The sequence below is a fragment of the Cnephaeus nilssonii genome (genome assembly GCF_951640355.1).
Source record: "Cnephaeus nilssonii genome assembly, chromosome: 13".
Taxonomy (NCBI): Eukaryota; Metazoa; Chordata; class Mammalia; order Chiroptera; family Vespertilionidae; genus Cnephaeus; species Cnephaeus nilssonii.
In genome coordinates, this window is record NC_137084.1 from 66,930,712 (window position 1) to 67,188,909 (window position 258,198).

Consider the following 258,198-nt stretch of genomic DNA (forward strand, 5'->3'; position numbering starts at 1 on the left):
GTGCTAGATACTGCTCTATGTGCTATGGATACAATGAAAGATAAAAGTATTTGCCATCATGGCGCTTAAATCTGGGTGTACAGATTTTAAAACATAAGAATATACCATCAAAAAAGAATATACCATCAAATAGTTATAAAGTATACTGAATGAGCCTAACCAGCATGGCTCAGTGGTTGAGTGTTGACTTATGAACCAGGAGGTCATGGTTGGATTCCCGGTCAGGGTATATGCCCAGGTTGCGGGCTCAATCCCCAAGTGGGATGTGCAGGAGGAAGCCAATCAATGATTCTCTCTCATTGCTGATGTTTCTGTCGCTCTCTCCCTCTCCCTTCCTCTCTGAAATCATCAAAAAGTATATTTAAATAAATAAAGTATAGTGAATGAAAACCAGAGAATGGTAAGGCGACAGAGAGTGATGTCTGTACTATTTTACATAGAGAGATACAGTGTCAGAGAAGGTCTCTGAGAAGGTGACATTTGATCAAATATCTTAGTGAAGTAAGAAAACTAACCTTGATGACAGTGGAAGAATAGTATTCTACACAGAGTGAACAAGTCCAAAGGACCTTATACAGGAGCATGTTTAATATGTTTAAGAAATAGAAAGGCTGCCTGGTTGGTGTGGCTCAGTAGGTTGGGCATCATCCCATGCACCGAAAGGTTGCCAGTTCAATTCCCGGTCAGGGCACATGTCCAGGTTGTGGGCTCCATCCCTGTTAGAATACATGAAGGAGGCAGCCAATTGATGTTTTGCTCTCACATCGATGTTTCTCTCTCTCCTCCCTTCTTCTCTTTCTAAAAATCTATTTAAAATTTAAAATTCTTTTTTAAAAAAATAAATAGAAAAGCTAGCGTGGCTAGAGAGCAGGGAGCAAGGCAAAATTAGTGGGAATGAGGTTATAGAAATAGCCACAAGTAGGATCATGTACGGCTTATAAACCATAGGAGCTGTTTTGAAGTAATATGAATGAATCCTTTGCAGGGTTTAGAGCAGGGGTGGGGAAAATTTTTTTCTGCCAAAGGCCATTTGAATATTTATAACATAATTCGAGGGCCATACAAAATTACCAATTAAAAATGAGCCTGCTATATTTGGTCAAACATTTCATTAACTCACCCCTAATGCCTTGGCAGGGCCAGACCAAATGATTTCACAGGCCTTACTAGTATACAGCCCTCAGGCCAGATGTCCCCTGATTTAGAGTTAGGGAGGGATGTGATTCTCTTAAAAGGATCACTCTGGTGTCTAGAGAATACACTTAGGGGAGGGAAGGAGGTGGCAAGTATTTAAGAAGTGGGATCAATTAAAGAGCTTTTGTGGTAACCTAAATGAGAGAAGTGTATAGCTTGAATCAGGTTAGAAACAGTGGTGGTAATAAGAGGTCAGATTCAGGGTATATTTTGAAATGCTTATGATGGATTGGATGTGAAGGATAGAAGGAAAGGAGGAATCAAAGATAATTCCAGTGTGTTGTGTTTTTTTGTTGTTTTTTTCAGCCTGAATAGCTGTGTAAATGATGGAGAATCTAAGGGGAGAAGCAGATTTGGGTTGAAAATCAGTTTTTTAGATTGAATATGTTTATTAGCTATGCAGGTGGTGATATTTGAATGGACAATTAAATCACAAGCCTGGAATTCAGGGATGAGGTCCTGGCTCTACACATAATTTGGGAATTATCAGTGTGGGGGAGGTATTTACAGCCATGAACACCTGGAGAGAGAGAGTTTATAAGAGATCTAAGGAGCCCAGCAAAGAAAAGAGAGGCTGAAAGGAAGTTGGAGCTAGATTAAGACTGAGAAACTCCCATTGGATTTGACAGCCTGCAGGTCACTAGTGGCTTTGACAAAAACTTTCAGTGGCCTTTTGGGATAAAAACATAATTGAAATGGGTTCAAGAGAGAGTAGAAAAGAGATAATAGGATATCACTAGCAACTTTATGGTAATAAACTAAAAAGTTAGACAAAATAGAAGTGGTAAGCAGAATAGTGGTCCCCCAAGATGTCCATGTGTTTTTCCTCAGGACTTGTGAATATATTACTTTACATGGCAAAAGGAAATTTGCAGATATGACTAAATTAAGGATCTTGAGATAGGGATATTTTCCCGAATTATCAGAGTTTGTCCAATGTAATCATAAGAATCCTTGTAAGTGAAAGAGGACGGCAGGAGAATCAGTATCAGAGTCAGAGCAAGATTTGAATATGCTAAGTTTTGTTGGCTTTGAAGATAGTGATGGAAAAGACATGACTTGGGGTGGTGAACACACAATGCAATATACAGATGGTGTATTATAGAGGTGTATACCTTAAGCCTATATAACTTTATTAACCAATATCACCTCAATAAAGTCAATTTTTTTAAAAAGCTTAGTGGAGCCCGGCCAGTATGGCTCCATGATTGGGCATCAACCCATGAACCAAGAGATCACCAGTTCCATTCCCATTCAGGGCACATGCCCAGGTTGTGGGCTCAGTCCCCAGTAGGGGCATGCAGGAAGCAGCTAACTGATGTTTCTATCTCTCCCTCTCCTTTCCTCTCTCTCTAAAATCAATAAATAAAAACATATTTTAAACTCTTTTTTTTAAAGCTCAATGGGAAACTGGAAAAGAAAGTATTGTCATACAAAGGAGTGAGTTTTGTGGGACTGGAATCAGGTGTCATTTCTTTTTAGTCCTAGAATAAAGAAAAATTGCACCTAAAAATGAATGAATTAATGAATGAGTGAGTGAGTGAGTTGCTGGTTTTGAAGATGGAGGAGGGGCCAGAGGCAAGGAATGCAGGTGGCCTCGAAGTGGGAAAGGGCAGGAAACATGTTTTCCCCTAGAGGCGTGGTTCTCAACCTTTTTAATGCCACGACCCTTTAATACAGTTCCTCATGTTATGGTGACCCCCAACCATAAAATTATTTTCCTTGCCACTTCATAACTGTAATTTTGCTACTGTTAATGAATCGTAATGTAAATATCTGTGTTTTCCGATGGTCTTAGGCTCTACAGCAGCGGTTCTCAACCTGTGGGTCACGACCCACAGGTTGAGAACCGCTAGCAGGGTCGCCTAAGACCATCGGAAAACACAGATATTTACATTACGGTTCATTAACAGTAGCAAAATTACAGTTATGAAGTTTGACTTTGAGTTAATGTTGTAATCTAATAAGACCTTTGGGGACTTTGGGATGAATATATTTTGCATGTGGGATGGATGTGTACCTTTGGGGGCCAGAATGTGGGTTATGGTAGACAGAATAATGATCCCCCAAAGATGTTCCCCAGAACCAATCTATATATATAAAAGCCAACTCCTATCAGCCCATTTTATGCTTCTGGAGTTTTGGGTATCAGACAGCCTTCTTTCATATCCTCTCTGTCTTTTTTGGTCCAAGTTGACATTATTTTTGCCAATATAAAATTCTCAAAAACCCTGTGGGTCTCCTGGGTATGCTATAGGAACTGACTTCATTAAACAATAGGCTCCTGCAAGACTTAATCTCTTTACAGAAGCATTTTTGTGACTAAATACTGTAATCGTTTTATCCTTCCATGACATTAGAGAAAGATTGTATAGTCACATCCTTCGCTTTTTCTGTTCTGACAGTAAATTTTTGAGTCTCTTTCAAAATCTGGTTACACTGAAAATTCTCAAATTACCAAGTCACATTTCTTTGTTCTTTAATAGTTCTTCCCTAAATCTGTCTCTTTCCACAAGCATCCTTTATAATAAAAGGGTAACGTGCAAATTGACCAAACGGTGGAATGACCGGTCGCTATGATGCGCACTGACCACCAGGGGACAGACGCTCAATGCAGGAGCTGCCCCCTGGTGGTCAGTGCGCTCCCACAGGGGGAGCACCACTCAGAAGCCCGGAAGCCAGGCTCACAGCTGGCCAGCACAGTAGCGGTTGTGGGAGCCTCTCCCACCTTCACAGCAGTCCTAAGGATGTCCTACTGATGGTCTAAGCTGTCAGTAGGACATCCCCCAAGGGCTCCCAGACTGCTAGTGGGTGCAGGCTTGGCTGAGGGAACACCCCCCCCCTACTCCCACCAATGCACGAATCTCATGCACCAGGCCTCTAGTTTTACTATAAGCAGCAAGAAGAAATCAGGCTACACCATTATTTAACACTTAGAAATCTCCTCAGCAGAAGGGCAAAGGTGTCAGACAAGGGTGCATTTTAGCTCCCTGTTTGTTTAATCTGTACACAGAACATTTCATACAAAAAAATGACTCAGAGGAAGTAGGAGTGAAAACTGATAGAAGAAATTTCAATAATATAAGATATGCAGTGACACCATTTTACTGGAAGAAAGTAGCAATGATTTGAAATGACTTCTGATAAAAGTGAGAGAAGAAAGTGTGAAAGTTACTGCATTTGAACATCAAGAAGACAAAAATCATGACAACAGAAGAAATACACAACTTTAACATAACCAATGAAAACATTGGAATTGGTAAAAATTCCCATCAAATGGACACTGCAGCCAAGAAATCAAGAGAACTCTGAGATTTGCAGAGGCAACAAAGAAGATGTGTCATTAGAGACCAGGGCTAAGATCATCCACACCCTCATATTCCTAATTACTAAGTACAGCTGGGAATGTTGAGACAGTGAAGAAAGCTGATAGGGAAAACATTGATTCATTTGAAATGTTGTGTTGGAGGAGAGCCCTATAGATATCCTTGGCCACAAGAAACAAGTGAGTTCCAAAGCAAACATTACAAAATTGAGCCCTAGCCAGGTGGCTCAGTTGACAGCAGCATCGTCCCATATGCTAAAAGATTGCCAGTTCAATTCCATCAGGGCCCATAGGTTTCAGGTTCAATCCCTGCTCAGGGTGCATATGGAAGGCAACCTCTCTCTCTCTCTCTCTCTCTCTCTCTCTCTCTCTCTCTCTTCAAAGAAACATGTCCTCGGGTGAGCACTGAAAAAAACAAAAAAAATTGAAGCTGTCCTACTTCAGGCACATCATGAGAAGGCAGGGTTCTTTGGACAAGACAATCATGCTGGAAAAGCAGAAGGAAAAGAGGAAGACCAAATATAAGATGGATTGACTCCATAAAAGAAGCCATAGACTTGAGTCGACAGGAGCTGAGCAGGCTTGTTGAGGACAGGACATTGTGGACATCACTCCATCATAGGGTTGCAGGAGTCAGAGCCCATTCAACAGCATGTCATACACACACACACACACACACACACACACACACACATACATTTTTCCTGCAGGACATAATTTACTAAGCTTTCTGCCACTCTATAACAAGGATGCCCTTTCCTCAAGTTTTCAATAACATGTTTCATTCTGAGTCTTTACCAGAAGCTCCTTTAACATTCCACATTTCTACCAACAGTCTGTTCGTGATGATTTAGGTGTTCTCCAAAACGCTATGCTTCCTCTGTCATGCTCTTCACTTCCTTCTGAGTCCTCACTGGCAGAGTCATTAACATCCATATTTCTTTTAACAGCCTGCTCACGGCACTCTAGGCTTTTTCTCCCTTGCCCCTAAAAATTCTTCCAGCCTCTGCCCATTGCCACTTGCACAGTTTTAGGTGTTTATTACAGCCACACACACATTCCCGGGTTAGAATTGGCCCAAAGAGGAAAGTGGGAGTGACCAGAAGCGATCATTCTTAGAAAGTTGCCCTGGGCAGTCACAATGAAGGACTCAGAGTCCAACAGGTCCCAGCGTGTCTTCACTCTTCCAGCTGCCGACCCTGCTGACCCGCCCACCCTCCGGCGCTGGCTGCACCCCCACAGAGACAGCTTCTGCTAGGCCAGTGGTCGGCAAACTCATTAGTCAACGGAGCCAAATATCAACAGTACAACGATTGAAATTTCTTTTGAGCCAAAACCGGTTTGGCTCAGTGGATAGAGCATCGCCCTGCGGACTCAAGGGTCCCAGGTTCGATTCCGGTCAAGGGCATGTACCTTGGTTGCAGGCACATCCCCAGTAGGGGGTGTGCAAGAGGCAGCTGATCGATGTTTCTAACTCTCTATTCCTCTCTATTCCTCTCTGTAAAAAATCAATAAAATATATTTTAAAGAAAAAAAAAGAAATTTCTTTTGAGAGTCAAATTTTTTAAACTTAAACTTCTTCTAACGCCACTTCTTCAAAATAGACTCGCCCAGGCTGTGGTATTTTGTGGAAGAGCCACCCTCAAGGGGCCAAAGAGTCACATGTGGCTCGCGAGCCGCGGTTTGCCCGACCACGGTGCTAAGCAGTTTTCCTGTCTGAGGCAGTTTCCCTAGATTTCTCCAAGCTCCCTCTTCATGTTTCCACCCTGGACATGCATGGATGATCAGATGTCCCTGCAAGCTTCAACCTGCCTACTGACACCAGTTCTTCAAGCAGCCTGAATCCTGTTTCTCTGATCCTCACTGGCATTCCTCACCAATGCAGGCTAGATTTTGATCCCCTGGCCCCTGTAGTCGGGCCCTCCAATTCTCCCCTTCCAGACCATTTTCCTAGCTCCTCACATAGTTAGTAAAATGTTATTCCTGTAATCAACCCCTTAGTCCCACAATTCTTATAATGACTTAGTTTTCTTGACTGATGCAGTCTGTTGGGGGAGACACACAAATAAGCAGGCACTTTTAAATCCGTGTAAAAAAGTGCTAACCTCACAAGCGATACGAACACATGAGAGATGAGTGACATTCCAACATCTGAAGAAGAGCTTTAGAGTTCGCCAAATGAGTATTGCTTCAGAAAATGAAAAGGAGGAAAGAACGTCCCGGTCCTAGATGAGACACAGGGCCAGGGAAGAGTAAGAGAAGAACCTGGAAGGGGAAGCAGGGGCTAAAGGACTACATAGATTTCCCTCTGAAGGACCCTGACAGCATGACTGTGGATTTCATTTATAAATTTATCCAGTGACATCCCAGTGGGTGAACAGGTTGGAGGGGTGTGCCATAGTGTTTGTGAGGCATCCCAAGCACCTCAAATTAAAACTAACCTTATTTTTTTTAATTATTTATATTTATACTAGTAGCCCATTTGCAGGATTCAATCCTGCAAGCAGCCGCTTCAGCCGCGTGCACTGCCGCTGCCGCAGCCGTTGTGGCCACCACACCTGCACCCCCCGCGCCGCCGCGCTCCGCCGTGCCCCGCCCCGCTCCGCCCTGCCGCGCTCCGACCCGCCGCGCTCCGCCCCGCCGCGCTCGGCCGCGCTCCGCCGCACTCTGCCCCGCCCCGCTCCGCCGCGCTCCGCCCCGCCGCGCCATCTTTGTTGGGTAATTTGCATACTCACCCTGATTGGCTGGTGGGTGTGGCTTTGGCGTAGCGAAGGTGCGGTCAATTTGCATATTACTATTTTATTAGGTAAGATTCTATTATAGATGTACTCAGCAGCTTCCTGCATGCCAGATCATCTTCACAATTAATAATCTCTAATACTTTTCATTAGTACACCAAAGAATGTTTTTACAAACAAAGGATGGTTAGAAATACTTAAAATTCGAGCTGGTCAGGCATTGTCCCATTCACAGAAACACAGAAAGGTTGCTGGTACAATTCCCAGTCAGGGCATATGCCTAGGTTGTAGACTCAATCCCTGGTAGGGGGCGTGCAGGAAGCAGCACTCTTTCTCTCTCTAAAAAAATAAAAATAAAAATAAAAAAATCCCTTAAAAAAAAGTTAAAATCCAAATCAGGCTAGGCAAAAAAAAAAAAAAGCTTCACTAGTGAACTGGTAAAGCAGGACAAGATCTGTATTTTACTAGGACTGGTACGTGATGACACTGTCCTTTTATGAAAGTATGGTATGATGAGAATCCCTGTACAATATTGGCTGTAACTCCTCCAGAAAGAGATGTTAGAATTTTAGTAATTCCAAAGTGGGTTCATTAAAAGTGACGAAAGTAGAAAGATAAATGAAGAGTAAAGATTTCTTGTGAATGAAAGTATGCATTTTGCATACTATAAAAGTGAAGACTAACTGAGAATGTGATAAAGTGCATTTATAACAGTTTTAAATACCATAACAAAGAAAAATACAACCAGTTTTAAGTTTTAGAAAAAAAGAATTCCCTTTCATATTGAGAAGTTAAGTTTAGAGGAAATCAAAGAATGTATCACTTTGCTTAATGAATATAATTATAAAACTCATTACAAGTGATATTAATCTCTTGGACAAAAGATACTAAAAAATCAAAAGAAACATTTAGATACATCTGTGAGAGGCAGAGCTTCTAATAACTTATGAGAGAAATTTAGGAAGGCTTATCTTTAAAACTGGAATCCGGGAGGATCACTTGCTTACAAGAAGAGAACATTAAAACACATTTGGATATTAGAACTATCTAAGGATGTGTCCTGGAAATTTTTACATTAAATATCATATATATATAAAGTGTGAACAAATAATATGCATATATAACTTGATAAAATTTTATGAAGTTGACACACCTGTGTAACCAACATCCAGATCAGGATAGGGAACATTACTAGCACCTCAGAAGTATTGCACGTTATTCCCCAAAAATAACTGCTATTCTGACTTCCATCACCAGAAGTTTGATTGTCCACTTTGGTCCTTTGTATAAATGAAATCATACTGGGAAAAATATATAATCTATAACAATAAAAGCATAATATACTAATTAGACTGGACAGCCGAACGACCTTCCAGACGTTGTTCCGGACATCCTTCTGGATGAAGCTGCTGTGGCAGGGGCCAAGGCAGAGGCGGTTAGGGGCGATCAGGCAGGCAGGCAGGCAGAGTGGTTAGGGGCAATCAGGCAGGCAGGTGAGTGGTTAGGGGCGATCAAACAGGCAGGCGAGCAGTTAGGGGCGATCAGGCAGGCAGGCAGGCGAGCGGTTAGGAGCCAGAGGTCCCGGATTGTGAGAGGGATGTCCGACTGCCAGTTTAGGCCCAATCCTGCTGCGGTATGGGGCCTAAACCGCTGTCAGACATCATCCAAGGGGTCCCAGATTGCAAGAGGGTGCAGGACGGGATGAGGGACCCCCCCATGCACGAATTTTATGCACCAAACCTCTAGTAATAAAATAAAATAGGCATCAGAGAAGATTATCATGACCTCATTTTAAATCCATGTTGACAATAAAATGCACCACCACCACTCAATAAAAGAGCTAATTTTTTAAGACCTCATTAGTTTGAACCAGAATTCCAATGCCTGTGTTCCCGTAACTATTGACACTTATAGGGAAAATTACATTGAATACATATGTACAAGTAAATAAAAGTGTGTGTATACACATTTATATATTTTGATAAATTATTACATGTACTATATTTTCTCAATGTCATGTAACTTCAACTTTTTCAACAAAAATAATTCTCTTTTAATTTAAATTATAGCTTTAATTCTTTATTGTTGAAAGTATTACATATGTCCCTCTTTTTCCCCCATTAACCTCTCCCAGCTTGTCCCTACCCGCTAGCCTAGGCTTTCACCCCCTTATTGTCTGTGTCTTATATGCATACAAATTCTTTGGTTGATCTCTTACCTCCTCCCCACCCCGGCCCACCCTCCCGTGCCTTCCCTCTGAGGTTGGATGGTCTGTTCCATGCTTCTATGTCTCTGGATGTATTTTTGTTCATCAGTTTATGTTGTTCATTATATAACACAAATGGGTGAGATCATGTGATACTTAACTTTCTCTGACTGGCTTATTTTGCTTAGCATAATGCTCTCCAGGTCCCTCCATGCTATTGCAAATGGTAAGCATTCTTTCTTTTTTACAGCAGCATAGTATTTCATTGTGTAGATGTACCACAGGTTTTTAATCCATTTATCTGCTGATGGGCATTAGGCTGTTTACAAATTGTAGCTATTGTATATTGCGCTGCTATAAACATAGGGGTGCATATATCCTTTCTGATTGGTGTTTCTGATTTCTTGGGATATATTCCTAGACGTGGGATTACTGGGTCAAATGGGAGTTCCATTTTTAATTTTTTGAGGAAACTCCATACTGTTTTCCACAGAGGTTACACCCGTCTGCATTCCCACCAGCAGTGTACAAGGGTTCCCTTTTTCCACATCCTCACCAGCACTTGTCGTTTGTTGATTTGTTGATGATAGCCATTCTGACAGGAGTGAAGTGGTACCTCATTGTCGTTTTGATTCACATCTCTTGGATGATTAGTGACTCTGAGCATTTTTTCATATGCCTCTTGGCCTTCTGTATGTCCACTTTCAAGAAGTGTCTATTTAGGTCCTTTGCCCATTTTTTATTGCATTATTTAATCTTCCTTTTGTTAAATTGCATGAGTTCCCTATAGATTTTGGAGATTAACCCCTTATCAGATGTAACATTGCCAAATATGTTCTTCCCTGCAGTGGGCTTTCTTGCTATTTTGTTGATGTTTCTTTTGCTGTGCAGAACTTTTTATTTTGTTTACTTTATCCTTAGTTTCCATTGTGCTAAAAGCTGTATGGGTAAAGATATTGCTACGAGATATGTCTGATATTTTGCTGCCTACAGATTCTTCTAAGATTTTTGTGGTTTCCTGTCTTACATTTAAGTCTCATCCATTTTTGAGTTTATTTTTGTGTATGGTGAAAGTTGGTGGTCTAGTTTAATTTTTTGCATGTATCTGTCCAATTTTCCCAACACCATTTATTGAAGAGACTGTCTCAACTCCATTGTATGCTCTTGCCTCCTTTGTCAAGTATTAAAGGAGCATAATGGCTTGGGTTGATTTCTGGGTTCTCTGTTCTGCTCCATTCTGATCTATATGTCTGTTCTTGTGCCAGGACCAGGCTGTTTTGGGAACAGTGGCTTTGTGATATAACGTGATATCTGATATTGTGATCCCTCCAACTTTGTTCTTCTTTCTCAGGATTGCTGTGGCTATTCAGGGTCATTTTTATTCCATATAAATTTTTGGAGAGTGCGTTCTAGGTCTGTGAAATATGCCTTGGTATTTTAATGGGGATTGCATTGAATCTATAGATTGCTTTGAGTAGTATGGACATTTTAATGATGTTGATTCTACCAATCCATGAACACGGTATATTCTTCCACTTGTTTATATCTTCCTCTATCATTTTTTTCAATGTCCTGTAGTTTTCTGAGTACAGGTCTTTTACCTCCTTAGTTAAGTTTATTCTTAGGTATCTTCATGTTTTTGTTCCAATTATAAAGGGGTATTGTTTTTCAGTTTCTCTTTCTGTGGGTTCATTATTGGTGTATAAAAATGCCATAGTTTTCTGGGTGTTAATTTTGTATCCTGCTATGTTGCTGAATTCCTTTATTAAATCTAGTAGTTTTTTTATGGAATCTTTAGGGTTTTCTATGTACAATATCATGTCATCTACGAATAATGACAGTTTTACTTCTTCTTTTCCAATTTGGATGCCTTTTATTTCTTCTTGTCTGATTGCTATGGCTAGCATTTCCAGTACTATGTTGAACAGGAGTGGTGAAAGTGGGCATCCCTGTCTTTTTCCAGTTCTTTGGGGACATGGTTTTAATGATGTTTGTTATATAAGGCTTTTATTATGTTGAGGTATGATCCCTCTATTCCCACTTTGCTGAGAGTTTTTATCAAAAAAGGACGTTGGATTTTGTCAAATGCTTTTTCTGCATCAATTGATTGATCATGTGATTTTTGTCTTTCAATTTATTTATGTCATGTATCACATTTATGGTTTTGCAGATATTGTACCAGCCTTGCATCACCAGGATAAATCCTACTTGGTCATGGTGTATGATCTTTTTAATGTGTTGCTGGATGTGATTTGCTAATATTTTGTTGAGGATTTTAGCTTCTATATTTATCAGGGATATTGGCCTGTAATTCTTTTTCTTTGTAATATCTTTCTCTGGTTTGGGAATTGGGATAATGCTGGCTTCATAGAAAGAACTTGAAAGTGTTCCTTCCTCTTGCAATTTTTAGAATAGTCTGAGGAGGGTAGGTGTTAGTACTTCTTTGAATGTTTGGTAAAACTCCCCTGTGACGCCAGGACCAGGGCTTTTGTTTGCTGGATGTTTTTGTGTTACTGTTTCAATTTCATCAGTAGTTATCAGCCTATTCAGATTATCTGATTCTTCCTGATTGGGTTTTGGAAGATTTTATTTTCCTAGGAATGTGTCCATTTTTTCTAGGTTGTTCCGTTTGTTAGAATAGAGATGTTTGTAGTTTTTTTTTGTGTTTTTTTTTTTTACAATCCTTTGTATTTCTGTAGGGTCAGTTGTTAATTCACCTCTTTCATTTCTGACTTTGTTTATTTGGGTCCTCTCTTTTTGTTTCTTAGTGAGCCTGACTAGAGGTTCATCAATCTTGTTTATCCTTTCAAAGAACCAGTTCATGGTTCTATTAATCTTTTGTACTGTGTTTTTGTTGTTTGTTTGGTTTGGTTTGGTTTGGTTTGTTATGGGGGTTTTTTGGTCTCTTATGTCATTTATTTCTGCTCTGACCTTTATTATTTCCTTACTCTGGGCTTTCTTGTCACTTTCTAATTCTTTAAGTTGTAGGGTTAGTTAACTTATTACCAGTTTTTCTTGTTTTTTGAGGTAGGCCTATAGTGCTATAAACTTCCCTCTCAGGATTGCTTTCACTGTGTTCCATAGATTTTTGGATTGTTGTGTTTTCATTGTCATTTGTTTCCAGGATGTTTTTTATTTCTTCTTTGATCTCTTTGGTCACTCATTCATTGTTTAATAGCATTCTATTTAGCCTCCATGTGTTTGATTGTTTTTTATTGTTTTTATTGTAGTTGATTTCTAATATTATGCCATTGTGATCTGAGAAGATTCTTAATATGGTTTCAATCTTCTTGAATTTGTAGAGATTTAGCCTATGTCCTAATTTGTGGTGTACCTTTGAAAATGTCCCATGTGCACTTGAGAAGAATGTACAGTCCATAGCTTTGGAGAGAAATGTTCTGAGGATGTTAATTAGTTCCATCTGATCTAGTGAGTTGTTTAGGATTACGGTTTCTTTGTTGATTTTTTGTCTAGAAGATTTATACAGTGATTTCAATGGCTATGAAAGTCCCCTACTATGATTGTGTTACTGTCAATCTCTCTCTTAATATCTTCCAGAAGTGTTTTTATGTATTTGGGTGCTCCTGTATTGGGTGCATATACGTTTACCAGAGTTATATCCTCTAGTTGTATCCATCCCTTTAGTATTATGAAGTGGCCTTCCTTATCTCTTGTTATGGCCTTTACTTTTAAGGTCTATTCTGTCAGTTGTAAGCATTGCTACCCCAGCTTTTTTTTTTTTTTTTTCATTTCTGTTTGTCTGAAAAAAATTTTCCATCCCTTCACTATCAATCTGTGTGAGTCCTTTGTTCTTAGGTGAGTCTCTTGTAGACAGCATATGTATGGGCCATGTTTTCTTATCCATTCAGCTACCCTATGTCTTTTGATTGGAGCATTTAATCCATTTACCTGTAAGGTTATTATTGATAGGTACTTGTTTGCTGCCATTTTTATTCTTTATGTCTGTGTTTCTCCCTCTCTTTCTATTCCTTCTTATTATTCCACTCCCTTTAGGATTTCTTGCATTGCTGGTTTGGTGGCAATAAACTTCCTTAGCCTGTTTTTTTCTACAAAGCTCCTGATTTCACCTTCAATTTTGAATGATTGCTTTGCTGGATAGAGTATTCTTAGATTCAGTCCCTTGCTTTTCATTACTTTGTATACTTCATTCCAATACCTTCTGGCCTGATGTGTTTCTGTTCAGAAATCATTTAATAGTCTAATGGGAGATCCCTTGTAGGTAACTTTCTGTCTCTCTCTTGCAGCCCTTAAGATTCTTTCTTTATCATTAACGTTTGCCATTGTAATTACAACATGTCTTGGTGTGGGTCTTTTTAGGTTCATCTTGTTTGGGACTCTCTGTGCTTGTGTGACTTTTTTCTTCCCCAAGTCAGGGAAGTTTTCTGTCATTATTTCTTCAAATAGATTTTCTATTCCTTGCTCCTCCTCTTGTCCTTCTGGCATTCCTATGATGCAGATGTTGCTTCGTTTTATGTTGTCCCAAAGCTCCCTTAAACTCTCCTCCTGCTTTTTAATTATTTTCCAATTGCTTTTCAGATTGGGTGTTTTTTCTACCCTGTCTTCTAACTCACCAATTCGGTCCTCAGCTTCTTCTAGTCTACTGTTGAAACCTTCCATTGTGTTCCTTATTGCAGCTATGTCATTCTTCATTCCCTCCTGATTCTTACACAGGTTGGTGAATTTCTCATCCAGATGTTTGAGCATTCTTATAACCATTACTCTGAATTCTTTCTCTGACAAATTGCCTCCATTTCACTTAGTTCCTTTTCTGGTGATTCCTCCTTTTCTTTCTTTTGGGGGTTGTTTCTTTGTCTCCCCATTTTTGGTGTTCCTTTGTATTTGCTTCTATGTAATGAGAGTTGCTGTTTCTTTCTGGCCCTGGACAACCTGCTTGAGGTCTGAGAAATTGAAGCCCCTAGCAGTCCAATGGTCCAGGGTTCCTTAGCCCAGAGGCTGGGTCTTCCTTGAGCCTCATGCCTTTATTGCCTATGCTCTGAGTTGTACTCCTTTACCCCATGATCTGGTCCCTCACTTGTCCACTGCAGATGCTTAGGGTCCGTGGGAGCACGTGCACAGTTCCTCTGTTGTGTGACTCCCTGTGAGGTCCCAGAGCCCTCTGGCATGCAATTCACTGTGCGGCCCTGGCACCCGCAGCAGGATGGTGCCCCAGTGCAGTGCAGTTGCAGCGCAGTCCTGGGGCCTAGGTGAGGCAGGGCACAGGGTTCCCTGGCTTGCACTCACATCATGGGGTCCTGGAGTGCAGGGTCCTGGAGCACAGGATCCCAGAGTGTGGGGTCCAGGAGCCTGGGCGGGCAGGCACAGGAAGTCTCTCTGACGGGCAGTCACCGCAGACATCTGGGAGCCCGCAACAAGGTAGTGTGCACTCACTGCAAGGGCACGGCAGTGGTCCCTTGCAAGTTATGGCTGGCAAGTGGCTCACTGTGCAGGTCTGTGGTGGTGTCTGAGGCCCATCTGGGTGTTGGTATGGCTGCACTCGTGGCCTCTGCTGCTCCCCCCTTCAAGATGGCGTGGGCTCCACACCAAAGTCACACTTGGTCTGGGAGTGCCTATGGTAGTAGCAGGGACTACCCAACCAGGCGAGCCTGATCTGCCAATCCCCAAAACACCTATGAGATCTAACTGTCCCTTTCTCACCCACACACACACACCACACACCTCTCCTGCCTTTACTCACTCACACTCTCTTCCTCACTGCCCTCCTGCCAGCCACCATGTTGGGATCCTCAAAAATAATTCTTTAAATATATAACTATAATTTAGGTTTTTATAGCTCTATAACCCTTTTATATAAAAATTCCAAAATTTTTTCCAAAAATGTTTATTTTCCTTTTTTTCTTTACATTGAGAAACCTGGCTCTCATTATTCACAACGCATTCACTAATTTATTTAACCCTAGTATACAATGAAAAGTACTTTCAGAATTACTAACTCGTACACCTATGACAAACAAATTCACCAACTAAAGTACAGTGTTTATGCCATTTTGTCTTCAGCTTTATTGATTCACTCAACCGAGTATCTTCCAAAGTTACTTAGGTCAGCTCCTTTCTTCCCCAACCTCTTCAGTGTGGTTATGTCATCAATTTTAATACAGTTAGATGTAGTCATCATAATCTGCATTCCATGTTGAGTCCAGCATCTTGACTGATTTTTTTATTTACACATAGAGTTATATTTCCTTTACCACTCACTGTACCATGAAGAATGGCTCCATTGAGCCAAAATTTATCTTGTGTAGCCCTGACCAACTATTGATTCATTTTTTTGTTCTTATGACTACCTTTTTAAGAAAGGGAGAATTCTAGAATAAAACCTGTTAGCCAAATGGCAAACAAAACCACTTTGGGCCAAGTAATCAATACTAGTGTAAGAAAGGGATGAAAGAACAAGGGTTATTTAGTCTCAGTCATACATTTCTAAAGTGTGTGTCATCCCCCAAGGTGTCATGGGGAAAATATAATGGAAACCTCAATTATTGTCCAAAATTCCCTTTCTCTCTCTTATTTGCCAAAGCCTAACTCTCTCTCACCATCAGCAAATCAAAATAGTCTGTCTTTGGTTTGCTTTGGAGGTTGTTAGCTGCTTTACTGTATGTATGGAAGGACAGGATGGGAGGATCAATGAAGAGATTAGGTAGAAAATGATTTCATTACATCATCTGTTCATAGCACTTCTCTACCACAGCTAGAGAAACAAAAGTAATGCATCCTCTGCCTTCCAGTAGCTCAGTTTTCTGGAGAAAAGAGACATAAGTAATCAACTGTAATAGGGTTACACTTGGCCCCAACGGAGTGGAGTGAGAAAGCAGTACCTGCATTTATCTCTGCCATTTTGTCTTCAGCTTTATTGATTCACTCAACAGACTATCTTGGGAAAGTCAGGGCATTGGGGCTTAATGTGTAAGTTGGGATTCACCAGGCAGAGAGAAGCACGAACATTATCCCAGGAAGAGAGGACAATATGTGCAAGGCAACTAAAAGTAGTTCAGCATGACTTCAGCTCATGTTGCAAGTTGAGTAGTGTCAGGATATGAGACCTGAAAGGCAGATGTAAGGCAAAAACACATAGATAACTGCCTTCTATTATCATGTTTTGTTTTATTTTTACTGAATTGTATGACATTTTAATTCATCAAATCATTGCTAACTCAGTGTATGCCACATAGTAGGTCCTCAGATAACATTAAATTAATAGTCCAACATGTTTCTAAGTGTCATTTTATGTCTAACCTAATCAGTTGCAAAACTAGGTCAATATGTATTTAGCTAATGTCTATTTTTTTAAAAATCAAATGTAGTATATTGCCCTCTAGTGGCCTTTCCTATCACAGTCAATGCAAGTCGCTTTCACCCTTTAAATACTGATTGTTTCTGTACCTTGGCTATTGTAAATAACGCTGCAATGAGCATGGGGATGCAAACATCTTTTTGAGATACTGATTTTGTTTCCTTCTTATAAATACGCAGAAGTGGAATTGCTGGATCATCTGATAGTTCTATTTTTTAATGGATTTTTTATTTTAGAGAGAGAGAGAAACATTGATGTGAGAGAGAAACATCGATCAGTTGCTTCCCACATGTGCCCGGACTGGGTATCAAACTGAAACCTGGGTATGTGATTCCTGACCAGGAATCGAATCCACCCCCTTTTGGTGTACAGGACGACGCTCCAACCAACTGAGCCACACGGGCCAGGACTGATAGTTCTATTTTTAAGGAATTTGAAAGTTGCTTATGGTAATCATTTCGCAATATATACATATATCAAATTATGTTGTATACCTAAAAACATATATCAATTATATCTCAATTTTTTTAATGCTGGTGACAATCAATAAGATAGCTTTACTCACTAATAGCTTGCCACCCTACTTGAAAATCAGTGGCCTCTGACAACACTTGTTTCATTTTAAAATATTGTTTTGTATTTATATATGAGTATATGTTTATGTTTATAACACATAGACTATGGTTCATGATATAACTCATTCTGAAAGTAGATATGATTTAACTTTTTCCTCAAATAGTAACTTGGTTAAGTTTAATAATACAGTGATGTAAATAAAAATTCCTCATACAATAATACAAATGATTAAAAAGAGTAAATATGTCCTTTTCTCCTTTATATACATTTCACATGTATCATCTCAAACAAGTCTCTACTATAAAACTCTGCTTTTATTCTTCAGCATTAAAGACTGAATGTCTTCAAGGATAACAAGGCAAATAAATGTACTAAAACTTATTGTTATAATAGGAACATTAATAAAGCACTCTACGTGACAATAGGAAATTTGTTACATTGGGTACATTCATATGATAACCATTAAAATCATGTTTTTACAGAGTACTTAATGAAATAGAAAAACAGCAATAATTCATTGCTAAGTGGAAGAAGAGGGCTATGGGGCTGCACTTTTAGTGTCTTAACGCCGAGAGGAAACAAAGACTGAGAAAACAGGAAATTAATGCAGGAGTTTTACTGCTTAATAAGTTTTTATATTTTTCACACTACTTCATTCACTTATTTATTTTTTATCAGATAAGTCCAAAAACCTAAGAGCACTGTTTGATAAAAGTAAACACATGAAAGGAGAAAGAATGCTCCTCAAAGTCAGGCGTTCCGATTTCCTGTGACAGGTTTCCGTAATGAAGGTCTGAGTTTGTTTGTCACAAAAGCGTTTTCCAGGACATTCTTTAAACAAAGTATTTCTAGAAGGGGCTTCTGCACCTTCAGAATTAGAAGATGAGAAACTCAGCATAAACTTGCTTTACTTCCTCCTGTATGCAAATATCCGTGAAAAACTCCCCAAGAACTTCCTTTGGAATGGTTACCTCAGCCCACTTTTGTCCCGGGGATTGGTGCTATCGAAAACAAAGCATAATAAAACGCAATTAGAGGTCCTGGCCGGGTGGCTAAGTTGGTTAAAGCGTTGTCCTGATACACCAAGGTTGCAGGTTTGATCTCTGGTCCAGAGCACATACAAGAAGCAACCAATGAATGCATGAATAGGTGGAACAATAAGTCATTGTTTCTTTCTCTCTCTCCCTCTTTAATCAATAAATTAAAAAATAAAGCATTATTAGAATATTGCACGATAAACTGGTAATACAAAATTAAAGGGCGGCCTTATAATTGTTAATGCTTTTGTTTCCTAAAATTTGGATTATGACCCAAAAATGTTTATGAGACACCTAAATATTTTTTCAGAACATTTTTTAAGTATCTCTATTTTTAAAATTTATTTTTATTGATTTCAGAGAGGAAGGGAGAGGGAGAGAGAGAGAGAAACATCAATGAGAGCGAATCATTGATCAGCTGCCTCCTCCACACCCCCCACTGGGGATTGAGCCCACAACCTGGGCATGTGCCCTTGACCGGAATCAAACCCGGGACCCTTCCGTCTGCAGGTCGACGCTCAATCCACTGAGCCAAACTGGCTAGGACTAAATCTTTCCATTTTTAATATTTTATCCTCATAGTTTATTTCTTATGTAGTAATTGTCATAATGCCTTTCCTCTATAGAGTTTTTATAATGCCTAGATATTAGATGTTTAAGTACCGGTAGTAAACATTCAAAGAATTTTAAAGTAAGAAAGAACTTTACACATCACCTACTCCACACTCCTCATATTAGTGATGAAATCTAAGTACTTTTTAAATGGCTTTGGTTAAAAGCATTAACAGCTATAATTCTAATGTCCATGGAAATAAAACTAGTAATTTGCTTTTTTGCTTTCTACAGTCGAGCAAAGAAAGGCAAGGGAAAAAATATATTTATCTACAGAAAAATGAGAGCTTTGTAAGTTACTGCATTTTTAAAAATCTATTCAAAGTTCTGTGACTTGTTTATTTCCGTGTATATTATTGAGTGCCTCTTCTTACTCATCTCCAATAGAAAACAAACCCAGGCCCCTGTCCATAAATGTATAGCCTATGAGTTCTTAAAGGCTGGTAAACAAGCAATTACAGCAGAGAGTGATACATGTTACAAGTAGCAAAGATCATAAGGCAATCACACATCGAAACCAGGTCTGGGCTGTGAAGGCACGCTTCCTGGAGACTGTAACTACTAAACCGGGCCCAGAAAGGTGGGTTAGACAAGCAAAGATGGATAAGGAAGGAAGGGTAATTTCAAGGCATCAGAAACAGCATTTGTCAAACTCCACCTGCTTTACGTTTGCTTCATAAGTCCTCAATTCAGAATACTGCGAGAGCTTCCAAACAGGGAGAGCAATTGAACACACACTTTTACCCCTGCTCCTTCTTGAACCCAACTTAAGCAGCTGAACGATCAAGAGGAGAGATACAAGGGGAAAAGACCAGGAGAGAAGACAGCACCAAACCTCCAAGTTGAGAAAGCGGGCGGTCAAGTGGTAAGTGACTCAGATGACCAAAGAAAGCTGACAACTTTGCCGGCAGTGGGGGGAGCCTAGAAGCAAGCAGGTCTGTCCTGCCGAGCCACAGAAAAGCCCAGGTTTGAAGGAAACTGGGGTAAAGGTGAGACTGAAACAGGATTCGTTGAAAGTCTGTGTAAGAAGCAGTTAGACACCAGATCCGATTTCCCACATAAAACAGCCGGGCAACTCCCTTTCTTTTACCAAAACAGGAGCGTTTAACAAAACGAAGACTAAAAGAGAACGTCTTTAACCCGTTAAGGGGGCGTTTGGTGGTTGCTGTGGTACACTGCCAAGATTCCCCCTTCAGGACCGAGGGGTCAGCAGGCTGAGGAAAGGTCGGCAGCTGACAGTTCTCAACTGAGTCACTCCCCGGGCATTGCCCTCAGGCCAAAACCTCTTCCCTTGGTCCTTCTGCGGTGTCTGGTTTGCATGGGGTACACAGGCCAGGCCCATTTGCCTCAAGCTAGCACAATTCTGGAAATTCAGCATGACTGTACACCAGCAAGAAACAGAAAATGTAATTCTTCTAAAGAAAAGATACCATTTACATCAATGGCAGAAATTTTAAGTATCAATGATAAACATTTTAAAAAGATATGTTAATAAACACTGACTTTATCATCATTCAAAGTGTGTAGACATTTTTGGAGATACCCTGTGTCTAGCCTAGGTGTGTAGTAGGCTATACCATCTAGCTTTGTGTGAGCACACTCTATGATGTTCACACAATCATGAAATTGAAATCCCCTAGTGACGGATTTCTCAGGAACATATCTCTGTCATTCAGTGACGCCTGACTGTAGCGAATGTACCAGAAACAGACCGTTCTCACGCAATGGGCTACTCTTCTAGGGAGCAGTCTTTTCTCACAGGTGCCTCCTTGGCCTAAGCAAGACATTGTCTCCGACTTAACTCTCTCCTTTCTCAGGTGTCAGACCCACATTATAATATCGTTTTCCTAGAGCCGTGGTCGGCAAACTGCGGCTCGCGAGCCACATGCGGCTCTTTGGCTCCTTGAGTGTGGCTCTTCCACAAAATGCCACGGCCTGGGCGAGTCTATTTTGAAGAAGTGGTGTTGGAAGAAGTTTAAGTTTTAAAAATTTGGCTCTCAAAAGAAATTTCAATCGTTGTACTGTTGATATTTGGCTCCGTTGACTAATGAGTTTGCCGACCACTGTCCAAGAGAATCCCTGCTCCTTCACAGGAGTTTCCCACCAGTACATTTCACACAACTCTAATTCCATCAAGGTATCTGCTTCTCAGAAAGTGAACTGACATAATTGGTGCTGGGAAGGCCCCCAAGAAAGCAGCCTGTAGGGCAGAGATTGGGTCACTCCCCAGCTGGCAAGGAGAACCCCAACTGAGTGGATTGTCTCTGGCACAAGGTGGTGGCTCAACTGCTGAATACTTCACAGGTAATGACCTGGGGAAGCATTCCAGTGGAGAAGGCTGACCAACGCAATAATTCAGGCTTTTAAAAGACACAGGAGTGCCAGTGCCTGCAAGGACAGCGACTGGTTATTACTAAGTGAATTGAAGCCCTTCAGAGGGATAATGACAAACTGAGGGCAGTTAACAAACAACTAAAGGCTAAGTGTGAGAGCCAGTCAATACTTGTGGTGGGGTAACCTACAAAGCGATCCTTATATCCCCGCAGTGGAAGAGAACATAGCTGAGGAGCAATCCCGGGACTTGAGAGTCAGAATGTGGAGCAGCAGAGGCAATTCAATGCCCTGTTAGATTAAAGTAAGAGCACTGAAATATGGCACGGAAACATCTACGCAGAATTTAGGTTCAACAGATCCCAAGCTCTGTGCCCACGCTCCTACCATCAGCCCCAGCCTGCAGAAGGCCACCACTGAACATCATCTCAGAGATGCTGGTGCCTGCCTCTCCCACCATACAGATCCTTCTTCCAGATCCTCCTGGCCCAGCACTTTCCTAGCTGTATTGTGCTAGATTTAACCATCGTTATCTTCCTGTCCACCAGGAGAGGAAGTGGGGATAACTCTGAGGGGTACCTATCTTGTGGTAGAGAAGCCTCAGTAGGGCCCTCTCGTATGGGGTAAGTGAGGGGTGGTATCACTAACAACTTCTGTTGGTTCTCCTCTGTAGACCAAGGCTGAAGGTATGAGACGGTCACAGAGCAGGTCTCATTAACAGTGATGGACATGACGAGCCCCCACATTAAGAGAGACCTGGTAGCAGCACTTAACTGCCAGAAGCCAGGGAGCCATAGTTTACCACCACAACCAGCAAGGTTAAAGAGGCAGCCAAGAGAACTTGATTGGGATGATGAATAGAATTGGAGGTTTCTAATGGCAACACAGCCAGTCTCCCTTGAAGGGTACTATGTGACATCTGTAATCCGAAAAAGGTAAGACAGGAGGAGCAGGAAGCGGATGACTGTGGTCCCAATAAAAAGTCACAATGCTATGCTCAGCCAAGCCAATTTTTTAGATCTGGAACCCATTGAATGAAGAGATGACCAGGTCCCAGTAAGAAGGACCCTGAAATACCTTCAACAAATGTGTATTATAAAGATTTTTTCAGTTCTTGCCTAAAGGAAACTATGGCCATTTCAGTGAATTTACACTGAGGAAACAGGAATAACCAAATATTTAAGGAATATTGGACACAGGCTCTTAACGCACAGTGATCTTAAGCTACTAGAGGATGTGATCTACCAAAACAAGGGAATAACTGAGACAACAGCGATATAAAATCTCAGAAACCAGGTCTCTGTGGTGGCCATTAAAATATATCTTGCAGCCCTCCAATTACAGGGGTAGAAATGACCAAGGACCCGAGACACTGTGCTCTGAAATCCAGCCAAGTCCGCACTTCCCATGCATTGGTCCCAGGGAATGACTGTTACCAAGACAGGTTTATTCCTGGGAGACACAGAATTCTTCTGATGGGCCACTTGAAGACTTGCTTAATTTTCATCAGACTGCACAGTGGCCTAATACACTTCCATTCAATCATCCTACCCTCGGCGTCAGACTTGCCTTGTGGTCTCGTGGATCCCTTAGCCTCTCCTAGCTCCCTCTCCATTTTTGCTCACAGGCAATATGTGAATGGATTAGGGAATAACACCTTTCCTCATTTAGCCCCATCTTTGGTATCTGGTTCTTAGAGGACCCAGCACCAACACAGGAAAAGGCTTTAAAAAAAAAAAGCCCAGTATGATGGTAAAGGAATATTCTAACCACTAAGTCTAGAAAGCAACCATCCAAGACATATACAGAAGGGATGGCTATAAGAAGATAAAAATGATAGGAAACCTAGTATGTTTGAATGTCATTGCTTACTCTGCACCCTGGCAGAGTGGGAATTAGCAATAAATCATATTAAAACTAAACTGAAAAATCATAGTTTTTAATAATTAAAACAAAAAGTTGAGCAAAGGAAATATATCCATAGAATACTAGATGACAACAGTAAAAAATTATATTTACATTGACTATGTAAATAATTATTAAATATTAGCACAACAAAAAAATATAATAATACAGTGGTAAGTACTTTAGTAGGCTGAAAGGAAAGTGTGGGGAGAAGAGTAGAGAATGGTATAAGAAATAGTATATAGTATGAGGTTAATATATCACATGTTAAACTGAAATATCAAAAATGACAGCATAAGCATGTTGTTTAGAAATATGGAGGTAAATACTAAAAGAAAAAGCTAAAAGAATTAAAAGTTGTTAATCTGGGGGGAAGAAATGAAGATGGACTCTGCTAACTGTTTCATGATAACATGTAGATTTTTAAGTTCTGACTAACTTTGGTAAAGTTGAGATTTAAAATAATTATTTAAAAATCAATGAGGTTGCAACAATTTGACAATCATATGGAAAATATATAAAGAGTTCTTAGAAATGAATAAAAGGCAAACACCATATTGTAAACATAGGTAATTCATTTAAAAAAACTAAAAATGTGAATAAGAATATAAAAACACTTCATTTCAGAATTAAGTGAAAGTTAAAAGAAAAAATGAGACCACTAGATATGTGGCCAACAGAATTGAACATATATGTCCATGCAAAAACTTGTACACAATGTTCATATCAGCAGTATTTATAATAGCTAAAAAGAGTTTATGGACCCAAATGTTTGTCAACTAATGAATGGAAAATAAAACATGGTATACCACATAATGAAATATTACCCAGCAATAAAAAAGAATGAAGTTCTGATACATGCTATAAAATAGGTGACTCTTGAAAACATTATGCTAAATGAAATAAGCCAGTCAAAAGGCCATATGTTATATGATTCCATTAATATAAAATGTCCAGAATAGGCAAATCCACAGAAGCAGAAAATAGCTTAGCGGTTGCCCGAGGCTGGTGAAAGGAGAAACAAGAGTGACTACTTATGGGTATGGCGTTTTTTTAGTAGGGTTATAAAAACAGTCTAAAATTAGATAGTGGCGATGACTACACAACTCTATTAATGTTTTAAAAATCACTGAATTGTATACTTTATAAGGGTAAATATTATGGTATGTGAATTATATCTTAATAAAACTGTGGTAAAAAATAAAACCACAAAAAAATTAAAAATACCAAAAAAAGCAATGACAGAAAAAAATAAAGAAAAAATGTTAAAAGTAATGAGAAATGTAGAGTAGAAGAAAATAGTAAGATTAAAAGAGGAAGAAAAAGAAGAACAGCAAAAAACACAATTCAAGCAAAGGTATTTCATGGTTAAATAAATGAGTGATAAATTATAGATCCTCACTCAAGGGGTCACACATTGAAATTTATGTCTTAGATTTGCACACATTAAGTATAAGGGTCATATTCCCTTTTTTTTAATGCTATCAATTTCTGGATGTTGATTTGTTTTTGGTGTGTGTTTTTAATATATTTTTATTGATTTCAGAGTGGAAGGGAGAGGGAGAGAGAGATAGAAACATCAATGATGAGAGAGAATCATTAATTGGCTGCCTCCTGTATGCCCCCTACTGGGGATCAAGCCCACAACCCAGGCATATGCCCATGACCAGAATCGAACCCAGGACCCTTCAGTCCACAGGCCAACGCTCTATCCACTGAGTCAAACCAGCAGTCATATTCCTTTTAATGTGTCATTGCTGTATACAAAATATTTTATTTACATACCAATTACCACAAAAAATGTTCAAATAGCTCGATAGCTTTTTTTTTTTTTATGGGCTAGGGATTAGAATAAAAACATATCACAGAATCTATTTCACCAACAAAGAAAGTAGGGTTGTTTCTCCTTGGCTTGAGAAGAAGAAAAAAAGAAATAGTGGGATTTTTTTTAAAAATGAACTATTAAAGCCACAGGCTTAAGCAAGCAGATACCACATTTCTAAGATAATCTAGCTGATCTACCCAATGAAAAATATCCCATTGTATTTATTTAGGTTTCTTTCCAAATGTGTGTATTACCTGAAGAGAGTAAGGTTTTCAAGTGGCTTTTTGCCAAATGGATTGAGAAGGCAAAAAATATCATCAAAGACCCAGAGATGCTATCAGAGCATTACAAGAAAAGACTTGGAAGGTGTGCTTGGCTAGAAAGCCAAGAGAACCATGAATCCAAATGAATCATGAGCCAAAAACATCATTTTAAATGGGAGAGAATGAAATCAGCCTCTTCCATAAAACCATCTCCTCCATTTCCAGTTTATTTTCATGACAAGCTAGAAATTATCTGTAATTTAATTGGAAAGTTTAGCTTTTTAATAATTTAAGTCATATTTATTAGTCAGATATAAACAAAGGGTAATCTCCTCGAAGCATCTGCTAGAGTGTTTCTCCGACATGGAGCTTTCATTGACACATTTTCTCAGTCAAATCAATTCTTAAATAGTGCATGTAACCACATCTTTCGGCTTGGGTACCTAAATAAACATCAAATAAACACAAATACTTATTTTTTAATTTAAGAAAAGAAAATTTTTAAAAAGGAATTCTTTTAAAGCACAGGGTACTGAAGCATTTGCATTTCAGATGTTTGGAAGTCAAGACTGTTTGTAAGCCTCTAAGCCTAGCTAATACTAGTACATTTATCTCTTGAGACTATTTTTATTGTTATAAATCAGAAACGTGATAGCAATATTAAAATTTGTATATTATGTCCAAATTTTTGTTAATATAATTTTTAATGTTTCTATTCACCTTTACTATTTTAAGAATTTTCTACTTTTAAAAAGAATGACCTTCTTTATATTCTACAATTTCCAGAATACATTTATTTTTAACATAAAAATTCAAACTTCCTATTATTGACATATTTTGATATGCCTTTTTTTAAAGATGAAAGCAATCAATAAAAAGAACTTAAGAGACAGATGTTTTAGCATATATAACCTGACAATAGATTCAAGTACCCCATAGACAGAAAGGCAAGAAAGATCCAACTAAATTTTAGTCAGCTTTTATTGAGAACCAACTTTATATTAAGCCATCATAAATTAAGATACTCGAGATAATTTTTCAGAAGTAAACAGTGGTGTGCAGTCATGGGCAGATTTGAACAAGTTACAGTAATGATAATTTATTGGTATTTATAATTGATGCCAATTAATATTAACAGTGATACTTTAATGACAATTTACTGAACACTTACCAAGTGTTTATAGGCGCAGTACATGATAATCTCATTTGATGCTCTCAGAACCTTACAATGTAGGTGGGACAGTCTTCCCTCTTTTAACAGATGGAAACTGTGAAACAGAGAGAAATTAAGAAACTTGCCCAGAGCCACACGGAAAGTATGACGAGCCAGAATTCTAATTCAGGCGATCTGACCCCAGGACCTATATTATACTACCTCTTGAAATTCAGAGTGAGTTTTCCTTTGGAACCATGTTGTAACTGTAATTAGTTTCACCAGCTAGTCTGCAAAAGCCAAGAAACATGTCTAGACAACAGACCATACACACGTAACCGAACTTTAATGACGAGTGAGCCAGTTCAGACACAGAAGAAATTGGTAGCAAGAAAGAGTATTTTTATCTCTATATTTAGCAATGGTCATTACTTGAAAAAAAGAAATTTAAAACATTTTAAAGCCAAAGAATCCCCTTTGCAAGTAAAATGTTACCCAGTACTTTGATTTCTAAAACAGATAAGAGTAGGGCTGTTTTAACTGAACTGGGAAAGCAAAGGCCATACTCTCCTTTCTCCATTCCCCAAAATAGAGCCTAAGATACCAAAAATTCAGGGTTTCGAGGGAGACAGACTGAAGAAGATTGAAGTAGACAGAGAGATTGCCAAAGACCCAGTGGCTCTGAATGATGTTCTAGTAGACAAGGCAGATAAAGGTGAGTGGTAAGATAGTACAGTCACTGGCAACAGTAAAGCTGCCCATGTAATGGGAGGTCTTCAGTGTCAGACGACTTTGTATCTACATCAACATTTTTCATCAATAACTTGGATGAAGTCATAAGAGGTATGCCTTTGAAACAAAATGGAAAACACTTGTAAATTATCAACAAGCATAATCAAAGAAAGTGTGAGCTGCAAACAGTTCAGGAATACACATTTTAATTTGCTGAGTAGTCTCCACAGAAATCTTTTTTGGTGAGACTTAGTGTGCAGCAGAGTAGACCCCCGAAGGGGTCAAAGCACTCAAGATTTCATCTTCATCTTAATAACCCGGAAAGCTCACTCACCTCCTTCCTTACACAGAGTTAACTTTCCAGTTGTGTGAATCCCTGCCCTCCTTCCCAGGCTGCAGGAATGGATTGCTCACAAGACCACAGGGAATGCCAAAGTAAAAAAAAAAAAATCTAAACTTCAAGAAGCCAGAGTGAACTACAAATTAAAATATGGTTTAGAAGCAGATACTAAAACCAGTGTAAAGCACCAAGAAGAATACAAAAAACAGGGAAACAGGCAATAACTGATCCATGGATACAAAGAGAGGTCTGGGTCAAATGTTGTTCTTTTGTTTTGCTTATATAAACTGTCCAGAGTGAAAACAGACACCATTCTGCCCTGGCCTGGGTGGTTCAGTTGGTTGGAGCATCCTCCAGTACACCTAAAGGTGGCGGGGTCGGTTCTGGGTCAGGGCACATACCCAGGTTGCGGGTTCCATCCCAAGCAGGAGGCAGCTGATCAATGTTTCTCTCTCGTATCTCTCTGCCTCCCTTCCTCTCTCTAAAATCAATTTTTAAAAATAGACACCATTCTCTCCAACGTAGGGTGGAATCAGCATTTTCCTGGTTTTCCCAATGGGGAGTGGTGATAAGTCCCAGGCTATTCTTGAGGTGAATGCATATCTATATGACCTCTTTCAACCCCCCAATCACTGTGATAAACGTACTAACTACTTAACTGAGTTAGTGCCCAAAGCCATCCAATGCTTTTCCATTCTGCAATTTGGTTCCCCATCTCAAATTAACAGAGTGCAGGGTAAGGGCAAGGGTTTCAGCCGGCTGGGTGAAGCAAGGAGGTGGTGAAAGATGGGGCAAATAACCAGGGAGGAGAGGAATTACAGTGGGAATATCGTAGCATTCGTGAAATTCCACGAAGATGAAAGGCCTGATCTCTGGTTGTTGCTGTCTTTGTTGTTTTTTATGGGAAAGCAATGCTACATGTCGGAAGGAGAGATAAACAGTATCTCCCTTGTTGCCCAGTAACAATAGGTCTGTGCTTTGTACTATTAGTAATACCCACATAACAGTGTTTTTTGAGAGAACTAAGTGATAACCCATGGAAAATGTTTAGAATAATGCCTACACAGTACATGCTCAAAAATATTAGATGCGTGCACATTGAAAGGAAATTAATTAGAAGAAAGATTCGTGTGGCAATTACGTTACTGCAAAAAATTACATGTCAAAATAGTATATATAATATAGTACTATAAATTAAAACGTGTGTGCGATTGGCGCCAGTGAGAGCTTTATATGTATTGCGCGTGCGCTAGTCAACATTTATTTTTAAATTGCCAGTGCACGTCATATGTACCGGCTGGTCGGTCGGTCGGATGGTCAGACGAATGTATGGTCGGTCACTTAGTCTTTTATATATATAGATTATCGTCACTGTGATTATCATCCTGGCACCTATCTATCCTCTTCAACAGCCTCTAAATTCTTCAGTTACTGGCCAGCTACTAGGATTCAGAGAGATCATGCACCGTGAAATGGGAGTGTTTCAGCCCAGGTCTGGGATAAGGGCAAGGCTAGGTCTAGAACGTATATGAATGCCAACTTAAAAATTGATTTCAACTGCCTAAGGTGTGTCATCTATGAATTGCCCTGTCTGGACCAGATGAGTGGTGCTGCTTCCTGTAAGCCTAGGCTCTAGGGAGTTTGTCTAGGTTGGAGCGCAGAGTAAGAGCAAGGAATGATCTAGGATGCTCATTAAACTAGTATCTAAGTAATGGTAGCACAAAAAGGGCACTAGGAAAGTAGAGTGATGAAATCGTTACAAGTTTGCAACTAGACAAGTAGGGATATACTTTGTTTTGAACTTGAATAGGGACTGTACAACTCACACCCTGACCACCAGCTCGGTTTTGAATGACCCCAATTTAGGGGATCACTTTCATTCCCAGCCAGAGTCTGAAAATATCCTTTGGTAAGTGACCATTGCTCAGGATTCAAGGCCCATGTGGGTTGGGAAGCTGATGGAAAGGGAGGTTGTATGAGGGTTTATAAGAGTCATAGATAATGTTATTGGCAGCATTCAAGTGTAAATGAAATGCAGTGTGGGTTTCCAGGCAGGAAAGACTAAAGAGCTAGAGGGCAACATATGAGGAAACCTATCAGTCCTCGTAATCCAATCCCATGGCCCTTAGCAGGAAGTATCCACCAACAAAGACGACCTCTCCCAGACCAAATTGGGTTTAAGGAGCAGCTGGACCAGGATTTGCAGTATATTCTAGTCTTCTTTCTTATGTATCATCTGTTTTTACAAATAATGGGTTCATCATCACATATCTTTTACCTTGCTGCTCTTTTTTACCTAACAATATCAAGAAGCTCTTTCTATATCATTAAAGAGTGCTTTATCAAATGTTTTATTCATCCAACAAATATTTACTGAGCACACACTCTTCGTCAAGTGTTGTCTTAGGCCCTAAGGATATGACAGATGAGGTTCCCAGTCTCACAGAGATCTCAGCCTGGTGGGGGAGAAAATACGTATATAATAAAGAGAAAATGAAAAATGCCAGGGCAGCCGAAACCGGTTTGGCTCAGTGGATAGAGCGTCGGCCTGCGGACTGAAAGGTCCCAGGTTCGATTCTGGTCAAGGGCATGTACCTTGGTTGCAGGCACATCCCCAGTGGGGGGTGTGCAGGAGGCACCTGATCGATGTTTCTCTCTCATTGATGTTTCTAACTCTCTATCCCTCTCCCTTCCTCTCTGTAAAAAATCAATAAAATATATTTTTTTTAAAAAAAGAAAAATGCCAGGGCTGACAGGTGCTATGTAAAGGACTGAAACAAGGTGATGTGATTGTATCTGAGACTACTTTCAATTGATAGTCAGAGAAGGCTTCACTGAGGAGGTCTTATTGAGATCTTATGACAAGAGCCATCCATGGAAAGATTAGGCTGAGAGAATTCCAGAAAAATAGAAAGCTAGGGCAAAGGCCTAAAGCAGAAACAAGCTCGGTCCATGTAAGAAACAGTGAGAAGATACAGCGGGGAAGGGAGATGAGGTTGCAGAGATAGGAAGGCCTGGGTCCCCTACTAGAGAAGAGAAGCGTGTGGAGTTCTGTCCCAAATGTGAAGGGAAGCCATTGGAGATTATTGCCTATAAAAGTATATATGTGTGTATCAGTTTTATTAAGTTATAATTTATATACAATAAAATTTCCCCAATTTTAAGTCTATAATTTCATTCATTGCAGTAAGTGTGTATGGTTATGTAATCAACACCATGATCTATGATGTAAAACATTTTAAGCGCTTTAAGAAGTTGCCTTCTGCCCTGGCCAGGAGGCTCAGTTGGTTGGAGCATTGTTCTGTGCACCAAAGGGTCTTGGGTTCGATTCCCAGGCAGGGCACATACTTAGGTTGTGGGTTTGATCCCTGGTTGGGGCACATATGGGAGGTAACCGATTAATGTTTCTCTCTCTCTCTCTTAAAAAAACAACTGCATATCCTTAGGTGAGGCTTAAAAATTAAATAAGTAATGAAAGTTTCTTCCTGCCTCTTTGTAGTCAATCTCCTCTCCCCTAACAACCACTGAGCTGCCACAAGAATTTCAACTTCTCTAGAATGTCTTTTCAGTGGAATCATACAGTCAAGACAGCTACACCATTTGCAGGGCCCAGAGCAAAACAAAAAAATGTGGAGCTCCTTCTTAAAAAGTGATTGAGAATTTCACAGCAGCAAAAAACAGAGCACAAACCAACCACAAGTCCCTGTGTGACTGCACAGATTGCACAACCATGAAGCCGGACCTACATTCAATATGCAGTTTTTGTGTCTGGTTCTCTCACCTAGCACGGAGATCTGTTCATGTTGCATGTTTCTGTAGTTTGTCCTCTTTTATTACCGACTAGTATTCTATTGGATACTATTTACTTATCTACCGATGGGTGGACATTTGTGTTGTTTTCAGTTTGGAGCTATTATGAATAAACTGCTGTGAACATTCAAATACAAGTCTTTGTGTGATGTCTCTTTTACATATACATATATTTTTTAGTATTGATTTCAGAGAGGAAGGGAGAGGGAGAGAGAAAGAGAAACATCAGTGAGGGAGACCTAATCTCTGGTTGTTGCTGTCTTTGGATGGAGCCCCACAACCTGGGCATTACTGAGCCATGCCAGCCAGGCTGTATGTGATGTCTTTTGAAGAAAAAAAAATTTTTTTTAATTTTGATGTAGTCCAATAGATCAGTCCTGGGTCCCGGCCACCCGCTCCGGGGAACCGGAGCCATGCTGTGATCAGACTGGCCTCTTGGTCTCTCCCCCACAGCCCGCAGGCCCGGGGAACCAGAGCCATGCTGCGATGGGACTGGACCCTACCCGAGGGGTCCCGGGTTGTGAGAGCGTGCAGGCTGTGCTGAGAGACCCCCACCCCACCCCACCTGAATGCACAAATTTTCATTCATTGGGCCTCTAGTGGATTATAATGAAATGCAAGTAGAATCAGAAAGATCAATTAGGAGACTACCTGCAGTCCAAGTGAGAAAAATGGAGGAGTGGGCGTGGGAGTGGGAGTGGGAGTGGGCGAGACTAAGAAAAATGGATGGGTTTGAAATAGGTTTTAGAAGTAGAGTTGATAGCAGCTGCTGGTAGATTATCTGTGGAAGATAAGGGAAAGATGCAAAATCTTGGGTAATTCTCATATTTGAGACTTAAACTGCAAAGAGATGGAAAGGCTGTTTACTAGGATGGGAAAGACTAGAAAGTGGTGGAAGAAGCAGGAGTGGGAGGAGGCCTCTTTGGGCCATGTTAAATGGAGGTGCCAGATGTTAAGGAGGCATTGGGAGATACAAGTCTGGAATTTCAGAAAGAGGTTTGAGCCAGGGATTTCTTTAAAAACAAAAAACATGGCAAGTAGATGGTATTTAAAACTAAGATAACTTGTTATGTATGTATGAAATTGTGTGTCCTCCCCTCCAAAATTTGTAGGTTGAAGTCCTATCCCCCCCCCCCACCCCGCCCCCGCCCATGTGATTGTATGAAGAGATAGAGTCCTTAAGGAAGTAATTAAGGATAAATGAGGTCATAAAGGTGGGGCTGTAATCCAGAAGAACTGGTATCCTTATAAGGAGAGGGAGAGGCACCAGTACAAAACTCCTGAAAGGTCAAGTAAAAGGAAAATAAAGAAGAAACAATAAGATTTAGAAACATTGGAGCTTACTTATGACCTTGACAAGAGCGGTCTTAGTGGACTGATGCAGATAGAAGTTTTACTGGAGCAGAAGGAGGAGAACATGTGAAATCAGATGGTGACTAAACAAGTCTTCAAGATGTTTTGCTGTGAAGGGGAATAATAAATGGGCTAATAAACAGAAGGTGATATGTAGAGCAAAGAAGTTTTTATGGATTTGTTATTGTTTGTTTTGTTTTTAGGATGGGAGGTAACAGTGGATGTGTTTGTGTGAATGATCAAGTAAAGAAAATTAAGTAGAGAATCAAGTAGAAAGATCTAACGCAGGTGAAAGGAACATAAATGCAGAAGGTAAGTTCTTGAAGAAGTAGAGGAGGGGGAATCTAGGTGAAGGGTTTGATGTTTGGCAAAGTTGATGGTGTGAAAATGAAGGGATTGGCTCTAAATGTTTCTATTTTTCACATTCAAATATGAGGCAAGGTCACCAGCTAAGATGGGAATGGGAATGTATAACTTAGAGGTTATAGGAGAAGGTATGGTATAGTTGTTTTTGAAAGTGGAAAAGTGAACATACTAGAGAAATCTCATATGACAGTCCAGGGAGAAAAGTGTTCCCTAAAAGGCTTCCAGCTGACTTGCCTTCTGTTTCAACAGCCTAAATGAACTTCAGAGGTACCCCCAAACCAGGGACTAGAACTCCCTGCATTGAGAATATTGACCTCTATCTGATGTGAAAATGTATAACTCTTACTAAGGAAGAAGCCTGGGTAGGCAACCAACAGTATCTGCCATACTTTGCCAAGTTGCTAAGTGAAGAAAAAGGACATCATTATTTTAATTTGCACTTATTTCTTTGATAATTAGAAATACTGGTGGGGTGGGGTGGGGTTTTTTTCCCATTTGGTTGGTTTTTTAATGTTTTTTCTCTTGTGAATTGGATGTTTATGTACTTTACCCAACTTTCTATTTTTAAATTGATTTTTTATGAGCCTTTCCTGTATTCAGAATAGCAATCCTTAATCCATTTTATTCATTTCAAAATACGTTTTCCAATTGTCATTTGGCTTTCTTTTTTGGTTATGGTGTTTTACATGGGCAGATTTCTATTTTCATCTAAATCTGTCGATCTTTTTCTCTCTTTAATTGCCATGTCTAAAAAGAATGTCTCCAGATAACTCCTGTGGTGTCATGCTTTGAGGGACAACCCCAAATATCTACAAATATTTACATATTCTTATAGTAAGTTTAGGATTTTATTATGTGTGTGTCTTTAATCCGCCTGGAAATTGTTATGTAGTGTGAGGTAGATTTGATTTTTTTTTCTAGGTGTTTAGTCATTTACCTCAATGCAGCCCTGATGATGTTAGACCTTTAATTAAATACTGTCAGAACTGCCCTTACTCTCCTAACCGTAACTCCAAAATATGTCCAGATTTCCTGTCCTGGCATCTAATGCACTCAATGGCCTGGCCCTATTTCTTTCCTGCCCTATTTCATGGATTCTGATTTTCCTACTGGTTTTCGAACTGTACTCAGATGAGACCTAGGGAGTGTGTGAAGCCCTCTGAGAACCATTTTGGCATAGCATAAGGGAGCCAAACAGGTAAGCACTCACTCCCACTTCAAGCACAGAAACTCCCCTTTCACCTCATTTACATGTTGATTCTTTTAGATAATTTTATTGGAGATTCAAATGCTTTATAAGAAAAAAAAAAAAATCAGCCCTCACCAGTTTGGCTCAGTGGATAAAGTGTTGGCCTGTGGACTGAAGGGTCCCAGGTTCGATTCCGGTCAAGGGCATGTACCTTGGTTGCTGGCACATACCCAGTAGGGAGTGTGCGGGAGGTGGCTGATCGATGTTTCTCTCTCATCGATGTTTCTGACTCTCTATCCCTCTTCCTTCCTCTCTGTAAGAAAAAAAAATCAATAAAATATATATATATTTTTTAAAAATCTCTCTTTTCTAGACCAATTAATCCTTCTATGCAAGTCTCATCATGTCTGCTTATCATAAATCAAGTTCCGTAGGAAACAGACTTTGAGGCAGATGTCTCTGTGTAAGAGATGTATTGAGGCGTGTACCCTGTACAGGAGTAAAGGAAGTAAGACTAAACAGAGGTGTTGGAACTAGGAGGCAGTTACACAGAGTCCAGTCAATTAGAAGGAACTGAAGCTTGGATGAGATGTCCCAAATTGATGTCAGGGGGCAGCATTGTCCGATCATTGGATTGTGGCTGCCCTGACAATTAGTGTAAACTTGGATAAAGAGCTCTCTTTGGTTGAGAGCATTTCCTGGAGAGATACTCAGAGATGTAAACCATCTACAGACCACAATTCCATCAGTTAGGGAAATGAGTGCCTCATTTCTGCAAGGGGTTCCGGATGGCACACATAGCAAATGCACTTCTAGCCATTGACTCAGGCTATTTTTATCAAGGATAACATTTCTCACCACCTCCCAATCCTACCCATTCATTAAGCCTCCCTCAAATACTATATCCTCTATTAAATATTGCCTGATTCTTGTCATTGTAAATAATATTTTTCTCCTCTAAATTTCAAGCACTCATATTCCTATTATGGTTCTATGGCATTTATTTTCATTTACCTTCCATTAAAACTATTTCCTATTTTAATAAATTGAAAACTTTTAGTGATACAGGTAATCAACTAGGACCTGAGAATATAGAATGAATAAAAGAGCTATAATCCTCTTCATACTATATAATTGGAAGTTAAACAGTTTACAGTAGTCAAAGAGCATGTGGAACAGAATTTAATTAAAACAAAGGCATCAGGGACTGACTCTGAAGAAGTGATAGCAAATGCAAAATAATAAATAGAGTAGCTCAGTGAAAGGAAGTGGTAGGATAAGGAGTGGGTTGCATTTACATAAGAGAAAGCTGCAAATGCTAACATTGACATTTATGCAGCAAACATAAATATATTGATCTCTTCCAGTGTGCCAGACATTATCTCAGGTCTGGGTAGAGTTCCATCACTAAGCAAAACAAAAAAAATCCCCCCCCTCTATTTAGCTTACATTCTTCCTAGAAAACAAAAGAATCCAATATAGCTAGTGTTTAGAGAACAAAGGAAAAAGGGGTGGGTGCAAGATGGGACAAGATGGGCTATAAGTAGGTAGAAGCAGATCACTACTAGTGGCTTGTTATGAATTTGAAGATGTTCATATCATAGGATCTGATCAGATTGCTTTTTTTTCAGTTACAGTTTACTTTCAATATTATTTTGTATTGGTTTCAGGTGTACATCATAGTAGTTAGACAATCATATACCTTACGAAGTGTCCCCCCCCCCCGCCCCGATATTTCCAGTACCCACCTGCACCATGCATAGTTATTGCAATATTATTGACTGTATTCCCTATGCCAGTGGTCGGCAAACTCATTAGTCCACAGAGCCAAATATCAACAGTACAATGATTGAAATTTCTTTTGAGAGCCAAATTTTTTAAACTTAAACTTCTTCTAATGCCACTTCTTCAAAATAGACTCGCCCAGGCTGTGGTATTTTGTGGAAGAGCCACACTCAAGGGGCCAAAGAGCCGCATGTGGCTCACGAGCCGCGGTTTGCCAACCACTGCCTTATGCTGTACTCATATTGCTTTTTAAATAATCACTCTGACTATAGTATACATGTCCTGTCCCCCCTACTATATTGTAAACTTTCAGAATATTGCTCTGTAGCTAATAAGCATATAGACCCCTTTGTAAATAATGGGCACCCAATAAATAATAACAATGGCTAACACTTGATTGTTTTCTATGTGCAGGAAACTGGTCTAAACACATTCATTAATCCTCACACCCCACCATCTCAGTTGACTGTCTGAATGGGAGGAAGTCTGCTTATTCATTAGAAGCACTGGGACCTGGACACACCAGAGACTCTACAGAGTGACTCTATGTGCATGGTAGAGGGAGAGGGGAGGAGCAGGGGGAAAAAATCAAAATGCCATATGTTCAGCTCCATATGCTTTCTTATTCATATCTTATTCAAACTGAAACATTCATAGGGAACTACAAAGATTTAAAAAAAAAATACATGGACATGCCTGGCTGGTGTAGCTCAGTGGTTGAGCATTGATCCATGAACCAGGGGGTTTCAGTTCAATTCCCTGACAGGGTACATGCCTAGGTTTCAGCCTCGATCCCCAGCAGGTTTTCAGGAGGCAGCACATCGGTGATTCTCTCTCATCATTGATGTTTCTTTCTCCCTCTCTCTTTCTCTCTCTGAAATCAATAAAAACATATTTTAAAAAATAAAAAAAAATTTTAAGAAAATATTTTTTAAAATACATGGACATGAAAATGACTTGATCCGATAGTCAAGAAAGACTGGTATACACATTTGCACATCTTTGAAACCCTCATCATATCATCTGTGTTAATAATTATTGAAGTGTATGTCAATAGAACCTGATGAGCTGGTTTATCAAAATGACTGCTTCCTGAGGAGCCATTTATTACAAATATAACAATCTCATGAAACATCAACAATAGACTATCCCTCCCCAAAAAAATATATACATTTTTTTAAATCTCCAGAATGTGTCACCTGGGATCTGTAAAGAGATCTGCCTGACTGGAGACCCCTCCCCCTCACCCCAACACACCCTGACATTGCAACACACAAAAGAAAGACTCCCCTGTGGCCTGGAAAGAGGGGTTGTGCCTGCCTGAGAAGTTAGATATTACACTTACGAAGAGGCACCAACAGTCACAGACTGAGCCTCCCAAGTATAGTCCTGTTTCCAAACGAGAAACACAATGAGCCAGAGCATCTCAGAAGATGAGGAAAAGCAGCGAAGGTGTGAAGACGTGGCTGTGGGGTGAAGGGCGTCCCGGTCCCAGTTAAGACTGATAACTGGAACGGTGAGCTGAGGTGGTTTCCCCGGGTCTGATGAATGAGCTCTGAGGACCAGAAGATTTAAGCAAAAGTGTGGGAAATTTATTACAAGCAGATTCAGACTCCCCACAAGGGGAGGGGGGCTCAATAACGGACTGCCCGTTAAAGCCCTGTAGTCCAGGGGTATATGTTTGCTACAAGCCTGCTTCTATATTTATCCCTCTCGTCGCCTGATTGATTCCCTCAATTGTTTTTAGGCCCAGCAACTGACCTGAACTTTCCCTGTTTCTATGTGTTCCTACACCTTGGTTTCCCATGCCTCCCGCTTTGAGTCCAGAAAATTGTATTACTAGAGGCCCGGTGCACAAAATTTGTGCATGAGTAGGGTCCCTGGGCCTAGCCGGTGATCGGGGCCAATCTGTGGGGTGACCAGCAGGGCGATCGAGGGCCCCCCCCTCACACCCGCCTTGGCTGGCATGGGGCCTGCAGGCTGGGGGCAGCTCCTGCATTGAGTGTCTGCCCCCTGATGATCAGTTCATGTCATAGTGACTGGTCATTCTGCCAGTCGTTCCCCCATTCAGTTGATTTGCATATTAGGCTTTTATTATATAGGATTTCTGCTTGGTTGGTTCCTGTGATTAGGCTGGCTCAAACTGCTGTGTCTCTGCCCCTGCCTATGTTCCACCTGCCTTTGTTTTCCACTGGACCCCTGCCCCATCTGCGTGCTTTTCAAGTTAATCCTCTCAATATGGAGGATCTTCGACCAGAATTCCATTTTAATACAAAACAGCGTAGAGGTCCTTTCCTGCAAGCAATCCAAAACAGTCAGTCCTTGGATTAAGTATAGGTTTAGGTATAGGTTTACCCATATAGAAAAATGTATCCTACCTAATAATAGACAAATATGCAAATTGACCATACCTTCGCTATGCCTGCGATTGGCCAGGAGGCGCGGGGGGGGGCGGGACTCGGGGTGGCCGGAGTGGCCGATTGGGCTGGCGGGATGCTGAGCTCACGTCGCCAGCGGCGGCTCGAGCTCAGCGTCTGCACCATGGCTGTGCTGCGGCACAGAAGGGGCCTCTGGGGCAGCAAGCTCACGTCCCACCGCGGACCATCAAAAGCGGGGGAGCTGGGTGCCTATCTGCTCAGGCACCAGGCCTTTCAGAAGCCTTCACCGCGCCGGAGGCTTCTGAAAGGCCTGGTGCACCAGCAGACAGGCACCCAGCTCCCCCGTGATCGAAAGCGAAAGCATGTAGGGGACCCTACATGTGCATGATTCAATCATGCACTGGGCCTCTAGTAAATAATAATCAAGAGCCCACCCTCCCCCACTTGAGCTTAGAGCACCAATTTCCCTAAGATTCAACTCCGACTTGTCTCTAGCTTCTTCCCGGCCAGCCGTATCTCCCTCTCAGTGCTAAAGGCAGGGTGGACTGATCTGAAGAGGAAACTGGGGTCCCTTGCTTTATACCATTTCATAAACTTCGTTTAAACCAGTGTAACCAGGATTTTGCAATAAAAAGCATTTTTGTAGAAATCAAACAAGACGAGGAAGGCAAAGAGACTGCTTTTCCCGGCAGCCATAAAAAGCTTTACGATAATGTCAGAGACAGGAGCTCTGTCACAGAACAGAGACGTGTTCCAGCTCCTACTTGTTTATATCTTCCTGGGGCCATAACTCCACCCCACCCATCCCCCCTCCACACCATCCCCTTGGGAGACATCTTCCAGAAACAAAAGGCGGTCAGATTTAACCCTTTCCTTTACCGCAAGGCCTTTTAACTGCCAGCAGAAATGTGACATGATGATGATTGACAGGCTGCTGCTCTACTAAACGTAGTCAAAGCCAACAAGCAAATAATAATAGTCTTTAGTCGGCACACACCAGGAACTGTGATAAGCACATACATACATTTCCTCAATAAATTCTTGCAACAACCCAGTTGAGAAAACTGAGGCTTAGAGGAGCTAGCTTGCCAAGTTACCTTCACACAATTAGCAAGTGACAGAGTGAAGAGCAGATTGGCTTGATTGACCTAAATGCTTTAGCCACAGTGCCACACTACCTACAAATTAAAATTATAAAATGTTATTGGTAAATAGACTTCCCAATCCTTCATAGCTCAAATTGTTTGAAATTAAGTATATCCAGACAGAAAGTGTGCCTCTGGCTAAACTTAATGCTTACAACAAAAATGTAACTAGTTAACCTCATCATATTGTGTTTTTCACACAGAATATATAACATAGATCAGTAAAATCAGAATCATTGATTTATTTACTCAACAATTTTTTTTTTAATTTCCTCCTATGTACCAGTCACCAAGAATGCAATGTTAAATCGAATTATCCTTCTCCGATCTCTTGAAGTTTACGGGCTAGTGGAGATAAACATTAACTACAGAAAAACACAAATATTTAAATAATTGCGCATTGTTGTAAGTGCTCTGAGGGACAAGTGTGTGTTATGAGAGAATAACCAGGAAAACCATTATTGATTGCGTGGTCAGGAAGTTCTCTAAACTGAAACCTGTAGGTTGCACAAAAAGTAGTTGGGCTAAAAGTAGAGGGGAGGAAGGTGCTCTGGGAAGACTTTCTACCAAGGCTCTGAGCAAGAAGAGTTTGGCTCTTTCCAGTCCAGTGATCCCTGAATAGGGAACATGGGAGGGAGATAGGAAATGAGGCTGGAAAGGGAGAATGTAGAGTAGCAGGAGTTTGGATTTTACCTTCATGCAATGAAAACCCATTAAAGAATTCTCAACAGTGTAGTTTCCGAATCTGATTTATCGTTTTTAAAAGCTCAGTCTGGCTGCTGTGTGCAGAATGGCTGTCAGGAGTACAAGAGTTGGAAGAGAGAGACCAGTTAGGAAATTTTACTTACAGTCATCCGAGACAAAAGATAGTGGCTCGGACAAAAGTGGCAACAGTGGAACCTGGAGAGAGGTGGACAGATTGCATACACATTAGGAAGATTATAACATTTAATGATGAATTTGATATAGGAGAGGCTAGGAAGTGGGTGGGACAAGGTGGGATCAAAGATAAGTTTCAGGTTTTCTAAATTGAGCAATAAGCTGATGGAGGCATAGTGTAGTGGGTGGGACTAGTAGGCATAATTGATGACTATTGTATAGACCGCCACTTCTCTTTTTATGTGTATGTGAATCATCTGAGGAATCTTGATAACGTGAAGATTCTGATTGAGTAGGTCTGGGATGAGACCATTTCTATAAGTTCCCAAGTGATAATGCAGTTGGTCCATCAACCACATTTTGAGTAGCAAGGTTCTACTCTAGCAACACACAGGTTTGTAAACTTTGTGCCACATTAAAACACACACACACACACACACACACACACACACACACACACACACAAACCCTTTTTTATTTAATTATAATTATTTCCTAAAGAAAGGCTATTTTAACTACAAAAAGGTGAGAATAATTTTAAAATATAGTGCTTTAATAAAGTTTTAATTTTAGAAAAAGTACTTTAATAAAGTTTTAATTTTAGAAAAAGTACATCACTCTTATTTTTCATTTGGCCAGAGATGAAGTGAAATTTTTATTATGAGCTGACTTTCAATAGCCACTGATCTAAATAAAACAACTTATTGATGAACATTTTTCAAGTTTCAAATAGCTATGATCACAGTCACTGTCTCATTCTTCTATAAAAGTAAAAAATCTATCATCAGCTTTGCGCAGTGGCAGTATCGTAGCCAATGAGGTTTATATGAGGCGCCATTATTTCTAATTGGGAAAAAAAATATATCATTATTTATCAGGAACATACAACCACCAGAATCAATCTAATATTGTTCTTGGCTTCTAAGTCTGTTTGGTAAATCTTTTCCAAATCATTAAAATCATAGAAAGTTTACACCAAGTAGAACCACAGAAAGTGCTGTTTTGGAACATTGATATAATTTGATATTACAATTAGCTCCCTCTTCATTTTATTAAATGTTTTTAGGTCAAATGTGTGTGTATTCTAAATTAATCAGATAAAAGCTAGTAGCTTGGCAACTTTAAATAGTGACTAGAAAGCAAGTACATGGTCAGTGAGAACAGTAGTATTAAATTTTAGATAGATGAAAAGGAGCAAGCAGAGTTTAAATACATGAAATAAGAAGGTGACAAAAATTGTTCAATAAATTCCGACTGATTTATAAGGGCTTTGCAGGCAGAATCAATATTTTATACATTTTGTAGTTTCCATAATGCCTAGTATTATGTAGGGTATATGCTCATTGGCCAGAAGAAAGGAATGTAAAACCTGAAGGAATAATAGCAGCTAATGACAAAAAGATGTTTCACTTGGTAAAATTTTACAGTTAGATGAAGTGAAGAGAAGCCAAGACAAATAATTAATACATTTATCTTGTGCCAATTTACAATTTAATGAGGCAATCAATATTAGTGTGTATGTTTTAAAGATGCTAAACTGAGGTTCGTAGAGAAAACAATCTTTTCTTTTTTTATAATTTTTTAATTGTTGAAAGTATTACATATTCCCCCTTGTTCCCCAACTGACCCCCTCCAACCCACCCCAGACCTTCAGCACCCATGTCCGTGCCATGGGTTATGCATATAACATAAAAGATCTTCGGTTGATTACCTCCCACCCTCCCACCCTCCCCCACCTTCCCTCTGAGATTCCACTTCCTGTTCCATGCTTCCATGCATCTGAATCCACTCCGTTCATCAGTTTATTTTGTTACTTAGATTTCACATATAAGTGCGATCATGGGATAGTCTTTCTCTAACTGACTTATTACACTTAGGATGATACTCTCCAGGTCCCTCTATGCTCTCTCAAAGGGTAAGAGATTCTTTTTACTGCTGCATAGTATTCCAAGGTATAAATGTACCACAGCTTTTTTATCCACTCATCTACGGATGGGCATTTGGGCTGTTTCCAAATCTTAGCTATTGTAAATTGTGCTGCTATGAACATAGGGGTGCATACGTTCTTTCTGATTGGTGCTTCAGGTTTCTTAGGATATATTCCTAGAAGTGGGATCACTGGGTCAAATGGCAGTTCCATCTTTAATTTTTTTGAGGAAACTTCATACTGTTTTCCATAATGGTTGCATTAATCTGCATTCTCACCAGCAGTGTACCGAGAGTTCCCTTTTCTCCACATCCTGGCCAGCACTTGTCATTTGTTGATTTGTTGATGGTAGCCATTCTGACAGGTGTGAGGTGATACCTCATTGTCATTTTAATTTGCATTTCTTGGATGATCAGTGACTTTGAGTATTTTTTCATATGTCTCTTGGCCATCTGTATGCCCTCTTTGGAGAAGTATCTATTTAGGTCCTTTGCCCATTTTTTGATAGGATTGTTTGTCTTCCTTTTGTTAAGTTGTATGAGTTCCTTATATATTTTGGATATTAACCCTTTTTCAGATGTATCATTGCCAAATATGTTCTCCCATACAGTGGGCTCTCTTTTTGTTTTGTTGATGGTTTCTGTTGCTGTGCAGAAGCTTTTTATTTTGATGTAGTCCCACTTATTTATTTTCTCCTTAGTTTCCTTTGCCTTAGGAGATGTATCTGTAAAACATATTGCTACGAGAGATGTCTGAGATTTTGCTGCCTATGATTCCTTCTAGGATTTTTATGGTTTCATTACTTACATTTAAGGCTTTTATCCATTTTGAGTTTATTCTTGTGTATGGTGTAAGTTGGTGGACCAGTTTTTTTTTTGTTTTGTTTTGTTTTTTTTGCATGTATCTGTCCAATTTTCCCAACACCATTTATTGAAGAGACTGTCTCAACTCCATTGTATGCTCTTGCCTCCTTTGTCAAATATTAATTGAGCGTAACGGCTTGGGTCGATTTCTGGGTTCTCTGTTCTGTTCCACTGGTCTATATGCCTGTTCTTGTGCCAGTACCAGGCAGTTTTGATTACGTTGGCTTTGTAGTATAACTTGAAATCTGATATTGTGATTCTTCCAACATTGTTTTTCTTTCTCAAAATTGCTGCAGCTATTCAGGGTCTTTTTTTATTCCATATAAATTTGTGGAGTATTTTTTCTAGCTCTGTGAAATATGCCATTGGTATTTCAATAGGGATTGCATTGAATCTGTAGATTGCTTTGGGTAGTATGGACATTTTAATGATGTTGATTCTACCAATCGATGAACATGGTATATTCTTCCACTTGTTTATATCTTCTTCTGTCTCTATTTTCAATGTCCTGTAGTTTTCCGAGCACAGGTGTTTTGCCTCCTTGGTTAAGTTTATTCCTAAGTATCTTAGTTTTTTTGTTGCAATGGTAAGTGGTATTTGTTTAGTTTCTCTTTCTGAAAATTCATTATTGGAACAATCGTTTCTAACTCAATGTCTCTAGAGCAGCGATGTTCAACCTTTTCCATCTCACGGCACACATAAACTAATTACTAAATGTCTGCAGCACACCAAAAAATAGATTTTTTGCCAATCTGACAAAAAAATAGGTATAATTTTGATTCATTCACACCAGACGGCTATTGTTTTGTTGGCTGTTGTCATTTTTAATTTGACAATCTAAGGGGAAATAGGTCAGTGCCACTTACTAAATAGTCAGGTATGACATGTCTTAAAAATTCTTGCAGCACTCCAGTTGAAAATCGTTGCTCTAGAGAATAACCATAAGTTGAGATATGTCAACTCAAACCTTATTTCCTATATACACAAACTATATATTGAGATTCTGTTCTTAGAAGCCCATATGAAAATAGCCATTAATATTAATGACTGCCATACATTCTAATTTTTAGTGTTGGTCATTGTGATAAGCACTTCATAACAAGTAATTAATTTAATCTTCATGATAACCTCAGGTGGTAAAAAAAAATTATCTTCAATTTACAGATGAGGCAACCTAGAGACACTAGAGCTGGAATTGGGTTTCTGATTTGACTTCATTTCCATGCTATTAAACATAGTTATACTATGAAAATACCAAAACTGATCATAAAAATTAATAAAGATAAAAGAAACCACAAACATGTGTGAAACTAAACACAATATGAGAACTGCTGTAAATATGAAAGGTTTTTTTCTCCCCATATATACTTGTTTGGACAGTTTGTTAAAGTGAAATTTAGGCTGAAGACATCTTTATCTGGTAAATCTCCCTGTGAAAAATATTCTTTATTGCTCTGAAAACTAGAAAAAATTTAATCTCTGTAATAATGGGTATTTGTATTCTTTTTGCTTCTTTGTTGTTTTTTTCTTTATTAAACATGTGTTGTTTCTGTGATTTTTTAAAATTTAGAGATCATTGGGAGATACTAAAAAAAAAAAAAAATTCTCAAGCCTGAATTAATAAAGGTTGTATAGATAGAATATATACCAGTCATGCATATTTAAGTGACAACTAACAACTAGAAAACTATCAATTTCCAAGTAAACACTGAACTTTAAGACTATGCACTCAAAATATAATCACTGATTATAAGGTTGAAAAAAAGATGATGAATTTCATCAACACAATAACATGACTTACTTTTGAATAATGGAAAAAATAAGCAAAGAAGTTCCTAAACTTAAATTAGTATCTTAAACCCAAAATGAAAATAACTATACCTATATTTTTATTTTGGGATTTAAAATAAAATACAAAGAGCACATATATCAAACTTCATCACATTGTACATTTTAAGTATGTGCAGTATATCAATTATATCTCAATAAAGTTGGAAAAACCTAGAAAATTACTATGTGGTTAGGTCCTGTGGAAAATGCTTTTATAAAGTATTAAGCAGAAATAATCACCGGATTTTTTTTTAAGGGCCATTTCAATTCAGTGGGTTAGAAATGTTCAGTCTGCTTATCAATGTACAGAGCTAGGTTAAATGGAAAACCATGTGGAAAAAAAATTGAATGAGCTTAAAAAATTATTTTGAGCTGAATCATGGACATAAATGTGAAACTATTTCCATGAGTCTATGTAGGCAAAAAAGCAAACATGGCACATAAAATAAACTTAATTGCGCTTCATTAAAATTAAGAATTTCTGAGCACAAAGCTACAAACAAGCTACAGACAAAAAGGAAAATATTTGCAACACATATAGGGTGTCCCCCAAAAAATGTATACACCTTTAACAGCTGATGGCTGTAGATTCTATTACATCTTGAAAATTAAATGTATTTTAACAAACACTGCCTTTATAGTGTGTATGAATGTTTGCGGGGGGGGGGGGGGGGGGACACCCTGTATATCTGGCACTGGACTTATATCCAGACTATTATAAACTTCCCATAAATAAGAAAAGACTGACAACCTTTCGTGGGCAAAACACTTGAATAAGCACTTCACTGAAGAAGATACCCAAACGGTCACTAGGCAGATAAAAAATTGCTCGACAACATTAACTATCAAGGAAACGCAAACTTAAAAATCACAATGAGAAATTAATACACCTTCCCCAGCAAGGGCTGTTTGCAAAAATGTAGAACAACTGGAAATCTCACATTGCTAGTTGGTGTGTAAGTTGATCTACTTTAGAAAACTTCTGGCAGTGTCTAGCAAAACCAGCATGCCCTATGGCTAAGCACCTCCCCTCTTGGATATACGTCCAACGGGGAATGAGTGCCTAAGTCCATCAAAAGACATGCACCCTGCTCTGGCCCCACTGCTTAGTTGGTTGGAGTGTCTTCCCATACACCAAAAGGTTGCGGGTTCTATTCCCAGTCAGGGCATACACCTAGGTTTTGGGTTTGATCCCCAGGTGGGGTGCGTACTGGAGGCAACCCATGGGTGTTTCTCTCCTCTCTCGTTCTCTCCCCCCCCCCCCCCCCCCCGTCTCTACCTTCCTCCATCTCTCAAAACATACCCTCAGATGAAGATGTAAAAAAAAAAAAAAAAAGAAAGAAAGAAAAAAGGCATGTCCCCGATGTTTGTGACTGCTTCCAGAATACCCTCAAACTGTAAACAGCCCAAAAGGATAAACGGTGGTTTAGTAATACAATGAAGTACTAATCAACGTGAATAAAATATATATTCTCAGTGTGTGTGTTTATCTCTCCATCCCTCCTGCTGTTGTGGACAGGGGTAATCAAGATCAGTTCTTGAAGACTAGGGGGCAAGGAAAGGGAATTAGCAAAGGATCTGGCTTGGGAATCTGTGGGGGGGGGGGGGGGGGGGGGGGGAAACGATCCCCACATTCCGAAGCCAGATCCGCTGCAATGACAGAAAACAAAACAGGAAGGTTAGATACAGAAGGTAATTTTCCATACAAAGTAAGAAATGTGTTTCTATTAAACAGCCTATGGTGCTGTGGTGTGTGTGTCAACATTGTTTTGGCCTTCAGATGTCCGTCTACAAAAAAAAAAGAGCCAGATGGTAACACCATCGTCTCCCAAGTGGTCACGTAGTCGCAGACGTTTGTCTTCCAAAACAGATCAACCTAATGAGCTCGGAATAGTTCTCCTTCGGAAATGTTTGAGTCATCCAACCCCGACGACTATAAATCCGAGATGACAACCACTGAGACTAGGAAACCCGCCCGCGCACAGGTATTCTGACCAAGCGCTCGTTTCTACAGGAATGCACTGGCCATTTTTCTAAATCTCACAGCCGCCGGGCTGGGGGTGGAGGAGTGTGGATGCTGGGGCGCGGGAGGAGCGTGGGCACCCGCTCCCCGAAAACCCAGGCGGTTTCCTGGGGCCCGGCCCGCGCTGAGCTAGGACAGAGGACCCGCCGGGGGAAGACGCGTGGCCCCGCCCCCGCCACGCCACGCCACGCCCCCTCGGCGTCGGCCTCCGCGTCTCTATGGAAACGGCGCCCACTTCGGCGCCGCGGGGACCACGATGGCGGCGGGGGAGCCGGGGGACTTGGGCGGCTACGACTTCAGATTTCTGCCTCAGAAAACCTTCGCGTCTCTGAGCTCGCCGGAGAGCACCAGCCGGCTCCGCCAGTGGTGAGGGGCCGGGGGCGCGGAGGAGAACCCCCGGGCCTTGGCGGCCGCGGCGGCCCCATCCCCAGTGGGACCCCGAAGGCCGGTGACGCGCGCGGGGGCGGACCGGGGGGTGGGACTGGCCGCCGTGCCCTCGGAGGGGCCGGCCCCCAGCTGACTGTCCCCTCCTGTGCTCCAGGTCCATGCTGGGCAGAGTCAAGGCCCAGGCGTTCGGGTTTGACCAGGTGTTCCGGGCCTATCGGAAGGATGACTTCGTGCTGGTGGGTATGGGGGCCGGAGAGTTTCGGGGTCTCCACTGACTTTAAATCCCCCCCCCCCTTCGGGCAGAGGTTGTTGTGAGCACTCCACCACGTAGGGACGTTGTTTCTTGGAGTTGGAGAAGAGCACATGATACATTCTTTAAAGGAACTTGTACGTTTCCCATCACCATACATTAGCTCATCGTCAGTATCCTTCCATAGAGATATTTACAATTTTGGGAAATCAGCCTCTATTTTTAATAGGCACATCTCATGTTGGAGTATTTGTTACCCAGCGTTATCACCCGCTTTAACCGCAAGGCTGAGCTTCAAATTACTTTTGTTTGTGGAAATCCAATCTGTCTTTGAGAGAACAGGCTCGAAGAGCAGTCCCAAATGAGGAATCAAAAAATAATAAGAAGTCTTTAGCTACTAGAAGTAAGTGGTTTGAAAAGGGAAAAGCTCACTTGAAACAAGTTCTGGTGTGTTCATTAAAATTAAGTCACATTACTTTTATATTTTTTTTAATTCTATTTTATTGATTTTTTACAGAGAGGAAGGGAGAGGGATAGAGAGTTAGAAACATCAATGAGAGAGAAACATCGACCAGCTGCCTCCTGCACACCCCCCACTGGGGATGTGCCCACAACCAAGGCACATGCCCTTGACCAGAATCTAACCTGGGACCCTTGAGTCCGCAGGCGGACGCTCTATCCAATGAACCAAACCGGTTAGGGCTAAGTCACATTACTTTTAATTCCTGGGGTGTTTTTTTCTCCTCAGTCAAATGGAAAAAACTGTTATGGTGTGTGATACCATCTTTGCTATTCTTGTCCTTGGGGCACTGATTTATTCACTCATTCACCAGCACTTCCTGAGGGCCTACCTTGTGCTAGAAATGTTGTCAAGTGCTGGGGATACAAGACCCAACAAGACCCACAGGAGCCTGGCTTTCAGGGATCCCACGGGCCTGTGGCAAGACTGTCAATAAACAAAAATCCGATCCTCTCATGAAGAGTGAAGAAAATAGTAGCCTAATGAATAAATCAATGTGTCGTCTACTGTGAGGGTGTATTAGTTTCCCAGGACTGTTGCACCAAAGTATCACAAAATAAGTGGCTAAATACAACAGAAATATATTATCTCACAGTTTTAGGAGCTCAAGTCCAAAATCAAGGTGTCGGCAGAGTGATGCTCCCTCTGAAATCTGTAGAGAAGAATCCTTACCTCTTCTTGTCATGGGCACATGCCCGGATTGTGGGCTCAATCCCCGAATTTGTGCACCAGGAAGGAGAGGAAGAGAGAAGTAAGGGAGAGGAAGGGAGAGGGAGAGAAACATGAATGATGAGAGAGAATCATTGATTGGCTGCCTCCTACACACCCCCTACTGGGGATTGAGCCCACAATCCGGGCATGTGCCCATGACCAGAATTCCTTACCTCTTCCTCCCTTCCAGTGGTTGCCAGTAATCCTTGGCACGCCTTGGCTTGCCACTGCAGAACTTTCATCTCTACCCATGTCAGCATCACTTAGCCGTCTGTCTTCATGTGTCTATGTCTGTGTCTCTTTATAAGAACACCAGTGAATATTAAGGGCCCACCCTGCACTAATTACATCTGCAACAACCCTGTTTCCAACTAAGATCACTTCCTGAGGTTCTAGGAAGGACGTGAATTTTGGTGGGTACACTAATTCAACCCTTAACAGAGGGTAAATGGGTTAAATGTCTATTTCTCTTTCCCTAAGCTAGTGGTATAATGTTAATATAATATGCTAATATAATGCTACTGATGATGACATTAATGATATTTCTCAAATATTCATGGTTAGATTTCAGAGAGGAAGGGAGAGGGAGAGAGAGAAACATCAATGATGAGAGAGATTCATTGATTGGCTGCCTCCTACACACCCCCTACTGGGGATTGAGCCCGCAATCCGGGCATGTGCCCATGACCAGAATTGAACTTGGGACCCTGCAGTCCGCAGGCTGATGCTCTATCCACTGCGCCAAACCAACGAGGGCACAAAATTTTTAATGTAAGTCACTTATTCAATAAATATTTATTGAATACTTACTATGTCCCTGCTCAGGGGTGTTAAAAAGATTTGATCCCAGCTTGCAAAGCATATACAGTTTGGAAGCTAGAAATGTAAAATACTCTCTACAACACAATAAAATAATTGCTATAATGGAGGATATATCAGGTATCCTAGGCAAGGAAAAAGACCACTCTGTGGAGAAGGGCATTTGTGTTGGCAAAAATTTCATGGAAGAGAGTGTAGAATTCATATGGGTTGTGCATTAGACATAGAATTCATCAATAGAGTCAAGACTCATTCATAAAGCACAACCAATTTTCTTAATACCAGGCGATATTTTTTTCATGTTTGTTAATCCTAATTTATTTTTCCTGTGAGGTAGACACTATTATTTCCATACTAGAGGCCTGGTGCACAAATTCGTGCACAGATGGGGTCCCTCAACCTGACCAGCAATCGGGGCCGATCGTAGCCTATCGGGGCTGGCCAGCTCAGGGGAGGGACCCCGGGAGGTTGGCTGGCTGGCTGTGGGAGGTTGGCTGTAGGAGCACAATGACCACCAGGGGGCAGCTCCTGCATTGAGTGTCTGCCCCCTGGTGGTCAGTGTGTGTCATAGCTACCAGCCGGTCGTCCTGTGGTAACAGTTGCTTAGGCTTTTATATATATAGAATAGATTTCAATTCAAAGAGATGTACTCATACAATCATCATTGTTACTTGTGCAACTAATTTGGAGGAAATAAAGCATTGTGGCTAAGAGCATGGCCCAGGAGGGGATTTGAATCTTCAGGGCCCCTCACTGGCTCAAGCTCCTCAGTTGCAGAAATCCTTTCCAAGGAACTCTAAGAGACTACAAATATGGACACATGGTCATATGCTTATGCAATTTTTCAAAAATAGATGTTTTTGTATTCTTAGAGCCCCTAAAATTGTGTAACTTAAGCCCTATAAAACCTGGATTCTTTCAATTTGTCCTCTAGTTAGTTGTGTTCAAATTTCAACTCTGCCACTTATAAGCTATACGACATGGGGCAAATTACTTAACCTTCCTCAGCCTCCATTTACTTTTCTGCAAAATGATCATATGCTTGCAAGTATTTTTCTAATATTAATGCTGAGTTGCTGAGAGAATTGTTATGAAGATTAAAGAAAATAATATAGAAAAATATTTCACAAATACCTGGCTCATATTGTTAACATTTGTATACTACTTTACAAAGTGTTTTTCTTTTTTCTTTTCTTTTTTTGTTAATCCTCACCTGAGGATATTTTTCCATTGATTTTTAGAAAGAGTGGAAGAAAGAGAGGAAGACAGAGAGAAATATCTATGTGAGAGAAACACATCAATTGGTTGGCTCCTGCATGGGCCCTGGGGCCCAGCCCGAGGAATCGAACCCGGGACCCTTTGGTCCGCCAGCCAACATTCTATCCACTGAGACAAACCAACTAGGGCCACAGTGTTTTTCTATAGCAATAGTGACTACTGTTTGCCAGATTAGCTTTCAGCACTTTTTATACATTTGTCACTAATCTTTCCAACAATCTAGTAAGTTTGGTGTTTCGATCCCCATTTTATAGCTTAGGAATAATTTGTGCAACAATGCCCAGCAAATGGCAGAATCCAGGCCTTCTAACTTAAACATCCATGTCATTTCTACTACAAAACCTCATAACTGAACAAAGGGTATTACTTAAACTAGAATTCCAGATTCTGGATTTTTCTTTTCAATTTAAAAATGAATTCTGTTCCAAGTTCATTTGTGAGGTAGTAAATGGATGGAAAGAAGGAAGGGAACATTCATCCAGCAAACATTTCTTTAGTTCCCAGGTCTGTGCTGATGAACAAGATAGTTAAGGAGAGGGGAACACCAAAGATTGCATTCAGAGTGAACAGTGATATCAAACAAAGCGTGTGCACAAGGTACTGTGGTGGCACAAAAGAGAAAGTGACTTTCTGACTGCAGTGGTCAGAGGAGGGTTTACAGAAGTCACTTGAAAGAAGTGGAGAAGTTTGTCAGGTGGACGGAGTGAGGAAACCATGTTAGACAGATGGGTGGGGCAATATTTTAGAAGACCTCTTGAGTCATGCAGAGGAGTTTGAGCTTTACTAGCTAATGAGGAGCAACTGAAAGGTCTTCAGCAAGACAGTAAAATGTAAAATACTGAGATCAGTGTGGTAGAAGTGTGGAGGTTAAGCAAGACAGTAAAATGTAAAATACTGAGATCAGTGTGGTAGAAGTGTGGAGAGTGGATTGTTAGGACTGAGTCTGGAAGCAATGAGACCAAATTGGGAACTGCTTCTCAATTATGATGATGTTCTCAATTAAGACAATGGCACCAAGTTCAAAACAAAACAAAACACCATAATGGCCTGGAGAGATGTTTATGAAAAAGGCAATACACAAGGACTGATAAAATATTCAGAGTAAGGCACTAAGTTTCAGATTTGGTTGACTGGAGTGGCAGATGATGCAAACAAATAAAATGAGTTCAGTTTTAGTCATGCTAAATTTGAGGTGGATCTAAGCGGCAATATCCTAGATAGTTGAATATAAGATCTCGCTTTGAGTCCTAGGAGAGCACCGGGCTCAGTATACAGTGTTGGCATCCTCACCATGGGACTGGGGCTAATGGGAGAGGAATCTTTCACATAAACTGCAAGGAAGTTCCTTAATTTACAGGGCTCTCCCGAAGGTCTGCACAATATATCTGCTTACATTTCATGACCAGGCTGCATACATCTCATTGCCACATGCCACCGTGACTAGAAGTGCAGACTTTTAGCTGAGCACGTACTCGGTTAAATAAGTTGTGATTTCTTAAGGGAGAGGAGAGAGTTGACATTGGATTAGAAACCAGCAGTGTCATATAGATAAAAATATCAAATATTTACTTATATTTCACATGTGTGGCATGCAGTAGACATACATTAAGAATTATATAGAGCCCTAACTGGTTTGGCTCAGTGGGTAGAGAGTTGGCCTGCGGACTGAAGGGTCCTGGGTTTGCTTCTGGTCAAGGGCATGTACCTTGGTTGTGGGATAGATCCCCAGTAGGGGGTGTGCAGGAGACAGCTGATATGATGTTTCTCTCTCATTGATGTTTCTTACTCTGTCTCCCTTCCTCTCTGTAAAAATCAATCAAATATATATATTTTTAAAATTATATAGGAAATATGTATTAATTTTATAAGTATTTTTCAAACTCACATTCTATAAATTTATTCAAATCTTCACATGCATTTTATCATCAGTATCTTTGTTGTCACTGTAATTAGTTTATGAGTCATCTAATATTTTTCCAAAACACATCAGCTTTCCTAAAGTTATTTGAGATACAGAGAATCCCTTCTAATGCCTCACTGGAAATTCTCTAACAAACTCGAAATATATTTGCATACATTAAGGTAGGTTTTTTTTTAATCAGTTGTTAGGTGTATAATTTTAATCCCAATGACAACTATCATATTGCTTTCTTTAAGTAGCCTTTATGAAGACTTACTTCCATTAGCTCCACATCAATTCATTGCAGGCCATTTAACCTACTTCCATTTATAATGACTTAAATGTAATTTGTAAGTTACAAAATGACTAAATCTTAATTAAATTCCCTGCTTTAGTGATTTGTTCAGAAGATGTCTAAAAAGCATTCAAAACCAGTATTGATTGAGATTCATTCCAGCTTGTTACTTTTTTTTTTTTTTTAAGAATTCATGCCCTGGCCAGTGGGCTTAGTGGTTAGAGCATTGGCCTGTGCACTGAAGGGTTATGGGTTCAATTCCCAGTCAAGGGCATGTACCTGGGTTGCAGGTTCCATCCCAGGGGATGGGAATGTGTGCGGGAGGCAACTAATTGACGTGTCTCTCTCACATTGATGTCTCTATCTGCCCCTCCCTCTCTCCCTTCCATTCTCTCTAAAAATCAATGAAAAAAATATCCTCGGGTGAGAATTAAAAAAAAAAAAAAAAAGGACTTGTCCATAGATTTTTAGAGAGAGAAACATCAATGGTGCGGCATCTATAAGCTGCCTCCTGTACACACCCCCACCGGGGACCAAGCCTGTAACCCGGCATGTGCCCCTGACTGGGAATTGAAAGGCCAACCACCTGGTGCCCAGGATGGCAACATCTATAAGCTGCCTCCCGTACACCCCAACCAACTGAACCACGCTGGCCAGGGTGTAGCTTGTTTCTTTTCAAATATGTATGTTATATATACTAAAATAGATGTGCAAACACTCTACTTTGAAACTTTGTAAGGCAACAATTTCCTTTTTTTCTGAGGAATAACTTTGGGGAAAACTTACTTTTTGTAATTGGGCATGTATGATACCTGTAACATGTTTACCTTTATCCTCCACCACTAAATGTAAACTCCATGGGAACGGGGACTTTGTTTTGCTTGTTATAATGTAGACTGACATTCACAAATACTTGTTGAATGTGTTCATCTTCACCCCACATACCTGGTCCCTTTCTCATTAAATGACAGGCGTTCTGCCTTGTTTTTTCATACAAGATTTCCAGGAGTCACTTTTGATTCTTCTGGCTCCCTTTGCTCCTCCTAAATATGCTTTGAATCCATTCACTTCTCTATTTCCCTACTTGCTATGGGCTTGACTGATATGAATATCAAATATTCCAAATTATAGCATAATCCTCTCTCCTAACTAGTCTCTATACCCTTCAATTCATTCTCTACACTACACCCAAAATTAACTCTTAAAAAAAAATGACTCTAATCACCTTTCCTCTGCTTAAATCCTTCAGTGTCTTCCTCTTGCCCTTAATTCAAAATACTGATCAATCTAGATAGATCTTAGATGAACATCAAAATTTTTGACCTGGCCTTAGCTGATTTGGCTCAGTGGATAGAGCATCAGCCTGCAGACTGAAGGGTCCCAGGTTCGAGTCCGGTCAAGGGCACGGTTGCAGGCTCCTCCCTGGCCCAGGCTCCTGCAGGTGGCAACCAATCTATGTGTTTCTCTCACATCAATATTTCTGTCTTTCCCTCTGTCTTCCACTCTCTAAAAATCAATGGAAAAATATCCTCAGGTGAGGATTTAAAAAAGAAAAAATTATATTATTTAAAACAATTTTTTTTTTTACCTGATCTACAAGGTCTAGTGCAAGCATCTCAAAAGCTAACACAGGCCAAATAAACAAGGTTTAAGTTTATGTGGACCACCAAAAAAAAAAGTTTCAATTTTCATAGAAACGTAGGTTTATTTTGATAGAGACATTCTGAATACAAAGGGCTGAAATAAATGAGTAATCGTTAACATAATAGAACATTTAAGTAAAAATCTTTTTTCTTGAACATTAACTTACCAGACACTGAATAACTGCACAAATTAATAAACGTAACACAAATAAACCTATTTTTCTTGTTCTCCGAAAGCGAAATATTTCCTGTTGCGCACACCAAACAAGTCAGTCCAAGACTAATGACGTGGCAGTCGGCTGCTAAAATATTCGCTGCTAGTATTAGTGGAGAGAAATGGTGCGCCTTTGTGTAAGGCGCTTAAGAGAAATGAATGCAACACGATTATAGTAATCAGTCATTAGCCAACATTGTAGTTCGATATTAATAATAATATATAACAGGATATTGTAAAAATTAAGTTACAAAATTTTTATTAAAACGTTTCTTACATACTGTTACATTGGCTGGGCCGCAAAAATATTCGTTGTGGGCTTGACGTGCTTGGTCTAGTCTAGTGTAACTCCCTAACCTCATCTGGCCATTTCCCCTTGGACTCTGGTCACACTGAACTTCATTTCCTTGAATGGGATGCTCCCTCCTTTCTCACATTATGGAGTTTAAACTTGCCATTTTTACATATATCCAGTGTCGTGCTAGAACCATATCAGGACAGCTTAACTGCTAAATTTTCAGGAATCTTTGCTGATTGCTAAACTATTGGATCATAGAATCCACCATGGAAATCAGCAGATTTTACAAATCAGGGTTTTGGGTGAGGAAGCGATGTCAGTTGTCAAACATTTACCAACCTGCTACTCACCTTTCTCATCTAAACCTAAATGTTCTTTCTGTATTAACCTTTCTTCCCAACATTATTAGATTAGGTCTGCCAATTATGTACTTTTATAACACTTCATAATACTCATGGCAGGGACTGTGTCCATTTGATTTTGGAATTAGGAAGTCAAGTATACTTTTAGTTGAGTAGTGGGAGCCAGATACAGAAGAATAACTGGAAGAGAAGGGAAACAAGAAGCTATTTAGGAAAAGAGTGATGGCTTGAAAGGAATGTTGAAATAAGAGAAATATTTATTGCAACAATCTAAGCACTAAGAACCATTCATGGAGTCAACAATCTCTATCCCCTACCCTACCTTCTCGGCGCAGCGCCCGCACCCCCTTCCCACGCCCATCCCTACCCCATCCCACCCCCGCTCCCGCACAACACTACAACCACCACTTCTGAGGTAACTATTAATGTTTTGGTACATGTTCTTTCATACTTTTCTTTATGTTCATATAAATAGAGGCTTTATCTTGTTTTTTGTTTTTTATCATACATATTATTCTTAAACTATTCTTTTTCTACTTAAAACGCTCATGGTTTTCCTTCAGAGTCAATGCAGCAGATGTTTATTGAGTAATTGCTCTGTGCCAGGCCCCACTCTAGGCCCTAGGATTATAGCAGTAAGAAAGACAAGGCTCCTACTCCTGGGGAGCTTACATTCTAATATGGACTCTCTTTCCAGTAACTGCATGCCACCTAGTGTAAATGTACTGTATGTTATTCCACCTTATATTGATGGACGTTGAATCTGTTTCTAGGTTTTGACACTACAAACAATACTATAAAAATTTTTATACATAGCCCTACCCTGTTTGGCTCAAACAGGGTAGGGCTATGTATAATCTCCTACTGGGGATCAAGCCCAAAACTGGACATGTGCCCTGACCTTTTGGTGCACAGGAGGAAGCCCAACCAATTGAGCCACACGAGCCAGGGCTATTTTAATTTTAATTTTTATTTTTTTAATCCTCACCCAAGGATATTTATTTCCATTGATTTTTAGGGAGAGTGGAAGAGAAAGGGAAAGACAGAGAGAAACATCGATGTGAGAAAAACACATCGATTGGTTGCTGCCTGCATGAGTCCTGATCAGGGCCAGGGCCAGGGAGGAGCCTGCAACTGAGGTACGTGCCCTTGACTGGAATGGAACCCGGGACCCTTCGGTCGCAGGCCGACGCTCTATCCACTGAGCCAAACCGGCTAAGGCTTTAATTTTTATATACTTATTGATTTGAGGGAGACAGAGAAGAGCAGAGAAACAGTGAGGAGAGAGAGAAACGTTGACGAGTTGCCTTCTGCACACACCCCGACCAGGGATCCCGTAACCTTTTGGTCTACAGGATGAAGCTCCAACCAACTGAGCTACACAGGCCAGGCCCTTTGGGCCGGTTTAAATAAGCCCCTTTTTATTTTCTTATTTTTTCTTAAATATATTTTTATTGATTTCAGAGAGGAAGGGAGAGGGAGTTAGAAACATCAGTGATGAGAGAGAATCATTGATCGGCTGCCTCCTGCACTCCCCACACGGGATCAAGCCTGTAACCTGGGCACGTGCCCTGACAGGTAATCAAATTGTGACCTCCTGGTTCATAGGTCAATGCTCAACCACTGAGCCATGCTGGCCAGGCAATCAGCCCCTTTTAAGAAAATCTTAACCATTGGGGATGTCAGCCAAAGATTTTTTTTAAAAAATCATATTTGTTGCAAATATTTTCTCCCAATCTATTGTTTTTCTTTTATTGCTTATCATAGATATCGTTATTTTTACTGACTGTCCAGTACCTTTTGAACATACATGTGATTTGGGGGCAATTTTATTTTTAGGAAGTGCAAAGTGGAACCCAAAACACTTGTCTCCTTTGCACTCAAAGCACAAACCTGGGGTCCAGGTTTTCCAATCAGACTTAACAGTGAAGATGTGAGATTTCAAAGTGAGCGACTTAAGGAACGAGGTGCACAGAGAATCCATTTCACTGGCAACAGCGGTGGCAGAGGCATCCAGGTTTCAGGCAGGGCAGTCCTGGCAGGTGTGGCCTTAGTGAGGAGAAGGGATGGTGATAGCTTCTTTTAATGCTTAATGGGGTTGCAGCCAGGATGACTGCTTCTTCATCAGGCAGTTCTACATAGGGTAATGGATTGTTCCCAGCCCAGCCTTTAGCTCATTCTCTCCACCTCCTGAAAATTATGTGGACTGCCTGATGAAGTTTCTCAACTTTTCAGCCTGAGTCAGCTGCTGGTGCTTGAAACTAAAACTTGACCACTTTATTTTCTTTTGCCATATAGAAAACTTTCTTTTTTAGGACGTCAAATCTATGACTTACTTATGGTGCTCCCTGCATAGATTTAAATTGACAATCACTTTTAGATTTAGATCTAGTTGGGAAGGGGTGGTGGTGATTACCAAGACAATTAATTGGGAAAGCAAGATAGAAGGAAAACCGCCGAAACCGGTTTGGCTCGGTGGATAGAGCGTCGGCCTTCGGACTGAAGGGTCCCGGGTTCGATTCCGGTCAGGGGCATGTACCTTGGTTGCGGGCACATCCCCAGTAGGGGGTGTGCAGGAGGCAGCTGATCGGTGTTTCTCTCTCATCGATGTTTCTAACTCTCTATCCCTCTCCCTTCCTCTCTGTGGAAAATCAATAAAATATATATATAAAAAAAAAGATAGAAGGAAAACCAAATTTCAAATATTATGTAGCCTCCTTTTCACTATAAATTGTTATTTTCTATTTATTAAATTGAGTGTCAAAGATACCTATACTTTGACATAGTGTTGTTCATACTGTTCCAACTTGAAGGTAACAAAACTGCACTTCTTTATAAAGCATTTATTACTTAGACATTATACTGATTTAAAATTGTCTTTCCCCAATTGAATTAAGTGAGATTTTACTGTAGTTATTTTAGAAGTTAATTCTTATTATTGTTTATAATAAAGTATCTAACTTGTTTTTTACTCAAATTTGTATTTTAGGCTTTTTTCAAAGACCCAAATGTTATTCCCAATTTGAAGTTACTTTCAGATTCTGGACAGTGGATTACATTAGGTAAATAAAAATTTATTTTTATATTTTCAGATGACTATTTTACTGTCAAAACAAAATTTTGTCCCAGGAATTTTTATTAAAATACAGACTGTGAATAGTCATTTGTTTGGTAACATCAAAGTCAAGTATGAACAGCTCTGCCAGGCCTGACCTGCATCTTTTCCTGGCTTAGCACATAAGAGCAGTTTTTCTCTTTTCATTAATTTAGAAAGTATTTATTTTGCACTTTCCATGGATTCTGCCAGATACAGGGAACATTAAGATGAACAAAAGAAAACCTGTACTCAAAAATTTGATATGTGGAAAATATGTACAATAATCTATCACTGGGGCTACCAAAGCAGGGGGGAGCAAAAGGAGGGAAATGGTCAGTTCTGCACAGGAAGAAAGGGTCAGGTAAGATGCCACTGGTTTGAGGATGCTTAGGCAAAATCTCATTTGGGGCAGGGTAATGGATATCTGAAAGGAATTAGCCACTATGGATCATTCAGAGAGGAAGGGAGAGGGGGAGAGAGAGAGAGAAAAACATCAATGATGAGAGAGAATCATTGACCGGCTGCCTCCTGCATGCCCCACACTGGGGATCGAGCCCGCAACCCAGGCATGTGCTCTGACCAGGAATCTAATCATGACCACCTGGTTCATAGGTCAACGCTCAACCACTGAGCCACGCCAGCCGGGCTATGGATCATTCATCGAAAAATAATAATACCAGCCTGGCTGACGTGGCTCAGTGGTTCTATTACCAGTCAGGGCACATGCCTAGGTTGTGGGCTCAATCCCCAGTGGGGGGCATGCAAAATGCAGCCAATTAATGATTCTCTCATCATTGCAATTTCTGTCTCTCCCTCTCCCTTCCTCTCTGAAATCAATGATAAAAATATATTTTAAAAATAAAAAATAATAATTCAGTAACCATAATAAATTGAATTTAAAAAATAATAATATGTTAAATCTTGGAAGAGTCTTAAATTCTCAAAAGAAGAACTTTATATAGCTAATGTTTTCATGGTACATTGAAATACAGCTAGAAAACTTTAAAGAAAATTACCAAGACACTTAGGAACATTCAAATCTCTAAATAACTCTCAGGTCAAGGACTAAGAGTGTTAATAGAAGACCATTTTGAAAACAAAAACCTGAGAAATATATATTTTTAAAAATATCTATTTTATTTTTAATTTTAAAATTAAAGTTGACATACAATATTATTTTAGTTTTAGGTGTACATTATTTTAGTTTTAGTTGATTAGCCATTTATATAACTTATGAAGTGATCCTCCTGATAAGTCTAGTACCCATGTGACACCAAACATAGTTATTACAGCATTATTGACTATATTCCTAATGCTGTACTTTACAGCCCCATGACTGTTTTTATAACTGGCAATCTGTACTTCTTTTTTTTTTTTTTTTAAACTCTTTTTTTTTTTTTTATTGAGGTAAATCTGTACTTCTTAATCCCTTCTCCTTTTTCACCTGTCCCCTTACCCCCTCTCATCTGGCAACCATCAATTTGTACATGAACACTATATTTTAAATTTTAGATTGAGGCCTCTTAACAATCATCATTCCATTTAGGAGGAAAATCTGGTTGATAATGTGAATTTGTGCTCAAGAACAAGCAAGTTGATTTTAAATTGGATGGGGTTGTTTCGCTGAATTCTTACATTGCATTTTTATGGAATTCTATTAGCCTTGCACTAAAATAACTTTTCTTGGTATTAGTCAAAAACAAGATTACAAACAGTTCATGATGTTAGACTTAGTGGGTCAGATTTTATTGCTTTTGGCTAAAGTACTACTGCAAAATTTATAGAGTAAAAAGCTGGTACAGCATGAACTTCAGATTACTTACAAAGTTAAACAGTATCTGACCAAATGTATTTACCAATTCAAAATCTTCAAAAGGAAATAATTAGAGCCATGTATCACTGTGTTTATAAAGCATGTTTACAGTAACCAGTCAATTCATTTACAAAAATAAGGTTCGTTGAGAAGTGTTCAACCTTCCCCCGTGTTGGTACGTACTTCACAAAACACTCACTTTTTTCTAAATTTTAAAAAAGGCATTGCAAAAGGAGAGGTTCTAAAACTCCACATGCTCCTGACAGAATCAATTAGAAGTTCTCTGAAAAACAGGGCAAAGGAGGTAGCCCTCATTTCAGAAGCAGACGTTTCTAGTGGATTGCTAGTATTCTTCCATTAGCTTGTTTTTATCTCCCCCTACTTACTTTTCTTCTTCTGAAATATGGTCTTCTCTCTAATTTTCCTCTGGGGGTCTTGATAAACGAAGAAACAGCTTTTTAAAGTGAGAGAGAACATTCTTCTAGCAAGTGAACCAATGTTAAAGAAGTGAGATGGAACCTCCTTCACTACTGGCTGCACTGCTTGATTGCCAGTGAGTGTTGTTTCATCCTCTCAGCCAGCTGCTATTGCCCCCTTCATTTAGACACAGTTTGCCCTTCTTTACTTACATATAATGGGTGCTTTCTATGTGCTCAGCTCAGAGCATCATATACATTATTAATTCTCAAAACAGCTCCGAGGGAGGTATTATCATATGTTTTTATTTCACAAATAAGGAGTCAGAGGCATGAGCTAAGTAATTCGCAGTTTTGCCCAGCTGGCTGCGTAGACTTGAGATTCAAATCCAGGCTCCAGAATCCAAAACCTTGACCACTGCACCCTCCTACCTCTGCCACTTCCACATTAATGAGGTTGCCAGAAAAGCGCCAACTTGGACACAAAAACAAGACACACAGTGTATTATAATGCCAGGTGAAAAATAGTACATTTTTAACTTTCTGTATGATCATAGTGATGCATTATATATCTTATAAATGCTAGAGATATAGTGTAACCAAATTCCTACATAACAGATAGCATGTCCTATGGACTGAATTGTGTGCCTCCAAAATTCTTATACTGAAACCTTAACCTTTAATGTAATGGTATTTGGAGATAGGCCATTAGGATATAATTAGGTATATGAGGTCTGAAGGGTCCTCATTATGGGATTAGTGCCCCTTAAAAGGAGGAAGAAATAGCAGAGCTCTCTGCAATGTGTGGACAAAGTCAATTGCAAACCAAGAAGAGAGAATCACAGAGGTGGAGCCACTTGCCCTATGGATCTGGAATCAAATCAGCCAGCACCTTGATCTTGGGCATCTCAGCCTCCAGAGCTGTGAGAAATAAATGTCTGTTGTTATACCACCCAGTTTATGGTATTTTGTGATAGCAGCCCGATCTAACTAATACAGACTTTGAAAGTGGAGTGCTGCTGTAGCAAATACCTAAAAATGCGGAAGTAGCTTTGAAACTGTGTAATGGAAATGGGTATAAGCTGGACGAGTTTTAAGGTGCATGCTGGAAATATGGATGTTAGAGTTGATTCTAGTGAGGTTTCTGATGGAAATGAGGAACATGTTATTGGAAACTGGTGGGAAAGCAATCCTTGTCATAAAATGGCAGAGAACTTGGTTGAACTTTTTTAGTCTTTTGTGGATATGTTGTATCATAAATCATTGAATGAGATATAAGACGCCTTAATGAGCCAATTAATTAGGAGTCGTTTATTGCTCGCGGCCCAGAGGGAAGTGTCTTTTTCCATATCTCTGAGCAACCCATACAGGAAGTTTTTCCGTATTTATACTTTTCGAGCCTCTTTGTTTGCAGATATTACAAAGGGCTCTGTGTGAGTTATTGTTACAAACAGTTGTAACCTTGAATACATAATGAGCTTGTACTTGGCATAATTATTATCAGTATTAGTCTGTTTTAGTCTATTACATTGGATGGCTAGCTTGCAAGGTCAGACAGTTAAGTTTATCTTTTTCTATTATTTGAACTAAAAACAAAGTCATTTTACAGAATAACAAACTGTCTTAAAGTGACAGCGTTTATAATGACAGAGTTTACAGGACTAGGGACTATCTAACAATAGCAGAGAATTCAAACAGCAGTTTTTTTATACAAGATGGAGGTTGCTATGCTTCAGATAGTAGAACTTACAAGTGATAAAATTGGATATTTAACTGAGGAAACTTCTAAGCAAAGTATCAACTTAGTTCCTCTAGAATGCTTATAATAAAACTAGGGGCCCAGTGCATGAATTCGTGCACCTTGAAAGGAACTGTGGGCCACGAGGCTGGGATAGGCACAGGGGCAGGTCTTGGCCCATTCTCCGCGCCCCTGATCAGCCCCTCCCACCACCCACCCCATCCCCTGTCTGCTGGCAGCCCCTCTCCCACTATTGCCGCTCCCACGTGCTAATGGCGCCAGCCCCACTTGCACCCACTGACGGCGCAGAGTGATTGGGACCAGCGCCAGCAATAGATGCAAGTGGGGCTGGCACCATCAGTGGGTGTGAGTGGCGGCTGCTGCCCCGATCGTCCCTCAGGAGCAGGGGGAGGTGGAGAAGCCTCAGGGGCAATCAGGACCAATAGCTGCTGCTCACAACTGCTGATGGCGCCGAGTGATCAGGACAGGCACCGGGCAGGACACTGGCAGTGAGTGTGAGTGGAGGCGCCAGCTGCGGGTGTGAGCGGTGGCTCCGGCACTGGCAGTGGGTGCAAGCAGGGCTGGCACCGGCAGCAGGTGCGAGTGCCGGGCAGGACCGCGGCGCGCAGGAGCAAAGAATTTTCAGTAACCACCAGAGGCTCACCCCGATGACAGTGACCAGCACCTCGCCTTGGTCTGGTGCCCCCACTCACCTGCTCCACCATCCCTCCGTGGCCAACGCCTGCCATGTTCGACACACACCCCCTGGTGGTCAGCACATGTCATAGCAACCGGTTTGGTTGTTCTGGTTGTTCTGCTGTTTGGTCTATTTGCATATTAGCCTTTTATTATATAGGATATGAAATGAGAGCAATGAATTGAACAAGTAATTGTTAAGCAGAAAGGAAACAGAACTTGAAGATTTGGAAAATTCTCAGCATATTCATATTGCAAAAAATGAGAAAGCTTGTTCTAAAGAGAACACTAAGAGTGTGACTGAGCTACCATTTGATAAAGAGATCATGGATTCAATTTATGGACTTAACTGGCCATTTCAACAGAAGCCAGAAAATGAGATGGGGATTGTACTAGCAAAGACACTGCCAGTTTGAACAAAAGACGAAATGAAGACTATCAAACATTTTAGATCCTACAGGAACATACCATAGAGCCATTCGGCTGCAAATATGCTCTATCTATAATAACCTATAATAATAAAAGCATAATATGCTAATTATACTGGACATCCTTCCAGACGACCTTCTGGATGAAGCTGGAGCTGCAAGGGAAGCCTGGGTCCTGGGTGCCTGCTGGCAGCTGGAGGGAAGCCCGGGTCCCAGGTGTCAGAGGGAAGCCAGTGCCGGCAGCCGGGGGAAGGAAGGCCTACTTTTGCACGAATTTCGTGCATCAGGCCTCTAGTTTCTCAATAAAAGAAAAGAACTGAGAATGCAATTCAGAGATCATCAGAGCCACCCCCTCAGTTTCAATAACATACTTCACCTTGAGGAATCACAGAGGTGGAGCCACTGCCCTATGGATCTGGAAGGCAGTGCATTGAACCAAAAGGATTAGTCTTGGGGCTTAAAATCTGATGGAATTTGCCTTGATAAATTTTAAGCTTGCTTGGAACCATCATTCCTTCCTTCTTTCCTACTTCTCACTTTTGAAATGGAAATGTCTATCCCTGTGCCTGTCTCACCATTGTATTTTAGAAGCACATAACTTGTCTGGTTTCACAGGTTCATAGCTGGAGAGGAATTTTGCCTCAGGATAAATCATAGCTCTAGTTTCACCCAGACCCAATTTAGATGGCATTTAGATGAGACTTTGGACTTTTAGAGTTTATGCTGGAATGATTAAAACTTCTAGTGCTGTTGGAATAGAATAAATGTATTTTGCATATAAGAAGGACATGAATTTTGGGGTCCAGAGACAGAATGCTATGGACTGAATTGTGTCCCTTCAAAATTCATATGTTGAAGTCCTAAACTTACCCATTGCCTCATCTAACCCTAATTACTTTCCAAGGATCTAATGTCCAAACACTGTTACATTGGGGGTTGGGGTTTCAACTTATTAATTTTAGAGGGACACAATTCAGTCTATAACAAATGCTATTTATATGCCTCAGATTAAGTAGTTTGTATTTAATTACCTTCTCCCATCATCCAAACCCTCCTGTCACTCCTCAGGTCAGAGCTCGGGTACATTTGTTAAAATGGTATGTTGCCCAATGTTTATCTCTCATTCTGTGGCCACCAACGCATTTTTGAAGACTGTCTTGCTCTCCACTACTCTTGTTCTTTGACCTTTTAATATTGCTTAGACCTACTCTATCATTTTCTGTGGGCTTTTTCCTTTATTCCCCCAGAAGATTTTGCCTCTAAAACAAAAGGAGCTTTTCTTAGCAGCATTGCTTTTGAAATTACTGAGTATCTATAGTTTCTGGCTCTGGGCATCCTTCTTGCCGTTACACTAGCCCAGCTCAGGTCCTAGCAGGATTCTAGGTGGACAGCCAGAGGGAGGAAGTGCAAATAATTGCCAGTACTATTCCTCTGAATCTCAAGCTTCTTGGGTTAAAGATTTGGCAAATGTATGAGGAGAGGACACACCAAAAACCACCATACCTCAGTCTACAATCTCCATAGAACTTTGAAGAAAGAAGACCAAAATCCCTCTATATCTCAGTGAGAGCATGTGTATATGTGGATGCATATAAGGGGGTATTGAATGATTCATTAAGGAAATCATAAAAATACTCACTTTAACCTTTATTTCTGTAATTTAGTAGAACTTCTAATAACAGAAAATCCATCCCTGAAAGACATATTCAGGAAATAAGTGGGGAGGGGAAAGAGCTAGAACTACAAGAGAAAAATAGACAAAACACCATGATTTCACATTTCTCTAATCCCAAACTTGTGATAACTTGATTGGGGCCTGGTTTGAAATATGCCTTAAAAAGGAAAACTTTTTTTGCAATAAACACTGTAAATGAGATCACAATGAAGAAATTTTTAAATGGAAAGGGACATTTATGAGACATCCTCAATTACTTTAGAAATACCCATTAGTTATAGCAATTAAAATTTTGTAATATGCATTAAACATAATATAAGTCCAAAGTCATTAAGTAATTCCTGTGTTTTTATATGCAATTCTGATATGTGCATTAAAACTGATCTAAAAACCTTCTACTTCACACACAAAAATTATTTCATTTTAAAGCACTTCTAATTTACATATCCTTCATCTAGGCCTGAAATGGTGAAATTTTATTATAAACTTTTAATGATTTTTTTTAAATCCTCACCAGAAGATATTTTTCCATTGATTTTAGAGAGTGGATGAGAGAGGGAAAGACAGAGAGAAACATGGATGCAAGAGAAACACATAGATTGGTTGCCTCCTATACGTGCCCCCAATCAGGGCTTGGGCTGGGGAGGAGCCTGCAACCTAGGAACGTGCCCTTGACTAGAATCGAACCCAGGACCCTTCAGTTGGCAAGCTGATGCTCTATCCACTGAGCCAAACTGGCTAGGGCATAAACTTTTAATGATTAATAAAAATTAAAAACTGTAAAATAATAATTTAATAAAATTCTTTAAGGTATCTTTTAAATATATCAAAACATGCCTGATGTCATTACTTTGAACCTCTGCATAGTTATGCTTATTTTGGAAATAATTGCAAGTATTAAACTAATTTTTATATGTCTATAAAATACCTTTTTTTCAGGAACTGAAGTGAAAAAAATTGAAGCTATAAATGTTCCTTGCACACAGCTTTCAATGTCATTTTTTAAACGGTTATACAATGAAGATATTGTACGAGACAGTGGACATATTGTTAAATGTTTAGATTCTTTTTGTGATCCCTTTCATATTTCTGATGAGTTACGAAAGGTAAGTACAGAATTTTTAAACTTCACAATAAAATTTTATTTCAGAAAATGCTTCATGACAAAAACTTTTGCCTGTCTAAAACCTACAAAATACCTCTTAGCAATGAATAATGACCAGTACATTGTTAGGTTTCTTGGATGACACTTTTACTATCAACTTAATTATTTGTGTATTTCAATAGTTCTCAACTGGGTGCTACTGGCATCTAATGGGTTGAGGCCAAGGATGCTGCGAAACATCATACAATACACAGGACAGCCCCTCACAACGAAGTTATCTGGCCCAAAATGTTCAGTAGTGTAAGGTAACAAAACCCTGACCTATGTAATAGATGGCTATTTTTCTTCAATGTGGGGCTCTTCACATTCCAAACGAGTATTTAAAAACATACCTGGAGTAAAGTAATATTTGTATCTCCTCTCTGAGATTTTTTTAAAAGCCATTTGATTAAGTTAATTTTTGTTTTAGTGTGGGATATTGAACCTGGAATCAGAAGACATGGATGATTTTACCTAATTTCTGAGTTATGTACAAGATAATAACCATAGGTAAATCATTCAATATGTTGAGCCTCAAGATCTTACCTGTAGAGATTAAAATGTCCATTCTAGGCTTTGGGCAGGTAGCTCGGTTAGAGCGTCATCCCGATATGCTAAGGTTGCGGGTTTGATCTCGGGTCAGGGCCCATACAAGAATCAACCAATGAATGCATAAATAAGGGAACAACAAATCTCTCTCTCTGTCTCTCTCTCTGTCTGTCTCTCTCTCCCATTTTCCCCTTCCCTCTCCATTCCTCTCTCTCTAAAATCAATAAATTTTTTATAATGTCCATTCTACCTTCTTCCTGAAATCATTGAGAAAAATTAGTGGACAAAGCATTTAAATACGCTTTTTAAAAGGTATAAAATGCTGTTGAAATATTATCATTATTTTAATTATTGAGAAAGAGTATTTACAAAGTGGTTACAAATTAGGGCTTTGTTATCAAATAGACATAAGTTCAAATCCAGGCTCTGCCACTTTATAATTGATACTTAATGTCTATAAGCCTCAGTTTCTTTATAAAATGGGAATAATGTACGAATTATATAAGATAATGCATTTAAAGTGCTTAGCACAATGCTTGGCACTTAGTAAGCTTTTGATAATATTAATAATAATTACTATTCTTATTCTACATTAAGCGAAAGGGAGATGTGCAAGTCTAATGTGTTGCAAATCCATATAGAAATGAACTAGGGAAGCTACTGATGTACCATAATAGACACAGCAATCCTGTCTGTAGGAGACCAGGAGGCATCCAGCTAGTCTATACATTGATCTACACTAGTACAATACCTAAGAGAACTCTTAGTTTAAGAAAATAAAATGAACTAATTGAGAATAACCAAACTCATCCAATTGAATGAGACTATATAGTTTGGTCTTAAATAAAGTATATTTATATATAATAAGAATATAAATACTATACAGTGAGGATCTGATATTAATTTCTACTCCTTCTTACCATGTATTGGAAATTATCATTTAAAAAGTGTCTAGTCTAGTCTGGGTTTCTCTCCTTTTGGGTACAGTTAATCTCAGCTCTTCTCTCTGTCACTGATCTGTGTTAACTTTTTTTGTCTCAAGGCCCTTACCCCTAATTTTGGAGAGTTTTACCAACACTTCTACAGAGAGCCTCAGCAATGGACTTTTTTAAAAAGAGGATTTTATTTCCAATAGAGTACTCTGTCTAAAACTGCCTGCTGTGGCTTGTCTTAGTTATGCCATGAATAGCGCACCTTTATTCAGGAAGTGCTGGGACTCAGTGTTTTTCTGATAGTTGCCTGTATGTTTTGCTCCTGTGTTCTTTGTTACTCTGTTCTTTTAATTTGATTGCTTTCCAGCTGAAAAATAAATAACTTCCAGATTTAGCATGAAATATAAAGGGCCCCCCATTGTACAGCAATACGGATTCTATTGGCAATACTGTGTAACATAAGTACTGATGATAATAACCTCCTTTCTGACTGCAGCTCGGAAGTTGGCTCCTTAACAGTTGCATACCAAATCACTAAACAGATCTACATGTGAATGGAGAGAAAGATCAACCATGGAATGTTATTGTTTAACATTCATTCCAAAAACAGTTTCTAATTATTGTAATTTTTAAATTGCATAACCTAATCAACTCAACATATGAGAGTGCTCGTAGGAATGTGTTAACAATTCATTCTTTTTAAAAATTAAATAAATCAGGGTGACATTGGTTAATAAGATTATATATGTTTCAAGTGTACCTTCCTATGGTACATGAGCTGTGTATTGCATTGTGTGCCCACCACCCAAAGTCAAGTCATCTTCCATCACCATATATTTAAACTGTTCATTCTTAAGAGCTTTAGTTACCCTTGTATTAAGCCAGATCTTTAGGTAGCTAGAACCTTGGGCTTTAGTATCACATCATTCCTTACAGAAGGGGAAGAAGGGAGAGAAGGGAGATGTACAAGTGGCACACCCAGAGAGCAGTGAACTAGGGACCACTTCCCCTTATCTTTCTTACTATATGGTATATACTTTGGTTTTCATCGAGTCATTATAAGTAAACTTTATATAGACAGCACCATAGAGTTTATTATTTTTTTAAATGCCTCATATAATGACATTGTGATGAATTTTCATTTGAGATTGGGGCAAATAAAATGTTAAGCTTAATCAGTTTTCCTAATTAAGTGTACTTCTTGCTACTAGACAGTGATTATTGTATAACATATGTTTCCCTCTTTTATCTGTATGGTGATGTTAAGTGTATGTATGATATAGCTTTTCTCCATTTAGAGTTCTTTATGTGTATTTGTTTTCTCTTCCCATTTTATTTCTTGGTAAGAGTTTTTAAAATCCTTTATTATGTTTATCTTATTTTATCTATATTTTATTGTTAGTTATTTACCATACTTTAAAAAGTATGTGGGATATAAACAATTTAATAAAATAAATATATGTTATAGCATACATTCATCACCTTATTCATGTCCACCACAGTCAACAAATTAATTGCCTGTAATGCCCAATGATATAAGAAAATTCCCAACATCACACCTAGTCAAACTATTTTCTGAAAGAGCAGGAAAGGGAGAGGTGGTTATGAGGCTCTAATTACCTGAATAGTTCAAAATGGGGTAACTGGGGGGTAAGGAAAATAGTGACCCAAACACCGGAAGGTGAGAGGACATAGAAAATGACCATTGTGTTTAGCCTCCATAGAAGCAAAGACTATAGACCTAATTCGATAGAGAAACTTCTCCTTTTATTTGTGCTCCAGTTGTTTCCAAATAAGATTTAAGGTGACTTAACACTAAATTGCAACAGCACTAAAACAATTACTAAAGATACAAACTAGAACAAAGAAATAAAGTAGAAGAGAAGATTTAGGTTTAGATTTAGATTTGTTTCTTTCATTGAAGGTCAGTACCTAAGGATAAAATGGGGGTGAAAACCAGCTGCAAGTCTCACAGATCACTCTCACCAGGATTGGTTATTAAAATAGGACTAAGATTATATAAATTGAAATTTTCAAAAACATAAAAATTAGAACCTGGAATTATGTTACATTAAGATGAATTTCTCATCTTACGTAGGTTTTGCTAGTGGAAGACTCAGAAAAATATGAAATATTCAGCCAACCAGATAGAGAAGAGTTCCTGTTTTGTCTTTTCAAACATCTTTGCCTTGGTGGAGCCCTTTGTCAATATGAGGATGTGATTAATCCATATCTGGAAACAACAAAGCTTATCTATAAGGATCTAGTAAGGTAATGTTGCTAGATTACAATATGTAAACCTCTAGTTAATAGAGTAAATTATTTGTTAAACTATGGTGGGATTACCCAGCATCTGTTTGTGGTCCTATTAGCAACCAAAGTAAATAAAAATGGCACCACCCTGACCTCCTCATAACCTCCTCCTCTTCCAGGCTAGAAAATGTCTCAATTTCTCTGTCTCCCCTCCCCCCTTTTTTAATATATTTTTATTTATTTCAGAGAGGAAGGAAGAGGGAGAGAGAGAGAAACATCAATGATGAGAGAGAATCATTGATCAGCTGCCTCTACTGGAATTGAACCCAGCACCCTTGAGTCTGCAGGCTGATGCTCTATCCACTGAGCCAAACTAGCTAGGGCTCCCTGTCCCTCTTTTAGTGCTCAGTCCCCTCATTTTTCACTTGCCTCTTGTTTCCTCATTCAGACCTGTTACCTGTTCCATTCCTCATTAGCAACTGCCATCTTCCAGGTCTCCTTCTTTACCCCAGGCCTCCTATTAAATCTCAAGAGAACAGGTGATCCCTCAGAATGTTTGAATTTGCTTGACTAATAGTTTAAAAAAAAATTTACCTTTGTAATTTTTGGGAGAATTTTCATCTAAGTGTAATCTTTACTTTTTAAACTAATCCCAAATCCCAATTTTTTTTTAAGTATTCTACTAGGTGTTTTTTTTTCTTTATGAAGATCAAATGAGGATAAAAACTTCATATATTTTATTTATACTTAATTTTAAATAAAATGAAAGTTCTTTGGTTGGGTTTTTCAGTGATAAAGGTATTGGACCATCTTTATAGGCAAAGGGGATAGGAACAAGTGAAACAAAGGGCCCAGAGTTTAGCTACAAAATTTACTTTTACCAGGAAAACAACAGAATTTACTTCTATCAAACTCCGGATTGTTACTTAAACTCAACACCTCAGTTTTCTTATCTATTTCATGTATCATATAGCTATACAAAAAACTACATGATTTAGCTATTTTATTTTAGTTAATTTCTGATATATGGTTTTAAAAACAAAAATATTTCTATATGTGATCTCTGATTTTTATGAAAAAGTTATTAAAGGTTGCTGGAAGAGATATATTCGAAACAATTTCAGAAAAAGCACACACATACCTACATCAAACATTCTGTTCTTACCCATTTGCAGCTCATGAAAACTTACAAGACCACTTGTAGCACTCCCTGTGGACACTTCTCATTCTACCTAGACATACACACACCCCACTGCCACCACAGTGTGTTCTTTCTCATCAGCCACATGAACCTGTGGAATTCCTCACTACCATGCCCTGTGGAGGAGGAAATTCTATTGGAGATTTTTGAAATAGAAGTAACTTTAGAACCTAAACATTGAAGAAACTTCTGTTTTCCCCAACATTCCCTTTCCTGGATTCTTATTTGTGATTCTCTTCTACACTCTTTGGGTGCTAAGAAAAAGTATGCCTCAAAGACTAATGAAATGAGTAGCCAAAATTCAGGACATCTTACAGACAAATACAAATTGTGTCCATGGAATCACTTAACCAGGCAGCCAGTAAGTGTTAATATTGTGCACAGAACTCTGCCAAACTCTAAGCTTCAGAGTCCTTAGAGCCTAAAGAGACTACAAAAGGAGCATCAGATAGTCCTTGACCTTAAGGAAATTACAACAAACGAACATTAAATAATAGTAATGTAAATTGTTTAAAATCTTTTATAAGTAATATTGTTATATAATCAAATGTTCAATTAATTATAGGCAAATGTTTATAGCTTTTTATACTTTATACATGCTCCAGAAATTCAAAAGAGGAAATTGTCAATGTCAGCAGTCAGGGAAGCCTTGAATCAAATCGAATCCATGAGAGCCAGCAAAGAGGAGGGCAGCCTGTTCCCAGTGCAGGGGAGAGGCACACACGTCCTCATGCGGGGGGAGGTGGGGAAGGAGCCCAGCCCAATTAGAGCCAATACAGGGCTGATCCTCAGAAACTAGCATAAATGATATCAATAAGAAATCATTTATTACGTTATTTTATTTCTAGACCCTTACACACTTTTTGAAAGAACTTTATGTGCCCTGGCATAGTAACTCAGTTGATAGAGCATCATCGCAATACGCCAAGTTTGCAGGTTCAACCCCTGGTCAGGGCACATATAATGCATAATTAAGTGAAACAACAAATTGATGTTTCTCTCTTCCTCCCTTTTTCTCTCTCTCTCTCCCTCTCCCTTCCTCTCTTGAACTTATATGCATAGCCCATGGCCAGACAATAATGCTGAGAAGTCTGGGGAGGGGAAGGGAGCAGGGTGGAGGGGGTCAGTGAGAGTAAAAGGAATATCTGTAATACTTTCAACAATAAGTATAAATTTTAAAGATAATAAAATAAAATTAATTAATTAAAAATGTTTAGAAAACTCTCCTACCATTTAAAAAAATGAAAAGAGCAATATGGAAATTATGTCCCAGCATCCGTGAAAACCATTGTTATCTGGAGAGTGAGTTAGCGATTGCTAACATCTGATACAATACAATATTAGTGGCATACCTGAAATCACTAATTAATATCACTTTACATTTCCTTTTATTTTTTTCTTAAGAGACATCAGATGGATGGTACTGTACTTGACCTATAAAATTAGAAAATTATCTTATGAGATATTTTAAAGTAATAGCAATATAGAATTAGAGGTAACAAAATGGAGTAATATAATTTATTTCTGTTAGGAACCAACTTTTAATGTATAAATCGTAGTTTCTTTTTTAAATAATACACTTATGGGTCCTGGCCAAGTAGCTAAGTTGGTTAGAGCATTGTCCTGATACGCCAAGGTTGTGAGTTCAGTCCCTGGTCAGGGCACATATAAGAATCAACCAGTGAGTGCATAAATAAGTGAAACAACAGCCCTAGCTGGTTTGGCTCAGTGGATAGAGCATCAGCCTGTGGACTGAAGGGTCCCGCGTTTGATTCCAGTCAAGGGCATATGCCCAGGTTGTAGGCTTGATCCCTAGTGGGGGACTTGCAGGAGGAAGCTGATTCATGATTCTCTCTCATCATGGATGTTTCTATCTCTCTCTCCCTCTCCCTTCCTCTCTGAAATCAATAAAAATATATTTTAAAAAATAAATAAGTGGAACAACAAATTAATGGTTTTTTTTCTCTCTCTCCCTTCTCTTTCCCCCTCTCTAAAATCAATAATTATTTTTTAAAAAGAAATGTGGACTTTTTAAAAATACACTTATGGTACATGTTAATATGTGTTAAGTAGTTGTTAAATGAAGTATCAAATACTAAATTTTCCTCTAAGTTTATTTGATAAGCACAAACTTTTATAAGGTGGTGTTTTTTTAGATAGATTTTTTTAAATTGAGAGGTAATTTCCATACCCTAAAGTGAACAATCACAATGTACATATAGGTTGGTGAATTTTTATATATGTTTACATTCATATAAACACCTTCAGATCAATATTTAAAATTAAAAAAATAAAATTAGATGTAACTGTAGATAGGTTCTGTATTTTGATCTAGTTGGTTGTGTATGCATATACAAGTGTTTAAAATGTAGTTGTTATAGCACAGAATTTTAAATATACTCTTCAACTTTTAAAAAATATATCTTGGGCTTTAGATAAATAAAAGAAAATTACCTCAATCCATGTCAGAATCTTGAACCCTGAAATGGCTTAGGTCTAGCCATTCCCAATAGCGGCACAGGCTCAAACACACACACACACACACACACACACACACACACACACACACACACACCCTCACCCTTCCACAACGTCCACCCTCTTCCTCCTTTCTCTCTTCTCCCATTACTTTTACATAAGCAGCAAAGGAGAAGAGTGCTTTCACCTGATAAAGTGAAGAGGAGGGATATCTCCTTTAAATTTAACCTAAACATCACATCTGAGTAATACCCTTGATGCGTATGTAGGTACAGGATAAACAGGTGAGGTGTAGAAAAAGAGAACTGGACTCTGTGTCAACTAGGTTCTATTCCCAGAAATACCACTTTTAGTTGGAATGTCTTAAATACATCATTTAACTTTTCTAGTACTATCTATACTAATAAAAGAGCAATATGTTAATTAGACCAGGAGACCTTCCAGAGACCTTCTGGATGTCCTTCCAGACAAAGCCGGGGGCTTGGCCGGCCTGCAAACCGCCCCCAAATGGCCCTTAGCCCCTCGCCCAGGCTGGCCATGCCCCCCTGCGGGGACCCCCACCCCGATGGGGGCATGGCCAGCCTGCAAACCGCCTCTAGCCCCTCGCCCAGGTCAGCCCCACCCCCCAAGAGGACCCCCACCCTGATCCAGGACCCCCTTCAGGGCAGACCAGCCAGCCCCAACCCATGCACCAGGCCTCTATCTTTTATACTAATAAAAGGGTAATATGCTAATCAGACCAGGAGACCTTCCAGACATCCTTCCGGACAAAGCCATGGTGGCGGGGCTGAGGTAGAGGCGGTTAGGGGAGATCAGGCCAGGAAGGGAGGGCAGTTGGGAGTGATCAGGCCAGCGGGGGAGCAGTTGGGAGCAAGCAAGCTGGCAGGGAGGGCCAGTTGGGAGCGAGCAGGCCGGCAGGAGGGACAGTTGGGGGTGAGAAGACTGGCCAGGGAGGGGACAGTTGGGGGCAAGCAGGCCAGCATGCAGAGTGATTAGGGGCGATCTGGCAGGCAGGCAGGTGAGTGGTTAGGAGCCAGCGGTCCCGGATTGCAAGAGGGATGTCCGACTGCCGGTTCGGGCCTCAACCGGCAGTCGGACATCCCCTGAGGGGTCCCAGATTGGAGAGGGTGCAGGCTGGGCAGAGGGACACCCCCCCCTCCGTGCACTAATTTCGTGCACCAGGCCACTAGTCTATAATAATAAAAGCGTAATATGCTAATTAGAGCAGATGTCCTTCCGACTGACCTTCCAGACAAAGCTGGGGCTGCGAGGGAAGTGGCCAGAGGGGAGCCTGGGTCCCAGGTGCCAGAGGGAAGCTGGTGCCAGCAGCTGGGGGAAGGAAGGCCTACTCTTGCCTGAATTTCATGCGTCGGGCCTCTAGTTGTTTATAAAATTGGTTAAATGATGCCTACCTCACTGAGTTGTCTGATCTTTATGAGGTAAATTATATAAAGGTATTTGCAGATTATAAAACATCCTACCTAATAAAATAGTAATATGCAAATTGACCGCATCTTCGCTACACCCAAGCCATGCCCACCAGCCAAAGCCACGCCCGCCAGCCAATCAGAACGAGTATGCAAATTACCCAACAAAGATGGCGGTTAATTTGCATACGCTGAGGGAGGGAGGAGTGAAGACTGAAAACAACTTAGAAGGAAGAGGGAGGAAAAGCGGAAAGCAAGGTGGCTGCCAGAGGGAAAGCCCGGGTGGGGCGGGGCGGAGCGGGGGCGGAGCGGGCCGGGTGGCAGCGGCACGTGGGTGCAGGCGCGGCGGAAGCAATGGTAGCAGGGCACGCCTCGGCAGCGGCCGCTTGCAGGATTCTTCCTGCAAATGGGCTACTAGTTATAAATATAACTCATATATATTTACATGTAGATATCTATCTGTAGTTTATTTCCTCTATCCTCAATTTGCTTTCTGACTATATATTGGTAATGTTTTTTGTTTGTTTGTTTGTTTATAATTTTTTTATTGTCTAAAGTTCTACATATGTCTTCTTTTCCCCCAATTAACGCCCCCCCCCTCCAGCCATTCCCACCCCGGGGCAAGCCCCCACTGCCCGTGTCCATTGGTTATGCTAATATGCATGCATACAAGTCCTTTGGTTGCTCTCTAACCCCGCCTCCTCTGCCATTTGTCTCTGGATCTATTCTTTTTTTTTTTTTAATATAGTTTTATTGATTTCAGAGAGAAAGGGAGAGGGAGAGAGAGATAGAAACATCAATGATGAGAGAGAATCATTGATGGGCTGCCTCCTACATGCCCCACACTGGGGATCAAGCCTGCAACCCGGGCATGTGCCCTTGACCAGAATCAAACCTGGGACCCTTCAGTCCACAGGCTGATGCTCTATCCACTAAGCCAAACCAGCTAGGGCTCTGGATCTATTCTTGTTCATCAAATTATGTTGATAATTATATCCCACATATGAGTGAGATCACGTGATATTTATCTTTCTACGACTGGCTTATTTCGCTTAGCATAATGCTCTCTGGTTCCATCCATGCTGTTGCAAATGGTGAAAGTTCCTTCTTTTTTATAGCGGCATAGTATTCCACTGTGCAGATGTACCATAGTTTTCTATGGGCACTTAGGCTGTTTCCAAATCTTAGCTATTGTAAATTGTGCTGCTATGAACATAGGGGTGCATATATCCTTTCTGATTGGTGTTTCTGGTGTCTTGGAATATAGTCCTAGAAGTGGGATTACTGGGTTAACTGGGAGTTCCATTTTTAATTTTTTGAGGAAACGCCGTACTGTCTTCCACATTGGCTGCACCAGTCTGCATTCCCACCAGCAGTGCACGAGGGTTCCTTTTTCTCATCCTCACCAGCACTTGTCATTTGTTGATTTGATGATAGCCATTCTGACAGGTGTGAGATGGTATCTCATTGTTGTTTTGATTTGCATCTCTCAGATGATTAGTGACTTGGAGCATGTTTTCATATGTCTCCTGGCCTTCTGTATGTCCTCTTTCTAAAAGTGTCTATTTAGATCCTTTGCCCATTTTTTGATTGGATCGTTTATCTTCCTTTTGTTAAGTTGTATGAGTTCTCTGTAATTTTAGAGATTAAAACCTTATCTGAAATATCATTGGCAAATATGTTCTCCCATGCAGTGGGCTTTCTTGTTGTTTTGTTGATTATTTCTTTTGCTGTGCAGAAGCTTTTTATTTTGATGTAGACCCATTTGTTTATTTTCTCCTTAGTTTCCATTGCCCTAGGAGCTGTGTCTGTAAAGATATTGCTACGACATATGTCTGATATTTTGCTGCCTATGGAGTCTTGTAGGATTTTTATGGTTTCCCATCTTACATTCAAGTCCTTTAGCCATTTTGAGCTTGTTTTTGTGTATGGTGTAAGTTGTTGGTCTATTTTCATTTTTTTTTTTCATGTATCTGACCAAATTTCCAGCACCATTTATTGAAGAGACTGTCTTGACTTCATTGTATGCTCTTGCCTCCTTTGTCAAATATTAACTGAGCATAATGGCTTGGGTCAATATCTGGGTTCTCTGTTATGTTCCATTGGTCTATATGTCTGTTCTTGTGCCAGTACCGGGCAGTTTTGAGAACCGTGGCTTGGTAATATAGCTTGATATCTGGTATTGTGATCCCTCCAACTTGGTTCTTCTTTCTCAGGATTGTTGTGGCTATTCGGGGTCTATACTGGTAATGTTTTGTGGAGAGTGTAACTGAAAGACAGCTACTGAGAGGACATGCTTTTAATATTATATAATTTAATAATACATAATTTAACAAATAGCTTCCATATGCATTATCCCACTTAATTCTCCTATAATCCTAAAAGGAGCCATAGTATGCCTCATTTACACATGAGAAAACTGAGGTTCAGAAATATTAATCTTGACCAAAGTGAAATAACATCAGTGGCAGAACTGGCATTTGAGTTTAAGTTGTGTAGTTCTTTAGTTAATGTGTATGTATCTACCCTTCCAGTTCACTACACTTCAATCTGACTTTTACCAATTCTCGTTTTTCCAATAATTGTCTCTGGCCTTGGAGTCATGCCATTTGAATCTCAGATTAACCCCAACCTTCTAAAATTCAGATTTTTGCAATTCCAACTCAGTTGACTTTGCATCACCCTTGAATGAAACCACAGCTGCCACCCTTTTTAAATCACTGTAGTTGGATGTTATATATTTCCATATTACATATGTTTAAGAACATCTGAATACTAAATGTATTATGCCAATGCTCGTTATATTTAAAATGTATCTTTCTCCCTTATTTTAGTGTTCGAAAGCATCCTCAAACCAAGGAAATACAAATTACCTCTTTCATCTTTAAAGTTACAGCATATGTAAGTGGAGAGGAAATTTACTACCAATGAACTTAATTACTTGCTATTAATAGGGTTGTTACAACTGTAGTTAGCAGGTGGGGCTATGTTATGCCTATGAAAAAAGATGATGATATTTATCTTTTTGTTAATTTTAAGGTATGCTTTTATTTGGAGAACAGTATGAACTTTTCCCCTACCTTCCTTTCTGTTGTACATGTCTAATAATAGTCCTTAGTAAGAGCTAAATCTGTGACTCATGGGAAGTAAATCATAGTTCTCTGTCAAACTACAACTTATAGGTTAAATAAATAAGAATGCCATAGATGTCTTTGTGCCACAGAATCGGATGCTTGAATTTTAGTAGCATACAAAAGTGTCTTCATTCAATCAGTTCAATGTTTATTAAGTATTTACTGTGCTGAGCTAGGTGCTTTTTATTGATAAACAAAAGAAATAGAGTCCCTCATTATTATATGGACCATGTTTTAAAAGAAAGTACATATGGACCATGTTTTAAAAGAAAGCAAAGATAGAAGAAAATTGCAAAATGGAAATTTTAGCAATATTAGCACTTTATAAGCACTTTTTTCAAAAGATGGATTTCTTTTTAGACTACAAATTCCTTAAGGTAAAAAATTATGCAGGTTTGTGTAGTAATGAACATATGTATTATTAGCATAGTAGACTATCGATATTTTTTAAAAATTACTTAACTGCCAATTTATTGTCAAAGATTTGATGTATGTTTCATGACATTTTAACAGAAAATATATGAGTTAAATATGTTGACTATTATTTGAATACTGTTGTGTACTAAATAATTTAAGTTTATCTTTTTCAGGATTCTGTTGGTGTGTGCTACCCTTCAAGAAAAAGTCACGAACAGACATTTTCTTACTTTATTGTGGATCCTATCATGCGTCATGTTCATGTTTTATACCACTGTTATGGCGTGGGAGAAATGTCTTAGCAGTATTCTTTCAGATAATCTATATTTACTATATTTTTATTTACCAATTTTTATTTTAATACTTATTTATAGATAAGCAACTACTTTGCAAGTTAATTAAAGTAAAATGTAAAGAACCCACTTAGAGCAGAAGCAAATGCCAAGATGCTTTACTCTTTTTTAAAAAATATGTTTTTATTGATTTTAGAGAGAGAAAGGGAAAGGGGGAAATAGAAACATTGGCTGCCTCCTGCACATCCCCTACTGGGGATTGAGCCACAATCCGGACATGTGCCCTGACCGGGAATCAAACCGGCAACCTCTCTGTGCATGGGACAACGCTCGACCAACTGAGCCAGGGCCAACATGCCTTTCTTTAAATTTATCTTTTAAAAAGCTAACATAGGAAATAGACTCTATCCCTAACATAGTCTATACCAATACATTTGGAGAATTTTTATAGTAGTTACAAAGAACTTAAACTCTAGTTAATATTTGTTGCATTAGAATTCAAGTGAGTCCTTAATTTTCCATTTATTTTATTTTAGAAGCTATTTAATTCCTGATTGAAATTGTGGAAGAAACTTAAACATCTCTACCACGTATCATTAATATGAATTATTAGCTTTTTAAACTTGTATTTTATTTAATTATACTTCTACATTGTATAAAGATTTATATTTCAAGGGCTGTGAAAAGTATAACAGTTTCTTTGTTTCATTTGTCCCACTTAAAATCCTCAATTAAAAAAGAATGTTCTGAAAGTAATTGTGAACTCTTTTAACACATAATAATTAAAATTGCAGCTGCCCACAGCTAGTACAAGATCTGCATGTAAACATAGAGAGTTGCCCTGATGGTATTATTAAGTTGGCAAAAGAATAAAGAACAGGTCTCTTAGTACTGTTTCCTCATTACATTCATAAAATGAATATCTAACTTAGATGTTTTTTAATGGAAAAAGTAATTGACAAGAAATGTTGAGACTTTAAGGAGAGGCAAGTTTGTAATATTTGTTTCTGTGTTGTAGGGATAAGGATGATAATCTTGGATTTGAACTTGTGGATATATCTGGAAGGCAACTGGTAAGCTGGGTATAGAGGTCAGGAAAGAGAGTTTAACTTTTAATACCTAGCACAGTGGCTTGGCACATTAATAATTTATTGAGTGAGTATTTTCCAGATACGTTCCTAATATCCATAGTTTTTTTTTTAAATCATATAAAAAACAAAATCAAGAACTAAAATGCCTACTTGCTACCAGTCTGGCTGCCTGCCACACAGACCCCCTACAATCTGGGACCCTCTCTTTATCAATCAGTTAGTCAATCAGTTATTTTTGAGTACCAATTTCATGCAAGGCACTGTACTATTTACTTTGGGGAAATATACACTCCCTATAAACTTTGTAGAGAAGGTCATCTATAAAAGTATGTCTATGAACAGTGACTGTTACATGAATTCAGAGATGGAAGAGATCACTATGAATTAGGCCTGGGAAGGGCTTGGTCTGCATTCTACAAAAGAATGGGTGAGGAGGAAACCAAGATGGCGGCATAAGGTATACACCTGTACGTGCTGCCTCTCACAACCACACCAAAACTACAACTAAAAGACAAAACGTCTATCACCCAGAACCACGGGAAAGCTGGAGTAGAAGTTCTACAACTAGAAGGAAAGAGAAAAGAGCATTGAGACATGCACAAGCGTGGAAAAGCTGAGGTACAGAGGTGCGCGATCGGGCTGGCGGCTGGTGACTGGGTGCGCTGTTTTTTTCAACCCAAAGGGAGACACAAGCTCCCGATTACTCTGAACTCCAGTTTCCGGCGAGACTCTGGGGACCCAGACCCCTACGGGGAGAAGCTGGACTGTCTGCCATCGGGTCAGAAAGTGAGGGTGGCTTTCTTGCAGAGGTGCACTCAGGAATCATTGTTTACTGCGCTGGGGCGTGGGACGCGGGGACACGGAAACTCAAAGACATGAAAACTCAGAGACTCAGAAACAGCTGACTGTCAGCCATCGCTGTTTGCCACGCCCTAGCCTAGTGATTCCCTGAGACCCCGCCCCACACAATTTACAAACCCACCCAAGCTCTGCGCAGCAGCTTTTGCATATAAATGGGCTGCCCTATCGCAGCTTAACCTAACAAACTGCAGCTCTGGTCAGACAGTTCCAAAACCTCCAAACCCCAAGCAAAGAGGAGAAATCTGCAGATCTCGCTGTAGCTCCTGCTGGGTGGCCTCAGACAGTAGCTGACCTGCACCCCATTGGAGATCCAGAAGCCAGTGTACCTAGTGGTCAGTGTGAGACGACACCAGATTTCAACTCCTCACATCTATAAGTGATACATTCAAGAGGCAGACTCAGTGAACACCAAAGCCCCACTGAAACAAGTCCTGCTCCATAAGGGTGTCTCCAGCACAGCAGTTCTTTCATTATAGACACAGCGGGTCCTCACAGCCAATTGGCCTGGAGGTCAATTCCTCCCAGTGTACCAACAGCAATCAAGGCTTAACTACAAGACTTTGCACTCAGCCCACAAAGGGGTGCACCAAGAGTGTCCACCTCAGGTGATAGGGGAAGCTGAACCACTGGGCCCTATAGGTCACCTACCACAGAAAACCACCCCATCAACACAGGGAAGCAGCCAAAATGTGGAGACAAAGAAACATGTCACGATTAAAGAAATGGAGGAAAGCAAACTACTGGACATAGAGTTCAAAACCACATAAGGTTACTCAAGAAACTTCTAAAAACCTCTGAGGAACTTAGGGAGACCTTTAAGGATCTTAATGAGAATGCCAAAAAAATGGAAAAGGACCAGTCAGAAATTAAGCATACACTGTCTGAAATAAAGAATATACAGAAATTCAACAGTAGATCAAAGGACCCCAAGAATCAAACCAAAGATTTGAAATATGAGGAAATAAAAAACACCCAACCAGAAAAACAAAAAGAAAAAAGAATCCAAAAATATGAAGATAGTGTAAGGAGCCTCTGGGACAACTTTAAGCGTACCAACATCCGAATTATTGGGGTGTCAGAAGAAGAGAGAGAGCAAAATATTGATAACCTATTAGAAGAAATAATGACAGAAAACTTTCCCTACCTGGTGAAAGAAATAGACTTACAAGTCCAGGAAGCGCACAGAACCCCAAACAAGAGGAATCCAAAGAGGACCACACCAAGACACATCATAATTAAAATGCCAAGGGCAAAAGACAAAGAGAGAATCTTGAAAGCAGCAAGAGAAAAACAGTTACCTACAAGGGAGTACCCATATGACTGTCAGCTGATTTCTCAACAGAAACTATGCAGGCCAGAAGGGAGTGGCAAGAAATATTCAAAGTGATGAACCACAAGGACCTACAACCAAGATTACCCAGCAAAGCTATCATTTAGAATTGAAGGTCAGATAAAGAGCTTCACAGATAAGAAAAAGCTAAAGGAGTTCACCACCACCAAACCAGGATTATATGAAATGCTGAAGGGTATTTTTTAAGAAGAGAAAGAAGAAGAAGAAGGTAAAGATAAAAATTATGAACAACAAAATGACAACAAATACATGCCTATCAACAAGTGAATCTAAAAATCAAGTGAATAAAAAATCTGATAATAGAATAAAATGATGGATATAATAGAATCGGGGCATAGAAAGGGAGTGGACTGACAATTCTCGGGGGGAAGAGGGTGTGAAGGGTGCGGGAAGAGACTGGACAAAAAACCTTACAACTGTGGATGAAGACAGTGGCGGGGGGTAAGGGCATGGGGTGGGGTGGGGAATCAGGTGGAGGGGAGCTATGGGGGAAAAAAAGAGGAACATCTGTAATAATCTGAACAATAAAGATTTAAAAAATAAAATAAAAAATAAAAGAATGGATGGGGTTCCAACACCTGGAAAGGAGAGCAGGCCAGCTGAGTAGAGAAGCATGATGTGGCAGAGTGCCCTGAGCCTTGCTCTGGAATGAAAGTTCGGAGGCAGAAGATTGGGACTGATTCGGAGGAGCTGCCAATATTTTCTCTCTGCTTTAAAGGTGGAGGTAGAATACACCTTTGAAGGAATATCAATCCATTGTTTTGGGAAAATCATTTTAATGACCTATCTGTGATTATGCAGATTTTTGTAGTAAGAGATAGTAATAAAGACTTTGGGGTAGCCAATCAAATTGCCTAGATCCGTGGTCGGCAAACTGCGGCTTGCGAGCCACGTGCGGCTCTTTGGCCCCTTGAGTGTGGCTCTTCCACAAAATACCATGGCCTGGGCGAGTCTATTTTGAAGAAGTGGCATTAGAAGAAGTTTAAGTTTAAAAAATTTGGCTCTCAAAAGAAATTTCAATCGTTGTACTGTTGATATTTGGCTCTGTTGACTAATGAGTTTGCCAACCACTGGCCTAGATTCTTCTGCCATTACTTGCTGTGTGACCGAGCTAGTTAAACCTTTCTGTGCCTTAGTTGCCTCTTCTATAAAAGGGGAAATTAATAGTACTCCTTCATAGATTATTGTGAAAATTACATACACACACACACACACACATATATATATATATATATATATATATATATATATATATATATATATATCTTACCTAATAATAGACAAATATGTAAATTGACCGTACCTTAGCTATGCCCACAGCCAACCAGAGTGAGTGAGTATGCAAATTAACCCACCAAAGATGGCGGTTAATTTGCATACCAAGGCAGGGCGGGCAGCACCATGGCCTGCTTCGGGGGGTATGGGTCCATCAGGGGCGGAGGAGGCCCTGCAAGCAGTGCCAGACATGGCCCACAAGGTACCAGTCCATCGGCCGGATGGACTAGGAGGGGTCCAGGTCCATCACAGGCCCCAGGAGGGGCAGCGGCCTGCGTAGCCTCTCCCCGGGGTCCCTGGAAACCTGGGCGGTGAGGCCGGACCCGCCTAGCCGCTCCCGGGGGTCCCTGGGAAGATCGTGGCCCCGGGGAGGTGAGGCTGGACCCGCCTAGCCGCTCCCGGGGGTCCCTGGGGACATTGCAGGCATGGGGTTGCTGAGACCAGGCCTCTGGCCACAGATTCATAGCTTCGCAGAGACCAAGGGCAGGGATCTGCCTCATCTGCAGAGAGACAGAGGTTCTGCAGTGGCCCCAAGACGCGGGTGGGCCCAGCCAGGGATCAAGGGGCATGGAAGGACTCCTGGGCAGAAGGGCAAGGACCCTCACCCCTGAGACGGGGGTTGAGGGGTGTTGCCACCTCAGTGGAGGGATGCTGCACTGCAGGGTACTGGACTGACTGATGTGATTCAGAGAAGCTCCCAGTGCTAACGGGCCTCGCTCAGGCGGCCTTCACACTTCAGAGGCAGCGACTCCTGCTCTGGCCTTTACCCAAAAGCAAGCCCGGAACACCCTGCCCCATGGCAGAGCATGCCTAGGCAATGAGTGCGAAGCCTTCCACCTGCTCCGGAGAAGCGGGGGCAGTAAAGAATGGGGGGCAGGGGATGGGGAGAGGAAAGAATGTGGAGCATCCGCAATGAAGAGGTGCTCGAGAAAGAGGCTTGGAAGCCTGACTGGAAGGATTGTTCTGTTTGCTGGGCGGCTGCCCCTTAGGAAGCGCAAAGAGCATGGCTCTGAGGGCTTCCTGTGTGCTGAGTCAAGTTCCACAGCCAACTGGAATTGGCCTCAGTTTCCTGGTCTGTAAAATGGATGAAGCGTGTCCCAGTGCCTTCACTGAGCTTTGATGGCCAATTGAGATACTATATAAAGAAAATGAGGGAAGAAGTGAGAAAGAAAAGGAAGGACGAGCAACACAAAAGAAAGACTGAAAGGAACCTGTAAACCCATTGTCACTTAAATAGGGAATATAGTCAATAGTGTTGTAATGATGGTATGATGCCAGGCGGGTACTAAAAATATCGGGGAACACTTTGTAAAGTATATGATTGTCTAACCACTATTCTGTAACTAATATAAAACCTGAAACCAATACAAAATAATATTGAATGTAAAGAAATGAAAATTGGAGTGAAATTTTTATAAATTTCAAAGTTTAAATAAAAGCTGTAAAGGAAGGAAGGGGAGAATAAAAATAGTGTTTTTCATTTTACCACTTCATTAAAAAGACAGTTGTCTTTATATGGTGCTTTTATACTTTTATACTTTTCTAAGTCATTATCTCATTTTAATTTCTGGGCAACTTAAACACAAGATAATTATTCCGTCCACTATTCAAAGAAAGGAAATCTTGGTGTCTGGTCCTAATGATTCAATTGTCAAGCCCTTATTGTACAGCAGGGTTAGTAAAATTTTCTGTGCAGGGTCATATCTATACTAATAAAAGCCTTGGGGGTGATCAGGCCAGCAGGGGAGGGTATTTGGGGGCAATCAGGCCCACAGAGGAGCAGTTAGGGGGCAATCAGGCCCGCAGAGGAGCAGTTAGGTGTCAATCAGGCCAGCAAGGGAGCAGTTAGGGGGCAATCAGGCAGGTAGGTGAGCGGTTAGGAGCCAGCGGTCCCGGATTGTGAGAGGGATGTCCAACTGCAGGTTTAGGTCCGATTCCACAGGGATCAGGCCTAAACCTGCAGTTGGACATCCCCCGAGGGGTCCCATATTGGAGAGGGTGCAGGCTGGGCTGAGGGACACCCTCCCCAGTGCACGAATTTCATGCACCAGGCCTCTAGTATATATATAAATGGCTTAGGATGGTGCCAAGCACATAGTTTAAGTGTTCATGAATTGTGGCTTTTTTCGTTCTCTGTTGAGGAAATATTAAAAAAATCTAGAGCTAAGCAGCAAAATAATGTAAAAAGCTGTCTTCCTTAAGGTCAGGATTGCTTTTCTTAAGATGATTATTATTATTGATTAATCCTCACCCAAGGATATTTTTTCCATTGATTTTTAGAGAGAGTGGAGGGGTGGAAGGGAGGGAGAGAGAAACATCAACGTGAAAGACATTCATTTATTGGTTGCTCCCACATGCGCCCCCCCGCCCCCCCCCCCCCCCCCACTTCACTGGGGCCAGGGATCAAACCTGCAACCCTTGCCCTTGACTGGGAATCCAATCCAAGACCCCTCCGTGGGCAGGCTGAAGTTCTAATCACTGAGTCATGACAGCCAGGGCAAGATTATTATTTTTTAATATAACTTTATTGATTTCAGAGAGGAAGGGAGAAGGGGAGAGAAATAGAAACAATGATGAAAGAGAATCATTCATTGGCTGCCTCCCACAAGCCCCCCACTGGGGATCAAGCCACAATCCAGACATGTGCCCTGACCAGGAATCAAACAGTGACCTCCTGGTTCATAGTCAATGTTAAAACACTGAGCCACACAGGCCGGGCTTATTTTATTATTGATTTGACTAGATAGAGTATAAGAGATGGGAGCACTTTTTCCCCTTTCTCTGTAGAGGACCTAAGTTCGGATTCTAGGTGTTTCTTTGGCAGCATTATGCACACTTAGAATTATTTGCTCAACTATTTGTAATCATTTAATGTCTGTCATGAAAACAGCAATTGTGTCTCTTTGGTTCCCCTTTGTATCCTCAACGCCTAGCATATTGCCTGGCACTTAACTGACACTTCATCTGTGTTTTCTGACCAACTCAGTCCATGTGATGGGTGTGTGACTCAGGTGTGGAGAGTGAGGGAGCAGGGAAGGGTGGGTGAGTATGGTCACAGGACATCAGGAGTACAGTAGGTCCACTTGTTATCCCTAAGCCTGTGTAAAATTGCGCACACCGGTATAAACTGGATGTAGCTGTACTGTGTGGAATCAGACAAGCAGCCTGGGGCGAATTATCCTTGGAGAACAGCAGCAGCCTTAGAAGCCAGCTTTGAAGAGCAAGCTGTGATCAACTGAGGATAGAGTATTATACTGGAGTGAGAAACTGACCATGGTGACATGTGGCAACACAATGGTTTTCTGGGATTTGACAGCATTTTTTCAGAAATTCTGAAAATGACTTAAGAAGAGAAGGCTTACGGAATTATAATTTGGACATTCAAAAAATGGATTCAGGGTAAAGACTGGAGAACTTGGGACACTTAGGTCTGTCTCCTGAGCAAAAAAAATAGAAGAACACAAGGTGATTGTGGGGGGACATGAGTATATCTGATGAGTTGGAACTGAGGAGTCCTGTTCAGGAGTTCTGGGTAATAACACAGAGAAGACAGATTAATGGGGAACTGGTCACTGAGGGCTGTGGGTACAAAGCTAAGAAATGTAAATCTTTTAAATAGATGACATATAGCAGTCATTAAAGACTTTGGAGCAGGGTAGTAGCATCATGAAAGTGATACTCTGGAAAGATTAGTCTGGCAGTGATGAATTGGGGTAAGGAAAGTCCAAAGTCCAAAGATCAAACAGAAGATTATAGTAGTTGTCAAAGCACAGAATTGACTGATCTAAGTTAATAGCAATGGAAACCCTTTTTGGGATCATGAAGTATGTGACAATGGAATGCAGATTAGAAAAAAATAAAATATGGGCCCCAAAAAGGCTAGCGGCTGGGTGAATTATGAAGTGCTGGGTATTTGAGGTAGTGAGGACTGGGAAGTGGGAACTGTGGTAGGAAGATGTGGTCAGAGTGGGGAAATCCCTCGTCCTGCCTTTCGTTCCTGCCCCAGGCCATGCTCAACCAACCTTGGTCCTTACAACTTTGAAAACCTAGGTCTGAAGTTTCTAAAAACTGACTGGAGGTTTCTTAGGAAAACTATTGATCCTGAAGGCTTCTTAGTCATCCAATTATTCATTCTCCCACAGATGTTTATTGATTACCTACTGTGTGCTGGGCACTTTCTAGGCACTACACATACAGCAATGAACAAAACAGACAAAACTTTCTATATTTGGAAGTTTACATTCTAGTGCTCATAACAGTGTTAGGTTCAATGAGAGAAATACCCAATTACTCCTAATGAAACTTGAAGTTTTATTGAAAACATGACACACATTTTTAAATATTTTTCAATCTGGTGGATGTGAAATAATACTTTTTTAATTGCTCTGACTTTTTATGTAAAATAGAGCATTATTTTATGTATTTTTACAAATGTGTATTGATTCTGATGGGCAATTTTAGCGTTTGGAACCACTGCTCTACTTTTTTTCTAGTTTAAATAAAAAGGAGAGGGGAGAAAGAATACATGAAAAGCAAAAAACAAAGGAAAGAATAAAGGACAGGGAAGTATGCTGTCTCTTACTGTAAAAGCTGCATTAATTAGTACTAAAAGCTGCATTTAGGGCCACATTTAGCTGTGTCCAACTGGCAAACTCTAGCAGCCGGTATACCTGATATCCTCTAATGTAAGCCTTCAATCTCCTGACTTGGCACACATGTTAAAGTTCATTCGAATAGGCTGGCTAACCTGGGTTTAAATAAGGCTGAAACTTACCATTCCTGTTTATCTTATCTTTTTTCTTTTGTAAAGAGAAAATGTCACTGAGCTTTAGCAAACACCAAGAATCTAAATTATTTTTCTTTTTCATTACTAGAAAGGTGTGTGAGAGAAATAGTAAAATGGAAAGCATCTATAACCATATAAATAGACTTTTATTCAATCAATTTTTTTACCAACTGACACCCTTCTATGCCCTTAACATATTGTAGAATAAAACACTTATTCTTAAAATACTTCATACATATAAAATAAGGTTAAATATAGCACTGCCGTTCTGAGGGACCCAGAGTGATCAGTCAAGGATGATCCACAGTGAAAGGCTTCCTAGAGAAGGGAATTAAAGTACACCTTAAAAGAAACAGCAGTCGCGGATTGGCTTAGGGGAGGAAAGATTTTCAGGCAGAGAGAATGTTCCTCACTAATAGTGAAGAGGTAGAAAATACATGTGGTATTACAAACTGTCTTGAATACAGCAGCAGATAGGCCTTAGGAAAGTAGATCGTTCAACTAACGTCTATTGCGTCTAGTAAATGGAGAACATCTGGACATCATCTCTGTCTAATAACCCTTCGTATATACTTGGATATAATTATTAAGTCTTCCCACAGTCATTTTTCTAAGCAATCCCACATCTTTCGCCTTTACTCAATGTCTTGTTTCTCGGTTCTTGAATCATCTTTCAGTCTGATAAGTCCTCTCCAAGTACCGCACGTTCTCCGGTGGTCAGTGTCACAATATATGCTTCCTACTGTCCAAAAAGTCATTTATACACAATTGATTACAATTTGTGATGACCATTATTTACATAATTTCTATGTGTCAAAGTGTATAATTTAACATTCATTAGAACTGTATTTTGTTTTAGGAGGTTAAAAGTTAAACTCCCAAAATGTGCATATGAATTTGTTGTGCTGAATTAGAATAACAGCATTTTAGAACTAAAAGGCACAGGCGATCACTTAGCTCAACTCTCTCTTCTGTACACAAGAACTTGAGGTCCTGAGAGGTTTTTCTGCTCTGTCTAATATGACAGTCACTGGCCATCTATGAAACAGAAAATTCTATTCCTTAGTCACACTAGCCACATTTCAAGTGCTCAGTAGCTACACATGTGGCTAGTAGTTCTGGTTTTAAACAGCACAGATATAGATCATTCCTTCCCCCATCGCAGAAAGTTTTATTGGGCAGCACGGGGTTAAATGACTTGCCCAAAGCCATAAAGCTCTTAAAACCAGAACTTCCAGTTCCTGGTCCAAAGATCCCACCATACCTTTTATAAAAGGCAAAATATGATAGATTACTTACCCTATCTGCAACATTTAAGTTTTTGTACAAAGCATTGTGCTAGGCATGAATCCTGACCCCAACAAGGTTTTAAGAAAATTACTTTAGGTGGGTTGCTGCCTATATAGAAATTCCTGCAGTTTTGAGTTGGAGAGCAAGGGTGGAAATGGCACTTGAGGGAAATGGGTGTAGAATCATAGAAGATTGATGGGAGTGGGAAAGACCGGATAGAGCCTGGGAGACCAGCCAGGAATTGAGGTGTGAGCTGAAAAGTGTCTGATGCCTCTGGGAAGGTCAGAAGGACTGGAGACATTTCAGTAAACAAACCCATCCCCCCTCCCACCCACTCACCCACACACACACACACATTTACATACATATATGCATTAACTAGCTGGAGGCCAGAAGGGAGATGTAACTAAAACACCTGCCACAATCTATATAGGCACCAACCCACTTAAAGTAATTTGGTAACATATTCACATTTTTAACATGACATGTGGCACACAAAACATTTTTTCTTTGTTTTTATTATTTTTAACTAGAGGCCCAATGCACAAAGATTCGTGCAAGAATAGGCCTTCCTTCCCCTGGTCGCTGGCACCCGAGACCCAGGCCTTCGCTCTGGCCGCCACCTTCTGCCTTCACTCCGGCCCAGAGCCGCCTTCCACCTTTGCTCTGGCCCTGCTGCCCTCCTGTAGCTCCCTCTACCCCCCGCACGCCCCTCATAGCAGGCATCCCACCACACCCCGGATGCTCTGCGCCTGCACGTGCACGCACTGCCCAGAGGCCCAGAGTGGCTGGGGCGGGGCAGAAGGCCACCATCTTTGTCGCGTCAATTTTCATATTCCCTCCTTATTGGCTGTGGGCGCCACCATCTTTTGTCACGGAGTGACGGTCAATTTATATATTCTGTCTATTAGTTAGGATTTTTTTATTGATTTCAGAGATAGGAAGGAAGAGAGAGAGAGATAGAAACATCAATGATGAGAGAGAATAATCAATTGGCTGCCTCCTGCATGCCCCCTACTGGGGATTGAGCCGGGAACCCAGGCATGTGCCCTGACCAGGTTCATGGGTCCTTGCTCAACCACTAAGCCACACCCACTGAACACAAAAAATGTTTTCAAAACCATTACGTTAAAAACTATCTTTGAAGAATACATCAACCTCTCTGATGTGTCTCTTATTATCTACTTATTTCCTCTTTAATGGTTTTAAAAACATTTTTGTGCCACATGTCTAGTTGAAGATATGCATATGTTGAAACAATAGTCACAGAATGTTAAAACTGCAAACATATTGGAATCACTGCTTAAGAGACCTTTGAAAATAGAATTCATTGTTACCTTTCATGTAAGATTCAAGACATTGCTTTTTGAGATTCATTACAACATGAATGTTATCAAATAAATAGATTTTTTTCAATTGTCAAAAACATTATATACTATATATATATATATATTTATGGAATAAATAATGAGATTAAAGGGGTATCCTATATAATAAAGAGCTAATATGCAAATATGCCTTCACACCATCACACCATAATGGCTCAGACACTTAACACTGGAGAGAGAAGAATGGGACCAGCCAGGCACAAATGAGCTTGCGAGAGAGGAATGGGGAACTGCCAGGCTGCAGTCCAGGAGAGGGACAAGCCGCCTGCCCTGCGGTCCTGGGTGCCTGCAGCTGCGGCCCAGGCAAAGCCACCCACCCACGATCCCCTGTGGCTGTGGCTGGCCCAGGTGAAGCCAGCCCGGGTCCTGGGTGCCTTGGGCTGGCCAGAGGAAGGGGAGGCTGGGTCCTGGGTGCCTGCGACCGGCCGGAGGAGGGAATCCTGGATCCCAGGTGCGGGGTGAGGCAGAGGTTGTTAGGGGCAATCAGGCCAGCAGGAGCAAAGTTAGGGGCAATCAGGCAGGCAGGTAGGCAAGCGGTTAGGAGCCAGTGGTCCCAGATTACAAGATGCAGTCCGATAGCCCCCTAGGGGTCCCGGATTGGAGAGGGTGCAGGCCGGGCTCAGGGACCCCCTCCCCTCCCATGCACAAATTTCATGCACTGGGCCTCCAGTTTATCTATAAAATTGTAAAGGGATTTTATCTAATGCATGATGTTTCCAAAGCAATATTTATAGAACAAAAACAGGATGTGGAACATAATATAGAGTAGTGTTCTCAAACATTGGCTTGCATCAGAATCGCCTACAGGGACTTGTTAAAACCCAGATTGCCCTGTCTCCCTCCAGAGTTTCTGATTCAGTAGGTCTGGCTTATGGCCTGAGAAGCTACATTTCTAACAAATTTTCATTGACGCTGATGTTGGTTTGGAGACTATACCTTGAGAAACACTGGTAGGTAACATAATATGTTTAGTATTTTTAGAAGATAACCTTTTCATTTTTTGTGTAACTTAGTAAAGTGTGGTTAATGATGAGACCTACGGGCCTTTACTTTCAAGCCTCGATGTAGAAAGCACAAGCCTGAATGTGACAGTCTGTATTGCTCACTGCGCGGGTGTGGCTCTTTGGGGTCTCCATTACTTGCTGCACTTGGTTCTGCCCTAAGCCTGAAGGGCTTCATACTTTGACATTCTTCACTTCCAGCTCTAGAACAAACTAATTTCTCCCATATGGACAACTTTAGCTAGATTGTAGAAGAAAAATAAATCTGATTTAAAATGATTTTTTACTGCAGTATATATAACATTTTATTTAAAAAAGAGAAGCCTATTAACCAAAATGCATCTATTGTGGTATAATATGAAAAATACATATAATATTTGAAAGGAGTGTGTCTTTCTGTAATAGGTCTGACAGGTCCTCCAAGATGCAAAAAAAAAAAAAAAAAAAAAAGAAACAGGCTTGAGCAATTTACCTGTGCCCCCAATCCTTTCTGGAAGGTTGTCATAACCTGGTGTATGCTTATCAGTTTAGGCAACTAACTCACCCGGATAGTAATCTGAGTAGAGTTGCTCATAAATATTTTTTCTGCTATCAGGGAAAAATATCAGAGAAGCCAACTTAAATGAGTGAAGAGTTGGCATGATTTTTTTTTTTACAAAGAAATATTGTCATAGATTGTAGCTTATCTCTCTTCTAATCCCAGTTCCCCACCCCAACTGATATTGTGTAACTAAACAGGGATGAACATGATCTTGTTTTTTTAAAATAATTACATGTAAATGTTCATTTCTAAAGTGCTTTAAAATTGCTTATTCTCTAAAATTGGTAAATAGATGACACTTTGAGACTTTGTCTTTCTTTCTTACTTAGACCTATAGCTATGGCCTAGGAAAAAAATTCCAGTCGACAAATGAGTGAGATCATGTGATATTTATCTTTCTCTGACTGACTTATTTTGGTAAGGGGGAGAGATCAACCAAAGGACTTGTATGCATGCATATAAGCATCACCAATGGACACCGACACCAGGAGGGTGAGGGCATGAGGGGGGGTGGGGGGGATAGATTAACACCTTAATCAATAAAGAAAATGTGCCGAAACCGGTTTGGCTCAGTGGATAGAGCATCGGCCTGCGGACTGAAAGGTCCCAGTTCGATTCCGGTCAAGGGCATGTACCTTGGTTGCAGGCACATCCCCAGTGGGGGGTGTGCAGGAGGCAGCTGATCGATGTTTCTCTCTCATCGATGTTTCTAACTCTCTATCCCTCTCTCTTCCTCTCTGTAAAAAATCAATAAAATATATTTTAAAAAAATAAAGAAAGAAAGAAAATGTAAAAAAGTTCCAGTCTAACAACACCTTTTGTAACATAACTCAAAGTAATGGGTTCTGAATAAATAAACTACCCCGGGAGTTGCAGAACCTACTCTTTAGTTGCATATATAGCTTTGCAGGGAACCTGACTTCAAATATCTATCTGTGTGCTAAATTTATTTTTCAATTCTGATAATATCTGTTAAATAGTATGAACAATAATTTGTACTATTTTTTTAAAAAGTGGGTATTTTCCGTCTATAAATTAGAGGTGCAGCTATGAGATTTGAGATTCCCTTCTCCCTATAACTAGAATGAAAAGCAGTTTTTAAAACCAACAAAGCTCTTGATAATTACCTTATGCATTTATTGTTCACAGTAGTTTCTAGCTACTTCAGAAGGATCTCCTTCAAGCCAGAGTCTAGCTCATAATTATTGATTAGTATCTAATGTGGAATATGCATAATAATTGCTAAAGGCTGTAGTAATAAACATTTTATATTTGAGAATTCAGAACATGAATTAGAATAAAAATAATTTCAGGGCAATGTTAATTCTCAGGTACAAACAAAATATCTTCTAAATATTAAAGTGGAGAACTCTGAAATAATATCTCTGAGTTGAATAGTCAAGTCCTATCAGGCCTAGGAGAACTTTCTTTAGCAAACTGTTCCTTAATTTCTCATCACACAATTATACCAAGTCAATTCAAATCAGGCTTTCTTAATCTACATAATACAATAATAAAACTCATTCACACTTCTTATTTAATCCTCATGATTATCCTATGAAATAAGCATAATTATATCAATTACTGCCAATTCTTGGCACATAATCAGCACTTTAGAAGTGCTTATATAAATGTTTCATCTTAATTTCATCCATTCAGTGCCAGACATATAGCTAGCAGAGGGTAGGAAGATCCAGAAACAGAAGGGAATAAGCAGAAGCTTTGAGGCTATTGAAGCCATGAGTGAATAAAATCATGAGCAAGAGAGACAGGGACTTCTCCAGTTTTAGCAGGAAGGGAAGCTGAGTCCCAGTAATGGATCACTCTGACAGGGAACTTACAGAGAGTAATGGATTCTAGGGGTTTGGGAGATCACCACCAATGTGGTTAGAAGTACAGTGAATCCTGAGCAAGACATAGAGATCCACGAAGCCCAGCTCCACGTGCTAGGACTGTTTCTCCTTATCTGTGAATATATATGTGTGTGTGTGTGTGTGTGTGTGTGTGTGTGTGTGTGTGTGTGTATAGGCCTGGTGCATGAAATTCGTGCACGGGTAGGGTCCCTAGGCCTGGCTGGTAATCAGGGCCGATCAGGGCCTTTTGGCTGCTGGCCGGGACCTACCTTCCCCAGCTGCCAGCTGCCGGCCGGGGCCTTCCTTTGTTCCACACTGCCCACTAGTGGTCAGCGCATGTCATAGCGAGTGATCAAATTCCTGGTCTCCCAGTCGAACTCCCGAGGGGACACTTTGCATATTAGCCTTTTATTCTATATAATAAAAGCCTAAAATGCAAAGTGTTCAGTCATCCAGTTGGCCGTTCAACCAATCAAAGTATAATATGCTAATGATATACTAAAGCCGCTCAACTGCTCATTATGATGTGCACTGACCACCAGGGGCAGTCAGTTGACTGGTCGACCAGTTGCTATGACATGCACTGACCACCAGGGGGCAGACACTCCAATCGATAGGTTAGCTGGAGTCCGGCCAATTGGGACTGGGTGAGAAGGGCTAGACATGCCCTGGAGCCCTCCTGTGGTCCCTCCCCAGCTAGCCAACCTCCCGTGTCCCTCCCCAGCCCTGATTGTGCACTGGTGTAGTCCCTCGGCCTGGCCTGCACCCTCTCACAGTCCGGGACCCCTCAATGGATGTTGGAGAGCTGGTTTCAGCCTGATTGCGGAACGACCAGTCGCTATGATGTGTACCTACCACCATGGGGCAGACGCTCAATGCAGTAGCTGCCCCCTGGTGGTCAGTGCGCTCATCCAGAAGCTGGACTCATGGCTGGTGAGCGCAGTGGTGGTGGCGGGAGCCTCTCCAGTCTCTGCAGCAGTGCTAAGGTTGTCCGACTGACGGCTTAGGCCCACTCCCCATGGAGCGGGCCTAAGCCGTCAGTCAGACATCCCCCAAGAGCTCCCGGACTGCAAGAGGGTACAGGCCAGGTTGAGGGACCTTCCCCCGGAGTGCACAAATTTTGTGCACCAGGCCTCTAGTATAGATAGATAGATATGTATATTTCAGAGAGGAAGGGAGAAAACAAGAAACACCAATGATGTTGAGAGAATTATTGATCAGCTGCTTCCTGCACGCCCCCCACTGGGGATCAAACCTGCAACCCAGGCATGTGCTCTGACTGAAAATCAAATGGTGACCTCCTGGTTTTTAAGTTGACACTCAACCATTGAGCCACACCAGCTGGGCTCCAGTAACCTATGTCCCTGCAGTATGAAAACCCCTAATAAGTATATTGTCCATTAATTTTTGTCTAAACTCCTTTGGAATGAAAGTCTCTTCACACTTTCAATCTGACTTTCCAGAGAGCAACCTAGCTTTGTCCTTAATGTTTAACATTAAGACTTCATAACTCTAAACCAGCATTTATTGGTTGATAAAAAATAAAATGCTCTTTAAATGACAGGGTTTCTACACCCCTATATCCTACATTCATAAATTTGTGAATAACCTTTTTGAACTGTCTGATGAAATTAAATATAATATTCCTGATGGGGCATTTGAGCTCTGGAATCAGAAATGTAGATTCAAATTCAGTTCTATCACATACTAGCGGTACAACTTTGGGCAAGTTATTTAACTCTCTCTGCCTCAGTTTCCTCATCTATAAGAGGTTTTTGTTGTTGTTTTTAAAAATGTATTTTTATTTACTTGCGAGAGAGAGAGGGAAAGGGAGAGAAACATCATTGAGAGAGAAACATCAACATCGATCGGCTGCCTCCTGCTGGGGATTGAGCCCACAACCTGAGCATGTGGGGCATGTGCCCTGACCAGGAATTGAACAGGCGACCTCTTGGTGCATGGTTGACGCTCACCCACTGAGCCACACTGCAGGGATATAAGAGGTTGTTTTTAATTTTAACTTCAAAGAATTGTTATAAGGATTAAATGGGATATTCCATTTAGAGCACTCAGCACAACGTCTGACACAATGTTAACTGTTACTTTTATTCCATCAAGAACATTCGAAAACTCAAGCGAATTCATTAGTATTTATTAAATGTTGTGAAGTCTTAGAGGTATATGACTGAGAAACATCTGTGTGGCCTGTGGAAACTGAATGAATTTTCAAAATTGGAATCATGGCAGCAAGTGAGTTGTTTGACATTCAAACCCATACCTCTATTCTTGGGCTCTGGGATACCACCTTACCTTCCTCCCCTCCTTGTCTTCTGTGTTTACTGCGTACCTATGGTCAACATTGCTAGCATGGGGATAAAGAGATGGGAGACCCAGAGTGGCATTGGGGACACAGACACATGCACAATCACAACAAACTATGGTAAATGCCATGATGGAGGAGGTGGGTGGATTATGTGTGAGCCCCGAAAAGAAGCCTCTCACCGAGTGTGTGGGGTGGGGACCACTGAGAAGGCGAAAGCCAAGGAGGCTTTTTGTTAGAGGTAGGTACATAGGTTGGAGGTTGAGTACAAGGGAAACCAGGTGAAAAGGGAGTTCCAAACAGCAGGGACCGCATCTTCAGAAGGCAAAGGATGAGAGGGAAAATGGCTTATTCAAGGAATCACAAGTGGTTCAATAAGCCCGGAAAACATAACACTTATAGGCGAGTTGCAAGAGATTAGTTGAGGAGAGAAGCAAGGACTAGAATGGTTAAGGTTATATGCCATGGTCAAGGTTATATGCCATGAATTTGTCCTGAATGGTTTCACACCATGATCAGACTCGCATGTTAGAAAGATCACTCTGATATCAGAGTAGAATTCTGATGGAGCCACGTAAAACTAGGAGTCACGTAAAACTGGAAGGAGCCACATAAAACTAGAAGCAGGGACGTGATTTTGGAAGCTCTGGAAAAATTGATGGGAAGTCAAGTAGAAATGGACATGGAGCTGGGCAGCAGACCTTCAGAGATCTGAAAGAACACCACAAATTATTAACTGGCTGTATGTAACTTATGGTAAAGGGAAGTGATTAAGAGGACACTTAGGGCTTGAATAAGGGAGTGGATCATGATGCTATTAACTGAGATGGTGAATCAGAAGGAGGATGTGGCTTGGGAGGGTGTGTGTGTGGTTGGAGGTGGAAGAGGGTAGAGGTAAAGAGTTCAATTTTGGATGTGTTGAGTCAGAGGGTAAATGAATAAAAGGTGAGGAAGTGAAAAGCAAGCATGTGGACTGCTCTTTCCAAAAAATGTACTTGTGCAAGCAAAGTCCTGTACGTGTGTTTCTGTAGGTTCGGGGGAAGATTTGTAGGGCTTTGGTGCATGGTGGTCTCCGTTCTCTGAGTACTTGGAGGTGATGTGATTTTCTAAAGGGTAAGTGGATGATGAATAACCATGACGAGGAGAGCAGTAAAGTTTAGAATAACCATGTCACGTGAGTGAGAAGCTGATTGCAGACACAGGAAAGATGGCTAGAGACTATAAATATAGAAAGACACCAATTCACGCGCCTGAGAGATTCCCTCCAGCACCCCCGAGGAACCTGGGTGTTAGCCAGGCTTTTCAGAGGTTGAGAGAGGGCTGGAGGCTTCCTCTTCTCAAGCCCCCAGTCAACTCCAGCATGCTGGAATGTTGAGAGGGTTACAAAACCAAGGTATGTTTCAAATGTTTACACTTAGCAAATTAATGCTTTTAACACACAACAATTACAATGCAATGTAACTGTGCTATTCGCCAGATAATTACAGAATTTACTTAAAACATTAATTCATAATGCATTAAAGAGAGTGTCATTTGGTAAAAGGACAAAGTTTAACGTTCTACAATGAATGGTGCAGGTATAGATCTCTGGGATGATAGTATAATCTCAGTTTGACAAAATGTCTAAACGTGGGGCCCAGGCCCCCATAAACCTTAGATGTTGGATAGAAAAAGGCAGATGATTGGATTAATTCAGTTTAAAAGATTCATTGAAATACATGAGGCAACGGAATTGAGGGCATAGATGACTAAGAGAGGTTGAAGCAATGTTATGATTTCTAAACTCAATTGGGAAAGAAAGGAAAACAGGAGTGATAGGTTGGTGGAAAGAGAGAGGTTAATAATAAATGAGGGGTGAGTAATGAAACCAGAGAACCAAATGGTTATTGAGAGAATAGTATAACATGGTTTGATTTCATAGCTGAAGTATTTCTGGACAAAGATGGGGTGTGGACATAGGAGTAGGTGACTGGAGTGGAGTGGAGATGAGGGTCCATTGTAGCTGAGAAGTCAAGTCATTGCGAGACTAGCGTTTTGAGATAGTGATCTCCATGGACATTGAAAATGACCCAGGAAAACGGTGGGTCTTTGTCTGAAGAAGGCAACTCCCTATTTCAAGGTCCCTTAAATTGATAATTGCTCCCAAAGTGGGGCTGGAAAGGAGGAGAGGGGCAAAGGATTGAATACATGTTATTGTTATTCCACACTAACCTGTGATTGAAATTTTATAGATGAGGCATAGTAAGTTACAAAATCTTGGTCGATGCTTCAGCAGTGCTTACAGAGCATAAAATCACTCCAAACAGTCTTTTAATCCACTTATCAAAGCAATTTTGTTCTCATTTTAATGGCAGGTGAAACAATATTGAACAAAGCAACCTCAGCGGTACCCTAAGCCCTTTAATTATAGCGTTCATAGTTGTAAATGCTCTAGTTAAGGGACAGCTTCCATTACAACCCCAGGTTTTTAATCACTTTGGTTCTTAAAGCTTGTTTTTCAGTTGAAGTTTTTAATGCGTAGTTTCTGTCCAAAGGCTTTGTGTGGGTTGATTACTGGACATGAGAGGAAGGGACTGCCAACAGGATCCGGGGGAAGCGGGAGGAGTTGCTGCAAAAGAGAGGTCGTGTCACTACATGTGAAGTAAACTGTGAACCTGGACAATGGCAGCTGACATTTATGCAGAACTTATAGGCCAAAACCTGAGCTAAGTACTTATTTTATGTCCACTGACTCATTTAATGCCTCAACATATGAAGTGGCTGTTATTACCGGTGACCACAATATTAAAGAAATTAAAGAACAGGTAATAAGTAACTTGCGCAATGTCTCACAGCTAGTAAAATGGTGGAACTGGGAACTGAACTCAAATCGCTGTAACTCCAGAACCTACACGTGTATGGTTAAATACACTTAACATTTTGGTATGGGGTGGGGATAAATCTAAGGAGCATTGGGGGCTTTACTAAGGGGAATCCTTCTTCAGATGAAATTGGGGTTCAGAGCAGTTGAGCGGAACCCTGCTTTAGAATCTTGAGGGCCCGCAGCCTCTTTCCACCGGACCCCACCCTCTCACACCAAGTGATCCAGATCCTTCCTCAGAATTCTCCTGGGCATGTCCTGGCTGGAGGGAGATTATCTTTTTGCTCAGGGGACCTTTTCTTGCTTAAACCTATTTATACATCTGCTCCACGAGCACTGCAGACAAAATCATTAAAACAAGTTAGGCTTCTTTAAGAATGGGCTGGTGGATTTAAAATCAGAGTGATGTTGCACAATCCTGTGAATATACTAAAAACACCGAGTTGCTTAAATGGATGAGCCCTATAGTCTGTTTATAGCTCAACGAAGTTGCTTATTTTAAAAATCGGAATGTATGAATTAAAAATATGTTTTCCATTGCTTTTAATGATTTCACATAGAGAACCAGGTGGCTGGGGTGAGCTCCTCTCATTCCTTATTCAGCCGACATTCACTGAAGTCCACCCTGTGCCAGGCACAGGGATGAGGAAGAGGGGGTGGACTCCCGTGCCCTTGAGGATGAGAGGCAGGTACACAGAGGAATCCTTGCAACCCATAAGCACCGACTTCTTTTCGCTCAGGTTTCATGTCTATGTCGCAGGTTTCAGTGTTAAAAAAAGTTTTCACTTTTTAAAAAAAGGCAATATTGGTGGGGTTTTTCAAAAGTAAATCACATCAGTCACAGATCTAGTCTCAAAACTTTAAAGTACAGTGACCGTTCATCCCTTTTGCAGGGGGGGTGGGTTTGCACAAAGTGAACAAATCAGGTTGACGTTACAAAGAAAGGACCCTTATCAAAATCAGTGCCTGCTCACGGGTTTGTAATGGAACTCCGACCTATTCCTTGAGGCTTCAACCCCGCACGGCCCTCCGCTGGGTGCGGGTGAGCTCCCGCGGGCGGGTGGCGGTGGATTGGCACCTCCCGGCCCGTCCTCCACTCGCAGCGCGGGGCGCACCGGCGGCCCTGCGGGACCCTTCCCGGGGACCGGCCGGGAGGGGCCGGGCTGCGCTTCCTGCGGCCCAGGGCGGCCAGACTTCCAACCCAGCCCGGCCTCCGCCGAGGGCGCCGGGGCCCCGCCGGGCCGGGCCGGGCCGCGCCGGGCGGCGGTCACGTGCGGCGGAGGGCGCGGAGGCCGGCGTGTGCAGGAATGCGGCGGCCGCCGGGGAAAGTTCCCTCGGCCCCGGATCCGGTGCGGGCGGGCGCGCGGAGGAAGGAAGAGCCGGGAGGAGGCGGAGCCGGCGAGCGGCGCGGGCGGGCGGTTCTCTCAACTTTAGTTTTGGCGTCGGAGGCGAGTTTCTGTCTCAGTCGGGCGCAGCCGCCGCGGGGAAAAGAAAGGGAGGAAGGAAGGAAGGAAGGGACAAGAAAAGGAAGTAGAAGAGAAAAGGGGAGGGCACAGGCCGCGAGCCGTCCCGCGTCCGTCCGGGAGGGCAGGGGAGCCAGGTCCCAGGCGCCGCGGGTCCGGCCTCGCAGCCCCTCCCGAGGCGCAGCCGCCAGACCAGTGGAGCCGGGGCGCGGGGCGGGGGCGGAGGCGCCGGGGCGGGGGATGCGGGGCCGCCGCGCAGCCCCCCGGCCCTGAGAGCAGGAGAGCGTCGCTCCGCCGCCCAGCGCAGCCCGCCCGCCCGCCCGCCGCCCGCGCCGCTTCTCGCGTCCGGGCCCGTCGAGTCGGGGCGCCGGGCGGAGCCCTCGCCCGCCTGGTCGGGGTGCGCGTCGGGGAAGCAGGAACCATGGATCCCGGGCAGCAGCCGCCGCCTCAGTCGGCCCCGCAGGGCCCGGGGCAGCCGCCCGCGCAGCCCCCGCAGGGGCAGGGCCCGTCGTCCGGGCCCGGGCAGCCGGCACCCCCGGGGTCCCAGGCGGCGCCGCAGGCCCCCCCGGCCGGACACCAGATCGTGCACGTCCGAGGGGACTCGGAGACCGACCTGGAGGCGCTTTTCAACGCCGTCATGAACCCCAAGACGGCCAACGTGCCCCAGACGGTGCCCATGAGGCTCCGGAAGCTGCCGGACTCCTTCTTCAAGCCGCCGGAGCCCAAGTCCCACTCCCGACAGGTAACCGCGCCGCCCCTCTGCCCCTTCGCCGCTTGGCGGGCCCCGGGCCGGGCGGGGTCCGGGAGCTCTAGCGGGGAGGGGGGCGGCGGGGTCCCCGGGGGCGCGGAGAAACGGGAGGCGCCCGCTGGGCCGCGGTGCCCGGCTCCCGCGCTCCTCCCGGAGTCCGGGGCCGAGATTTGTTTTTCCGCTCGGAGTTGGTCTCTGCGGTGGCAGCCGCGGGGGGCGTGCTTTCCCCTTCTTCCTTTCTTTCTTTCTTTCTCCCTGGGGTTCCCGGGAGGTTGGCGGGATGGCGGGGGAGGTGGTAGGAAGGAAGGGGGTGGGGAGAGCCGCCGGCCGCGGTGGGCTGCACAATGCGCGCGCCGCCGCCTCCGCGCCCGCACCTTCGCTCCCGCCGCCGCCGCCGCCGCCGCCGCCGCCGCCGTGGGGGAGGGGGCGCCCCTGGCATCCGAGTGGGTGCGCTGCCAGCGGCGGCCGCGCTTGTGAAGTGGAGCCCCGATCCCCCCCCTTTCCTCGGGGCCTCTCGGTCCCCTTCAGCCCTCCCGGGGAGTCCAAGAATTGTTCTCTTGTTTCCCAGGGTTGGTGAGGGGCGGGGGTGGAACCCCGTCCCTTCGGTTTCGGGCCGTGCCTCCCCCGCCCGCCCCCGAAAGCATGTCTTTTGCTCGCAGCCCCGGCCCTTTCTGGTTACAGGATCCAGACTTTCCTGGAAGTTGTTGATGGGAGTCAGCGCTTTCACCCGCTTGCCTTTCCCTCGTTCCTTGGACACTCGGGCAGGCTCGCTCTCGTCCAGCTTGGACGGTTCACGTGCTGGTTTCCCAGTTGCAGACTATTATTTACCGTCTGCTGAAATGCGATTAAATTAGCCACATCTGCACGTTGCGCCGGACCCGAGTGGCGCCTTACGGTGCCTCGGTTTTCACACAAGCCTTGGATAATACCCTGCAGGTTGACTCACAGGCCGAGCCCTGCCCGGTTCAGCTGTGATTAAAAGTTACTGTTTGGGAAGCGATGACTAATTCGAGGCTCGCCATGGCTTTTTAGTTTCTTGCTGCGGACAGGAACCAGGACTGTTTTCACCCACACAGCGTTCGATTATTTTGTCAACTTGATGCAGCATTGAAGTGAAACTGTTACAAAAGTGCTAACATTCCGATAGGTCCCAGAAGATTTGCTTAGTGTAGGTTTTTCCTTTGTTTCTTAATCTTAAAAAAAAAAAAAGAACTTGCTTCAGGCTAAATTTCAGCTTAGGAACTTTGCCCAAAAGTTAATTGGTTTTCCAAATACTGCGATGTAGTTAGTTCACTTGGGCTGTAACTTGAGGGAAAAGTAGAGTTGTCGCCCCATTCCCGTTCCCCCACCTACTTGCAAGCCTGTTTGTTGTATGTTCTCCTGCCTCAGACCAAGGGATTTTGGAATTCAGAAAAACTCAACCTGCTGGCAAAAACATGGGTTAAGAAGGAGAAAGGAAAAAAACAATTTAGCTGTTTGCCTAAATGCTTCAGTTTGTAAGAAGTAGACTTTATGCTTTTTTCTTTTACTCCTGGAAGTGGGTTTCTGGACTCATGGGAAAAATGTGTGTTGGCATTGCACTAGGGTTATGCTGCTAGTTAATATGTTTTGAAAGCATAATACACATAGGAGAAGATTGAATTCCCCATTTTGTGGCACCTATATGCAATTGCAGCTAAAAAGTATACTCTAATTGCACAAGAATTTATATCCAGGAGTTTATTGGTTTGTACTATTGTCTAATGTAGATTTGTTTGTTTTTAATAAGTTTCTTAAGTGATGTGCATCTGTAAGTTTTATTTTTGCTAATGATTTCCTAATTCACATATATTCTGATTGGAAACTCAGAAATGAACATGACTTTAAGGCATAAATGCCTCTCTGATTGCTTCCAGTCTCCCTTCCTTGCATAGATGAATCTAGGAAATTCTAACTTTTTGATAATCAATCCCTAATTCTAATAATGGAATTCAAATAACTGAATTATGAATAGTGTGTGGGTTGTAAATAATACCCATAAACTATTGGATGTAAATTCATTCATATGTATATGTATGTGTAAGTGTGTAAGTTCTTAAGTTGTATTGTAATTGAACTGTTGACATCTTTATTATCTAGGTACAAATAATATAGTTGGATTTTCATTCGTTACGTGGCTTTTAAGAACATTTGGCTAGTTCTAAATCTTTTGCATTCATTATAAGTTATATAACTTGTGATGGTTTTACTGATGTCCTTTGTCCATGATGAGAAAAGAAAAATGACAGTTGTCATGTGTTTAGGGCTTAGCTTAGGAAAAAAATTAACTACTTATATATTAGCTAGTGAAAAAATTGCAGTTATGTTCCTTGGCTTACATTTATACCTGGAACACTTTAAAACTTGGGAAAGCACCCATGCTTCATTGACCTTATAGAAATTAGGTTTTAAAATTCAAAATTTATTAATTTAGGGATGTTCCATTCATTCTGTACAACTTGTCTTTAAAATATGTAGAAAGCACATCAAATGTGTAGTGGGTAGAAAATTCACTTAAATGTATTGCTCATCAATAAAATTATAAATGTAAAAGTACATATTACAATTACATAAAACCTTTAAAAATATCCATCTGCATACCTGTATTCCTCTCTGTCACATATTAAATGTTGAAATTTGCCTTTGGTACGTAGATATTTGGTTGCAATGAAAGTCTATCTAGGAAATTTAAAGGGACTACTTAAAAACAATTTTAAAAATTTCATTTTAATATTCCTATAGGCCAGTACTGATGCAGGCACTGCCGGAGCCCTGACTCCACAGCATGTTCGAGCTCATTCCTCTCCGGCCTCACTGCAGCTGGGAGCTGTGTCTCCTGGGACACTGACCCCCACAGGAGTGGTCTCTGGCCCAGCAGCTACCCCCACTGCGCAACACCTTCGACAGTCTTCTTTTGAAATTCCTGATGATGTACCTCTGCCAGCAGGCTGGGAGATGGCGAAGACATCTTCTGGTCAGAGATACTTCTTAAAGTAAGTGAAAATAATGGAGGGAGATAGTTTTCTAAGGAAAGTGTATTTTGGAAAACACAGTACAATGGTATCAAGAATTAAAAAGCCATTTATTTTTTATTTTACTTAATATTTCTGTCAAGTTCAGTTAAACTTCCATAATTATTTTCTCCCAGTTTGGTATTATCGAAATACCTTCTTTAGCTTGGGTAAATTTTGAAAGCTTGATTGATTCTTGTTTCAGAGACTTATAATAATCTCATGTGGCAATTTGGGTATTCTCATTTTGAGTTTGCGCCAGACCTATTAATTAATCTAGCTCAAAACTGAAAGAATACCATGAGAAAATTCAAATTGTGAGAATTATAGGGCTGGTGTAGCCTTATGAGTTATGTGTAGTACTAATATCTTTTTAAATAAACATTTTACTGGTAAAGAAGAGTTACAAAATAGTAGGACTTCTTTGGGAGTATAATTTTACAGCATTTTAGATTGTGAAATAACAAACCATGTAGCTGCAGTTTGATGTGATTTATCAGGGGCTTTTCCCCCCAGAATGTAAAGAGAAACAGAATTTTTAGGTTTAATATACAACCTCTTAGTGGCAAACTTACTACAGGTCTTCAAAATTGAATCCCTCCTTTGGAAAAGTAAAAATAAGGCCATTGGGTTATTTATTTTTATCAGACTTTCTGTGCTTAACAAAATGGTAAAATTTCATCAAAGCTGAAAAGATAAAAATAAAATTTCATCCCCTCTCACTTTGAAATTATAGATAAGACCTTAATATTTTTGTTTGGCTTGGCTTGTTTAAGTGTGTACAAAATGTTTTCTAAAAGTAATTATTACAGACTGAAATTGTTGTTTTAAAATAGTAGTTTACTTAGTACTATTTAATCAGGTTGAGATAATAGAGTGAAAAACTGTTTTGATTGAGATCTGTCTTGGCAATCTACTCCTAAGGCAAATGTAACATATATTTATTAGATTAGATAATACAATTAATGATACTGTTTTATTGTGTGATTCTTAGTATTTTATATTAATTGACTCTTAGGGTAGGTTGTTACTTTGTAACGTAAGATACAGTTTTGTGACAGGCTTATTTAGGGGATGAGCAGAGGAAAAAGTTTGATCTTGAAAAATTTCTACAGTTTTTGTTCCCTTTACTGCAACTTTTTTCTTCTTTTAATTCGTTTTCTGATGTCCTGGTATCCATTTCAAAGGGTCAAGTTTCAACCAGAACAATAAAGGGCCTGAGACTGGAAAGTACACACAAGTCTGGCAAACTCATCTGCATGAGCAAGATCATTTCTTCTCAAGCAGGCGTCCAAAGTAAATGATTGAAAGAGCTGCTAGCTGTGAGGATGTGTCTTTAAGGGAAAAAGAGTGGAAACAAACCAGGTTGTTAGGCGGAAAAAGAAAGGCTGTACTTTTTTGAACCTCTCCCTGCTGGGTCACATGCTAACCTGGGGAGATTTTTAAACAGCTTAATAGCCTGCTTTCCTTCTTTCTTTGGTTGATTCTGTCGCTGAAAGTATAAGGTTAAAGAGCAACATTATGCTCTCCTCAGTCTTTTGTAATAATTGCTTATTGGTGACATCTGCGTATATTTTCATTTTGAGTAATCCTTTTGTTTTGAGCAGAAATAAATGTCATATAATTTATTTTTTAAAACCTCCAATGGTTCTTCCTTTGAGAAGTGTTTCTCTTAAAGATATTTGATAAAGATGGATTAATGAAGAGTGTGTACATATACCACATTACGCTGAGCACCCCACTCCAGGGGGCCCGCAGGGAGGGTACACCAGGCCAAATAATATGAAAATTATGCCACAAGAGTAATGGTTGCAGGAGAGGAGAGAAGCTCACCTGGGAAAGAAAAAAAAAAACCCACAAAGAAACCTGTGAAAAAGAGTGATAAACATGATTGTTCTTCAAAAGTTTTGAATTTCATTATTTGCAAGTTGCTAAGTGAGTAAATCTTAAAAGTTAAAAAAAATTCTGGCCCTGGCCGGTTTGGCTCTATGAATAGAGAGTGGGCCTGCAGACTGAAGGGTCCCAGGTTCGATTCTGGTCAAGGGCACAAGCCCAGATTGTGATCCCAGTGGGGGGTGTGCAGGAGGGAGCCAATCAATGATTCTCTCTCATCATTGATGTTTCTCTCTCTCCCCCTCTTCCTTACTCTCTGAAATAAATAAAAATATATTTTAAAAAAATTCTGTAACTATGTATGGTGACAGATGTTAACTAGACTATTGTGGTGATCATTTTGTTGTGTGTGTGTGTGTGTGTGTGTGTGTGTGTGTATAAACTAGAGGCCGGGTACACGGATTTGTGCACCGGTGGAGTCCCTCTGCCTGGCCTGTGGGGATCAGGCTGAATCCGGCTCTCTGAAATGCCTCGAGGGGTCCTGGATTGCAAGAGGGCGGTTCTCGGTTGATGCACCCCAGAATTGAGCTTCCTCCTCTCTGGTTCTGGTGCGTCACCCGAGAACTGCAGCTGCCAAGTCACCACAACTCAGCAGCTCCTGCATTGAGCATCTGCCCCCTGGTGGTCATTGCATGTCATAGCTACCAGTCAAACAGTTGGATGGTCGCTTAGGCTTTTATATATATATAGATGCCAAATCATGTTGTACACCTGAATAATGTTGTATGTAATGAGGTATGTATACCTCAATAAAAAAAATGGGGCAGGGAAATATTTTTGAGGGACTCATGTGGAAGTAAAATTAGGCTTATTATATGTTAAAAAGTATTAGGATTTTTGCCTCAGTTGAATAATTTTCTCATATACCTTTCAGAAATAGATTTTCCCTGAGAGAGAGATCTTGGTCAGTAAAAGCAGGCAAAATCATGGGTTAGCTGGTACCTGTCAGGAATTATAGTGAAAGATGGGTATTATTCTTCTAAAGATTGTCTGTTTATGAACAATATGCAGTTTGGAGAAAAGTTATGAAAAGATTAGTTCACTTGCAGTTGTTAGCTACTTCCATGAAATTATTGGCTCTTTGAGTTGTCATAAACAACTTATTTTTGTGTACTGCATGGGTAAATGATTAATATCTATCCTATGAGTCAAAAATGATAATGAATGAAGCTTTTGGAGCCAAGTTGCTTCTGTCAAAGTTCATTTTTATCCGAGTCTTAATGTTTCAAAGTCAGGCTCTCCTTGCAATCCATACTTACATATTTTCCTTTTGTGGCTAAAGAAAATTCTTGTTGCCAGCTAAATGTAGAATGAAAAATTAGTTGCATATTTTACAACTAGTGAAAAATTATATCTTAATATCTTTTTAGGTTGGAACTAACTTTTCACTTACAAGTATATAATTTGGCCCTAGCCTGTTTGGTTCAGTGGATAGAGCATCAGCCTGCCAACCGAAGGGTTCTGGGTTCGATTCCAGTCAAGGGCACGGGCCTTAGTTGCAGGCTCCTCCCCGGCCCGGGCCCTTGGTTGGGGTGCATGTAGGCAAGAAGCAACCAATTGATTCTCTCACATCAATATTTTCTCCGTCTTTCCCTCTCTCTTCCACTCTCTCCAAAAATCAATGGAAAAATATCCTCAGGTGAAGATTAAAAAAATAACACCAAGTATATACTTGATTGAGATTTATACTTATCATGAAGAAATCTGATCATAAAAGGTCCAAACTTAGAAGGTGATGTGATGTGTTTGAAAACTTATAAATGTTGACTTTGGAAGCAACTAATTGTTGCCTTGTAACCACAGATGAATGACTTTGAAGTCAATTGGCCCATCCTCTTGTTTGAAGGCAGAGTAATTACTGAAGAAGGATTATGGACAGGCAACCATTGGTATTTTTAAAGCTCTTCCTAGGTTAATGAGATCTTCTGGAAAAGACTTGTACCTTAGCTTGACAAGTGATAAAGTGAATTATGGTGATTCTACCTACATTTATCAATGATACATATTTAAGCTCTTATATAAATGTGAAGTATGTAAAAAAAAAAAGCTTAGCCTGTGTATTAGGTATAATATTTGTTCTACTGAATTTACTGTTTAAAACTAAGTTCTTCAAAGTTGTATATTGAGCTTTTATTTTTTAAAAATCATTTCTCTTTATTACTCTGAAAAGTATTGCCTTCTTCAGCTTTCTTATAGTTTTCCTACAGGAAATAGTTCTTCAAGTAGTTGGTCAACAACTTCCTATTTCTTTATAAGCTGCTGAATAACTTCCTGAATTAGTATTCTGTAATATCTCTGGTTACAAGGAATGTTTTTCTCAGATTTATTTTATTGAATCTGATACCTTGTAACTATTACCATGTACAAAGAACTTCTTGTATATAATGTACCATATAGGGTTTTATACTTTGATTTAAGAAATCTGATCCAGTGATTTTAAAAGTTTATAAATTTGCATTGTTTTAATAATGTTCTAATTTTTAAAAGATCATTTTGTTTCATTTCTACTATTTATCACTTTCTGAGTACTGGCCAGTGTTTTCAAAGTTTGAAGACTCAAGGTTTCATGTGGCTGTGATCTGATTAAAAGTTATATTGAGTGTCTTGATCCAAGAGTATTTTGTTTAGAGATTTTCAACATTGCACAGCAATATAAATTAGCCAGTTTTACAACATTAAGTGAACTTGCCTTACAGATGTTATTGATCACTATAAATGCTTTTGATTCCTCTTTATGTTATTTCAGAAGTTAATGCTCCACTGCTTTAATTAAAGCTACCTTAAAATGTATCAATTAAAGATGAATTAAACTGTTTCTTGTTACAATTTGATCTATGCTTCTCCTAAACACTTGCCCTGCAGAAGACTATACACAAATGCAATGTGTATTGTTACTACAATAAAGATTAGATGTTTTCAAAAGGAACAGTTTCAAAAAGAATAAAGTTATTTGGGGGGGGGGGTGTTGGTTTTGTTTCTTGCTATATCAAGTTAACTTGATATGATTTCCTTTTAAAAGTGAAAAGCTTGTAATATTGCCATTAAATGTTGATTAAGCTACGCAAAAAAAAAAAAAAAAAAACACACAAAAAACAAAAAAACCTACCCCAATTCAAATTATAATCACAAAATATTTCCCTATCTGAGGGGAGGGCCAGGCTCTGCCTGTTTGTCTTGCTGTTGAGGTTGAGTGGGGAGGGAAGATGAAAGTATGCTCTCAGCTCTAGGGAGAAATGCTTGCTTCTGCTCAGTGGGTGGGCATCTCAGGAAGAATGGCCTGTAGAGCCACAATGGTTTAGGCAGAGAAACTGTGGAGGAACTGTTGAATACAGTGGCAGAAGAAAAACAGTTGGAAGATAGTGGATGTGACAGAGTAAATAGAACATGGAGATTAATGTATTTCCTGGGGAAAATAATGAGTATTTTGAGTGTGAACTAAGAAAGATGTTTAGTTAACAAGCTGGATGTTTAAATGCAGCAAACTCTCAATGGGCTACAAGATGGTAGGCTAATTTTCTTCAAAAAATAACATTCAAAAAAATATCCCTCCCTCCAAGTTTCATGTTAACTATTAAGGGAAAAACCTAAGTAGTTTTTGAATAATTGAAACATTAAAAAATTGTTATTGTTATCCTGAGATCAGTCCTCACTAGTAATGTGGAAAAATAAATTTTACTTTATAGTTAGAAAAAATAATGCGAATTGGCATCCTAAAATAGTAATGCTGATATGCAAATAACTCTGAATTGCCTTTTACCTTAAGGCTTTGGGGAAGAGGTAACATCTAAACCTAACCTTTTAGCTGTCAAAATGCATAGTGAAGTTTAGGCTTAGGGCAAATCAAAGTTAAATCACTTAAAAAATCAGTAATTATGACTTAGATTATTCAAACTTAATTTGCTACCTTCAGTAATAGCATAATTTAGCCATTAATTATGGCTTGTAAGTTTAATAATAGTTGAGTAGCATTGTAGAAAGAACCGTGTGGTTCTATAACTATGGTTACTAAGTGATGCAGTTCTTACAAAAAGGGCTTCTGATTCTAGGATTAATCAGAACTTCAAGTCATGAAAGGGGCATTGCTGTTTTTAATGAAGAAGAATTGCTTCATGGTTCTGGTTGCTCAAGTATTGTAGCACCAAGTTTCCTAGGAACAAGTACTGCCACAGTGGAAACAGTTCTGTTGGGTAGGGCTTGACCCCTTCTAAAAGCAAACAAAGAAGTTTGGTATAAATCACAAAAGGTCTTTTTTTTTTTTCCTCCTTTTAGTATTTTAGACAAGAAAAAGTGATCCGTAGTTTAATTCTCATTTGGTTTTTAGCATGAGGAGAATTATCTTTTTTTAAAGTATTACATATGTCTCCTTTTCCCCCCATTGACCTCTCTCCAGGCACTACTACCGCCCAAATCATAATCTTTAATACATTAAATGATATTTTTCTGAATAATGTTGCAAATTAACAAAATAATGCAAATAGGGATATCTATTAAAATACTGCTGTTTATTTCCACCAAATATTTACAATGCTTTTTTTGTAGCTAGCTCTATTACTTATCTGTCTTCACTTTTAGAATGGTTCTCTATCTCTTCACTGGCCTTATCAAATCTTTAGCTGAGTCCTGATTTTGGGGTGGGAAAGGTTCTTTTTGTTAAGAGCTCCTTCCTTCCTCTTGCAATTGTTTACTTATCCTACAGTGAGCAGGTTTTTTGTTTGTTTTTAAAGTAAGGTCTTTATTTGACCAGTAAGTATGTTTAGAGAGATGTGCTTTTGATACATTCATGAAAACTTACTATAGACTACTTGATTTGGGGTTTTTAGTGAAGACAACTTTCTTCAGAGTGCTATTATGTGCTTTCACAAAATTAAACGTAGACTAGAAAGCTGTTCGAAATTTAACCTCACGTGTTCAGAAGTGACTGTAATATGGAGTTGGCTTTTGGGAAGGAACCTACCTACCATCTAGGAGATGAGGGTAAAGTGTGGATTTTTTTTAATGTACAAGCATGAATGGAGATTCTTTTTTTTGTGTGTGTGTTAATGAAACTGTCCTCCCTCTTTTTCCTCCCCTCTGTATCAGATTTTACGGCTTTTTAATAAAGTGTACATTTTTTATTACAAAAATAACATGTTCATGTTGTTCACACTGGGACGTTTCTTCACTCTCACCCTGGCAGGTCCTGCTTCACTCTTGTTGGTTGGTTACCCTATTTGTTGCTTTTCTCTTTCTTGATTTGCACATTCTTAGAGTAGGCTTAAGTAGGCTTCTCCCATAGGAATTGGCTGAGAAAAGAGATATATTGGTAGGTAACATCATTGCGATCTTTTATGTTTAACAATATCTTTATCTGTTAACATTTGATGGGCAGTCTGGTTGTAGAATTAAATTTAGTTATTTTTCCTTGGCGTTTGAAAATCAATGCATCATTTTATTCTAGCTTCCAGTTTTCTTGAGTGAGCATTTAAACCCAACTTGGCTTCCTTGGGGATTTTAGTTTTTTTGTTTTTTGTTTCTTTATCTTTGGACAGGAGGCGGTGGTCTTAAATTTCATAGTGTGCCTTGGTATGTACCTTTTTTTATTCATTGTAAAGATTGCATGGTTTGGAAACTCTTCAATGTGAATGGTGGCTCTTAATTTTTTTTAAAATGTATTGATTTCAGAGAGGAAGGGAGAGGGAGCGAGAGATCAAAACATCAGTGATAATGGCAGAATCATTGATTGGCTGCCTCCTGCATGTCCCACACTGGGGATCTAGCCCGAAACCCCATTCAGGTAGATGCTCAACCACTGAGCCATGCTGGCTGGGCCCTCTTAACATTTTGCAGTGTAGTTGCCCTAACTCCTCTGGTCCTGGGAAAGATTTTTTTTTATTAGGTCTTGTATAATTTCTTCTAGTCTGTTTTATCTGCTCTCTTTACCTGAATAACTAGTCAGAATAATTTTTTTATTTTCTTACCTTTACCCCCGTTTTTTCCTACACTTATTAGAATGTTGGTATGCTTTCTGGAAGATTTAACTTTAATTTTTAACTTTTCAGTTGACTTCTCCCTTCCCCCCAAAGGTGTTTATCATTCATAATTTCCAAGGACCCTTTTCTGAGCTCATTGTTCCTTTGTGTGTGTATTTTGTTCGTTTTTGGGTTGTTTTTTTTTTTTTTTTTGGTTTATTTTTTTGTTAAATATACCCGAGTATATTTCTCCACTGATTTTTAGAGAGAGTGGAAGAGAGAGGGAAACACATTGATTGGTTGCCTCCTGCATGCCCCCTGACCAGGGCCTGGGCCGGGGAGGAGCCTGCAACCAAGGTATGTGCCCTTGACAAGAATCGAACCCAGAACCCTTTGGTCTGCAGACCAGTGGCTCTATCCACTGAGCTAAACAGGTTAGGGCTGTTACTTTTAATGACATGCTCTTCTTATTTCATGGAAGTAGTAATAAAATGTTTCTCTGAGGATATAACAGGTGTGTCTTTTTAAATTTTTTTCTACTTTCAGTGTCTCAAGTGAGCTTCACTGGAGTGATAGGTCAGGGACCAACCAGGCCCTGAAGTTGTAGGGGCCCTAACTGTCAGTATCTTCGTTAGGTTCTCTTACAGTGGCCAGTTTCTCCAGAAAAAAACTGCAGTCCTCTTTTTAAAAATTTTTAAAAAAATATTTTTATTGACTTCAGAGAGGAACAGAGAGAAGAGAGAGAGAGAGAGAGAGAGAGAGAGAGAGAGAGAGAGAGAGAGAGAGAGAGAGAGAGAGGAGAGAGATCTAGAGAGCATCATTGACTGGCTGTCTCCTGCACATTCTTGCTGGGGATCCAGCCCGCAACCTGGGCATATCCCCTGACTGGGAATCGAACTGTGACCTCCTGGTTCAGAAGTCAACACTCAAAACCTCTGAGCCACGCTGGCCGGACTGTAGTCCTCTTTCTAGAGAGCATTAGTGGTGATGGGTGTAAGACTTACCACTGGTGTTTTAGGGCTGACCAGTGTGGGGCTTCATCCGTGCTCTTGGCTGCGCCAGGTATCTGAATCCAGAGCCTCTGGCTCCCTTTCTTGGGAACATAAAATTTCCCATCTCCTTGGCGCCGGGGAGGGGAGTGTGCAATAGGTTTTTAAAAGTTGTATGAAGGCTGAATTTTTGTACTAGTAAATCCAATTTGTGGTTATTCGGTTGACTTGGTATGTAAAGTTGCAGCTTTCTAAGTCCCAAACAGTAGCTAGACAGTTTCATATGATTTGATTTAAATATTACAGGATCATTTTTAAATAATACTTAAGTAAATGTAAATGCTTTTACCAGGCAGATGGTAAATTCAAGCACATTTGTTCCATTTAATGTCAGTTTTGCTAGTTTACATCTTCATGTGTTAGATTTCCCTAAGGGGGATCTGTATACTTTGACATCAGGGCAGTTGGCATTGGGCATTGGACAGAATTTTTTGAGAGAGTTTGGATTCTGAAAAAGTGTGAAGAGACAGACTGGACACTTACTTCCTATTCTTATATATGATATGATGATGGAGATAATCAAATCTGTACGTCATTTTCTAGTATACATAGCTTTTAAAAGTAGGACTTAAAGAAAAACAGCTTTATGAAGGTGGCATGTATGTGTCTTCCTACACTCCTTCCTTCTGTCTAGTTTTCATCAACATTTATGATGATAAGATAAGGAAAATATGCATATCTAAACTGACTAAGTTATCATTGGTATACTTGGGTAGTTGAACCCCCGAGGTATATAACTTGACTTACTTTAGTATAGATTGTTGCTTCCCTGGCAAGTGCTCTTTTAATAGATACCTCAGAAAAGTAGCCTGTGCTGTGTTCAGTAGGCCACTTTCAATGTCATAGGATAATATTAATAAAGAGAATTTTCTTTTTTTACTTTACAGAATAATTTTACTTTTATTTTCACTTTTTTAAAAAAAATTAACATTTTCTCAATTACTATTTACATTCAGTATTATTTTGGAGAGAGTATTTTCTTTATAAACTAACCCTAACCATGGAAATATAAGTAGTTATGAATTTCATGAAAACTGGGTTTAGGTTGAAATAGATTTACCCGGAGGGGGTGGCTGAGATGTGTTAGGATAGGACCCTTTGTTGTTGATGATCTCTAGTTGAATTTCTTCAGACTTACTTTCATCAATCTATGCCTTGATTAGATTAAAAAGCAGATATATGGAAATGTTTTGTGGAAAAGAGGAAGCAAACCTTTTTAAAACCACATAAAATCTTAAGTGACCAATGCAAAACCAGACCCGGGCCATCAGTGAAAAGGGTTAAATGGTACTGTAAAAAAGGATACTTTGGAGTTGTAAAAGGCATTGAAATGTTGAATAATGTGGAGGAGTAGAATAAAATCCATACATTTTAGTTAACTATATAGAGTAAGGAAGTTTGTTAAAATAGTCAATTGCTAAGGTGAATGAACTAAATAAATAAATGGAGATTTCTGAGACCCTGCCTGGAACTAAGACTTACCAGCGATAGAGTCACAGTTAAAATTTACCAAGTTCACCTGGATAACTTTTTTTTGAGATAAAAACAACAACAACCTCTGGGGAAGAGTTGGCCAAAATACAGATGTTTCTGTTTTTCCTCTACACATGTTCAGACTGATACAGGTTATGTTTCAGAAATTGTGTAGTTTGGATGGGCTCCAGATGATGTAATAGGATCACTTTTATCCCCTCCCAGCTGGAGGGTTGTGCAGACTTTCCTGTTAGGACTGGTACAAATCTCCTCTTATGGGTGACAAAATATAATCACTGTTTTCAGACAATGATATATAAAATTATCATCATTGTCCTCTGTTTGAAGACAAAGCGTGTCCTTTGTGTACCTGCCTATTCTTAAGTTTTCAGTTAGTGCCCATCACATTACAGATAAGAATATGCACAGTTTATATATCAATAAGCATAAACAATGGACGCAAAACTCTGGGGGGTGAGGGCAAGTGTGGGTGTGGGGTGGGGGGGGGGTAATGGTAAGATATGTACACATATAATACCTCAATAAAAAAAAAAAAGAATATGCACAGTTTATATATCAGTGTCCTTACTATTTCTACTCCCTCAAACACGGTGATTTTTCTCAAAGAACTACTTGGTTCTGATCACTTGCATTGATGTGGATATAGTTTCTTTTTCCCTGCTTTTTTTTTTTTTTAGTTATATATTTTTTTAATTCACTATATGTGCTTAATGGTGTCTTGATTTCATAAAAACCTACCTAGTGGTTTTATGTAACAGATATTATTTTAAGGATTCACTTGGTCCTACTCCGTGGAGTGGATTGATGGATTGAATTGGGTCTCAAGACTCCATTCATTCAATTCATCTTTGCCTTTTCATTGCGGTCTCCCTGGAGAACCTGTTGAGGCTTTTATAAGCTCAGTAAAGATAGATTTTGTCCTCTTTGTTTGGTTTTATGTATGTAGCTCTTGATGTGTTTATTGGCAGATTTATTTCAGTCTGTTGGTTGATAGTCACCCTGATTAATGCCTTCAGTCCCTGAAATTAATGCAATGCAACTTCATGCTAAAAAGATACTAGAGTATTGCCTTGTGTATCCTAGAGTTAATTTTATAAGTTTGAGGTTATTCTTAAACTCATAAGTAGAACTATTTTTAAAATATATACTTGTGTAGATATAATTGAATAACAGTTCTACTGAGGGCATTGTAACCATGGAAGGGAATATTTAGAAAAAAAATTCTCTTGTAGAAGTGGTACCAGTTGAGTAGACTACTATGGGAGTTCAGGTGAAGAGATGGTACTCAAGTTATGCTTATGGAATTAGCATTTTCAATTCAGTGAATATGGGTCCAGGAGGTGGGGAGGCAAACACTGAGCTGCAAAAAACGTTTTCTGGTAACAAAGGCTTTGATCTTCCTACCTGGATGACATTTGTATCTTAAGAGACTCATCCCTTCATTAAAATGAGCTGTTAATTGTAGTTAAATCTGCCCTCTCACATTGGGCAGTGTTGGCTTGCATACTCAAGGGTCTTGGGTTCAATTCGATTCCCGGACGAGGGCATGTATCTCCGTTGCGGGTTCGCGCCCCTGCCCCGAGTTGGAGTAAGTGTGGGAGGCAGCCAACCAGTGTGTCATATCTATTTTTCTCTCTCTCCCCTTCTCCCTCCCTTCCACACTCTTTGAAAGCAATGGAAAAGATGTCCTTGGATGAGGATTAACAAAAAAAAAACACAACAGTTCTGATATCAAAACACTTGAGAAACCATTTAATGACTTGGTTTTATTCACTGTTTGAAAAAAATGTTTCATAAGTAAGGACCATCTATTACATGAACATTGTCAAATACAGTTGTATTCTGTATGCATTTTAAAAGTTTATTTTGATATTACAGCCTATTAAAGATTTTTTGTTTGCTACTTTTTGACACTTTGTCAGAAAATGCTACTTGAATTCTTTTAATTTTTCTGGTACTGTTTAAATTTAGCTTAATGTTCATTTGCTTATCAAGTAAATTTTATTAGAATTACACAAAGTGAATAAAACTACATGCATTGTTTTTGTTTTGCATACAATTGCACAAATTGAATTAATAGTAAAATAAGTGTAAAAGCTACAATTTTTTAATTTTTAAAGTTGCTTGTGAAAGCTGCTGATGACAATCATTCCAGAGCTTAAAGTGTTTTTAAAATTGAACTTTTAAATTTGTTTTAGGCAAGCATAATCAGATGGCTTAGTCCATTTTACATTACCAAAACCAGGTAAGTATTTGAGAGCTTGTTTGTTGATCAATTATATTAAAATAAATTGTAAAGCAAATCTGGTACTCTGCTTATCACCATTAGAAGTTACTGTGGAAACTAAATTTTGTCTTTTAAAACACTCAAGGATTTTAAATTTATTAACAAAACTTTCCTGGGACACAGAGCAGTCAGAATTCTTTACCTAAACTCATTTAAATTTGGTTTTGGAAGGAAGTTAGGAGTTTCAGGAATGCTAATAATTAAGAAATGAATATAGTTGACAGAAACATATTAGGCTGTTAAGATTTCAGCTCTGTTTTATAGTAAGTCACATGGAGGTCATTTACTGTTACTGGTTGTCTTAGTAAGCGGGGCTGCCATAACAAACCACAGACCGGGTGGCTTAAACAACCACCCAGTATTTCTCACAGTTAGGGAGGCTACGGAGTCCAAGATCAAGGTGCCAGCAAAGTAGGTTTTATTCTGAGGCTTATCTTGGCTTGCAGGCGACTGTCTCTTGCTGTGTCCTCCTCTTGTGTGCACAGAGGTTTCCTAACGTATTGGTGGGAGCCTTTTAAGAGGATGAATGCAAAAGCTGCACAGTTACCTTCTGTCACATGTAACTGCATTCTGTTGGTGAGAATCAGCACAGATTGGGGGTGGGGGGTTGTTTGGGAAGTAACTCTGCTTCTTGGTGTTCCAAGTTGCAAAATATTGTGGCCATGTTTTTAAGTCTACCACGCTTAAACGGGAAGTTTTTAAAAAATAATGTTCAAAATAGGTGAATGATCATCGGGGACCTAAAAAACTCAGGGTAGAACATAATGTCACTGGAAAAGAGTTTGTACTCTTAAGAAGTAAAATCTCATTTTTTGTGAATAATGTAATATAAGTTGATAAGTGTTTCCCTCTTGAAATGCCATCAAATCAGTCAAATTATTTTTAAACCATTCAGTAGGTTAGATAAAATATGGACTTTGGGATTACAATTTACATTTATGGTTCAAGACCATGAATTGAATTGACATCTAGTTGCAACTATCCTCTAGAATTTGACTCTGGTATTTTATAAAAAAATTGCCTCTTTTTACATCGTCTTTAGATTAACTTAGGCATGAACTCACATGGAACATATAGCAGAAATGGAACCTGGTATTTCCTGGTACCAATTTAATTACATTGCTTTTTTCCCCCTGCCTGAATTCAATTAAGTTGAGGAAAATCTGTATTGTTATTGCTCATAGATTTGACTTTATTAACTGGCTATTCATTGAATTTTTATTAATTTACAGGCTAGTAAATTATCTGAATTATTAAGCTGTATATGTGTATAACATACATATAAATATAAGTAACGCAATTGGTGAGAACTCACAGTGATTTTAGAACGTTTGTTCTTTCTGCGTTCCAGGAGTGTTTTCCGTGACCACACCACAAGTGTTTAGGTTTCCAGGTTACTTATGAATGAACAGTTGAGGATCACTGCTTCACTGGGAGTTACTGAAGACATTCTCAAACATTTAATTTCAAAACTAAGCATCTACCTCTTTTAATAAAGGCCTTTAAAAGCAAGGTGGTTTTTTCCTCCTCTTCATGAAATTGAATGATTATAAGAAACTGATTTAGTTCTTTGTAATTTGTTACCTAAAAGTTGAATTTAAACAGTGAATTAGATTTTAGCACTGTGATTCATACTTCTACGATCAGTAATATGGTTAGTAGGACATCCCTAGTTGTTCTCTTGACTTTTTTTATTTTTGTTTTTTAAAATGGTCCATGGCGACTCCTCCATTTTTGGTAGTGGAGTTGTATTGGGTCTATGAAGAGGCTTCACAAGAAAAAAGAGCAGCTATTTATGGAGCATTTCCTCAGGCCTGCAATTTGAAGCCATTACAGCAAAGTTGCTGAGCAAGTGATTACATGCCAGCAGTCAGAGGCCCCCACCCTGCAGCTTGTGTGGATAAGAGCTCTGGACTGCTGTGCAGTTTGCCCTCTTAAATTATTGTCAATTGCTTACTCTTTAAATCCATTCTAAACTCACTTTCTTAACAGTTACATTATTAAAAGGTTATAGGATATAAGCTTGTTTTTGAGGTTTCAGGAAATCAGCATCCAAGAATACAATTTTCCCCATCCCCCACTCCCTTTTAGTTAATCAAAATCTGGTCATCTTATCAAATGCAGATCTTGTCCAGCAGTTTTGCTTAAGTTCACAAAAACAGATGTTAGGAGTTGTCTATCAAAGGGATTTCAGCTTAATCTATACATTTTGTAGACCTGGAGTCTATGTTTGAGAGGTGTTTGATTTTCAGATTTTAGGTAACTTGGTTGCCTACCTATGAAAACACCATTTCTCTAGAGAGTTGCTTAAAAAAAACAAGTTATAGAAAATCAATTAAGTGGTCTCTTTTGTGTTTTATAACAGCATATGATGACATGAAAACCAATGAACTTCAGTCTGCTCAGGAATAAAATTACTAGTAGCAGTTTTATGTTAAACAGGACACTTCTGAGCTGTGAATTTTACAACCTTTCCACTCTTTGGATCAAACTTTTAAAACTTAGTAGTTTTTCTAGGTTATAGTGAGGTGTCTTTAAAAAATTAGGCGTTGTTCTACAGAATTTTCTCTATCCTATTAAAAAAATCTAGATATGCCTGGCTGGAGTGGCTCAGTGGTTGAGCGTCAACCTATGAACTAGGTGGTTACGGTCTGGTCACTGGATTGCAGGTTAGATCCCTAGTAGGGGTTGTGCAGGAGGCAGCTGATGAATGATTCTCGCTCATCATTGATGTTTCTATCTCGCTTTTCTCTCGGAAATCAATAAAAAATTTTTTTAAATTGATTCATTTTCAGGAAATTTTTTAATGACTGAGAGAAAAATAGCTTTTAGCTATAGCTGTAATTTTAATTTCAAAAAAGCATCAATTGATAAAATCAGTAATTATGTTATAAAAATGGAAATATGCTTTTTTTTAAATTTAAATTCTATTGTTTAAAGTATTACATATGTTTTCTTTTTCCCCACTTGACCACTCCCCGCCCACCCCCACCCCCCAGCACATGCCCTTCCCTCCACCCCCGCCCCCTCGTCTATGTCCATTGGTTATGCTCATCTGCATGCATACAAGTCCTTTGGTTGATCTCTTATCTCCTCCCCCCTCCCTCTCCCCACCTTCCCTCATAGGTTGGACAGTCTGATGCTTCTATGACTCTTCTTTGTTCATCAGTTTATGTTGTTCATTATATTCTACAAATGAGTGAGATCATGTGATATCTTTCTCCAACTGGCTTATTTCACTTAGCATAATGCTCTCCAGTTCCATCCATGCTGTTGCAAATGGTAAGAATTCCTTCTTTTGTACAGCAACGTAGTATTCCATTGTGTAGATATACCACAGTCTTCTAATCCACTCATCTGCTGATGGGCACTTAGGCTGTTTCCAAATCTTAGCTTTTGTAAAATTGTGCTGCTATGAACATAGGGGTACATATATTCTTTCTGATTGGTGTTTCTCTTTTCTTGTGATATATTCCTAGAAGTGGGATCAGTGGGTCAAATGGAAGTTCCATTTTTAATTTTTTGAGGAAACGCCATACTGTCTTCCACCGAGGCTGCACCAGTCTGCATTCCCACCAGCAGTGCATGAGGGTTCCTTTTACTCTGCATCCTCTCCAGCACTTGTCGTTTGTTGGTTGATGATAGCCATTCTGACAGGTGTGAGGTGGTATCTCGTTGTTTTGATTTGCATCTCTCAGATGATTAGTGACTTTGAGCATGTTTTCATATGTCTCCTGGTCTTCTGCATGTCCAATTTCAAAAAGTGTCTATTTAGGTCCTTTGCCCATTTTTTGATTGGATTGTTTATCTTCCTTTTGTTAAGTTGTATGAGTACCCTATAAATTTTGGAAATTAAATGCTTATTGGAGATAACATTGGAAAATATGTTCTCCCATGCAGTGGGCTTTCTTGTTATTTTGTGATGGTTTCTTTTGCCGTGCAGAAGCTTTTTATTTTGATGTATTCCCATTTGTTTATTTTTTCCATTGCCCTAGGACAGTGCTCAGCAAACTCATTAGTCAACAGAGCCAAATATCAACAGTACAACGATTGAAATTTCTTTTGAGAGCCAAATTTTTTAAACTTAAACTTTGAATGCCAATTCTTCAAAATAGACTCGCCCAGGCCGTGGTATTTTGTGGAAGAGCCACACTCAGGGGGCCAAAGAGCCGCATGTGGCTCGCGAGCTGCAGTTTGCCAACCACTGCCCTAGGAGTTGTGTGGATAAAATATTGCTATGACAAATGTCTGCTATTTTGCTGCCTGTGGCTTCTTCTAAGATTTTTATGGTTTCCCATCTTATGTTTAGGTCCTTTATCCATTTTGAGTTTATTTTTGTGTATGGTGTAAGTTGGTGGTCTAGTTTCATTTTTTTTGCATGTATCTGACCATTTTTCCCAACACCATTTATTGAAGAGACTGTCTTGACTCCATTGTATGCTCTTGTCTCCTTTGTCAAATATTAACTGAGCATAATGGCTTGGGTCAATTTCTGGGTTCTCTGTTCTGTTCCATTGGTCTATATGTCTGTTCTTGTGCCAGTGCCAGACAGTTTTGAGAACCGTGGCTTGGTAATATAGCTAGATATCTGGTATTGTGATCCCTCCAATTCTGTTCTTCTTTCTCAGGATTGCTGCAGATATTCGGGATCTTTTTTTGTTCCAGATGAATGTTTGGAGAGTTTATTCTAGGTCTTTGAACTATGCTGTTGGTATTTTAATGGGGATTGCATTGAATCTATAGATTGCCTTGGGTAGTATGGACATTTTAATGATGTTGATTCTACCAATCCATGAACATGGTATGTTCTTCCATGTGTTTATGTCTTCCTCTATCTCTTTTTTTCAGTGTCCTGTAATTTTCTGAGTAAAGGTCCTTTACTTCCTTGGTTAAATTTATTCCTAGGTATCTTATTAATTTTTTTGTTGCAATGGTAAACAGGATTGGTTTTTTTTTTTTTTTGTTTGTTTGTTTTTTTTAGTTTCTCTTTATGTGAGTTCATTATTAGTGTATAAAAAAGCCATAGATTTCTGGGTGTTAATTTTGTACCCTGCTACATTGTCGAATTCATTTATTAATACTAGTAGTTTTTTGATGGAGTCTTTGGGGTTTTCTATGTACAATATCGTGTCATCTGCGAATAACGACAGTTTTACTTCTTTTCCAATTTGGATGCTTTTTCTTTTTTCTTTTTATTTACTTATTTATTTATTTATTCAATTTTTTTTATTAAGGTATTATATGTGTACATATCTTACCATTGCCCCCCCCCCTCCTATTTTTTCTTCTTGTCTGATCCCTATGGCTAGCACTTCCAATACTATGTTGAACAGGAGTAGTTAAAGTGGGATCCAAGTCTTGTTTCTGTTCTTAGTGGAAATGGTTTTAGTTTTTGCCCATTGACTATGATGTTGGCTATAGGTTTGTCATATAACACTTTTATTATATTGAGGTATGATCCCTCAATTCCCACTTTGCTGAGAGTTTTTATCAGGAAAGGGTGTTGGATTTTGTCAAATGCCTTTTTTGCCTCAATTGATATGATTATGTGATTTTTGCCTCTCAATTGATTTGTGGATATTGTACCAGCCTTGCATTCCAGGAATAAATCCTACTTGGCCATGGTGTATGATCTTTCTAATGTAATGCTGGATCCAATTTGCTAGAATTCTGTTGAGGATTTTAGCATCTATGTTCATCAGGGATATTGGCCTGTAGTTCTCTTTCTTTGTGGTATCTTTATCTGGTTTTGTAATTAGGGTAATGTTGGCTTCATAGAAAGAGCTAGGAAGTGTGCCTTCCTCTTGGATTTTCTGGAATGGTTTGAGGAGGATAGGTTTTGGTTCTTCTTTGGTTGGTAAAACTCCCTTGTGAAGCCATCTGGCCCTGGGCTTTTGTTTGCTGAAAGTTTTCTGATGACTGCTTCAATTTCCTCCTTAGTTATCAGCCTGTTGAGACTTTTTTATTCTTCTTGGTTGAGTTTTGGAAGGTTATACTTTTCTATGAATATGTCCATTTCCTCTAGGTTGTTCAGTTTGTTGGAATAGAGTTGTTCATAGTATTTTTTTTACAATCCTTTGTATTTCTGTGGGGTCTGTTGTTTCACCTCTTTCATTTCTGATTTTGTTTATTTGGGTCCTCTCTCTTTGCTTCTTGGTGAGCCTGGCTAGAGAGGTTCATCAATCTTGTTTATCCTTTCAAAGAACCAGCTCTTGGTTTCATTGATCTTTTGTATTGTTTTTTTGGTCTCTATGTCATTTATTTCTGCTCTGATCTCTACTATCTCCTTCTGCTCACTCTGGGCTTTTCTTGTTGCTCTCTTCCTAATTCTTCAAGTTCTAGAGTTAGATAATTTATTACCATTTTTTCTTGTTCTTTTGAGGTAGGCCTGTAGAGCTATGAACTTTCCTCTCAGGACTGCTTTCACTGTGTCCCATAGGTTTTGGATTGTTGTGTTCTCACTGTCTTTCGTTTCCAGGATGTTTTTAATTTCTTCTTTGATCTCTTTGGTAATGCAGTCATTGTTTAATAGCATGCTATTGAGCCTCCAAGTGTTTGAATTTTTTTATTGTTTTTATTGTAGTTGATTTCTAATATTATGCCATTGTGGTCTGAGAAAATGCTTGATATTATTTCAATCTTTTTGAATTTGGAGAGACTTTGCTTGTGCCCCAATATGTGGTCTATTTTTGAAAATGTCCCATGTGCACTTGAGAAAATTGTATGTTATGTAGCTGAAATATGCTTTTAATTCTAATTCTCAAAGTGTTTTAATATAGAAATTGAAATGGTTTTTTAGTCATGGACATTATAAGAGATTAGAATTCCCTAACTTACTGTCTGTATAACTTTCCCCTCTCCCGCCCCTTCCCTCCAACAACCCTGATAATTAACAACACAGACTAAAAGGAAAAAGAATAGTGTCCTTCTAGGATGCCCACGAAATTACTACATTGTTACAAATTGGCAACCTAATCCCTGAATAATCCTTTTGAGTTTCACAAGTTTGGTGAAATAGTGAGTTTCTTAACTCTGGCAATTATAATTGAGAGAAATTTCCTAGTTCTGTGACTTAAATTGAGATTTAGGACATTTCTATAGTATTTAGCTAAATGATAGCCTCTGGAAACTGCTTTTTGGATATTTTTACACTGCTCCCTCACCCTCCAGCAACTGTATGTATAACATAAATTCCTTCAAGATTTAGTTCAGATTTTAACTCACTAGAACAACATGTCAACTTGTGGCTGGCGGGCCACGTGTTTGACATGCTTGGGTCTTCCCAGATTTTTCCTAGTCCCATGTCTGTTGTAGAGTTAGCCCCCTCTTCTTCACATGAACCTTGCTGCGTTGGGGATATTTTTCACTTATAGACTTGTACTGTGTACCCTGTACCTGGCATAGTGCCAGCACATATTATCTGCTCACCAAAAATTGTTGGGAATTGCTTTGACATGGTGTATAGTCATTTCAGAAGCATTGAGTTATTTTCATGCCTTGGTGCCTTCAGAAAGCTTCAGCACCATACTTAGAGCTATGGAACATAAGGATTGAGAGTACTCATCCCTGTCCTCAGGAGGCAGGGTGTGTGAAATAGTTATTTTATTTATTTATTTATTTATTTATTTATTTATTTATTTTTAATTACTTTATTGATTAAGGTATCACATATGTGTCATCAGGAAATAGTTAGAAATAGCATGAGGAAAGATCTTGTTGACTGTTAGTAATCCTGAAGAAGAAGCGATTGCTTGCCTGGTTGCTTGTCACCCCTACTGGATATTGCAAGGCCCATTCAGTTCACCATTACGTCTTAAGCACTTAATATATAATAAATGCTTAAATAGCTGGCTAGCTGGTTTTCTTACTTAATTCCAGGAGCCTTGGTGACCTCATCTGTAAAGTCAGTGGATTGAACTTTATGATTTCTAAGAACTTTTCTAGCTCTAAAATGCTGTGAAAATCAATGAAAAAACTCACGCAAATTACCAAGTCTACATATAAATATCAAAAAATTATTTTCTGATGTGACATTGTATTTACAGTACTTTCAATTTATCATAAAGCATACTAAGTTTAATATATAAGTACTACCATTAAGCAAAAGCACTTAGTAATGTTGGCAATAGGAGTATTTTAGAAGAAGAATTTTTTTTCTGACTGTGACTTAACTGGAAGAAAATGAAAAGTTAAAAAGTTCACTAACAGTGACATTAAGGGATCTAGGTAGAAAATCAGATGGAATTGATAAGGGCTGAAAGAGTTAGAAAAGAAAGGGCTGATCCTCCTCGATACAGAATCAGTGATTACAGAATCAGTCGTATCATTTTGGCAAGAATGCAAACTGATTTTAAGAAATATTGATTCTGTTTGAGGAAATACTAACATATCAAAAGTTGTTTATTATCTGTTGAACTGTAAAGAAGATATTGGAGGGGGGGAGGATTCAAGATTTAAAGTGCCAGCTCTTTCTCATTTATATTTTCTTTGTTAGCACAAAAACTTAGAGGCAGTCATCATTCCTAAGAGCCAGAAAAGGCTTTTTCTAGCCTTCTGAGAGAAGAACTATTTGTTGTTGTCAGAGCCACAGCATAGCAGTTCTAGACACTTTTTAAAATATATATACTTTTATTGATTTCAGAGAGAGGAAGGGAGAGGGGGAGAGAGGTAGAAACATCAATGATGAGAATCATTGATCGGCTGCCTCCTGCATGCCCCCCACTGGGGATCCAGCCTGCAACCCAGGCATGTGCCCTTGACCGGAATCAAACCCAGGACCCTTAAGTCCGCACGCCGACATTCTATCCACTGAGCCAAACCAGCTAGGGCCCAGACACTTCTTATATCTTTTAGAATCTCTTCTTCACAATCAGTTTTAATTTTGGAATGTTTTGATTGTCAGATACAACTTAGAATTTTTTAACCCATTGTAGCCAATAATGCAATTTGCAGATGATTATTTAGTTGCTTCATTATTCCATGTATGAAAGAATGTTAATATTTTGTGAATAGGGTAGTGATTTATATTTAGATTTAATTTCAGAGAAAAATATTTAAAATTCCTTTGAACCTGTAAAAATTGTTTTATGTACTGCATTTAACATAACTGCTTAGAGTCACCATGTCTTGAATACTTGCCGTGTGAATACTTACAATGTGTTCTCTTTTTTTAATCTTGTCCATAGTCTTAAATATGTAAATATTGCATGTTTTATAGATTGGGAGTCTGCTTTGAAGAGGTGAAGTAACTTATATCCATCCATGCCTGCGTAACTCCATAGCACTAGCTATTTCTATTAAATCTGTGGCTGTCTCTTTACCATCAATAAAGTTTTTTTGTAGACTGAGTTAAATCTGTGCTGTATTTCTCATAGTCTCATCCAATATTGCATACTCATTTGGTGATTATTAAATACTTGTTGAATTAAACTATAATGCTTTAATTTCTTTATGTTCCTTAAAATAAATGACACCAGTAAGGATGAATTATCTACTTGTTCAAAAATCTTCCCGGGTGATTCTGATAATCCACTTATCAAATAGTTGTTGAATGACTTGAAAAGATTTCGGTTTCAACATATCATATACTATTCTAAATCATTAAACACATGCATCAAGCTATGAGATGGGTGGATTCTCATTTTGCAGGTGTGAAAGTTTAGCCAGCACTTCCTCCCCTCCCCCCACACTAATTTAAGTTCCTTTTATTATTTTATATATTTGTGCTAGTGTGTGAGAATATCACCTAAACTTGGTAAAAGACCATATAAATGTCATCCTTGATTTACCTGACCTTGTTTATTACTAAGAGTAGGTCACATGGTATAGGCACCAAGGGAACAGAGGCTGCATAGACATCTTGCTTTATCTGTAAACCAGTATTTCAGTTGAATAAATTATGTTAGCACTTATGCATTGGATTAGGATTTGATAAAGGATTTCATGTAGGCTCACATTGCTCTGCTTTTATATAACACTGAAAACAGTAGCAAATTGAAATCAACACATTATAATTTCCTTAATGGAACTGTCCTAATTGGAATTTCTACTTCTGCGAATGTTAAGCAGTAAGAATGATTTCTTTTATAGTACCTGATTAAGAAAAAGTGACCTTCTTAAACATATAAAGAAGACTGAGCAAATGTGCAGACTGGCAGGTGTGTGGTAGAAGATATTTCAGCATCGGCAATCCATTGTGAGAAGAGGGTGACCACCTGGGTATATTCTGACTCCGGACCTGTGATCAGGAGTTTTTAACTAAAGTTGTTTGAACACTGAAAATAATGCCACACATGCCCATTTAAATGAAAACTGAAAATTAATGGCATTATATAAAGGCTATTTATGCTCACACACAGATAATTTTTCCCAATTATGTACAAAATTAGTTCAAGTTATATAATTTTTATTATGATATTAGGGCTGAATTACGTCCAGGGGAGTAAAATATTTAATTGTGTAATTTAAAGTAGGGGAAAAATAGTTTTATTTAAGGAAATTTAGCTTATGTTTTAGGACCCTCTGTAAATTATGACACCTATTGTATGAATTTTTAAACGAGGCTTATTAATTTAACTAGGATGCTTATTTTTAAAGTACAGAATAAGCTGCTTTTAAGAATTCAGCCTAGTGCTTCAAATGAGAACTCATGTATTGCAACATTATTTATCTATTTTTGTAAAGGGCTGTTAATCACTTGGTGCCACCCTGTCTGAGTTGTGTGCTTGTGGATTGTCTACATGAAATCACTTGATATGGCCTCTCATTTCTGCAAAAATGTTTCTTATATTTTTAGCCCACCACCCTAGTATGAAGCTAAATTATTTAATAGAAATATTTAGAGACCAGGAGTTTACTTTTAATAAAATCTTTATTGCAGATGTTGCCCTAGCCTTTTTGGAACAGGGTGGTGTTTAAGAGCAGATGTCAATGTAGTTATTAAATATAATTCATTTATCCTACCTTTGGCCAAAATACACGTGCATACATGTGTGGGCGAGCCCACTTCCCCTCCCTCCTCCCCCCCACCTCCCCCTCATATTCCCCACTCCCTACCGCCGCTACTATTTCGAAGCACACAGCCTTTTGTTTAAAAGAAGGATTCGTATGTCCAGTTTATTTCCACATTTCTAGATTTGAAATTTTACTGGATACTTGTTTTTTTGATGGGTCTGTCATTTAATGCCTCTTGAATTATTATGTAGGAGTGTTAGCAAGGGTTGTAAACTGGAGTTCTTATGTGAAATGTGAGACTGTGACCTCTTGATTTAAAGGCCAGGAGTGTTACCAGCGGAACCCTGCTGCTTCCTAAGAATAGAAGTACTCTGCTCAGTGATGGGAGTTTGACTCAGTGCTTACGGTGTTCTCCAATAATTGGTTAAATCCCAGATACACATGTTGGTTTTGTATGTCTTTTGAGTGGACAAGCAAGTATTTCTTTGTAGGGAGAGAAGAGGCAAGATGTGAATAATTTCTTCAGAGAGTTTTGGAAGGAATTCTAATGTACCAGAAATACCACTGATTCCCACGGCCTACCTTTGCTCTCACCCCATAGAAGTTATCTTCAAGCATGAAAAGAAGTATACATTTTTATGTTAACTATAAGCAATGTGAAAAGAAACATGTAATAAATGTATTTAATGTTTCAATAAAAGTCTTTCATCCTTGAAAACTTAAGCCCTAGAAACCATTAATATTGAACTGAGGGGGGAAAAATTGAAGGTTAAGAAAGATTATTAGGAAGCATGAAGAAATAGGTTCATCTTTGAGGCATGGAATATTTATAAAATGTTGGTCATATTTTTCAACCTATTCAAAATTAAAACATAACAGGCATCAGGTCTTCATTTTTACTTTTTTATTTTTTAAATATATTTTATTGATTTTTTTACAGAGAGGCAGGGAGAGGGATAGAGAGTTAGAAACATCGATGAGAGAGAAACATCGATCAGCTGCCTCCTGCACACCTCCAACTGGAGATGTGCCCGCAACCAAGGTATGTGCCCTTGACCGGAATCGAACCTGGGACCCTTCAGTCCACAGGCTCTATCCACTGAGCCAAACCGGTTTCGGCAGGTCTTCATTTTTAAAAAAAGATTTTTAAAATTGATTTTTAGAGAGAGAGGAAGGGAGAGAAACATCAATGTGAAAGCAGAATATCTATAGGCTTCCTCCTGCACACCCCCTACCAGGGATCGAGCTGCAACCTGGGCATGTGCCCTGATCAGGAATTGAACCAGCAACCTTTCCGTCCACAGGATGATGCCCAACCAACTGAGCCACACCAGCCAAGTCATAGGTCTCCATTTTGTGAACAAGATTACTAATACCTAATGAATTCAGAATTCTTGTTCTCAGATTTAAGCTGCTTTATATTTATTTCTACTTTTCCTACTCTTTTGCTTGTTCTGTATTCTTTTCAAAATTTGCAGTGTAATTAAACCTCAATAGTTTAGAGTCTTTTCAGAACAAAAGTGTTTGTGAAGTTGTGGTCCACCAGAGAGATATAGAAGAGAAGCCCTATTACCTGACCCATATAGTTGTTGGGTAGGTCACTTAATCAAAACGCAATTCTGTTCAGTTAGTTGAGTCACTTATATCAGGGTATTAGTTTGGTTAGGTAAATTAAGTCACATTTATGTAATGCACAAGTCAATGGAACCATTAACCTAGAGATTAAGATCAATAGCCTAGACTCAAACCTCCTTTCTGGCCTCTTATCTACCACCTCTTCCCCTCACCCTCTTCCTGCCCACCATGCACCACCAATCACCTGTACTGCAGTGACCATGCATAGCCACACATTTGTAACTGCATGGCATGTTCCCACAATTTGGGCTGCTTATCCAAGAAGTATCCAAGAAGGTCTCCCCAACCTCCCCATTTTTATTTTACCATTTAAGGCTCAGCTTCAGCTCAGATACTGGCACAAATTGTTCTGTCGCTTTCATTGACAGTGTTTGAACTTCCCATCTCAACTTTTGTGATGTTCACTTCACTCATTTTTATTCCTATAGTAGCATTTCTTTGATTCTAATATGTGTATTTTTCACATTTTAACCTGTGAAAATAGAGTTCTTCTTATAATTCATGGGGCCTTAGATTTGATTAAATAAGGTACCTCTCTGTTCTGGTACTTACTAGACAGAATTGAGGTTCTGTAGTTGCCTCTGTTCTGGAACTTGCACTCCTTGTTGGGGCCATATCTTTAATTCCTCTGCCAGCACAATACCCAATCGTTTCTGCTCAGATGTTGTTGAATGAAATTGAAATACTTTACTTGGCTTTTACTATATTGTTACATTTCAAGGGCATTATTTGTTCTAAAATATATCAATCATAATAATAATGACTAGCATTTGCTAAATGTTTATTATGTGCTGATACTGGCTTGAGTCCTTTATATGGAGTAACTCATCTAATCTTCACAACTCTGTTATTGATGAGGAAATTAAGGCACAGTTCATCCAAGATGATATAGCTAGTAGATGGCAGAGCCAGAATTCCACCTGTCAGTCTGGCTCTCAAGTCCACAACCCTAACTACTATTCTCTACTTACATGTAATTGAATCTTTGTTTAACTAGGCACTATGCTGTGTGCTTAGCTGTATTTCTCATAGACCCCTCATTACAGCCCCATGAGGATTTATCTATATATACAAAAGCCTAAGTGACCGAATAACCCAACGACCAACCAGTCACTATGACGAGCACTGACCACCAGGGGCAGACGCTCAATGCAGGAGCTGCCCCCTGGTGGTCAGTACGCTCCCACAACAGGAACGCCGCTCAGCTGACTGCTGGACGCCAGACGCTGGGCTCTCGGCTGTCAAGTGCAGCTGTGGTGGCGTGAGCCTCTCCCACCTCTGCGGCAGTGCTACCGAGTGGCAACAGTGGCAGGCGCAGTGGGGCCGGGATGAACAGGAGTAGTGCAGCACCTGGCCCAGGCTCAGGCTCCTCCCTGGCCGCCTGCCGCTTCGCACATTACTTCATCCCTCAGGGGTCCCAGATTGCGAGAGGGCGCAGGCCAGGTGAGGGACCCCACCGGTGCACGAATCCGTGCACTGGGCCTCTAGTAATGTAATAGAATAGAACTGTGGTCGGCAAACTGTGGCTCGCGAGCCACATGCGTCTCTTTGGCCCCTTGAGTGTGGCTCTTCCACAAAATACCACGGCCTGGGCGAGTCTATTTTGAAGAAGTGGCATTAGAAGAAGTTTAAGTTTAAAAAATTTGGCTCTCAAAAGAAATTTCAATCGTTGTACTGTTGATATTTGGCTCTGTTGACTAATGAGTTTGCCCACCACTGGAATAGAACATTCACACTAACCATCTCTAGATGTAAGTTCTAGTTCCTCTTTGACGTTATAAAGAGATAAACAAAATAATTTTCTACCACTAAGAAGTGTGCATACTAGAGTATAGGAGTTAATAAAATGATCTTTCTAGCTCTCTTTCACCTTTTAAAATTATTAAAATAAATCCAGACCCTAACTGATATAACCTGATCACTACATCAATCTACTTTTTAAAACAAATACAAAGTATATTGAGCACCTTCTACACTTACGGAAGGTAGACATCATCCCTGTTTACAAAGGAGGAAATTAAGGTTCAAAGAGATTAAATAACTTAACCAACTGATTGAACAAGAAGTGCAGGCAGAATTCAGTTTCACCATTAGATCTCAGGTCCTCTGTGGTGGTCTTTTACTTTAGGGTTTTTAGGAAGTCTTTTCCCACCATCCTTTATTCCACCAAAGAATTATCATAAAACTCATTCAACCACTGTTACCAAAATTTTTATAATCTTGTATTTATATTTACTATTAGCCACATAGTTTTTCTGTCAGCCATACCATAGACTTTGAAAACTGATATTTTTTTAAAAAATTAGAATGATAGTCATGAAAAAGGAGAAGTTTACTATCTAGGCTTTAAAGTTAGTATATTGTGGAATTTTGGTAAAATAAAGCTTCAGAAAAGTCTTTAAAAGGCATCCTTGTGAATTTCCTAAGTCTGTGCTAACGTTGACTATCCTTGATTTTATACACACACACACACACACACACACACACACACACACACACACACAGATATATATATACACACACACACACACATATGCCTAAGCGACCATTAAGACTGGACGACCGGCCGGTAGCTATGACACACACTGACCACCAGGGGGCAGACACTCAATGGAGCTGCCCCCTGATGGTCAGTGCGCTCCCACAGCCAACCTCCCTTGGTCCCTATCCCCAGCTGGCCTGCCTGGATCGGCCCCAATTGCTGGCCAGGCTGAGGGACCCCACCCGTGCACGAATTCGTGCACTGGGCCTCTAGTTTAGAATAATAGAGTACAGTTTGTATTGGAAACAAGAATTTTGAATGATTTTAGTCTGTTTTAAAGCCTAGCTCATTTCTTAACATGAAAATAACAACATGTTTAACCCAGGAATCTTTGTTTCTTAGTTGTAGCTTTGATCTATAAAACTGCAAGTAAATATCTGACTTGTCTGTAAATACCTGGCTTCAGGGCTTTGGGGAGACTAAGAAGACCATTGATTTGAAAGCGGAGATGAGTATACATTTATGACAGCCTGTATTTCTGTAAAAGGAGAGTAGGTTTGGATTCAGTTTATCGGTCTCAATAGAGAATTGAAAAAATAAGACCTACAGCTAGTTCAGCAGTAGTTCATTCAGTTCAGTAAATCATGTTTGCTCATTGTGTGCCACATACTGATGGATTCTGGATGGCATTAATGTGCCAAGTTTAAGGACTCCATAAGAATTAATGATACCTATTCAGTGTTGGTGTCAAATTTGGGGTGGCTATGCAGCACTAGAACCATTATAGAATATTTATTTGATAGTCATTTTAAAGTACTGTCTTATACTGTTCTCTAGATAGCACATGAACATCTTAAATGTCTTTACTCATCTTCTGCAGTTCCTGATCATCATAACAATCCATTTTTTAAAACAAATACAAATTACATTTTTTATTGCACAAGTAATGGAGATTTAATGTGGACTGGGTATTAGAAAATACAGAAATGCCAAAAGAACAAATAAATTACCCATAATCTCACTACACATTGTTACAATTTGGCTATATATTTTCAGGCTACTTGCACTATAGTTTTGGATATTGCCAAACAACTCTTCAGTAAAGTTATAGCTATTTGCCTTCCCACTAGTAACAAAGATGGAGTTAGAATTTTGTTACTATTACCTTTTACCTCTTCAGGTGTTGCTGTGTAGTTTTTATTTAATTACATTTTGAAGTATGAGTTCTTTAGGTTATTAAAGTGACCACTCTGGGCAAAACACCATACTGGATGATATGGAGGAAAACTTGAGATTGCCTCTGTAAAGCAACAAGTTAAAGGAATATTAATGCTATGCAGTTTGAGCACATTCAGATAGGATGATCACCAGCCAGTGGAGTCAGTGTACACTTTCCTGAACGAGCTGATTTGAAGTGTCTATAGGATAAGAAAAAGAAGAGGCATGTTTTGTACAGGGGAATGGAATGTAAGATGACCTGTGTGCTGGATAAGGAATAAACAACATAGACAATCTGTCTGCAAGAGAGAGAGGAAGTTGGGGAGATGGGGGCAGGAGGAGAATGTCAAATTGAGTGTTAACCTAAGGGATGGATAAAAGGGGAAGCCAGATTTATTATTGTAAAGGAAGAGAAGAGCCTAGATAATGAATTGTGTTTCAGAGAAGCTGGCCCATGAGGCAGGTAGTTGAGTTTAAATTTTTTAAAATATATTTTATTGATTTCAGAGAGGGAGGGAGGGAGGGAGAGAGGGAGAGAGGGAGAGAGGGAGAGAGAGAGAGAGAGAGAGAGAGAGAGAGAGAGAGAGAGAGAAACATCAATAATGAGAGAGAATCATCGATTGGCTACCTCCTGCACACCCACACTGGAGATTGAGCTCACAACCCGGGCATGTGTCCTTGACTGGAATCGAAACTGGGACCCTTTAGTACGCAGGCCGATGCTCTATCCCATGAGCCAAACCAGCCAGGGCAGAATTTAAATCTTTTAAGATAGATGTGAAATTATTTTTTTCAAGAAAAACAATGTTAAATATAACAATATTACCAATACTGTACGAACATAGTATAATATCACAAAAGTTGTAGGAAATATTAAAAATCTGCAAATAACATGATTACTTCTATTCTAAAATATTTTTCCCCCCTGGCTCTATTTTTGTTCATCAGTTTATATTCATTATATTCCACAAATGAGTGAGATCATGTGATATTTATCTTTCTCCAATTGGCTTATTTCACTTAGCATAATGCTCTCCAGGTCCATCCATGCTGTTGCAAATGGTAAGAATTCCTTCTTTTTTACAGCAAAATAGTATTCCATTGTGTAGATGTACCACAGTCTTCTAATCCACTCATTTGCTGATGGGCATTGGGTTGTTTCCAAATGTTAGCTATTGTAAATTGTGCTGCTATAAACATAGGGGTGCATATATCTTTTCTGATTGGTGTTTCTGATTTCTTGGGATATATTCCTAGAAGTGGGATCACTGGGTCAAATGGGAATTCCATTTTGAATTTTTTGAGGAAACTTCATACTGTTTTCCACTAGATGTGAAATTATTAACTAGACTTGTTATTGCTGAGTATGTAAGGGTATGTAAATGATTTAATATTACTTTTATGATCATGCAAAGTGGGAAGAATTTGGGAAAATTAAAATTACTACTTTTATTTGCAGTACTAGAGGCCCAAGTGCACCAGTGGGGTCCTTCAGCCTGGCCTGCAGGATCGGGCCAAAACCGGCTCTCTGACATCCCCTGAGGGATCCCGGATTGCGAGAGGGCGCAGGCCAGGCCGAGGGACCCCACCGGTGCATGATCAGGGTCGGGTAGGGACGTGGGAGGTTGGCCAGCCAGGGAGGGTCCGCAGGAGGGCTTTAGGGTGTGTCTGGCCCATCTCGCTCAGTCCCAATTGGCCAGACCCCAGCAGCAAACTAACCTACCGGTCAGAGCACCTGCCTCCTGGTGTCAGTGCACATCATAGTGACTAGTCAACCGGTCAACTGTCTGCCCCCTGGTGGTCAGTGCACGTCATAGCAAGCGGTTGAGTGGCCTTAGCATATCATTAGCATATTATGCTTTGATTGGTTTAACGGCTGACCGTTCGACCAGATACTTAGCATATTAGGCTATTATTATATAGGATTTAAAATACTAAATTTATTTCCATCCTAGCCCTTGTTCTACTGAGACATGGGACTCTGATTAGGGGTTGGGTCTCCCTTTGTACCCCGTCACCATGCATGATGACTTCACCCATAGTTGGTGCTCAGGAACATTCATTGACTAATTGCATAAATGAAGGAATATACATTATTGGGGAGGGGGGGTTGGATATTTCAATATCAAGATGGTCCTGAGGAGAACATGCGTGCATACAACTTCTCAAGGCTAAATAAACAGGGCAAGTTGTCATAAATGAAGTGAGAAGATAGCCATGGGACCAGCTGGTCAGTGCCAGAGGGAACTCTTGAATCTTTCCAAAAAGCTCATAGATCTGAGAACACATGCTCATTTTCTTTACATTTCATTTTTTTAACCCTCTACTATTATTTTCTAAGAAAGAGATTGCAAGCAGTGTGCTTACTTCTTTCTACTGAAATTAGGAGTGTCATTTTAGTGTCCCTTGTCTTTTGTCTAACAAGAAGTCCCAGGATTTTTTTTATCTTTGGCTAGCTGAAATATCACCAGCCAGTATTTTGGGAATTTTTTAAATGATGACTTAGTGGCAGGTTGTTGAGATATAAACTAATGACAAATAGCTTTAGTTATCAAGTTAAGCCCGAGTTAAATAATTTATTTGATTATCTAGTAGTTTATCTAACTCTTTCTCCCTTTAGATGGCATCCTCAAGAGAGTAGGGGTTCTGTCTTATATTTATTTTGTAGTGCCCACGATGTCTGTATAATTTTGCATGGTTGTTTTAATCTCTAAAATATTTTTATTTCATAACATTAAGCATGTTAACAAAACCTAAAAGATGAAAAATTCTTACACATGCAGATTTTGGGGGGAGGAGGGAGTTCAACATTTCCTTATGAAAACAGTGGTTGTGTGGTTGTAATCACAGTGTAAATTTTCATTTTCTTTACCTTGCTGAAATTATCAAACATTTTTAATCTACATAGACTCTTTAATGTTTGCCCCTATTAATGGCTTAGGACAGTGGTCGGCAAACTCATGAGTCAACAGAGCCAAATATCAACAGTTCAACGATTAAAATTTCTTTTGAGAGCCAAATTTTTTAAACTTAAACTTCTTCTAACGCCACTTCTTCAAAATAGACTTGCCCAGGCCGTGGTATTTTGTGGAAGAGCCACACTCAAGGGGCCAAAGAGCCGCATGTGGCTCGCGAGCCGCAGTTTGCCGACCACGGGCTTAGGATTCCATTTAGGAGCTGTTTACTTGATTTTTATGATTACGTGAGATTGTTATAGAACAATATACCCAATCTTTCACCCTGCACAACTAAATCTATTTTCATAGTCAGTTAAAAGTATGCCTCTTTGGGGGTGTTTAATGAGCCTGAAACTTTTACCTAAATAGAATATATCTCATTGTTCTACCTTTTTAATTTTGTAGCTAGAGAATTTCTCCTGCCTTACTTGCTTGCCATACTTGTTTGTAGCTGCCAAGGCCTAGATCTGCCAGTGGTATCAAGTGGATTTGTTAAGTCATCTTGATTTTCTTTTCATTTTTCCGGGTAGGTAGGTTACTTGCAGTTCAAGATGTCTACAGTTCTTGGAAGACAGGATTGAAAATGTGGTTCAGTAACACATTTAGAAGGTTTTTCACCTGGTCATAGGCTGTGAAGAAAAAGTAACATTAAATAGTCTGCATGATTAACTTTTTACCTTAAATTTTTAAAAATTGTGATACATAAGATTCATACATACCATGAAATTTACCATTTTAACCATTTTTAAATATACAATTTAATGGCAGTAAGTACATTCTCAGTGTTATACAGCCATCACCAATATCCGTTTCCAGAATTTGTCATCCCAAATAGAAATTCTTTATTACATGGAACAGTAACTCTTTATTCAGCTTTCTGTCTGTATGAATTTGCCTTTTTAGGTACTTAATAAAATTAGAATCTTCTATACATATAAAAGGCTAAGTGACTGTCTGACCGGCTGGTAGGTATGACGCTCACTGACCACTGGGGCCAGACGCTCAACGCAGGAGCTGCCAAGCTGCAGTGACTTGGCAGCGGTGGTTCTGGGTGGTGGTTCTTGGGTCACGTACCCCAGAACCAGAGAGGAGGGAGCCTGATTCCGGGGTGCGTCACCTAAGGACTGCCCTCACAATTCGGGACCCCTCGGGGGGATGTCAAGAGAGCTGGTTTTGGCCCGATCCCCACTGGCCAGGCCGAGAGACCCCACCTGCCAGAAGGACCCCATTCACTTCGCAGATGCCCTTCGAGCCGAGGTGCCACCCCAGGTGTGGCCAGCCAGGGGTAGGGACTCTGGGAGGTTGTCTCCAGGGCGTGTCCAGCCTGTCTCGCCTAGTCCCACCCACGGCCACCTTCTAATTAATATCCTTTCAATGTGCATGAATCTGTGCACCAGGGCACTAGTATTACAATATTCTTTTATATATCAAACTTTCATTCCTGTTATGGCTTAATAATATTCTGTTGTATTTGTATATCACATTTTATTTACCTATTCATATGTTGATGGACACTTGGGTTTTTTCCACCTTTAGGCTATTGTAGATAATACTGCTATGAATGTTGATATACATGTATCTGTTTGAGTCCCTGGATTCAGTTCCTTTGGGTATATATCTGGAAGTGAAATTGCTGGATCATATGGTAATTTTATGCTTTAAGTTTTTGAGGACCTGCCAAACATTTCTTTTGTTGTCATCATACAAAGGGAAGAGAAATATGGAAAATACATACCGTTCTATGCTTCGGTCTGAAAATGAAACAGAACTTCTCATAGCCCTTTGGCAAGATTGAGTCACTAGATCCCTTCTCACTGGAAGGGGCATAGGAAGTGTGGGGAAGTATTTGGGGATCTTTTTGGTGATCAGTAAGTGTTTCTGCCACATAGAGATAACAGGGACTTCTAAATTTGGAATTGAAGTTGTAGCGTGTCATTTTTATAAGTATTAAGATCATTAGTATTTTCTAATCTCCTGAAGTAATGGAAATTGAAGCATGTCGGTTCTTACTATTACGTGTCTCTCTTTAGAGACACGTAGCCATCCTTATTCTGGTGATTCATGTATTCTTAGATCAATTCTTATATTTTTAATTCTTCCATATATATGCCTAGCATTTGTTATATATATTTACGTATAACTAGCCTATCTAATAAAAGGGCAATATGCAAATTAACTGTCACTCTGTCACAAAGATGGCGGCACCCATAGCCACAGATGGCGGCGCCCAGTCCTCTCAGCCCCGCAGTAGTCCCCCAGTCCTGGGGAGCAGGCAGCGGTCCGCGCCCAGCCGCGGATGGGCTACTGTCAGCACTCACTCAATTTACCTGAGTGAGTGCTGACAGGAGCATGTCATCCCTGTGACTTATTCATTTTAATTGGAGGGAAAGAGGTGTGCAAGCTAGCAGTGCTGGAGGCTCAAGGAGACGCACAGAACTCCACTTGGGGAAATCCGAAAGACATGGCTCATGGAGGCACAGCCACTCTGGGCACTTCACAAGTGAATGGGGTGTTTTCTTCCCGTTCCTGCTACACCGAGCATGCAAATGCCAGAACCAAGACTGTATAACAGATAAAATGGATGGGCCTCTGGGCCACGATGGGCCTCTGGGCCGCAGAGAGCCTCTGGGCAGCGGGCGCTGAGTGGCCAGGCCCAGCAGAGAGCTGCTGGCGCATGGATTCGTGTGCAGGGCTACTAGTATATTATAAAGCACTAATGTATATTTGTTTTACACATACATATTATGCCTGATATCTATTAAGTGATAACATGTTAGTAATACAATTAAGAAAGGTAGCTTAGTCGAAGTAACATTATTGCACATATAAGGAATGCTTAAAAGCTAGAGGTGCAACGATGAATAGAACATGATCTTTATTCTTAAGATTACAGCAGTACTTTTTAGCCAGGGTTAGTTTGTCCTCTCTCTCTTCCTGGGGCATTTGATAATGTTTGGAGATATAATTTGATTGCTAGAACCACATGAAATCGTTTTCAGCCAGAGGGGTTTGTTTAATTGAAATCTACTTCAGCTCTAATTGGACAAAAATCCCACCTGTGTGTGATTTAGTTAGTCTATGCTTCCCCCATGTTGTGGAATGGTTTTTCAGTCTCTTCAGCTAGCTAATTTTATGGATTCTTCAGCACTAGGGTCAGAGGTTATCTCTTCTGTGTGTTCTCTGTATTCATAGGTTGGATCAAGAAAGAACTTTTCCATAAACATTGTGAGCCTCCGTATCTTTTTTTGTTTTGTTTTGATAATTCTCGCCCGAGGATATTTTTTTCCATTGATATTTAGAGAGAATGGAAGGAAGGGGGAGAGTCAGAGAGAGGGAATATCAATGTGAGAGAGACACATCAATTGGTTTGCCTCCCACACGTGCCGACCAGGGCCAGAGATCAAGCATGCAATCGAGGTACGTTCCCTTGACTGGACTCAAACCCGGGATCCTTAAGTCCATGCGCTGACGCTCTACCCACTGAGCAAACTGGCTAGGACCCATATCATTTTTTATTAAATTTTTATCTTTGTGGATATTCTCTATTAAAAAGGAACTTCTCCAGGTCAGGGACTATGTCTTACTTATTTTGATGTCAGCAGCACTTGGTACTTAGTAGATGTACAGTAAGTGTTTTAAATGGACTGTAGCTCAGATAATATTGTTTGCCTTGGGCAAGGGGGTTGGTATGAGAGAGAGTTGGAGTTGTGGAAAGAGAAGCTGATTGACAGGAGATCTGAATTCTAATTCTGCCTCTACCAGCCACTTAAATGTCATGATCTTAGGCAGGTGATGGAGTGACCATCATGAGTCTCAGTTCTGTCGAATTTACAGGATCAAGAGTAGCATTCACCCTGTATAAGCAGTGTATCACAACACACTTAACTGGAGTCTTACTGAACACAGCTGTGTGTTCAGGACTAAAAAGAAGAGACCATAATGTAACTTCTAGATATTTTCCCTGTAATTTAAGGCAGGGGATTACAAATAATAGTTAATAGTAAATAAACACCAAACACTGAGTCCAAATGAAGAGGTTCCTTCATTTATCTGTGAAGTAACTTGGAGGGTACATCTTTATTGATGTCCTGAATAAGGGAAGTATTCTCATTTAATCTGGTTCACAATCAGTGTTCAGTAAACATCCGCACCTGGCTGAAGAAGAGCTGCAAGATGCTGATGAAATGGCTTTGTTGTGAGTTGTTTTTCAACCTCTGAGTCATTACCTTCAAAAGCAGTTGTAGATACTGCTTTTACCAGTGACCTCAATGTTAGCAGTTGTTTGACAGGTAGGCACTGCCTGGGTACCTTTCATTCTGGCCTCTCTAGACCAAGCTCCTTGATTTAAGAGATCAGTTTGGGTGTTGTCTAAGGAAGTCATGCTACTTTGTGAGTCAGAAAATGTTATAGTCTCATTGCAAGCGCTTAGTTAAATGACTGTCCATTCTTATCTATAAAAGGACACAATTGGTCAGATGGTCCACAATTTTATTTCTAGTGCAAACATGGTACTATACTAGTATTGTGTAAATTTGCCCTTTGATTTTAGCAAATCGCTTTTTTGTGTTAACTTAACCACCAGTTATTGATGGAAAAGATTCAGGTAATGCCTGGAACATAACTGAATGATCTGAATATAATTTTAGGGTATCCTATATAATAAAGAGGTAATACGCAAATTGACCGTCATGCTGTCACAAGATGGTGACGCCCACAACGGGGGCAGGGCCGGCTGCTCCGCGCACCTGCTGCCGGAGTCCCCTCAGCCCCGCTGGGGGCCTTGGGTCCTCCTGCACCCCCCACTGACAGACTCAGGCAAGGCTCTGGTGGCGGCTGCTCACCCGCCCAGGGCCGGCCCGAGGCTCAGGTTACCAGAGCTGGCCGAGGCTTTCATCGCCTTCCCCTGATCACCAGGTCGCCTCCTGCTCCTGAGGGCTCCCGAACTGTGAGAGGGGGCAGGCCAGGCTGAGGGACCCCCCCCCCCCACCCCCTCCAGTGCATGAATTTTCATGCACTGGGCTCTAGTTCTTCAATAAGTAGAAGTAATAAGTTGTACTGTATTTGGGTGATTGAAAGGAGAGTTTAACAGCCCATCTGGGAATATATAATGCATATTCTATATTATTTAAATACAGATTTTATATCCTTGTGATGAGAACTCTTAGAATGTACTCTCAACAGCTTTCATATGTATCATACAGCAGTGTTAACTATAGGCATCATGCTGTACATTACATTCCTAGTACTCATGTATCTTATAACTGGAAGTTTGTACCTTTTGACCACATTCATACAGTTGCTCTCTCCCCCTACCCCTGCCCCTGATTACCACAAATCTGATCTTTTTCTACTGATCTTTTACTAGGAGTTCCACTTTATTTCTTATTTTCTTTTTAAGATTCCTCATATAAGTGAGATCACACAGTATTTGTCTTTTTCGCTATGACATATTTCAGTTAGCATTATGCCCTCAAGGTTCATCCAGTGTTGTCTCAAGGGCAAGGTTTCCTCGGTTTGTTTGTTTGTTTTTAATGGGTGAATAATATTTCATTGACTATACCCTGCTTTCTGACCGTTCACATTTCACATCTTCAGGTCTCACAAGTAAGACCTACGTTAGCACAGTAGTGTATTCTTCACTTGGGGCCATTTCAGCTTACAGAAGATTTTGTAGAAACATTGCACTTTGGATAGTTGGAGAAACCTGTACCACAACTTCTTTATCCATTTTTACATAGATGGACACTTAGGTTGTTTCCATATCTTGGTTATTGTAAATAATGTTGCCATGAACAGGGGGGTGAGATGCATATATCTTTTCTAATTATTGTTTTTGTTTTCTTTGGATAAATACCCAGAAGTGGAATTGGTGGGTCATATGGTGTTCTATTTTTAATTTCTTGAGGAACATCCATACTGTGTTTTTTTTAATGGTTGCACTAACTCACAATCCCACCAGTGTCCAAACAAACAAGGGTTCCCTTTTTTCCATATCCTGGGCAGTATTTATTCCTTACCTTTTTTATGCTAGCCATTCTAACAAGTGTGAGGTGATTTTCACTTTCATTTCCTTGATAATTAGTGATGTTGAGCAACTTTTCATGTACCTGTTAGACATTTGTATATATTCTTGGGACAAATGTCTGTTTAGGTCCTTCGCCCATTTTAAAAATTGGATTATTTGATTTTTTGCTATTGGGTTATACGAGTTTCATATAAATACATATACATATATATATATACACACACACACACATATGTACACACACACATATATATGTCTTTATTGATTTCAGAGAGGAAGGGAGAAGGAGAGAGAGATAGAAACATCAATGATGAGAGAGAATCATTGATCGGCTGCCTCCTACACACCCCCTACTGGGGATCGAGCCCGCAACCCAGGCATGTGCCCTTGGCCGGAATCGAACCTGGGACCCTTCAGTCCGCAGGCTGATGCTCTATCCACTGAGCCAAGCCGGCTAGGGCTTTCCTGTATATTTTGGATATTAACTTATTAAATATATAGTTTGCAAACATTTTTTTTCTATTCCATAAGTTGTCTTTTCATTTTCTTTCTTTTGCTGTGCAGATTTGGATCTTTTATGTGGCCTTCTGTTGATGGTTTTCTAGTGCTTTATTATGGTTTGGAGATTGCTTGAATTGAGAGGCAGGGGTTGTCTGTTTGTTTTTTAATTATTCTTTCTCACCTTCCCCCATCCACAGAATCCATCATATATTGCTTATGTGGACTTCTTTGATTATAGAAGAAAAAGTTAGTTTTACTTTGTGTTTGCCATTTTCCTAATCTGTAACATGAGTATGATGGATCAAGTAATTCTGAGATCTTGAGCTCTTCTAATACTAGATCTTCTGCCTGCTGCCAGTTGGCTGATCACATAAAAACTCTTAACACAGGTGTTTCCACTTTAATTTATACATCTGAAATGATTCATATGATAGAATCAGAGTTTGGCCTACTACTGACTCAGATTCTTAGATTTATTCTCTGCCTTAATATTTGTTATGGTGGTATAGTATTCACGCCCCACGCCCCACGCCCCACAATGCCTCACACTTCCATAGAGCTTCATAAATCTACAAGATTCCACGAATGTCCTCTTGTTCCTTAAAACATTATGAATGTATACTATGTTTGGAGAGTACTGAGCCTAAATGAACTCATAGTCTAGAGTGGGTTTAAAGACATAGTATAGTGGTAACTCTAAAGACATTTTCATGAAAACAGGAGGGGGCAGTTGAATCTTTAGGGGCTGAGTGGAGGTGGGGGGAGATCTCAGGAACTCTTCCTATGAACAGACATTTGAGCTGGCTGGCCTCAAAGGCTTTTGACAGGAGAGAGGGGAAAAGAAATTGAAACCAGGATACTATGTGAGCAAGGTCGTAGAGACATGAAATACTCATTGATGGCCAAAGTTTACCTTCGGGTGTGAAGTGATTTTCATGTTTTGAGAATTTCAGAATCTTCCTTCCACATCTCCACTTGGACTTCACCTTTATAGACTTAGGCATTCCAGTTAAGCCTAGTCTGGACTGTCCCTTAAGCCATTTTACTAATTTGTCTTTGTCCAGCAGCTCCATTATGTCATTCTTGAGCAATAGTGACAAAAACTTTCCACAATTTCACAGATATGAGTAATTCATAATAGGCAAACATTATTGCCATTCAGCCACTGCTTCTTCCCACCAAAGTTGTAATGGACACAATATTTTATGAAAATTCTTATATGGAATTGTTGATTTTTTAAGATACAAAGAAATAATCTTTATTTTATAGTTCGGGTATTTCAGCCTTCTCATCTTAAAACCCAATAGTGTATTCTTAATACTACTTTAAAGAATCAGTTATTTTCTATATGTACATTATAAGTGAATTAGAAGATTAACAAAATTAGTTCCATAGATAATAAAATTAAGTTTCAGCTGTGGGAAACCTTTTTCAGTTATTAATAATTTTATTTATCAAAATAGAATTTCATAGAAACTTTTAGGGAAACTCCCAATCTAGTGAACAGCCTGGCTCTTCATTAATGTTTTAGATTCCTAGAGCTTGGATTTGTTCTCAATGAACTGGTGGATATTGGCCTTTTAATCAGAGTAGAGGAATGTCCTCTTCATACTTAAGAATTCCTTAAAAATAAACAAAACAAACCCTCAGAAACTTATGAAACTACTCCTTGGGGAAAATCTCCTGTAAAATTGAGGATCTAACCTTCTAGCTTGGTTTCAAAGATGTCCTAAGTGATCATGTTACTTAGTGTTTATAGTATAACCTTTTATTAATTTCCTTTTAATGACCATGCCTATGACCATTTGTCACATTTTCTATCCATATCCATAAAAAACTCCTTCAAAAAGGTGTTGATATATTTCATAGTATAATTGAATTTCATAGTTATTTAACTTGAAAGATTCAAAGAAGAAAACTGTATTTTCACTCACAGGATCACATTTCAGTTACAACTTACAAGAAGCAATTTAAATCCTAGTTTTCAGCCTGAACAACTGTTCTGATTCTAGTGAACTGCAGGATCTGCAAAATGACTTTTTTTGGTATATAAGTTTCAGGTGTACATACATCTCTCTTAATGAGTGTTAAGTCCAGAGGAGACAGAGGGAGGGAGACATTTAATCCGTATGTTATAATTTAATTTTGGTAGACTACTGAGAGTATCCTATGTAAGCCAGCCCTACCTAATAAGGTAAGCTTGTTTTGGATGAGTATGTAGTATTCATTTTTCTTAAAAACACACACACACACACACACACACAAAAATTACCAGCATGGCATGACCATTCAAAAATAACTTTTAATGGATGGAAGAAAGGTAAATGACTACTTGGCTATGATGAAAGAACCCTGCACCCCCTTTGCCACATTCATTCAGAAAATGCGGTATAGAATATATAAAAGTTAACTGTTATAGATTTTGAGGTCTTCCCTCAAGTTATTGTGCTAATTTCAATATGAATATTTTTAGATGATTGAAGACATTCTATAGTGTTATCAAACTATTGTTTAAAGTGATAATTAAAGAGAAAATATATAAGATTCTTTAACTAATTTAAGTATTAATTTAATCAAAATGGCAGGGATAGAGGATGCTGACAGAAGTTCTATATGTGTTTTGTTCTAGTAGGGCCATTTGCCTACTTTGCTTAAAAGTGTTTATTGTGGATTTTCTCAACGCCTTCCTGGTGATTTGCCATTTGGGAACTGTTTCCCAGGCTGTTAGACTTGTCCTATATTAATATTTTGGGTGACTGAAGCCTTGTTGCATTGATAACAGTTGAAAACTTGAATGTAGCCATAAATACGCAATGAATATGGTTCCAGGTTTTGAACTAAATGTGATTTCCTCACAGTATAGACACATGAGCCAACTCACTCAACAGATCCTTATTTGGAAGCTGCTGGTGTCTGATGAGACACAGAAAGTTGATTATAGCTTTGTGTGGCTGCCTAAACCTGTCTCCCTTCTTTGTGCTTGGTTGAGGGCCTCAGGCCTAAATCATGTCATGGCATATGAGGTCAGAGTTGGTACTGAACACATTTGTTCCTTAATTCCCCCCTCCCCCAACACACACATATTTTATTTCCTACTGCTAGAACAGCAGTTATAAAATGAAAGACTAATACTACCTACCAAGGTCTAACAACATGTATAAAAAAAGGTTCACTTCTCTTTGACATCTGTCATGTAATAGTTTCATTTAAAATAGTTATTTGCTCAGGAGTATCAATTTAAACAAAACAGTGAAATATGAGAAAAATAACTATCTTTTAAAGCCCTGGCTGATGTGGTTGAGCATCGTCACGTGCACTGAAAGGTCTCAGGTTCTATTCCTGGTCAGGGCACATGCCCAGGTTGTGGGTCTGTTCCCCATGGTGTATGCAGGAGGCATCTGATTAATGTTTCTCTTTCACATCTCTCCCTCTCCCTTCTCTCTCTAAAAATCAATGAAAACAACATTCAAGAAAAGAGAGATGGCATTTTTTATCTGGCTCTTCTGAGTACATAAATGTCTTATTGTATGTTAGTATCTCAGATTGTGGAAGGATATGTAAAATTGTTAGATTAATTACTCTCCAATCTTACTATGTTTAGAAATACAGAGAAGCTAATAAGTCAGGTATTTCTGATGCCAGTGCTTTAAGGATCACATTTTGAATAATATTTATAGACTAGAGGCCGGTGCACAAATTCGTGCACAGGTGGGGTCCAGCCAGCCTGCCCCAATCAGGCCGGGCTGCCTGGGGGGAGGGGATGCAGAAGGTTGGCCGGCCGGCCCCGCCCCCTGGTTGAACTCCCGGTCAGTCGAACTCCTGCCCAAGGGGACAATTTGGATATTAGCCTTTTTTTATATGGGATTTTTCTGTGTCTTAAAATTTCTCAGAGCTCTTTTCTTTTTTTTTTTTGGTCATAGTTCTGATGTTTGTTGTGTGTGTGTGTGTGTGTGTGTGTGTGTGTGTGTGTGTGTTTAAGGTTACTCTTATGAAAGGAGCCAGGTAGACTTTATAATTGAGAATCAAGAGACTGGAATTCCAATCCTTATTCTAGTAATACAACCATGAGTCTCAGTTCATACTGTGATGACATCATTATTTTCTGTATTAAGAAATAAGGACAAATAAATTATTTTTTAACTTTGAGGAGAATGTTCTTAGTCATTATAGCAAAGAATGTTGCTAAGCACAACTACAGATAAAAGCCACCTGGGATCTAGATTGAGAGACCTGTGTGCTTGTTTCAGGAAGCCTCCACTTGAGCTTTGGCATTATTCTCATAATTGCTCCATCCTCACCCCTTCCCTAGGGAATAAGCATTTTCAAGGGGAGATGTATAGTATAAGCATGTCACTCTTGTTTGGCAACATGGTAAAATTGTGTTTAAATTGATTTCATACTTGTGGGCAAATGTTAATTTTATTCAACCTAAGAGTGATGTAGGGTCAAATTGCAGTGGGGTGTACAGTTTGTAGAGTATAATCAGTTGTCACCTTTGCTTTTATGTGTTTCTGCCCATACTTGGTTCATAATTTTAACCCATATTTTAATAGCTTTGAGTGATAGCCCAATTATTTAAATTCCAATTTAAGATTTAGATTTCTGGTAATATTAAAACTGTTTTCATAGAGGCAACATTTGTGAGTGTTCTCATCCTTATCAAGAAATTATAGTATGTGCAACTTTTGAGGATTCAAAAAATAGTCCAGTGTAGACATATCCTATCTAATAAAAGGGTAATATGCAAATTAACCATCACTCCGCAACAAAATGGTGGCGCACATGGCCACAAGATGCCGGCGCCCAGTCCTCTTAGCCCCGAGCCCCAGCAGAGTCCCTAAGTCTGCCCAGCAGTGGCAGTCCAGGGTGTCTAGCTGGGAGGTGCCCACCCCACACACAGCAATCCCTGCCCAGTGGCGGCAGTCCGGGGTGTCCGGCTGGTCACCCCCGAGCTGCGCGCGATCCGGGGTGAAGCGAGCCGCGGGGTTAGGGGCCGGGGTGTCAGGCCGGCAGCACCTCGCCCCCCGAGCCGCGTGCATTCGGGGCGAAGCGGGCCACGGGGTTTGGGGCCGGGGTGTCAGGCCGGCAGCGCAGTGCACCCCCAATGCGCGATCTTCAGGCCAGGGAAGGTACCCACCGGGCTATCCACAGCCACGCTGAGATGGCAGCCTGGGCAGGGGTCTCAGCCTGGCCAGGGTCCGAACCCCTCCAACGGTGGCATCCTGGGGTCTCAACCATTGAGTCACACCAGCCAGGCAGATATGGAGGAATCTTAAATGTTTCTTTTTTTATAATATATATTTTATTGATTTTTTACAGAGAGGAAGGGAAAGGGATAGAGAGCTAGAAACATCTATGAGAGAGAAACATCGATCAACTGCCTCCTGTAAACTCCCAACTGGGTATGTGCCCCCATCCAAGGTACATGCCCTTGACCAGAATCGAACCTAGGACCCTTGAATCTGCAGGCCAGTGCTCCATCCACTGAGCCAAACCAGTTAGGACTATCCAATATGCTAAAGAAAAAACCCTATCTAATAAAGAGGGAATATGCAAGGGAGGGCATTTGGGGGTGACCGGAGTGTCAGGGGAGGGCAGTTAGGCATCGATCGGGCTGGCAGGGGAGTGGTTAGGGGGTGATCAGGCTGGCAGGCAGAGCGGTTAGGAGCAATCAGGAAGGCAGGCAGGCGAGTAGTTGGGAACCAGCAGTCCTAGATTGTGAAAGGGATGTCTAAATGCCTGTTTAGGCCCGATCCCATGGATGTTCTTAGTCATTATAGCAAAGAATGTTAGGCCCCATGGATCGGGCCTAAACAGGCAGTCATACATCCCCCAAGGGGTCCCAGATTGGAGAGGGTGCAGGTTGGTCTGAGAGACACCCCTCCCCACCCCACCCCCCGTGCACGAATTTCATGCACCAGGCCTCTAGTACAAACATAAAAAGCATATGGTTGTGGCTTAGGAACTGCAGCTCATAGAAGGATTAGATTGAACAATGTATCATTGTTCCTAGAGTCAATTAGGCGTGTAGGTTCAGCTAGACAGGGTACAGCCTCTAGCATGTGACTCTATAAATAACACTTGCACAACAAACATGGGCCTGATAAGTAAGCAATAAATCTGGGCTGACTGCCCACTCTTCTAAATTTTAGAACAAGCCCTGCCATCATAATGTTTTGAGGGCCTGACAGCAGTAACAGAAGTTTTTAAATTAAAATGTTCCACACATCTATTTTGTATTATTCCTGGTTTTCCAGTTTTAAGCTTATTTCGTTGTTTCTAAAGACAACTTTTTAAAATAAAGCAATCCTTTAGTTAGCGTTAGTGATCTTACATATACTTAAGTACACATTTTCTAACTTTCTTCAGGCATGGTGGTGATTTGGTTGCCAAGATGTCTCTAGCTTAAAAGCAGTCATCTTTGTTTACCTTGATTGGAGGAAATTGGGAATTTCTAACAATTTCCTTAATAGCTATATTACAAAAGATGAGTTCACAGTGATACATTTTATCAGAGTCTAAGCAGGTTACTCTTGCCAAAACATTTGTTTTGTGTTTGGTTTTCTCTTACCGCAGCACAATGAAGAAAGTCTAAAAGGTGTGTTAGATTAAACACTTGTCAGATGTATTTTTTTAAAGTTTCTGTTTATATAGTTTTTAGATTATATTATTACATTCTTTTTTAAAAAGAATCTTTATTGCCCTAATCGGTTTGGCTCAGTGGATGGAGCATCGGCATGCGGACTCAAGGGTCCCAGGTTCAATTCCAGTCAAGGGCATGTACCTTGGTTGCGGGCACATCCCCATTGGGGAGTGTGCAGGAGGCAGCTGATCGATGTTTCTCTCTTATCGATGTTTCTAACTCTCTATCCCTCTCTCTTCCTCTCTGTAAAAAATCAATAAAAAATATATATTTTTTAAAGAATCTTTACTGTTGAAAGTATTACATATGTCCATCTTTTCCCCCCATTTACCCCTTCTAGCCTGCCCCCGCTCCCTACCCTAGGTCTTCACCACTCTATTGTCTATGTCCATGGGTTATGCATATATGCATACATGTTCTTTGGTTGCTCTCTTCTCACCCACCTGCCCTCCCCAGCCTTTCCTCTGAAATCCCACAGCCTGTTCCATGTCTCTGGATCTATTTTGTTTATCAGTTTATTTTGTTCATTAGATTGCACATATGAGTGAGATCATGTGATTCTTGTCTTTCTCTGACTGGCTTATTTCGCTTAGCATGATACTCTCCATGTCCACCCATGCTGTTGCCAATGGTAAGAGTTCTTTCTTTTTTATAGCTGCATAGATTCCATTGCGTAAATGTACAACAGCTTTTTTATCCACTCATCTGCTGATGGGCACTTGGGCTGTTTCCAAATGTTAGCTATTGTAAATTGTGTTGCTATGAACATAGGGGTGTATATATTCTTTCTAACTGGTGTTTCTGATTTCTTAGGCTATATTCCTAGAAGCGGGATCACTGGGTCAAATGGGAGTTCCATTTTTACTTTTTGAGGAAACTCCATATTTTCCACAGTGGCTGCATTCCCACCAGCAGTGTACAAGAGTTCCCTTTTCCCCACATCCTTGCCAACAGCTAATTTGTGCATTCTGACAACAAAATCTTGGCAGAGTTGGAAAGCACCAGTTGTTAGGTAGCTGTGCACAGGTACAAACAATTTAAGACCACACTGCTGGGTTTTTGTGAGAAGTAGATTTTAGTTTAGAAGAACATTTTCAAAAGGGGTATGATATATAATATGGTTAGGCTTAAGTTTATAACAACTTGTGATAACCCAGTAGAATAAGCTTTTGACTTATCAAATGGTTATTGAGCAGTTACTTATAAAGCACTGTGTTCATGTATTAAATATAGAAAAGATAAGAAGGGAGAGCGTAAGATCTTTAACCTCGTGATCTAATGGGAGACATTAGATTTGTACTTTTAAAAAAACCCTCTCTATTCGTAGTTTATGGTTACTTAACGCAATGGTTTTTAACCTTGTCAGTCCCATCAGCCCCTTTTAGTAAGAAACATTTTGGAAAGTGTTTATTCCAAAATGAAATTCATATATAATATAACTACATACATAATTTTAAAAATCATTATATCAATCTGTGTAATGTGGAGGAGAAATAATTTGTGGTAAAATAATATGTATCTATATCATAAAAGGCCTGTGGTGTGATGACCAAACGAGCAGTGGCTCTCGATGGGGCGGGCGCAAGCTACTAGCGGCGGAGAGCTACCAGCGGTGATGGGCGGGGCGGCCAGCTGAGGCAAGTGGAAGAGAGCTACTTGCACGATTTCCTGCTCACTGGGCCTCTAGTATTATATATAAATGCTTGAGTGTGACTGTATTATAAGCTGTAATAGTTACCTGCCTGTATCTATACCTATAATTGCCATGAACATGACAGGGTTTTTTTTTTTATTTTTTTTAACATGACAGTTTTAAATGAAGATCAAGTGTGTTGAGCTGGTAACTAAAATTGATGTGATTATCAAAAAAGAATATACTATTAACAGATTTCCAAACAAAACTAAGTATAATTGATTGCCTTCCAGAAAAAAAATTTAAATAATTAAAATTGTGCAAAACACACTTTGTGGAGTTTTGTGTGTAAATATGGCTTTTTCCTACATGGATATCTGGCAAGACATTCCAGAGTTGTGGAAGTCATGTACTGCGTTGCCAGAAATCTAGCATTCAGTACTGTCTCCTTATTAAATGTTTCTAGGACTGTAATGACCATAAATGCGTCCTCCTTCCCAGGTTCTAAATTAATAAGCATTGATCTAAATCAGCGATTTTCAACTGGTGTGCCGCTAGTATTTTTAAAACATGCCATACCTGACTATTTAGTCAGGGGCACTGAGCTCTTTTCCCTTAGATTGTCAAGTAAACAAATGACAACCGCTAACATAACAATAGCCTCCGGTGTGAGTGAATCAAAATTATCCCTTTTTTTCCAGATTGGCAAAAATATATTTTTTGGTGTGCCGCAGAATTTTACTAATTAGTTTATGTGTGCCATGAGATGAAAAAGGTTGAAAATTGCTGCTCTGAATAAAAATGTGTGGTAGTACAATATCAAATCAATTTTTGAAAGACTGCAGTGCTCTTTGTTTTATTTTTTAATTAAAAGTAAGCATAAAGGAGTAAACGGTCGCCAGTGCAGCCAGTGATGTAACAAGGAGTGAGAAGGCCGTGTCATTGCGATATAAGTGGTACTTACTGTAGTACAATCGGTAGCTGGTGGATTTCAGTGTACTCTTCTGCAGTAATGATGCAGATTAAACTTTGAATATTTACTGCAGGTTATTGGTTTTGCTTTCTTTAAGTCTGAGATCTAAATAAAATATTTACCCTCCAGGCATTAGTCATCCTTAAAACTCAGTGTTGGAGGTCAAGTCTCACAGCAGTAGGCAGGGCTTCTCAAACCTGAATGTTCCTACAGATCTCTGTGGATCTTGTTAAGCTGCAGATTCTCTGTCAGTGGGTTGGGTTGGAACCCGAGGCTCTGCATTTCTAACCAACTCCCTCCCAGGAGTTAATGTGGCTGGAGGCCACACTCTTGAGGAACAAGGTATAAGGGAATTGTTAGTTATTTATTCTTTGAGGTTTCTAAACTTTATCACAGTATCAGTGAGAATGTTAATCATTAAAATTATTTTACTAAATGACATTAGCTTAGTTCTCTAATGCTTTCACTAATGAGCAGCATAAAGTTAATCTTAAATGTTGAGGATAGATATAAGAACGTCATCAATATTTTTCTATCATTATAAAACCCATTTCCCATTATGTTATTCAGGTGTTTTTTTTTAATAAGGGTAATGAATTCAGTATTTAGTAATACAATATATAGCCAAGAATTTGAAGAGCATGTTTGAATTTGTTGGGATGGACCTTGACTAGTACATAAGAAATACTGCTATTTCTTTGCCTTGGTTTAAATTGACAGAGTTGATTGTCTTATGGCTTAATTAAAAAAAATATTTGTATGAAGTGATTTTCAATAATGAATATTTTAAGAATTTTGTTATAGGAATGAGATTATTCTTTTATTCCTAAATTCTTTGGCTGTGCTTTCCCTAAGAGCCAGTATCTCTATACTTGCATGATTCCTCTTCTAGTTCATTCTTACTCTAAGCTGATAGTTCGGTGAAAGTTGATCTAATGGTCCAGAAGGAACATTTTTTTATCATTTCAGTTTCCACCTGTAGTGTCTACCTACTGTATCTCTTTTTCACCTATAAGGTGAAAGCTGAACTCAAATTTCATTCTTAAACATTTTCTTGACTTGGCCCAGGCGTTCACCAGGTAGTGTTTCCTATTTTATTTTATTTATTTTATTATTATTTTATTTTTTATTTGTGTGTTTCCTATTTTAAATATTGGACTTGGCACAGGAAAGATGTTAGGAAAATTATTTGAGGGCATTTTGTGTGTACCAGGAACTATAGTTGCTTTTATAAATGTTACCGAATTTAATCCTCACAAATCTAGGAAGGAAGTAAATAAATGAATGAATAAATAAATGAATCCAATTTTACTAAAGATAAAACAGACTGATAAAATAACCTGCCTGTACAACCCAGATTATCATTGGCAGAACTGGGATTTGAATCCATGTCTTCCTTACTTTTCTTACTATTCCACAAAGGAGGCTTCTAAAAGGCAGAGATCTGGGTTTTGAAAGATGAGGTAGAAATTAGGTGTTTTGTGGGCCAGTTGGGAAAAGATTACCTGAGGAAGAACAGGAGTCTCAAGAAATGTAGCAGATGTTTTAAAAGAATCAGAGATTCATCCAAGCTTATATAGCTGTTGATTTTATAGTGTTGATAATACTTGATTTGCAAAAGTCTTTTTTTTTTAAAGTAATATACTTTGTCTAAATCATTTCTCTATGACCTACTTCCAAAATGGACCCATTACTACTCTTAAACATTTGTTTATGTTGCCTTGTGGCAATATATGTTGAAGTAAATAATAGGAAGAGTTACTTTTGGCAGATTCTGAGAGATGGTTTACCAGGAGTCTTTGAAACCAACTTTATAAAACATATACTTTTATTGATTTTAGAAAGAGAGGAAGGGGCAGAAGAGAGATAGAAACTTTGATAAGAGAGAAACATCAATGGGCTGCCTCCTGCACGTCCCCTACTGGGGATTGAGCCTGCAACCTGGGCACGTGCCTTGATGGGGAATTGAACCAGTGACCTCTTGGTGCATGGGTTGATGCTCAACCACTGAGCCACACCGGCCAGGCTGAAACCAACTTTTATAGGAGATTTGACACTGAAGTATAACTAGAAGTCAGTAAATAGATAGGAAAGCAACTTGTAGGTTATCACAACTATATCTTAATTTGTATCAGTGCCAGAAATGTTGTTTCTGAAGAAAGAAAATAAAAAGAATAAAAGTCAGCATAACTTTTTAGAGCTGCAAAACACCAATTTAAAGGAAAAGAAATAGTAAGCATAATATCCCCATAACCAATGTCTATTTACCAGTGCCATCAACTAACTAATCATTAACATTTTCTAATGATTGTGCATTTTGTATGATAAATAGCTTTCCATCTGATTTGTTAGTCTTGGCTCATTTGCTAGTCCCGTATTAGTTTTAATAGTTAATGAATTGAAAAAGAAAGCATTTAAAATAAGGATTCCGAGCCCCAACCAACGGAGCCACCAACTGAGAGCCTGGATTTTGGTCTACTAGGTGTTATTGCACAGGAGATTTTTGTCTCCTTATACTTAGAGGCCCGATGCACAAAATTCGTGCAAGAGTAGGCCTTCCCTCCGGCACCCGGGACCCAGGCTTCCCTTGCAGCCCCCGCTTCGACTAGATATCCGGTCTAATTAGCATATTACGCTTTTATTATTAAAGATTATTGCAAAGGTTGGAGGGGAGGCGGTGATGTAGGGATTAGTCTTAAGAAATCTAAACAACACATGAAATGCACTTACAACATATGAGGGAAGTCTCATGTAGGAGAAAGAGTACAGATTTTTTGTCAGTTCCGAGTTTAAATCTTAGCACAGCTATGTACTGGTCAGTTGCTTTTGGACATATCACTTAATGTTAATAAATTGTAGGTCTTTTCTTTTTTAACTGATTTTTTTTTTTTTTTTTTTGCAAGAGACTTATGAAACAATGGCACATTTTTATTCTCTCTGAATGTTGTTCCTGGGGAGATAAGATCTTTGGGTCTCTCCATGGTAGCTTCAGATAGCATTTAGTATTTTTATGTAATTTGAAGATTGTAGCAGTAATATTATTGTTCTTTATAAGGTCAGAATCCCTGCATGTTCAAGGCCCAGGTTTGGGTTGCATAAGATTTACATTTCATAGGAGGATATAAAGCTCTTTAAATATTGCTATCAGAGCCTGAGTTAACTTGTGGTATTATGAAAAAGTCAGTGCTTTACTAAGTCATCCAATATGTAAGACCAGATTCTGCAGTGTAAAATAAGAGAGACAAAAATCAACAGCAGAGGTGGCCCTGTGTACACAGCAGAAACTGCTACAAGACATGGGCCTTGGTCAAAGTACAGCTACTTATCTTTCATCAATCTAAACTTCGACGAGTTCATTGTTTCCCATCCATAGCGGCTCCAGGGTGAGGTCATAGAGTTTACATTGGTCATAAATCCAAGCACCTTTTCTTTCCCAAAATAATAGCAAAAATAATTTAGTTACATGTATTAAAGTAGCTGTAGAATTTCACATTTATTTTCCTGTAGTAAGTTCACCAGCTACACTATTCTTAGGAACAAGATAAACTAAATCTTTAATTATTTTCTATGTTACATTATAACCACTCATGCTTTAACTCTAAAATTACTGTTTTATGAGTTTTCCTTCATTTTATCTTTTTGGTCATTATATTTCTATTGTGTTATCTATAATTTGACATTTCTAAGAATCAAAGTGATAAAAAAATTTTTAATGCTTTTCCAGATTAGCATTTACTGGTATTGGAACTGTTAGTCATCACATTATTAAATAATGCACACTGCTTTAATCTTCATTCATAATCTTCATTCATTTCAGCACATATTTGTTGAGCCCTACTATGTACCAGACACTCTCCCAGGTGCACATCCTTCAAGAAGCTTATATTTTAGTGGGAATAGAAATAGTATTTTATAATACTCTTTATCTTTTATTAAATGTTCAATACCTTTAACTCTGTTCCCTCTTAGTATTTTTAAAAAATATATTTTTATTGATTTCAAAGACAAAGGGAGAAGGAGATAGGGATAGAAACATCAACGATGAGAGAGAATTATCAATTGGTTGCCTCCTGCATGCCCCCAACTAAGGATCGAGCTTGAAACCCCAGCATGTGTCCTGCCTGGGAATTGAACCATGACCTCCTTATTCATAGGTCAATGCTCAACCACTGAGCCACGCTGGCCGTGCCCTTTTTAGTACTTAAGAAATATATTTGTTATTCAATATATATTACAAAGAATGTATATGTTTTAGTATCATGCTTTTCAGATATGTCTTGTACAGAAACTGTTTTCAGAATCCTTGGATACCAGATGCAGTTCTTTTTTTGTACTGGATGTATATATGTCCTTGTGCAAATTCCTCAATTTTCTGTGTGCATAAGGGGGGGTACCAATAATGCCAACCTCAATAATCATCTTAATGTTATACCCCTTGTTAAGAGAGTAGAAATTATATCAGAAATCACTCAGTTTTCACTAGCCAGTGAAATTATTTGCTTTTGTCCTATCCTTTCTCACCTCCTTTTACAATGGAAGCAATGTATACATTATGTTTCTTCCCACCAGTGGATGTATGACTGTAACTCTTCAGTGATCCATTAGCACATCTTCAGCTATTCTGTTTCTATTTACATTTAAACATGTGTGTCTCTCCTCTTGAAAAAGCAAAAACTCATATTCATCCAGTTGCATTTTTGCTTTCCTCCCTGTACACTTAAGTTGTTTGCTTCCTCACCTTGTAATTCACTATACCCTCATTATGCCCACTGACTCTATCTTGCCAGTGTCATCAATAAACACCTTATTGCTAATTCTAGTGGATCTATAATCCTTACCTGTAATTTCATTTTATTATTATTTTTTTAAGGTGAGTAGAGCTACAATGACTTAACGAGAAAGTTTGTTCTTAGGACAAAAAAATTCATTAATTCATTGACAAATATGTCAAGCACTCCTATAATCGTTGAAGATACAGTAGCTAATAAAATGAATAAAAGTTTATATATTCTTGGAACTTCAGATAGGATGGGTTTTAGATAACATGACCAAGGAAGGCCCACTAAGAACATGACTTTTGAGTAAAGACCAGAAGGAGGTAAGGGAAGGTTACATGCAGATATCTGGGGAAGAGAAGGCCTGGCAAACTGTTTATTTGGTCTTAGCAAAAATACTTTTTTGTGGCATGAAATGTTTTTATAAAGATTCTTGTTCTGTGGTAAAATGGAAAGCTGGGTATTTTGGGGTATGCTGTTAAAAATTGACTTACATTAGGATAAAATAGTATTTTTCATAATTTAATTTAATAGATTAAGTATAAAGACAAAAATACTAAAGTTAATTTTATTTCACATTTTCTTAGAATCTAAATAGTTACATGCTTTTGAAGGTGGACAATGTAGATAATGACATCTTTATTCCATAGAGAGTTGTGGATTTTTCAAAATAAGTAGAACATTGGCTGAGGTAACATAGTACAGCTCTAGGAGACTCTTTTTTTTTTTTTTAATAAATCTTTATTCAGATTATTACAATTGTTCCTCTTTTTCCCCCCATAGCTCCCCTCCACCCGGTTCCCACCCCACCCTCTGCACTTACCCCCCCCCCCCCACTGTCCTCATCCATAGGTGTACGATTTTTGTCCAGTCTCTTCCCGCACCCCCCACGCCCCTTTCCCCCTGAGAATTGTCAGTCCACTCACTTTCACTTTCAACTTTTATTTATTTATTTTTTTTCTTTCCAATATTTTTTATTAAGGTATTATATGTGTACATATCTTGCCATTGCCCCCCACCCACCCCACTCCCATATATGCCCTCACCCCCCAGAGTTTTGCGTCCATTGGTTATGCTTATATGCATGCATACAAGTCCTTTGATTGATCTCTTATCTCCCCCACCTCTCCCTAACCTTCCCCCTGTAATTTGATGGTCTGTTTGATGCTTTACTGTCTCTGTATCTATCTTTTTGTTCAATTTTATAATGTTCTTTATTATCCATAAATGAGTGAGATCATGTGGTATTTTTCTTTCCCACTCACTTTCTATGCCCCTGATTCTATTATATTCACCAGTTTATTCTGTTCATCAGATTTTTTATTCACTTGATTTTTAGAATCACTTGTTGATAGATATGTATCTGTTGTTCATAATTTTTATCTTTACCATTTTCTTCTTAAAGAATACCTTTCAGCATTTCATATAATACTGGTTTGGCGGTGATAAACTCCTTTAGCTTTTTCTTATCTGTGAAACTCTTTATCTGACCTTCATTTCTGAATGATAGCTTTGCTGGGTAGAGTAATCTTGGTTGTAGGTTCTTGCTATTCATCACTTGGAATATTTCTTGCCACTCCCGTCTGGCCTACATAGTTTCTGTTGAGAAATGAGCTGATACTCGTATGGGTACTCCCTTGTAGGTAACTAACTGTTTTTCTCTTGCTGCTTTTAATATTCTCTCTTTGTCTTTTGCTCTTGGCATTTTAATTATGATGTGTCTTGGTGTGGTCCTCTTTGGATTTCTTTTGTTTGGGATTCTCTGCGCTTCCTGGACTTGTAAGTCTATTTCTTTCACCAGGTGGGGGAAGTTTTCTGTCATTATTTCTTCAAATAGGTTTTCAGTATCTTGCTCTCTCTCTTCTTCTGGCACCCCCATAATTCTGATGTTGGTACGCTTGAAGTTGTCCCAGAGGCTCCTTACACTATCTTCATATTTTTGGATTCTTTTTTCTTTTTGCTTTTCTGGTTGGGTATTTTTTGCTTCTTTGTATTTCAAATCTTTGACTTGATTCTTGCGATCCTCTAGTCTGCTGTTGGATCTCTGTATATTATTTTTTATTTCAGTCAGTGATTGCTTAATTTCTAGTTGGTCCCTTTTCATATCCTTGAGGGTCTCGCTAAATTTATCGGCCTTTTCTAGAAATTCTTGAAAAACCTTATAACCGTGGTTTTGAACTCTATATCCAGTAGTTTGCTTTCCTCCATTTCTTTCATTTGTGAACTGTTTCTTTGTCTCTGCATTTTGGCTGCTTCCCTGAGTTGATAAAGTGGCTTTGTGTGCTAGGCATCCTATAGGGCCCAGTGGCTCAGCCTCCCCAGTTACCTGAGGTGGACACTCTTGGTGCACCCCTTTGTGGGCTGTGTGCACAGTCTTGTTGTAGTTAAGCCTTGATTGTTGTTGGTATCCCTGGGAGGAATTGACCTCCAGGCCATTTGGCTGTGAGGATAAGCTGTGTCTACGATGGGAGAACTTCTGTGCTGTAGACACCCTTATGAGGCAAGACTTGCTTCAGTAGGGCTTTGGTGCTCACTGAGTCTTCCCCCTGAGTGTGTCCCTTATGGATCTGAGGAGTTGTAATCTGGATGGTCCTACTCTGACTCCTGGGTACACTGGCTCTTGGATCTCCAAGGAGGTGCTAATTTAGCCTCTGCCTGAGGCCACCCAGCAGGAGCTACAGAGAGATTAGATCCTCTTCTTTGTTTGGGTTTTGGAGGTGCCCCGATGAGGCCCAGCTGTGAAGCAATGCAAGCTTCTGTGGGGCCTTGGGCCTTCTTTTGGATGTTCTGGGTCTCTCTGACTCAGCTGCCGTTTATTAGGTAAGTTTAGATTTCAAAGGACCAGGCCATTCATATGCAAAAGCCTCTGCACATAGCTGGGGTGGGGCAGAGTCTCAGGGCGGAGCAAACAGCAGTGGCTTTCCGTCAGCCCTGCCCTAAGAGGCCCCCTGGTCTCAGTGTCCCTTGGTTATCGCTGCAAGCACCTCTGAGAGAAAGCCGCCCTCGAGTTCCGCCCGCTGCCAGACAGTCCAGTTTCTCCCCGTATGTCTGGGTCCCCAGAGTCTCTCCCTGAACTGGAGTTCAGAGCAGTCAGGAGCTTGTGTCTCCCTCCGGATTGAAAAAGCCAGCCGCATACTCAGTTGCCAGCCCTCTTTGCGCGCACACCTCCGTACCTCTGCACTTTACTTCTGAAACTCCTCTGAGTCTCAGTGTGCTTTTCTCTTCCCTTCTAGTTGTAGAATTTCCACTTAGCCAGCCTTCCTGTGGTACTGGATGATGTCAGTTTTGTCTTTTAGTTGTAGTTTTTTTAAAAAATAAATCTTTATTGTTCAGATTATTACAATTGTTTCTCCTTTTTCCCCCCCATATCTCCCCACCACCCGGATCCCAACCCCCCTCTGCCCTTACCTCCCCCCCGCTGTCCTTATCCATAGGTGTATGATTTTTGTCCAGTCTCTTCCCATACCCCCCACACAGTCACCCCTTTCCCCCTGAGAATTATCAATCCACTCCCATTCTATGCCTCTGATTCTATTATGTTCACCAGTTTATTCTGTTCATCAGATTTTTTATTCACTTGACTTTTAGAATCACTTGTTGATATGTATTTGTTGTTCATAATTGGATGAATCCCTTGAAAATGTTGGATTTTAGTCATATGACCACTGTTACAGGTTATTACTTTATAAATGACATTTTATGTTTAAATTAGAAGTGGGTAATAATTGTCTACAAAGTGAAATGGTTTCCTTTCACTTAAAGTTTCAGGCATAGATTTTTTCAATCCTGCACTTGTAAGATCTAAGAAGTGAAAGTTGAGTGATACAAGGATAAAAAAGGTTGCAGAGGAACGGTAGGAGCAGTGAGATGTCATGATACATGCTTTTGCAGAGCTAGTTTAGAATCTTTGCCTATTAGCCCATGTAATGTACCCTATTTTGATAAGTGGGATTGTTGTTTTTTAGGACCTGGTATTTGTTATCTAATGCACTGGTGTGTTGTTGTTTTTTATCTCAGTCACATCGATCAGACAACAACATGGCAGGATCCCAGGAAGGCTATGCTCACCCAGATAAATGTTACAGCCCCCACAAGTCCACCAGTGCAGCCGAATATGATGAACTCGGCCTCAGGTGAGTGAGACGCTATAATTAGATCACACTGAATAATGCTTGTGCATTGGTAAAACTTTCTGTGGAAAACAGTAATTATTCTTCTAAGAAAACTGGATCCTGGGTGATGGTTTTCTATCTAGTTTCACAGGGGAGACTTACTTATTTCAAGGTAACATACTATATGCCAAAGCATTGTTTAGCCATCTATATATATAAAAAGCCATTAACATCATAACAACCAGTTGCTATGAAGCCCACTGTGGCCAGTGAACCGCCTGATCAGAGGGTGGAGCTGGCCGGCCAAACTCCTGCGGTCCCTGGGCCAGCCCACCCCTGATCAGACTCTCTCACCCTGATCAAGGGCAGGGCCGGCCGACCAAACACCGCTCCCCCGCCCTTCCCCCTGGCCAGCCACACCCCACCACCATAGGCCCGCAACCACTCCCTCCCCCCTCCCCAGCTGGTCCCACCCCTGATCGCACCTCCCACCCCAATAGGAGGCGGGGCTTTCCGGCCAACCTCCTGCAGCCCCCACACCGATGGGCCCCCACCACCCTGATCAGCCCGCAGCCACTCTCCCTGGTCAGCCCCACCCCAGATCGGCCCCTCAACCCCAATCTGGGACAGGGCCCACCGGCCAATCTCCTGCAGCCCCTCCCCCGAGCCAGCCTGGCCCCAGTCAGGCCCCAATTGGGGCCAGGCTGGCCAGACCCCACCCATGCACGAATTCATGCACTGGGCCTCTATACATAAAGGGGCTGATGTCTAAAAGGCAACAAATTTTAAAGTTTTAATTCTGGAGTATCTCAAATTCCTATATTCGTTAACTTTGACATGTTTGTGACTGTGGTCTTAAAGTTGAAGGTTTCCCTCTTCCTTTTGTGGTTTGAATTGGAAACCAAGCTATGGTGTTCCTAACCCCCTACCTTTTAAAGCAGATATTTGTTCTATCTAGAGATTAACTGGACGATAGAAACTTATAAACCCCAAGGCATTTTTCTTAGGTCTAGTACGTGTTATTGAGCATGTTTCCATCTTTTTCATAGGAGATAAATCTGAGTATAAATCTTAGTTTCGTTTTTTTTTTGCCTTTTATTTGGCAAGTTACTTAAATCTGTTATTTTTCTCATCTAAATAAATGGAAATGACATTGCCCCTTCTTATAGAGAGGAAGTTATTAAAGGAAATGATAAAGTACATATAAAGCTTTTATTACAACACTCTAGAGGCCCAGTGCACGAAATTCGTGCACAGTGGTGGGGAGGTGGTCCCTCAGCCCGGCCTGCACCCTCTCCAATCCGGGACCCCTCAGGGGATGTCTGACTGCTGGTTTAGGTCCCATCCTAAACCAGCAATCAGACATCCCTCTCGAAGTCCATGACTGCTGGCTCCTAACCACTTGCCTGCCTACCGGATCGCCGCCTAACAGCTCACCTGCCAGCCTCATGGCCCCCAACTGCCCTCCCCGGCCGGCCTCATGGCCCCCAACTTCCCTCCCCGGCCGGCCTCATGGCCCCCAACTGCCCTCCCCTGCCGGCCTCATGGGCCCCAACTGCCCTCCCCTGTCGGCCTCCTGGCCCCCAACTGCCCTCCCCAGCTGGCCTCATGGCCCCCAACTGCCCTCCCCTGCGGGCTTGATCTCCCTTAACCACCTCTGCCTCAGCCCCCACCACCATAGCTTTGTCCAGAAGGAAGTCAGATGGTTTAATTAGCATATTACCCTTTTATTAGTATAGATAGTAGGAAGTAAGTAAAGGCTTATTTCCTTCTAACCTAGTAAATTAGATAGTTAGTTTTTTTCTTCTCTGTTATATGGGCCCAAGTTCATAGCTACTCCATTATGCATCTTTGTGCGTATTAGAAAAAGGTGGCCCTTCCTCTGGGCAGATGCAACCCCATGCCTGGCATCAGGGACTGAGGCATTTGAGCTGGATTTCTGACCACTCCTCTGCCTCCCACACTTTGTCCCCTTTGCTTAGTGCCCTGGTTTAAGGCACAGATGGCAACAGTAATTGGCAGTTCTTGCCTTCATCAAGGCTTTCTTCTTCATAGCTCATACATCTTCCCTGTCCAACAAACGGACCAACATAATATTATAGCTGCACTATAGATTTTCTTAGCAGCAGCAGCCTTTGGAAAGGGGTTGATGGAAGGGTGGGGGAGGGGTGCAGTTGGTTGACAGGAGGATTCCTTGACTTGAGAGTGTGAAGAATTTGAAATGTCTTTGCCCTGAAGATGATGCCAGTGTGCTAGAATGTTTTTACCGTTCTGTCACACTCTCCCCTTCTTTTGGTGGGTTAAACACGTTTTTAATGAGTTAAAAAAAAAAAACAGCCCAGCCAGCCTGGCTCAGTGGTTGAGTGTCGACCTATGAACCAGGAGATCACGGTTCGATTCCTGTTGGGGCACATGCCCAGGTTGTGGACTCGATCCCCAGTGTAGGGCATGCAGGAGGCAGCTGATCAGTGATTCTCTTTCATCAGTGATGTTTCTATTTCTCTCCCTCTCCCTTCCTCTCTGAAATCAATAAAAATATATATATTTTAAAAAGAGTTAAAATCTGAAAATGTAAATGTAGACAAGGTTCATGAATGAGATTTTCTTACTATAAACTTTGTTTATATAAACTCTTGAAATAAGATTCATTCCTTAAATCTTCCATTTTAATTTATTTTAATAAGAATTCATTTACTTATTCTCAGAATCTGTTTTATGTGTGACATTTAATTTAAATTTTAAAAATTTAAAAGCAAAAATTATGCAAGTATTTATTGACTAATATTTTTACTTGGCAGCTTTTCTTTTTAATTATCAGATTTCCAAATACAAGTTGTAAAAACTGCCTTGTAGTTATAGTTCAAAGAAGATGATTGAGATTATTCATTTTTGTCACGTTCCATCTAAAATTACACCTAAGAAATTAGTAACAAATAACTCCTACTGGAAGAGTAGGCATTTTGCATCTAGAATGATTAATTATTATTCTTTTGGAACATTGGTGTTTTTTTTTTTATATTAAATTTTCTAACGGTAATGGTCAATGGAAATGGAAATCTGTAATCAAATTCATGTTAAAAATCAAAAGTATATATCAAATTGGTTTTAGAATATTTGTATATTTTATTTCCGCTCTAAATTTTAATTGTAAAATATGAAATGTGTTTATTATATACTGCATATAAATTAGTAGGCATGCTTAACAGGTGCATTTTTTAAATTAATTTATTTACAGATGGCATACAATGTTATATTAGTTTCAAGTGTACAACAGAGTGATTAGACATTTATATACCTGACTAGAGGACCGGTGCACAAATTCGTGCACGGGTGGGGACCCTCAGCCTAGCCGGTGATCAGGGCCAATTGGGGCCAGTCAGCAGGGGAGAGGGACCGCGGGAGGTTGGCTGTGGGAGTGCACTGACAACCAGGGGGAGGCTCCTGCGTTGAGCGTCTGCCCCCTGGTGGTCAGTGCGCGTCATAGCAACTGGTCATTTAGTCGACCAGTTGTAACGGTCACTTGGGCTTTTAAATTCTATATAATAAAAGGGTAATATGCAAATCGAACGGAGGAACGACTGGTCACTATGACATGCATTGGCCACCAGGGGGCAGACGCTCAATGCAGGAGCTGCCCCCTGGTGGTCATTGCGCTCCCACAGGGGAGAGCACTGCTCAGCCAGAAGCCAGGCTCATGGTTAGTGAGCACAGCGGCGGTGGTAGGAGCTTCTCCTGCCTCCACAGCAGCACTAAGGAGCAGTGAGCCGATCAGTAAGGAGCGAGGGGTCCCGGACTGCTAGAGGGTGCAGGCCAGACTGAGGGACCCCCTCCACCCGCTCCCCCAGTGCATGAATTTCGTGCACCGGGCCTCTAGTTAAATAATAAGCGTATTTATATGCCCGGCATTCTGCTAAGTTTATTTTGTACTATCTCATTTAATTCTCATAATGGCTATTTAAGTTAAGTGTTGTTATTAGGCTCACTTTATATATGAGAAAACTTGAGTAACTTTCCCCAAATAACACAACTTTTAAATGGTAGAGGCCAGGATTCAAACTCTGGTAGTGGAGTTCCAGAGACCATGCTCTTAGTCTGCATGTGACTAGGGTTAGGATAAGTGATAGAGAGTAAAGCCTCAGAAAACAGATGGGATAGGATCTGTTAATGCACTGGAGGCACTATCTATACTAATAATAGAGGAATATGCAAATTATCTGGGACGCTGTCACAGTAACAGTAACAACCGGACAGCAGGCTGCGTGGGGCGACAAGGCCTGCAGGGGGTTAGTAAGGGACAACCAAACGACTGAACAGCAGGCTGCATGGGGTGACCAGGCCAGCAGGGGGGCAGTTGGGGGCGACCAGGCCGGCAGGGGGGGCAGTTGGGGGTGACCAGGCTGGCGGGGGGGGGGGGCAGTTGGGGCAACTAGGCCGGTGGGGGGGGCAGTTGGGGGCGACCAGGCTGGCAGGGGGAGCAGTTGGAGGCAACCAGGCCGGCGGGGGGGGCAGTTGGGGGCGACCAGGCTGGAGGGGGGGGGCAGTTGGGGGCGACCAGGCTGGAGGGGGGGGCAGTTGGGGCAACCAGGCCGGCGGGGGGGGGCAGTTGGGGGTGACCAGGCCAGCAGGGGGGCAGTTGGGGGCGACCAGGCTGTCAGGGGGGGCAGTTGGGGGCAACCAGGCCGGCAGGGGGGCAGTTAGGGGCAATCAGGCCAGCAGGCAGAGGTGGTTAGGGGTGATCAGACTGGCGGGGGGCGGGGGCAGTTAGGGGCGATCAGGCCGGCAGGAAGGTGAGCAGTTAGGAGCTAGCAGTCCCGGATTGTGAGAGGGATGTCCGACTGCTGGGCCTAAACCGGCTGTTGGACATCCCCCAAGGGGTCCCGGATTGGATAGGTTGCAGGCTAGGCCGAGGGCACTCCACCCCCCGCCATGCACGAATTTCAGGCACCGGGCCTTTAGTTTTAAAATATCAGTAGACATACTGGAGAACTCTTTCTACAGAAGGTGATGGGTGTGGGGATGTTATTTGCTTAAAGAGATTTTGTGTATGATAAAATGGACCCTGTACCTTAAAGAAGAAAGAGTATTTAACAAGGACACTAGAGGTCATTTTCTTTAATGGGAAGGTCAGACAGTATGATCAGTTACGAAAGGAAGAGCCCTGGCCTGTGTGACTCGGTTGAACATTGTCCCATTCACCAAAAGGTTACCAGTCGATTCCATCCAGGTAGGGCACATTTGGGTCGGGTGCTTCGGAGGCAATCCATCGATGTTTCTCTCTCCCTCTCTCTTCCTCTCTTTCCGAAATCAATAAAACCGTTAAAGGTTTAGTGAAACCAAAAAGTTTTTAAGAAAATAAAACTGAAACAGTGTAAAAAAGAAAATGAGTCAGCAAAAGTTTTAAAATGAGAGTAAGGTGTTAAATTAACCTTTTGCACTCGGATGTCGAGTGTGACTCGACATGGTTAGCATTAGAATAAAGGAATCGAGAAAAAAGCAAGCGAGTGCAAAGGGTTAAGTATATGTGAAAATTCAAGTGTGGATTCTAAGTATGTTCACAAATACAAATGGCTTAACTACCAAATCAAGTTGAGGCTATTGATAAGATCGATATAATAAATACCTCATTTTACTCTGAATTACATGCATGAGATTGTTGTCTTTCATTTCAGTAAACATTTAAATTTAAAAATAAATAATAGATTTCTACATGGTGTTGAAATGCTTTGGAATGAATGTCATAGGAATAAAATACTGTCATTTTTCTGTAGACTCTCCAGACCTATTTTTTAATGTTTGGCTCGACTGAATGATCTCTCAAGTTTTACTCCAAATCTAAGATTTTAAGAAATCCTATTTCTTTTATTCAGTCTAATAATTCTGTTTAACCAAAATGATCAGTATACTTTGGTTTTAGAAGTCATTTTTCAAGACAGGAGGTTGAAAGGATGGATTTTATTGCTGGACTGGAGACCTGTAGTTTGTGATTGCCCCAATTCTACTAGTAAGTACAAATAAAGGTGCACTGGAAAGGATTCTAGAGGCAAGACTTAACTAGATCCTTTAAAGATGATTAATTTATATTATCTGTCCATTTTATTGGCAAATAAATGACTAAACTTTGTGAAAAGAATTTGAAAGAAAATTAAATAGAAGGAATTTTGAATGATTTAGTAAGATAATGGTTCTATTTTACTTTCCATTAAAATATGTAATGATACGTGTATAAACCCTATTTTATTAAATTATTTGAGATGATTTCCCTTTAGAAGTTCTATTAAATGTGTTATGCTTGCCCTAGCCAGTTTGACTCAGTGGATAAAGCATCGGCCTGCAGACTGAAGGGTCCCGGGTTCAATTCCTTTCAAGGGCACATGCCTGGGTTGTGGGCTCCATTCCTGGTTGGGGGCATGCCGGAGGCAGCCGATCAATGATTTTCTCTCATCATTGATGTTTCTATCTCTCTCTCCCTCTCCCTTCCTCTCTGAAATTAATAAAAATATATTAAAAAAAATTTTTTTAAGTGTTAATGCTTATAGAGTACTGATATAACAGCCTTTTGATGTATGCGTGGGTCTATGTAAAATAGATCTGCATACTGACTGTTAGTTAAATATTAGTGATTTTTGTTAGACATTAGAAAATAAGGACTTGGGGATAGAAAAGTGGTATTTCTCCTTTAACCAGATTTATTTATATGAAGATATTAAGTTTTTTAGTAGTAGCTTGTTAACAGTGACCCACAAGATTGCTGAATCTTAAAGCAACAATAAAGTCAGGAAAGTATACTCTGTGATAATTCAAAAATAACTTGACACCAAAGAGTGTTTAGGAAAATTAAAAATCACAAGCTCTTTTACTTGATTTAAATTAAGCAAAATCAATTAACCCAGTTATGTATGCTTTTTAAAAATGTAACTTTGATAATAGTCTAAAGTCAAAGGTCATTATTACTGTACAGTTTAAAGGATTCATTATATTTATGTTTTAAAGTCATTTTTAAAAATCAATGCCCAAATACTACCAATGTAGCACTTTCAGATTTTCCGATAAACCTGCATGGGATCCCTAGTAAATACCCCAAGGTGGGTGTAGAAAATGCTTTCTTGATGCAGACAGATGATACACGTTAGAGGAATGTGCTAAACACTTTCATTGCAGTGGGTGAAATGCTGAGAGGCAGCCAGAGTAGTGCAGAACTGCCTTCATGTTTCCTGCTGTATTACTCCTGCTTTGTGTAATCTCTGTCAGCAAAAAGACCAGATGGGAAAGAGAATTTTTTACCAGGGAAAATGACAGAATAGATGTGAAAAGTAAAAATGACAAAGTATAGGGTTTTTCACTTTAAAAAGCACAGTAAAGGATAAGGATGTGTGAGAAGTTGGAAAGTTGACAGCAGGTTTTAGGAATTTGATAATTCCTACTTCATGTGTTATAGTTCACAAACTTTGAAGTTCTACTTTTCATTTTTGGAGTAAACTGAAACGGAATCAAGAATAGGGGATAAGATCAAGGGTTCTGAGAGTCTGGTGGGCATGGATTTGAATCCCACATTTGTCACTTACTGCCTATAAAATTTTTGGACAAATTACAGTTACTCTTCCTAACTACCTCAGTTTCTTCACCTGGAAAATGGGGATAACAATAATATTACACTGAACTTACAGGGCTATTGTGAAGATTACATGACACTATTTAAGGTAATTGGCACATAGTTAGAACTTATTAACAATTTACAATGCTTGGTATAATATATTGCATATACAATAGATAAGTAACTGATCTGATTTGATAGTTTACAATTTAATCAGTTCGTATGAACTGGTAGCCACTGTTTCTTTATTTAAAACTAGGAGCCCAGTGCACGAATTCGTGCACCTTGAAAGGAACTGTGGGCCATGAGGCTGCAGTAGGCACAGGAGTGGGTCTTGGCCCATCCTCCGCGTCCCTGCCCAGCCCCTCCCCCCATGGCCCTGCTCACGCCACCACCGCTCCCACATGCTGACGGTGCAGAGCGATTGGGGCCAGTGTCAGCAGCAGTGTGAATGGGGCTGGTGCTGTCAGCGGGTGCGAGCAGCGGCTGCTGCGCCGATTGCCCCTCAGGAGCAGAGGGAGGTGGAGAAGCCCTCAGGGTGATCAGGGCCAGCAGTGGCTTCTTGCACCCATGGTGGTGCTGAGTGATCGGGACTGGTGCCAAGCACGGGCAGCGGGTGCGAGCAGCCGCTCCGGCGCCAGCTGTGGGTGCAAATGGGGCTGGCGCCGGCAGCAGGTGCAAGCACCGGGCGTGACCGTGGTGCGCAGGAGCAAAGACTTTTCAGTAACCACCAGAGGCTCGCCCCAATGACAGCGACTGGTGCCTTGGTCTGGTGCCCCCCCTCACCTGCTCCACCCTCCCGCCACAGACATGCCCACCATGTTCCTCACATGCCCCCTGGTGGTCAGCGCACATCATAGCAACCGTTTGTTCGGTTGTTCTGGTTGTTCCACCATTCAGTGTATTTGCATATTAGCCTTTTATTATATAGGATAATTTTAAAACCTATTTGTACACTGTCTTTAGGGCTACATTTACATGAATTTACATGAGTCAAGATGTTTTTGATTCTTCTAAAAGTTCTTGAATATTATAAAACAGAAATTGTCAATCTGAAGTCAGAGTATATAGAATGAGGCTCTACTGAAATATATCAACAGTACTTACAGGAATAAAATTATAACAAAGCCCAACATCAGAGCAATGAATGTAGTAAGAGACTGTATTTTTTTTTTAATATATTTTATTGATTTTTTACAGAGAAGAAGGGAGAAGGATAGAGAGAGTTGAAACATCGATGAGAGAGAAACATCGATCAGCTGCCTCCTGCACACTCCCCACTGGGGATGTGCCCGCAACCAAGGTACATGCCCTTGACCGGAATCGAACCTGTGACCCTTCAGTCCGCAGGCCGACGCTCTATCCACTGAGCCCAAATCGGTTTCGGCATTTTTTTTTTTTATTTTTTTTTTAGTTTTTTCATCCAAGGACACTGAGAAGAGAGAGAGGCAGACATCAGTTGCCTTCCATATGTTCCCAGACCATTATCAAACCCACAACCCGGGTATGTGCCCTGACTGGGAATCAAACAGGCAATTTTTCGGTGAACGGGATGACACTCAACCAACTGAGCCATTCCAGCCAAGCAGTAAGAGACTTGTATTTATTAGTTACTCTCAAGCTCCTTAGCCTAAATAACTTTTTTCAACCAAAATTGTTTTCCTTTTTCTCATTTGGAAATTTAGATAAATTACGAAAAGGTAGCCAAAGGAAAGGGGATAATAGTAAAAAGCAAAAGCATAATAATCTAGAATTAACATAACTAATTCTTTTTTTTATTTTTAAAAATTCTTGATTTCAGAGAGAAAGGAAGAGGGAAAGAGAGATAGAAACATCAATGATGAGAGAATCATTGATCAGCTTGACTCCTGTATGCCCCACACTGGGGATTGAGCCTGAAACCCCGGCATATGCCCTGACCAGGATTGAACCCTGACCTTCTGGTTCATAGGTCGATGCTCAACCTCTGAGCCACACCAGCTGGGCATAACTAATTCTTAAGAAATTCAATTGTTTTATATAGTTTCTCTTGATTTGTTTGATGATTAAGTTTCTGAAAAATGATTAATAATACGGAAACAAGAACCATTTTTGTTGCTTAAAAATAGGACCAGCACATTTCATTTTAATAAAAGTTGTAAATAAAATGTAAGGACTATGAAAATAAAAATATTTATTTGTGAAATGGAAAAAATAGTTCAGTGAGAATGCCCAATCAAGTTGCAAATGACGTTAGCTTGCAATTATTATATCTTCTTTAGTACTATAGTTCTTCTGAAGTATTTCTTAAACCAAGTGGCACCTTCTAATATTGATGGATTCTTGACTTTGCTGCTTAATGAAGCATGCCACTCATGTCAGGGCAGCTAATGGCCTGTTTTATTCTGATTATGAGAGCATTTCATGCCCTCTCCACTGGGGATCACTTTAAAAAATATATTTTTATTGTTTTCAGAGAGAGGAAGGGAGAGGGAGAGACAGAAGCATTAATGATGAGAGATAATCATCAATCGGCTGCCCCTTACATGCCCCCAACTGGGGATTGAGCCCACAACCCCAGTATATGCCCTGACCAGGAATTGAACTGTGACCTCCTGGTTCATGGGTCAGCGCTCAACTACTGAGCCACACCAGCCGGGCTGGGGATCACTTGATGTTAAGTGATTTGGTCATGATTTTTAACTTAACAATATTTTCTAAATATTAAAACTCAGTCCTGACCGGTTGCTTAGTGGTTAGAGCATTGGCCCGAGGACTGAAAGGTTGTGGGTTCCATTCCTGGTCAAGGGCACATACGTCATTTGCAGGCTTGTGTGTGGGAAGCAGCCAATCGATGTGCCTCTCTCACGTTGATGCTTCTCTACCCCTCCAATTCCCCTTCTACTCTCTAAAAAATCAATGGAAAAATATCCTCTGGTGAGGATTAAAAAAAACTCAGATTACCTGGGCAAAGCAGCAACATTTGGCAAATGGAACAATAGTTGTTGGCTGATAAATTGCTATTCTTTATGCTGAGTCTGTTCAGCTAGGCTTCTAAAATAAACACCTCTCCTCCTCTTAATATACAGGAAAACAATTGGCTTGTACAATCTAGTACATTTTTCATTCCTTTAATGAAGAAACCCAAATTAATTGAAAGGTGGATGTATAAAGTTACTTGGTTTTTCAGTAGCTTCATAGCAGTATTTTTTATGCTGTTCCATTTTTGAAAAGATCATTTCAATTTGAGAATTATAATATCTAAAATAATTATTTAAATGTCAAATGTGTTAGGGAGTATGATGTTCATATATTTATTTGCTTATTTCAGATTATTATTTGCTTGATTATAACATGCCTTTTTAGCTTATTTTAGAAATTATATTCTAACATAAGAAAAGATATATAGAATGACCTTAAAGAATAAATATTTTTAGAAATTTATTAGAAGTATTTGAATTGTTTGGTAAGTTCATTTGAATTCTGAAAGTTACTAAGGTTTTAGTGTAAATATCTGAACCTAATGAAGAAAAGGTTATAAACTTCTTTTATTTTAACCAACAAACTAACTTAGTTTGTTTGTAAAAGGACATTATTTAAAGACTATAAAGAAAAAATGTTTCATATATTAGTAGCATTGCCACCAGCCCTCTTAGATAGTGATGCTTAAAAATAGAACTGTCCCCATTCAACTTTTTTTCTGTGATTATTTGTAGAATTTTGCAAATTTTGCTTTGGAGTAGAGAGGATGAGAAAGAGATTACAAATTACTTACATTTATGGACCAAATAAATGCCTATTTTGTTTCTTTTCTTGATAAATGTTGGAATATTATTTTTGTCTTCCCCACTGATTTCTAAATCCTTCTAGTTTCTCTATTGCTACAATAACTATGACTCATAAGAAGAATATTTGTGTGAAAGATTAAGATGCTAATTCTTTAAAAATGATATCCATAGACTACCATATATAGGCAGCATCAGTGCAATGAAAAAAATCCTGTAACAATAGACAAGAATTTTCCAAAATAATATTTTCTTTTGATCTCAATAAGGTAAGAAGGTAGTAAAACTTCTTTTAGGTTAAAATTTTAACATTAGGTTAAAATTTTAACAAAAGGTCATTGCTGTGTTTGCACATTCTAAAGCCTAAATGAGCTTAACAGAAAGCTAATCTTTTATAAATGTATTTACTGAAATTCTAAGCTATTAACTTAAAATCAAGAAGTATCAAGTTGCACTGAAGAAAGTCTGAAGAGTTGTGTATTAGAAAGTTCTCAGAGCTTATACTTGGCCTTTTTCTCTAGGAAGTTCATTCAGCTGTAACAGACAAACAGGAAAATGATTTTTCACAAAGTCTCATAGTTTCATCTTGAGACAATTGAATCGTTTCCTTTCTAAAACATTGATTCCACAAAAATGCCCTCCTTTGTACTATGCATTGTATGCCAGGGGCATTGAAGAGTCAAGTTAAAACAGTTTTTCCATATAATTATAACACTAAATGTTATGACAGACATATATACCAAGTGCTGAGGAAATAGATGAGGAACATGTGAATCAATAGTCAGGAGAGTAGAGAAGACATCTTTAAAAAGCCAAAGGTTTATTTATTTCTTCAACAAATATCGAATACTTAATATATGCTAGGCACTATTCTAAATCCCAAGAATACAAAATATAAACAAATATATGTGTCAGATAGTTAAAATGGGAAGAGGAAAATAAACCTAACTTGTTAAAGGGAGATATTTTAGATAGATTCTCCAGTGAAGGCCTCTGTAATTGATGTCTTTCGAGCAGAGATCTGAATGAACTATCATGCAGATATCTGGGGGAAAGGGGAGGAATGTGTCATACATAACACAACAGGCCATTCAAAGGTGCTGAGGCATGTTTGGGGAATAGCAAAGAGTCCACTGCAACTAGAACAGAGTTGGTGAAAGGTAGCTCGGAAACCGTATGACACGGGGACTTATACGTTTTGAACACAGAAGTGATATAATCTGAGCTAGTTGTTTTTTTTAAAGTGGGGAGATTAGCCCAGTCTGGTGTAGTTTGGCAGTTGAGCATCAACCCAGGAACCAAGAGGTCACCAGTTCCATTCCCAGTCAGGGCATATGCCTAGGTTGCAGGCTCGAATCCCCAGTAGGGGGTGTGCAGGAGGCAGCCAATTGATGATTCCCTCTCATCATTGATGTTTCTATCCCTCCCTTTCCTCTCTGAAATCAATAAAAATATTTTTAAAAAATAAAATAAAAGTGGGGGAAATTAGAGGGCTGTTGCAATAACTCAGGAAAGGACGGACCAGTGTGGTGGAGATGGAAGTGGTGAGAAGTGGTTTGGATTCAGGATCTGAATTTTAATAGATAAATAGGAGTTAAATTTGCTGGGGAAAGGAAAGGGAAAGGGAACAGTCAGTATGTGAGAGCTCACTGAGGTCTGAAACCCCAGCACTGTATGACTAGTGGAATGGTGGAAAGATGAGACTGAAGATATCCACAAAAAATTTTTGTGTGATCAACTAAGAAATTTGCATTTTATTCTGAAAAATTTGGGAGACCATTAAAAATATGAATCTTCTCTAGAGTCCTTTTTTAATGGAAGGGAAAACCTTCTATGATTCTCTGTTTTTATTAGCCGATCATTTCATGTTTGAGGCCCGGGTATATTTACTCATAAACCTGCCTTCTTATATACGAGTTTTGTAAGTTAAATATGTTATTGCAACAAAATGGCAGAACTATTCCAGGAAAGAGTAGGGAACGGACTTTTTAAAAAAGTGCCTACTGGTCCTGGCCAGCATGGATCAGTGGTTAGGGCATCAGCTCCCACACTGGATGGTCATGAGTTTGATTCCCGGTCAAGGGCACCTACCTGGGCTGCAGGTTTGATTCCCGGCCTCAGTCGGGGTACATGCAGGAGGCAACCAATTAAAGTGTATCTCTGTGTTTCTCTCTCTTTCCTCTCTCTCCCTCCCTCCCTTCCACTCTTTCTAAAAATCAATGGAAAAAATATCCTCAGGTGAGGATTTAAAAAAAATAAAAATAAAAAAGTACCTACTGTAAGGCCTGCCCTATGTCAAGCACTTTCTACTTTAACCCTCTCAACAATTAATTTGAGTGTTCATCTCCATTTTCTAGACAAGGAAAGTGAGCATCAAGCAGATTAAGGAGTTTGCTCAAGGTTAGAAGGCTAATAAATAATGGATCCAAGCTTTGAACCAAGGTCTGTCTGAATCTAAACCTTTTACAGTTTTCTCTTAACTATGCTAGAGTTTAAAATAAGGCTAAAATTATATTTAATTTAATGTATCAAAGGTGATCTTTTTTTAACCAAGTAATCTATTGAATGGTCTTTTGCTATATTGGTAAAGATTGAATTAATGGTAGGTAGTTCTATAAAGGAGTTTAATAAAACAAGTGAACCTTATTAGTTTTCTGTATTCTAGGTCAGTGATTCTCAATTTGTGATGTGTGGAGGAATTGCCTGGGGATTTGTAAAATGCAGATTCTGGTTAATTAGTCTGGAGTGGAACCTGAGAAATCTGCATTTCTAATAAGTTTTCCCATGGTGCTGATACTGCTGGTTCATGGACTGCACAGATAGAAAACTCTAGAATGCTAAATTTAAACCCATACAAACATTAATGATCACTTTACTATTCCTATTTTTACTTTATTCCTATTCTCTGTTGAAATAACCTTTCTAAGTGCCTAATACATGTGAATCACTTTATCATTTAATGAGAGCTTATCTACACTAATAAAAGAGATATGCAAATTGACCATACCTCCACTACGCCCACCAGCCAATCAGGAGTGAGTAAGCAAATGAACCCAACAAAGATGGTGGGTTAATTTGCATGTGCAGAGCGAAGACTGAAGACTGAAGAGGCTTGGCTTCTCTGCTGCAGCCAGAGTGAAGGCCTGGGTCCCCGGTGCCGAAGGAAAACCGGTGCCAGCAGCCAGGGGAAGGAAGGCCTATTGCACGAATCTTCCTGCAATGGCCTCTAGTTTAATATTAAAATCCTATAAAATTTTAGAAACTTTTAAAAAAAAATTGTGATTTATAAAAGCACAAACTGAGGATCTGAAAGATTGTGACTAGACCAAGATCAATCAGTATTCTTGCCACATATTTCTTCATTATTTTTTTAAAATGTATTTTTATTAATTTCAGAGAAGAAGGGAGAGGGAGAGAGAGATAGAAACATGAATGATGAGAGAGAAGCACTGATCGGCTGCCGACCGCATGTCCCACACTGGGGATCAAGCCTGCAACCAGGGCATGTGCCTGACCGGGAATTGAACCATGACCTCCTGGTTCATAGGTTGATGCTCAACCGTTGAGCCATGCCAGCTGGGCTAATTTCTTCATTATTTCAGCTCAACAAACTTTGGTTGTATTTGGTATCAGTGCTGAGCTCCAGAGATACCAAGACAAAACAAGTCAAGGTGCTTATTGCAAGCCTTAGAACCTGATTTGGGGGGTGGGCGTGTGTGTGTAGGTAAATGATTAAGGTACAGTGAAGTATCTGCTATGAAGGGGACATGAGTACAGTGGTTGGGGACACAGTATGCTAGTGAGCAGAGTGCAATTAAGTAGCAGTGCCAGGATACCCACCTAAAGCCCTCATATGTATGGGCCAGAGTAATCTTCATCTGCTACACTGTTCATTGTGGTCTACAGGGAGTTTTGGCTCATCAGCATGTTCTAGTAGTTTGGCAGAAGAATCTTCTAGCTACCTAAAAGACATGGGAGAACACCTGAACTCAAGGTGCGGGAGAGGGGATGAGCTGGCCATCACTCCGAAGCAGGTTTTATAAACTGCTTTTCTTCAATAAATGCATTTATACACACTTGTCCCATGCTTGGTGACAATAATATTGTTGTACATGACAGCATTTAGGAGTCAGGGTTGAGTATATTTTTGTTCCTATATATGATATTTTGAAAAGCATAATTCTTCAGATCAAAGTATCACAGTCTGAGCTGGTGATAGTTTCTAATGTTGCCATTTCGTCCTGAGCAACCTTGCAAAATTGAATATTTCCATTCTTGAAATAAAAGAACTCTTTTTCTCTATTCTAGGGCAGAATGATAAATTCTTCCCATAATAATACCTGGTCTGTATATTTAACTCAGTGTGGAAAAACAAAGACAATCTGCAGTAAGCATCCAAAAAAATCAAAAGTGCAATTTCAGTTGACAGGTGGAGAAGAGTTTTACTGGTAGGATAGAGTTGAGAAAAGCTACACAGAAGTACCATGGGAATAGAATTGAAGTTCAGTGGGTAGAAACAGTGGAGGCCAGGAGGAGACAGTCTGGGGCTGGGGTGCATTGGGGATGTCTGTGGAGGTAAAAGTCCATGACACTGCTAAGTACAGACAGACCTTGGATATACTATGTGTTTGGTTCCACACCACTGCAGTGAGGTGTGTTTCAATAAAGCAAGTCCTAATCTTTTTGCTGGTGTAGGGCCTTGCCTTCAATTTGTAAAAAAAAAAAAAAAAACTACAACAAACCAACAACACATCTGTGAAGTCCAGTAACGTGAAGTGCAGTAAAGTGCCTGTACTGGACACACAGGAGTGAACAAGCCATGCAGGTGGGAGAACTAACGTGGAATGAATTACTAAATTACTTTAGGCAAAGCCCTCTTGAGGAAGTGGCATTCACATTGGGGAGGGATGAGTAGAAGTTAGCAAAGCAAGAAGGGTGGGTAGATTTCCTGCAGGGAAGTCCTAGAGAGAGGCGAGGAGAAGTTTGAAGGACCAAAAGAAGACAGAGTTCTGAGGAGGGGTTTGAATAATAGTAATGAATGCTTTCAGGACCTACGCAGGTCTATGTAATGCCTGACTATAGAGGACCTTGAATGACCCAATAAAGATCTGAAAATTTTTCCTGTGGGCTCTGGAGAGCCCTAAGTCAGAGAGCTACTTTCGCAGAGGAGGTGCGGCAAGATGATCTTGCCACACTTACAACGTTTAATTGGCAGTTGATTAAGACCAATTTGGGGGCTGCTGTTAAAAATTAGTCATGAAAATGTGCAAGTCCACATTAAAGTTTTATTTGAGGAACAGATGCAATTGCTATTTTGAAGTATGATCCACTAAAATATTGGACATACTTTGTGATGTCTAGTTAGGTAGAGAAGAAAGACCATTGTTGACGCTGTGAGAAGCATTAAAGATGTAGGAATCATGACTGAAGCTATGGGATTTCATGAAAGTTCTAGGAAGAGAAAACATTTTTAAAAACACTACTTTTGACTAATGTTTGTCATATTTGCAGTGTGGTACTTAAGAACTTGGTTTCTGGAGAACTAGAACTGTCTGGGGTTGAATTCCAACTCTGCCACTTAATATCCTGGGGAAGTAATCTTGGGCAGCTTTTCTGTGCCTTGGTTTCCTCATCTGTAAAGTGAGGATAATAATAGTTCCTGTGCCATGGGGCTGTTAAATAAGTTAATATTTGTTTACAAAGACCTTCGAACAATATCTTGCGTATAGTAAGGACAGTTTATGAATCAGCGTAAATACCAAGAGACCAGAATGTCAAAAAAACTGAAATTGATCAGAATTAGATACCTTCACAAGATCATTGCATCTATTTTTCCAGCTCATTGCATTCTAAGGAAACCACTTCATAATCCTATACTTTGAACCACTCATCACGGTGTGTTTATTAAACTTTCAGCGTCCCGAAGGTGACTTCTTTATTCCTGAATTGTGGGACAGGTGAGAGGGCGAGATTGATCATCTAACTTGTGGTGTAATCAAGACTTTCTTGTTTGATTAGATATTGCAAATGGTTATTAGTCATTACTAATGCAAGAGTGTCCTTAGGCAAGAGCAGGAAGTTGAGTCACCTTCACTGTTATGACCTGGAGTATTTTATTTGTTTTTCAAATATTGCAGGAATCAGTGGGGGAAGGGGAGGAACATCTGTAATACTTTAAGCAATAAAGATAAATAAAAAATAGTGCAGGAAGTTAGTATTTTCTTTAGTAGATAAGTTATACAACCAGTAGTAGTAAATCCTATATAAAAATTTATTTTTTCAAGAATAGGTAATTCTGATTTACGAATTACTTTAGTTATAGCCTACCACTCTTGCTTATCCTAATTCAGATGTCTTTCCCTCTTACATCTCATTGAAATGCTGACCTCTTTCTTACTACCTTCTGTGTTTTAAAATATATATATACATACATATATATATATCTCTTTCCCTCTCCTTTCCTCTCTGAAATCATGATTTCAGAGAGGAAAGGAGAGGGAAAGAGAGATAGAAACATTAATGATGAGAGAGAATCATCAATTGGCTGCCTCCTGTACACCCCTTACTGGGGATCGAGCCTGAAACCCGGGCATGTGTCCTGACAGGAAATCCAACTGTGCCCTCCTGGCTCATAGGTTGACACTCAACCACTGAACCATGCCGGCCAGGCTCTCACTGCCTACTTTATTCAGAGCCTATTTTTTATTTCTTCCTCTTTCCCAAAAAGACTTTGATACGTGGTGGCCAGGCACGATATTCCAGCCTGGAAAAACTCCCATATATTTCCCATTTCTAAAGGCCTACCTTTAGTGTGTGTGGATGTGATATGGGATGAAAATGTTTATTGCCTGCTTTGACTTGTCCATGAGTTTGGAGAAATTGGTATTGCCCTTTAGTATTGGCAATTCCCTTTAGGTATTACCCATTCTTTTTTATCGCGTTTGAATGATAAAAACAAAATGGACCACTGTACCTCATTCCTTGTATCTGTCCACTCCATACTGGCCTCAGTGTTTCACCTGACTGGAATGCTCATGCCCTAGATCATCACATCCTTGGACTTGGATTGTGTTGGCTCTTAGCTTTAAGGTCCCATTCTCGGTGCACCCATTCTAGGTCCACATTTCTAATATTTATATATCTTTGCATTCATGCTGCTTTCCCCCCCTTTTTACTGCACTTATCCTTAGCCAATGTTGTATTGTATCTATCTGTTTGTCTTAACTGGCTAGGACATAAGTTCCATGAAACGGGCACTATTTTGCTATTGCTATCTAAAGGGCCTAAATAAGTGCTTGAATATAGTAGGGGCTCAATAAATATTTCCTGAATGAAAAGGATTTGCTATATCAGGTGCCTTCTGTTTAAGTGGTACCAAATAATAGAGAAACTGAATTTACAAGAAAAGAATAAAACAGATTATTTTGTTTCATAAACATAAATAAAGGATTTTAATTGAATTTCATTTTGATTGCATTTATTTCAGCCAACATTTATTATAATCCACCCTTTCTGAGTAGTAGGCACTCTACTAGACAATAAAATAGAAAAATGCATAATATATACTCCTGTGTTCAGATATTTCACAGTCTAGCCTGGAAGAAAACACTGTAAGTTAGATAGATTCAAGAACAGTTCTGTTACCAGCTAAAGAATATTAAGTTGGTATTTTTGGTCAGTGTTCTCAGAGTGAGCTCCTTAGGCCAGCAGCAGCAGCAGCATCTTAGAATACTCAGGCCCAACCCCTAACCTACTGACTGAATTAGAAATTCAGTTGGGGTATCTGTTTTAACAAGCCTTCCATGTGTTTCTAATACATACTTAAGTTTGAGAGCCACTGTTTTAGACCATCTTTTGTAAATAAAAAGTTGCTACTTATATTTGCTTCATTTTATATACTCCATATCAGAGAAATTATATTTATGACGCACTAACATCAGTTTATAGATTGAACTCAAAGGCATCAATCCCTGTGATGTCTCCTCTTATAAATTTAGTTTTGTGGGAAGCCCAGCATTCCCCCTTGAACTTACTGACCTCACTCCATTCTAACTCCAGCCCAATTCAGAAAATATATCATTCTTGCTTTTCCTGCTTTTCATGGTTATTCAACAGTTAGCTTAGTTTAACATGTTAATTTAGTCATTGAATTTCTAAGGACTGTTTAAATTAAAAAAAAAAAAATTCCCCTAATAAATAAAGCCCAGATCTATATTTAATTCACATTTAAGGTTGAAGATTTCTTTTTAGTTTCCTTTTTCTAATACTAAGGATTCTTTTGCCTTTTGTCCATCGTTTCCTTTAATATATATAGAGAGAAAACATCCAGTTTTGAACCTTTCTTTCCACATAACATTATACACGGGTGGGCAAAAGTTGGTTTATAGTTGTGGGTACACAAAAAAATTTATTCTTGTAATTTATTAATTATTGTATTATTTACTTGTATTACAACCAAACCTACTTTTGCCCACTTTGTATTTTTGCCAGAGTGGTAAATGAAAGGCATAAATGAATATATAAAGCATTCTTTTCTGTTTAGCATATATATTTTGCTTTAAATGTGAGTGATTATAAAATTAATTGTATGGTAATCTATTTTATGTGCATATAACTTAATTCTTCAGTTAGAAATGTGGGAAAATGGGCAGCAATTACTACACTGTTTATTTGTACTGGGCTTGTCTTTCCATCTTCATTTCTAAGATGAATGCATTTAGAGGTTTGTTTTTTATTGTTTATGGTCTATAAAATTAGTATTGGTAATAAATTTCCTGAGTTTAATTTTTTTTTAATTCTTACCCAAGGATATGTTTATGATTTTTGGAGAGAGGAAAGGGAGGAGAAGGGAAAGAGGCAGAGATATTGATGTGATAGAGAAACATCTATCGATTGCCTCCCGTATGCACCCAACCAGGCATCAAACCCGCCAACTTTTGGTATACGGATGACTCTCCAACCAACTGAGCCACAGGGCCAGGAATTAAAGTCCACTATTTTTAGTAAAATATTAAATACTTAATGGTTTGTATGTGATAAATACTTGATATATGACATATAAATATTTAATGATTTGAACTTGTGTATAAAGGGATAAAGTCACTATTCCACTTTGAATTTAATGCATAAGATTTTAGAAATGTATTTATATCTTTGGGAAGCAGTGTATTCTTTGGTTTAAAATCAGAAGCTCTGTATCAAATCTTTTCTCTCCTTGGGCAAGTGACCTCTCTTAAGTCCCTGTGCTCCATCTGTATGTTAGGGATAAGAACAGTGCCTAGCTCGGAGAGCCATTTGGAAGATTTAGATGTGATAATGTCACCATTGTGGATGTTAGTAATGGAGCCAGGAGTGATAGAGGTGCTGCTGCCCTCGGTACCCCGAGGAGTTGTGCCTTGCACTACTATAACAGCAAAAAAATTTAGAAACAACTCTGATATCCAATACTGTGGAAAGGGATAAATGAATTCTAATATCTCCATACAGTTAAGATCTATAAAACCATTAAAAAGAATGAGAGACCTATGTGTTCTATGAAGAAAAGATGCCCATACTATCTCAAGTGCATAAAGCAGTATGGTACAGGTAGAGCATGACGTCAATGGGTGTGCATATGTTGTGGAATGTGCACAAGAAAAATCCAGAACCTATCACAAAATTGAAGCTGTTTAGTTTCCCCCCAGGGAGTAAATTGTAAGACATTTTTGCTTTTTTTATTATGCATTTCTGCAATTTTTAACATTTTTTAAATTTACATGTTGTAAAAAGGAATACATTTATGAACATAGAGTTTAAGGAGTAAAGGCACTGGATTAATAACATTCACATATTCTGTTCATAAACATTAATTGAAAATAGTATATGTACTACATGATTTTTTAAATATATTTTTTATTGATTTCTTACAGAGAGGAGGGGAGAGAGATAGAGAGTTAGAAACATCGATGAGAGAGAAACATCGATCAGCTGCCTCCTGCACACCCCCTACTGGGGATGTGCCTGCAACCAAGGTACGTGCCCTTGACCGGAATCAAACCTGAGACCTTTCAGTCTGCAAGGTGACGCTCTATCCACTGAGCCAAACCGGTTTCGGCTGTAAACTCATTTATAGAAAGTTCTAAGTATTGCAAGGCAGGACATTCATTCTTCCATTAAATATTTATTGAGCAATTACTCAGATACTAGCCTACAAGTTAAAATATGAGTGACTTGGTCATTGCCAGGAGGACAGACATGTAAATAAGTAATTACTGTGTTATCTGTTAAATGTTAATACAGAGTAGAAGAGGAAAGTAATAATTTTGTGTGATGTAATCAGGGAGGACTAAATTGAAATGGTGACACTTGAGCTCTTTCTCTTGCAAGATGAGTACATTCATAAGGGGCAGGGCAGATTGTGATAACCACAACAGTACATACAAGGAGGTGCCATAATTTTGGGAAAAGTTGGAGTGGTGGTGGGAATTGGGTGTGTGAAGACTTACTAAGAAAAATGAGTCCAGCTGGCATTTTTCCTTTTAATGGGAGAGAGCAAGGGAAATGTTTTTAAAGGCATTGAGTGACGTATAAAAGTTGATTAGGTAATATTGTAAGAAGAAAACCGTGGTGGTGGTGGATAGAAGACACTGGGATGGGGCAGGAGCTGAGAACTCAGGTGCCAAGGAAGGAAGCTGTATAGGGTAAGGTAAAAGAGCTGCTGTCTATTGATGGCTGAGTTCTTAGAGATGGACTAGAACAGATCAGAGAGAATGTAAGTGCTCTACAGGCTGGAGTGGGTGAGCAGATAGGGGTGATGCCATTTTTTAAAAAGGTAGAGAATCACCATGTATTCAGTCAGGTTTGGAGGCTATAATGATGTCTACTGGAATTGAGTTGAGGCTTCCAAAAGCATCCAGTGACTTGTTCATCAGCATATTTTAGGAACTTAGAATTTTAATTACTTCTTTTCAAAAGATTTTGCATTTGAGCCATCTTCATAATTAAAAGTGGTAACAAACCACTAGTAGTCAGTTTTGGAGGTTCTACCTTCTTGTGGGCAAATAGAACCCAGAGTGAAAGCTACTGAGAAAAGTGGTTTTATTTGAACGTGTAAGACACGTTTGCTTTTATTCACCTTTTAGTAAACAAGGGATGTCTTTCAGCAAATTCCAACTCTGGGCATGGTTAGCATTATGTACAGAATTCTACATCCAGGCCTGGGGGCGGGTCTTGTCTTCCGCCAGTGGCTTCTCTAGGATTTCACGCGTCTGTTTCCTAACTGAATTTTGCCCCTCGTCAAAGCAAATCTTTTGATAACAGTCTAGTAACAAATGGGTCTGTTCCTGATACATATGAAACAGGTCCAGAATTAGGGCTTTGGGTCCTATGGGCTTGTATGAATAGTCTGTTTTACCAAAGTTAATTATTCAGCATCACTCATAAGTCTGTCTTGGACTATCAATGTAGAAAGAAGGAACTGTGTTTTTGCACAAGAACCATGGTCTTAGCTGTGGGACATGAATAAAAAGAAATCTATATATATAAAAGGCTAAGTGACCGACCGTACGACCAACCAACTGGCTGGTACATATGACGCGCCCTGGCAATTTAAAAATAAACGTTGACTCGTGCATGCGCGATGCATATAAAGCTCTTGCTGACTCCAATCGCATTAGTTTTGATCTGTCATTGTCGATCGTGAATTTGGTTGTTTTTGTTGACATTCTGAAGCTTAAAGAAAGCGGCATCATCGACACAATATGTCTGAAGATCCACTATTGGCACAATGTACCTCTGAAGCTGAAAGAAAGCGGCATCATCGACAGAATATGTCTGAAGACCAACTATTGGCACAATGTAATATCATTCTGGTTCTCTGAAGCTCACTGTGAACAGTCTACCTAATACTTTATTCCTGCCCTTTTGGTGTTTTCTCCACGAAGAATTATTAAACACATAATGTTGTGGAATCTCCCAACAATAGTAATAATTACATGTGTTGGAATCTTCTCTATTCAATAAGAACCAAGCCATCAAAGTTGAAGAGCGTGTGACGTTAAAGTTAAACTTGTAAATACTTCATCACAAGGGAAATTAGTCAAGCACTCCGAAAGTGTTTTTACTCTTAATGCGCTATTCAGGGAGATATTAGAATAAGTTTAATCAATTTATCAGTCATTTTTATCAATGTCATTTTTATATCATGTTTTTGTTTTTATAACTTTGTTATTGTTATATCATGTTATTGCTTATTAATCAATTTATATATTTTCATATACATTTTACTAATTTTCTTTAATCTCTGACACTTCTATTATAGAGAAAGGGTGAATAGTGATATTAAAATATTTCTTCTAATTTCCTTTCAATGTGCACGAATCCATGCATCGGGCCACTAGTGTAGTTATAAAGAACAACAGCTCAGGAATTAGGCTGCTGGGTTTGAGTATCACTTTAACACTAACTAGCTTTGTGAAGTGTACCAGATTGAACCACTCTGTTCCTCAGTTTCCTCATTAAAATGTAGATAATACTGCTGTTTATGTCATTGGTTGTTGTAAGAATTAAATGAGTTAATGTATTTAGAACAGCAACTGGCACACAATAAGCACTCAATTCATGTGGGTCCATTGATAGAAAAAATTTAGGCATTTACTCTATTTCCAATTTACACTCCTCTCCAGACTCCTGGTGGGGAAGGAAAGTGGAAGGGGGAAAAAGGAATTGAGGAGGAAATATGCTTGAATTTAGTGGTTTAATAGCTTTGGGGGAAAAAGGAATTGAGGAGGAAATATGCTTGAATTTAGTAGTTTAATAGCTTTTTTCATACCATTATGTACCAAAAGCAATTGTCTAGCTTCCATACCCTCACAAAGATAGAATAATCTTAGATTGGCTGTGTTCTTTAGTCTTATCTCCCAGACGTTTTTCCTCACTCCACAGCTGCTTCTGAGAAATTTGCCTTCCAACAGTTTTAGCACTTAACCTACCCTGTTTCAAAACTGACAAACTTAAAATCCCAGCCACAACTCCCACCTCGGAGCAACTTTTGAGCTGCTTAAAAATAAGCTTTTTAAAAAAACACAAAACCTATATTTTTCTCTATTATAGTTTCCTTGGTATGAGCCCATCACATAAATAATGGAAATAAATGAAGCTTGGCAGGCTTATCTAAAGTGTGCTTTATATTAAACAGACTGTTTATAATACTTAAGATGTTCTGAAAACACTCACATGTATTCCTTGCTGAAAAGAACCTTGGAGTCCCTAGGGAGGTACTGTCACAAAACTGGATTGGGCAGGTAGTACCTGAGCTGTAACACTCTGTGTCTTGTATTAACAGTAATAATAATTATTTGGGTTGTGCCTTCCAAAGGGATTTTTTTGAAAATATAATTTTTTTTTCCACCTGTGTCTTTGGGGATGTAGATTTTATTATTTGGTAGTTTCTTTTTAGTGGAGAAGAATCTGCTATATAGGTTGTTTTAATGAATTGTTTTATTCAAGATGTATTTTCTTTTTTAATTAGTACTCCTCCCACTTTTTTTAGGTGCACCAAATAAAAACCAACCATGATTTTTTTTCTGTATTTATAGGTACTCTTCCTGATGGATGGGAACAAGCCATGACTCAGGATGGAGAAATTTACTATATAAACCATAAGAACAAGACCACCTCTTGGCTAGACCCAAGGCTTGACCCTCGTTTTGGTAAAGGTTCATCTCAAAACCTTTCTAGATATTTTTGATTATAATTTTTTGTATGTGAATTTGGGAAGGTACATTTAAATAAAATTGCACTGCTTTATAGTATTAAAAAATGACTGCTCACCCAAGTTTTCCAGTACTATTTTATACCTTTCACTTTAAACTTGAGAAATTCAGGTCTAAGCTTTTTAGGGGATTGAGGGAATGTTGTGGTGGCTGACTAACTAGAATCACTGTTCCTTTCACATTTTTGGGAGACACAGTGATTTGTTTAAAATTATCTTTCTATAGTAATAATTAGGCTATCTTACTGCATCTAAAACCTGAGATGCCAGATTTTGTCAGTGACCTGGTGTCTGCTTATGCCTAATTTCAGAGAGTAATCAGTATCATTTTGTGGCCTGAGTATTGTAATCTTTTCTATCATAAATGAGGGGTTGGGATACCCTGTTGCCCTAGAAATAAGACCAATGACAGCATTTTTCCCTTCGCTTCTGGCTTTTTCTTTTTCTTTTTTTTGTAAGTAATGGTCCTTTGTTTTACATTTAGGAAACAAAAAGCAAAGCCATATTCCTCTCCAAATCACATGACAGGAGCACTAATTTGCACAAAGGAAAACTTCTCTCCCAAATGTGTACATTTTGATAATAGTACAAGCGCTTTATTGCCTTTTCATCCATTTTCTTTTGTCACTGTTTTCAGTTTCTTCAGTTAGGTTTCTGAGATATTTTTCCAAAGCCATGGAAAAATGACTCTCAAAAGCAGCAGATCATTGTGGTTTCGAAGTTTTTGTCTTGGACTGAATGCAGCTAAATGAAAACAATGTGCAGATCACCGAGTAGGTCAGACTGAGGGGACACAGAACCTTTGAAGCTTTACAGGGGTTGACCTAACAACAACTGTGGGGCCCTTATGGGAAAGAGGAATTAACTCTGTGAATGCCATCAAAACACAATGGGGGGTTGCGGGGTGGGGGTGAACAGCCCGGAGCTGGTTGGGTAAAATTAACTTTCCTGTCAGGAATGTTATGAACTGTTCTCCTATGTCTTTATGTATACCTTTAAGCAACCCCAACATTGGGGTTTGCCCTAAACTGGTCAGCTTTGTGGATTGCACCCCCTATTCAAGTAGTGTCAGAGGTGGGATCAGGGCAAAGACTGTCATTTTGACAGATATCCGGCTTGCCTTAAATGCTACCCTCATGAGCTTCAAGACCTACTTGGGTGTTAAAAAAGTTACGTGGCATGTTAATAATTTGCAACTTCAGATTCTGTTTAATACTTGAATAAGCCCTTGTGGTTGAAACAGGAAACCGAGTAAGGTAGAGAATTTAATAAATGTTGCCATTTGTATGGACTGGAACGATAGCAGCCATGTTTCCTTAAATCATCTTTAATGAATTCAACTTGTCCACATTTTGGAAACTTTATAAAATGGTACTGTGGGGTTTTTTTTACCCTCCACCCCATCCCCAACATACAGTTATGAAAGATGATGATTAACTCTTAGCTAACTGCAGAATCAGAAATTGGAACAAAGTTGTTTTTTAAAGTATTTTCAGTTAAACAGTGAAATAAAAACAACTTGGCTGTGAGCTTAAAGTAGATCCATTAATTACACACACAGCATAGTCTTTTGTTTTAATCAGAGAAAGTATTAAAAAAATGCTTCTTCCCTACCTCCAACACATACGTACATACAATCATACAGTTAGATATGCCAAAAAGAGTTTCATAAAATTATCTTAGTGCCTTTAGTTTCCCTTTTTGGGCCCACTGTGTATGTGTATTCCAGACAGGCTTGACAACATGCCAAAAGCTTTTTATTTTGTAGTCCAACTTTTAATCTGTTCCAGACCTTTTCAGTCAGAGAGCTCAAGTATAACTGGAAGGGGGCAGGAAAGAAAAAAAAGTGTGGGTTTTTCTGATCTAGAGTGACAGGGAATAGAGACAAGCTGTTAGCTGCTGAATTTGAAGGAGTTTTCCTTGAAATCTGAGGTTCTATAGTGGAGTGTGTTTTATCTCTGCCAAAAAAATATAAACTATCCCCTTTCTGACCTTTTGAGCCATGCAGACACAAACAAATAGTACGATATTGTTTTATGGTTTGGGAGTTTGCTTTCCTATATAACCCAAATCTGTATTAAACTATTTGCCAATTCTTAGCTTAAATTAAGTTGACCTGTGGCTTTTTTTTTTTTTAAAAAAAACCTGTAAAGAATTTTTGTGTGTTTATTTGAGCCAAACTGTCGACTATGCCTAGAAGCAGAACCTCAATGAATTGAGATAATGCTCCAGAGAATGGCGGGTTACATCTGTATTTATACATTGCAATCAAAGGAGGGACGTAGGTGGGTTACATGAAATTCCTTGGTGATAGATTAAGGAGGTGGGATAAAGCAAAGCTGGGAAACTCCTGGGATTGGATAAAAAGTAAAATGATGGACACATACTTAGGTGGGTGCAGGAACAATTAATAAGATAATGAAGGAATTTGTGGTATCTGTCCTGGCACCCAGCACTTTTGGTTGTGCCCCAGGGGGTCCAGAAAAAGGGAAGTTACAAGTTACCCAGACACTTCAAGGGTATGTTATCATAGATGCAAAAAGACATCTCAGTTAAGTTGGCTCAGTTAAGGTAAAGGTTGACCTTGTCAGTGAAGATACCAGCCTAGGATGTAACTGCCCACCATAACTGCTTTTAGTTAAAGTTTTAATTTCAGACCATCCTTTATGGTTACTTTAGGTTTCTGAGTTTGCAAGACTGCCATGCAGGCTTCCCCTGAGCTAGTCCGGTCAGCATGTGGCCCCTTTCATCCACACATCCCCCTTTTGGTCATAAATCAATCCAAACAATGCATTGATGACCAACCTTTTGGTTGGATAATGGAGTCCCGGTGCTAGGAAGGCTCATTCCTAGGATGTCTCAGTGTCAACATGTCTTGCTGAACAGGTGGACCACTGGGGATGGGACAAGACCATAACCTTAGATGGCATTTAAGATCAAATTATTATTATTCAAAAAGGGCAGGTAAATGGGAGGCAGTCAAATCCTATATGTCCTTGTTAAAAAGTATTCTGGATCATTTCTGATTTTTGAACCACCATGATCCAAGTCTTTTTGCTGTTTGTCAAGTTTTGTTTTTCTGCATCTAGTATAACATTTACATATCAGGAACAAAAGTAACAATACTAAACCAATAAGACCAATTAGGAACAGAAAATGTCTAATACTGGACAAGGAAAAGCTAAGGGGAACAAGCATCCCAGCCAACCCTTTACATGTATTATCATAATTTTTGAAAAACCCTTTACATGTATTATCATAAAAAAAAACAACCCTTTACATGTATTTACATGAAAAACCCTTTACATGTATTATCATAATTTTTTATTAAGCTAATTATATGTTTTCCTCCCTCATCCACTGTCATTTGTACCTTATGATATGTTTGGCCAGATGAATTGACTCGGCTCCTTCAAATACTGGTCTCTTTTATATTTCTATTAGAGGCCCAGTGCACGAAATTCGTGCACGGGGGGTGTGTCCCTCAGCCCCAGCCTGCACCCTCTCCAATCTGGGATCCCTCTCACAATCCAGGACTGCTGGCTCCCAACTGCTTGCCTGCCTGCCTTCCTGATTGCCCCTAACCACTTCTGCCTGCCAGCCTGATCACCCACTAACCAGTCCCCTGCCAGCCTGATTGATGCCTAACTGCTTCCCTGAAGGCCTGATTGCCCCCAACTACCCTTCCCTGCAGGCCCGTTCGCCCCCAACTTCCCTCCTCTGCCGGCTTGGTCACCCCTAACTGCCCTCCCCTGCAGGCTTGATTTCCCCCAACTGCCCTCCCTTGCAGGCCTGGCCCTCCCAACTGCCCTCCCCTGCTGGCCTGATCGCCCACAATTGCCCTCCCCTGCTGGCCATGTTGTGGCGGCAATCTGTCCACATGGGGGCAGCCATCTTTGACCACACGGGGGCAGCCATCTTGTGTGTTGGAGTGATGGTCAATTTGCATATTACTCTTTTATTATATAGGACTAGAGTCCCGGTGCACGAAATTCATGCACGGGGTATGTGTGTGTGTCCCTCAGCCCAGCCTGCACCCTCTCCAATCTGGGATCCCTCGAGGGATGTCCAACTGCCCGTTTAGGCCCGATCCCTCTCACAATCCAGGACTGCTGGCTCCCAACTGCTTGCCTGCCTGCCTGCCTGCCTGCCTGATTGCCCCTAACCACTTCTGCCTGCCAGCCTGATCACCCCCTAACCACTCCCTGCCAGCCTGATCGATGCCTGACTGCCCCCCCCCCCCCCTGCCAGCCTGGTCGCCCCCAACTGCCCTCCCCTGCAGGCCAGGTTACCCCTAACTGCCCTCCCCTCCTGGCGTGGTCACCCCCAACTGCCCTCCCCTGCTGGTCTGGTTGCTCCCAACTGCCCTCCCCTGCCAGCCTGGTCCCCCCCAACTGCCCTCCCCTGCAGGCCTGGGTCCCCCCCAACTGCCCTCCCCTGCAGGCCTGGTCCCCTCCCAACTGCCCTCCCCTGCAGGCCTGGTCCCCCCCAACTTCCCTCCCCTGCCAGCCTGGTACCCCCAAACTGCCCTCCCTGCAGGCCTGATCGCCCACAACTGCCCTCACCTGCCAGCCATCTTGTGTCCATATGGGGGCAGCCATCTTTGACCACGTGGGGGCAGCCATCTTGTGTGTTGGAGTGACAGTCAATTTGCATATTACTCTTATTAGTTAGGATTCTTTATCAGATGCTTTAGATTATGTTGGAACAATTGATCAGTTCTTCATATTTCACATGAAGTTAATAATCCATATATCTCAGGAAATTAAATAGTAACTTGTGGATTGGTTATTTTTATTTTTTGTTAAAAATTAAAATTTTATTAGAATTTTAAAAGTGATATTCTCTAGGAGAGGGTCACACCCATAGGAGAGCCAGTAGACAACAGGGAGAAATTTCTTTATCATAGGTAAACTTTACCCCTCTATTGAAGTTGTCCTTGCTCTCATTTCACTCTCAGCAAGTCAGAAATTTTATAAAAAAGCAAAATATGAAGTTGGTGACTTAATGAGAAATACATCTCCCCAAATAAGGTCCATTTGTCTATTTAGAGTGATCATTCTCTGCATTATCTTGCCAGGAGGGCTAAGCCTTATGCATGGGTAGAAACCCGAGGCATTTAGCTGCAAGGTAATTTAAGAAAAGTCAAGTAAAAGGAATTTTGAGCACATCAGTAAGGTTGATATGGGAAGCCTTGGGGTCTTCCAGGACTGATTTTGATTTTGGAATTTACCTTTCCTCACCATTAGTCTCCTTTGCTGCAGCTTTAACTGAATAGTGGCTATCAAGTGGAAAAGGAATTGGACTAGAAGTTGGTAAACCAGATTTTGATTTATTCTCTACCTCTTTTTAGCTATGTATCTGTGCTACCCCTGATTATTTAAAGGAGACTGGATTGGTTCTATTTAATCTGATTTTCTTGTTTAACATTTAAAACCAATATTATCTTCAACATTTATATTATTTTAGAGAATTTATTAGTAATTAATAACAAATCATAAAGTGGCAATAAGGACTCACTGATACTTACTGGCTTTGGGTGAAAAAGGAGGGCTTTTTGTTTGCTTGTTTTTTTGTGTTTTTTGTTTGTTTTTAAGGAATTATATTAGGAATGTTTTTAAACTTGTATTAAAAAAAATTGGTGCTTAAGTATTATGCAGGCCATTACATTATTTCATATAAACACTCTTTTCCTAGAGATTTCATACTTGTAAACATGGAGTCTCAGATATAAACATTTCCTTGTATGTTGTAGAATTACTGTTTTTTATGATATAGTCATATGAATATTTTTCAGTAAAAGCGCTAATGAAAACACAAAAATATTAGAATTTCTGTTCTTCAGCATAAAAGATCTACTCCAAAACACTGATAGTCAATGAACTGATCTTTAATGTAATGTTGTTGTTCCGGTTGTTTATATAAAAGGACATTAATAGTGTTAGCAATCTGTGTTTCTGGAAATAAGTACTGATAATACCACTGGGATAAAGACATTTTTGGTGTAAATAAAATATTGGAACCAGAGTTTAGACTAAAAGCATATCTTTTGCATTTTAAAGGAAGTAATGAACAATCTAGTATGGCAAAACAAAATATCCTTTAATTCCTAATAACAATTCTGTGCCTAGAAATTCTGTTCATGGAAATGTCAAAGGTGATTAAAATCCAGATGTTGATTTTGGTCCTTTGTTTTAATTTCCTCAAACTTTATATGTTCTGTGTGGGTCTGTGTGTGTGTGTGAGAGAGAGAGAGAGAGAGAGAGAGAGAGAGAGAGAGAGAGAGAGATTGTTTCCTAAAATATTAAGAAATGAAATTAGTATATATAGTAAATATATGTATATGTATAAGTAAATATATGTCTATATATAATTTAAGTTCTAAAGCCAAAAGTTGTTCAGCATATCTTATCAAAATTAAATATTTTCCATAAATAATTAGAGGTTTATTATAATTTTTAACTGTTTAGGCATTCATTAACCTTTCTCTTCAAGACCAAATATTTCTGATAGTTGTTATGAGTAATATTTTACTTTTGATGAAAGTGCTCCTAATGACCATTAAATATCTAAGTCTGTTCTGTTAGAGGTGTGAAAAAGAAAAACACTAAAGGCTGTAGGAATTAAACTTGTAACTCTATTAATGGAGCCTTGTGTAGATAGAATGTCAACATCTAATCATTTGAATTTTATTAAAGTAAATTTCTTAATATCCATGCATTAAAAACAAGGGTGTTTTGTGTTTTTTGTTTTCCTTACCCTCTTATAATCTTTCCTAGTTATTGTCAGTACAGTATTTGGTTGTGTACTATATTATTAACTACTTACAATGCAGGAGGATTTGGGGGGGAGATGTTTCACTATGATTTAGGTAAGAAGAGCTGTTGCTAACTAAACATTTTTAACAGAAAAACCTCACAAAATTTGGCCCTGAAGAGGAATTTATAATTCCTCTAATCAGTGTTTCTCAAAAGAGGAGGGGTGTATCCTGGGCACTGCAAGACAGTCAGCATCCCTAGCCCACTAAATGCTGTAGTGCCAGCCAGTCATTGTGACTCCCCGATAATGTTTTTTGTGTGTGTGTGTGTTTTTTTAATGCTGGGAGAAGTAGAGAATATTGCCCCAAATCTGAGCTCCTCTAAGATCTAGGGAAATTATGACCAATCCAAGCTTATATAGTTAAGTGACAAAACTAAAATCTGAACTTGATCTTTTGTACCTAGACATTTTAAGAAATTAAACTTAGTTAATATTTCAGAAATACACCCAACTCACCAATACTAATATATGGAAATTTTAGATGGAAAAAGATGACTGGTTAATGTATTTACTTATATACTATATTGTGACTCATCTTGAGGATATTACTCAGAAATAATGAGTTTCTAATTACAAAAGAGAATTATACGGTGTGTGATTAGAGCAGACTGTGATGCCTTACCTCTATCATAGTTTTAAGAGATTGTCTTCCAACCTTAGCTTTGACCTCTTCCTTGACTGGGAGCTTACCACATTATAAGGCAGTTCATTCTACTTAAGGGAACTTCTGATGACCAGAACATATGTGCTCCTTTATTACCCAGAAATTCACTTCCCTTCAAATTTGTGGATATAGTTCTAATCCCAAAAGCATTCTTTTCTAAGTGTGATTTCTCCATTTTTTTTCATGTGTTAAAAGTTCTGAGTACTGTACCAGTTCACAGTTCACTCTTCTCTGAATGCCGTTCATATAGTGTTCTAAATGTACATTATCTAATGAGAAAAATAGTTATGGCATTTCTTTGACCTGGCATTTTATTTTGTGCTCCCTCCAAAAATCCATTTTTTTACATTTACAGTTAGAAGTTAACTAGCATCCTGTTTTCTACATGGTAGTTATATACAGGGTGGGGCAAAAGTGGGTTTACAGTTGGGAGTACTTGAAAGAGTTTATTCTTGTATTATTATTTATTGTTATTTTTCATAAGAACAACTGTAAACCTACTTTTGCTCACCTCGTAATGTACTGAATTCAAAAGAATTAAACCATGATGTAGAAAAATTTACCTACTCAATTGGGAGTTAGACACTCAAGTTCTCCTACTAACCAGCTTATTCAGAAAGATAACTGACTTCTCTTGATTTAATTGGACTCATCTGTAAAATGTGACTGGATTATACTGGATGATTTTAAGGATATTTCCAGTCCTTAATTTAATACAATATGCTAAATTATGAATTCTTCAGTGACTGCTTTGGATCCTGGCTTGAAGTTACTTCTCAATAGCCTACGGATTTGAGTTCATTGAGGTTTCAGAGATACTTTTGAACTATTTATTGTACCATTTTAAGTTTAGCTTTTGGTTCTCTGGTCGCAGCTGGGAATTACTTTTGAAGAGGAGACAGGGAAATCTTGCAACCTTTAATCTAAAGATAAGCCTTATCACATGGTGAGTATGCCCAGGCAAACATCTGATGGGGGAAGGGCAGAGCTGGTTGGAATAGTTTATCTGTGCTCTCAAACTCTCGGAAGGAAGCACACAGGAGTTTAGACATGCTTACAGTTCAGCTTGACTGCCTTAAAGATGGTGCGTTTTGGTACGCTCTATATAGTTGCGTAATAGCCTGGTGTAAGCTGATTTGAAGTATAGTTCTAGGCAATGGGCTTACTTGAAGCCAGATTTAAAACATACTTTTAGAGATTATTTTTAATTGTTGCTCTCTACATTTTTTTTTAACTTGTAAAACAGGCACTTACCAAAATGAATATTTTATTGCTTAAGATTATAGAATATCAAAATTAGTTTAACACTTGAGGTTTATTCTTTTTATTTTATTAAATTCAGGAGGATGGTGCAAAAATAGTTTATCAATCGTGGTAAGCAATCTCCACTACTCGCCAAGGGTGAGTAGACATGTTAATGAAGTTAAATTAATATCTAGTTTCTACTTGACAATGGTTCATTGATGCAAGTAATTGTATAACAAAGAAATATTTTTGTATTTGTTTATAAAATTTATTCATATAGAATTTTTTAAACCTAAAAGGGTAAGATCACCAAAGTCACTGAATGGTCATTTACATTAATGGCTTATTTGCGTTACTAAAACCTTAACATAGTTTTCTTTTAAAAACAAGTTGCAAAATATATTTAATAGCAAGTATCTTATAAAATGTGCTGAAGTACCATTTGGTGATGCCACTTTGGTGGCAACCCAGAGATTCGGATGCAAGAAGCAGAGAAAGCCATTTATAGACTTCCCAAGAGTTAAGTCAAATAGATTTCTGCTGGGAGTAGACCGGCTCATATTTTTTGTTTTGTTTTAGACTCATTTTGTTCTGCTACCCTGGTTGCTGAGGTCATTTTAGAACTCATTCTGGATTTGCTTCAACTTGGAGATTCTCCTGTGCATTACTAATAGTATCCTACTAAGGATAGAAACTATTTCAGTACTTATTTACTCACTCAACAAACATGTGAGTGCCATTTGTGTACCAGGCACTAAACTAGCCATCAGGGAGGGGGTTGCACGCTACCAAACAAATAAATCATTTAAAAAATGTGTTAAATACAATGAAGGATAATAAACAAGGTGTCTTGTAAGGGAATAATGGGGGCTGGAGGGAAAGTGCTGGAGCATGTGCGGTGAGGGAGGCTGTTTCAAAGAGGGACATGAAAGGATGAGAGATAGCCAGTCATGCTCTAGCTGTAAAAAAGGACCATTTTTGTGCTTATCTGTAAAAACGAAGATATGCATCTCTTCTAAATTATAACTTACTATGAAAGCATTAATAGTAATAGATTACGTGTAGTCATAAGTAAAGCTGTTATTAATGGAACTGTTTACTCACTAATCTAACATGAATTCATGATGGCAGGTTTATTTTAAAATATAATAAATACCTCTTCTTAGACCAGTAGTCTCATTATCTAAACTTTCTCTCCAGACTAGTCTTTAAACTTTATTTTCATAGTACAGGGGAAAACATGGCTGTACTCTGGGGACAGAGAGAGCTTGAAAGCTAGTTAGAACACTTTCTCCCTTCTCCTCATCACCTCATTTAGCAACCCCTGAGTCCTGCCCCAAAATGCTTAATGAGGTGATGAGGAGAAAATGTTCTCTTGAATTTTTTTTTAAGCTCTATCCATAATTGTATTGTTTGAAGAAATACCATTATAATGAATTTTCACGCCAGTCTTTTGATAGAGAATTGAAGAAAGAAGAAATTGACCGAAATAATGATGTTATTTATATTTTTTCAAGAATTTAAAGAATTTAGATAAGTCATGGATAGGCTAATTGATATAAACAAGAGTTAAGTTTCTACGGCATCTCATCAACAGTGTAACAAAATGACATTGGTTATTCAAGGACCTGCTGTACTTTTAACCCAATTTTAGGGCCCTGGAGGTTGGTGCTTTGGAAGGGACAGAAGTGCAAAATGTGACAAGACTTAAAGTCATAGAGGAGGTTAGGATTAGGTTACCACATAATGCAAAACAAAACAAGATACTGTACCACTTTATTCCCAGTGGGATGGCTAAAATCAAAGAGACAAGAACAAGTGTTGACTAGACTGTGAAGAAACTAGAACCCTCATACATTGCTGATGGGATAGAAAAAGGATGCAGCCACTTTGGAAAATGATTTGGCAGTTCCTCAAAAAGTTAAACATAGCAATACCAGCAAATTCCATCCCTAGATATATATGCCAAAAAATTGAAACATGTCTACACAAAAACCTGTAGGTGAATATTCATAGCAGCATTATTCATAACAGCCAAAAAGTAAAAACACAAATAACCGTCAATCTATGAATGGCCTAACAAAACGTGATATATCCATAAAATGAAATGTTATTTGGCATTAAAAAGGAATGAAATGCTGATACCACAACATGGATGAATCTTGAAAACGTTGTGCTGTGTGAAACAAGCCAGTCACAGAAGGCCGTATATTGTTTTATTCCACTTATAACATGTCCAAATAGGCAAATCCATAGAAACAAAGTAATTAATGGTTGCCAAGGACTGGGGAAGGGGAAATTGGAGTTGTACTGCTAAGGATATGGGGTTCTTTTTAGGGTGATAAGAATGTTCAGAAATTAGACAATGGTGAAGATTATAGGAGTCTATGGATACATAAAAACATAAGTGAATTTTATAGTATGTGAAATATCTCAGTCTCAGTAAATGTATTATTTAAAAAATCATTCTTGGGCATGGTATTGTCATTTAAATATGTAGCTTTATCAAATGTTGGTAAACATCTTTTACACATTGATCTTTTGCTCCTTTTGTAAGAGACAGATTTTCATTGTGAATCAAATAGTAAGAACTTTTACTGGAAAACCATCATTTTATATCTAAATATGTATATAAGTTATCCAGATAGTAGATGATACAGTCCCTTAGATCATGTAGTAAACACTTAGCTAGTAGTAGGTGCTTTTTTATTTTATTTTTTTACTATTTTAAGACTGATAGATGGTCTATTAGTTTGTGTTTTTAAAAAAGTTTTCATTTCTTTTAACAAGTCTATTATTTTATAGTCTTAAGTACCCTTGTAGGTATGGGAAAATCTAAAATTTGTTTCTAAATGTTATGAACAAACTAATATAGCCATGTTAATATGTTAAAATGCAGTGTCTGAGACTTGATAACGTAGACCAGTGACCGGTATGCCACAAGAATTTTTAAAGCATGCCATACCTGACTATTTAGTCAGAAGCACTGACCTATTTTCCCTTAGATTGTCAAGTAAAAGAATTATAACAGCCAGCACAACAATAGACATCCGGTAGGAATGAATAAAAATTCTACCTATTTTTTTGTGAGATTGACCAAAAAAAACACCACATTTTTTGGTGTGCAGTAGAATTTTAGTAATTTTTGCCATGAGATGAAAAAGGTTGAAAATCACTGTATTAGACAGTAAAGAAATGCTTTCTTTTGTTGTGGGAGATTTGTTATAAGATAATGTTTTAAAAGTTCAAAAATTATTTCTAATTTTAAATTTATACTTAATGAGATGACCAGGATTTAATTTCTTATCCCAAAGTTTATACTAGTGGATTACCAGATCTGTAGTTCTTTGCAGTATTCCACATTTGAGGTTACAAATTATATAAATGTGAAAATTGTCTGAAGTTTCAAAACTCGGATGTTTAGAATGAAGTTTTAGAAGAGACCCATGGTGATGACCTCCTTTGTTGTTGAGAAAGGTGGTCTCTTATTTTTCAGTAATTGCTGAGTGGATGGTTTGCTACCATAAAGCTGTCAGGATTGATTTGTTAAGTAAAATTTGAAACAGTTCCTATTTCATAGTCCAGGCAGCACAGAATCTGAACTTTGAAACAAAGCATATGGAAATTTAAAAAATTCTGTCATACTTGAGGGATTTTTTTTTTTTCTCTTTACCTTTTAGAAATGTTATTAAACCTGGAAACATTGGGATTTCAGCACTTGATCATGGAGGGGACGAAGTGGGTAATGCTGTTCTTTCTGGCTGCCCTTCCCCTCCCCCAGGAAACAAAGCCTGTCTTGTTTCATGCCTGCGTGTGAGGTCTGCACCCCCCGTGGGTGCACCGCTCTGCACTTTGTGGGAAGGCTGGAGATACTCAGAAGGTAAAGAGCAGGGTGCTTCCGGAGAGGGATAAATCTGCTCAGGAGATAAACAGGCTGTTTGAATTGGTCGTTTCAGTGAGCTCTTTATATGGAAACCTGGGCACTGCTTGTATCCATAGGTAACAGCATGTAGGTAAACACAACTTAAAGTGCTTACCATTATCAGCCAGAGAGGCTGTTTCTGTTGCATATTTTGTGGGAATTTCTGTTTAATTCTGCAGAGTTGTTCCTCCTCCATCTTGTAATGTCCTGTGTTTCCTTTTATGTGGTTTTGAATCGCCAGATAAGCCTAGATTTGCACCAGATTTTACCAACCGCTTCATTATGTGATCATTGTCATTAATGATTACTGCTTATGGTGGGAAGCAGAGGACATTTACCTCTTTGTCTTCATGCAGTTTTGTTATTGTCCAGTTAGATTTCACAAGGAATATATAAGACTTTTATTAACTTATTAAATGCTGTATTACTTAATAAAAACCTAGTGGGAAAGCTGAAAATGTTTAAGACATGAAATGTTTGAGAGTGTGTAGATCTAGAACCTGTTTTGAAATCATGTTTTACAATTCCAACAATCCTCAACTTACTAATGAGCTATTTCCTAGCAGTTATTTTGTAAATTTTTATTTATTTAATTGCTTACAAGTGAAAACATTTTCCCCCCAATATATTTTTTTGCTCTAGGCCTCAATCTATGAGACATTCAATGTATGTGGTAGATTCTCAGATCAGCCCCTGATTCATATTATCAAACTTGACATAGCACAATGTAGAAAACATCTCTCTGGGGAAATATGTTGAATGTCCTGGAATGCCAGGAACATGTTTCATCAAAAGAAAAGGATTCCTAAGGAGGTTGAGCTAAGGCTCAATCTCCACCACCCATTTTTTTCCAGTTAGATCTTCTAGGAGATATGTTATACATATCTTTGTGAATCATAGAATACTTTGAAACAATGAGTTGCATGGTAAAGTGGGAAGAGGGGAAGGGAGCTAGGGAATTCAAGCCAGGATGATTATCTGTAGGCATACTAATCTTAAAGTTTAAGAAGAACTATTCTGGAAAAGGGAGGAGACTAACATTTGTAGAGTATCTACTATATTCAGGATTATAATAGACTGAAGGCCCGGTGCACAAAATTCGTGCACGGTGGGGGGGTGGTGTCCCTCAGCCTGGCCTGCGCCTTCTTGCAGTCCGGGAGCCCTCGTGGGATATCTGACTGACGGCTTAGGCCCGCTCCCCAGCAGTTGAGGGGAGTGGGCCTAAGCTGGCAGTCAGACATTCTTAGCGCTGCTGTGGAGGTGGGAAGGCTTCCGCCAACTGCCGCTGCGCTCACCAGCTGTGAGCCCGGCTTCTGGATGAGCAGCGCTCCCCGTGTGGGAGCACACTGACCACCAGGGGGCAGCTCCTGCGTTGAGTGTCTGCCTCCTGGTGGTCAGTACGCATCATAGCGACCAGTCATTCTGCCGTTCAGTCAGTCAATTTGCATATTAGTCTTTTGTTATATAGGATGCCTTACATATATTACTTAATCCCCACCATGACTCCAAAAGGGAAATGTTAATATCTCCTGCTATCCAAGGGTTGGCAAAAGTAGGTTCATGGAAAATTATTCAATAATTAAATAATACAAGAATAAACTCTGCTTTGCATATTCACAACTGTAAGCCTACTTTTGCCCACCCCTGCAGTTGAGGAAACCGAAAATTAGATGAATTACTAAATTGGTGTACTCAATTCTAGTTGTGGTTTGTTTGACTCTACAGGCTGTGTTTTTTATATCATACTATGATGCCTGTCAGTTGTGCATCTAATGTTGGTGACTGGTAGATAGATACAAGCAATTGTATTAAATGAGATTATTGATTGGTGCCTGACAAATGTTAGCTCTCAATTTTTTTGGCTTTTTTCCTATGTATTCCCCTATAAAATACTAAACTATAAACCATAGTTATGAAAGTTTTAGCAATTTGTTCTTTGTAAAGACATTTCATAAATAAGTCTGGCCTTTTTTCCACATAAAAGATTAAGGCTTTGAACAGTATGGAGCAGTATGTCTGTCATATTTTGACATCCTTCTCTGTTCTGCCAGACAAAATATTTGAAGGAGATAACCAAAAAGACATAACTGGGGTCACAATCTCTGTAGGTCAGAAAAATAAAACTACACAAAGCAGCAGTAAGCCAGGGCAGGGCTAATTGCCAAAGAATTACATTTTATAAAGTGGAATCATATAGTTTTTAATTTAAAGATTGATGAATTCCTCTTTCACCTGGGAGTGGAGAAACTATAGCTCAAATTTCAAAATATATTGATGAACTTAAAAAATAAACTTAAGGAAAAAATAAACTAAAAAGATATAATAAGCTGAGGGAAATTATTTTTTACTTATATATGACAAAGGTGTGTTTGTTTGTTTTATCCCTGGTATATAAAGGTTGTCTAAAAAAGGAAAAGATAAACAATTCATATAAAAATGCAAGTGGCCCTTTAAAATGTGTAAGGTGACCAAGCTTCTATAATAAGACAAAGCAAAATATTATGAAACCATTTCTCATCTTTCAGAATGGTAAAAATCCAAAAGTTTTATAAGGCTGTGATGGATAAAAAGATAGTCTTCATATATTACTTATAGAGCTACAACAAAGTACAACCTCTGTGTGTACGGGGAAGAGGGGGATGACTTGGCAATGTTACTTAGTTTTTAACCAGTGACTCAGCAATCTCTCCAATCTAGGACTCTACCCCAAAGATACAGTAGTAGAAATACAAAATTATGTATGTCTGAGCTTCTTTTGTATGGTACTCTTTAGTAATAGTGAAGACCTAATAGAGAATTGGTTGGATGGAACACTAATCAACTGTTTAAAAAAAGAAAATGGGAAAACCTCTATATATTGCTTTGGAGTGAACTCACATATATATATTATTCTATTCTTAAAAATCTAAGCAAATACACAGCTAGTATCCTATGAATACTTGACTCCACTTTGCCTTTTTCTACTTAATAAGCAAAATGGTAACAGTTATCTCTTGGGGGTGGGAGGATGGTGGGTGGGAAGGAAAATAAATCTCTAAAATTCAAAAGCAAACTCAAGTGAACCACATATAGAGTTGTTGGCTGAGTCACCCAGAGAGGCATTATTTCAGGTGACTTTTAATCACAGTGATCTTACTATTTACACCAAAAGAAATATCTGAAGGACAAAAAAATGACTCAAAAAAATGGGAAACTTTTATGAATCAGTAGGTTGAATTTTAACTAAGGCATCTGAGGGAGGTTGCTCTATAATTTTTCTTCTAGTATCCTTGGTTCTTACTGTCTTGCTGGACTCAGAAGAGTTGGTCAGTCTAAAGGGAAATGGGTAGGATTTCTGTATTGTTGTATCTTAAATAGTTAAATTTCTGCCTCAGTGAATACTCAACTTAGGAACATTTTAGTGGTTTTTTAGCACAAACTTTGTGCCAGACCCTGTGCTAGGCATTAAGGATTCAGGCAGTCCTTGGGTTATGTCGGACTTAACATACGTCGTTTCGTGGTTACATCACCATCTCCCATTTATTTATTTTAAATAAAAGTTCCATCATTTCGACATATATACATATGTGCTTTATGTTTTTTATTATTTATTTACCACAAGTAAAGGTCAGGAATTGTTATCTATCTTTCACATTGTTTTTACTGTTTCACTTCATTACTGCTGTGTATGTGCTCCTTGTGAGTGACGTAGGTGCTTATGTAGCTTGGTTCTGACTTACGGCAAAAATCGCGTTACATCACGCCATAGGAACAGATCTCCAACGTAACCTGAGGACTTACTGTATATATGTGGTTATTTCCTCACTCCTGTGGCACTCCAGTCTAAGAGTGTGTATACACAAATTTGTAAATAAAAAATTACAGTCCAGTGAGAAATATCAAATGGAAAAGTCCTGAGGTAAGACAGTTCTTATTGTTCATAATGGACTCTGGGAAAGACTGAGGAGAAAGACTTAGTGTTTACCAAGTGGCTTCTGTGGAGCTGAAATAAAGAATAATTTACAGGAATTCAGCAATAGAGTAGAGGATTCCGAGACTCAAATAAATGATTTGTTATATGAGGAAGCAAAAAACACCCAATCAGAAGAGCAAAAAGAAAAGAAGAATCCAAAAATATGAAGATAGCGTAAGGAGCCTCTGGGACAACTTCAAGTGTACCAACATTCGCATTATGGGGATACCAAAAAGAGAAGAGAGAGAGCAAGATATTGAAAACTTATTTGAAGAAATGACAGAAAACTTCTCCTACCTGGTGAAAGAAATAGACTTACAGGTGCAGGAAGCATAGAGAGTCCCAAACAAGAGAAACCTAAAGAGACCCATACCAAGACATATCATAATTAAAATGCCAAGGGTTAAAGACAATCTTTTTTTTTTTTTAATATTTTATTGATTTTTTACAGGAAGGAAGGGAGAGGGATAGAGAGTTAGAAACATCGATGAGAGAGAAACATTAATCAGCTGCCTCCTGCACACCCCCCACCGGGGATGTGCCCACAACCAAGGTACATGCCCTTGACCGGAATCGAACCTGGGACCCTTCAGTCCACAGGCTGACGCTCCATCCACTGAGCCACACCAGCTAGGGCAAAAGACAAAGAATCTTAAAAGCAGCAAAAGAAAAGCCATTAGTCATCTACAAGGAGCACCCATATGACCAGCTGGTTTCTCAACAGAAACTTTGCAGGCCAGAAGGGAGTGGCAAGAAATATTGAAAGTGATGAAAAGCAAGGACCTATAACCAAGATTACTCTACCCAGCAAAACTCTCATTTAGAATCGAAGATCAGCTGAAGAGCTTCACAGATAAGAAAAAGCTAAAGAAGTTCATCACCAAATCGGTATTATATGAAATGTTGAAGGGTATTCTTTAAGAAGAGGAAGAAGAAGAAAATGATAAATATATATGGCCCTAGCTGGTTTGGCTCAGTGGATAGAATGTCAGCCTGCGGACTGAAGGGTCCCAGATTCGATTCCAGTCAAGGGCACATGCCTGGATTGTGGGCTCGATCCTCAATAGGGGGCACGCAGGAGGCAGCCAATCAATGATTCTCTCTTATCATTGATGTTTCTCTCTCTCTCTACCCCCTCTCTTCTCTGAAATCAGTAAAATGTAATTTTTTAAATATGAACAATAAAATGGCAATACATATCTATCAATCAGCAATTGAACCTAAAAATCTAAACAAAAAATGTAATGAACAAAATAAACTGATAAATAAAATAGAATCAGAGGCATGGAAACATGGAACACACTGACAAGTCTTAAAGGAAAGGGGGCCAGGAAGAGATTAACCAAAGGTCTTCTGCATATATACATTACCTATGGAAACAGATAATAGAGCGGTGAATGCCTAGGGTGAGGCGGGAACCAGGTGGAGGGGGACTATGGGGGAAGAAAGGGGGACATCTGTAATACTCTCAACAATAAAGGCTAAAAAAAATTTTAATTTAATTTTAATGTCTGAAAAGGTGGTACATCGCTCTTAACATTTTCACATAATAAAACTTGCATCTACTTACCGAGATTACCACAATTCACAGTGTGGTTGTATCAGTGACTAAAACTCACTAGCATAAGAATCCAGTCCATTTCTAATTGTTAGATGGTGTAATGTAGGTTCAACTAAAAAAATTGTGACTACTTGGCTGTATTGGGGGTATCATGGTGCTGAATGAGACAGATCTCTGCCACCCAGATGTTTGTAGGCTTATTTTATTTTTAGCATGCATCAGATCATTGTAATATACTTCATTATAGATGTACTAGAGGCCCGGTGCACGAAATTCATGCACAGGTAGGGTCGCTAGGCCTGGCTGGCGATCAGGGTCGATCTGTGGGATGACCGGCGGGGTGGTTGGGGCCCCTGCTCGCACCCGCCTTGACTAGCCTGGTGCTGCCCCGCCCCCTGCCACCGCTGCCGGTTGGGGGCTGGGGCAGCTCCGATGTTGAGCATCTGCCCCCTGGTGGTCAGTGAGCATCATAGCGACCTGTCATTCCACGGTTCAGTCGATTTGCATATTAGGGTTTTATATGGTCTACTAGAGGCCTGGTGCACGAAATTCGTGCATTCGGAGGGAGGGTCCCTCAGCCCGGACTGCACCCTCTCGCAATCTGGGAGCCCTCAGGGGATGCCGCAGAGGCAAGAAGGGAGAGGCTTCCACCACTGCTGCTGCGCTAGCCAGCCATGAGCCTGGCTTCTGGCTGAGCAGCACTCCTCCTGTCAGAGCACACTGACCACCAGGGGACAGCTCCTGCATTGAGCATCTGCCCCCTGGTGGTCAGTGTGCTATTTGGTCGATTTGCATATTAGCCTTTTATTATATAGGATAATAATAAAAGCATAATATGCTAATTAGACTGGACAGCTGAACAACCTTCTGGACATCCTTCCGGACGACCTCCCGGATAAAGCTGGGGCTGCAAGGGCCAACCCCCTTGCACAAATTTCGTGTGTCGTGCCTCTAGGAGTTAAATATTTTAGGATGTATTACAGATTGGTAATATTTTTTAATCCTCACTTGAGGATATGTTTATTGACATTTGACAGAGAGGAAGGAAGAGAGAAATATCAGTTGCTTTCTGTATGTGCCCTCACCAAGGGTTGCCCTCACCAAGGGTTGAACCTGCAACCTTTATGGTGTATGGGACAATACTCCACCTGGGGCAAGGATAATTTTGATGGGCTTTACTGCTCAGAATCTTTTGTCTCACTTGCTTTGGGTGATGTTTATGGTTTTTTAGTTTTTGGGTTTTTTTTACTGATTTGAGAGAGAGAGGGAAACGTCGATTTGTTCCACTTTTTATGCATTCATTAGTTGTTTCTTGTATGTGCCCTGACCAAGGATCGAACCCACAACCTTGGCATATATAGAAGATGCTCTAACCAACTGAGCTACCTGGCCAGCGTGGGAGATGTATTTTTAAATTACATATGTATTTCTGTTTTGTAATAAGCAATGCATTCATACCATTCAAACTTCAAAATGTCTCTCTTCTACTCAGTTCTTTAGTCAGACAGCTTCCCAGCTCCAGAGCCAACATGTATTGGTTGTTTCTTGGCTGCTGTTCAATTCATATTCTCTGGATAGGCATGTAGTGTACATTTCCCCCCCTGTTTTTTACACTCTCTGCTCTGCACTTTGCTTTTAACTTCATGTGCCCTAGACTGCTCCTTGTCATTCATTGCCCGTTGGAGCTGCCCCTTGCTTCTTTTCTCTGTGGCTGCCTCGCAGCTTGTAACAACATGACTAACAGTAGTAATAAACAACATAACCATTTCACTACCGATGGGTTTTTAGGTTATTTCCAGATTTACTACAGAAAAGGACTAATATCCTCAGTTAAGTATCCCCAGTTGCTTTGAATAAATATCTCTTTCCTTTGCTAGTTTTTTAGGACGCATCTTTTGTTTCATTTCAGCCATGAACCAGAGAATCAGTCAAAGTGCTCCAGTGAAACAGCCACCACCCCTGGCTCCACAGAGCCCTCAGGGAGGAGTCCTGGGTGGAGGCAGCTCTAACCAGCAGCAACAGATGCGGCTGCAGCAACTGCAGATGGAGAAAGAGAGACTGCGACTGAAGCAGCAAGAACTGCTTCGGCAGGTGAGGCCTCAGGTTAGAAACCCGCCTTCCACTTTTTGGGGTCTGTTTTCCTACTTGAAGTTGGATGTATTTCATTTTTTAGTTAGAGGAATGTGTCTCTAAAACTAGAGTGACACAGAAACACTCTATCCAGCTCTGTCCTTGTCTTAGTTTAGTGTCTTGACTGGGCTTTGATCACATGGACTGTAACATGTAAAACCGGATCACAAAGAAAGGTTCGGGCTGTGGTCATTGCAGCCACGCGAAAACTGAAGGAAGCGAAGGTGCTTCTTCACACGTCCACGGAATGTGGATCACTGTGCTGCTGCAGATTACTTCCGCGCATTCACTAACGGGGAACTGGGACACCACTTAGGGAAGAACACCTTTTACTTTAAATGAGTTATTGGTCTGGGGAAATACTCCAGGATATTTCTCATATGACAGCTATCTTTCAGTATTGCTTAATCTAAGATTTTTAAAACATAATACACGTTATCCTAAGTTTGGAAGGTGTCAAAATTCCATAAAAATTACCTGCTTATGGGTTGTTGTTTTTTTTGTTTTATGTTGGGAAGGAAAGGACATTAGAGATCTTAAAATCATTTATGACCTTTCCATTAGTTTTCTTTCAGAAAGTACTGTTGGTCCATAAGAATGGATAATCCCTCATCTAAAAACCAATATTTGCTTTATCTTGAGAGGGATAAAGTCTAGATAATGGGGGTGTGATCTTATCAAAGCAGTTTATTTTTTAAGTTTTATATAAATTTTGGGGGTAATAAAAATAAGTGTATAAACGGTAAAAGCTGTCAGTTTCTTGCTTGTGTGTGTGTGTTGTGGTTTTGTGTTGTTTTTTTTTTCAGAGACACTCTTATCTGTTTATAAACATTAAATACATGTGTTCATACTCTCCCTCCCCCACCTAAATCATAGCATGCTAAGTATAGGTATTAAAAAATAATATTCTACATGTCTGTTACCAGGAAGTGGGCGTTTAAACAAGGTACTTTTTTTTGTAATGAGTGCTATATTTAAAAAGTGTCACTGGAGTGTTAATGGAAATGCATGAACTAAATTGAACTCTGATTTGGGATTTGAGGACCTGGAAGCTGAGGAATTAAAATAAGCCATGAAATCCCAGAAAGACTCACCTTTAAACTGTTTGCGCTGTCAGTAATCTCTCAGTGTAATGATAGTGTGGCTGGCACCAAGGTGGGCCCCAGAGGGTAGGAGAGTCTGTGCCAGCAGGTGGTGTCAGGAAGTGGTCTTGCAAGAAATATTTCTTCATCTGCCATTAAGAAGGTGGGGACAGGAAGCATATTAACCCATTTACTGTATCTCTAATGACTTTCTAACAAATTACTCTAAAGGAAAGATTTCTCATTTAAATAACACTTTATCATCAGAACAAGGGAGAGCCATCATGTACCTACTAGGAGAAATGAAGTAATTTAAGAGTACCCTTTACACAGCCTTTCTTCATGCTTGCTTTTTATTTTGTTGTTACCGAGTACTAGATGGTCTAAGTAAATACAAGTCTTAGTTTCACATATGAATGGAAGACTCTGAAAACCAAGGAATCTTGTTAAGAAAGTGATTTAATTACTTATGTCAAAGTCTTACTGTTTATAATTTTTATATATAAAAGTCTAGAAATGGGCTATTCGTCATTTTGGTGTATGCTATAGACCAGCCTGGCTTGTTTTTGGTGTCTTTTTGGTGGTATTTTGGTGGGCAGAATGCTGCTCCTTGTAAAACGCTTCCTTCCAAAGAATTTTTCTATTTTCACTTTTACTCTGGGTGATGGGTCCTGGCAGAATAGCTTCATTTCCTTGGAAGGTAACTTCTTGGGTAACTTCTTGCTCTGTTTCTTCTTTACTTCCAACTGCGTTATCTTTTCTTGCATTGAAATGACAGAACTGCTCTATTCTTATACTAATAGTCTATATTTTTAGGGTGTTTTTGTTTTTTAGCAATCGGCATAAATAACGTATGTCTTAAGTCTTTTGGCTTCCTGTGAACTTCTTCCATTGACAGTTTCTCTTATCACTAAAACATCAAATTATATTTTTCCTGCTTCACCTAATACTCAGAAGCAAAGAACCTACCTGACCAATAGCAAATCTGATCTGGGTCCTGACACCTAGTCTTGCTGTCCTGTCCTCAATGCTGTGCAATGCTTGAGAGGTTTCAGTTTGTTTGTTTGTGTGGTGACTCCATTGGCTCCTGTCTTCCTCAGTCTGCTGCTTCGGGCTAGCTTGGGAATTCTGTGCGATGGTGATGTGTCTGGATACAATTTGTAAGTCGGCCTACATAGCCAAACCATGTGGCTTGAAGTAATTTTTATCCATCTTATTTTTTACTCTTAGGCAATGCGGAATATCAATCCCAGCACAGCAAATTCTCCAAAATGTCAGGTAGGCTCTTATCTGATGTTTTAGCATTAAAAATGACAAAGATATTAGGAAAGAGAGAACTTGTGCTCCCAGGGCCTGTCCTCACTAAGGATTAGCCCACAGTGTAACTTCGAGCTATCTTTCCACCAAGATACTTCAGTTAATGTTGCTCTTCCCAGAAAGTCTACTATCTGTTCCCTTCCTGCTCCTCCCGTATTGCTGCTAGTATTCATTTTTATTCCATAGAGGTCTTCTTTTATTCCACATTTGAAATGTATTATGTCTCCAGTGTACATTCTATCAGTCTTGAAGTCTGCCTAATTTTTATATTGTGTAGCTTTAAAAAGTATTAAGTTGATAATTTGAAAAGTAACAACAGGAATATTGACTTGGGGAGGCTACTATAGGAAAGTTTATTAATAGTCATAATGATACTGTTAGAAAAGGAAAAATTCTTTCTAGTGAACATTCCAAAGGAATAATATCAAAATCACTAGAAGAGAAGGATCTTCCCCAGGGAGTGTTTTGAGTTTCTTTGTTGGCTTTTATCAGCACATTTTTCCTTGATGAACCCCAGGGAGCACTGGTTGTGAAGGTATCTTATTTAGAGGGAAAGACTGTGGCCATACTTTCTTCTAGCACAGCTACTTATCTGACTCGTGGGCAGAAACTCATTCCTGAAACCAAAGGGATTCTAATCTGTGTTCAGGGTTCCTAGGGTTTGAAGGAATTGGGAGGTAGAGGGTCATTGCACTTTTCCCAGGTGGGCAGAAGCAACCATGAAACCCCTCAGATGATATGTAGCTCTCTTGCATTAGGCTAAGTACATTGTGTTAGAATCAGCTGTGGAAGTGGGAGTCGGCAGAATGTCACTCATTTTGGATACTGTTAACTTGTCCATTTAGGGCACTGTGCTGATAAAGTCAGATGTCGTCTTCATAGAGACCAGTTAACTTTGTGAGGGAAGAAACTCTGTTCTTTATCTCATTAATGCCTCCTTTAATCAATAGATCACGTTAGGGAATAACTCATAGACGTTGTCTTTGCTAAAGCAGAGAGCACATGCATTCTTGCGATGAGGGCCACTGACACCACACTTGTCTGGAAAGAGCACGTAGCATTGGGTCTTTATGTGGTGAAGACATTTTTCCCTTGCTTTTTCTCTGAAGTGTTTCTGAAACAAGACTTCTATTTGTGCTAAATGAAGTGGAAACTAACATAGGATCAGAAATTAACTCAAATTTGAACCAAAAGTCTTCTATGCCAAAGTGTTTTGGGAAATTGTTTTTCTTTTTCCAATCTGAGATTTTAAACCTCAAATCTGATCAACAAAGTACTTCTAAATTTTTATATCAAACTTGAGTATAAGTAAATCATAACTCTTATTAAAATTCTTACCAGGAGTTCTTAGTTACTTTTTTACTACTAAAACTTTAGAAAAGGTGAGCCTTATAAGTAATAAGAATTATATTCAATTTATATGGTATTAAAAATGCAGAGTTGATTTCTTAAATTTGTCTAAGTCAGAGCAAGCAACCTACAAAAGATACATTTTTTAAAAAATATCAACTTTGCATATGCTGGAAAATAAGATATTGATTTGTTATATAAGTTTTAGTTGTCAGTGTATTTACCTGGCACAATTGTGAAAATGTTGATAAATGTGTAAAATTCCAGTATAGGGCTAAATTTGGAGTAGCTCACATACGTGGAACCTGGTAGTGTTTGTGTCAAGCAAGCGTTTGTGTTTTTCTCATCCTACATATTTTGTAAATGACCTTAAGGTAGACGTCAGGAAAGATTTCACAAAGAAGGGTCATGTTTTTAGTGAAGATGGCTTTAGATAAGGGTCAGCAGGGTAATCAAGAAAGTCAGGAAGAACATTAGGTTCTGTTGTCCAAAGTTTATTTTTTACTATTCTAATAGAAATTAGTGCAGGTGAGTTAACAAGTAACGTGAAATTGGTGTCATTATTTTATAATCCTACTAGAGGCCCAGTGTATGAAATTCATACACAGGTAGGGTCCCTTAGGCCTGGCCAGTGATCAGGGCCAATGGGGCCTTCCAGCTGCCAACCGGGGCCTCACTTCCCCGGCTGCTGGCTGCTGGCCGGGGCCTTCCTTCGTCCCGCACCACCCGCTGGTGGTCAGCGCCTGTCATAGCGAGTGATTGAACTCCCAAGGGGACAATTTGCATATTAGCCTTTTATATATATAGACACCTCACAGGCTTTGGGATATGGGAAGGTACCAAATTTCAAAATGTTTACAAATCACTCATTTCAAAGGCTTCCTTGAAGTACTTTCTAATAAGATTAACAAAACATGTCTATATTATAGGATTCTCTGGTCAGGTAAACTAATGTCAGTATAGTTAAGGTTAACACAGAATTCTGAAAAATTAAGACACCTTAACTTTAAAGGCAGTAGTATATCTTCTTAGTTAAATATGGACATGATCACCTTAATTTATTTGGAGAATTTTAGAGAAACTTGACCTCAGAGAGCTTAAAATTGTTAGTTTCATTTTGATTATTCACTATGTTATTTTTCAAAAGCAATTTTTATTCTCAGAAAAAACTTTAAAGCTACAAACATTGTCTTTGCTCTGTAAGATTGAGCATGTAATGCTTAATTTTCTAGATATGTCTTTTTCTAATACATGAATTGCTTCTTTGTAAAGGAATGCATCCCAGCTTCTGTTTCAAGGTCTTTTAAAAAAACATTTTAAGGGAAGATAGTCTGCCCTGTGTATGAGAGTTTTTAACTTTTCTTGTGCTTAAGAATGTGGTTCCTAATGCCTGTGAGATTAATGTAAACTCTGCAACCTGGCTCCTGGTCTGTGGTCAGTAGCCTGGTTAAGCCAATTGCTCTTCTTCTGCTAAGTGTACCATCCTGTATTGTTACCACGATTCTGCCGGGAGCTTTTCTTCCTCTTACCAATTAAGATTCTCCTTGTAGCCTTGTAAGACATAGGTCAAGACTCATCCCCAAGTTGCTTCATCTGGATTCTTGAAACTGCCCAGGAAATAGATATAAGACTGTTGTAATTAGATACCCTTTTTTTGTGAGTAAATAATTGCTTTAATCTTCATAGAAATTATAGCTATAAATGTTTTTGCAACTAATGAATGTTGTGTTTGCCATTTCTTACGAGTAGTAGTAAATATACATCAGGGTCAGTCATGGGTTTAATGAGTGATAAAACCCGCAGTATTATTGTTGAAGATATTGTATGTACTACACCATTACCCACAATGGTAAAGAAGTTCAGATGTCCATAGTTTTAGTCAATTGGACTAAAATAATACTGTTCAGCCCTATGAAAAAATAGCAATCAACCTTTTGTCCCCCTAATAGCAAAGAATTTGGCACCCCCCACCCCACCCCACTGTCTTTCTTGTCAGTAGATGCTGTAAAAGCTGTTTCAGAATCCAATGAACACTTCTCCTACTTCTAAGATTATCTCGCTTCTTTTCAAAGTCCTAATATTGAACATAAACCATAGATTCATTTATGTATTTTCCTGTGAATATTTTATATTTTATTTTTAATGGGCATGTTGACATTCTTTGTGTAAAAGGGGTCAGGGAGATTTAGCCTCACACCTTGCATATGCTAATAGGTTACTTTTTTTTTTTTTTTTTTCATTAAGATCCCATCATTTGAAGAATGCTATAATGACTTCTATTACTTTACTAAGTAATACAAATTACAAAAGACCTAACTCCAGAGCTCTGTCGGAAAGAGTGTGAACCTCAAGATAATGCTGGGCACACCAAACTGTAAATCTATTTTGGATATTACTTTTCAGAAGTTAGGATTATCTACAGTTATAACTATCCCCAAATCCATATATACACACTTTTTAGTCAGAAATGTTTTTGAAGTTGAAGATATTTTGGTAAAGGCACAACATTAAAAAACATAAAGCAGCCTGGCTGGCATGGATCAGTGGTCGAGCATCCACCTATGAACCAGAAGGTCACAGTTGGATTCTGGTCAGGGCTTATGTCGGGGTTGTGGGCTCGATCTCCAGTGTGGGGTGTGCAAAATGCAGCCGATCAGTGATTCTCATCATTGATGTTTCTATCTCTCTCTTTCCCTATCCCTTCCTCTCTGAAATCAATTTAAAAAATATTTTTTAAATGTAATGTTTTTTTAAAAAACATTCTAAACCTTGGCTAAACATTTTAATAACTTCAAACATAATGAAATATCTTTGACTGTTGAGAGTTGTGTTGGAAAATGGGGCCTATCTTGCATAGTTGGAAGAAATGGCTTTTCCCCCTCTATTTTTGGAATTGTCAACATAAACTTCTATCACTAAGCCAAGCTATTTATAAAATGTATATTTTTAGAGTTATTCTCCATTTCTAAATTTGGATTTCTAGTTTACTAAAGTAATCTTCCTTTGATTATGGGGTGGAAAGGACCTTCATTTATGTGCCTTGTACTATTCAAAAATGGATATACTATTACATAGCTTAGAATTTGCTAAAGACAAAATGATTTAAGAAAGTAAAGTTTACATTGTATTTTTCAAATTTTCTGGCAGTGGAATCATAACTTTTTCACCTAGCATTATTATTTTGAGATTCATTCATGTTGTATTTATAGTCCATTCCTTTTTATTGCTAACTAGCATCCCATTATAGGGATATACTACAATTATTTTATCCATTCACCTATTGACAGACATTTGGGTGGTTCTGAATTATGTGACTTTGTGTAGTTAGATGCTTTCATTTATCTTAGATACCCAAAGAACTTAATAACCTAGACACGTTCTAAATGTTCCTAGACTACTGACTATTTCTATTGCTTTTCTCATTTTCTAAATGATATGAACCAAAACATCCATTTTATATGGCACCAAAATACTATAACTAACAGTTATACTATCTTAAAGTGTCTTTTTACTATATGGGAAATAATACCACTCTTTAAATGAAACAAGGGCAGTATGAAAAAGGTCAGTGGCTTATGGCTAGGTCCTGAGTCCATAGAAGTCTGCTCCGTAAAGCAGGCAAACGTGCTTTTCTTTATCAACCATCCTGGAAAGTTCCCTCCAGACCCAGCTGGAACCATTGGTTTTACTTAGAGCAGAGAGCTCTGACTAAGTGCGTCCCAAATTAGCAAAGATTTACAAGCTCAATGGGAAAAGCCACCACATTTTTGCATTATTACAGAATAAAATGAGCTAAAAATACTTGCTTCGCTTACAAAAAGTCAAATACTACTCCAGAAAAGCTATTTGACCTTTGAAATACAGAAGCATGATTAGATTTTGGCCAAATTTCCTATCAACTTGCTTACTTCTCCATTTTTGAGTCTAACAAACTATTTTTTCTAACTACCTTGGGGAAAAGAGAAGCTTAACAAACATATTTTTAGCTCAGTATTCTAATTTTAGGCATTTGTTCAGGATAAAAATCCTCGTTAGAGATGAACGTAACTTTCAACATAACATGTTTCAGCTGAAATCAGTTTTTGTAGACAATCCAGTTATGTCCCAGAGGCTTATTTTTAAACAGCCAGGCCAGATTTACCCAATTACAAAATAATGTTCATATTCATCCAGAATCTGTTTTGATATAATGTACTTTATTGCAATAAAATGGGCTTATTTTACATATAAATAAATACATACAGGCTTACTTTTTAATGCAGTATAATGGAAAAAGTTTACATGAAATACATTTTTGATCAAAAAATTCAGATTGTGCAAGTTCATTTCATACTTATCCACATTAAAATAATTACTTTTCTCTGGAGTCACTAGCAAAATGTCTCTACAGCTCTAAAACTAATTTTCAATATTTTCTAAAATTCTTAATTTTATATGTGTGTTCTCGTTCATCTTTATAATCCTTGGTTACAAATAAAGCTCACTCCCAAGAAAATCTGCAATTTCTTCCTACTGGAAAAGGTCAGCTACAGAAGAACTCTTTCAGCCAGCTCTGATTCCATGCTCACTCCTACAAAATCTGCGTAGGTAAAACATATATAGTAAGACACTTCTCCAAATTTCCATTTCACTTCTAAGATCTGCCTTTTAAAACTAACTTTTATGGGCGGGGTGTGTGTGTGTGTGTGTGTGTGTGTGTGTGTCTCTGTCTATGTGGGAAGTAGAAGTTAACTGGTTTTGAATTCCAAAGTCATAGACTAAGAAGGAGGGGAAAGGTTGGCTTGTTTTCCTATCTAAATACAGAAGTTTCCCTTTCCCATTTTTGACAATTTCTTTAAAATAGCAACAGAAATTGATTATCTTTATTGAATCCTGTGAAATAAATCATATTCACAGCAGGTGAAAATATTAACATAAGAATTAATGACTTGGGGAGGGGACTACCAAGTCAACTTTCATTATATAAAGCTATTTTGTTGTTAGCAAATACTGAGCTATATAAGAATGTATCCTTTTTGGGGTAACGTGTGTAAGTTATTATACATCAATTTATACCTCAAGCTGTTCAGAAAATTACTAAGGGCATCTAATCAACACTTTTTGCTGTAAACTAGAAGTGTCAAAAGTGAGTTGAATATTTATACCTTGAAATATGGTTTTTATAATCTGTATATATTAATTTCTTAACATTGGCCTTATAACATTGTATTTGCATGCCAAATTGTTCCCTGTTTGATGATGCCAATACCCTCCTACCACCACCAGTAAAAATAAAGTGGCGTTTTTTTCCTTGAGCCTTTCAAGTTCAGTACAGATGAATCCCTAGGTTAGTTACTCTTAGTCATGCATGGCTCAAGTATAGATTTGATGAAAAGTATGTTCCATAGCCCTTCAGGGAGTTGGATATCTTGTTAGGCAACTTGGAATGCTTTCCCTTCTTATTTGCATCTCTAAATTACCTTTCTTGGTAAATTTAGGTAAGTTGGTTCTGCAGTGTCTGCTGACAACAGAAATTTGGTTGTTAAAGGCAGCAGAAAGTAAAGCTTTGACAGCTTTGAACAAGAGAAGTGGCCTACATAATTTTATTAACCAATGTCACCTCAATAAATTCAAGAAATAAATCATTTAAAAAATTTTTAATCAAAAATTTGAAAAGATAATTTGCGCCCTCATGTTCATTGCAACATTATTCATAATAGCCAGGATATGGAAACAACCTAAGTGTCTATCCATGAATAAAGATGTGGTATATGTATGTGTACAATAGAATACTATCTACACTAATAAAAGAGTAACATGCAAATTAGCCATCACTCCGCTACACCAAGCCACGCCCACCAGCCAATCAGGAGTGCGTACGCAAATTAATCCAACCAAGATGGCGGCCGGCCACAGAGCTGGAGCAAGCAGGAGGCTTAGGTTGCCCCGGCAAATGAGGAAGCCAAGCTTCCTGGCCAGCCCTGGCCTCTGCTCAAGGCTACAAAGTTTCAATTATAGAAGATAAATAAATCCCAACAAAAATGGCAGCAGCCACGGAGCTGGAGAGAGCAGGAGGCTTGGGTTGCCCCTGGTGATGGAGGAAGCCAAGCTTCCCGCCCACCCTGGCCAGTCCTGGCCTCTGCTCAAGGCTACAAAGTTTCAATTACAGAAGATAAATAAATCCCAGATACCAGGGCTTCCACTTGGGTCTCCAGGGGCGTGGCCGGCCTGAAACCACCACAGGCCCCTCGCCCAGGCCGCCCCATGCCCCAAGGGAACCCCCACCCTGATCCGGGACACCCTTCAGGGCAAACCAGCCAGCCCCCACCCATGCACCAGGCCTCTATCCTATCTAATAAAAGAATAATATGCAAATTGACCATCATTCCAATACACAAGATGGCTGCCCCCATGTGGACACAAGATGGCCAGCAGGGGAGGGCAGTTGGGAGGGAGGGCAGTTGGGGGCAATCAAGCCTGCAGGGGAGGGCAGTTAGGGGTGACCAGGCAGGCAGAGGAGGGAAGCTGGGGGCAACTGGGCCTGCAGGGAAGGGCAGTTGGGGGGGACCCAGGCCTGCAGGGGAGAGCAATTGGGGGTGACCAGGCCTGCAGGGGAGGGCAGTTGGGGGGACCAGGCCTTCAGGGGAGGGCAGTTAGGGGCAATCAGGCTGGCAGGGGAGCAGTTAGGCATCAATCAGGCTGGCAGGCAGAAGCGGTTAGGGGCAATCAGGAAGGCAGGCAGGCGAGAAGTTGGGAGCCAGCAGTCCTGGATTGTGAGAGGGATGTCCCAGATTGGAGAGAGTGCAGGCTGGGCTGAGGGACACACCCTCCCTTCTCCCCCTCCTCTCCTCCCCCCCCCCCCCCCCCCGTGCACAAATTTCGTGCACCGGGCCTCTAGTTCATTCATAAAAAAAGAATAGAATCTTTCCATTTATGACATCATGGATGGATCTTGATGTCATTATACTAAGTGAAATAAGTCAGTGGAAGCCAAATACTGTTTAGTTCCACCTATAAGTAGAATCTAAAAAAACAAAATGAAAAACCAAGTTTACAGATTAAGAAAACAGATTGGTGCTTGCCAGAGTGGTGGGGTGGAGGGTGGGTTAACTGTGTGAAAGGAGTAAAAAGGTACAAAATTCCAGTATGTTTTTAATTTTTTTTTTTTTTAATCCTCACCGAAGGATATTTTTCCATTGATTTTTAGAGCAAGTGAAAGGGAGGGGGAGAGACAGAGAGAAAAACATTGATGTGAGAGAGACACATAAATTGGTTGCCTCCTGCATTGCCCAACCAGGGCCAGGGATCAAGCCAGCAACCAAGGTATGTGCACTTGACCGGAATCGATTCCTGGACCCTTCAGTCTGTGGGCCAATGCTCTATCCACTGAGCCAAACCTACTAGAGCCAAAATTCTAGTTTTAAAATAAGTTGTGGGGGTATAATGTACAGCATGGTGATTATAGTTAATAATACTGTATTATAAGTTTGAAAGTTGCTAAGAGTAAATCTTATAAATCTTCATTATGCCCAGCTGGCATGGCTCAGTGGTTGAGTGGCAGCCTTTGAACCCGAAGGTTATGATTCAGTTCCCGGTCAGGGTACATGCCTGGGTTATAGACTCAATCCTCAGTGTGGGGCGTACAGGAGGCAGCCAATCAATGATTCTTTCACTGATGTTTCTGTCTGTCTCTCCCTCTCCCTCTCTGAAATCAATAAAACTATATTTCAAAGTCTTCATCACAAGAGAAAGAAAATATTGGTAACTATGTATGGGTACGGCTGGTAACTAGACTTATTGTGGTGATTATTTCACAGTTAAGCAAATATTGTATCATTATGTTCACACCTGAAACTAATATAATATTATATGTCAATTATACCTCAATTTTTTAAAAAAGGAAAATAAAAAAGAACTGAAAGGAAGCCAGTACACTAGAATAGTGGTAGAGAGAAGATACTGGAGTCCTGAGGTCGTAGGTCTGTAGCTCTGGTAGAGTAGGAACCACATCATGCAGGAACTGGGCGGCAAGAAAATCACGGTCCCAGTGAGTGGGATGAGTGCATGTAAGATTTCCCCAAGGGGTGTGTGGGGGGGTAGGATTTCTAAGCCAGTTCCAGGGCATGACTGAGGGAATGAAGTTGAATGAATAATGGTGAAGGGGTCAGTAGCATTGCAATTTAGAGACCCAGAAACGTCCATGATAGGGATCTAGGTTTTGTGCACGGATGTTGACAAGTCTGGGGTGACGGATGCAGTTGCAGTGAAGTGAACCAAACATGACTAAAGGTTTTAGTGGTAGGCTTCATTTAAATAGCAAGGTCTTAGCCGTGCAAGTGGATGATTGAGGTAGGTGGAGATGATGATCATTGAAATCCGAAGGTCAAGGAGCTGTCATGTTGAGTGAGTGAGTCATCCACCTAATGATAGAGTGTTATGTATCTACCAGAACATTGAAATGGTAATGAGGTGAGTGGTATTTTAACATACTTGACACAGCTACGGTGTAATATAAAATGCCTTCTATTGATGAAAAGACAATATGCTAAATACTACTGTCTGTTGCCTATATTTGTAATTAAAGGAAATGCTACGTTTCAGTCAGAAGTTAGTGAAAATGTGTAATTTTATTTCCTCCATCCAAGTTCAGAGGCCCTCTTCACTCTGTCATGATTCTGTGGTTAAGAAAACCCGTTTTGAGGGATGCTACATCACAAAAGGCATAAACCTGAATTTAAAAAGGTGGTTTTTGCATGAGGAAGAATTCATAGTTTAGAAGTGATGGTGCAGAGCTCAGAATATATCTGCCACCTCAGGACCCAGTGACAACGGAGGGCGTGCGGGGCTGGAGATAGTGGGCAGGTGCTTGGTGGACAGGTGCTCGGTGGGCAGGTGCTCAGTGGGCAGGTGCCTCCGTGCAGGCTCGGCTCTGAGTTCAGGAAGGCTGCTGGAGAGAGCAGGTCCTTTGTGATAAAAAGCCATACTTCAAGCCAAAACAAAAAAGTTGAAGGGAGAGAAAGCTAATTCTCCAGTAGAGATAATGCTTATAAGAGCTTGGGAGGCACCGTGGAAACTCAAGTGAGAAAAAGGACAGAGCAGCGGTAAACTAGCCCACGGTCCTGGGCAGAGGCTGGGATGCTTGGAGGCCTGTTGAGGCAGGCCTGGAGCCATCAGGGTGGTGGTGACGCATAGCTTTGGCTCAGGTTTCCAGGTGGCATTCTGTTGTTTGGTGCCCCTGTTTAAGACAGAAAAACCTGAAGTCGCAATGAGACACCTAGCCCCAGCTGGTTTGGCTCCATGGATACCGGGTTTGATTCCGGTCAAGGGCACGGACCTGGGTTGCAGGCTTGATCCCTGGCGAGTGTAGAAGGTAACCAATCAATGTGTCTCACATCATGTTTCTCTGTCTCTACCCCTCCCTCCACTCTCTGTAAAAACCAGTGGAAAAATATCCTCAGGTGAGGATTAACAAAAAAATAAAAAAAAAGAGACACCTGATACAAAGTGTAAAACAGTACAGGAGGCGTGGAGAGGGTGTCTTACAATAAATTACCAAGTGTTCTTCTGACTTTATTTTTATTACTGATGCCAAACACACAAAACCATATTGAAGGTTAATGAGTAAAAATGCACATTAAGAGGAATTACCTTGTAAAAGACCAGATGTGCCATCCTACCCCAAGGAAGGATTTGGGAGTGTCTGCCAAAGTAAGGAAAATAACAGTGAAATTGGGTAATAAGGTACATATGTTTTGGGGTTAATAAACTAGAAAAACTTTCAATTTATATGATTTAATTTTTAATCCATATCCACCTGAAATGGATAGAAGAACTTGGTCTTTCTGACTGGGAAACTTACTTTAAATAGATGTTAATACTTTAATTTATATGCACATGGTTACCCTAATGTGCCTTGTATTTTTTTAACCTAACAATAAATTTGTTCATCTGTAGACTGATTCTGTTTGTATTTGTTTTTTCTAGGAATTAGCTCTCCGGAGCCAGTTACCAACACTGGAGCCGGATGGTGGGACTCAGAATCCAGTGTCTTCTCCTGGGATGTCTCAGGAATTGAGAACAATGACGACCAATAGCTCAGATCCCTTTCTGAACAGGTTGGTGAGAGTTACTACTGGCCAGTATCTGAAAAAGATCATAGCTTTGAGATTATTCTCCTTAGTACTTGTAATAAGCTGTTTGAACATCTGTGTGGGCCAAAAATCATAGTTGTAAAGGAATCTTTCCATAAATGGCAGGTACAATAAAACGAGGATTAAAAGCTGGCTCCTGAGAGAGGAAGTGAGCTGTTCAGACTTGTAGAGGGGATACTTAATTCACAGTCACGTGTTGCTCCTGCCTATATTGTTGACTAACCCTTACTTAAAATTACAGAATCGTGGAGAAACATGTGAATGCCTTTCTATGAAAGCAAATGAACTGCATCTTAAACCTGCTTAGGGCTGTAGGCTGCACTATAAGGAAGATTGGAAGGAATTTTCCACATAAGTGTTCACCCTGAGTGCTTCACGCAGCAGCACTACAAGGCCTTGTGCTCATAAAGGAGATAAAATGTAAATTGTGCTTTTTAAAAAATGCATTAATATTTAAGGCAGCATTTGAAATGCAGTCAAAGGAGTGGGTTACCACCAGCCTGTGATCAGGAAGCCTGTGATGTTATGTATAGTGCCTAGTCGAAAACTGCAAGTTGGAACAGGTCGTATTTGTTGCCTAGAAAACCATTTAAAATTAAGATTGGACTAGAGTTCATTCTTTTAAGTTACAAGGTATTTTAGAGTTTCAGTTTTTAAAATTAAGGAACAAATACTTTCTGGTCTTTGTGCTTTTGCTTTTTTTTTTTTTTTTTTAACTAATTTTAAACAACATAAGTTTTAAGAGACTTACAGGTCCCTTAGTTTAGGAAAGCTATTATGCTACTCATTCAGTTCTCACCAACTGAGTTGAAAACGTTATGATCTTAAGAAAAACAAACTTTGCTCTTTTGACAACATATAGTCTATTTTATTTTATTTTGGGGGAGTTTATTAAGTAAATTTAATTTCAGGGAAGGTGGGGTGGGATACAAAGCATGGGTAGAAAGACTGCTAAATATAGAACAGGCCTACATGAAATACACAGGAATTTAATGTGCTAGTTATGTAACAAAACATTCACCTCATTCAGCAGTGTTTTAACCTCACGTTGACACATACAGTTTAAAGTTCTGCCAAAAACTGAGTGTATTTATATAAGACTATAGTTCTGAACTTCAACTGAAGCTAGTTAAGAAAGGTCATAGCCACAGAATATTTGTTCCCCCCACAAGGGAAATTTCAGATCAGTATAATTCCAGTACCCATCTATTGAAGGCCTGTATTGATCCAGGGATAAAATTAGGCTACTTAGAAAAATGGACAGAATGTATATCTTTCTTAGTCACTGGTGAAGATTCTTTCTTAAAACCTCTGAAAGCTGGGCTGCAGTTGGCGATTGTGATTTCTGGTACAGATCTCAGCGTGGCAGATCGTCAGTGATATTAGTCCAAAGGCAAAATGCTGTGTCCACTCTCTATAGTGCCTCTACCCCCATTTCTGAAACACGCATCTGACTATACCATTTCTCTTTCAAAAACTTATGGTGGTTTCCCCATTGCCTGTTAACTCAGTTCATACAGATTTCTTAAGCTCTAAACACTCCCCTAACTTGCCATGGAGTTGACTCTTAGCAGTGGTGCAACATCCCCTTATCTCCCTTTTACCCTGAAAGCCTTCAGGGCCAAGGTGTCCTGTCCACGAAACCTTCCCACTGTACTTTTTAAGCTCCCTCCTCTTTGTTCTAAAAGCCACTGCGCTCACATAGCCCTTTGTGTGATTCATTCCTGTTTTTATTTGCTCATCTCCCGCCCTGAAGTGTGAGCCTCTCAGAAAGCACCCGGTGTTGGTGGTTATTGCTTTTAACCTCCTCTGCATCTGAGCCTAGTCTAATGCCTGTTGTAGTAGCAGATGCTCATGTATGTTTATGGCATGGCAATGGGGTTCTGCAGGGAGCAAGCATCTCCTTGTCAGGGAAGTGGCTCTGTAACTCCATCCTCAGGAATGCCATGTGCTTCCCTGTGGCTTGGAGAGAGCTGCACAACTGTGTAAGTCCAGCTGTTCCATAGCAGAGTCCGGAGAGTTTGGTGTGTGCCCATGCTTAGCAGTGGGAACAGTGACAACTAGGACCAGGCCTTGTCCTGGATCAGGGCAGGCAAAATAAAAACAAACCACATCCTAAGGCCTTCTCCTGTGCGGCTGCATTGTATACAAATGGTCTCAGAGGCAAAATTGTGTTTTCTTGGGTCTGTGTGAGGCTTTTGAATCTTGCCGAAATCTGGCAGAAGCATTAGAGCAAACCAGTGGTCACAATATACAGAGTGGGGGAAGAAATTTGGGGGAACCGAGCTTTCACCTTGAGCAACTATTAAAGCTCCTTTATAAAGCTTAGTTGTTTTTATTTGTTAGTTGGTTTGTTTTTGTTAATTCTCACCCGAGGATATTTTCCCATTGGTTTTTAGAGAGAGTAGAAGAGAGAAACATTGATGTGAGAGAAACACATCAATTGGTTGCCTCCTGCATAAGCCCCAACCAGGGCCCAGGCCAGGGAGGAGCCTGCAACTGAGGTACGTGCCCTTGACCGGAATCGAACCCGGGACCCTTTGGTCCACGGGCCGATGCTCTATCCACTGAGCCAAACCGTCTAGGACTGTGTTTGTTTTTTAACATTTGTGTAACTAAATAGCTGCTTACATGTCCAAGCTGTGAGGTAAGTTAAAGTTTACATCATGGTCACAGACCCATGAACAACAGTTGCCTTTATTTCACACTTTGCCATAAAATGTCCTAGAATTGGTAGAACCCCACATTTTACAGTCAATGCCAGCTGCTGTCTGCAGAGCCACTAGCTTCTGAGGCATTTGGGTTTTCCCCTTAAAACAGAAGCAATCTTTCCCAAGATCAAGCAATGGGAGTTCCTAGAGAATCGGCAGTGACTTATCTCTTCTGGTCTAGTCCAAACAGGAATTCTGGTTCTTTATTTTTGCATTGATTTTTTCCCCCTTGGCTTAAACTCTCCGCAGAAGAACTGGGAGTTTAATGTGATTCTAGTACAGACATGTCTCACCGCCCACCTAAAGTCTGTGTTGCCACCTACACCTGTGCTACCACTATTTGGGGAATGGAGACCTTGAAATAAGTATGTAGATCTCCCAAATTCAAAATGGAATTACAAAGAGAAGACCTAGACAGAGAATTTCTGTCAGCTGGGAACTGAATAGATCTTTTTTATTCCCTATAACCATCAGGCCCAGACATTTAAGAGAAATCTTGGCCCCTTAGAACTGCAGCTTCGATTAGGATGACTTTTTCTATTTCATTGCACTGACCAAGGGCTGTACATGGGCCCTGAAGGGAGGGAGCTGGTTTCAGATGTTGGAGGGCAGCAATTTTCACTAATCCTCTTTGAGAATCCTGTTAGTGCTCAGCAGGTGTTTATTTTTACTTGAAATCGTTTTTATTTTTGTATTGGTCTTTAACTCTCTTTGTAGTGGCACCTATCACTCTCGAGATGAGAGTACAGACAGTGGACTGAGCATGAGCAGCTACAGTGTCCCTCGAACCCCAGATGACTTCTTGAACAGTGTTGATGAAATGGATACAGGTTGGTATTCCTTATCCCTCTGAAGAATTGACTGCCAGGCAAGTACCATCATTTTATCATCAGGGCTAATAAGCTGTGAGCAACGATTATTCAGAAGAAAGCCATTAAAATTCTATCAACTTCAATTCAAATTGTGCCTTCTTTTATGGCAATTTGTAATTTAAGTCTTTTCTCAGTTTTTAAATGTGATGGAATCTTAGCTCTATTTGAACAAAATGAGGACATGACTTGTTTTATTTATTTTTTAACCCTTACCTGAGGATATTTTTGCATTGATTTTAGAGAGAGGGAAAGACAGAGAGAAACATCGATGTGAAAGAAACACATCGATTGGTTGCCTCCTGCACAAGGCCTGACCAGGGCTCAGGCCGGTGAGGAGCCTGCAGCTGAGGAAGGTGCCCTTGACCCAAATCAAAACTCCGACCGTTCAGTCTGCAGCCGACGCTCTATCCACCGAGCTAAACCTGCTAGGGCAAAGACATGACTTATTTTAGCATTTAAAATAGTGGATAGTTGGCAGGGGAATTCAGGACCTTATTAGAATTCTCTATTAATGGAGATTTATAGTCGTAATTTTGAAGAGAAATTTCTATATGTGATTCAGTGTCTGCCTCTCTCTTTTCTCAGAGGGCTTTTGGTCCAACTTAGGTGTTACGGGGCTCAGGAAACCAAGTGGGGAAGGCTTGGTGATGGGGTTCACCTACTTTATTGTTAGAATAGTTACAGGAGTCTTGCAGGTGCTGAGAAATACCTGCCTCACAGAGTCATTGAGGAACCCTTTCTCCTGTGGCTCACCTGGTTGCCCTGGACTTGGCAACTGTCAGAGGGCAGGAACTGGCAGGAACGTGCAGCCATTCTCCAGCTGGCGGGTTCTTAGCTGACAGTGTTTGGCCAGTCTTTTGTCAAAGCCTGTGCTCATCCAGCTCATGGCGGTGATGCTTCCTAGAATCCCCTGTCCCCCTTTGTCTCGGCTTATCTAAATCCTCAGTCATCCTTAGGAGTCATTTCAGACCCCTCTCATTCAAATACATTTCCTTACTCCTGTTCCCCATTTGTCTTTTCTCCAAGTCACTATAACACTTAATGGTTCCTGTTAATTTTTCTGAAAATTGGAGCTCTAAGGAATGTTAACTTTGTCATGTGCCCCCCAAAAGGGTTTTGTGGCCAGGCAAATTTGGGAAACCCAGAAGCAAAGCAAAGAGGACTTATTTATTCAAGGACTTCTTGGGAGACTTGCTTTGCTGTATTATGAAATGTGAATCTCCAAGAGTGGAATAGAGTTTTCATCCAGTCCTTTTACTTTAGTGTTTCCCAAAGTGTATTTAGGGAAAGATGGGACTATACCATTCATTTTCCTATTTCCTCTTACGCTGGTGTGCTATCTGGAAGAGAATCAGGTGGTGACGCTCTTGTGTGGTGTGCTTGCTCCTTCTTCCTTGCTATATATAATTTTTCAGGGGATTTTTACTTTTATCATAGCTCTCCCCCTCCTTTAGTGCTCAGCACATAGTGATACGCAAGCAGTCAAATTGTTGGTTAAATATGTGGACAAATGTTTAAGCAGAAGTAATATTGGCATTGTTATTTATGAGTTGTTTGGTCTAAAATAAGCTGTGCATCATTTCAGGTCAGTCAGGAGTGCTTTTCTTTATGCATTTCTGTGTGCTCTCACATGATACAGCTCTGTTCTTATCTTTTCCACAAGAACCTTATTCTGTCTCTTTCTCTGTTCCAACTAGGTGATACGATCAACCAAAGCACGCTGCCCTCACAGCAGAATCGTTTTCCAGACTACCTTGAAGCCATTCCTGGGACAAATGTGGACCTTGGAACACTGGAGGGAGATGGAATGAACATAGAAGGAGAGGAATTGATGCCAAGTCTGCAGGAAGCTCTGAGTTCTGACATCCTAAATGACATGGAGTCCGTTTTGGCTGCCACCAAGCTAGATAAAGAAAGCTTCCTTACATGGTTATAGAGCCCTCAGGTAGACTGAATTCTAAATCTGTGAAGGATCTAAGGAGATAAGACACACATACCAGAAATTTCCAAATAAGCCAGTTGCGATCTCCTGGCTAATACAGAAAAAGATGAACAAACGTCCAGCAAGATTCTTTCATCCACTATTTTGCTCTTCCTTGTCCATTGCTGCTGTTACTATATTGCTGACCTCTTTCATAGTTGGCCCTAAAGAATCAAAAAAAGCCACAAAACTTTTTGTTTCTTTTGCTATTATAACTACTGTTTGTTTTGGGGGCTAGGGGAAGTGAGCCTGTTTTGATGATGGATGCCATTCCTTTTGCCCAGTTAGATGTTCACCAATTATTTTAACTAAATAGACAGACCTGGAAGTCAGATGCTTCATGTCACCACATTTAGTTTGTTTAAGCAATTATTTCTTCAGCTGCTTTTGGCCAGTGGAAAAACATGACTTACTGGTCTGATAAACCAAATATGTTGTGTCTGATATTAAGTACTTAATGATGATTTGGAGAGATAGCTGAAACCAAGGCTGAAGACTGTTTTACTTTCAGTGGGTTTTGTTTTGTTTTGTTTGTTTTTTTCCTCCTAGTGCTATATCATTAGTCACTTAGTGACTTTGATTTTATTTTAGGAGCTTATAAGGCATGAGACAATTTCCATAGAAATATATTAATTATTACCACATACTCTAGTATAGGTTTTGATGGGTTTTATTGTGGGTTCGTTTTGTTTTGGTTGATTGGGTTTTTGTTTTTGTTTTTGTGGGTGTGTGTTTTTTCCTGGAACCGAGAATGACCATAGTAGTGAATCTGTTTATAGTTGTAGCTGGGATGGTTATTATAGTTTCTTTGGTAAAATCTACATTTCCTGATTTTTTACATTTTTATTTAAATCTTGATTATCTGCTCTCTACATATATATACATATATATGTGTGTGTGTATATATATGTACGCATATATATATATACACACACATACATATACACATACACACCCTGACACACTTATAATTTTATATGATAGTGTGATAGCAGAATGTATTTTTTTTTTTTTTAGGTTTCCCTACTTTCCAACTTATTTTAAAGTGGTAGTTTTGAATATATGCATTTAGAATACATGACTGATAGTTTATATTTCACAGGTAGTTTAAATCTGGTTGGGGCAGTCTACAGATGTTTGAGGAAGTTTCATGTTCTAGAAAGGCTGTTGTTGTGGATAATGCCTTAAGGATAATGCCCTCCGGGCACACAGTGAATATTATCTGATAAATTTGAAAGTAGCAAACAGGAAATGGCTATATTTTCCCCTTCTTACTCCCTTGGACTAATTTTAAGTCTTGATGGGCAATCACTGAGTAGGTTCATAATGTACATGACAGAAGTAAGCTTTATGTGGTCATGCACCTGCCTTTAGTTTTGGAAGTTTTACCTTCACCTTAGTTTTGGAAGTAAATTCTAGTTATTTTAGTTGTCATTTGTTAATGATCATTAACTACATTGAAATATTGCCTACAAGACTATTCATATAAGACTTGCTCCTACTTCTGTATACTGAGAATTGACCCTGGACAGTATAATACTGTACGGTCATGCGTTAGCTGATAAAGTAGTCAGATTAATAAATGTATATTGGTAGTTGACTTTAGCAAAGAAATAGTGATAATCGTGAGTATACTTTTATTTTTACAGGAAGAGATATTACTAGAGTATGTGTCTACAGGAGTAATAATGGTTTCCAAAGAGTATTTTTTAAAGGAAAAAAATGAGCATGAATCCACTCTTCAGTATAAGCTATGAAGGAATAGTTGGGTGTGAATTATAGTGGCACCAGCTAGCACCTCTGTGATTAAGGGTCTTTCAGTGTTCCTAGAGTAACCCTTATTTTCAAGGGTTTATAACAGGCATAAAATCTCTTTTCCTGGCTAAACCTGTTATGAAAAGCCTCAGCTTGGGAAGATAGATTTTTTTTTCTAATTACAAAACCTAAGTATTTGACCCTTCGGTTTAGAGAAGTACAAAAGTTGGAAGTTTCATATTAAGTATTTTCAGTGCTCAAAAACAATGCAATCTCTGTGTTATATGTAAGGATTAATAGGTCAATCACTCATAATAATTGACTCTAAGGCTTTTTATTAAGAAAACACCGGAAAGATTAAATCTTGAAATAAGTCTGGGGGAAAGTGGCCACTGTGCAAATACATTGATTTTTTTTTTTAGAGCAATAATGAAATTCTACTTAGAATGCATAATTGAGTATATGAATGATATAGCATGTTGGGTTTTTAATGTGTAGAAAATAAAGCTATTTGGAAGGAGTGCCTACAGTTTGCTAGTAAGCGGCAAGTCAAGATCGTATCTTATATACCAGCAGAGTAGCTCTAGGTAAGGGAGGGGCGGGGAGGGGGTTGTGAAGACTTAGTGGGACTTTGATAGAGAACTTTATAACCTTTTTCTTCAGTAAGGACTTTATCTTGCATCTTGCTGTCATTGAAGGCAGCTGTTCCTAAAATTTCAATCACTTAGGTACACCCACAAAATGAGACTATGGAGTTCTTCATTTCCCCTCGACTTTCATTTGCCCAGTGATACCTCAATGTCGTGGCAGCACTGTGGTCCGAGACAGGCACAGTACTCTGACCTTGTCTCCCTCTGTACTGGCCTGAGGGAGACCTGAGTCCTTTCTCTTTCACAGCCTCAGTATGGTCTTTCTTGTTTTATGTCCTTGTTCCTAATGTAAACGTGTTTAACTGCTTCTTGGTTGTTATGGGTGGCATTGGGATAAGATTTTTAACTGGGTATTCTTGAAATGCTTTTACAATAAACCAGTTTTTATAATCTTTAAATTTTATCAGCTTTTTACATTTGTGTTCTTTTCAATTAGGGCTAAGATCTACTTATGGTTGATGGAGCACATTGATTTAGTGTTTCAGATTTTCCAAAGCACTATTTTCTATAATAACTATTTTCTAAATATAGTGCCTTTTTTGAAAGAAAAAAAAAAGAACAAAGGAAATGACTTTTATAAATAAATAATGTTGCTGTTTTAAGTATTCATATTAAATAGATGCATTCTGTATGGAACCTTGACAAAAACACTGAAAATAACAGTAATTAATTGTGTAATTCATAATTCATACCAATCAGTGTTGAAACTTAAACCGTGCAAAGTGGAAGCCAATATCCAGTGATTAACAACTTCATAGCTTTTGCACATCTGAGAAGTGAGTGCTCAGATGAATTTTATCTTCAGCCAGCATGTTTTTATAAGAATTGTGGGTGTGTCTATCTTAACAATTGTTTCTGTATCTTGAAAAAGTATCCTCCACATTTTAAATGTTTTATATTAGAGAATTCTTTAATGCACACTTGTCAAATATATATATATAGTACCAATGTTACCTTTTTCGTTTTAGATGTAAGAGCATGCTTATCATATGTTAGGTACTTACATAAATTGTTACATTATTTTTTCTTATGTAATACCTTTTTGTTTGTTTATGTGGTTCAAATATATTCTTTAAACTCTTCTTTTGTTGTTTTTAACAATTAATATATTTAAACTTTTTGGCTTCTTAATGGACTTCCAATATAACAAGTATATTGGAAGTCCATTATTTTTTTGGTGATAAAAATATAAAAGGTGATTCAGTAGTAACTGGTACAGAGGTGAACGTAAGGTAAGCTTGTCATTTGAACTTGTGAAGTACTTTCTGCTCTGCTCTCGTCATGTAGACCATCCCATCAGTGGTAGTGTGTAAGCAGAATTGCCACCTTCATTCTTAAGTAGCTTTGCTACATGTAACAGCACAGAAGAAACAGAGGAACTTGACACAGTCTTTCAAAGTAGCCTTTGGTTTTATTTCTCCAAAATATTGGCTCATGGTATCCAAAATATAACACTTATAATAGTGAAAATTATTAGTCACTGTTTTATAAATAAATAAAAAACTCACAAATTTAAGTGGTAGGTTCTGAACTTTTAAGAAGTAGATTTGATTGTCTGAAAATTATTTCTTTTTTTAATGGTTTTTAAAAAATATGTATTGATTTTTAGAGAGGACGGGAGAGAGAAAAACATCAATGTGAGAGTGAAACATCAATTGGCTGCCTCCTGCATTTCTCCTATCGAGGATCAAGCCTGCAGTCTGGGCATGTGCCCTGACTAGGAACTGAACCTGTAACCTTTCAGTGCATGGGCCAACACCCAACCAATGGACAACACCTGCCATATCTTCAATTATTTAATTTTTTGTTTTGTTAATCCTCACCCGCGGATATTTTTCCATTGATTCTTTAAGGAGAGTGGAAGAGAGGGAAAAGACAGAAACAATGATGTGAGAGAAACACATCAATTGGTTGCCTCCTGCACAAGCCCTGACCAGGACCTGGGCCGGGGAGGAGCCTGCAACCAAGGTATGTGCCCTTGACCAGAATCGAACCCAGGACCCTTCAGTCTGCAGGCCAACACTTCATCCACTGAGCCAAATCAGTTAGGGCTTTATCTTCAACTAGAGGCCTGGTGCGTAAAAATTTTGTGCACTGGGGCAGGGGGTCGCTCAGCCCGGCCTGTGCCCTCTCGCAGTCCTGGACCCCTTGGGGGATGTCTTACTGCCTGGGGAGCGGGCGTAAGCCAGCAGTTGGACATCCCTCTCGCAGTCTGGGACCCATCACTCCTTACCGCCCACCTGCAGCAGAGGCAGGAGAGGCTCCTGCCACTCCACTGCACTTGCCAGCCGTGAGCCCGGCTTCTGGCTGAGCGGCACTCCCCCTGTGGGAGCGCACTGACTGACCCCCTGCGGGAAGCTCCTGCGTTTAGTGTCTGCCCCCGGTGGTCAGTGCACGTCATACAACTGGTCGTTCTGCTGTTGGGATGATTTGCATATTAGGGTTTTATTATATAGGATGACAGATCAGTTTTAGTGAGGCTAATCTAAAAACTTCATATTTTGTTATTTCTTTACAATAGAAGAACACTAATGTCATGGAGCTTGAAAATTATCGTTTGCCTTGCCTTGTGCAAAATGTCTGATTATACATCTTAGCTCAAAACTAAACCTGTGCCTGCAGGCTGTACCTATGTTGGATGGCTTGAAGCCCAGTTACCTTCATTCTGGATTATGTGAACCGGAATTGTACTACCTTTAGGTAACTGATTTAGTCTAGTTCAGCAGAATACTCAGAAGCTTACAGGGGTGGGTCATTAATGTGGATTTGAGAAGAAGTTTCTAGAGAGAACAAGGAGGGGCATTCTAAATATTTAGAAGTATAGTAATCTTACTTAGAGCCTGATACTGAGTAATTTACATAATGTTTTTCTTAGAAGACAAACCCAAAACTAAAATAGCTCAGAAAATGAATCGCCCAGCTGGCATAAGCAGACAGATGTTTGCGTGTTGTTTATTTCAGAGAGGGGGGGAAGAATAACAACTAGTAATAAAAGGAAACCCAGGTGGTAACTGCAGGACTTGAGTTATGTTTAGTTCCCCCTGGTTTCCATCTTGTCGCTGAGGGTGCAGAAGAGCAGCCCAAGGACCCCATCATGTTTTCTTCCGTCATGGCAACCAGACCACCCCTGATCCTGGCTGCCGTAAATTACATCAGGTTCATGTTCCGTTACATGGAGAATCTGGCTGTACTTGGTAGTTCTGAGTAGGTTCCTGTGCTGCTGGATTCAGACATGTCTCTGGCAGGGTATGTGCCAAGTTGTCTCACTTTCAACTATTGGCATTTACTCGCTTTATTCTAATCACCATGAGAAACTTGATAAAGTATTCTGATTAAAGTTTTATTACTGAATTAGAAATCAGATGAAAATCCTGTGACATTTAGTAACTGTTGTTTTCCCAAATCACCTATAGAATATTTTTTGCCATATTGCCTGGATACAAGAGCTCTGATATAAGTAAAATTGATAATTTCCCAGCCATAAACATAGCCTTAGACTGGCAGACTCAAAGCTACCACATATGAAAAGAGTTGCAGAATCAAGATACTAGCAAAACAAGATGATATTGAAAAGGTACTCTGAATTTTTTAATCTGCCATATTTTAACAGAAAACTTACAAACGCAGTGACTAGTTAAACCCTGTAGGAGTTAAAAAACAAACAAAAAACTGGTATCTGTGTGCTATTCAAAGCAGTATTTGGAGATAACTGAGCAAAAAGTCTCTTAGTCTACCTCTGTAAAATTCCTAAACTGCTAATCTGGTAATTGTAATGTTTGTTTTTAATGTAAAACTATTAAAAACAAGTTACTATAACTTTGTAAAATTGATACGGTTTTTAAAAGTAAATGAGTGGACAGGGCTAGATTCTTAGTCAAAGGAACCTCTCTTAAGAAATCACCAAAAAAAACAAATAGGATCGAAACCAGGAGGATGTCCTTAGCATATTTAACACGTTAAGCGCCAAGCCTGTTTTGTCTTTCCATTTAGCCTGCGATATCCGATTTCACCCATATGCTGGCGGCACCAGTGACTGACCGGTCTGGACAGAAAGTATAGTGTCAGTCACCGGTGATTGACATGGTGCTTAATGTGTTAAGGCTGCTAACTTATTTGTTAGTGTTATGACACACCTTTACCCATATTCCTTCATGTATTATCCCAAGTTTATTTTATGATGAGACTATAGTTTCCATGATCTTCACAGAATCTATATAAAATACTCTATTAGTTAAACATCACCTTTTGGTATAATTTGCTTTGTGGGATGTTATGGAAACCACACCTCAGTATTCCATTTGTTCAGTTACAAATTATTGTGTTATAGTGGATTTACACAAGGTTGTAATGATGCTCTGTGTAGACAATTGTGATAAATTCATATTCTCAAAGCTGTGGGTTAAGTGGCAGAATCTGAGGAAAAAGCACTGTTGCATTTCAGTTCAGTACTATTTCTATGAGCTGCTGAAGCCAGCTACTCGAAGCTAACATAGTGATGACTGAACTAAGAAATTTGGCTTAAGGTCATTTCTCTTTAAGAGAACCTTATAGCAACTTGTATTTAGGCACCTCTTTCTACTGATTAAAAGCTAAGCATATCTGTAGCCAGGGTTCAACAGAGGCATCTCTGGCTGTAGGTTGGCAGGATCTAAATGCTGAGTCAGAATATCACAACTGTAGGACTCTGATTTCTGGGGTGACCATAAATCAAGACCTTAGATTTTGTGAGAGAGGAAAAAAAAAAAATCATACACACGAGCAGCTTGAAATCACACTGCAAAACCACTTGAACAATATCTTACGAAGAAAACCATTTGCTGAAGTGTTTTCTCCGGGCACCAGGAAGTCTCTTGATCCCTCTAAAATAATCTCACGGGAGTGGCCAAAGGAGAATGTGGGCTTGAGATTTAGTTGTCTTTTACAACTCAAACCATTAACAATGTAGTTCTTCTGCATTCTAGGCCAGAGGAATTTCTACAGAAGTCTGCAGTGGGTTTTCAGTAGAACAGCATGAGCCCATAAACTGTCCAATCAAAAAACAGCTGGTGGCTCACCAGGCATGTGTGTGTGCACCAGTTCAGAACTCCCTGTTGAAGGTACATTGTTGATCTGGAGTGGAGTGGTAAGCCCTGGCCAAATTTGGAATATTGTTTAGGAAATGTAACACTGATTTGAACTAAAAAAAAAATAACTGTAGATCAAATTCCTATCGTTCTTCCAAAGTCATTAAAACAAAATTCTCAACAGTTTCATAGTTGTAGCCTGCTAACTGCAGCAAATTATTCCAGTCAGGTTGATGTTCCACTGCCATCATTTATTGTGTGACTTGAAGACTAAGACTTATTCCATCGAGGGTAAAGGAAAAATACTGTAATTTACACAATCTCTAACACTGGTTATTAAGACCAAAACAAAATATAAGAGTAACTGGTGAACTGTTAAACATACTTTAACAGTAAAGCTTTTTTAACATGTCCATGATTTTTCTCAGTATTATCTTGTTTAGAAATATACCTTACTGAATAATTCAAAATTGCCCTTCAAACTTGAGATCTACTGGTATTTGCCTTGCTCTCATTAGTATTGCACACAAAGTAACTTACCTCTCCCCATCTATATATATAAAAGCCTAAGCGACCGTTACGACCAAACCACCAGAACGACCAGTCAACCAGTTGCTCTGATGCGCACTGACCACCAGGGGGCAGACGCTCGTGCGGGAGCTTCCCCTGGTGGTCAGTGCACTCCCACAGCCAACATCCCATGGCCCTTATCCTCCCCCTGCACTGGCCAACCTGCAGCCCCTTCCCCACCCTGGCCGACCCCCCCGATCGGCCCCAATGCAGGGGCTGGCCGGACAACCTCCCCCTGGCCAGCCGGCCCTGATCGGCCCCGATTGGGACTGGGCGAGACAGCCCCGATCACCGACCAGGCTAAGGGACCCCACCTGTTCACAAATTTGTGCACCGGGACTCTAGTTTTTATATAAGTACTAGAGGCCCAGTGCACGAATTCATGCATGGGTGGGGGCCAGCTGGCCCAGCCCCAATTGGCGCAGATCGGGGCTGGGCCTGTCGGGAGGAGGAGATGGCGGGAGGTTGGCCAGCCGGGGGGAGGGGCTACGGGTGATTGGCTGGTGGGTCCTGCCCCCAATTGGGGTTGGGGGGCCAATTGGGGGCAGGGCTGGCCATGGGGAGGGGCTGTGGGTGGTGGGCCAGCTGGCCCCATCCCTGAATGGGGTGGGGGTGCTGATAAGGGGCCAGTGGCCTGGGGGAGGGGCCATGGGTGGTTGGCTGGCTGGCCCTGCCCCTGATTGGGGTGAGGGGGCAATCTGAGGTGGGGCCAGGTGGGGGGAGGGGTTTCAGGAGGTTGGCCGGCCGGCTCCACCCCCTATTGGGGGGGGCAATCATGGGCGGGGCCGGCCAGAGGGAGGAGCTGAGGGCTGATCAGGTTAGTGGGGGCTCAAGGGGGACGGGGCCAGCAAGGGGAGGAGCTGCAAGAGGTTGGCTGGCCAGCTCCACCCCCATTTGGGTGGGGAGTGTGATCAGGTGCAGGGCAGCCGGGGAGAGGGGCTTCAGGGGGTTGGCCAGCTGGCCCCGCCCTTGATTGGTGTGGGAGAGTCTGATAGGGGCGGGCCAGCCTGTGGGAGGGGCCGTGTGAGGTTGGCCGGCCGGCCCCACCCCCTGATCTGGCCAGTTTGCTGGCAACAGTGGGCGTCATAGCGAATGGTCGTTCCAGTGGTTACGGTGTTATGGTTGCTGGCTTTTTATATAGATAGACTAGAGTCCCATTGCATGAAGATTCATGCAATAGGCCTTCCTTCCCCTGGCTGCCGGCACCGATTTTCCTCCAGCACCCAGGACCTGGGCTGCAGCGGAGCCAAGCCTTCAGCCTTCAGCAGAGCCTTCAGTCTTCAGTCTTCACTCCGTGCCTGCATATGCAAATTAACCTGCCATTTTGTTGGGTTACTTTGCATACTCATTCCTGATTGGCTGGTGGGCATTGTGGAGATACGGTCAATTTGCATCTTTCTCTTTTATTAGCCCTTTTAGTGCCAGCCTCTTAGGCCTGGTATACGTGAAAAATGCCATGGCTTTTTTGACGAATTTGCAAGTTTGTACTAAGAAATTTATATTAAGCTTAATACTTATTTGTTGAAGCTAGTTTTTTTTTTTACATACACTCTTAATACTTTCAGATATGATTAAAAAAAGTTCATTTATGTTGTTATCTCTTCTATAAATTTATGAAAAAAAAGTAAATTTTAAAATTTATTATTAAAAAATTTAAACTTTTACATTCAGATTAGAAAATTTCTTTAATATTTTTTGACAGTATTAATTTTGTTAGCATTAGTTTCTACTACTATTTATTAGCTCATCAACAAATTTTTATGCTTTTGCCATTATTTTTTAAATAGTAACATTGAATTTACTAAAATGTCCCACACACAATTTAACACGTGCACTTTTGTTCAGGATAGCATGCACCATGAAGACCTTTCTCACATTCACCACACACTGTACAGCTTCTTCGCTGCCCTCTCCCTGTTTCACACCTTTTGCTGCACACACAACAGTCCTCCTTTTTTCCAGGTAACGTTTTTAACGGCTTCTTGTCTTGTCTCACATGTTCCTCCGATTTCCCACATTTGTTATTTTTCTCTAGGAGTCATTCATTCCCAAGATCTTCAACAATACTAATAGTAAAATCCAAATGAGACATAGGGCTTTGCTCAGAGGGGAGGTTTTCTTTGTAAATTATGTAACTGTTGAGGATCATTCACGAAAATATGTTGAAACACATTTTTTTCCAGTATTTCACAGTCTGTCTCTCATCAAGATACGTGTACAACATCATATCTGATGTGTCTATTCCACCCATGTAATCATTATACGATTGTATAATTGATGGTTTCACTACCTCTTTATTCTGACCTCTACGTTTTCTTAAGTGTTTACTGTTTTCTGCTTTTGATTTGGTGGATAATAATATTACTGGAAAACGTTGTGACTTCTTCTCCTGCACGGCAGTAGCGAGAATAGGGCCTTGGCGGAAATACCTCTTCACTCCTACAGCAAATTTTTGTGTCAGTTGTTCGGGTAAATATTTCCTACTTCTACGAATGGTACCAGTAACATAACAACCTAGCTCATACAAGTCCTTTGCCAGTGGAACAGACATAAAAAAATTATCCATGAAAATATGATAACCTTTTCTTAGGTAATTCCCCATTTTCAATAATCTAATCACTACACTATATCCTAGGCCGTACTTTTGGATTTCAGTTTTATCTACATCACATTTTGCTCCTCTGTATACAAAAAATGCCAAACAATAGTTAATGACAGAGTCACACAACATCCAAAATTTTATACCCCACCGATGGTGCCGCTTATTTGGTAGATACTGCAAGAGTTGTGTATGGTTCTTTGTTCCAACCAAGCTCTCATCAACACTCAACTGCATGTGTGGAGTATAATGGTGCCTGAACAAGATATTGGCATGGCCGAAACCGGTTTGGCTCAGTGGATAGAGAGTCAGCCTGCGGACTGAAAGGTCCCAGGTTTGATTCCGGTCAAGGGCATGTACCTTGGTTGCGGGCACATCCCCAGTAGGGGGTGTGCAAGAGGCAGCTGATCGATGTTTCTAACTCTCTATCCCTCTCTCTTCCTCTCTGTAAAAAATCAATAAAATACATTTTTTTTAAAAAAAGATATTGGCATGATCTATGAGAGGTTGGATTTTGGCACATGGGTCATATCCAGGTTCACCGGGTCGAGCAAGATTTGTAGTATCGGCTAGGTGGAAAAATTCCGCTACGCAGTAAAAGCAGGTACGCTACAAAGCAGAAAATACCTTATGTTCTTCTAGCCAAAAAAACGAACATATATTTAATTTTCACAATGGAAATTAGTCAATAATGATTAGGAAGAATGACAGGTACTAAAAATATGTCTACAAAACCTATGCGATGCACAGAAAAGAAAAGGCGTGAGCGAAAAAACACCCGGCCGATAGATCGGCCCATGGCATTCTTCTCACATACCCCATGGGCCAATAGATCGGCCCCCTGGCACTAAAAGGGTTAGTGTACACTAGAGGCCTGGTGCACAAAATTCATGCACGGGGGGGGGGGGTCCCCTCAGCCCGGCCTGCACCCTCTCCAATCTGGGACCCCACAGGGATCGGGCCTAAACCAGCAGTCAGACATCCCTTTCACAATCCAGGACTGATGGCTCCTAATCTCTCACCTGCCTGCCTGCCTGATTGCCCCTAACTGCTTCTGCCTGCCAGCCTGATCACCCCCTAACCACTCCCCTGCCAGCATGATTAACGCCTAACTGCTCCCCTGCTGGCCTGATGGCCCCCAACTGCCCTCCCCTGCTGGCCTGATGGCTCCCAATTGCCCTCCCCTGTCAACCCAGTCGCACCCAACTGCTCTCCCCTGCAGGCCTGTTTGCCCCCAACTGCCCTCCCCTGCCGGCCTGATTGCCCACAACTGCCCTCCCCTGCAGGCCCAGTCACCCCAGGCTGCCCTCCCCTGCAGGCCCAATCGCCCCAACTGCTCTCCTCTGGTGGCCTGTTTGCCCACAACTGCCCTCCCCTGCTGGCCATCTTGTGGCGGCCATCTTGTGATGCTGTTAGGGTGGCCATCTTGTGATGACATCGTGCAAGGGCGTCGCACAAGGGCATGATGCCAGCTAGGCTTTTATTATATTGCATGCTATTTGTTTCAATACCAATGAATATTTTAATCTATATAATAAAAGCCTAAGCAACTGTTACGGTGCAACGACCAGAATGACCAGTTGCTATGATGCATACTGACCACCAGGGGGCTGGCGCTCAATGCAGGAGCTGCTCCCTGGTGGTCAGTGCGCTTCCACAAGGGGAGTGCCGCTCAGCCAGAAGCTGAGCTCACAGCTGGCAAGTGCAGTGGCAGTGGCGGGAGCCTTTCCTGCCTCCATGGCAGCGCTAAGGAGCAGTGAGCCGAGTGGTAAGGAGCAAGGGGTCCTGGACTGTGAGAGGGCGCAGGCTGGGCTGAGGGACCCCCCTCCCCGGTGCACAAATTTCATGCACCAGGCCTCTAGTATTTAATAATATTAAAACACTTCCACTTACTATCTTATTTGATCATACCAAATTCTATAAGATGTAGGTATCATTATTACTATTCTAACTATGTGCCTCAAATCTAGGTCCAAATCCCACACTGTAGTTGTGAAGTAATTAATAGAATTTGAGGGTGTAGCCTATACCTGGGAAACATGTACAACAAGGCTAGCCATCTCCATTGGGTTATTTATGTATTGGTTCTTAGCTTCGCTCCCCCTTGCCCTACAGCAGGTGGGACTTTTGCTCTTCATGAAGAGGTAATCCTAGAAAGACTGCCACAATGACAGTGCTCTGATAGGTTATTAAATCTGTCCGTTTATTAAAGAGATAAGACTGTTACGTGCTAAAGAGTAGTCAATACAATGTACCATGAGAGCATCGTCTACAGAAGGTTTCCTCCTGGGATGGTTAGGAAAGCCATCTGGGCATTGAATGGATGTCACAACCAACAGCACTGGTGTTAGAGGAGGGAAAAGCACAAAACAGGAAAACAGTATGTGGGAATGGGGAATATTTCAATTCGGTTGGGCTGTAAACATGCAATGGACTAACCCATTCAACAAATATTCAGTGTCTTAATGTGCCAGGCACTATTCCAGGCCCTGGGAATACAGTAATGAGCAAAATAGACACAGATCCCTGCCCTGTGGAGCTTAGTACACTCGATGATAATAGTTAATAGGCACTGAGGTCCAGATGATAATAGTTAATAGGTACAGAGCACTCGCTATATGCCACACACTTTAGATTAGTTAATAGATTAACTCATTTAATCCTGGCGAAAACCCAGTGAGGTAGGTACTATCATACGTTTTGCAGATAAGAAAACTGGCATAGCCCTAGCTGGTTTGGCTAAGTGGATAGACCATCAGCCTGTGGACTGAAGGGTCCCAAGTTCGATTCCAGCCGAGGTCACATCCCTGCGTTGCAGGCTCTACCCCCAGTAGGGGATGTTCAGGAGGCAGCCAATCAATGATTCTCTCTCACTGATGTTTCTATCTCTCCCTCTCCCTTCCTCTCTGAAATCAAAAATATTAAAAAAAAAAGAAAGAAAAAAGAAAACTGGCATAGAGGTTACACATCTCTGAATAGTGGATATGGGCAGTCTGGCTCCAAAACCAGACCTCTTACTACCAATGGGGTGCCTTTGGCTTGAATTCCTGATTGAGAAATTTGAATACCTAATGAGCAATAGACTTTTGAAGGTCTTTTATTATTTTTTTTCCTTTATTTTTTTCCCCATTGATTTTTAAAGAGAGTGGAGAGGAGGGCAGGGGAGAGAGAGAGAAACATTGATGTGAGAGAGACACATTAACTGCTTGTCTCCCACAGGCACCCTGAGGAGTGAGAGTAGGAGGAACAGGTCAGGAATCGAACCTGCAATCCAGGTATGTGCCCTTGACAAGAATCAAACCCAAGACCTTTTGATGCACAGGCCAATGCTCTAACCACTGAGCAATGCCAGCCAGGGCCTTTGAAGGTCTTTTAAAGAAGAGGACAATATTTTCAAAAATTATTTAAAGAATATGCTATCAAATCAAAGTTTAAGGAAATTGATTGAACTTACCTATAGGGAAACAAAAATGGCTGGGCACACAGGTGGAGAGAGAAAAATATAGAGATATCTACATACACATTTCAAGACATTAACAGTGAACTCAGGGCACCTTTGATTTGTTCCTAAAATACTATGGGTCAGTTTTTTTCTTTACCTGGCAAATGGAAGACAGGAAAGGGAGGTGATTATTTCAAAGGCAACCAAATCGGTTTCCCCAATATTACAATCAAGCTTGCCTGCTCAGGCAGTGAATTGCTGTAGAATAGAAATAATTCTATTTATCATACAGAGATAGAACTGGTATCTGAGCAGATTCCCGACTTGTGAAATTATGTCAAGCAAGGAAAAACTATGGAAAATCTAAATCTCATGAGTCCATCAAGAACAGCTACTCATGCCAGGACCGGTTTGGCTCAGTGGATAGAGCGTCGGCCTGCGGACTGCAGGGTCCCGGGTTCGATTCCGGTCAGGGGCATGTGCCTTGGTTGTGGGCACATCCCCAGTGGGGGGTGTGCAGGAGGCAACTGATCGATGTTTCTCTCTCATCGATCGATGTTTCTAGCTCTCTATCCCTCTCCCTTCCTCTCTGTAAAAAATCAATAAAATATATTTAAAAAAAAATAAAAAAAGAACAGCTACTCAAAGGTCAAAGTCTGTGAGCCCATTTGGGTGCATAGGAGGGGGTGATCGTTGAAGTGAAGTCATAGCCTGGCTCATGTCACCAAGGGTAGTACCTCCATGTGTGCTAAAGCAAAAACCCAGTTTAAACTCCTCTGCACTGCCCATGAGAAGATGTGATATCAGTACTGGAGTGATGTGCCAACCTCAGCTGGTGTGCAGTCATCACAAGCCAGTATGAGCAGAAGTGACACTTGGAAAGTATTTCTTCAGTGTCACCCTGCCTCTGTGTGGCTCTCTGGAGACCAGTGGCAGCAGAAAGACAATGAATCAGTGTGTCATGAGAAGGCAGGTTGTTTTAGAAGACAATGGGCCCTGCTGGTGTGGCTCGGGTGGTTGAGTGTTGACCTATGAACCAGTAGGTCACAGTTTGATTCCGGTCAGCACACATGCCCAAGTTGTTGGCTCGATCCCCAGTAGGGGGCATGCAGGAGGCAGCTGATCAATGATTCTCATCATTGGTGTTTCTCTCTCCCTCTCCCTTCCTCTTTGAAATCAATAAAAACATATTAAATAATAACAAAAGAAGACCTCAATGGCTGCCTATGGCAGAATCACAAAGGAAGGACCTCAGTGGAGCAGTGTTGACGAGTTCCTAGTACCATTCACAGTTCTTGTCTCAGCCTATCCCAGTGATGGGCAACCTTTTGAGCTTGGTGTGTCAAACTTCGCCAAAAAAATGAGCGTAACTTGGGTAGTGTGTCACTTTGAGGAAAAAACTAACTCCAAGACTCTAGTCGCAAATGTTTCATCCTCAGGAGCAGCAAATGTTTCATCCTCGGCATGAGGTCGCGTGTCATCAGAAATGGCTACGCATGTCAGTGCTGACACGCGTGTCATAGGTTCGCCATCACTGGCCTATCCATTTAGGAGGAGACTGAATCATGTCATAAAGAAGATCAATTGCCCTAGCTGGTTTGGCTCAGTGGATAGAGCATCAGCTTGCAGACTGAAGGGTCCATGGTTTGATTCTGGTCAAGGGCACATGGCTGCAGGCTCAATCCCCAGTTGGGGGCGTGCAGGAGGCAGCCGATCAGTGATTCTTATCATTGATGTTTCTATCTCTCTCTCCCTCACCCTCTCTCTCTCTAAAAAAAAAAAAAATAAATAATAATAATAATAATCAATAAAAATATTTTTAAAAAGAAGAAGATCAATGAATTTGTAGAGGGAGGATAAAACAAATACCAGAGAGTAAGCCAACCCACATAGAAGAAACTATTACTTAGTCAATGTACAGAATGCCTATTAGGTATAAGGCATTCTGCTGGGAGTGGAGTTAGAGCAATGAACAGGACAACCTTCCTGCCCTCATGGAGCTTACTACCTCTGGGAGAGGCCAGCCTGAAGTGTTTTAGTTTCCTAACTATGAATGTGATCATTGTTCACTCAACATGTTTGGGAGCCATGAGAATGTGTAAAGAGACCTAACCTGGTCCGGGGAGTAAAGGGAGGCTTCTCTGAGGAGGATACACATAAATCAAGACCTGGAGGAGAGGGGAAGAAGGCTGGGTGGGAGCTGAGACGGGAGCTCATCATGCCAGGCAGGTGGAACAGCATGTCCCCACAGTCTTAAGATGGAAAGAAGCTTCTATCAACCCTGGAGAAACTACAAACAAAAACAAATCACAGGCTGATGTGAGAGGAGCATGAGGTAGCAGAGCTGGCTCAGCTGGCTTTTCAGCCATGCTGACGGCTTGCAATTCAATCCTAACAGCAATGGAAAGTCACTGAAGGTGCAATGAACAGAGGGGTGCACATATCTTTTGGAATTAGTGTTTCAGGTTTCTTCAGATATATTCCCAGAAGTGGAATTGCTGGGTTGTTAAGGCAGTTCCATTCTTAATTTTTTGAGGAAACTTTATACTGCTTTCCACAATGATTGCACCAGTCTGCATTCCCACCAGCAGTGCATGAGGGTTCCCTTTTCTCCACATCCTCACCAACACCTGTTGTTTGTTGATTTATTGATGACAGCCATTCTGACAGGTGTGAGGTAATATCTCATTGTGGTTTTCATTTGCATTTCTCTCATTATTAGTACTGTTGAGAATCTTTTCATGTCTGTTGGCCATCTGTATGTCCTCTTTGGAGAAGTGTCTATTCAGGTCCTCTGCCCATTTTTAAATTGGATTTTTTTGTTTTTTGGTGTTAACTTGTATGAGCTCTATATAAATTTTGGATATTAATCCCTTATCAGATATGTCACTGACAAATATGTTCTCCCATTCAATAGGTTTTATTTTCCCTTTGTTAATGGTTTTCTTTGCTTGCAAAACCTTCTTAATTTGATGTAGTCCTATTTGTTTATTTTTCATTGGTTTCCCTTGCCTGATTACAGCATTATTTACAACTAGAGGCCTGGTTCATGAAACTCATGCATGGGGGGGTGGTCCCTCAGCCTGGCCTGCACCCTTTCCAATCCGGGACCCCTTGGGGGATGTCCGACTGCTGGACATCCCTCCCTCTCACAATCCGGGACTGCTAGCTCCTAACTGATCACCTGACTGCCTGCCTGATCATCCCTAACCACTCTTCCTGCCTGCCAGATGCCCCTAACTGCTCCCCTGCCTGCCTGATTGCCCCTAACCGCCTCTGCCTGCCAGCCTGATCGCCCCTAACCACCCTCCCCTGCTGGGCTGGTCGCCCCTAACTGCCCTTCCCTGCAGGCCTGGTCGCCCCTAACCGCCTCTGCCTCAGCCCTCGCCACCGTGGCTTTGTCTGGAGGGATGTCCGGTCTAATTAGCATATTACTCTTTTATTAGTATAGATAGCTAAGACATGGTTGCAAGACTAGTGCCCATCAATAGATGAGTGGATCAAAAGTTGTGGTAGGTATATACAATGGAATATTATTTGGCCATAAAAAAAAGAATGAAATCTTACCAGTTGCAACAACATTCATGAATGGATCTAGAGGGTATTATGCTACATGAAGTGTTAGACAAAGACAAATACCATATAGTTTTAGTCATATGTGGAATCTAAAGAACCAAATAAATGAGCAAACATAACAGAAACAGACTCATAGATGCAGAGAACAAAGTGATGGTTGCCAGAGGGGTGGGGGTTTGGGAGGCTAGGTGGGAAAGGTGAAGGGATTAAGAAGTACAAATTGAAAGTTACAAACTAGTCACGGAGATGTCAAGTTCAGCATAGGGAATAGTCAGTAATATTGTAACAACTATGTATGGTGCCAGGTGGGTACTTGAATTATCAGGGGATCACTTTGTCTAGCCACTATGCTGTACACCCGAAGCTATTATAAAATGACATTGAAGATCAACTATAATTGAAAAACAAAATTAAAATAAAAAAAAGAAAGTCATTGAAGTTTTACAAACGGGGATAATTGATCACACTAGTGTGCTTGGAAGATTGCTCTAGCTGCTGTGTAACACTGCACTATGGCGGTGGGGGGTGGGGGCGGGCAGGGTGGGGGGGCCAGTTGGAAACTACATGGTAGTCCCCCAGGAGAAGCGCTGGTGGCTAGCACCAGGGTTGTGGCTATGTAGGGAGCAGATCAAAGCAACAGGCCGGGTAACTGAATAGGTGTCAGAGAGAAGAGAGCGATGTAAAACAATAGAGGAGGAGGAGGCTGGGGAGGGAAATACCACTGTCAAAAATGTGTTGGCTAAGTGCATATCAAAGTGAAAGGTTGCTGCCTGGCCCACAGTGGGGCTACTGCTCAGTCAATCCGGTGCTGTCAGGAAGGGCAACAGATTTCGATGGTGATGTTAATGGGCAACTCTTGAGCATGTTGATCTCTTTCAACTCGAACACGACACCCAGGAAACTCCACAAGGACACGACCAGTCTGTGTGTGACGCCTTTAAAATTAAGAACAAACCAAAATTAACATACAATCCCGAATGCACAACCTGGATTTAAAAGATTTGTCACCTCATTATTTCCAAATGCAGGTCAAATCTCATTAGAACCTATCTGCATATGGTTAAAATAAAAATCCCTAGTCCTACCCAAAAACTCATTTAAAATAATGTAAGAGTCCGGCCGGCGTGGCTCAGTGGTTGAGCGTGGACCTATGAACCAGGAGGCTATGGTTTGATTCCCAGGCAGGTACATGCCCGGGTTGTGGGTTTAATCACAATTAGTGTGGGGCGTGAGGGAAGCAGCCAATCAATGATTACCTCTCATCCTTGACATTTCTCTCTCTCTCCCTCTCTCTTCCTCTCTGAAATCAATAAACATATTTTAAAATTTTAAATAGAAATAAAATAAGTACATCAGAATGTAATGGTATTTCTCTTTTTTCCGCGTCATCACGGAAAAGGTACTGGTCCGGTTGCTGAGTGGAGGAGCTGGGGATTAAGAAATTAAAGAAAGAAAGAGACCAAGAGGCAGAAATAGATTCATGAAGCTGGGGCTGGGTGGGACGCCCTCTTTCCTCTCTGATGGAGAGGCTGCAACGAGCCACGCAGCACGTTTATTTTAAAGGCCTAGATTTACATATCTAGTCCCGCCCCTGCCGATACCTGGGCTGCTATGAAGTCAGAACTGATTAACATGTCCAGCCTCATTGGGGAAGCATGTTCCCAGGGCGTGACCTGGCCTATGCCCTGAGTTCAGCTGACGATAATTAAGGAAAATGCCCCTGTGTCTTCCCAGGCGGCCCTCTACATCAGAATGCTGGCAATTCTGTCATCTCCTCCCTAACAGGAATTGACCTCATTTCTCCAATTGGTTTTGTGCATTTTTAAATGGACCGGACTGCTATGTTCGTATGATTAGCCCTTCACACCTTGTTCACAATGTGGGGGAGGATGAGCTGTCAGGCTGACCATTGGGCCCAAGGCCAGGCTGACTGAGTGAAATGTCAGATGGTCCTTTTTTTTTTTTTTTTAAAGACCCACCCTAAAGCCTGAGCTGGACGCCTAGAGCTCTCTTAATTCTGCAGAACCAGCATCCAAGAAAGAGAATGCTTGTTTACGGCGCTACCTTCCCCCCGGCCACCTTGTTCCTTTGGACTAAGGTGTAAATGGCAACTGGTTTCCCAGACCAGTTATTCAACACACACAGCTGCTGAGCTCTTCAGGCTGATGTAACAACCTCCCCTGCACCATCCAGGCAAGGGGAAGCTTCCTGGGGCATTGGTGGGGCAAGAGCCTTGAGGGGCAGCTGGGTGGGGCAGCCAGGAGTGAGGCCCACACAGTCATGACTAGGGAGCCTGAGCTATCAGGGTCACGGCGGCAGACAAGAGGATATAAGACAGGGATCATCCCAGATTTCAAAGTCAGAGATGGAAGAACTCTCAAGAGAAGAATGAGACCAGAAGGTGGAAGAAGACTTCTCAAAGAGCCAGGAACAGAAACTTAGACTCTTTACTCCCAGTGGACTTATCCTATAACCACCTTAGTAAAAAATCACAGAGTCAAAATCACTCTCAAAAACTTAAATTGCCTGTATACTTGACCCTAGAACAACATGAGTTTGAACTGCACTGGTCTCACTTATACACAGATATTTTTCCATAAATATAGGTAGTGCTGTAAATGTATTTTCTCTTTTATGATTTTTCTGAATAACACTTTTTCTCTAGCTTACTTTGTAAAAACACAGTATATAATACATACAACACCAAATATGGGTCAATTGTTTATGTTATCGATAAAGCTTTTGGTCAACAGTAGGCTATTAGTAGTTAAGTTTTGGGGGACTCAAAAGTTTATGGGGAGCCCTGGCTGGTTTGACTCAGAGGATAGAGTGTCGGCCTCCAGACTGAAGGGTCCCCAGTTCGATTCCGGTCAAGGGCACATGCTCAGGTTGTGGGCTTGATCCCTAATGGGGGTGTGCAGGAGTCAGCCAATCAATGATTCTCTCTCATCATTGATGTTTCTATCTCTCTCTCTCTCCCTTTCCTTTCCTCTCTGAAATCAATAAAAAAATATTTTTTAAAAAGTTTATGTGGAGCCCAGGTAGCATGGCTTAGTGGTTGAGTGTCAACCTATGAACCAGGAGGTCATGGTTCAATTCTTGGTCAGGGCATATGCCTAGTTTGGGGGCTCAATTCCCAGTAGGGGGCGTGCAGGAGGCAGCCGATCAATGATTCTCTCTCATCATTGATGTTTCTATCTCTCTATCCCTCTCCCTTCCTCTCTGAAGTCAATAAACATATATATATTTTTAAGTTTATGTGGTTTTCTATTACCCAGTGGGCACCCCTAGTCCCAGTATTGTTCAAGGGTTAACTGTATTGTATATAGCACAGCAAGACGCTCACACTTTGGAAGGCACTTAGGACTAAGCCCAATGGAAGGAAAAGCAGATCCAGATCACCTGTTTCAGGATTATTCTGGGGCCTATGCTTACTAAGTAGAAGGGTGCATGGAACTCACCCAGGCTTGTAACATGGTATTTCTCTCTTCCTGCCTCTTCTCTTTGTCTTCAGCATACACAGTTTATGTAAGTTGAAATGGGTGGTAAGGTGCCTACTTATCTGGAACTGTACTGGCCAGTAGTAGTTTGTTTTCTAATCCTCACCTGAGGATATGTTTCCATTGATTTTTCAGAGAGAGAGAGAGAGAGAGAGAGAGAGAGAGAGAGAGAGAGAGAGAGAGAGAGAGAGATTGGTTGGTTGACCCTATATGCACCCTGACCAGGGATGGAATCTACAACCTGGGTATGTGCCCTGACCGGGAATCACATCAGCAACCTTTTCAGTGTACAGACAACATTCCATCCAACTGATCCACCTGGCCAGGACTGGCCAGCAGTAGTTTTGACTACTACTACTAATAATAATAATAATGAAATTACAGCTCTCTTCGTCTTCCTGTGGGATGCTCTGCCCGCACACACTGCGCTCCTGAAGGAACCCAAGTTCATCACCTGGTCTCAGATTACGCTCGATTTGAGGCCAAAATCCATGACCTACGAGAGCAGATGATGAACCACAGCATGAGCTCTGGGTCCGGGTCCCTGCGAACCAATCAGAAACGCTCCCTCTATGTCAGACCCCATGAAGGCTGAAGGGAAGGGCCAGAATTCTATGGCTCCAGAATGTCTAGCTTTGTCAGCTCATCCCCCACTAAAGTCTAACCAGAGGAAGGATTTGAAAAAGTATTCAGCTGGAGACACAGATAAGAGTCACTGTGCTTATAACTGGCCCTTCCAGGTCTTCATAGACGTCATCAGTGCCCCTAACCCACTTCCCTTCTGCATTCTTCACCCCCTTCAAGCCCCCTGCTCTGGATTTGAAGGACTTCTTTCTTTTTCACAGTGGTTCTAAGTCTACTTTAAGTTGGTAACTCAAAGTTGCTGCTTCCTAATACAGTTTTTGTTTCAAAATGCTGTAATAGACCAATGCACCTAGGTCTGCCTCCTGCTCATTGTTTAACATAGACTTTCAGACATTGATTCATTAGTACATTGATGCTTTCATTCAACAAACATGGTCTATGTCCTTACCTACAAAGTATCATTCTGAGGTAGGTGTTAAGGATACAGAGATTTAAAAAACAAACAAACACAGACCTCCTTCCGTCAGCATTCTGGTAGTCCATATCTGTAAGCAATTCAAATAGTGTGCAGGTTATCTTTCTATCATTTCCTGATACCTCATGTGTTATATACCTTGCAGTTATTTTCCTATTTTAATCTTTACAACATGCCTATAAGGGTTCCTACAGTGAAATCTGCCCAGAAGACCACTGTTATTTAAAGCTAATCTATAAAAATAGTTATCATTCTAGTCTTTATTAAGGTTTTAATACTGGACTGGCAAACCTTCATTAATGTCTCAATTTTATTTTATCCTTAATGTCTCATGCCGTAGTGCTTGATATAACGATGTCTTCTTAATAAATACTTGTTAAATGAAAAAAAATAATAATAATGAAATTACAAACTATTAAGAGCTAAATGTATGCCAGGCACTATTCTAAGAGGCTTATTAACTCATTTAATGCCAGCGCTGAATAAGCAAACACGTGCCCTGCTCCAAGAGCTCCTTGTTGGGAAGTGGTGCCCAATCCCGGCGGACCAGTAGAATCTCTTGGGGAGCTGTTCAAACGCCCTGACGAGTGGGCTCCATCTGAAAGTCTGGCTTTAATTGGATAGGGCCCGGCCTGAGCATCAGGGGTTTCCCCCAGCTTTCTAGATAACTTGTATGTGCAGCCAGGATTGAGAACCACGGAGCCAGGGGAAAGGAGGCCGACAGGTGGACCGGCAGTGGCAGGTGAGTGTGCCCTGCTTGTCAAGGGGGACCACAGGTGGGACCCCTGACCCAGAGATGAAGGGTCAGGAAGAGAGTCCCACTACACCTGAAATGTGAGGAAGGGTGGCTCCAGGCCTGTCACCATCAAGGTGTGTTCCAGGGGAGTTTCTGTTCCCATCACGGTTCTTTGACTCACACTACCCAGGTGGCCCTGGCCCAGGTGGAACCTTCTAGTCATAAAGAGTCTGAGCCAGTTAGAGTCAAACCAGCAGCCCTGAGGGTCAAGCTTCCCCCCATGGAGCCAGGCACTGGTTTTCACCCCAGCGGGCGGGGAACCTCGGCCTGGCTCCAGGGTCAGCAGTGGAGGCTGTCCCCAGGAGGAACTGGTCAGGACTGGGAATCGGAAGGGAGCTGGCTTGCTTGAAGAACCTCCCCTTTTTAGAATAAACCTCTGTAATCCAGCATAATCTTTTGACTTTGCTTAAAATAATATGCTGCCATGTGGCTATATCTTTTTATGGTTGTATCTGTCTGTCATTTTAACCTTTACTGAGAAAATACCTCAACCTGCTGCAGACCTCTAGACCCTTAGAAGCATCACGTGGCATCAGGCCCCTGTATTTTTGCGGGATTTGCCTCCCCCTCTGGGATGCAGGGTCTTACTAAGGCATCTAGGTCATCTGCCACGTCCTGCTCGTCAGGCCCTGCCACTGTGAATCTGTAAATCACTGGAGAGTGATTCAGGTCTCTGTTCACCAAACCTAGAGATTGTGTGTGTGTTTTTTGTTTTGTTTGTTTGGTTTGTTATTACTATAAAGATCAGGCAGGACCTGCGTGGGCTGGCCTATAATCTGACCTTGGGGAACTCATAATTATCAGCCACTGCCTGGTTTTGTAGGTTGGACTATTCTGCAAAGGACCCTGACCCTGCTGCCTATTTTTGTCATGACACCCACTTTGCATCTGTTAATTAATGGCTTCGACCTAACCTCTGCCACCCCCTGGATCATAGATCTTCTCCCCACAGAAGGCAGAGCGCTCATTTCAATTAGGGTATTTCCTGACAACTTTCCTCTGAAGCAGTATTCAAAGGTGCCGGTGTCCCCTTCCCAGCGTTTCTCAAGGTCTTGGTGTTTTCTCAAGACACTTGGTGAACCGAGCGTCTTCTAGCTGTTCAAGGAGCACAGCTAGGAGGTGCGTGTGCAGTTCACCACTAAAAATGTACCCCAGCATTCCTACCTCCCTCAGTCTTTGAATTATTTCCTTCACATTATACCAAGGAATTTCTAGCATCTCAGCTTCAATTAGCATGGCTAAGCTAGGGCAGACCACAAAGGCGCGGCTGTGTTTGTACACTGGTGAGAATGACAACTCAGACTTGGCTAAGAGTCCTCTCACTTGGTTGTACAATTGCTTCAAAATACACACAGATGATTAAAAACACAGCTTGGTGTGAGTAGACAAACACCTCAGCATCTTCACTGTTAATCACAGAAGTGTACTCTATACGTTTGGTGGTCTCAGTGCCCTCGTAGAGTAATGAATTCAGCAGGTCGGTAGTGCTTAGAAACATGGCTGACTGGCTTTCACATCGCTTTAGGATGAAAGAAGGATAGTGCATGTCATTAATCAGGACTCCATCTATTTCCAAAAAAAAGATTTCTTCATCAGCGGCAGATAATCTGGTTCCTGTTGTCTTCTGCATCATCAGGCCTATGTGAAGCCTTGTTGTAGCTGGTCTGGGCCACAGTTGGCCAGAGTGGGCCCCTCACATACAAAAGTGGGCCTTAATATAAAAGTGGAGCACACTTGCCCTAACCGGTTTGGCTCAGTGGATAGAGCGTTGGCCTGCGGACTGAAGGGTCCCAGGTTCGATTCTGGTCAAGGGCATGTACCTTGGTTGCGGGCACATCCCCAGTAGGGGGTGTACAGGAGGCAGCTGATCAATGTTTCTCTCTCATCGATGTTTCTAACTCTCTATCTCTCTCCCTTCCTCTCTGTAAAAAAAAAAATCAATAAAATATATTTAAAAAAAGAAAATAAAAGTGGAGTACACGATTAGAATTGCTCCCAGCTGTTTGAACCAGCCCAGTGATTTCAGAATCGCTGGTAATCTGGCCCCCACTGATCATTTCAGTTTAATTTAATTTTTCTTGTTTCCTACTTGATCTAGCACCATCAGAATACCACTTAGCAGTCCATCTAATTTTTCCCCTAAAATAAATTAGCAAAATATTTCCCCTCAATTTGACTTTGTAATTGGCCACTCAGGGCACGGGCTCTGACTGCTCTAGTTATGCTTTGGCAAAAATGGAGGGGAGAGGGCAAGCGAAGAACTGGCTTACTCTTAAAAGCAGGCTCACTGTTGTGGGGTCTTCAAGGAAGGCCAGATGGATTCATTCATAAGAAGAGAAGTGTGGCAACTTCCTCCAGCAAAAGAGGCTCAAAATATGTTGGGGAGTCCAGGCATGAGCTATTTCCATTCTTTGTGCAATTATTGGGCACCATTCTCTCACAGACAGAACTCATTTTTTAGAACTGGGGAACCTGTGAATTCATCGAATATCATTTGGCCATCAATCAAATCCAATTTGGACTGTTTTATTCCCTACAGAAATCAGAGTGCTCATTTCAATTAGGGTATTTCCCTAATAACTGCAAGTGACACGTTTTCCTTTAAGTACCATCCTTTGTTTTTAGCTGGTCCTTAGCCAACAATTCGTACTCTGAGCTGGACATGCTCTTCCTTTCAGCTGTGCAGCAATCACTACCCTCCTGGAGTTCTTCGGTCCCTCGTGGCTTTCATAGGGTTCTGTGTCCGTTACCCCTCGTTTCTCCAGGCCTTGCCTTTCATGAGCACGTCAGATGTTTTTCTGGTTCACAGTTTTGACACTGTGTGGCATGGGCTCCCGGAGTTCTGTCCTTTAAAACCAGATGGATTTTTATGGCTGTCACCACAGAGTTCAAATGATGAATCCCAGGTTCTGATTATTCCTTGAGAGGCTGTTGTGTGAAATCACTCCTGTCATTGATTTTTACATGAATCAAGGTTCCTGTGATACGCAACAGAAGCAAACTCAAGCTATTTTAGGCAGAAAACAGATTCGTTTGTATATGTTGAGTAATCATAGACTCTGCGGGAGCCAGAGAATCAGATTTAGAGGTCGCAGCTGAGCTGGGAACCCTGCCCGAACTCATGCTACAGAGGGAGTCTGTTGGGCACACAACTGACACTTGCACCACTAACATCAGTCTTGAACAAGGACCCTCAATGTGTGTCCCTGTACCTCTGGGAAGTGGCTTCAGGAGCCAGCACTGTGGCCCCCTGTGCCAGAACAGAGTCAGCATGGAGTCTGCTTTTTGTATCACTAGCCTCCAATTCAAAGTGCTCGAGAGGGGCATCTAGTGCAGAGGACTCTATGCAAAGCTGACAGGGGAAGCAAGCATCCAACATTTCCAGCTTCTGCCATGGAGGCGGGCTTCCTACAAACACAGGAAGTGGTGTTTGGATGCTAGGAAGCTAAAGGAATGACAAATGCTAGTTCAGCTTATCAATTGACATTTACAAACAAAGTAAATTTCTCTTTCAAACTCCTCAACATTAAAAAGGGGCATCCAAGGTCTCCATTTCACTTACTGGTCTAGAATGTATGTTTGCTCATCTTTCCTTATTTGCACTGAGAAGGACAGGAAAGCTTAGGAGAATTTTTAAAATCAAATGATTATATCTTGTTTTATCTCTCTACTTTACTGATACTGTATGCTGAATCTATTCCATTTTCAAATATCAGCTTTCATGCAGATGAATTCCATTTCTAATTTTCTTTTATGTTAAAATGTGTGAAAAATATCCAGTCATAAAATAACAGAAGCAGAATCTCTAAAGAAAGTTTTATTCCTGATATTTGTTGTTGCAATAGCCTAAGCCTTCCCGAGTGTGTTTTGCTTGCTTTGTTTTAAGTAGAATTGATGATGGTCCCATCTCCACGCAGGAAATTGGATTCTGTGAGTGGCAGCCGCAGGCACACAGTGAGTCCTTAAGTGGCAGTCCATTTCTAACGCGGAGCCCCTGACATCACACTAATCCTGGCAATGCGAGAGAGAGCCAGATCAAAGCCCCTGGGAGAGAGAAAGAAAATAATCCCAGACTGCTTCTTTGATGTCACATTAGGCCATTAATACACACCACATCTGTTTATCGTCAGCCTCCTGCCCAGTGCTGGTCCTGCTTAATTGCACACCTTTGAGACCCAGCATTAAGTTCCTGTGGACTCGGATGGGAAACGTGATTTGTGTCCTAGTTAATGATGAGGTTTAGGACCAAGTCCATAGTCATGCGTTCCCGTACTCTGCCCTGGCCTGACTGCATGTTCCTCATAAATCATGCCTTCACTGCGTGAGGGGACCATCAATCTGCCCAAAGATGGGCCTCTTCGCCCTGTCCTGCTCTCCTCCCCGACTCTGCCGTTTGATTCCCTGGAGAACAATGAGAAGGCTGTTCTTTTCTCTCTCAGCAGGCTGGTCCTTTCCTCCCTGTTACTCTGTCTCGTGTGTGTGTGTGTGTGTGTGTGTGTGTGTGTGTGTGTGTGTGTTTGAGGTGGGGGGGCGGCGGCGGGGAGTGTGAACAGTTGTTAGGTTTTAAACTTTATCTTTGAAATATATCTGTCATCCAGACTCTCATCTCTTCATATTCCAAGTATTTTTAGAGCATGGTCCTGTTTTTTGATTATAGAAACATTTTGTCAAGCTTTGTGCAAAAACTGGCGGAGTTGAATAATTGAAAAAAAAAATTAAAGAAGACACAGGGTTTTAAAAGTTAAATAAGCCTGGCTGGGGGGCTCAGTTAGTTAGAATGTCGTCCTGATACACCAAGGTTTCGGGGTTCAATCCCTGGTCAGGATACATACAAGAAGCAACCATGAATGCATAAATAAGTGAAACAACAGAATTCTCTCTCTCTCTCTCTCTCTCTCTCTCTCTCTCTCTCTCTCTCTCTCCCCCTCCCCCTCCCTTCCTTTCTCTAAAATCAAATTTTTAAAAAGTGTTGGCAAAATAAACACATTTTAAAACATTTTAAATAAGCCCTAGCCGGTTTGGCTCAGTGGATAGAGCATCAGCCTGCGGACTTGAAGGGTCTTCGGTTCAATTGCGGTCAAGGGCACATGCCTGGGTCTCTCTCATCATTGATGTATCTCTCTCTCTCTCTCTCCCCCTTCTCCCTTACTCTGTGAAATCCTTAAAAATATATTAAAAAATAAAAAAATAAAAAATTTAAATAAAAGGGCATCATGAACTATTTTTACCTCTAGCCAACTTGGAAACTGCAGCAATGGTGCATCAGATTTTAGCACAAAATAACCGATGCTGTCATCTCTTGTCTTTGTCGGAAAGGAGGAGAAGCAGCTGGGCATTCATAGGAGGAAAGTGAAGGAGTCACCGCAGGGGCTACGGAGGGCGTAGTTATGTGAACAGGTCTGGGTCCGAGGTAAAGATGCCCTCCGGGAGAAACTGGTGTGGATGGGAGGGAACTGGCACCCTCCGATAGCCAGCACGGTCTGAGACCCTGCGCCTCGCGCCCAGCACTGAGGTATTTATAGACAACTTTCTAAAGCAAAGAAAAGAGAGTTCATAACAGTTTGGTCTCTTCTTTTAGTCCTCAAGTACAGCCTAAGAAAGGAGGCGCCCTTTAAAAGCTAGTATAACAAGCTCCTTTTAAGGAAGCATGTGTAGGAGACAGAAAAAGAAAGGAAGGGAAGTAAAAAAAATATGAGAGAGAGAGAGAGAGAGAAATTAAAATGATAAAGACCTCCCAGCTAGCATGGCTCAGTTGGTTGAGCATAGGTCGCCCGGTTTGATTCAGTCAAGGCACTTGCCTGGCTTTGTGGCTTGATCCCCCGTAGGGGGTGTGCCGGAGGCAGCTGATCCATGTTTCTCTCTCATAGATGTTTCTCTCTCTCTCTCTCTCTCTCTCTCTCTCTCTCTCTCTCTCTGTCATCAATAGAAAACATTTTTCTTTTTAATGATAAAGACCAAAACACAGCCAAGGTGAAGGATAGCTAGCGTTCCTCAAGGTCATTTAGTGAGCTATGACTGAGATCAACATACCAGGTTGGAGCATCTCAAAGTTCTCCAAACAATCTGAAGGGAAAGAAAAGTGATCGCATACCCTCAGGCAACTGGAGAGCTGAGGCTGGGACTGCAAATAACACTTTAAAAACATTTCCTGTTTCATCCTAGAAAATTGTACAAATGTTGCATTCTATGCATAAGGTGTGTTTTTTTAATAGAAGATGTTTTAGGCCGATGACCATTCAGCAAGTTGCGTCCCACTTAGTCCACGGTTTGGCAAAGCCCATAGCCCGTTGCCATGGGGGCCTCCGAGGGGGCTGCTCCCTCCGTTTGAGGCACAGATGAACAGCAATTAGCTCAATTCCAAATATTGTATCTGAAAATATTGTGACTTTCAAAGGGTATTCCACCATTTAGCCAAATATTTTAATAACCCGTAGAAACCCAGGGAATATCATTTTAAACGTTGGCCTGCTCTGCTCTCCGCTGAACAAACCGAGCTTTGCATGACTCCTTCCTGGCAAGAGACACTTAGTTCAATCAGAGGCGCTGCTCACTCTAAAAATTTCATCCAAATCTGGAGTTAGTGTTAAACGACACCATGTGTTTCCTCTGGTTAAAGAAGGTCAATAAACTGTGTTCCTTTTTGTTTCAGAAAACTGAGGTATTTTAGTCGGCTCATGTTGAAAAAATACTAATTGTGAATTGAAGAAACGTGGAGGGCAGGGCGAGCCCTACGGCTGCATGGGCGTGCCCGCTCCTCTTGCCGTCAGAATTCTGGGGTATGTGACATGTGACAATAAGAAACCAAGTCTGCTTTCTTATGGCCTAAAACATGTCAAAAGACGTTTTGAGAAATGACAGGCAGCACTGTTAAATAAACATAAGACCTCCCAAGAAAAGGCAACACTTATTTGAATAATTTAAATTACAATCTTAAAATCACCCATAATTGAATGAATCTCAAGAGAAGAGGTAAGGCCTGAATTGCTTCCTTTGAAAAATGAAAAGTCATACTCAAGCCTCTATGATCATGAAAACCACACTACCCAACACTAATACCCCTGTACTACCCAACATTAACATCTCTATACTACCCAACAAGGGAAAGTTGATAAAGATACAAATCTCTTAATTGAATATAACTTAACAACTCCAGAATACCCAGAGTAATACGGGGTGTCCCAAAAAAATGTACACACACTTTAACAGTAGATTCTATTACATATTGAAAGTGAAATACTGTATATTTAAATAAACACTGCCTTTATAATTATTCAAAGTGTGTACACATTTTTTGGGACACCCTTGTATATATCTACAGGTGTGTGGGTTAGATGGGGGAGGAAAGGATGGTAGATGTAAAATTACAGCAATTTGTAGTTATTCGCCTGAAAATCTAGCAGAGTAGCTTCAATGTATAAAAGATAAGCCACGAAAGTGTTACGTGCTTGTTTCCCATGCCGCCTCCTTTATCTGGGCCGACCTTCCCTTCTAATCTGTTCTCCGCAGTTCTGCACAGCCAGGGAGAAGTCTGGAAAGCTTTCCTTCCTGACGCAAGGAACTTACTCATCCCACAGCCATGCTTCTGAGGGCAGAGGCTGTGCTACAGCGACCACAGAGTGTGTCTGAGCTGGATCAATAAACAGATAAGTTTAAAATGTCAGTTCTTTGTCCCAGGCAGCAATGTACAGGAGAAGTGCTGCAGAGTAGCTCAGCTGATTACTAATCATTAGAGCATAGGCCCCATATGTCATCCCCGGTCAGGGCACATGCAAGAATCTACCAATGAGCCCTGTCCGGTGTGGTTCAGTTATGTCCTATGAACCTAGAGGTCGCTGGTTGGATTCTGGGTCAAGGCACAGGCCTGGGTTGTGGGGATCAATCTCCAGTAGGGGGCGTGCGGGAGGCAGCAGATGGATGTTTTTCTCTCCCTCTCCTTTCCTCTCTCTCTCTCAAAAAAAAAAAATATCAATGAAAACATTTAAAAAGAATCAACCAATGAATGCACAAATAAGTGGAACACCAAATTAATCTATCTCTCACTCTCAGTCTCGCTCTCTCATAAATAATAAAATAAAATAAAAAGAAATGTACAGGGTATTTGGGGGCACAGAAAAGGACATGAAACCCAAATGGTAGCTGCCCAAGAAGTCAAACTCAGAGCAGCTACAGAACCAAGGCCTTGGCTTCCAGGCCCTGGTGAGGGTCCGGTGAGCTGCCACCGGGAAGGAGTGTGTGGCTGTGGCCACGGGCGCACGCGGGATCGCTCCACGCAGGTGGGCTCGCCTGGCCGGGACCAGGTCAGAGGTCAGCTCCAACCGAGGGGAAGGAGCCGGGAGGGGCAGAGCAGGGAGAGCAGCTTCCAGCTCAGGGAGAGGGCAAGTCTCCAGGGCAGCCCCAGATTCCTGAGCCGGGGCCAGCCCTTGTGGAA

General features: G+C 40.2%; 2 protein-coding genes across 13 annotated transcripts; both read left to right on the plus strand.

Moving 5' to 3' along the window:
- The first annotated feature begins 47,364 nt into the window (after window positions 1–47,364).
- On the plus strand, window positions 47,365–80,319 carry CFAP300 (cilia and flagella associated protein 300). The gene is made up of 7 exons (XM_079788842.1): window positions 47,365–47,481; window positions 47,657–47,738; window positions 58,782–58,854; window positions 66,595–66,761; window positions 70,379–70,551; window positions 78,474–78,540; window positions 79,364–80,319. Exons 1-7 carry the CDS (start codon window positions 47,372–47,374, stop codon window positions 79,490–79,492), a joined length of 801 nt encoding a protein of 266 aa, XP_079644968.1. The 5' UTR covers window positions 47,365–47,371; the 3' UTR covers window positions 79,493–80,319.
- A 21,185-nt stretch (window positions 80,320–101,504) lies between these two features.
- YAP1 (Yes1 associated transcriptional regulator) lies at window positions 101,505–230,246 on the plus strand. 12 transcript variants are annotated; one of them, XM_079788731.1, is made up of 9 exons: window positions 101,506–102,305; window positions 105,072–105,322; window positions 161,824–161,939; window positions 186,848–186,967; window positions 207,096–207,289; window positions 209,629–209,676; window positions 221,029–221,159; window positions 224,624–224,736; window positions 226,476–230,246. In XM_079788731.1, exons 1-9 carry the CDS (start codon window positions 101,985–101,987, stop codon window positions 226,712–226,714), a joined length of 1,533 nt encoding a protein of 510 aa, XP_079644857.1. In that variant the 5' UTR covers window positions 101,506–101,984; the 3' UTR covers window positions 226,715–230,246. The 12 variants fall into 12 exon arrangements, with proteins under 12 accessions (XP_079644868.1, XP_079644859.1, XP_079644857.1 ...); XM_079788736.1 differs by having other exon boundaries at window positions 101,508–102,305; window positions 207,096–207,277; XM_079788735.1 differs by having other exon boundaries at window positions 101,508–102,305; window positions 186,848–186,961.
- The last annotated feature ends 27,952 nt before the right edge of the window (window positions 230,247–258,198 follow it).

Coding starts and splice junctions, on each gene's coding strand:
- CFAP300 (XM_079788842.1), top strand. CDS start 47,372: ATGGCGGCGGGGGAGCCGGGGGACTTGGGCGGCTACGACTTCAGATTT. Junction 47,482..47,656: donor ACCAGCCGGCTCCGCCAGTG/GTGAGGGGCCGG, acceptor CCTGTGCTCCAG/GTCCATGCTGGGCAGAGTCA. Junction 58,855..66,594: donor TGGACAGTGGATTACATTAG/GTAAATAAAAAT, acceptor CCTTTTTTTCAG/GAACTGAAGTGAAAAAAATT.
- YAP1 (XM_079788731.1), top strand. CDS start 101,985: ATGGATCCCGGGCAGCAGCCGCCGCCTCAGTCGGCCCCGCAGGGCCCG. Junction 186,968..207,095: donor TGACCCTCGTTTTGGTAAAG/GTTCATCTCAAA, acceptor GTTTCATTTCAG/CCATGAACCAGAGAATCAGT. Junction 207,290..209,628: donor TTCGGCAGGTGAGGCCTCAG/GTTAGAAACCCG, acceptor TTTTACTCTTAG/GCAATGCGGAATATCAATCC.